This window comes from Oxyura jamaicensis, chromosome 13 (assembly GCF_011077185.1).
Source record: "Oxyura jamaicensis isolate SHBP4307 breed ruddy duck chromosome 13, BPBGC_Ojam_1.0, whole genome shotgun sequence".
Taxonomy (NCBI): domain Eukaryota; kingdom Metazoa; phylum Chordata; class Aves; order Anseriformes; family Anatidae; genus Oxyura; species Oxyura jamaicensis.
The window spans coordinates 14039041-14324346 of NC_048905.1; the positions used below are offsets into that span (position 1 = coordinate 14039041).

At 42.0% G+C, this 285306-nt stretch overlaps 3 protein-coding genes and 2 long non-coding RNA genes across 9 annotated transcripts in view; 3 read left to right on the forward strand and 2 right to left on the reverse strand.

The window, feature by feature from the left end:
* Positions 1–2689: 2689 nt before the first annotated feature.
* Positions 2690–25283, reverse strand: LOC118173849. Its single transcript, XR_004754415.1, has 3 exons — positions 25169–25283; positions 19183–19239; positions 2690–2700 (listed from the first exon to the last, which is right to left on the reverse strand). It is a non-coding gene; the product is annotated as an uncharacterized LOC118173849 (long non-coding RNA).
* Positions 25284–55305: 30022 nt separating this feature from the next.
* On the forward strand, positions 55306–232486 carry ADAMTS2 (ADAM metallopeptidase with thrombospondin type 1 motif 2). Its single transcript, XM_035338437.1, has 22 exons — positions 55306–55589; positions 56300–56661; positions 118655–118814; positions 171764–171966; positions 182632–182715; positions 193201–193357; positions 194238–194343; positions 195977–196120; positions 198007–198139; positions 199544–199657; positions 206798–206943; positions 208492–208667; positions 212679–212812; positions 213634–213757; positions 214402–214482; positions 215907–216070; positions 217249–217408; positions 218086–218218; positions 221167–221374; positions 222582–222711; positions 222843–222932; positions 227189–232486. The coding sequence occupies exons 1-22, from the start codon at positions 55499–55501 to the stop codon at positions 227650–227652; spliced, it is 3564 nt and encodes a 1187-aa protein (XP_035194328.1). The 5' UTR covers positions 55306–55498; the 3' UTR covers positions 227653–232486.
* Positions 70877–72771, forward strand: LOC118173671. Its single transcript, XR_004754340.1, has 2 exons — positions 70877–71703; positions 72426–72771. It is a non-coding gene; the product is annotated as an uncharacterized LOC118173671 (long non-coding RNA).
* A 5915-nt stretch (positions 232487–238401) lies between the features above and the next one.
* LOC118173826 lies at positions 238402–243513 on the forward strand. 2 transcript variants are annotated; one of them, XM_035338727.1, is made up of 2 exons: positions 238402–238943; positions 240605–243513. In XM_035338727.1, the coding sequence occupies exon 2, from the start codon at positions 240607–240609 to the stop codon at positions 241606–241608; it is 1002 nt and encodes a 333-aa protein (XP_035194618.1). In that variant the 5' UTR covers positions 238402–238943; positions 240605–240606; the 3' UTR covers positions 241609–243513. The 2 variants fall into 2 exon arrangements, with proteins under 2 accessions (XP_035194618.1, XP_035194619.1); XM_035338728.1 differs by lacking the exon at positions 238402–238943 and adding an exon at positions 239881–239989.
* An 8786-nt stretch (positions 243514–252299) lies between these two features.
* CNOT6 (CCR4-NOT transcription complex subunit 6) overlaps positions 252300–285306 on the reverse strand; it is a 33403-nt gene continuing 396 nt past the window's right edge. Inside the window, exons 2-13 of one of the 4 annotated variants that reach the window (XM_035338434.1) lie at positions 283512–283892; positions 270632–270745; positions 268424–268610; positions 264332–264417; positions 263227–263331; positions 263066–263134; positions 261518–261675; positions 260864–261018; positions 259792–259946; positions 258596–258826; positions 257068–257270; positions 252300–256398 (exon numbers count right to left, since the gene is read on the reverse strand). In XM_035338434.1, the coding sequence (XP_035194325.1) occupies positions 256186–256398; positions 257068–257270; positions 258596–258826; positions 259792–259946; positions 260864–261018; positions 261518–261675; positions 263066–263134; positions 263227–263331; positions 264332–264417; positions 268424–268610; positions 270632–270743 (1674 nt within the window). In that variant the 5' untranslated portion in view covers positions 270744–270745; positions 283512–283892 and the 3' untranslated portion in view covers positions 252300–256185. Of the gene's footprint in view, positions 256399–257067; positions 257271–258595; positions 258827–259791; positions 259947–260863; positions 261019–261517; positions 261676–263065; positions 263135–263226; positions 263332–264331; positions 264418–268423; positions 268611–270631; positions 270746–272893; positions 272961–283511; positions 283893–285306 lie in introns of those variants that run through there. The other 3 variants (XM_035338435.1, XM_035338436.1, XM_035338433.1) reach the window with 3 other exon arrangements.

The following is a 285306-nucleotide window of genomic DNA, read 5'->3' on the forward strand; positions in this document are numbered from 1 at the left end:
GACACTTGTAGTGCCCCATGATGCCAACTGTGCTAACATGGCCATTTTGGGAAAAAGGCTGTTAAGTTAAGTAGTTGCTTGGGTAGCTCTTAAAGGAAGTTCAACTTCTGACCATTGAATATACCTCTAGGAATCTGGATGTACATGTATAATGTAATCCTAGCTGCTAGTGAATTCAGGGTCATTTGCAAGTTCTAGAGTTTGAACTGGGTAGTATTTTACAACAGATTTTGGTCTGTTAAAAGTTGTTGGATAATGTTCCAAGGACTTTAAAGTACTTTACAAGAGTCAAGAAGTTTGGAGGAATTGTATAATTTGGTTTAGTCTACAGACCAAACCAGAAATCAGGGTGCTGAAATCTGTTTGAATGGTATAATGCCTTACATGACCTGTGTGGTTTGGGGTTACATTTTTTTTTTCATTTTACTAACTTGCCTTTTGTTTCTATTACACCCTGTAGATAATTTTGGATCACGTATAATTGTGAAGGTTATATAAAAGCGGTGTGAATTATCTGGACTGACGGGCGGGGAGGTCAAAGGAATTATGAATGTGATCACAAGCTGAATCCTAGTAAGATGTGAATGCAGTATCAGTGTGCTGGCATTTTTGCTACTTAGTGCAGTTTTCAGCTGACACACCTGAGGATATTTCTATGGACTTAATTAGCTGAAGAGATGAGCTCGTGAGTTCCATTATTGTAACAGAAGTATGTTGCAAATTACAGAAGAAAATGTTCTGAGATACAATAATAATCCAACGAAATACATTATATAGTCTGTACATGAGTCTAGAAAAATACTTCTATGCTGCACGAAACCAATGTTAATTACTTTAGTCATATGTTTTAAAAGAAAATATTGCAAGTTCATTATAAAATTAAATCTGTTATCTGTAAAGTTTGAAAAAAAAACAGACATCAGTTCACACATCAAATTAAGACAGAATTTCCTCCCAAATAAAATACCATTGGCATGATTTGCTATACCATGGCTACAAAAATTATGAGACAGTAAGTTTATCTGTGGTGAGTGGTTCCCAGATTTTTTCTGCCATGTACCGTTTTGGCATCCAGCCGCACTACCAGTTTTGTTTCCTTCCCCTGGCCAATTGCAGCCATGGGTGTGGTTCTCTTGCCAAACTGACCAGATATTCCCTGGTCCACCAAAAAGTCTCAGCCTTTTTCTTTAAGGAGATGAGGAAGGATCAAGATCAAGAGCAGCACAAGATTCCTCCTGCAGCTACTGCTCTTTCCTCTTTCTCCTCCAGTTAGAGCATGGTCATCTTCTCTTGGCCCAGCAGGGACAGGTGTTGCATCTTCCCTTTCCTTTCCCTTTCCTCAGAGCTTTTATCCTTGCAGACCTGCAGCCAACAGCTGGTTTGCCACACACTTTTGCCACACCTCAAACCCTTTTATTCAGTAGTTTGCTGTCTCTTGCCTCCGACCAAACACTTTTTCCAGCCCCCTTGGTCACTGGATTGCTGTGCCATTGCAGTGCATTGAACTGGCAGAAAACTAATACAGCAGAAGTGAGTAGTTTTCGTACCGATTTAATATATTGAAACAGCTCGGATTTTCCAAATGGTGTGTCAGAAAAATTACTCACTATATGTATGTCCCGTTCAACCCTCAGTTTTCTGCCTGACCTGAGTTCTCCACGGAGACTCCACATGGCAGATTAGTAGAACAGATGACAAACTTACTACTGGAGTGTTTTATCTTAAACATCCTTCTTCCCATCTTTTGTCGGTCACAGGGGCTCCTGGCATCATAGCAGCAGTAAATGCACAGGGAAAAAAGGACCAGAATTAGAAAGAGCAATCATTGTTTTAACAAATCTTGAAAGCTTCTAGTAACCAGTGGACCAGGGGCTTTGTGATTGGGAATTGCATCTCAAGTAGCCATCTTTAGGTGAAGAGAATAAAAGGAAACTGTGACCTAAGTATTAACCAAAAGCTTGCATGCCCCAACCCAAAACTTCCCCAAAAGCCTTTAAAAGACTATTCTCTCTATATATTTTTTTCTATTTAGATCTTAATTTTTTACTACTTCTGACCCATAATTTTAATGTTGAGTGCTGATAATACTGTCATATGGCCATATGCAGCTTCCTGGAATCCTGACAGACGCAGCAAAGAAGCACTGCAAGTTTTTTAGCTAGGAAAAAAAAAAGGGGGGGGTCTAATAAAGCCAGATACATTTAGTGTGCTACAGGTGGCCCTTCCTAGAAGTGCATACCATGGCAAACTTCTGTTGATACCTCACGTCATGTACTACACGTCTCTTTAAATTATCTCACATGATCCAGAGGGTTCCTTTTTATACAGAAGGCCTCCCTCTTAGAGGTGAACTTTAAAAGCACACAAGGATGAAAGTTGCGGAATTTATCAAATGGGGAAAGAGCCCTAATTTATAATAACTAGGGTGGCAATAAAAAAGCTTAATAATGCCTTCGATTAAATGAAATGGAGATCACTCATCCTTTTAGGTGAAATCTGTTTGAAATTTTGAGCTGCCTGAAAGGAAAACAGACCTCTAATTGAATTTGTGCGGGTGAGGAGGCAAAGACACCTCCAGTAGATGTTTTGTTAATAGAGTGTGGTAATTGGCATCCAGCTGTTACGGTACAGTGTCTTGCCATCTTCCCTTTTCCTCTTTGTTCTGTTAATTCCAGAAGGTTTTACACATTTCCCTGTCTGCTGCTTGGAAATATGGTATTAGTAACTGTAGAGAAATTTTCTAGTCCTGCATGCGAATAATTTCCCTTTTTGAGAAACCAAAACCAAACCCCAAATCCTCATCAGAAGGTGGCCCTAGTGAGCAAAGCGGAGAAGAAAAATGAAAGGCCCTAAAATAGTAATAAAGGCTGAAGTTGAAGTCTCATTGTTTTTCCAATAAACGTAAAGTAAACATATTTATTTTTAATAATAAGAGTAATAAGCATTTTTGTTATTCTATGCCAATTATGGTTTCAGGCTGTGATCTTGTCTGATTTCATAAGCTCCAAACTCTGGTACTGCCAGGATATGTTGTATTGATCTCCCTTGAGTCAATGTTTTGTAATGGCTTAGGGCATAAGGCCACCTGAGGCGCTAAGATTCACATAATACTGAGGCCCTATTTGGTCTTTAACCATTTCAGGGTTCATATATTCAGTCTGTAAAAAATGGAGGAGAAAAATCTCTTGTTTCACAGCGTTGTATTGGTATGTTACCACTGCTGTCTTGGAACTCTTTAAAGACGAAGTTTCAGGTAGCTCTCCAGATAATGCAAATGTGATGGTTCTTGTCCCTCAGGTGTCCACTCTCAGGATGAACAAACCTCAGTTTGACTCTTAACATTTTCTTTGTTTCTGAAAAATCAACCAGCAGTTTGAGATAAAGGAGAAAATCTGGATTGCTGCTGGAAAAGATGAGTAAATGGGATATCAAAGCAGTCACGGGTCAGTGCAGTTTAGTTTTAAATTGAAAAGTCATTAAAGAGTAGGGTGTTGTCAGAAAAATACTTGTTTTCGCTTTTTGGAGAAAATATTATGTTTATATGTAATCCAAATACTCCTTGATCAAAAAGCTTCACAGTACGATAATAATCCAATAATAAGCCTGCATTTTACTTACGAGGAGAAGTCTGATGACTAAGGTGCTGGAGAGGGACTTAGAAGGTCCTTGTTGTAGTCCCGTATCTGTGATATCTGATTTTTAGCCTAACACCTACATTGTTTATGATTCTCAGTTTTCTTTCTGCAAAATATTCATTATCTTCTTTCATTTCATCTACTTAGACTGTAGGCTGTTTGGCATGGGGACTTCTTATGTTATTACTAAATGAATACATCATGCCTGGCACAATCAGAGCTAATGTGGGTTGGATAAGTAGATAGATATTTAAAGCTACTGTTTAAAAAAATAAATTGTAAAGTGTTGCTGTTAAATTGGAGTGCTGCCAGTTAAGGTTATCTGTGTCTGGTCATAGAGAAAATGTTTTGCAATGAAAGCTATAAATTTTCTTCAGCAGAAACAAATTAACTTACCGCAGGCTTCTAACTGCAGCTCATGACATGCCTTTGAATGTAAAGTATCCCAGTTGTTATTTGTAGAGGCCAAGCTACAAAATCCATACGAGCTTCTGAAATTATGGAGGTGCAATCAATCCCAAAATAAGGAAGTGGAAGAAAAAGGACAGCAAAACTTTGTCCTGAACAGTCTGGATCTGACAGGGGATTTTGAACATATTCCAACTTTGCGATAGGGCAATTTTAGAGCGCTAGGACTGTACAATAACAGAGGAAAGTTTTAACCTTTTCTCCTTGTATGGTTGACTTAGTCATTATATTTTCCCACCATTGTGCCCATGTTTTATAAAATCAAAGTAAAGAAAAATCAGGTTGATTCCCAATATAGACATTGTCACAATGTTAACGTTGAACCATTGTATTTTCAGGCTAGTCCCTGGTTAGTACAGATGGAAAAATAATGGAACTATGGTATCTGTGTGGCAAGTTAACTATTTTTAATAATGATTTCTTCAACATCTCTTTTAATTTGGCCGTGGCACTCTGTAGAGCTTCCTACTTAGCCAATCTCTATTTAAATTCAATTTTAGATCAGAATTAGAGCCGTGAGGTGTTTGATTTCTGATTTTACTTGTTAAGTGAAATTTTATTTCCATGCACTGCGTGTAGAGTCCGAAGGAAAATACTTGCTTTATGGCTGAAGTGTCTCTGAAATCTGCTAAGACGCACTAGATGATAGGTAGCTTTACACATTTGCAGAGTAAGCTGTTATTTCTGAGACTGCTATGCAATGGCGTTGTTGGAAAAGTAATACAGTGGTGTGATGTGGATTCTTTTTATTTGGCACATTTGTCATAACTATCATTTTTCAGTAGCAGCCTAACGTAAGAATTTAAAAACAGCGGTCTTATTTTCAACCTCCTGACAACCTCTTAGACAGCTGTGTTTCAGAGCTATTTCTGACTTAGACGCTGAATTATAAAAGACAAAAGAAGGAACCTAACACAATTTTTTTTGATGATGTTAATAAAAATATTAGGAAATAGGAACTTGAAATTCCCAAAACATACAGTCTTAAAATGGGACACATTTGTTTTGTACTGCTCACAGAAACCCTGTGTTGTAAGATAGCAAGTAAAAGGTTTTTACAGGTTTTTACTTTTTTCTTTACCCTGATGCATTCAATTTTAATCCTAATTTTGAAATGTCACCAGGCTTGAGATTATTTTAAAAAGAATTGAATCTGCAGCCAGATCCACATTTTCAATGAGATGTAGGAAATCCAACCTACAGAACCTTATTTTAATATAGTTCTGAGCCTACAGTTCATTACTGTCACTAACACACGTAGATACAGCTTCACTTAAATGTCAGAAAATATTATTCAGGTGCAGAAGACACCAAAGATCACAGCTAAATGATATATTGAATCTTAATTAGAAAGGGGACCGTATAAAACTCCGAAGCTTCTATGTACTAAGAAAACAACCCTGTCATTCTCTGTTTGGCTCTAAATGTTTGTTGCTGACTTTGATCTCCAGCGATAATCTCCAAAGAGCTGTGATCCTGGCTTGCTTAAAAATTGGTTTTACTTTCAAACTTTGTCTGTTAAGTCTTTATTACCAAATAACTCTGGAGGGAGTATGACCTCCAAAAGGCACTTTATTTTCCTTTATGAGAGTTTGAGATGAGGCAGCAACATTACATAAGCCAAAGCTTGTTTCTTCTCTGCAACTCAGTGTGAAGTACATACTGAATATACACTGAAACTGTGTTCTGCTTTCTTTAACAATTGGCAGGTTTTGTGTGGGTCCCATTATGTTTAGAAAATACCACAGCATCATTTTAAAAAATATATATAATAAACAAATAGTTGTGAAACAGACAAATGCATTATCCTTTGTTTGAGGTAAGACCATGGCCCATATCCTAGTTACCAGGCTCATCTGTCTGCTGGATAAAAAAAGCTTTTTCTCCTAGCTTTTCTTCTTTGATACTTGTCCTTGGCAGGATTATTTCTAATTAAATTGTTCCTTTTCCTAATCATAGAAGGGACATACAGAGCGAACGACTAGACTTTGTAGCTTGTGCATCTGAACTGAGGCTAATAAAATGCAATCTCTCTTGCTGAAGCTATACCTAAATTTAAATTTTTAAGAAGTCCACTGTCACGGCCAATTACGTGATTTCCCTTTGATATATGAAGACGTTATGGGAGCTATCTGTGAATGACTCTGCATCAAACTACAAATTGTTTGGGTTTTTATTATGGTAAAGTTTATGAATTTACAGTGTGACCTTGAAAATACTCAAGGCACTCAGAACTCTGAGATAAGTTTAGCTCGTATGTGAGACAGAGATGCTAAATGTTATCCCGTACTTGTGTTGTAATTTAATTGGCACCATATCACCTGTGTTACTAAAAAAAATTGGATATACCAGAACCTGTTTCTTTCATGGAGACACTTCAGTTATTATGAAAATAACAGGTGACATCTTATATCAGAGAAGTTGTATAATATGCTCGTGTTCATATTTAAACACAAACAAAACAACTCTGAGCTCATTTTGTCATTTCTGCCTGGAATAAGTAAAAAGCAGTGCTGGTCTTTACAAGGCAGGTATCTACCAAAACCAATGAACTGGTATACAGGTTCGCATGAAGTGCTGCAGAAAAAATGCCCCACGGAACCTTTCTAAATCTTTGCACAAAGGCCCTGTTGGCATACATTCTGTTTTGAAGTGTTCAGTTGTGTAAGGACAACTGCCTTTAACATTTGTTGGATGCTGAAAATGATTCTTTTAGAGGAAAAGATCAACTTATCCTTATAAAGTTTTTAAAATTAATTTATTTAACATTTTGGTGGGCTGTAGCATACAAAAGTTCATCATAATGCAGGAATAAGTGTAGGAGAATTTAGTGCTGAATTGGCATTTTTATGCAGAATGGAGATGATAAAAACTTGCAATTTTCAGTCTGTAAGAAGTTCTGAATTGTAATGTTTTGTTTCCATTTCAAGACAGGAAGCTATGCACCTTTAAAAGCAAGTTCTTAATGGGGTGTTTTTTAAATTGACACATTGCTGACAAAAGTTGTCTCTGATAAGGCAACAATAGGACTGCTTTGCTATGTAAGACTTCATCTGGGAGCATTCTGGGCACGTTCAGATCTGTAACTGCACATTTTCTGCTCTTTGAGAAGCGAAGTAATACCGTTGTGACAAAATGTACAGGACATTATGAGTACTGTTAGCTTCACTTCTGAGGTTTAGCAATGTGGTTGCAAATAGCCTTTTTACCTTAGATTATTTATCACCCCCATTTTGGAGTGCAAACACTATTCAGTGACCAAATTCCTCTATTTTCATTGCCATTTTTTTTCAACATTTGCAGTAAAAACATGTGGGAGTGTAAATCTTGGATCATGACCCGACTCTGGTAGGTCTGCTCTGGAACAGAAAGAAAATAGATATTGTCCCAGAACTCATAATCTTTCTTGTGAAATTGTGCTGTGCTGTGGCATCAGTTTGATAGAGCAGGGTCAGTCGTACTGTTCCTGTTACAGCTTAGCTGGATTTATAGGTTATCAGCTTTTGTCTGGGCTCAGTTTTTTGTCTGTAAATCCTGCTGAAAACAGCTACCCCCTAGTTTATCTGATATACTGTCGTGTGTAGCTGTTCTGTAACTTGGATGTTTCTTATGGTCTGAATAAAGGTGGTGCAGTAAGTACTGAGGATTTACATTTCGGTCAGGTCAGAGCAAACAGACTGAATAATCCAAAAGCCTCTAGAGAAATCTAACATAACTATTAATGACTTACAGAAGGCTTCATTAATTGTTTTCCAGTTAACTAATTCCAGGAGATTCTGAAAGAAGTTAAGAAATCAGGCTTTGTGTGTTTGGAGACCTCAGCCATCTGTACTGGCAGGGGAAGGGACAAGCAGGGAAGAAAACAAGAGAAGTGAATTAGTTCTTGATAAGAAAATCAAGTTGTATGATAAATACTTGTGGTTTTGCATCTCCGCGTCAGTATTGTAGCTCAGTAGTTTGACTTGGTAGTGCGTGGCCTCCTAGTTTTCTGTAGAATATTCTAAGAACAAACAAAAACAAGCTCATTTTAGTTATGCTGAAACTTAATCTGTTGGAGTCTACTCCTCCACAGTGAAATATTTCTGTATGTGGAAAAGAGCTGAAAACCATTATAACAAATGATTAGTGGGAAGGGAGCGTCATTAAGAGGGGTACACATATGAGATAACAATGAAGAAGAGAAAGGCACAAGTACCTGGAAGAGAAAGTTGGGAACATGTTTGACATGGAGCTGGTAGTCCAAATCTGAGAAGAGTCCAGAGAGCACATGTAGTAACTCTCTAACCTTGCTGTGTTGAAATGTCTTAAGTTAAAAAATAAAATAAAATACAGCCACTGATAGATACAGCACCACCAGATGACTAAGAGGGTGAAGAGCAGATAAGTAACAGGAGGAAGTCTGGTGTATCCTCCACCTCTCTGGAGTTTGAATACATCAGCCAAATAAACAGTCTTCTGAATTTTAGTCTGAAAGTCCCTTAATGTCCTATACGTGATAAGCTGTGTCATCAACCAGCTGCAAAGTGTCCTCCAGCAGAAATTGTAGCTAACACCTTATGGAATTTGATGCTGTTGTCCTTACTGCTGACTACTCCCTCTTACTATTATTTTATTTATTTTTATTTTTACCTGGCTTACTTTTCTGCCACCAGCTGAACAGAATGAGCTCACAGAGGAGTTAGAAACACACCAGAGACAGTGCCAGTACAATATGTAACATTCTTTGATTCACTGACTTCCTAGAACGAGTGGTTGCCTCAGCTATAGAGTGGCCCATTTATGTGTCTCTCTTAACTCTGTTGTCTTTGCACATCTTTTTCACGCTGACAACAAAACAGTACTGTGCTTTAAAATTAATCACATTGGCCTGCAAGGCTGTAGTCTTGTAAATCCCAAGCAGAGAGTTAGCCAGCACAGTTGTTACAATTGTACACGTAAACCCATACTTTCCTAGTGAAAACACTTCTTTCCTAATCTAGGTGTTGTCTGCTCTAGGATGTTTTGACAGGTGTTAGTACGTACCAACAAACTGTTTTCTGTGGAGCACTCGGTACTGGTAAAAGTACTCAGTCCTAATTTACAAATGCTTGCCACTTAGCCATTTTTGTGAGTTTTATCTATGGGCTCTTTCACAGTCGGTGATCTCGTGGGAAAAGCCTGTGGGTTCTAAACAGTGCATGGCTTTCCTTTGCTGCATTACTCCTGTCAGGCAATCAAACCAAGTAATTTCCAAATCTCTTTGACTGATGTGCCAGAAATTGCAGCACATTCAGAAGGCCAGCATATAACTTTGAGACAGAAGAAAATTGAATGTTCCCTCTTCTGGTTCTCATTGATTAATATTAAGGGAATGGAAACATCATTTGTTCAACTTGTATGCAGGAAATGTGATCTGGCACATCCAAGTGGCTCTCAGGTGGTCGGTGCTTATAAATAATTACACAAGAGTTGCATTAACTTCATTTTCCTTTGTTTAAGGAATGGTTTAAAATGTAAATAGTTGGTCAGCTGGCTTGCAAGGAAGAGGTAATGTAGAGCATTTAAAAATACATTACACTTAGACACAGAAACATGGCTTTTCATTATAGGCTTTGTTATTTTTTATTGTTTTATTAATCTTCTAATTTCTCTGTCTTATTCTGTCTATACTTGTATAAGAGGTCACTTACTCGTAGTCTGTGACTGCCAATTCTTCTGGTCAAGAGTAGATTATTGAACATTTTCTACCATTTTTAGTGTTAGAAGGCTTTTTTGTGAGTTTGCTGTTGGTGAAGCCATTCAAAAATTATTTGTGTGGGGTTGGCTAAAGCCCGTAAGTCACATGCTATTTTAGCTTTTTATCTTATTGAATTTAGGAGGCAAAAGTGACATAGTAATGAAAAGTCAGAAGGGGGAGAAATAGATCAATATATTGCTAAATTCTTATTGAAATTCTCATGCTTAGAGTGTTCTGGGCAGTTTTATTTCTGCTTAACATTTGCTGAGTAAAAGTCATTGCCCTAGAGATGCAAGATTTATTGACACACAGAGATGAAAATGATTAGCTAAAAGGTTTCTGCATGAAGAGAATCAAAATCAGCTGTAACACTACAGGGTGGCTCATATGCAGGAGGCTGAGCGATTTCAATAAAGTTATTAATGCTCAAAGCTGAAAGCTGAGCATGTTGGTGCTATACCAACTATTTATTCTTTGATTCCTTCACAGGGACCCTAAGCTTCTGAAAAAAAATATTTCATTTATGAATATGTAAGTTTATATATTCTATACACACACACCACTTCTTAAAGTTTATAAAAGCATTGTTGTCTTTTCATAGATTTATTTTCTAATGAAGTACATGTTTGTTTATTTGCAGATTCCAGCTTTTCAAAAATTGACTTTTTGGAATGATCCTACAGGCCTGAGACAGGTAAGGCTCTATGGCAATATATTCTCATTCGTTAGGAATCATGCTCAGTCATTTCTCATTTGATTTCATATGCCACAAGCTAGGTGTATTGGTACCCTGTTTTTAGCTTTATAAACACGTGAAGGATGTTGACATGATTTGGCTCACAGTGCATGTGAGCCCTCCAGAAGTAGTAGGCAGAGCTGCTGCTTTTTGGCCTATTGGAGAGTGGGTTGTGTCTTCAGGTGTGACTTTCCCTTGACTTTGCACAGGCAGAGGATAGCAAAGCCTGGCAAGCTTAACTGTCAGACCAGGTTGAAGTACAGTGTGATTTGGTGCTCCCCAAAGTCAAATACAGGGAACAATTCGTTAACTAGGTGGCGTTCAAAAGAATTTACTAATCTTACTACTTATGCTTACAATTTGTGTCGCAACACTTCTAGTAATAAACTGTAGTAGGCCACATCTTTGCTTCCTTCATCCTGTTACTGAATGGACAGACAACCTTGCAGGTAGCCCTGAAGGAAATTCATGGCACTCTAGAACAACACACCGTGTCTGCACCCTAGCTTTCCAACACAAATGTTCTGTGTGTCCTTTTTCTCATCATAGAGACTCTGATAAACACAGGATGTGCCCAGAAGGTGCTTGAAACCATGCTGGTGTTCAGTAGAATCCTGATGGTCCTCAGAATCAGAACTGGGGATCAGGAAGATGTCTTGTTGTTCAGTTTGTCTTGAACAGAGGATAGGGCTTTATACATCTTACTGTTTCTCCTTCCCAAATCTGGAATGCTCCAATCAAAACGTACCCAATCAAAAAGATTAAATACAGCCCACAGTTCAGAGAAAGTGATAGATTACTGAACACCAGACAAAGCTGGTAGTATTGAATAATTATGTATATTGTTGCAGGAAATGTTGTATGATATTTAATTCTGAGTTCCATGCAGGTTTTAAAGCTCTGAGCAGGTTTTATTTTCAAATAGAAATGATTAAATATAATTTTTCAATACTTTTACATGATTAATGTAACAGGCTGATCTTTCTTTGAGTACATCATAAATACCATCCACATTGGTATGCTATATATGGAGAGTTTTATTGCTGTAGCACTTTATGAAATTATTCTTTGGGAAATTATAGATAGTCAATGAATAATTCAAGGGAAAGAATAAAACAAAATCTAATAAACTCTGCGTATGATTGAACTTTGACATTATTACAGTAATGTCTATATACAAACCTCACTGCTAGTCTGGAAAAAGGATTCAAGCAGAGCTTGATTTTTATAAGAAGAGATGTTTTCACTCTTAGCTTGTCTGAGAAGAAAAGTGACAATTGTTTTCTAATTGGTAACCTGAACACCAATCATACTTTCTTCAGTTTCCAAAGAAGTAAAGAGCAAAAGATATAAAAGATAAACTGTTGAGGAAATACTGGATTTTTTGCCACAGGTTCTAATCAGTATAACAATTTCTGGGAGTCTGAAAATGCTCCTGTAAATCAGAAAATGAAAACCCTTGAAGAAAAGCATGTCTTACAGGACTATAAAAAAAATTGTGCTAGGCACAAAAAAAAAAGAGCATCAGTCATGGCAGCAAGTGGAGAATGGTCCAGCTGGAATGAGAAATAGGGGTGGTCTCACTGCTAAAAGCAACTTCTCTTTGTTGCCACTTTGGAGGAAGTGAAGGGCTGAAGCAGGGGTGGCTAAGACAGGTGGGTAATGGGAATAATGGTTTGGATTTGACTGAGCTGGAAAGACCTGTGTCAAGTAGTGAGAGACTGAGGAGGTACCATAATTGTGTTGTCTTTAGTGTACAGCTGTGTCATGCATGTCCATGCTAAATTACTGGGCTATGAAGATGTGCTTTAGGCTGGTACGTTCGAGTCCCTGGCACTAACAACTTGAATAGCTCCTTCCAGGGAGGCTGGGAAACTAGAAATGGTACAGAAACACAGCCATAAGCCTAGGAATGGCTTTTGTTCACTTTTGCCATCTTAACAGCCATAAAGGGAACATACTGCCTGCAGTATGTTCATGCTATGCAAGCACTGACACAAAGCTAGGTAAAAGCCTCATCATTTCACTGATCCTTGAGCCTGGGAAAGGGACAGTGTCAAAATGAAGCCCCTCCTTTGTATTCTCACTTCTCTGGAAAAATCATGAGTGCTTTCTTGGAATTGCCTCCTGGTTCATTACAAAACTTGAGGTTGTTTAATTTTAGTTTATTTTCATGACTAATCACAGTTTCACCAATCTGGAAATATGTAGGTGCCTGGAAATTTGTAAGTGTAGGGGAATTGACTTCCAAGAAATTCTGTGCTTTCTCTTGTTCAGTTTGAGTATTTTGAATTAATGTTTATTTCACAAAGCTGAAGGAATTGTTACGATTATTATACAAGGACCTGATCTATATGGAAATGAAACGCAGTGAAATAGGAAAATGGAACTAATTTGCTATTGGAAGCCAAGAATAAGTTACTTTGGCTAAAGCTTCTACGTAAATATTATTTCATATATCAGACCTACTTCCCTCCTGTCTTAATGAATTCTTGGGTTGTAAATTTGTGTAAAGCAAGATGATTAGAAACACCATTATTTTAAGCATGGTCACCTTGTATGTTACCAGAATACTTCCAGTTACGAGAAGTCTAACATGAGTCTGCCTTATTTTTAAGAATCTAGGGAAACAATCGCTGTCCTTGTGGTCAATGAGTGATGGCTGGATGTTTTGAGACTCCTCTCTGCAACAAAAAAAAATTGGATTATTGTCTAGTCTAGACCTTCCTTTGTCTGCAGAGAAGTACGTCGTCCTTCTTAAAGAATCTTTAACAGTTTTTCCACTGTGTTGGGATAAGTGGCAAGAAACTGAACAGAGAGTATTCAGGAGGCAACACCGCATTTGGATTTGTGTCAGTTTAAAAGAGGAAAGTTTCCTGGGATCATATCAAATTCAGTGGCATTGATAGCAGGTTTGAGTAAAGGTATTAAATGTATTTTTAATATAAAAATGAGGTGGATCAAGGTCTGGACTATGTGAGAATACCATGCATAATTAATTTGTTTCCATCCTGTTTTTTCCAGTTCATAGGAGGGAAACTTAGGCAGAGAAATGACAGGAGTTAGTTTGTGGTGTACCTACTTATCAGGAAACAATGAATGTAAGTTTTTTTCGTCTGCGTGTTTAGTGTGTCATTTCTCAGTGTAAAATTACTTGTATAGTGAAAGATGCAAATACTTACTAGGCATCTCTCTTAAAATGTTTAAATGTGCTCTTCAAATGACGTTGGCTGTTCCCTCTTAACACTAGTGAGCTACGATCAGTTAGATAAAAGTTACTGTCACCAGCTGAAGATACGGGTTTTAAAGTGCAACTATTTTTTATTTCACTTTATTTTGCTGGCAAGCGTTTAACTTTGATAAACTGCTGATAAACTTGGTGTTACGGAGACTCGTTTCTTTGGTTGTAATATAAGGAACCTGCGGCTTTTTTGTTAAAAGAAAATCTGTTTTTATGTGACTTCCTTTGATACTTGCAGTGTGTACAACACACAGTGGGATCAGTTATCAAAAAGGTGACTCTCTAATGCAAGCTAAAGGCTGAAATGATGAATTCCACATCTGTTAAATAGACTTAATTTCTGGTGACATTATAAACTGAAAAGGGCAACAAGCTCCTTTTTCATCACATGCAGTACTCTCCAAAACAGATTGAAATTTAGAATGTGTTCAGAATTGAAGGTAAAACATCCTCTAGTCACTGCTGAGTGATCAGAAGCATGCAAGTTACCTTGTAAGGGTAACACTTCCTGACTCTTCAGGACACATTTCTGCTCAGAAAGATCTTTGTAAGATCTTGCTGGTTTGGGTTTTACAATGGTAAAGGTGGGCTCGTGGAGCACATGCTTGGTATTAGTAACTTTGTGTGGTAACATGAACGATATGTTATCTGCCAAAAGTCTCGTGTTGGTATGCTAATCCACTGCCTATCTGAGGATTATGAGCATGAAAAACAACTGTTAATTACAAGTTGTTATTAAAAGACATAGTCAGAATCTGACTCCCCTATCTCATGACCTGCTTTGGAATTACTGGTGGGGTAAAATTTAAGGGAAACATCGGCAAGTCATATGTGACCTCATTAACTTTTTATGCATCTGTGTCTAGGGTATAAGAAAGATTTGCAGAATCAAGTTTGAAATGCATTCTTTTTTTAAGGGTGTTGCACAATGAAATATCTGCAAGTTTGATACATTCTGTAATCATTGCTTTGAAACGGCACTTATTAGTTTCTGTTCATGGAAGTCTGACACATCTGTTTCACAGATACTTTTTTTAATCCATTTCCTTCCCAAACCCTTTTCTATCCAAGGAAGTGATGCTGGATTTAGGGTTTCTTTATTTCTACTTTTCTGATGAATCTGTTACAGAGCACATGTAATCTTTTTCTGTTCTTTTTATTGTGTATGAAAAAGAGATATTCCACCGTTGCAGCTAAAATGAATTTGGAAAATAGTTTTTCTAGCTGATTATTATTATATGAATTTCTAAACTGCAACCCACGTGTTATTGGTTAAAATACTTTGCCATGGATAGAGTTCTAAGTCTTCGGTTTAGTGATGTATTCAAAGAGATCATGGTTGCTCAAAAGCTTCCTAGCAAAAAATATAGTTATGGTATAGTCTTAGGCCCTTTGTTTATCTTGTGGTTTATATAATCTGCACCAACTCTGTTTGAAATTTTCAGAGAAGTTTTTCCTTATCCAAAAAGAAACTGTTTTTCCTAAGAGCCAGATGTAGAGGCTGAACTGCTGAAAATTAACAAGGTAGCATCTATGGAAAAAACCTCACATCTTCTTCAGTGCATTCATCTCAACTGCTACTGTTTTTCTGAATTTGGGGGCCACAGGTCAGGAAAACATGGTCATAAAGTCACCACACAATTATCTTTCCAGAATTACGTAACTGAGAATCATAACAAGAATCTGCAGAATAAATATTCTTTTTAATACACCTCCACCAAATAAATGTGCATTGCAAAGTCATGGCCAAGAAAAGGATAGAAAAAAAGAGCCCTACTGCTAGTAAAGACTAATATTTTCCAACATTGTTATATTTTACTTTCTCCCACTTCCTCTCAAAATTTTACTTCTGAATTACAGCAGAACACTACGTCCTCATAATTCTTTTTGTAAATAAAATCACTGATTAGCATTCAGTGAAGTGCAGTTTACCCTTGACGTATGTAGCGAAGGGCTCAGTCATGGGCCTGGTATTGCTCTTAAATAAAGACGACTTCACGCAGCCTTGAAGACTGCAGCAATCACATTCCAACATTTTGAAAACAAAGATTCAGCAAAATTGTAATATAACTTAGAGGAATGTGTTGAGATCTTTGTGCCTTTTGAGAGTGGAAATACAGTAAAGACAAAAATGGGGAAATTCGAGGGGTCAGATCCTGTCCATGCTGCTACTTTGATTCTGCATTTTCCATAGAAATTTTTTTCTGTTGTTTGGTTTTACTCTAAAGAATATTAGTTCTGCCTTTCACCTTATGCTTGTGCCTTACAAATGTTAATTAAAACCCTTTTCCAAGAATGGAAGAGAAATTATGAGTATGCATTTTTAATGAAATGCTTATTTTTATGACATATTCATACTTTTTCATTCTATTCTACTTTTTTTCCATACCATTTTGGGACAGCAGGTTCTTAAAGGGCGTTTGTTTTGTATTTTCAGTGAAAGTTTAATGTTATTTGATATAAATAGCTTCTGACAACCTAAGGATTTAAGTTTAAGGATTTGGTTCTGTGGAATCAAAGCAAAGGTAAAGCATGTGTTGTCTGAGAAACTTTCTCCTTTGAGAACATCAGACTTCCTCCAACTCAGGCGAAACTGCAGAGGCCTAGGTTCTTATTCAGTCCTCACGTTGGCCAGTTCTCATCCAACTTAGTGCCAGAACTAAAGTCTTCAGCTGGGAGACCGCTCTCAAATTCTCATAAAATGCACTGCTTTCTTTTCTCATCGTATCACATCGGGGCAGTGCAAACATCAATGCCATTTAATGAGCTGTGATGCTAGCTCATTGGTTCCAGGCAATAACTTTTTACTTAGCTCTACTATACAAAGATTAATATTAGCATGATCACTTCATCTGATTATTATTTTTTAAGCTGTCCCAATTTTATGGATGCCGTATGAATAAATTGTATTTGTTCTTCTTCTTTCCCTTGCAAGCACAGTTCCCTAATATTAAATCTTCCAACATCCTGCGTCCTTTCTATCAGGGTGTGCTGTTGCTGGGCAACACCAGATTTGCTCTTTAAAATTATCCAGGTTTCTTTAGCCAGCTTTGTGAGTTGGTGCAACAGGGAAGCAGTAATGTCTTAATGCTTTAAAAATAAACATCTTTTTTATTCAAATTATTTATTAATATTCCATGTATTTGGGCCACTGTACCTGGGTATGTGGCTGTAAAATAGTAGCTTCACATAATTAGTTTAATTCTGCTGTGTGGTTGTTTGTAATTACGTAACTGTCCTTGTATAACATGCATTAACTCCTTGTACATAGGTGCGACAGGAGAGAAAAATTATAACATGCATGTATGTAGGAAAATTTTATTAGAAAGGTTTTTAATTGCTTTTTCTTCCTGAAATATCTACGTTGCTGCTTTGTGAATGCTGTTTGAGTGCAGATTCTTTGTATTGGAGCTTCAAGACGATTCACCCTTCTCCTTAACCTTGCTCACTCTCAACTTCCAGATACCATAAAAATTGACAAAATCTTTCTTCAGACCTTAAGATTGAGTACCATAGGAATTATTTTCCTGTAGGTTAAGTGCTATTAACGGTTTCAGCATGGGTTGCAATTTTAAGCCTAGGCCGTAGGACTTTGTAAATCCCAAATGTTTTATTCTGCAGTGTCAATTTTTAATGACAATAGAAAAAACTTTCACTTGCAATATTTCCTTTATTGAACAGATCCTGTGAATAATGCGGTCGTATTCTAGCCAGGTAATAAAACGTGTGTATAAGATTAGCACATAAATTCAATGGGACTCCACTGACCCTTTGATTCAATAAGCTATATTTGAACTTTGACACTCTAAACTCACAATGTGGAATTATCTTTAATATTCCTGGACTTCAGTATTTCTATAGAATGTAACGTATGCAAAAAAGGAAACTTCTTAACCAGATCTAAGTTTTTATAGGATTTAGCACAGCAGACTTGTTGCTGCACCACCGTGGCAGGGAGAGCGTTAAAGGAAGTGTTTACATTACTTGTAACTGGAGCAGGGTCAAAGGCATTTTAATGGTAATATTTGCTAATTTTAGTAGAACAAATGATTGTGTCACTTTGAAAATGACTTTTAGTCAATACGAGATTATGGGTTATCCTTTGCTATTGAATCCTTTGCTCTGTTTCTGTTGAAAGCAGGATTCTATTGATTTTGAAGGAGCAAACAAGGGATCTTCCTGGCTATTAGAAGGATATTTCTGTTGCTCACCATTGTTTGCAGTAGCCAGGTTTGTTGATGATGGCTTACAGCTGATTGACCACTGGCAGTTTCTCATTTATCTGTTTGGGAAAGAGGTGCGTGTGCTGCAACCAAAGCCAGTGGTTTCTGCGCTGTGCCTTTTTTAGGCCATCAAAATAACAAAGCATGTGTTATAAAGTCATTGGAATTGAATAACCTCGTCAGTTTATTTTCTAATGGATCAGCTTTTTGTCACTTGCTCGGGCCATGTAGTTAGTAATGGCTCCATTTTGTTGGAAAAAAGCTAGGAATGCTCACACATAAGAAAACAGGAAGTTACTACAAGTGTCTTTCTCAACTAGCCATCTGTTGAGACTGTGCCAAACCTGTCAAACCTCACCTCCTTGCTACTCAGTGGAGCAATATCTTCAGCACCAGCACTTCATCCTCAGCTGCATATATCCACTCTTATCCAGTGGCTGTGCTTGTAGAGCTATGCAGTGGTTTGGGTCAGGGAGCTAATTTGACTCAAAATGAATATTCCTTTTTTTATTTTATTTTCTTTTTGCTGGGTTATTTTACAGTTGTACCAGTTCCCTTTCAGACTCACTGTGCAACCCTGGGAGAGCTGCAGGCAGCGTTAGAGAGGCAATGAAAAGGAGTAGTTTCATAGAGAGGGGAATTTCGAAGTACCCCGTTTCACTGGCAGACTGGATTTATGCTGGATTAAAGCAGCTGTGTAACCATGGCCACAGATCTCGTAGGATAGCTAAAGGGTTTTACAGTTGCTCTCTGTGCTTTTCTGCAAAGCTTGTAAATACTTGCTTTGCAAAGGAAGAGCACCGCAAGAACCTGGTGTGTGAACTTCTGGAGGTTTATGGGACTTTTCCATTGTTCGTATGATAAAAGGGGAAGTTCTGGGGAAATATCTTTGCATAAGTGGAAGAATCTTGCCTATTCTCCATCACAGGTTCCTTCTTAGAGACTTTCTTCTTGTGTGCTCAAGTCAAACTGAAGATCAGAGATGAGTTTTAAATTAAAGGAGAAAATATTCAACCCCCAGATCATGGAAAGAAGGAACTGGAATACACGGTGCTTGAATGCACCTGCAGAACACAGAACACTAGGAGAAATGCCTTGGCAGTCGTTGCAGAGGAGACAAGGAAGAAGAGCACAGCAAATAATGATGAGAAAATGTTGATTACCACATTTTTAAAGCTGTGAGAGCCCCTTGAAAATGTTGACCCAAGCAATGATTACACCTATGAGAAACAAAAGGTAATTACTTAGGAGTTAATAAATCCAGGCAGGAAGACAAAAAGTGTATCAGGGGAAGGTGCTAAAATGATGTGCAAAGGATGAAAGGATATTTAAAATCCAGATGTTCCTTTATGAATTTATGGAAAATGAGCCTGCTTTTGAATAGCACTTTGAAAGCTCCCCAAGGAGAAAAAAATGCATTTTTAAATTCTGTATTTCTAATATAGCTGGGAGAAGTCTTTTATTAATCAGGTCTCAGAAGGATCCCCTCTCAACACATCTTTGCACTTCTCTTTAAGAATCTCATTTCCAGTGATGCTTGCAAAAAAACTTGGCTGCAATTAGGTTGCTGGTCTACTTACACTACAATTTATGATATTAACAGGTAGTATCCTCATCTGCTTGCTTGCTTCACTCTGGTCTGCTTGTGGTTACTTGTATTTACCTGTCTCCTGATCTGTTTGCACGGATAGTAACCACTCTGAACAGAGATAATTTCTTGATTCTGTGTTGCTACACACATCATGTGCCTGGGTCCTAGCCCTTGGCTGATGATCCTGCTTAGTGTCACAACAAGGATAATGCCATTCAAATACCAGTAAACTTTGCCATGCTTCAAAGCCTTCTGATCTCTAACCTGTGCCCATTATTGTGAATTTCTGCTGCCATTTCTGGGCTAAGCTTGTCTCCTCTGGACTCCTGACCCTCACTGACTGAACTTACTAAACTGAGTGACAGTAATTTCAGTAAGCTGAACAGCCAGTTGGAGATGAGAAATGGACTAAAAAGCGCCATAAAGACTAAAAAAGCAAAAATCAAATGAAAAACCTCCATGTATATTACTGAAAAAAAGACAGATGATTTTCAAGTCAATCTTGTTATAAGATATTAAACATAAACAAGTGTTACTTTCTTTGCTAAATCATGGCAGGGTGAAAGAAAAAAAAAAGGAGCCTAAGTCCATGTAGTGGACCTAAGAAGTGAGACTGGCCATATTCTTTAAGATGAAAGACAAACTTTAGTATGTCCTCTAGGTTCTAGAAAAAGTATTTACAAGCCAACTTGCATTAATTCTTACTAAAGCACTGAATGCACTTGCATATGGCCAAAATCTCAGTGGACACCTTCTGAAAGCTGTCACTTTTCTTGCTGTCAGTTGTTTACATTTTCACATTATCACCCTACAAAGTCTTGAAGAAAGACCATGGCCAGTAAATTAGCAATCTGGGAAGAGTTAACTGGGAACGGAGCAAATCTTTTTTGATAAATGAGGCTGTTGTTCTTTACTCAGTTGTTAAAGGGATTTGAAGCTTGGGGCATACAGCCTCCAGTAGGTCAGAAGAGTAGGTCATTAGGTTCGTGCGGTGTACTTCAACTGTTATGAAATAAAATTGCATCCACTCAGCTAAGTGAACTTATGCTTAACTTAAATCATACTGCAAAGCATTCAACAGAACATTTTGTTCTACTACATGAAACTGAAGCAAGCGAAAGTCTTAGTGATGAAAGATTTTTTTTTAATTATATGCTTGATATTTCAGAATCTTTAATTTCAGTTTTTGAAAGTCACAAGTAGCTATGAATGCTGCACATCATTATCTAAAACAAACACTTCATGATATCCCTGAGCACATCCTGGAAATAATGATCAGTTGCTGCCTGCAGAAGATAACAAACAACAAATATTATACTGTAGAAAGAATGAAATTTTGCACTGGAGCACTTACCCTATGCCTCTTTTAATTTACACGTTATTCAGATGGCATCTAAAAGAATATTTGTTTACACACCAAAAGTTAAACTCATTAAAAGGCGCCACCACACAGACAACTCAAGATGTATATTTATTTTCCAAAATCTCATTAAGCTCAGGTACTTTTTCTACGTTTCTTTTCATAATAATGAAGCACACACAGAGATTCTTTCTCCTAACACTGAAGAAGGAATATTTAAAATCAAGGCAAACAGTTCTTATAGATAAGGAAATCTGTTAGGACAAAGGTGTTCTGCCTCCTCTTCTGTGTTTGCTTTAGCAGGCTGCTTAGGACTTCCTTCAGTGCCTTGCCTGCTCCCATTCTCTGGATGTAAGTACAACTTGAACATGATGTAAAAGTATACATTAATAGGACTTGGAGGGGAGCATGGGAAACCATAACAAAAGCTTCAAAGGATAAAGTTGTATTCATTCCATCTTCATGTGGAATGTTTTGGGGGTTTCATTCAAAATGGCAGCAGATCACAGACGGGCAGGTTGAAATTTGTCAGTTGCGTTACTTCTCCCAGCATCACCTTCTCATCACCCTGCTGGGGCTGTGTTGTTTAGAGTTATGCCAGTCATGCTCCCCTCATAAAGTGAGAGGGAATTTAACCTGTGTCAAAAGTTTAAATTTGTTTGGTTACTGCATGTTCTGTGGTCCTGGTAGAGTAAGTAGATGGTAGATAGAGTTCCTAGCACATGAGGCGCATGATTTTAAAAACACGCAGAGGATGGAAGTTGCATGGAAGAGAGTTTTCCTGGACCTGACTTTTTACCCACTGGCTCAGTGGCAAAATTCCCTTAGTACAATCGGGCCTCAGATTTCCAAGTCGCTTATTCTTCTTAAATACGTTTTAAAAACATTATACAGATCTATTAGCGATTGATAAAAATATATGATCTTTTCGTATTTGACTTATCTAAATGCCTTAGCCTGTCCTCAAAAGGTTCTCATTTTTCAAAGTTGCTTCAAACTGGAATGACATTTTGAATTCCTCCTAGTATGAGTAATCAGGCTGGAGCCCGGCAAGTATTTGTCTGTTACATTGCAAAATAAATAAATAAATAAAGGGTGCAACTTCCAAGTTTTTTTTTTTTTTTTTTTAATTTCCTCCTCCTGAAAGATTCTGTAATTTAATACAAAGAACAACATCAGTGAAGAAAAAAGTTGTATCTATCCCCTCTCTTCACTCTTAGGGACTTGGTAATGTGATGGTAATATTTATTCTTTGGCTTCTTGAATTCTCTGCAGAATCACCTTTGTGTTCTTTTATGATAGTCTTTTGAACAGATGGTCAGAATGGAGATGTTTAATGGAAATGTGTGATTAATACCCAGGTCCACCCAAAATGTCCCAGAAAAAATGCATTGTCTGTAACTGTGATTAAAATCTCTCTAAGTTCTCTAGCAAGATTGCCAACCTCTTTCTAGCTCAGTCTCCATTACAGGGGAAGAGCAGTGCATTAAGTAATGGGAATTACACTTATTTATTTTAATTATTGTAATAACATGTAAGAGCATTATTTAATAAGTACACAGGGATGAATTCAGCAGTAAGGCTTGAAGACTAATGAAAATGTTAACTTTATTATCTTCTTAGAATGGCCATTTTCATATTCCAAGAATATGAAACCAGGACCATTATGGCAGTTTGTGGTTCTTTTTTCCCAAGGAAAGTACCTCTCACTGACATCACTTTCTGAAAGACATGGAAAAAGCCATGTTATTATGTGACATGAATGTCCTTTATTGTGACCACACCAGCATGCGTGCGGATGTGATGCAAGTACACTTTAGATAGAGAATAGGACGAGGCATCAGGATATTAACAGATGAGAGCGCTGATATATGGCCAGGAAAAGGCTCTTTCTCCTCTGGATTTTACTCCCTACTAGAAGGAGTGGCTATGGTTTTACAAAGAACATCAGCCTGTAATAAGGACCTAGTGCACAGGGCTCATGACCTTTGCTTTAAGAGATGTTATTGAATTTCTTTCGGGTGATGAAGTAGTCACTGCTGAGCAACAATCCTGAGCATGATGATAAAATACTGCAAACGCCTAGCAGGAGAGGTGCGTCTCTAAAGGTGGTATTTTTTACAGCTGAAGTACGTTATGCTAAAATACTCCCAGCTGGCCTAATTAAAAGTGGGAAGCACGGTGAATGCCAGCTTTGCCATCTTCATGTTCTCCTGCTCTTAACCTGTATGATGTGCATTTCTGTATCAATAAAGTCCATTAAGGACCACATAACTTCAAGATAAATGACAGAAATGGTAATCATTGGATTATAAACCCATGGCAGTATTTCACAGTAGTTGTAATGAATTTCAGAAACCTCCTTTCAGTAACATTGAGTTTAATCCAAAGAGTCTCTTAAACCATTAAATGGTTGTTTATACTAACAAATACCGAGTCTCCTCCATGTTGCGTTACTTGTGAGCAATTGCACACAAACCACAGTAACTAGAGAATCCTTCTATATCAAGGCTTTGGAGTGAACTAAAGGAGGAGCTGCTGGTCACACATCTTCATCTATGTGCTTTTCCCGATCTGATTGCTCTCTATTGTTAAGAGAAGTCAGTATAGAGACGTGAAAGTTAATGTCTCTGGTGTGTTTCCAGCTTCTTATGACCTCATGGAAATGTCATGGAGATTGAGTTCTGTGACATCGCAGGAGCAGCAAAGGGACACAGATTTACCAGCCAGATGTAAAAGGAAGCAGAGACTGCTGTTTGCAGTGCTTCATCGTTTGACCTTGAGTCTAGAAAAAGGATGCTCATTCAACGTTTCTCAGTAAATGGTATGTCCTGAAGTGAGGTGCAGTGAAACTGAGCAAACCAGCAACATTTCTTTAGAGAAGCGGAAAGGACCAGAGGAGAGTACAGGGAACTGTATGGCAGTGCTGTTGTCCCAGAGAAATCAAACTCTGCTCTTTCCCCCAGGAGGAAAGAGATGCAGGAAATTTCATACTGAGGCCTTTCCAGAAGGGAAGTGTCCTTGTCCCCCCTGTATCAGTGCAGGTGACTATTGCTCTTCTGTTTGGTTTAAAGTTCTTTCACATTTCCAGTTTCCCGGTGGCTTTTACTGGATGGAGACACAAAAATTAAAAGCACAGTTGTCATTTTTGCTGCGTCCCCTGCATTCATTTAAGGAATTGCTATCAGATTCAGATCACTTGCTGGAAGCACGGTGAGGTCTGTGTTTCAGAGCTGCAGCACACTCAGCAGCTCACCGGTCAGCTTTTTAATTTCTGCCTCTTACTTCTCAAGCAATGTTGTTTTAAATAATGGCATCTGTCTTTACTGTTTATTAGCCTTTAAAATGCCTGCCCATTTGTGTACAACGTCTTGGTAAAACGAAGTGTAGCTAATGGTTATGTCATAAGCAGGACAGTGACCTCTAATGGCAAGTAAGCAACTCACATGATGAATTGCCAAGACTTTTCTCATTAGAATTGCAATCAAACAGGCATTTTCGGTGAATTTCTTCAGGACCCACAATAGGCACAGGCAGAGCAAGACAGTTAGGGGCAGCTAAAATAGTCCTGGCCCACGGCCAGAGCACTGCCATGCTGGCTTCTGCTGCTGCCTAAGGAGAGGCCGGTGTGTATAAGATGGTCACTTCGGCTGTGAGGGCAGTAAACCCCTCTGAAAAATCTGTCACCCCCTGCTGCATCATCTCACCCCTCGGAAGGGTGTCAGGAGCAGCCAAGTTTTGCTTCCTTGCCAGATCTCCGGCCAGCATTTCCTTCTTCTTTCCCTTTCCTGGGAAGGATGCAGCCCAGTCTTTCTCCCTTCAGGCAGCAATATTTTTTGCTGGAATTGCTGAGAAATCCTGTGCCAGTTTTGCCTTTACTGAAGAGAGTTTAAGCAGGTGCTCTACAGGAGCAGGCACTGGTCTCTAGAGGATGGCTGGGAAATGAGAGGCAGACGCTGATCTTTTGATGCCAGAGGCAGAGCCAGGTTGGGAAATAGAGCTCAGATCTTCTCCTTTCTCTTTTTTTTTCTCTAAACATGGCAAAACCTTACCCTTCTATAGGCAAATATCTCTGCTTACACAAATTCAACTGTAAATCTAATGTACAGAAATGGTAGCTCAGTGACAATTTTGAGCTTTCTATGTAATATTTCCATGTAGTCTTCATACTACTAGGTAATAACACAAAGTTACCAACTACTGTTTGAACGGAGGTGATGCTGTTACCGCAGATGACATACAGAAGCACTAGGTGTGGATCTTTCAGCACCCATTGCAGCCTGGTACAGAGTATTCAGCAGTGCCAGTGCTAACGTTGTGTCTGTTTTAGACCTGCTGGGGCATAACCGTCAGGTCAAGATGAGAAACATAACTAGTTAAGGTGGAGTCAGATCAAAGTAAATGAGTACATTACTTCCTCACCACAATCCTTAATTTTCTGGGCAACAGAGTCTGCATTTTTCACTTTTAATCCGTGAGGAGAACTGGAAACAGTTTGGCCAGAACAGCCTGAACAGGGATGCTCTGTTCTTCAGCTTCTTTGCAGAAACCTGCAATGTCTTTCAGAAATTTCTTCTTTTATTTTTTTTGCTACAATTCACATCTTGGTTATTCTTGCAGCTGGTACAGGTTTTATTTTGCTTCTTGGTGTATTACATAGATACGGACTGCAGATCTTGAAGGCTTGTGGGAATTAAGGAATTACTTTTTTTTTTCACACCTAAATCCAGTATTACTGTAACTTTGTCTGTGTGTGCTTTTCATAGTATTAGCATCTGTTTTACTTGTATTTAATACTGGGAAAGCAATTGCATCAGGAATGTCAGTGTTGACACCTAATTTCATTGGTGACCTTTTCAAAGTCAATTCTAAGATCTCGAGTTTGTCCCTGAATCATTGATTGTGTGCTGAAGTCCGGTTTTTTTATTACTCCAAATTACTTTGCAATACTTGATGTTGAAGATTTCTAGTATTCTGTGTCCAAATCTTATGAAAAAAATCTGTGATTTGAGATTTAATTTAAAAACGGATCGCAGAGAACAGACTGTTTCCTGCACACATCAATCTGTAGATAGGCCATTGGGAACAAGCCATAATATTACAATAATATTTAATGCTGATATTTTAAACGTAAATAAGCAATTTCGATGTCTTAGAAACTGGTAATCAGTAGACTGGAGAATCCTCATGGAAATAGTTGTATATCTATCATGGTTTTTCCTGTAGTAGCAGTGTTACAGGGTGTTAAACTATGTAAAATAATCTGTGGCATTTCAGGTTAGAATGATTCTGTTTAGTTTTATTTAAAAGAGATGTAGAAGTATGGTGGGAAATGTAGAAGTATGGTCTGAGGGATGGGACTGAAATGTGTTTAAGTTCGTATTTCAGCAGTCTAAATGTTTCAGTTCTGAGGAGTCTGGATGCATGCATAGCCAAACTCCCCTACTTGTCCTGGCCATGGAGTTTCAGCATTTTCTCATTCTGATTTTAGATCAGAATTGTTTAATTTCTTTCCAAGCGTTCTATGTCTCACCCTTTTTTCTCCTAACTTTTGTCTCATACTAAGAATACAAAGATGCTGCTACTCTAAAAGGATTTCTTATCTGTTTGATCTGTTAAATGTGGTTTTTGTCTCCGTTCTCCTCATTGTTTGTGTTCATATGTTTTCATGGTGCCTCTACCGCCACCGGCTTTATAACTGTTTGCATAGTTGTACCTTCAGGGCGTTCATGGATGTCAAACTTCCTGGTGTCGTAATGCTCTGCAAAAGGATGGTGATTTAAGCCTCCTGCATTTAGAGTATTTCTTACAGATTAAGGGATGGATAAAACCCCATTTTAAAACTGTTCCAGTAGAGTTCAAAGCCAGTGCTGAATTACCAGTGATAGAGATCACAAAAAATGTATTTTATTATTCTTTCCTGGTAACTGTGCTATCTCTTCTTGTCAAAATTGCAGTCAGACTACATCCCACTTCAGGCTAACATTGTAAACTGAGAGCTGAGTTAAGCAAGTGTTACACCGGCCTCGCCTGTCTGTAGCATAAGCATATTGAACTGCAGTGATTATCTCTGAGGTTTCTAATCGACGATAACTGGAGCATTTTGGGATAGAAATGAAGTTAATGGATGTAACAATTAAGTTTCACAAATGCAATTTTCCTAACAATTAAGTTTCACAAATATATTTTTCTTGAAAGCTACTGGAAGACTTAATTTAAATTTTAACAAATAAACACTTTGTGACAAATCCTCAATGTTAAAAAATCCAATCACTCTTTACAAAAACTGAAAAAAAAGCAAAATGTTGTCAGCTGAGTTTCAACTTTAATGTGAGCAATTACATTGAGTGCTCTTGTGCACGCAGTAAATGAAGATAGAAATATTTGCAATTGCTCAGCTGTTACCATGCAGTTCCTTATAAACTTCTGCGCTTTTTTGCCTGCAGGTTTCCATCTTTCCTTAAAGTATATGTGTGCATTAGATACATGTAAAATGCAATACGAATAGGTATATTTGAAAGTAATACATATATTTATATCATGCTGCTTTTGTCAGTTCATATTCAGTATTTCCTGCTTTCTGGTCTAAATACAGACTACAGTAAAGACTTAAAAACTGCTTGTTGGAATGGGCTATTTATGCCTTGCAACTAAAATTCTACATGGTACTTTGTGATGGATTAATTCTGAGTTTAATTTTTTAAAAACTCTAGTTTTGGTTCATCGTTTTTTTTTTTTTAAATTTTTATTTTTTAATGTGGCATGAACAGCTATATATTCCGGATTTGTGTTTTCACATCTATGCAAATGAGAAATTATTATATTCTGTTGAACCCTAACAACTAATAATACAATAATAATACCTTTCATGTTTGCTATGAAGCAGCAATCAATGAACAATCTGAAGCTAACAACTGCATAATATATTTGCAATTTCGTAATGATTTGAGGATCTGTAAAGTACCCATGAGCTTCTTTCCAATCAGTCTTCTGATCTGTGCGTTCAGCAAGGGGAGAATGAAATGATAAGACACTGCTACGTATTAACCTGTAAAAATTAATGTACAAAATATCAGGAATACTGCAAGTGATGTGAGCAGTGAGGTGCAATTATACACTAACTGTGCTGGATTATTAGAACTTCCTGTGTGACTGTATTGATCCAGCTGAGAAGTGGGCGATGGGAAGAGCAGACAGGAAAGCATTAGCACAGAGCTAGACAGGGCTGCATCCTGCATCAGGACATATCTGAAAGGCTACACGGAAATAGTTGGCTGCTTGTGTCCCGTCCCTGGGGTGCTGCCGCTGGAAGCTCAGAACCTCAAAATCAAAATCCAACGCAAAAAACAAAGAAACAAACAAAAACAAAAACAAACCACAGAAGTTGGCAGATGGAATTAGTGAGACCCTGAAAGGGCTATGAATTTTTGTAGGGCTGGATAATTCTAAAGCTGCGATACTGTCTTCTCAGAAAGGTCTTCTCTATGGAAGACGTCTTCTGGATATGCTTGTAGGGTGGTTTGGCCAATTAACTTCCTAATTCCACTGAAATTCCCCTTTACTCTGCTTGCTGGACAGATCTGTTCCTTGTGGGATCCTGCATTTATTTCGATGTGACTGCAAATGGCTTTACTTCTTACAGTGCTCATTGAGCCACCTGTGATCCAGCTGCTTTTTCCATATTCTGTGCCAGGATTTTGAGACCAGCATTTCCAGAAGAAGCCTTTGAATTAAACTTTTATTTAGTCTTTTTGGAAATGAAAGCCCTGCTGGACGTTTGTTGCAGAAGGTGTTACCTGATTATTTAAATTTTGCTATGAAGAAAATTAGCAGAGGAAGCAATTTGTTCATTGCATTTGCTCTGTTAATACTAGAAGACCTTCTACACGTACCCTTGATTTTGTGACAGGTGACGATCTCCTATAAACATTTAATAACGGGGAACTTGAATTTTCACAGAAGGTATTTCTAAATGAAAGCTTTAAAAAGCCCAAGAAATGTGACTTTAAAAGTATATTTGTAGCCACGGGATTATACCACACCCAGAGACACAAAGCAGTGACACGGGATTATTCAGGCAATATGAATTCAGCTTCAAACTTCTTGAAAGTCTCCTATATTGCAAGCGTAGATGTGCTCCATTTAAAAGACAGAGAAACTTAATCTGTGATAAAACCTTTGTGTGGTTTTTACCTTGCACCACAGGCTCTGACGACTGCATATGCTTCTTCTGTGAAAGGAAACCACATTCAGATTTAGGACACTAGCCACTTGGAGGCTTAAACTGTCAGGATGCAATGAAATTCTGCAATTACCCTTAAAATCTGCCTCTGTAGAACTGAAGGTTAATCTGTTTTATAGCTCAATCAACCATGAACAAACAATGCGGTGCGCTGAACAAAAGAGTAGGAGATTTCAGCATAGCGGTGAGTAGGATTCTCCGTGGATCTGTCCCGGCAGTTTTAATCCTGTAATTCCAGTGTGCCACAATCAGGTCATAGTAAATGATGTCCAAGAAGTTTTTAATCTGTCCCAAATTTATGTCAAATAAGGTGGACAGAAGTGTCTTGTTGGAGAAACCCCTATCATTTAGAAACACTTTTTACTTAACCGCAAAGAGTGCATGGAACAAGAAGGAAATGCGATGTAACTGGTTTTCCAGAGTCACAGGTGGGTTGGGAGAACTGGTAAACCTGTCAAAAGCACTGCCATCCAGCTTTGTTTTTTCTTAGATCATGCTTCAGAATTTCAATCAGAACTGAAAAAGGAATTTGATTTGCTATCTTACGGAACAGTTACACATGCTGCTCTGTCCCCTCGTCAGTCATCACTCAGGAATTAAGCACTGATTGTGAAAGGAGCCAATATTGTTTTGTAGTAGCACAGTAACATAAGGACACAAGTTCTGGAATGATGACTGAGGACATTTGGAAAGGTCTTTCTCACTGTTCCCTTTCCATGATTGAAGAGTTTGTTTGATATAACTGTGCAGAGAGTAACGAGACTAACAGAACAGTTTATTCATTAATGGCATCTAGATGCTATCTGGAATGAACTACGTATGAAACACAGAAGATAAAAGTAAAGTAGGGACATTAATGTGACTCTGCTTGAAATAAGGTGCTGATAGAGATGTCCCAGTCTTTCTGTGCATTTCTGGAATCAAGCTGTGTAGTTCAGAGAAGGCAATCTGAAGTGAAGTGTTGGAACTAGGGTACAAATATAATGGCATCTTGGGCGTGGTGAAACGTTTCCACCAGATGCTTCCAGGTTCCCTTGACTGGCTAAACTGGTGGAATTATGCCCACAGTTGGCAAATTAGGCCTTTTAATAAAAAGCAGAGATGTACAGAAAAGCACCATAGGAGCTGCAGTTTAAAATATGCGATCAAGAATTGCATTTTTATATGCCTTACCATTAACATTTTAGTGAACTCGGAGGTGCGTATTTCAGCGTTAATACAGTTCAGCGTGTAATACCTACTGTGGCTCTGAAGTCAATCGAGTACGAATTTGTAGGTCTTATGCTGAAGGGTAAGATGTGATGTGATGTGACTGCTTTTCTGCCTTTCTTTTTGAAACAACCAGATTTATTGGAACTGGGCGAGCTATTATACTCAGTCTGTTCACAGAAGCTCTCTTCCTACTTTTCGTACCTAGATGCCATTAACATTAATGGGAGTTATGCACGAGAGAGGAAATTAAATGTCTTAATTTTCTTGCATCTGGCAGACAGCTGTACTTTAAAAGCAGGCCGTACAGGAGACGGAGTAAAAAGGATAAAGAATAGCACTTCCTTTTATATGCTGATTCCTATTGTAATAAATACAGGCCAAGGAATAAGTATTATAATATCCAACTACAGCTGAGAATTTTACAGCGAAACCCCTGGGCAGCATGTTTGACAGAAATTAGCTGTATTATATCCCCGAAGCACTCTTTATTTTTGGTTCCTGTATGCAAATTACCGTTCAAAACTCACTGTGGATGAATTCAAATAGTACATGGCAGCTTGGGAACACCACAACCATACAGTCAGGCAGAGTTAGCCTGAGAAAAGATGTTCTTACTCTAGTCTATGCATATTTATGGCTAATCCATGGTGCTATTTTTTTTTTCTTTTCCTAAGAGTGAGACGACAGCATCGTTTTTCTAAACCACCTCTAACCAAGAGTATAAAATTAGTTTGGTGTTATTAAGCATTGCCTGATGCTTAATGTGACAGTATCGGATTGATGGCACTAGAGATGGAGGCTGCTGATTCAGAGAGAAGAACGGGTTAAATAGTAAGGTGGTGATATTGTAAACTGAGTGATCTGCTCATAGCTGGTTCAGAAACTTCTGTATGCATATCCATGCACACATATTTTATGACCAAAGATACAAATCACAGTCCAACAAATTATCGGGGTGATCTAGAACCCACTGAAGTTAGTGGTTAGTGTGGATCCAGCACTGTACTCAGGATACATTTCCAAGTGCAGGTTGAGGTGATCGAAGATGCATTGCTACCGATCTGTTTTATTTTCCAGCCAGCCCAGGCAGAAGGTGGGACAGCCGTTTTTGGTGACAATGCAGTTTTAGATGGCTTAAATTGATTCTGAAACCACATCCTTACACAGCAGTGGCAGTGTAATAGGGATATGGAGAGGGATTTATCGCACATTTATATGAATGAGCTAATTCTTTTATTCAATAAAGATACCAAATTTCAGTCTGTCCATAGTGTCTGGCTTTGCATGCGCTGCAGTTTGCCATTCACTGTAGTGCAATACCATGACATTGCTAACAGCTGGGGCAGCACAGGTGCACAATAAAACCTGACTTTCTTCTGAAAGACCCCGATATCTGATCAGGAACAAATAAGTTTTAACCTCAAATAATCCTTTCCTTCCAACCCCTCGCTCAGGTTTATGTATGCAGCTTCCGTCACGGAATTCCAAATTTGTTCTTTATTTTTCCAGGTGTGGGTACAATTTTCTTTCATTTTTATTTGGTTTATTTGAGCTCATTTGGTTACGTGCATTATCAGTACGCACAAATCCTCCTTGTTGTTCACTTCCCGGATAGTTTGGAGGAATTGCCACTTTCCAAGTCATCAGTCAGACTTTTATTTCAGACAGCATTCAGTGTGTGCTATCCAGTTGACTGTGATCTTTTCTGCAAATTATGCTAGAAGAAGATTAATCTAAAAGGGAAAGTGGGCACTGACAATTCCTTGGAGTGAGTATGTGGTTATTTTTGCTTTGGACTCAAATAGGCAGGTCCCTAGCCACAGTGGCAGATATATCATCTGTGTTACATAATAAAATTGTCACTTCTAATTCTACTGGGGAAGATTCATAGAATTTAGGGCTTTATGATTTGGGACTCGGTCCGTACATAGTGTTCTCTTAGCACAGAGGGAGGGATAAAAGGTGTTGTTTTATGACTTGGCTGGTTGTCCTGCCTGTGATAGTTTTCTCCATTGCGTGTGTTTTTCTCTGGTAGAATTATGGCTGATAAAAATGAAACAGAAGTAGCAAATTGCCAAAAGGCAACTTGACCCTCAAGACCAGAACTGACCATGAATGAACCGAAAACCCTTTCTATAAGCGTAAAGACGGAGCTCTTCTCTCACATAAAGTCAGAGTAACTCCAGTAAAGCTGTAGTGATTCAGATGAAAGAAAGTGGTGCTTTGTTTGATGGGACGCTGTAAATGATATGTCAGGTTTAAGACTTTATCAGAGGTGAGCAATCTCAACTCAATTTGTACAGAAGTGCAGCCCAGAAACGTCTTGTTCCATTTGAAAGATAGCATTTGTAGGGCATTTAAGCTGGCAGGGCAAAATCCAATTACTATTAAATAAATGTGTACCATAACAATTTTGCTGGAGCTAGTTCGAGCATCTTTGAAGCAGTTCTCAGTTAATTTTTCTCTCTTTTTATTGTTTGCACCATACATTTTATTGTCCCATCTTATTCTGAGCACAGTCTGAGAATCCCAGGCAGCTGGCAGAGATTCCTGCTGTAAGCATATTTTTTTTCATTGAGTTTCCAGAGGGTGTAGCACCTGACTGCAGCAAGGGAGGTCTTCCTAAAAACCAAGGCACTGTAGAGATCAAGAGTGTAATTGCTTGGCAGCTGAGGACCTGACTGTTGCTACAGGAGTTTTGAATGCCTTGACATAAGGTGGGGTAAAACCTAGGTCATGTTTACAGGGTGTTATTGTTCCTCTATAATGATGCCAGTACGTCTCTGCTTTCCTGTGGGAATGCTCTGTTCCAGAATAATCCTTTAAATCCTTTATTGTAAAATAGAATGTCTGTGGAAGGGAGATACATGACAATACTTGGGGTCTGATACTTGTTCTTCTGTAGTTATCCTGGTCAATATAACTATGCAGAAAAGATTTTAAACTGTGGAAAATCCAGAAGAGTTTCTTTGTTTTAAATTGTCTTATACATCTGAATATTAGAAGTATTTTTTCCTCATGTTGGAGTAAATGATGTAGCATGCAATGCTCTTAAAAAAAATACCTGCCTGCAATCTCTCACATCCTAAATGTTTTTTGGGGAAACCTTATTATACAAACCAAAGCCATGCTGTTACAGCTGCCGTCTTCTCTGTCTTAAATCTCTCAGAGATTCTTTTCAGCCTTGATGTATCTTCTGGGCATCCAGAGCCAGGTGATGAACTTTGACTATTCTACTCATTCTTCTTGCTTTTATTCTTATCTCATACTATCACCTAATTCCCTGTGCCAGCTATTTGTACTACATCTCTATTAAAGAAAGAAAATCTAACAGAACAAGGGGCATAGTTCTTGCAAATACACTCAACTTTTCACGCTGTTCATTTGTCTGCATGCTCTCTGCTGGTACCTGCTTCTCTGTTCACACCTCACTTGACACGAAAACCTTTTGAGGCAAGACTGGTTTTTATTCTGTGCTTGCATGGCGCAGGGGTAATCTTTCCTTGCGCTCCAACTACTGCTACCACCGTATACATTTTCACAATAGTAGTAAAGAAAGGTTCTAATACTCGCGGGAATAAAGGAAGAGGAAAGAAATGTGGTTAAAAGGAACGACGGTAGTGATACAGGATTCATGCAGACTGAAAATAGAAAGCTGGAAGAATATGCTGGGCTTAATAAAGCTCCATGGTTATAGAACTTCATATAAATTTCAGAGGAGTGTGAATTTATGTCCATATGATTATCAGATCATTCTACTTTATTATTCACTTTTAATTTAAAAAAAAAAAAAAAAGTTCCTGAAGAGCATGTTTATCCCTGCAGAGATCTTTCAGTAAAATAAAAGGAAAGGTAACAGCTAAATCAGTATTCTGTGTGTATCGGGTCTACTCCGGTCAGAAAAAGTAAAGGAGAAAAGGGATAGAGTAAAACTCTGTCTGATCTCATCTGACACTCAGACCTGATTAAAGTTTTACATAAGATGATAAAAGTCACAGTTACTGTACAAAAATATGATAAAGTTGAAGACTTTTTATGGGCATAATAAAGAAACTTTTTAATTTATATTACAGTCAAATATCTGGTCTTGCTAAAAGCATTTCCCTGGCTGAGATTCGTTAATACCAACGTAAAATCTGAAGGAAAGCGAGTCTTTGAGATACTTGGGATAGCTTTGACTTGCTCCGGCCAGGAATAAACTTGTGGTGTTCATTTTTCACTGGCCTTCACAAAACGCATTTGGGAGAGCATTAAAATCAGACAAATCCATCTGATACCAGCTCTCCTTCTTATGCCCCTCGAAGCTGGTAGGTGTAAACTCAGGGTCTGCTTAGTGCCTTGCAGAGCCTTTTGCTTTGCCTCAAGGCGAAAAAAAAACCACAAAAGTAATGGACTGAAATGAAACATTTTCAAAGCATTTCAAAGCGACTTATGCCCTCCGTAGAAGGGGAACTGCCCCAGAAATAATAAAGTCCTTCTGCTGGTCCCATCACACTTCGGAGGCTGGAGGTAAATGGGACTGGCCACAGCCAGCAGGACTCCCCGAAACTTCGTTAGGCTCTCAGAAACAGAGAATTAGATCAGGTTTGAGAAGAAAAAATGAGGACAAGGCTAATTCTGTAGGAATTCTGTCACTGCTTGCTGAGCAAATAATAGGAGCCCTTCAGTTAACTTCCGTTAAATTTTGGATCCAGCCTTAGGAAAACGGTGTTTCAGCTGGGTACCACAAAACACTTAACTAGATCTGCCTCTGGTAGGGTGTTTACACTGATTAAAATACTGGCAGAAATATAGACTCTGAATTACAACTGGCTTAAATAGAAAATGTTCTGCCTCTCCTCTCCTTCCTTCTGGAACCATTTTACATCCTGAAGTGCAAAGCTAAGCTCTGTAACAGTTTTGAAACATCTTAGTAATGGGTTATATTCCTATCAAATTATAGAGAGGGAACATTCCTTCAGGTCCTGCCAAAGAGGTTCTCGGTTGTACCAGAGAAACTTGAAAGCCCAGCCATTGAGAGAAATGAGTGAATCCACATGAAGCCTTCTGTTGGACAAAAATAATGGAAAAGGTCTGCTCTATTTCTGTATAGTACTGTGCCTGTGAGTTTAAGAAATTATCATCTGTGCTGCAGAGCAATACAAGAAACAGGTGGATGGTAGGAAGAAAGGCAGCTACACCGTATTCTTTACTATTCCTTTATGCTTATATTTGCACATGGGAACTCAGGCTTTGGGTGTGCTGTAGTCCTTTTTCCTGGATTTTTGTCTTCTGAGACTGGTGTCACAGTTTGGGGTAAGCTGGCTGCTGTAACTCATTGCTGTGGTCAAATGATCTGGGGCAGTATTTATGCCAATGGGTGACATGTGTAAGAGGTGTGCACTGCACTACTCAGTTATTGTTGGAAATGAAGGGTGTGACACTCAAACTGATTCAGAATTGTTTCTGAATGTGCATCTCAGAACAAAAATGAATATACTTCTAGGCATGGTGTTAAGTAATATTGCAGGTACAATGGATTATATGATAGGGAATTGTTAAAGCAAGGAGAATAGCCCCAATAGATTTGGGATTAAAATAAAAACGAAAGTGAGAAGTGCACTGCCAAAATGTTAAACTTGGAAAAGAAGAAATATGGCCTGGAAATGTGCTGTGTTTTATACTGCAGAGCTTTATTAGAAGGAAATATTTCATTAATGAAGTCCAGGGCAGAGAAATAGCAAAACATGCCAAAGATAACTATAATAGGCAATAATACCCAAAGAATTAAGGCAAAACCCTGCTCCATAGAAACCAATGAACTTTTGCCATCGATTAAGCAGCATCAGCATCTTCCAGCAGAAGTCAGGGGGAAATATCCAGAAGAGACGTCCAGATCAGATGCGCTGATGAGATTTATATTTGCTCTGAGAGGAGACAGAGCCTCCTTAAAAACATAAAAAATTGTCAAACATGGCCTAATGAATATAAATTAAGGAAGGAACTGCTGTCCATCTGCAGATGCTAAGTCCCCATTCTGCCAACTTTATTCTGAACTAAAATCAATAGGACTATTCAAAGGGCAAGGTACTGCTCAACATAATGCAGTAGCTTGCTAAACTACATTAGAAACCATTTCTGAGGTCTTTTTTTTTAATGCGTGCATAACGTATGATGAATAATTTTGTGAATAAAGTGCCATTTTGACACAAATTTACTAGAAATCATTCTGGATTTCAAGCTTCATTCATTATCTGGAGTTTCTGGATCCTCTTGGTGTATTACAAATATGCCTATAGCTAAGCGAGGGTGGATACTCTTATTCAAACCTTCCACTTTTATACACTAGGAACAACTGCCGAACAAACTGATACCCCAAATTTGTGAAATGTTATGAGGTCATACATACCTGGAGTGATACCCAGCATATGTACTGCAAGCTTTCAGTATGTTGGAAGTGCTAATACATGTAAAATAGATTCCGTCAGATTCAGCCAAGACATGAGCGCAGAATGATGCAAAAAGAAGTTTGTGCCAATTAAAGTAAGTCACTTCACTGTAGGCAACGTGCCATTTTCTTCCAGGTGAAAGCCCAGCTGAATGACATATCCACAAGTCATCTGTTTGTTAGAAAGTACAGCAAGAGGAAATCTGGCTTGTGTCATACTTCATTGGCAAAAGGACCGCAGAAAGTGAATCAAAGTGGCATAGGCAAGCATTAATGGAAACCTTCTGAGTTTTCCTTTGCTTTGGCCTCTGAAACTGTGCAGCCCTGAGCCACGTCATGGGAAGCCTATCAGGAATCTCATGGTGCATGACATGGACGTAGTGCTGCAGTATAACCTGTCTGTGCCATCTAGCCAGAACATTTGAGGACGCTGATCCAATAGAAGCTGCAGTGACGGGTTCGGTGCTGTGTCCCCTTCCATGTTCTGCTCAGGACACGCACAGGGCTGGCAGACAAAAGATATGCAGGGTCAGAGAATGGGAGAGGAGCTGCAGTAGTGTTGCTTGAAGAGTCGCCCAACTGTGGGAGAATCTTGGTGTAATGCACAGGCTCCAAGTTAGATTAGTTGGCAGATCTTTGAAACTAAATTTTAAATTTAAATAGGCAGGTATTTGAATTGCAAATATTTGTACTCTATTTTGGGAATAGAAACAATAGTATGTAACTTGACCTGCCTGCTTTACTGATAGCTGTTGTCCTTTCAGATGGAGACACCAAATACTGGTGAAGACATTTAAGTCATTTGCCTACAATAGGACATCTGAGTCGCTATATAATCAGGAAATTATACTGAGAAGAGAGTTAAGCACTGAGAATGCTCTGAATTGCTCCCTCCAGGCTCCATTGACTATACTGGGGCCCCTTACTCCTGAAGTTGCCTAAAATAAAGAGTCATTGCAACCATGGGAGTTATCTGGGGCTCTGAAGGGAAAAGAGAGAAAGTCCTAAAGTGATACGGGTTTTACTCAGGATGTTTTGGAGGAGCTGTCTTACCTATCCCACTCACTTTTCAGAAAGAAGTGCAAATCCTTAAAAATTGTGAGAACAAAAAGAATTTTTAAAATGTCACTTTGTGAAGTCAGGTTAAAATCAATTAAAATAAGGGTCATGCTTATTAAATAATTGTTCTTTTTGCTTAATACAGATTAGAGAACAATTTATCTCAAGCTAAACATAGCTACTATAGCATATTATTGAATGCAAATGATATGAAAGAAAAACAACACAAACCCTTTAGAATGCCACAAAATATTTAGTCTTATATACAAATATACACATTTATTACAGATGCATTATTTTAGTATTTGAGCTCCATTCACCATCTTTATGTATAAGTACAGCAGAGCACGTACGGTAATTAGGATAGGTAATTCAATTAAGGGTTCAGACAGATAATTTATTTATAAAAGCTGTTATTCAAACTGTAAAAAAGGAAAGGCACGAACAATTAGAACCATTTTAGATATTCCTTAAATGCCACATTTTTGAATGAGCACCCTGCTATTAAGGGAAAGGTAAAATTTCCTCTATTTTGTCATTAAAAGGGACATTTTGCACAAAGTCCTCAGTTCTTTAACAGCCTGATTCCAAGCTCATTGTTGTCAATGGATCAACGTCTGACTTATTTACTCAGGCCATAATTGCAGCCAGCGTAGAGGATAAGGGTGGAGTCCCGACTGCTTATTGCGGGGCTGTGAAAGGGCAGGGTGCAGCCTTGTCCATTGTAATTACACGGTTCCAAAAAAAGCTCCTAACAGGCATTACTCACAGAAAATTCCTATGCTTAAACTTGCTTTTTATAAATCTAAGGTTTTATTACGGAGGAAGTGGCAGCCAAAATTACAATTGATTAAAGCCTGATTCAGTAATTTATATTCCTGTTTGGATTAGTAAGATACAGAAGAGTGACACACAAAAAACCTGCTCAAATTCCGAATAAAACGGGCAGATGAAAAATTCTGGAAAGACGTTTGTTCAAGGCATTATCATGAATTCACTGAAAAGCCTCTTTAGAGAAAGCTAACGTGCATGTTTAAAATTGCCTGATTCTCCTCAAAGGTAAGCGAAATCACTGTGCTGCCCAGTGGGCTGCTGCTTGATGCAGCTGGTTAGATAAAGTCCCCAGGCAGCCACATGTACAGAAACTCAGTGCTCCCTGGAGGTAGCTATCAGTATTATAATTTAATCACCCTGGGATCTGCCGTGCGAAATAATAAGACATGAGAAGAATAGTTAATTCTGTGTAAAATGCCATGGAAAAACTGAACATCAGGCTCCAGATAAGGACTGAAAATTCACAAAGTGAATTTACGTCTGTACTCAGTGTGAACGTGGTCTCCCAAACTTTTAAGCCCTGTGCTGCCATTTCAGAGTTGAAGAGCACTAGAATTCAGAATATCAATACCAACTTGCAGCCAGCTCCGTTTTTTTCAAGTCCAAGTCCTAAAATGTTTTAATGTCTTACAGATCAGTCACTTAAAAAAAACCTGTTTGAATCATGGCTGCAAGGAACTGCCTAGTAGTTCAGTGCTCCCCAGAGAGGACGCAGAGGGAGGATGCAGAGGCTCACCTATAACGTGCTATGCCAAAACCGGCAGCGTTTCCTAGGTAATGAAGAGCTTTCAGATCCCTCACACCCAGGTAAAAATCGTATTAGGGCCACAGCAGCAACTTCAGGCAAAACAATGGCAACAGCCACTCTGTTCCTCTGAAACAACACGGATGCCCTTCATCTCCACTGTGCTTCCTAGCAAATTATTTTAAGCACCAGTTCAGCTACATGTGTTCTTGGTACTTTCTCTTTGCCACGGGTAAATTTCCAGAAGTCTGAGACCCAGGGCTGCTTGGAGCTTCCCAAGGGCACCGTGGCATTGCCTGCCCTGCAGCTGCCCTGCTTTTTAATGGTGCAATCATACACTAAACTGACAGGTGTTGCAAACTAAGTGAGCAAGGAGAAATAATAAAAAGGGATCTAAAGAGCTCAGAAATACGTGCAGGAAGCAAAATGAGATTCAAGCTGGAGAAGTGCAAGCTAATATAACTGGAGAAAATAATAAATTCAGTTCTGGCCAGCTCAATAGCAGAAATGTGAAATGTGAAAGGAATTTGGAAACAACCAACAAAAGGGATTAAGAGGCAAGACAGTAGCTTCTGCACAAACAGGTACAGCACCAAGTGGGCACTCCTGAAGCCCCTACCCAGCTCCTCTTAGGTGCTCCTGGTATTCTAGGATCTATTCCCATTCTCAACCCAGTAAATAACGTTAGGGTTCGGATGACAAGTTCATGAGGATAGTTAACCCAAAGGAAAAGAAGTTTGAAATATAGGAACTGACCAAACTCAAGTACAGCAAGCCATGGGAAACACAGTATTTGCAGTGGAACAGGTCTGTATTGGCATCAAGGCAGTCTTGAAAGCTAAACAGAGCATTTTTATCTTTAATTTTTATTCCATAGGTGTTTAGGCTTCTTGTGTGCGTATTTCTGAGATGTGACTTTGTTTCTAATGGCTGGAGGAGATGAAGGTTTGCAAGTGCTAGGATGAGAGTGTGAGGAAAATGTGGGGTTTGAAACAAAGTAGAAGGTGCTCTTGCATGTGTGATTAAAATCACGTATGTTTGACTGTGATCGTAAGGTATTGCTTGTATGGGAATTGGTGTAAAGAAATATCCTTGCTTTCAGGTTAAAAGTTCCATGAATTAATTCCAATCTTTCATTTTACAGCTAGACTGTATTCATAAACTATTTAATAAAAACGAGCACAATGAACATTTTGATAATTTTTATACCAATGAATTCCCCATATTTTAAACATTCATACGTACAGTAGAAAATTTCATCTGACTTGGTCATTGTCTAGTTCAAGTCAAACACTTGGTGAATTGAAAAATAACATTTCTAGGACACCTGAGCCTTGCAAGGTATTTCATTTTGCAAGAAATGTAATTTGTAGCTAGTACTTGTGATGTACGTTTCAGTGTCAATTGCATTAATGTTTGTTTTTGCCCCTTGAATTGAATACATCAGCAATGTCCTGTGTGTTGTGAACTACTTGAATCTGTTCAGGATGCCACTGTCCATACATGTTTTAAATCCAGGCAGCTCAATATAAATTATGGATTTCTGGAGGATGATTTTAGGTGACTAGGAAGCTGAACATCTGTTCTGTAGGTGAGCAGCATGGCAGCTAATCTCATCATGTCAGAAAGCAGTGTGTTTATTCCCAAACTTTTTGTTTGATGCTTGGCTGTGTCTCAGTGTGGATGATGCAAAACACATCTTCTGAGAAGCAAGTGCACCCAAGTATTTGAAACACGGGCAGATCTGTTTTAAAATCTTCTACCACGAGTCGATCATGCCAGCTGCTAGGAAGTGCTCACCAGTAACCATATGTTGCAATGAAGATAAGCAATTACTCTGTGTCATACGTGCTTTAAAGTGAACATGATAAGGTTGTGTTTTTAACGTAAAACTCTTCAGGAAAGTACTCTACCGCTTCCTCTGTACACCAAGGATTAGAGGGCGTTACTGCAAATAAATCCCAGCAGCACTACTTTGCAGGAATACTTCTTTGCTTGTGAGAGATCGCTGAGCCAAACAACAAAAAGACATCGCATCCACTTGGGTTCTAATTCCACAGCTCTGCAGGAATGACTTACCCCAGCAAGAACTGGATAGAGCCGTGTTTGTATTATTATGATTTCCTCTTCACAATTGTTGTTTTAATTGTGACCAAGACCTCAGCCATTTGTTAACAATTTGTTATTTTTTTTTTTGTCTGAGGTGTGGCAGTGAATGTGAGTTGTTTTGGAAGAAAACAGTTGGAACAAATTACTTTGATTGCTCTATAGAATTAACCAAGATGCCAATAAAAACAAGAGTCCAGATTCGGGCTGTGTTCCTGCAGCAGTGGGAGGTAGGACCAGACTGTCTTTGTGGAAGTTTTCTCCATGCTATTCTGTGAGGTTGGTGAGAGCTGTGTGTCTCATGCTGTTGCTCTGCCAGCCTCCAGTAAAATGAAGTACAGGCTGCAACTGTCTTTGTTGGTTCCTGCTGTTTGTGAGCCTTCGATATCCTTTACCTTTACATGAGCTTTAGGATCCCTCTCTTGCCTTTCTGATGATAGTGCACTTCTGGTGGATGAAAGGAAGCATTGTAGTGCAGAAGGAAGAAACTGTACACATGTGAAATGCACCTAAAAGAAAATCAATCTCAAGGGTGTGAGCATGTTCTAATCCAGTCCTTCCCTGGCTCTCCCTTTTTCTCATGCAGAAATGTAAAGCACCTTCACAGTAACATTCTGAAGGTCTTGAGCAGATACCTGCAGGTGAGAAAACATGGGGAAAGTAATATTCTATTTGCTTTTAATGAATAACATAGAATTTGGAATTGTAGTGCTGGGTGTTCTGTATTACAGAGGCTTTCTAGCAACCGTCACAGAAGCATTACTTTGACAATAGTTCCCAACAAGACATAGAGGCCCTTCGAACAAATGTTTCTGTAAATATTGCAGCGTGGCCAGTGCAGAGATTTTAACAATCACTTTTTGGTCGAATGCCATTCATTGCTCACAGTTGCGTGGTGAGAGTGGCTATTCTTATCCCCCAGCTGTGCGCCCATTCCCCTTGAGCCGAAGAAGAACTTCCTCTAGTTGATATGCAAAAGCAAGCATCCTGCTGAGTTGTCCCAAATCCATCCTGTGCAAGGTCATGGGTCTTGAAGGACATCAGTGCCGTACGTAAAGCTATCTGCAAAAGGCTGGCTGACCATGTGATAAGCTTCAGCTGCTAAATTACTTACAGAAGATGTAGAGGTGTCCACGCAAGCTGGATTATTTTCTTCAGTGGCTGCACTTCTTTTATTTGTGCATGCGCCAAGAGAGTTGTACCAAATTACCTTAAATGGAATAGTAAATACTGATGCGGCCCTGTGGTCCACATGAAGAAGATTGTGAAACCTCATGTCTGCTTACTGTCAGAAGCGTGAGTATTCCCTCCTGCAACAACTCTCCTCTGCAGTTGGTGTAGGGTAAGTTTGGGGCTTGTTTAATAACCAGCTCACAGAGCTGTTGAATTTGGTGTTTTGCATTCGTAGCAGTTATTCTTAATTTTCAGACAATTACCTTAGGTATTCAAATGGATTCGGGAGTAAACAATTGATTTTCATACAGTTGAATCCTGTGAATGAGTATTTTTACCAAAAGGGATTGTTTGGGAGTTGTAACCAGTCATCATGCCTGGGTTTGCTGTATTTTGATGAAAAGGAATTGGACTGCAAAGCAGTTTGCCATTGTCTTGGAGAAGGCTGAGAAGGTCTGGGTGCTGGACTCTCCAGAAGATTTGGCTGAGGCTCTGAACTAGGAGCTGAGCCCCGCTGGAAGCCTAGCTTCATAGGTAGGTGATATGAACCGCTTGAAATCAGAGCCAAAATAGTCTTCAGAATGCGGAGATGTTCTAATCACAATGCAATGAACCCTGGGCATGATAAAAAGAAATACACTTCTGAGCTCTTATTTACAGTCCTGTGCTACTGCAGCTGATTATATTTTATTTTGAGGCTTCAGATAAGCAATTGCAGAACAACTTAAAATAAAAAGCTGAGGGATATCTCAAAATTTCATTGCAGATAGCTACTAAAGAAATTGCTGTTCCACCCTCCTGAAATGTGATCATTACAATAACACATATTGCAAAAGGAAAGCATCTGTATCAACACCTCCTAACATAAACTGACGGAAATACTGACTTTCCCTATTATTATTATAAAGGTTGTTAGTACCTCTAATAAAATGTTTCTTGAGCTCTGCAGCTAGATGGGTTTCCTGTGGAATTGTCTAAACCCTTCCAATGCTAACTGTTTTCAATATTAAGAAAAGTATTTGCAGAGCTGCTGTACCAGAATAAGGCCACCTTTCCCAGGAAATACAGCTCCAGTTACAGTTTTATTGAAGAAAGGCCAAAAAGGCCAGAGCAGAGTACTTATAGACACATTTCCTTGTCATATATGGAATGCTAAGTTATTGCCGACGTGCAGCACTTGTGTTTAAGAATTGAAGGCAAAGCTTACTACAGCAGGACCAAGAGGATGCCAGCAAAAGTGCATACAGGGAGACTCCTACACACTTCTGCCTCTCCAAACCTTTCTGCCCCACATATACAGAGCGCTGTATTTGGTCTTGGGTTCCTGTCTCTTTTCCAAAGCCCACAGGCTGCCTCGCCCTTCATCTTCCTGAATTCTTTACCATTTTCTGGCAGCCATCTGCTGTGTCTCAGTCGGAAATGTCTGCTCCTCTGTCTTAATTTTAAAAAATACACAACATTTTCTTCCAGTCCTTTTGGAGAGGAGTGCACACCGTAGCCTGTTGCTCACTGTGCACTTTACCTTTGTCTCAGTAGCTGTAGCTGTGTACAGAGGAGAAACAGGCAGATGCAGGATCAGCTTGCGGAGTAAAAAGGGGATGAGCCTCCAAACAATCCTGTATTCAAAACCAAAGCGAATGCTGAACTTTCAGCTCAATTTTGATTTCCCTTGGTAGCGTATTTTAAAATAAATATGCAGAGGTTTTTTCATTACTATTACCCAGCCTCCTGTTAGTGCTGTTGCCGTGATGTTCCAGGCGGCCACGCGGGGTGTGCGAGAGGTCTCATCAGGCGCAGATTGGCTACAATAACGATCTCTCAGCTCCCCCCGTTTAAACAATTCAAAATGTCACGTCAGGAATGAAAAAATATTAATCGCTGCCGAGCTATAATAAGTTCCCAGGAAGAAGATTGAAATTGTGGATTCAGGAGCCTGTTGAGTGAGATGGGGATGGTGCTGAGGAGCAGGTAACCTTTGCTCAAATTCTCAAGTCAGCTTAATGTGACGGGAGCTCTTGTAGTTCCTGAGTGCACGTCCATGCAGCTCAACTGCTGCATTGTTTTAAAGAGAAACCCATGTAAAATACAGTAGCATTAGGACATAAACTGGGAAGATTTGGATATTTTGGGATAACTTAAGCATAAGACTGAAAGCAAAATAGTTTCTGTTCGCTATGATGTAAGTGACAGTTTGTCTAAGCAGCATTTAATGATTGTAACAGCAGGGACCAACCTTGTGTCATAATTAGCCCTAGTAGAGTGAAGACATGCACATGGTTGACCTTGGAACAAGAATCAATATTTTTTTTGCTTTTCTCAGTGCATAAGTATTTAGCATATGGAGCGTACACTTCCCCTTCTTCGTTTCTTGCATCGTTTAAAATACTGTTTGATCAACATGGAACGTGAAGTAATATCTAAGGGTATTGAATGCAGATGTTAAACGTTGGATGTTCTTTCGTTGTTCTGATGGACCAAATTACCAGACCTTGTAATGGTGAACAAATGTTTGTCCAACTGTAATGCAGTTTTATTGTGGTGATGATAGGATATGTTCTGAGGTAATGGTTACATGGTCCATTGAGACTTAGCTTCTACTCTTGATTTTTCAGCTGACCTGCTGTGTGATAGTAAGCAAGTTGTATCTACTCCCAGCCTTGGTTTTTCTTCCTGTTTTTCATGTCTCATGTATGTAAAGGGTAAGGTCTTTACAAAAGAGCAAGTCATTTACTGTAACAGGATTTAGCACAGTATGATCTGGTCTTGTTTAAATCTGCTTGGCATTACAGTGATTTTAATAATTACATATAATCATGGCTCTTAATTCACAGCATTTAGAAATGGCACTTTTTCTTTAGGGAATCTGTACATTAATCCCCTCTTATACTGATTTTCTTGTAATGATATTAAAGTTGTAAGAGGTTGTACTGCAAAATACAGATCTAGTTATTTAATGGCATCAGAATTGGAGAGCAGTTTGATTTAGCCTCAGTAAAGGTCACAGAAATGGGAATATCAGTTTGTGTAGTAACTGGTCACAAGTAGCTGAGGTCGCGCATCAGTCCTCCCTTCAGTTTAAGGGCAGATTTTTAAAGAATTTGCCAGATATTGGCCATTGTAGTTTCCGTTAGATTTGGGCTTTGTCTTGAAGACTATTTCCATTTCCTCTCCTGCTTGCAATGTCCAACTACAAATAGGTGAACTTCAGCTTCATGAGAAGCTTTGTGTTTGTACTGTATCCTACTGACTCCTGTGCTAACATTGCACTGAACAGATGAAGCTAGGTAGAACACCATCAGTAAGCAAGACAGCGGTAATATTGGAGGGGGGGAATTTCTAAACAGACTTGGAAAAGAATAAAGCAACTCTTTGTCGTAGTCGTCTTGGACAAGATAGCATTTTAGAAGTGAAATTCTGTGAAATAGAGTTTGGGCTTTACCATGATCAGAAATGGCTATAGTACTGAAAGCTAACAAGGGCCTACATACCTTTTGACACTGGATATGTATATGAGAAGTCCCATGATTGCCATCATACTGAATTATTAATTTACCTGCTGCCAGTTGGCACAACAAATGTGACGTATCTCTAGAAGTGTATGTTCCAAGTGTATGTTCTAAGAGAGAGAGTTCAGAAGAGTATTTGGCTCTTGTTAAAACATTTAACCAGACTCACCTCCAGATCCATAAGGAGTTGATGTCTGTTCCATAGTTTGTGCACCTGTATTTGTGTATCTCTATCAGCATTTCTGTGTACACAACTGCAGGGAAGGCCAGTTTTACAAAAGAAAGGTACAGAAATTAAAAACTGATTAGTTTTTTTTTTTTTTTTTTTTTTTAAAAAAAAAGTCCCCAATATCATGTACATCAGTACATGCATTGTCTACAGAACATGTACTTCTTGCAAAACCTGCCAGGCATAGAATAAAATCCCTTTTATGAGGACAGCTGGAGAGTTATGCAACTTCAGGAGGATTATGCAGATGTGTTTATGCTGTGAAGTTGCCTGATGGATTATGAGACTGTGTAGGTTTGATTTAAATAGAAAAACAACTTAATTCTTTTTGGTAGTGAAGGGAATGTTTCCAAAGAGGGCCAGAAACTTGGCCCGGAACAGATAGAGTCTTACTGATGCATTGTTTTGGTGTTGTCAGTCTGACCAGCCGTGAGAGCCTGACCATGGTTTAGTAAGCTGTAAAATATTAATTAGGCATGTTCTATCAGGAATTCAATCAGGTTTAATTAAGAGGCAGGTGTCGTTTTACCTACTGTTTCATTGGAAGACTCTGAACATCTCTGTGCTCAGGCATTGCCCTAACTGAACTGCGTGCAACTTTTTTTTTTGTAAACAGAATGCTAGAAGCAAATATGCCAAGTGAAAGGCGTGGCTATTTCTGGTGGCTGGTGGCTCTGTCCACTCAACCAAAACATGCCTTTGAGCTGGAGGAAGCTGCAGGGAGTCCTGCAGGTCCACTGTGATGTTTTCAGAAGGGCTTTGGGGAAGTGAACAGGCTTCGTGCTCATGAACACAGACAGGTCAGAAATTAAAGAGTTGTTCCTGCTCTTCAGAAATACGTATTTGACATAGACAAGGTACATGAGCCACTTCTGAAATTGAATACTTCATGTATAGTACTGCCAAAAGAAGATGGAACTCAAAGGTTATTATCATAGGCGGAAGTTTGTCCGGAAATGCAAGGCATAAGCACTTTGATCATTAATACAGGATCTCTTACATAGGATCACATCATTGCTGTGAGCGTGAAAACAAATCAATAAAATCCTGTGCTGCAGCTGGTTAACTCTGTTGAAACTCAAGCAGTCCCAGAGCCCCCAAATTACACATGATGTTTGGAAATAAGGGTAGGGTATCACATTTAGTAGACATACTATGTGTTTTTCACCTGCTTTGGTGTTTAGGGATCCTTTGCTCTCAGACTATGAAATGCGCTTTGAATAATTGTCAGAAACTACAGGTTAGAGGCTGGGACACTATTAGCACAGCAGGCTGAAATAATTCAAAAATGCATTGCCAGTAGGTGATTCTGATTGTATTAACATCCATTTCACATGAGGGTCACAGCTCTGAGTTCAGTGAATTTGCTCTTGATTTATATGTCTATAAAGGACAGGAACAATCATAAGATACTCCCTGTGATACCCTGAGATCAATACCAAGAACCAAAGAACAAGGAAGGCTGCTAACAAGCTTTCAGGTCATGGACTGAGCACTGCAGTCTACTTGTCAGCGATTGGTTGAAAGTGGAGCAAAAACCAGCTATAAATTTGCTAAACATTAGGTATCTCTTTGAAAGTGATTTTATTACATTTGTGAAATGAAGAAGGTCATTAGAAACATCCAGATTTTCTCTTTATTCCCCCGGGGCACTGTAATGCTTAATGCATGATTTGCATTTGCTGCAACAAGCCAGCTTTCTACAGCATTGAATTTTCAGGTGAAAATTATTTCTTATGCTTTTTGAATGTGTTTCCTTAAATTTCTGTTTCTGTAAACTTGCTTTATTATTTCGACTAAGCCGGGTTTTCTTAAGGTACAACATTTTTTTGTATAACCCAGGTTTTGTTAGCTTAGAAGGCAAACATACCAAGTGCCAGCCCAAGTTAGAGCTATTCATGCTACGGACTAGACCCGAACATGTCATTTGGAGAATGAGTTGAGGAACAGCCAGAAACATTTGGTTGTTTTACTGCATGCATTTCAATAATAGCCCTGGGCTTACTAGAGATTTTCCATGCTGTTTTCCTTTGATGCTAGTTTGACACAATTTATAGCGTGCTCTAAGTGTGCCAGCTCACACTCAAGTAAGTTCTGTTCTGTTCTGGGGTTATAAAGAAGGCAGGGACAGGATTTACATTCTGTGCTGCAAAGGCGAATAGGAATTATTCTAGTCCTAGTCCTTGTCTTGAGTTTTTCTTCATGACAAATGATGCAAGAGGCTTGCATTCAAATATTTCCTAGGAATCCCTGCCCTCATTCTTTCATCTGAATGAGTGAAGAATTAGGCGTAGCATCCATGTGCACTGTCACATAATTTGGCAGGTTTGGACAGCAGAGCTAAAGGAAAAACACCATTCACAAGTTCAACAAAAATCTCCTTTTGTAAGGTGGACAAGGCGCTTTCCCAAAAGTTTTGCATCTCCCGCTTGACTGAGAAGTGGTTTCCTTTATCACTTAAGTGCTGTGACCTTCCCCGAGTTGGCAGATCTCGCTGAGTCAAATTCCATGAACCTTTTGAGCTTGTTTGACTTGAGGCTGCAGATATTCCGTATTGGACAGGATCCCAGTAATCTGCTGTGCTTTTCCTTCTGTGTTACTTATGTACTTAAACGGCAGCTACAAAAATGATATCATTTCTGTGACTGATGAAAAACCTCTTCAAATATAGGATACTGAACAGTAGTAAATTTTCCTTAACCTGATTTGTAAGGACTTCTCTGATCAAGTGCGGTGCCGGCATATGAACCCTGTATCTCTGTCACCGCTTAGAGCTTAAACTCTTCTCTGAAGATGCAATTATTTATGGTTTTCTCCCCTGCAGCTTTATGGCTCCCAGAAAGCATGATTAAAAGAAGGGAAAAAAAAAAAAAGGCTAAGTTGCAAATGCACGAGATCTCTCGAGGTGGTAGTGTAGGCGGTGAGAATGGAGATGGGAAATAGCTTGAGACTTCTGTTGTTAAAGGAAATAATTATTCAGAGGAACTGTTTGTAAATGTAAAGGACAGATACTATTTGAGTAGTATGCCCACAAGTAACAGATAAGGATTGCAGGGGTGAGTTTTTGAAAGATTATACCACCTGTCAGGATTTTGGGATGGAAATCCTTATTTTTCTTCTTGCTTTACTGAACTGCTGCATTGAACTTTGTACTTAGGCAGGTCACTTTCTTCACTGTCTTACTAACTCAATATACCTCAGTCTCCACTGGGCCTTCTAGGCATTACTTCAATACAAATACACAAATAATGATCCCGAGGCTGGAAAATCTCCCATTTTAAATGGGCATTAGTTTTTTTGTGAAGATATAAATTACTGAGATGTCCAATTACCAGAGCTGCAGCTGTGAAACAGGTGACTGGAAAGTAGAATTTGTTTTATTTGAAGAGAGATTTGAATCTGAAAATCTTGATAGTGCTTAATTTAAGAAAAGGAAATCTCATGTTTCTTAACTCCTTGATTTTGGGAAAATCCTGCTTTTTGTCTTTACTCAATTAGATTTATACATAAGTATTTTAAGAAGCATTTGATTGTAGTTATAAAGAATTACTTTCATTTTGTTTCTTAATATATACTCTTAGTATGTATCCTTACTCACTAAAATGATGCCTAGGCTGAACAGCCAATTAATGCTGTCTTCAGTGGGTCAACCAGTGAAAATGAATGGTGTGGTTTTTCTGGAGGGTAAAGGATAACTGCATGGCTGAAATGCTTCGGAGAAGATTTTATTCTAGCAGAATAATTTGTATGGTTGGTTGAAACTGCTCCATCAAAATTGTTTCTCAACAATAAATTAATATGTTGACTAGAAACATTTTTTTCCTCCCCAGAAATGTTTCTCCTGGAAGATGTTGGTTCTTCTCTTTTATAAAAGTCATGGTACACAAATGTTTCATCCAAACTTGCTAAATGCTTTTTTAGGGAAAATTATATATAGCTAGATTTTCACTGGGGGAAAAAAAAGAGAATCCAAACCCTCAACTGAGGCCCAGCTGCCATCAGCTTCCTTTGCAGCTGAAGCCGATGGTGAAAGCAATGCCCCAGAGGGTGCCTGAGATCCTAGGGCCATCTAACTCCTGGTATGTCTCCCTGACCTAGCATGAATCTGAGCCGGGTGACTTGCACAAATCTGCGGCATAATACGATGTTAAATAAGTTTTTCCCCAAGATTGTAGCCAATGCTCTGATATTAAGCTGCCTGTCTTCCCCAGGTCCGGCTTTCGGTGAGGACTGAGGCACGTTGATGGGCAGGGTAGGAAGGCGTTATTGTCAGTGCCTATTGCACTTGGTGTTTCTGAGATGCTAGACCTCGGAGAGTTATTTTGGCACCAGATTGACATGAACAGTATGAGGAAGGATAGAACAGTTTTGAAAAAGTGCTTGCTTCGTTCAATAACTCTATTTTCTCCCCTCAAAATAGATCTCATAAACTGGGAAGGAACTGGTTAGTAACAAATGAGAATTCTTCAAGAGGGAAATCAAATGTCCCAGTACTAATTAGTTGAAATTAAGATCATTCAAATATTTATATAGGGAAGGCAAGTATTCCGGGAACATGCTGGGATAAATCACATGGCTGGAATATTAATAGCAAGGCAGTAAATCTGCGCAGGAAGAATCAAGGTGAAAACGTAGGGGAGGGATCGTACTATTTATCAAAAGACAATTGTCCTGGCAGTTAAATACAGATAGCTGGTGAAAGAAGTGTTAACAATGAAATTTTATGCTACGATGACAGAGAAAAAGTAAAAGGGAATTAAGACGGAACATTTCTATGGGCCACAAAGTGGTGAACCTAACGCAGAAGAAAGTGCAGGAAACTTGTCCCCTGGTCCTGTCCTTTCTTCCCCGTATCTGAGAACAACTTGTGTGCGTGCAGCTCAGCTGCTGGCCCGCGCTCAGGGAGGCAGGAGCTTTGGGCCACGTGCAGAAGAGATCTGAACGTGCATTACCAGTGAGCGTAGACCCAAGAAAACATCCGCAGCTGGTCCCTGCAGCTCTTCCCCTTACTGCAGGGGAATCTCTTGGTCTGTGCAATTTGCAGGCAGCCCGACCTTTTGCTGTACCAGGCTGCAGGAGTCCTGCATCAGTACCGACGGGTGGTGCGAGGCTGGGCAGAGTGCCTGCTGTTCTGCGCAGACTTGGAAGATGGAGATCTTAGCTGTCTGAAGTGAGAGGTTAGTCCCTTAGCCCAACAATGACAGGCTTCAAAAGTACTGTCTAACTGCTGAAGTTGTTGCCAAAGAAGTTACTTAAGACCCCGAAGTTCTGGGGCATGTCCTGTGCTGCTCCTGCCTTGGCAGAATCACCTCTGAGTGGCAAAAGGGTTCAAACAACATAGAGCCTGGAAATGTCAAGCGTGCGGGAAATGAACTGGCGTGCTATTTTAAATTTTCTTCTTTTTTATTAAGCTTTATGGTGTTACAGAGCCACAAAGTATGCATTCCAGTTAAGGGTGAAAGCAAAGACAGCAATCTGCATAAGAAACATAAAGCAGGCAATGTCGAGTCCTTTGCAGACGTTTGCTCACATTCCCGGTGAGGAGGTCAGAAATCAGAGCTCTGCTTTTGGAGAGCTCTGCCTGAGAGCTTGGATCATTTTGGATGACAAAAGCTGTTGGCAGGCTCCAGGTTACCTGCTCAGGTTGATAACGTGCCCTGTGGAGAAGACAGAGCGCTGCAGTCCATCTCCCCCCAGAGCCCAACTAACGCGAGCATTTTCCCTTGAAAACAGCAAGAGATCTCAGGAATCTCAGAGACAAGGTTTTTAGTTGCGATGTATAGTGAGTTACATGTTTTTTAAACACTTTCAGAGCAGTAGCTGGTGATGTATGCCTGGGATCTTTTCGTTTTACCAAGCAAAATTAAATGTTGAGAGAACATCTCCACAGGCAAGGTCTGACCGCAGTTTATACGCGTGTACCCAGGCTAGAACAGGAACAAATTGCACAAACTTGGTGCGAACAAGATCCGTAAACCCAGGTGAATATTCGGGCAGGCAGTCTGTGCTGAACTCCGGACTGCTTCACTTACAGAGCTGTTTGTGGCTCGTCTAGCTTGTTTAAAGCTGCTGTGGGCATGTCAGCGTGAGCTGCTGGAAGCTCTCTCCTTCAGACTAGGTATTCATTCAGGACACAGCGCATCATTTTTTCCTTTTTGCGTGCCTGTTTCCAGCAAAGGCAAACGTCTGTGTCATCGTAGTCACGTTTGGCAGCAGCACAGGCACACCCTCACATCAAACTATCAGAGCAGAGCCTCCCTATCTGGTCCTCCTCCCTTCATTCCAGTAAAATAACCATGATAGGACTCCGTTCACCCCAATTAATTGAGAGGTTTGTAAGCGTGAGTAATGCCGCAGTACATTTCATGTTGAGTTTTTCTGGTTCATCCTAAAAAAATGTGAAGCATCCTTCTGGAGACAGCCATGGCAGGGCCCTTCCCTGGAAACCCAGGCAGCAACCTCGGTTGTCTGCATCAAGAATACCAAGTGAGGAGTTTAGGAAATGGAGAGCTGGTTCTGAGGAGTGTATTTCCTTGAACTTCTCTGCTATGGTGCTGTGGTGGTGTAAGAGCTTTTCTTCTTGAATTTCACCTATTCAGGCTCTGCAGTGCCTGGCAGGCTTTGGACCACCTCTTCTGGATCAAACTTGGATCCGTAGCTTCTCTGGAAGGATAACGGGCCCATTGCTGTGCCATGTGGCACATCCTCAGTTGGTCTAAGTTGGCGCTGTGAATCTCTCGCATAAAATCCTGGCTCTATTGAAGTCTACAGCAAAGCTCCCACCAACGTCATTTGGTGGGGACCAGGATTTATTCCAGTGAGTTCAGTGGATGCACAGACTTTACCAACTGCAGATCTGGCTCTATTGTTTGACACTTGTTCTGGTTTATTTATTTATTTATTTTTCTTTCTTTTTTTTTTCCAATAGAAAATTAAAAATTATAAAGAAGGTTATGAAAGAGCTCCACCAGCCCATGGAGCCCATGGAGTTTTTGGTTCTGGGCCACATGGGGTAAGATAGTAAGACACACACGTAGTAAGACATGCACATAGAACTTGGTTTCCGTGTAGGAATAAACTTATCCGTGGAGGCAGTTACTGATTCTTTTTTGTTTATATCATTACTCTGCAGTACAGCTGTTATCCATATTAAAGCATACTTTCTAACCTTTATTTTTTTCAAGAACTAAAATCCATCTTAATTAGTAGAACTGTTGGCCAGGTTGTGTTTTGTATTTCTATAATATACACTGTCTCCCTATTTTTTTTTTCTGGATGCATCATATACAAATAAGAACTTTGATTTCAAAAATAAGGCCGGCCCCTCTCCCTGTCAAGTTTATGAGCAGAAGTTATTTCAATTTGAGCAGGATGGGACGGATGGAACATAAAAAAGCCACATCATCAGCTTAAAATACAAGTCCAATAAAAATGAAGTTGGAACTTTACCAGCTGTGTACTGATGAAAGTATATGAGATTTTAAGTAAGAGAAGCTGCTCAATATGGACTCACAAACAAAACAAAAAAGGAGCCAACAGAAAAACAAACCAAAAGGAAGAACTGGGAGAAGCCCAGCGCTGACGGCCAACCCAAGCAGAGGTCATTTAAAAAGATAAAGGGATGTTTGAATGTAATGCACAAATTGATCTACTCCATTATTCAGAATGATCTTTCCCTTTTTATCCTTAACCTAAAAACTGGGAAAATCAAACGAGAACATCAAACCATGCCAGCAGAAAGTCACGTACTGCTATAGTTGCTCAGACCTGGGGTCCATAAAACGCAGGCACCGGCATGAAGCAGCACTGTTACTTTTCTTATGTACCCTTCAGCTATGGCCATAATACGGGGACAAAGGGTCTTAACTGGAACTGTAGTCATACAGGAGCAAGAATAGTGAAGGATACCCAGGAAAATTCCTTGGCAAAGCACCAGCCTCCTGCAGAAGGGCACCTCGTGCCCGTTTTGAGGGGGCACAGTGCCTGCAGCTGCCCCATGGTAGGCGAGGCCAGGGGCTGGCAAGGCCAGCAGGGCACGGGAAGGGCTTCTGGGATTCTGCAAGGTTATGGAGTAAAATGATGAAAACAGCAAATGATCTCGATAACGTTTGCAGCTGAGTAAATATATACATTATCTGAAAGGAATAAGCGATACGGCATTTATCCTGGCCATATGGAAACAAATATAACTTTTTTTTTTCCCATAAAGGCCACTCTTTATTATTTAATTATTTTTAAAATCTCCTTCTGTATTGTATTTATAGCATCCCTGAATGCTTCCAGGGTCTCTCTCTCCATCTTGCAGATACTTGATAGAGGATGGCTTTGCAGCATGGATTTTTAGGCTTGCCACCAGCCAGCCCAAGTCCTTTCCCCGTGCTTTGGCTACTCAGAGCAGCTCCTTCAGCCAGCGGCCACCCCCGATCCGGCCCTGCCGGGGTCGCTGGCACTTTTTTTTTTTTTTTTTTTTTTCCCTCCGGGCTTTCGACGGCCCCCGGGGCTGCGGCGAGAAGTGCCCCAACTTCTCCTCAGCCGGCCGGGGCGTGGGGACGCCACCTCAGCCCTACCCGCCGACCTCGGGGGCTGCTTCGGGGCCGGCCCGGCTCGGAACAGGGCAAAACGGAGCAAAAACGGGGCAGAAGGGAGCGGGACGAGGCGGGCGGGGGCGGCGCGGGGCCGGGCGCGGGGCTGGGCGCGGGCAGTCCCCGCTCCCCTCGGGCCGAGCGCCGTGTGGCAGCGGCTGTGTCAATCAGGCCGCCTTCCCTCCCGCACGCCCCGCGCTCCCGGTATTATACCCCCGCCGCCTCCTGGTGTCTCTGCTTCGCTGCGAGCCGCGAGCGCGGCCGCCACCGCCGCTGCGGCTGGGCTGAACGGGAAGGCGGCGGCGGCGGGGCGCGGGGCAGCGCTGAGGGGAGACGAGGCAGCGGGGGGCCGCCGCCGGCCCGGCCCGGCTGAGGGCAGCCCCGGTGCCGCTCCCCGCCTCGGGCCGGCAGCGATGGAGCCTCCCGCGGGGCTCGCCTGCGTCCTGCTCTGCTGCTGCGCTCTCTCCCTGCCCGCCGCTGCCCTGCGGCCGCCCGGGCACGCAGGTAGGTGTGTGTGTGAGGAACCCTCCCGCAACTTCGGCCGCCGCGACTTTTGACGGGGCTCCGGTCCCCGCGTGCGAACGGGGAAGGGGAAAAAGGGAAAGGAAAGGGGACGGGGCGGCCGCGCTGCCGGCGGGGAAGGGACGGGGAGCCCCGCCGCCGTGTCCCTGTCCCTCACACAAGAGGGGAGCCCGGCTCGGTGCCGGAGTTGTCCGGGCGAGATGCGGCACCCGGCTGCTCGTCCTCCTCCTCCTCATCCTCCTCCTGCCCCGTCCCAAAGTCCCGGGGCTGCTGCCGCCGCTTGCCGCCCGTCCCCTTCACCAGCTCGGGGCTCCCGGTGCCCACTCGGACCCCCCGAATAGCCCCGGCCCGGCTCGGAGCCCTCCCCTCATCTCTGCCCGCCCGCGGAGCCCCGCTGGCCCCGAGGGGACACCGGCGGGACACGGGGGGCCAGGACCCCAATGCGTGGCTGACACTGCGGGTCCCTGAGGGGTGACAGGCTCGGGGGGCTTGCCGGCGGCTGTGGGCACTAAAAGGCAAGTTTGAATGAACTCGGAGCGCTTCACGCTGCCAAGCGAAGTGCTGCCCGTGCGGAGCGCAGTGTCCGTCTGCCTTATGTAAGTGGCTGCTGGGCTAATGAATTATGGAGTAAAAAATCCCGCGGCGTCAGGATGCGTTTAGTTCTAGTGTCTCTCTTGTTTCTCCCCATAAAGATCCGATCTCGAGGAATATAGAGGAGTACAGCCTCGTCATCCCCACCAGCACCGATTCCCAGGGCAGGTTCCTATCCCACCTGGTGTCCGGACCGCCCAAAGCACGCTTCAGGAGAGCTGCGGAGGACTTGCAAAGCGAAGCAGCAAATGAGCAAATATTTTACAACGTCACCGTTTTTGGCAGAGAGTTTCACTTCAGGTTGCGGCTGAACTCGAGGCTTGTTGCCCCTGGAGCAACAGTTGAATGGCAGGAGGACTCTGACGAGACTCACATCGAACCTCTCTATGGGAATTGCCTCTATGTTGGGGATATCACTGATCTGCCAAACGCTTCGGTTGCTATCAGCAATTGCGACGGGTTGGTAAGTTACTTTTGTTATTACATCTAAGATAATTACATTAATTTCCTACAGTATTTAAATATAAAATGTGTGGACTGCCATAAACTCGCACCTCATATGGTAACTGTGAATGCAAATTAACTAATGTTCCCTAGTGTGGGAATAGCTGCGCTGCACCAGGCTCTTCTTTACAGACAGTGGCACTAGAAGTTTGAGCACATGCTCTGCAGTAGCTGCTCTGTGACAGAGCAGCTGAAGCCAGGATTTGTGTTGATTTGTGGTAAAGTTACTTGAGATATCTGACACTTTGGAAACAGGATGAAATGTCATGTTCTGGAAATCCTCTCCCGCTTTTCACTTCCAGTCAGCAAAGAGAAATTTTAGAAGACTTAATCCTTAATAATGGGCTGGGCTGCCCTGCAAACAAATTCCATAGGTAAGATATGTTTTTGCCCTGGAAGAATTAAATTTATTCAGTCTTTCTTCATAGATCTTTCCTTCAGTGAGTTTTATTGCCTAATCAAGTGATTGATGGAAAGTCTCAAAAGAGTTTGAGTTTACAAGTGAAACAGCTCCCTGTGATTCATTTTGCAAGGCTGGGAGTTGTAAAACTTGCTGCAGTTTTCTGTTCTGGAGTGCACGTTCAGCAGTCCAATGGTAACTGTGCTTGACATCCTAAACCTTTGTACTATCATTTGAATGATGATTACTACATAGCAATGTGTTCAGTGAGAAAAAACTATATTTTTGATAATGAACAGCTCATCTAGCCAATGTTTTCTTGCCGTACCCTTTAGAGTTTATCATTTTGAGATTACTGAATGTTAATGCACTCCATTCTCTGCATAAAAAGCCAGTATGAATCAGTTGTATTTTTATTTATTTAATCATAGGAAGTTGTTCACTTGCTGTGCCAAGAAGATAACATGTATGGGAATAGTATGTTGGCTGTCTGAGAATGGAAGGGAATCAAATACTTTTGCCTTTACTCTGTCCTTTCTTGTGGTTTCTCCTAGCCATGTACATTCCTGTTTTGTGAAGCAGGTTTTAATGTTGTAACTGTTTGATGTGGACAGCTGTCTAAGGGCAAGAGGAACACCAGTGTTGTGCAAGAAGAGCAATTTAGAAAGCGGAATACCAGCCTGCAGGCCTACCTTTGGTGGGGAAGCAGAAGTACTTTGGTCTTCCTGTACCTAGCATGGATCATTTTGTGGAAGGCAAAATATACTTGCTTTGGGCATTGCAGAACCAGCTCGGAGCCAAAGCTCTTCTTCCTTGTGCTGAAAGGTGGAGGAGAATCCCGGGACAGCTGCAGCCTACCTTGCACTGGCTCTTCCCTTCAGCGTGAGAGTTAACTCTGAGGACAGCAGGGAGGCTCGTTCCTTCATCTGCACGCTGTTACCCAGAGCATGGACTCCATGTGTGTGGAGAAGGGTTACAGTAAAATATGACAAGAGTCAAGGCCAAAGTATGGGTAAAAGGTCCAAAGAAAGTCCAAAAAGGTCCAAAAGGTCAAAAGTATGGGTAAAGGTCCAAGGCTTCATGTTGCATGGGTAAATGACAAAGTGTCTATAAAGTGCTGGTCTTGGCACAGTTGTAAGTAACTTCTCAAATGCGAAGGAAAGGAGCCAGGCCTGAACTCAATGGCACTCATAAATGGCTGAAATCCAGAAAGCTACCACCAGAATTTTAGTTTTCAGCTTGCATCCATAACCTGTGTGCCTGATTCTTTCCGGTATTCTTGTTTTCATTGTCCATTGGAAGAATCAGGAGAAGATATGGCCTAGGGGGGAGCATGGTACTGACAGCTGCCATGTTCTCATCTGGAAGTCCTGCTGGTTTTCACGTGGCGTTACAACTGCATGTGGAAATAGTTTACTATTTTCCTCTAGTGAGTATCTGCATTGCAAATGTTGCAAGGCAGAGACCAGGTTTGTTGTTGCCCAAGTCCTTGAAACCATACTGCAGGAAGCATTACCTCAATAACTTTAAGCATCTGGCCTTTATGATTTCCCTGAGATTGTGCACTAAATCTGTTGTGAAACAGCAAATTGAACTCTGATCCCCTGAGTACTATGTTCTATCTCTACCCATTCCATCCATGTTTCTGTCTTTCTTCTGGGGGAGGAATTTAAAACAGATATCAATAGAATTACACAAACTCCAAGAAATGATTCTAGCAGTTCTCCAAAGTCACCGCTCCATGGACAGAAATAATGAGAACTAACATGGTAAAATTGAGCGCGCTTAAGTGTCTCTCAGTTTATCTTTTTATTTCTTGTGTTTGCAAGGAGCATTGGAGAGTCTCTGGAGCAATATATCTCTAACAAGGCATTCTTAAAGACCACTGGTCCATATGTTTCTCTCGGGTTTATTGGTACTTCAGATGGGAATGAAGACATGGACAAGGCTATTCCCGACTGGTTTTGTATGTCTGTTTTTTGCTTCATATCTAGTTTACCTCAGTGGAGAGATTGGGAAGTCTCATGAGTTTCCCTTCAACTGCTTAACGATGTACATGCCAACGTTCTTAACATATCCTGAGTATTTCCATCTCCTTTTGTAGGCTGCTGTGGAGATAGGGATGGTGGAACTTTGTGACAACTGAGTTATCAAGTGACGGGTTACAGTTGTTTGTTGAAACTTGTTTATTTAATGACTGGTATTTTCTGGAAGTGCCTGCCTGTAAAGGTGGTTTGACATCTGCCCATGCTTCTGATGGGTTTCCAGCTTTTGCGTCCAGACATTAAGGTGGAAATAATGTTTGAATTAAAGTTTCATACTTTGATCTTTACATTGCAAACTTTTGCTGACTGAATCCAGTTCAAGTCAGTGAATGCATCTACCACCTTGCCAACTTCTGATGTTATTTCCTCAGAACATCCCCTTTGGTTTGCACTTAACTGCCAAATGTGTCTTATTTTCCAATTATTGTCTGAGAAGAGTCTGTCTGGTGTTGCTGGTATTGCCAGAATGAGAGGCTGTTGGAATGGATTTATATGAAAATAGTAGATCTGTGAACAGATTTTTGAACTGTACTATAAATGGTGAAGGTTTTTAATCCACGGTCATTCTAAAAAATTAAAAGGTACAGTGAAGGCATATGCAGCCTTATCTGCTGCCCGGACTGAGGAGATGCACAGTTGGATCGGGGCCTCTCAGTTTTCTCTAACAGAAATCAATGACAAAAGTACTAATACTGACTTAAAAATCAAATCAGAGACAGATGAAGAGGACTTCTGAAGTATGCAATCTAGATGTGTTTCCAGAGCTCATATGGGTCTTCACAAATCATTGGAAGGTTAAAGCTAATCAATAGTTTTTTTTTAACAGCTCTTTGAAATACGGATGTGAGTTTTGTCATATAAAGAAAAGTTTTATGAAAGCTTTCACTCTTAAGTTAAAAACACTCCAAACAATTTGGTATCACTTTGATGGACATGATGGAATTCAAACTAATTTTCCACTAAGTGGGCAAAACCAACATGGCCAGCTGTTGCCTGTAGGCTGATGTGGAAGATTTTGTACTTTGTACTTCATGGACCTTGGCCAGATCCTTACTTGGGGATGCAACTGGAGGCCGATGGAGATGGCTGTTCTTCTCGAGGGTTAGTTGTGAAGGAGAAGGGCTTGGAGGCTGTAAAAATGCCATAAGATAATACAGAGTTAGGATTATGGCAGCCCTTCCAGAATTATTGCCTGGAAAAGGGCAAGTTTGTCAACATTTGTGAAATAGAGCTATACGCATCACGTTTCATGCATTCTGTTTTGGGGTACCAAGCCTTAGTCACCTTCATGTTATGACTGACATAAGTATTAGGGGATGAAATAGGCAGGGTTTGCCCTACAACATTTCAGTCTCTGCTGGATGCTGTAATAACTCTCACAAACCGTTCGAGAGAAGCCTGTTGGCTGGCTGCTTGCCCAGATGCTATTTCTTCTAGAAATGCTTGGGAAGCCAGCGTCCTTCTCAGACTCTTGCCTAATACTAATTGTAGCTGTAGTACTGAGCTGACCTGGGTGGGTTCAGGGTGATACATTCACACCAGTCATGAATCTTCAGGAATTGGCTGGTGCTTTTGCTCTTGTTAAGTGCTTAAGTGCAAGTGTTAAGTGGCAATTGTCCCAAGACTTTATGTATTAGCTGTATTACTAGTATTTTCTTTCCTGTTTTAAAATAATGGAATATTTTTATTTTCTGCAGCCTTTATTTTACAGGGTGGTATTCATATGATCTAATTTCAGGCACGTATGTAAATTGTAAATGTAGGAGCCCAGGTTCCCGATTCAGCCCGTGGTGTTTCCTGAGAGCCATTCAGACTCCCTACGTGAAACGCCTGCCTCGCTCCTTCCTGGGATAATTCCCCCTGTCCTTCCTGCCGTGTTCGCTGCGCTCCTGAAGATGTTTAAACACCTTGTGAAATCTGTCCTTGTTCAGTATAATCCTGCTTAACTTTGAGCATGTGCTTGAGGTCTTTGAAGTCAGTGAGCTTTAAGGTTATGTTCTTAAACACCTTCCAGGTAGAGATGCCTTCCTGAAACTGGCCGCAGAGCTGAAGTTGAATCCAGCTTAGTTTAGTGAGATCCTGTGATTTACCTGGGTATGAGGGTGAAGGTTCTGCTCACAATGAGTACACCAGGAGAAGACAAACATGCTTATATAACTGTTATTTTTCCATTCAGACATCCATCTCCTGCTTTCATATGGATTTACAATTCAGTTTTGTTTCTCTTTTATCTGGTTTTTGAATTTCATTGGTTTGTGATGGAGAAATAAAGCAGAACTCAAGGTAGCACAATTCTGTCTTCAAAGTCTGCTCAAGTCCAGTGCTTGATGGTTAAAACAGATGCCTGCTACAAATAATTCCAGTAATTTTTTTTTTGTATTGTGAGTTCCTAGCCTTTATATTATGACCATGATGCATCCATTTTTAGTGGATTAAAATTTGGCATATAGAATCTCTTCACTTCTGAATGTTTTTGCTTTTAATTAAAACAAAATAAAACCGAAGTTGCCGTTTACTTTTTGTGCAATGGCAAAAAACACCGTGGGCTTTTTGCTTTGTAGACAAGTGGAACTATAGCACAGTGGCAGGAGAAATGCAAGTAATTCCTGTGACATGCTGCACAACGAAACTTAAAAGCAATTAATTCTCTTTGCGAAACAGTAGCCCTTGGTCTGCAGATGATTAGAGTGGGATCTCTGCACACGTGGTCTTTCAAATTCAGTTGGGTACTTGACTTGTTTAAGCCAAGCACGTGTGTAAATTTCAGCAGAATCAGTCTGAGTGCACATCACCATTCACCCACGTTTTATAAAAGGCCCACACCACCTGACAGAAAGTGATGGAGCTGTTTTGATGCCCGTCACTCAAGCACATCCATGTATTTTCACAGGACAGAGACTTCACTTCCTAATCCATTCTCTGGGTTTCTACCGTTCATGTCCTTGGCCAACGCTAGCCTAGTTAGACAGCCTCTTCTGCTTTGTAATTGCAGAGACTTTTCCTTTTGAGTTATAGCCTGAAATACAGAGAATGTAAACACTATGATTCAGCCTCTAACTGGAGTAAATTATCCTCATTTTGCTCTCCTTAAAAGAGAATCTCTCATCAGTAAGTACTTTTTTTTTCTTTGCCTCTTCTGTGCATGGATTATCTCACCTACATTTTAGCTGAGAGCAAAGGAACTTCTGACATCATACAGGTGGGCACCATCTGGACAGAAAATCCTCAGGCAATCAAAGCTGGTATCTTTGTGGTATGTTGTAGGCCTATGGATAGAAGACAGGTATTTCCTCTTGGCTTATTTGACCTTGTCTTGTGTTGTCCTCGTTGTGGTGGTATCTCAGCTGTGCTGTTCTTATTGACGACACAAGAACTAGGTTTCCAACCAGAATATTAAACCACGTACGTCCAAGAAAATGTGCCTAATGGCTCCTTCTGCTTTCCATCTTGAAAGACCCAAATACAGTAACTAATTTTGATAAGGTCATAATTACTTTCTGGGGTAAGCAGTTTCCAGAAGTCTGTCCCTCTTCAGCTTCCAAAGAGGTGTCCTTTGAAGGATGCTGTTAGCTTATTTAGCTACTAGCTGAGTGCTTCCACGGTGTGGAAAGGTGTTCCAGCAAATCCAGTAGTACAAATTCCTGCAAATGGTGAGACGTTCCCACATTTTGAGTTAATTATACGTATACCTTTTGCTATAGAAAGCTGGAAAATAGTTGTTTGGATCGGCCAGAATTCCTGCTGTTGTGGGGAGCAGGACCTCTTCTCCACAGATCACGCTAGTATTTTATTTGACCCCATTTCTGAACCCTTTTTATTACCTGTGACGGTTGCTTTGTAAGCGGGTCATGCCATTCCTTAATTGCACCTTCAGCTAGGACACTTCTTGTACTGGGCCTGATCAAAACAGAGAATCAGGGAGCAGGTCTTCAGCCTCTTGGAGGGGGCTGCATGAAATTGCCTTCTGGTTTTATTTCCTGCTCTGATGTGCACACCCTCTTTTTCAGATCACCTTCTCCTTTTATTGCTTCCATTCTTCCAAAGTTTCAGCAAGTTCTTTAACACATTACATCTGCTTTCCTTAGCCCCTTTATCTGTGTGTGTTTTAAATTCATCTTTGTTTGCAGAGTCTTGACACAGCAGGTTCCCGGTTTTAATAGTCTGCGAAATGAAAGGCCTACATCTCACCCGCTATTTTCAGCACCATTCCATTAAACTGTAACATTGAAAAGAAGAGTATCCTCTTCAAGTGCTGAAGAGCATGTTGCTTCCTCATATCTAAATCACAGTCTCCACTATAGATCTTCTGAGTTATTCCCAGGTCTCGAAATGTCTGGTACTTGCCTCAGACCTGGAGTTTCTGTATCACAAATGTGAATCTCAGCATTGATTTTTTTTTTATTTAAAAAAATCTTTAAGAAACTTTTCTGTTTAAGTGTTTCAAGTAAGAGTTTTCCTCAGGGAAAAGACAGAATCATAAATTGTGTCTCTTGAAGACTCAAAGCCCAGCAGGCCAGTGAAAATCAGCCCCATACGTTGTTTTGAAGGTGCCATTTCCCAGTGCAGACGGGTCTCTCAACACATCATTGATGCCGAGAGGGTGATGCTGCTCCCCTGGCTGTGCCATGATGTGCTGCTGGTCCTGCACCAGGCTGCTTCTTACTCCACGGTAAGGCTGGAGGGGGTTGGCAAAACCAGAGAATTGGAGCCTCCCAGTTCAGCTGTCTGACCTGGTTCTATGTGGAAAGAGAGAGACATTTGTACAAGCAAAGGGATGAAAGCAGGAACATCCTCAGCTGAGTGCGAGAAGAGAAGTCGGATGGCTCCTTAGGTAAGAGGTGGACCCAAGCTGCATTGTTAAACCACTGCCTTATTCTCAGGATTTGAAAACAAGTCTGTTCAAGGGAGCGTGACTTGTGTCTTTGAGCATCAGAAGTTGGAACTGCAGTTTTGGACTAACTTATTGTTCTGCTTTGTGGCTTTCCCCTTTGTAGCTGTGCTTGGTTTTTCTCTACTTCACAATAAAATTCCACCTCCGTTGGAGCTTTATCAGCGCTCCCTTCACATCTATATCTTTTCTTACTCCCTTTATATTGGTTTATGTCAAATTTAATGTTTTTCCCTCTTTATTACTGCATTTCTGACCTTTATCTTCAAAATAAATAAATGCAACTAATTCTTCACTTGCGTATCATTCCATGGAGAATTCAAAGGTTGAAATTGCCCAGTGTCAGCAATACTTTCCGAATCCTATACCTGCAAAGTACAACATTATCGTTTTCCTTTTCATATAGTGAGCTATCAATAAAGCCACATTAAAGGGAATGACAGGAGGAGGGAAGTTAACTTTTCCTGTAGTTTCACCTCTGTGCTTGGATTTCATTGCACGGACAGACCAGTTTTTTCCAGCATTTAACCTCTAGCCTGTTGAACCTCAGGGGACAGATTGCAATCCATTTTGTGCTGAAATTAAGCATGAAATTACAAATCCTGTAATGAGGAAGAGGCAAAGAATATCACTGGTATCATTGTGGATAAGGCACCTTCATACTGCACGCCCAGCCTTCGGGTTCTGTGCTGCTCTTGCACAGTTGGAGGAGTTTCTTCTTCGATCTGTAGGGGTGAACAGGTGCCTTCTGTCATCGTGTGCTGAGTACTGTGCTCAGTATAGAACGGAGAAAGTCAAAATAATTTGTCAAGTCTAACAGGAAAGAAAAGGCCGATTTTCTTGGGCGTCAAAATATTTCAAGAGCTAAAAATAGTAATAACCCATCTAAATTTTAACAGGAACATAGCAAAATTACAGAATTTAGAAGAAGGGAGAGCACAGGCTTCAGTCTAAAGACTTGCTAACGTTGCTAATATTTCTCCCTTGTGCAAAAACCAGAACTAAAAGCCAGTACGTGTGGCTCCTGAGCCTGCTGCAAGGGCTGGTGTCCGTGGCCCTTTCATCAGCAGGGAGGGAGACCTGCTCACAGGACAGAGCCTGTCACTCCCAAGTAGAAAAAGAATCGGCAGAAAATGCAGAGATTAACTAAGGATAGGTGGCAGCACAGGCTGTGGTTGCTGTTTTAATAGTGGTTTTATTTGTTCTAAATCATGACCTCTGGGTAAATCACGTTCATCCAATTCGTATGCAGAAGAATACACTTCTTGATTCCTCAGAGTGTTAACATTGCTGGACTTTTTTCTTTCCCCAAGCAGAGGAGCTGTGGAAGGAATGTGAAAGATGTTGTTTGGAAAGCATTCTGCAAACCAGAATGTATTTAAAAAACAGTCTTTGAGAAATAAATCACTACCTGATGATGAAGACAGCTAAGCTGGGCCAAGAGTCTTTCATGTGCCAACACTCTCTCACGTGACAGAAGTTATATTGGAAGCTGGCAGTCTGTGGAGCTTGCGAGGCTGAAAATGTCTGAAAATTTTCATATACTTAAAGTAAGTAATAGGTAGATAAAAATATGGATTTGAGACTTTTCAAAATCTCTGTAGGGCACTGTGGTCCTAACTAAAGTCACAGTCTTTTACCCGTGGCATACTCAAAAAAAAACCCAAAGTCGGGAAGCCCAAATTTTACACCACCTCAGTTCAATACAAATAAACTGTGTGGGGATGAAGAAATTGTAGGGATGAATTTGGATTGATTTCAGATCTATAACAAAGCTTGAAATCAGAGTTTCCTAATAGTTTTAGGCTCCGTTGTGAAAATGGTGGATCCAGCATTCATTCCTAAGCCAAAGTATTGAATCACCAAGTAAGTGCTGGAGGTGTCTGTCAATATTAAATGTTTGCAAAGTTATGGCGCATTAAGGCTGACGTAAGCAGTAAGTGTAAAAATACGATTAATCAAAGGATGAATTACTGCTCTGAAAGAGAAATATGAAACTCAGGCTGGGTAAGTAATGGACAAGCAAAGAAGGAAAAGAGAATTCATTGGCGCTCCTCAGTCGGATAGTGAATTTACTGTGAAAATAAAGTTTTTAGGCATTTCACTGCAGTCAAATTAAGCCCAACAATAATCATATGCATCTGATACAGTAAAAATGCTGGGCCTATGAAAATACAGTATAATCTTGCATTTCTCTAAGCAGAGAATCACAAAGTAAAAATAGATCCTTGTCAATTCCTGTGTCATGGTCCGGCATCACTTTGCATAAATGCCTGGAAAGTCCCAGGGCAAGTAGCTGATCTTTGGGTTTGCTCCAAAGCTGCTGAAGTTGGTTTAGTTTCACTGGCTTCATTTGGCTTTGTAGGGGCAGGTTGATTAGCAAAGAATTTGGGACAAAAAGGAGGCCATCAAGTATTCCAGCTTATTACCTTGGATGTCACCTTGTTCTCTGTCCCCTGGTGCGGTGATGGTGAGGGAGTTGAGTGCGAGAGGCTCAAATGCAGCTCTTCCATTGCCCTTTATATCCCGTATGCTGGATGGAACAGGACAGAACTGCGTGCTCCTAAAACTGAAATAGCTCTGCTAAAGCTTCTTCCCCTTTTGCCTCACACCACATCCCCACCACAGAAGAGGCGATGCATTAAGCGAGGGGGAGGGAGCAGGAGAAACCCTCCTCGTGTCCATGCCAGGAGAATGAGGCAATTCCAGCTGCCTTGAATCTGCAGGCTCATTCCGACAGCTCTTCTATGAAGATGGGGCCAGAAAGGAACAAGATTTTCCTCCTGTCTGAGTCTGCCCACCCAGCTCCCCCAACCAAAAAATGCCCAAATTGTATAAGAAAAACGCTAACTGCACATTTCTTCGACAGGCTTTTCTGATAATTCAGCTGGATCCCAAATACGTGTCCAACCAAACCGGAGTTTACTTTCCCTGATGCAAGCTGCTTTCAACTCCCCAGTGCCCTCCGTGAGATTCTGGTGGTCAGGAGTCCAACAATCTGTCACTAGGTGGGAAAATCACAAGTTAGGGCTGCTCAATTATAACAAGCCAAACCTCTGCTAATCTGCAGCATCGTGTCTCCATGGGCTTCTGGGAGCTCTGTCAGTTTGCATTAGCTGAGGACCTGGCCTTATGTAATTAGATGTTTTCACACTCTTCTGGTGACATGCCCTCCTCCGACAGTCTGAATTACAGCCTGTCGTGGTTTGTAAAGAGATACACTCATGCTTGGGAGGCAGCAGGACGCACGAAACCCATGAATGCACGTGTGCTATTAACATGAGATTTGGTGCAGGAACTTATTTGGGATTTGTTTGCAGACCTGGAAATAGCAAAATGCACTGAAAGAAGAGAGCAGTGATCCGGGCGTGTTGGAGGACTCACAGAGGACTTGCTCACCAAGGGGCAGGGGGTTAAAGGCTCAGCCGCAGGCGCTGTGGGTGCACACGCACAAGTTTGGGCTCACTGAAGGCCCCATGGCCTCCTGTCTCTGAATTACCATTCTGACCTAATTTGGGTGACATTTTCTTGTTATCGTGCAAGCCTGTAGAAATCATGACACCACTGGCAAAAGTGTTGAATAAATTTGGTTATAATGTTAATAAGGTGAAATTTGGCCATGATGGATACGCTGATGTCTTTGAAGGGGTTAGCTGCTTCTGGCAATTCTGTCTTCCTTTGGAATGACAGAGAGGTGTTTGCCTTAACTTAGGGATTTAAGAAATGTCGTGCCTAGGTAGCATTTTTCAAGTGCACTTCCAGAACGGATTCTGTGTCATCTTTAACCCAAGGATACAATTTTGGAATAATGAATCACTGCTTGCAAGTACTATGGTATGTTCTAGCTGTCCCACTGTGGGAAACTGGTGTTTTTTTCTCTTTTTGTTTTATATTTGTTTATGTTAAGATCACTTGTCAGTGACGTTAGAGACCTATCAGGTCACATTTAATCCTCTTTATATCTCTTCCGCGCCACTGAGTCCATTGCTTTGACTTAATACAATGTCGACATTTGCAAGGAGTCTACCAAATCCCAAAGTTTAAATTTGTTGTTGTTGTTAGGACATCACATCCTTAATTAAAAAAGGCAGAGCCCCAGACAAAACCTCATATCCTGAGGGTGCTTCATGACCTCTAGGCTATCAGTGACAAATTGTGAGATGCTTCAAAGTATCCTTGGAAAGAATGGGGAACATCGACTGACCCCCTGTCTCCTTTGAGGCACTTCTCATCTTTCGTTGTTAGGAGTTGTTAGCACTCAACAAGAGCAACTGATTGTGGATTAGAAGGTGCTGGAAGATTTGGAAATTGCCTCAAGATGCTGTAGTGGCCTTGTACTTTTGACTACTTGTAATTAGCACAAGGTGACCTTACAGCTTTGACATGGTGCTGCAGTGCTGTGAGGGAGCAGCACACGGGGAGGGAAACACACGTTGAGCATCTTGTCGTAAAGCTGCCTGTTTGGCTCAGTGCTACCTTGCCAGCCTTTTGTCCAGCCTTTTCAAAAAAAATAGAAAATAAATGAAGACTTCTAAACCTTAGGGTCTTTTGGCCAGCCACCTAGTGAATATATCCATGGGTGTTCTGTCATACTGATCAGAAAAAAGTCCTTTCTCTCTGGCGTTGCCCACAGGAGTGCAGCCTGCCCCAGGTTTGATACGGGGAGTCCTGCTGCGGCTCAGTACCTGGTTTCCATAAATTTCTTCAGCATCTGTGCACATTGGCTTTGTTCGTGTTTCCCCACCTTGCAAAGTGGGGGAGAGCAGAGAGACAGAAGCGGGCAGGCAGCTGCCTTTGGGCCCAACCCTTCAAGCATTACCTGGAGCTCAGATCGCGCCATGAGCCTGGCCCGGTCCCTGACAAAGAGATTTCCTTTTTTTTGTGCCCGTTCCTGCTGCATTTGGCCAGAGATTCAAGGGACAGCTACAGAGAGCAATATGGTTCATTCTGGGAATCGACTTCCTCTGTCAAGGGTACTGCAAGGGTACTCCAATGTACTATTTACGATTTGTGGTGCTTCTTGAATCGTGAAAGCCCTGGGTGGTGCCGGAGGGCAGCGCATTGTGCTGACTAGGCCCCGAGTCTTGGGCTTCCTGATCCATGGGGAGGCAGCTCCCTCCTGTGCTGGTGTCCCCGAAGCTGTTCTGGGTGACAGCTGAGCCTGTGGGTCCTCATCCCCTGCCTTCACGGAGCCAGGGACTTCCTCAGCATCGTTCCTTCGTGGAGGAATGCAGAGCAACTGGCCATCTTTGTAAGCGCTGCCAAGAGGTGGTTAGCGTGCTCCACCACAGCCAGAGGGTTTGAATTCCAGAGCTACACAGATTGCCTGAAAGGCTCGCTCCCCACAGGCTGCTACCGAGCTGGTGCGTTGGCGCTGCTCTTCCTTTCAGGAGCTGGAAATATTTCCTTTGGTGCCGAGAAATGCTCGGTGGTTCCTGCAGAGAAGCGTGGTGTTGGGAGCAGCGAGAAGACGGTGACCTTGTGCATGCTCCAGTGGGAGGGAGCGCTGGGTCAGAACAAAGGCCAAAGGACAGAACAGCTGGAGACATCTGATCGGTGTTAGCAGGGAAGATGCTGAGCCCTGGCACTGGAGAGCTGAGGTGATGAGAATAGCTCATGAGTAGCCGCTGCAGCAGGCGTGGGCAGAGAACACTGCTTTCTGGGCTATTCACAACAAAATCCTCGGTCAGTGAATATTTGCCTTCACCAAGTACATCCAGAAGGGAGAACGAAGCAAGAAGTGACGTTCCCTTTTATCCTCAGTGCTAGTCTGCAGGAATCATTGATGTTTGAGAGCAAACTGAACTTGGAGCATCTCACAGCCAAGTCCCCGTGATGGCTCGGGGTGGCTCGGGGCTGCCCAGAAGCATGGGGCAGAGGGGAGCAGAGAGCTGGAGCTCATCAACGACGTGTCCAACGGAGCTGCTGTGTCTGATTCCACCACAGGAAGGGGTCACGGCTCCAGCCTGCAGGGGACTGAAGCGCCTCTCATCCCAGTCTTGGATTTTCTTCCTTCCCTGTTAACGTTCAGCCAAAGTTGGTTTCAGGAAAGTTGTCTCCCAGTCTGCTGAGCTGCCAGCCTGGGCTGGTACGGAATAAAAACCCTGCTCAAACCAGCAACACAGATCAGGCTCTTTTCTTTGGGCTTTGGGGAATTTAAAAAAGCATTCTGTGACTCTGCAGCTGAGTCAGCACTGGTTGGATATGAATGTGATTTCTGTGGTCAAACTTGGCAAAAAGCTCTAATGTTTAATGTGCCAGTCAGCTAAAACATGCTGCTCTGTCAGAGATGACGCAGTGGCATTGTGCGGCTGGGTTGGGATTGCCAGAATGGGTACTCCAAAAGTATCAGAAGAAGCTTTAATATCCCTGTTTACATAACATCATGTTGCTTGTTTCACGCTTCATTAATTTCTGCAGCAAGCAGGCTACGTTCTGAGAGCAGGAAACCTCCACTCCACCCTGAATTATAAAAATAGCCGGTGATCTCTCTTGCTGATTTGATTAAAGTGGCTACGGAAAATGAGCTGTGTTGTATGCAGTGCTGCCTGCTCCACTAAACAGAGCCTTCTTCAGGTGGGCATCGTCTGTCTTAATCCCACTCGGTCAGGTTGGGATGTTGTCTGGCTAAATAGCCTTGATGGGGGAATCAGGTTGGTGAAGTTGTCTTCAGGCGAGCCCTGCGCCCAGCTGCGTTGGCACAACTACCAGCTGTGTTGAACTTGGGTGCTGAAGGAATTACAAGTGGCTGGGGGCAAGACCTTTTAAATACACTCCTATTGCCAAACCTCCCTTCCTGCAGGGTGAAACCCTCCTGGGTTTGTCCCAAGTAGGAGCCCAAGGAACGGCTACAGGAAGATAAAACCTTAGAGGCAGGTTTGCTGCCCTCATCATGGGAAGGTTTTTCAGAGAAGCAGTGACTACGTTTAGGTTTGTTTTGACACTTTAATCAGACTGGGGAAAAAAGGCCTGTTGAGCTGTTTCTATGAGTTGTTCAGTAATGAAATTTTCTTCGAAGGAAGTAAAAACACTTGGAAGGAAGGTTTAAGGATTGTACTTTAAAGCATACGCTTAGTAAGTATATCTATACTTATTCTTAAGGGTGTTTTATTTGCTTCTGGTACTAATTCAGGTATTAGTCCAAAGGCCATTTACATAAATGAAAAGAGTTTTATTGACTTTGATGGGATTTGGATCATGCTGCACTAATTAAACAGTAAAGTATCCATTAGCAGCGAAGAGAACAGAAGAGAGAAGAGCCAAATACTGTTGTGATGAACCCTGTGAAGCTGAATGAACTGCAGCCAAAGTCTCCATAACTTCACAGATGAGCTTTTCTGTATTTCACTGCCTCAGTCTTTTTGAAACAGATACAATGGTAGATTTTTAAGGGAACCAAGTGTATGAAGATCCTTACCTTTGTCCTGCATGTTAATGAGTTTCAGGAGACACGTTTATTTAACAAAGGTAATAATGAGAAAAAAAGTGGGGCGTAAGGTGTGAGAAAAGAAAAAGGTATGCTTTAAACACTATGGAAGACATATTAGTGATGCACACTTGCTGTGCTTCGATGATTTTGTCAGGTTTTTAAGGAATGCACAGAGTTTCTAGATCCTAAAGAAAAGCAAAAGTTTTTTTTTTTTTCAGAGCCAGTGCTGAACATAGAAGGTAAGGGGGAAAAGTTTATGTACTGCATACCTGGCAGGTCTGTGCAAAAAAAGTGGTCTAGATTAAAAAGAAAAAAAAAAGGCTGTACTGGAACTAGCCACAGCATCAATCTTGTACAGACAGATTGAAAATACAGTAATAAACACCGAATTTATGTGTGCTGCTGGACAGATGCAAAAAGGATCTGGCATTAAAAAATAGGGTTTCTTGCTCCTTTTGCTGCGATCCATTTTGCTTGGGTGGCAGCAGTAGCTCTTGGATTCTGTAGCATGCAGCACTGCTGAGACGCTGGGGTCACCCCTCCAGCAGAAAGCACGTACAGGGTGTCGTTATGACAGTAGGGTGGTCAGGAAAAAAATAAGCCAGTTGGACGTGGTGTAATGCAATTGTAACCATGTAAGCTGAAGTTTGGAGGAGACTGGGAGCCCATCGGTGTTTTAATGTCAGTTAGCTACACCTGACTCCATAGGCATCTGTGAAAATACAGCCCTAAATTAGGATTTCTCTAAAACCATGGTGCTGGCATTGCTGGCCTGCTGGGGTGTTTACAGTGAGCAGCAGAGCGCTCGCGCTGCTTCACAAGGTTGTTTGCTTGTCGTCACTAGTGTGACCTGACCATCCTTACCCCTCTCGTAGTCAGCAAAAAGAGATCTCCCCTTGTGCTGCTCGGTGGTGGCTATGATCAGTATTGATGAAGAAATACGGTCTGCAATTTGTTTCAGATTTTATTAAAGTTATCAAGCAAAAACATTGATCGCGACACCGTGATACAGAGCACAGCTCTGTGTGTTTGGAAGTGCAGCTTGGCCTCGTTTGCAAAACTCAGGAAGGTCTCATCACAGCTGCGGACTGGAAATATTTCAGTTGAACTGAAGGTTTGTAGATCTATCGCTCTTGTGATAGCCAAAAATCCCAACCAAGTAAATGCCCTAGTAATGTAAAGCTTCCTAGAACACTCAAAATAGAAAAGAATTGGGCTCAGGCTGAACAATTCAAACTGTCTTCTGTGCTTCCAAAAATAAAGTGCTTGAAGTTGAGCCCCACCTCCCTCTCTTTAAAAAAAAAAAAAATCTTGTCTTTCAAATCCAGCGGTTACTTAATAGAAAGTTTCCAGAAAAATCATTCCAGCTATACATTTTATGGGAGAAAGACTAATTGGAAGGAATTTGTTTCTTTTGAGGAAATGCGGGTGTGGGAATTGTGTCTTAAAATCAGGCCAGCGGTGAGTTAGAGGAGGGGCTGGGCAGAGTGAGTGTAACAGTGGAGACCTTCTTGACTCTTTACGGATACAAATTTGCATGTTTCTGGCCAATTTTATTCCTGTATTAGTTCTGTTGGCCCATGTAGGTACCTGGATCAGTAAGGTTGCAGGAGAGTTGCAGGAGTAACTTTTCAAAGAACACAACTGTCCATTAAAGTAATTTTTTAATTACAGAAGGGCAATCATATGGAGACACTGGCATACGGCAATACCGAGGTGGATTTGCTGCTGATGGACTGCAAAATAAAGTCTTTCCTCAGAGCAAAAAGTCATTTTCTATGGGGAGGGAAGCCATCTGAAATAAAATGCAAATGCTTTCATTACTTTTGGCTTCATTGTTTCTAAATTAAAGTGTTTGTCTGAGAACAAATGACAAACTAATTTTTTCCCCACCCAAAACCTAATTTGGCAACTGTTGGTCCAAGTTTTTCTTTTCCCTGTCTTAATGTAAAATGTTGCCTTATGTTCCCAGGCAATACAGCGTGTGTTTCCATGGCAACCTCTTCTTGTGTCTTGAACTTGTCAGCATCAAAATATGACATTTTAAACTCTGAAGCATCTACACGTATCGCTCCCTCTTTCGCCACGAGCGAGACTTGCCGAAACCTGGGCTCTTGAAGCTAGCTGAAGCTAGGGCGAGGTGATGGAGTCAGCTCTCCTTCATGCAGCCTGCTTGCTTACAAAGGAGGTAGGAAGTCCTGCTTCCCTCAACTCAAAATAAATCAAGCAACAGGGCACAGATCCCTGCTCCCAGCTCCAAGGCTGGTTCACCCAATGCCCAACTCAGTCTGTTTTTTTCTTGGGGCTGTATTTCTGTGGATTCTCTGTGATTTTCTCCTTGACTCTTCTTACGTGCACCAGCTTCTCAGTCCATACCATTGCCGGCAGCCTTGTTGTTGGCCAGGGATGCTCAGAGCCCTGTTCTGGACAGTGGTGGCCACCAGATCTCCCTGCACTGCTGCCTTGCTTCTTACCCTGAAACCCATGACTGATGAACCCCTTTCAGGTTAAGTACAGTCTAATCCAACAGACAATGCTTTTGCCAAGCATTTATGAAATAAAAGAACGAGGAAGGGGAATGGAAAGGACCTAGTCAGCGAGGAGGGAATTCAAGGGGCGGTTTTACATTAAGGTGGAATTAATTTGCTTGGCCAGAATTAATTGTAAAACTTTCTCTTGTAGGTAGGAGGGAGCACTGATATAATTCCACAAGATGTGCTTTTACTGTCTTTCTTTTTCTGTAACGTGGTTTGGCTGCTGAATTGAACTTCTGAAACATATATTTGCAGTTTTAGGCAAGCTGCCAAAAATGTGACTAATAAAAAAATGCCTATTGATCTCTTTTAGAAATCCATCTTAACATTGCTCTTTGGAAGATACTAATCAATTCTCACTTATTGTAGCGTTTATACAGACACCTTCCTGAAGAATAGCTCTATTTGTTCCAAACAGAAGAGGCATTAATTCTGCTCTCTGATTTTGGCTCTCTGTGTGAATTTGGATTTTCCTTTCACACGATCTGACTTACCCAGCAGTACTTGTCATGGCCTTAAACCCTTATCTAATGGTGTAAGTCGTCGTTAACATAACACCAGGTTAACTGCTAATTTTGTCTTGCTTCGTGACTTTATGGCTTGGAGCAGGAAAAGCCTTACAGGATTGACCCTGTGCACTGAGAACATGGAGGTATGGATTCTTTTCTCTGTATTTATTGAAAACAGATACTGCAGTGACATTTAGCTGCTAGGAATTGTACTCAAGCACTCGACCCACGTATTGCTCCTTGCTGGCCTGCTGACCCACGTGCATGCACAGCTCCAGCAGTGTTTGGTGAATCCTGTGTCGGCTGTAGCCCCCTGGCCCTCATTAGGGGTGGGAGCATTTCTGGAATGGAACAAACCCTTCTGCATAAGACCTGGGAAGAGAAGCAACAGAGTTATGAGCCTTGGTGATTTGTCTTCTAGGGCTGTACTTTGACTCTCCTCCAAAAGCAAAACAGGTGCTGTTTGTGCTGTGGGGGTAACAATGCAACAAAAACCAGGTATAAATCTCTCCAGGCAAGTATCTGGCCGTATATTACATGCCCAGCCCAATGTTTACATTCCTGGGTTAATATCTTTATCAGGAGAGATGAGAAGTAGATGCTTGAATTTCTCCTGGACTTTCTCAACAGCAAACGGGTACAGTATGTTCTTGGGCCAGTGCTGGGATCCAGCTGGGATGTAGCCAGGGTGAAAATAATTTCATAGTTTTATTTTGCTAATCAGGAAATGAGATAGTTCATATAAAAAGCCTCCTTTAGGAAAAATAAAAGCCTTCTAGTCACTTTGCAGACATTAATTTTCAGATAATTAATTTGTGTTCTGCTTCTGAACCAGCCAAACATTTAATACAAGTAATGCAAAGCTTTGTGCTTCCTGTGTTCCTTAAATCCAGTTTCAGACAAGAGAAAGGGCTTTTCTTCCTTTCAGAATACAGTTGTCTCTCCTGAAATTCTAGGTGTGTTAATATGCACATTGCTCTATTTTGTTAGGTTTCTGCATCTTTTGCCCACTGTGGTGTAATCCAATAACACCACCTCCAAATCCTCTTTGCAGGACTGGGAAAGGTCTGTTCTGTTGCTGCTGGGGGAATTATGGCGATTCAGTATTCCCCTTTCTTTGCCCCGATTTGTAGCAAGAGTTGCCTGTTCTATGGCATTATCCTTAGGTGAACTCTTCTAAAGCATTTGCCCCTTCTTTGATCCATTTCAGTTCATTTCTGCCTCTTCTGCGTATTGAGTCTCAAGCTGAACAGAGCATTTCCCGCTACGTTGACTGCTTGGGAGTACAGGCGATCAGACTGCTTCCTCCGAAGGGCTTGCATGTCCCGTTGGTCTGCTCTCCGACCATGGGAATCAGCTGGTTGGGGAAGAGGTGGATGAAACCCGTCTTTGTTTCCCATCTGTAGAAGCTCAGTTAACGTGGCGATGCAGTGCTGCCTCAGGAGAGGTTTGCCCAGCAGAGTTCAACAATTAGTTGCCGTAGCATTATTTTACTTGCATAGGATGGCATTTCCATCAATTTTAAACTTGCTCAATTGGGCTGGTACAATTGAAAAATAACAGATGAAAGTAAATGTAAATGCTATTAGAATAATTGCACATTAAGAGGGACTGAGGAGGTCTTAACAGAGCCTAAAAGCTACAATTCAGCAATGTTGGGTATTCCCAAATTGCTGTATTTCCTACTTTTAATCCTCTGCATAGTTCCCTTACCCAGTGTGCATTGCTTTTCTCTTTGGAAAAGAAGTCAAAGATTAAAAAAAATCTTCTTAGTTTTTGGATTAAGATTTATGGAAACTACTGGAAGAGAGGTTTCCTGGAGTAGTCTTGTGTATACGATTGTTTCCCTATGCTTGTAACGTTATATTGTATATTCAAGCTATTCCAAGTACCACCTTTTGCAAAAGACAGTTGATCCTTTTTATGGAACTCACAGAAACTGAAGATAAGTATTGATTAAATGAAATTTGGACCGAATCGTTTAGATTATTGTACATTTAAAATCCCTCAACTACTTTAAAAATGGAATAAGTTGGCAAATGGTGCTAATGCATCTCTAGAGCATATGGGAGAAATGGGTAAAAAAAAAAAGTAAATCTTCCTTACTTTCAGTACTTACAGGGAGCTTAATATCATTAGGAAAGGAAAATGTAAAACATGTGATAGCAGATGCCAGACTAACCACAACACTCGAACTCTCACGAGAAGCCCCCTTTTCAAGCTCTACGTAGCCTTGGCCAAGACATTCTTTCTGGACTGTCAGTTCCTCATTCCTGGTCTTAAGCCAAAGGTAAATTCTCATGTATGTGGAAACTTTCAGCAAAACCCATTCAATCATTTCTTGAATTCTCTCTCTCATCGGTGCTCCTGCCACTACCAGGGCTGTGCGTACGACACAGTAGCTGGCAGAGGCCTGCAGGTTGTTAGCTTGTTCTCCAGCAGTCACGGTGATCAGCTGAAGTTAGTTTAGTTTAAATTGTGAGCGATGAATATTTTTGCACATGTTCACAAAAACATTGCTGTGGTCCTTTGCCCTTTGTTTCTGACATCACCAAGAGCATTTACGACCCTGACGTTTGATCTCTTGTGCGACACAAACCACAAAGCCTCCTATAGTCATGCCTGTATCCAGCCTAATAAAGTGCCTGAGAAGCAAAACAACCTTGTCGGAAAAGCAAGGTTCTGAAACTTCCAGTGATACTAAAGGCTGCAGTGGGTTTTCTGAACTACCCTGTGTCTGTTTGCCCTCTTTGCAGTCCAGTCCAAAGTACAAATATTAGTAGAGTTATGCGGGGAACTAAAAAAGGTACAAGGCACCTGGTGGAAAGTAAAACTTCCACACGTGTAACCTGCCTGACCTGCAGTGAGGTTAAAGCATTCAGCTCTCTGGAGGGGAGGTTTGCACATCCTACTGACTGCCTCTTTTGATGTGTAAATCCTTTGAATATGTACCACTGGACAGCTGGCCTGTGTTTCTGCGCTGCGAGCTGTTGGTTCTCATCGGGCCCACCTTGGAGCCTCGGGGACGTGGAGGTGTGCTGCATGGCGCTGGCCTTTCCTGAATAGTCTTCCAACCCCTTTCAGAAGGCTTTGGAGTTGTTTTAATGCTAGTCTGTTTATTTATTTATATCTCTCCTGTGCAATAGCAATGATGAGCATCAATATTGTAGCAAACAAGGAGATGTGGAGTAAGAACTTTGAAGTGGCCCGAACTCTAGCATCAGGCAACATGAACTGATCAGGCAACTGAAGAGCAGCTAAATTACATTTCTAGTGCTGTTTAAAGGTAAATTTCAGTTTCATTAAGACTGACTGGCTTGAAACACCTTCACTTATGTTACTCTTCCTTGAGGTTAGAGAGACTGGAGATTTCTGAGCTGTTTCCAGTTGTCTTTTGGGGAGAGGGCGGAAGGACCTTGCTGTTGTTTTTCTATTATATGGGTGTTTCCTTGCTTGCTTCTCTGAGATCTTCCCTAGAGGTTCAAAATGATCCTGTATTAGCAAAAGAAATTGCTCCTGCTATGGTGCCTTTTGGTCTTTTCCTTCCTTTGGTCTTTTCTTGGCCAGCTGCTGGCTTTATGTACCTGGGCAAGGTAATCAGGCAAGAGTGATGGGTGCAGAATGGATCAGTTTGGGATCCCTAATAGACTTAATTGTGCATGAAGCTGAATGTAATTGGTCAATTACTTGCTGTGGCTTATTTAATTTAACTAATTTTTCCCCACTCTTAATGTTTTATAAGGTATTCACACACTGTGTTTTGCCTAATTGACTTAAGTTACCACTTCCTATTTCCAAAAGGAAAAATGCCAAACCATGGGATTTCAAATTAGGACTGTAGTCACATTGACGTTTTTGCCTCTATTGATTACAACATGTAGTAGTGGAAAAACTGATGATAAAACTACATGATAAAATGCTATTGGTATTTTATGGAAGATCAAAAGCTAAATGGAGTTGGCGGGGGACAAATCTGGCCCCTAAAGCAGTTCTGTCTCATGGCAAGTCTCTGCTGTAATCTAGGTTTCCATTCAATGAATTGAGAATTGCAGATAAAGAATGATCTCTTCTTTAATGTAATAATTTGGGCATTCGTGTTTTAGAGTCACAGAGCCAGACTTCTCACGTTCTGAAGAAACAAAGGCTTTATTTCGGTTCGGTTGGATATTTTAGAGGTTTTCATTTAAAAAAAGGAAAAAAAAAGGAGAGCCTTTTAATCTAAAGAAATAAATGCTGTGTTTCTGCTTGTTGAATGCAGAGAGACAAATTTACTGTTACTTTTTCTTTGTTTGTTTAGTTTGGGGGATTTTTTTTCCTTTGAAGCGCTTGTCTGCTAAAGGCTGTAATTGGCTCTGGAGAAGGCCTTTTACTTGTGTTTCCCAGTCATGGATGTCTGCACTTATCTCATTCTTGGCATCCTCCCATTTCAAAGTAAGACGTGGCAGTAAAGTATTCTGAGGCTGTGCCAAAGAGCAGATTGTTGCAGGAAAAAAAAAGTGTTTCTTATATGTTATGCTGAACTCGTAAGCTTCTCAGGAATTGGACTAACTCATTTTCCCTATACCATTGCAGGAGAAGGTAGCTACCACCCAAACAACAAGTTGCTTAGCAGTACCTCCGAGTGCAGCAGATACATTTGGGTGAAGAATACCTCAGATTTGTGCCTCTTTACCTGTCCCGTTTCCACAAGGGAGCTCTCCCAACAGCGCCAGGCCAGCCACAGGTCTGGCTGCGGCCTGCTGCTGAGACTCGGAGACTGCTGCTGCTGTGAGGAAAGCAGTCACCCTGCAAGGAGCCCTGGGCCAGCGAGGTGGCTCCTTTTTTTCTTTGATTTTCTTTTGGTGAAGGTATATTTATGAGGTGGAAGTGAAAACAAATGAAGGTAAAAGAGGTGGAAAAGCTGCCGATTTTAAACATGTGGTAAGTGTAGGTCGGTCGTCCTTAGCAGCAGGATTTTGCAGGAAAAGAATCCTCTGCTAGTGTCCTGTGGGATGGATTAGGGTGTTGATTAATGAAGTTAGGAGTAACTATTCTACTAATGTGCCTGGAGTTGAGAATATGGAGTGCAGTCACAAGGAGAGGGCAGAGGGAGGAACTTCTCAAGTTAAACGTCCTGTGTGTTGATTCATAAACCCACACGCATTAATCTGTGGGAATTGACTTTGGAAACGGAAAGGACTGAAGCATATTTTGTTATAGTGTTAAAGCTGGGTTGGAACAGGAGAAAGTGGTGGAAAGTCTGTAGCTGGCAAAGGGAGATTGCTTTTGTTCGGTGTCACGTGGACTGACAGCAGAGCTGGGTGTAATGTTGCAAGAGGGAAAAGTGGGACCATCTCCTCAGAATTAAACTGAGAGATGAAGGGAGAACAGTATTTTTAATCATATTTCATCTGAGGCGTATGTTCATTGTCTCAAGAGAGATTTTGAGATTTTGTCCATATTTGAACTGGAACAAGAAAACAGTTTTTCTGAAGCTTTGGATCTGACTTGCATCCAGAGCAGATTTGGATGGGCGCCCCACCTGAATTGTTAAGGAGTTGGAAGCACTGTTCTAGTCTTGGCCTCTTTCTGGTTAAAATACATTCTTCTGCAGTGGAGCAAAAGTGTTTTAAAAAAAAACTCCTGGAACAGATAGGAGGAGGTTATTATCTCCAGAGATGAGATTAAGAGATGACTTTGAACGTCCTTTAAGCTGATCTACCTCGGTAGGCAGATTAGTAAGGCTTGATTGTGGGGCAGGTTTATTGAAGCTCACGGTAGCGTGGGGTAGCGAGAACACCCAACAGCAGTGCAGGGACACATTTGAGGATGAACACAGCCTTTGAACACAGCCTGGTTGATGTGACAAATCCAACGGTGCACCCACTAGACAAAATGGTTCTCCCTCTGATTATGTGCTTCCTGTTCTGTTAATTAGGATGTTGCTGCTCTTCCATATTTCATTTCTAGAAGTAATTTCTTAATGAGTCAGCTGAAGTTTTTGCAGACATGGGAAGAAATTTGGTGAACTGGCTAACGGTTTCCTCTGATATCTGTTTTGATATCAGTTATGATTCAGCTTCCGATTAAGTGGGTCAGGGTGTGCTAGCGAGTCTGTAGTTCATGGCTAAATACTACATAGAGAGATGGCATAAGGCTAAATTCAAGTTTACCCAAAGTAATTAGGACATAAAATTATTTAGTTTGCCTTTCAGGAAGTAGACTGACTTGTTGCTGAAATGATGCCAGCCGTAATTCGGTTCTCTCTGTAGTTCCAGGCAGAAGAAAGCCTTTTACAGCAGATTGTACTCTTTAATAAGGTTGCATTATGCAACAGTGTGTAAACCATGATGAGGAAAGAGTGGAGCAGAACTCCTTGAAATAATATAGACTTCAAATGCAAAAGAGAGACAAGCCTGCAATTAAATGCCCAAAAGTTACAAATATCTCATGGACAACAGGCTCAGATGTTAAAGAACAGTGTCTAAGAAGTTGCTTTCATGGAAGAAAAGCAGACAAGTCCTATAATACTGAGTTTACGTACACTGAGTTATTCATGTCCATGTTTTGTAGCATAACTTGTAAGTATTTAGTATTTCTGATGGCACCACAGGTAACATTCGTTCTTGTCGTATTGACTTTCCTGGACAAGTGGAAATAATCTCTTTTAAGCTTTATGAGACAGTATTAGTTTGACCAGGCTGTGTAGGATGTGCTTGGAATGTAGCAATTTGTAGACTAAGGAAAGATCATTTTTTCAAATTAAGTTATGAAATTTGGCAGCATTTCTTAATGCAAAATGTATGCTGAATTGGATCTAGAACAAAAAATTTACTTTTAATTTGAAAAAAAAAATACTTTGCATTTATCAGAGGGGCTTCATGCATCTGGTCATCATCAGAAGTGATCAGAAAATTGTATCTAAAAAGCAAAAGTTAAGTTCAGAGACTGCATTGTCATCTTTTTTTTTTTTTTTCTTTTTCTTTTGTGCTGACTGGAATTTTGCAGGACCGATTGTATGCATTATTATTGCTCTTAATAATAGTATTTATCTTTGGCTCTAGTTCTTGCAGAGTGATATAACCCTTAATTCCCTCATCCAGGATGAAAAACGGAATTCAAATCTATGTATCTGAAAGGTTGCTCAGCGCAGAGTTCCTGCCCTTCTCTCTGACTTCACTGTGGCTCTTCAGGCCTTGCTCTCTGATGTCAAGTGAGGATGCCCACTGCTGCCTCCAGGCTCTGGACCAGGTCCAAAACCCAGGCAGTGAATGACTTAGGTTCCGAGATAGAATTTTCTTATATATGTAGAGGTTTCATCTGTATGATACCTCTATTTTGTACATCTTGGAAGCTGCCTTTTAAAACCATGGCCATTCATGCCCAATTATATTTTGCGTTAAAAGCTAAGGAGCTATTATGCCTGTAGTAAATTACTGGATGCTGTTCTACCAGATGTGCATACGCCCATTTCTCCTCTTTTGGAGTCTGTCTTCCTGCACATCTGACGAAAAACTCTGGACCACAGCTGTCACTTGGCACTCTGAAATACAACCATCTTTCATTACAGATGGTATTTCTGACCTCAGGACCCAAATTCTGAGCGCACCCCCTTGTCAGCGCTGGGTTTTATGCTGTGCTCTAGGTTGTAATTTGCTAAACCGCTCCTGTGCCTTCTAAAAGCCATTTTCCTTTTGTAATTACAAAAAAAAAGCCTTCAAAAGAGTGAGGTGCAAGGAGAGTATAGTATACCACAGATTCCTAAGGCTTTTTTTTTCTGAAAAACTTTGATTTCTCAGGCTTAAGTGACAACAATTAAAAGTAAGATGAGGTGTATGAAAAAATTGCATAATTCACGAGAACCATGTGTTTACACTAGACTTTATGCTTAGTAAGAGAAACAGTTCCTACGGATAATGCAACTTGCTGCTCTGTCCATGTTACATACATGTCACCACAGCGTTTAATTTTCTTGTTTTTTAAATGATGGTGGGATGGACTTGCGGAGATGTTCTGGAGGTCCTCCTTAGATACACTCGTGCACGGTGTGCTGCTAACTCTTTTGCTTGCTATATGCTTTGCTAAGCGAGATAGGATGGCATTACTTTACTCAGGGATGAAGTATAGAACGTATTATTAATCTCTTCTTTTAATTGTCTTTTAATTCAAAGGGCTTCTTCAAATGTGACATCAGATCTGTAGTCCTCTTGGGCTGATCCCGGTAGCTACATTAAATCTAATGGCTAATCCTGCTCCACGATGTCAATGAAATGAAAGCAAGTTGTTTATTCAAACAGCACTTAAAAATGACCTGATTTTAAAAGCTCAAATAGGGATTTGAAGAGCCTACTTGCACAATTGAGTGTTTCAGGTTTATTTTAATTAGGGTCGGACAGTGTTTGCTCTGTTTTCCCCACAAGATGTGAGAGGATTTCGTACCGTTGCTGCTTTTACGGAGAGGGGAAGTTCGGGAGCGCTCAGGACCCCGGCACAGGGGCAGAACCGAGGTGAGCAGAGATGTGGGCAGGGGAATCCACTGTGCAGGGTATGGGGCTGTGCTTTTCTCTCAGGATGAGCCCTTCTGGTCTTAAAAGGCTCCTGTTCCTTTCTTACGACAAAGCTTTGCTCAGATGGAAAGTTGTATTTTTTCTGTTAATCTAAATCTTCTAAGTCTTCCCCTGTGCAGTATCTTTGCCATTGAATTTTTATGGCTCCCTAAGTAAAAGGGGAAATTAAAAAGCATCTATTTGTTTACTCTCGTCTTGTCATCTGGAATAAATGTCCCAATTTATCCCCAGCCCTGCTTACACTAAGAAAGTTCACTTAGCTGAGGGTAAACCAACCTGTGCCATCGTTCATTAAGCCATGTAGCTGGACAAAGCTTTCTGCTCTGCCTTTTTTCCCCTCTTCCTTTGATACTTAAATGCTCTTTACTTTGGTCATGATGGGTGTTTTTACTCCGTCCCCTGAGGCCCCTCATGAAAATGAGATGTTGCATCCCAGAATATCCTGTTAAGCAAAACTGCCTGAAGAAAATCCAGATCCGCGTTTTATGACAATAGCTGACTGTGCAGCGGTGGGGAACATGGGTCCCTAAGGACTCGCACGCTCCTTTACCTTCTCCTTTGATCGTGCTGAAACAGATGAAAACTTCCTTTTATTTTTAATTACCCTTCTGCTCTGCTGTAGTTTGAAAGAAGATTTCAGAAAGGCTTTAAATAAACGATATTAAAAAGACCACAATGAGGCACTGCCAAATCCACGTCCCTCCCGTTGCCTGGGGCCTCCCGGACGGAGCATCTGTGCTATTAGCGTGAGGAGCGGAGAAGTCTCGGCTCGGGGACTCGCACAGGAGGCACCAGCAGCACAGCATCGCTGCAGGTCACTGCTGGAATTTCTTCTTCTCTCTCCTCTTGGTGGATTTTGCCTTTTGGCTCCCGGAAGCAAGATTTACCTCTTTCGTGGTGGTGGTGGTGCCTCCTGCTGTCAAAGCCATGAGAAGATGAGAGAGAGAACATTTTGCCCCTTAAATGTATCTGCATACCCTGCGGATGTGTTTGGAAAAAAAGGGAGGCCCAGGAGCATCGGAGGAGCCTGGGAACTGAAAAACCGTTTTGTTAAGAGGCTGATTTATGGCTAGGGCAGACAGTTGTGGTTGTAGGCTTAGGCAATGGGTTTGCTGTCCCAGCCAGTGCATTTGTGCCTACAGCTGTTTTGATATATTCTGATGCTTCCATCATGACTCCAAATGCACCATCTCTTTCTTCACTGCTCTGCCAGAACACAACTGGAGAGAAAGTCTGCCTGAAACTTAGAAGAGACTGATGAAAGAGGGAGGGATTCTTCTCTCTCCAGTTATCCATTTGTTTCTTGGCTTTGTGTGTGGTTTCTCCCCCCACGCTGCACTGAGATTTGCAGGCAGTTTCTCCTCCTTGTTCTTCCTCCTTTGATCCTTCTCCAAAATCAAACAAAATGTGGGGTGGGGGGGGAAGCCACGCTTTTTCTTTCTAATCCGGTTGTAATAATAACTTTATCTGTCCGTAAGAATCCCAAACTGAGACATCACCACCTCCAGCGTTACCTGCTAAGGCTTTCTTCTCAAGATATTTTTCCTGGCTCTTAGGGCCAAACGCTGCATCCCAGCAGGCTGACATCCCGTCCGTGCAGACGACTTGCACTGCACAGAATGTACTCTCATCTGGTGACATCCTCCGGCGTGACGCAGGGAGCTCGGCTGCGCTGTGCACAAAGGAAGTTCGCTTGTAAACTGCACAAACTTCTCAAACTGGATTAGCCAAAACTGAACTTGGCCCTGGATCATATAGGAAAGCCACTAAAGGACAGTGCTTACCACTATTTCTAGATTTAAATTCTCTGCATAGCTCAGCTTACCGAGGTGGAACCTAACGGAAAACTACTGTTGTTAGGAGAGGCTTGTGAATGGCTTGGAAGTGGTGCCTGTAGTAACGATAGGCTGCAGATGTATCAGATGTATCTCTGCTTTTTTTTTTTTTAACCAAACCTTAGATGAAGTTACAGTTTTTGTACACCTACAGGTTTCCACTGCAGTAGAATACGTATTTTATTGGTCTGCTTTGAAGAAGGTGACTCTATATGAAGTTAAAATAACAAGACCATTAGTCAGATCAGTATATTCTTATTAAAGTTTCCAGAAATTATTTCCTTTCACTTTGTGCCCCACAGTGAACCGACGCAAAATGCTCTATAAAAAGAGCCTTGGTTAAATAATGCTTTTCATTTAAGAACCTCACAGAACATTACATGGATTCATTACTCTTAGGAACAAGGAATGGAAGGAGGCTCCCAGGCTTCTGCTTGCCTTCTGCTGCTGGTGCAGGTGGTTATGTTCCATCTCCCTTTTCCTTGCAGTACCCAGGCGAGGCTGCCCCTTTTTCCATATCCATTTTAAAAACGAGCAGGCTGTGGTACTTGCCTGGATGTGTCAGTGGCAGGGCTAGCACAAAGCCAGAGCTCTGTGTTGCAGTCTCACTGCTTGGAAGGAAGCATTGTTTACTCACCAAGCGTAGAAATATCTGTAGTAGTTCTCAAGCAATTTTAATCTGGAAACATTCTTCAGGATTTTAGGGCAAAGACATTAGAAAGTACATCTCCCTGCCATGCACTAACAAAAGTAGGCAGTAACTGCTGTGGTCAGTGAAATTGTAACATGAACGTAAAGAGCCTGCGGGCCCACTTTATGATCTCGTGTCTGTTTAGAAAGGCTGGCGTGCTGGAGGATTGGGTTCTGTCTCATGGACACGAAGCCACAAGTCATTATGAGCTTCCTGCTCGTTCAGTAACTGCAGTAACTGAAACCTGCTACTTCCAGCACTGCGTTGATTTTGCAGACATTTTGCATTGCAAGAGTCTAAAAGAAAGAACATTAAATAAAAGGGGTTCCATTCTCCTTGCAGGTAAATCAGCATCAAGAAAACAGGAAAGAATAAATATCCAAAGGCAAAGGAGGTGTTGACAAACATCATGGAAAGCTGCAGAGAATGGAAATGAACATGCAGTAGTAATTACTGGCTGGTGTCCTTTCAAGCCAAGAGATTTACTTCCTAATTAGGAGGCTGATTCTGGGGCTGGGGATAATTAGCAAATTTTAGTGCAAAAGAAGGGGGAGACGAGAGTAATCTTTTGTAGCTGATTTGCTCATTTACTAGAGGTTTTTTGGAAAACAGCTCTAAGTTATAGTAAATTTTTGCAGAGCATTTAGTAAGTCACTTTTCTGATCAACTTTCTTTTGCAGCTAGTTTACCAGTGTGCACGTGCTCTTTTAACAGCAAGGTTGTCAAAACTGTTGGTAGTGCTTCTGAAGGGTTGTCGCCCCGATTTGTGACTTTAAGTGTGTTGCTAACCTCTTAGCACAACACTTGAGTAGCATGGAACAGGCCAGAGGAATTTCCTCAGTCTCCAAATGTATGAATGTTGATATTGGACCGGATTTTAGGAAGCGTGAAGCACTCTGAAATCCCATGGATGTTAATGGAAAAAATATGGAACAATTTTTCTTCTCTCCCTGAAGATGGTTCTGGGTTTTGTGGAGCTGATGGGAAGTGGGGCTGGGAGGCAGTATGTTAGCTCTCCAATATTCTCGTGTTAGCAGTAAGATGCCCTTTCAGGTGGCACTGACACATGGTCCTCTGGTTCTGCTAGGACCAAAGGTAAAGATGTGATGAAAACCATTGATCTTGAAATCCACTTGAATATGTTGGAACTGGTAGTGAGGAATGAGAGCATTTTGTGTGGTCAACAGATACAAGGCGTAACAAGCATTCAAAACTCTGAACGGTGTTTGCCCTTCTCTTTGTACAAGTCTGTGCAGCTGAGTTCACAGAGTGGTTTGAAACCATTGTGGTTGTGTTCATCAGTGCTAGAGATGAGGCGAGAAAGACAAGTTTACTGGCTTTTAAAACAGAAAAAGGTGTCTTCTCTAAGGCTGATCTAACCCCGTTCAGAGCAGTGGGGATGTCACTGGTGTAACTGTTAGGATCTGGCTTTAGTCAGCAAGTTAATGGCAGGCTGTGACTTTGACTCAAGCCTGCAGTTTTAGGAAGTCCCGTGGGGCCTATGGTCAGTGCTCTTGGCTTGTGTAGCCAGCACAGCTTTAAAGACAGCTCTTAGGTTGGTTAACAATAGGCTTGTTTGGTTTGACCAGCGAGGATGATACTGTCGGCTGTGCCGCCGTGGAGAGACGGCTCCTTGGTGGTGCGGGAGCTGCAGAGCCAGTCCGTGTGTATCCCGCTTGCAGTGTGCCTCCGCGCTTCGTCTGCTGCAAGAAAGAGTGCAGTGTGCCATGGAAACGTCTTTTGAACTCTTTTCCATGATCTGATTTCACATGCCAGCTATTTTATATGTCCCTTTGGGACAGTAAGTCCTCTGAAAATCTTTGTTGTAAGTTGCGAATTTCAGAGTTTGGATGGCTTACTGGTGTTTTAGTCTTAGAACGCTACAAAGAGCTGTCTGATAGGTTTCAGAAGCGTGTTCAGATCTGCTCAGCGCTTGGCCCACTGTCCGTCTTAATCAGGCATTGCCTGTATTTTGTGTGCCCCAGTTTTGAAAAGTAACGTTCTTAAAATTAAAAGTGCGACATCGTCATGTGGTTCTCTCACTGCTGTCTAACAGTGGCCCAGGCTTGTGTTTCTCAGTGTATCTAAATGGTTTATAAAATAGTATATAGGCTTTCCATTTTCTTTCAAATCTTCTTGAGAAACTCTGAAGGGCTAACAAAACAGCATAAAAAATGGTCAGAGGCTGGCTATATAACACACACAACTGTTCCAGCATAAGGCAGTTGAGTAAAAGCAATGCATAAAATGTAGGCTGTTATAATTTATTTCAGATATAAAGAGGGAATTAAGGGCAGCCTTCCTGGGAAGCATTCACATTGAGAGGCTAAAAAGAAAATGTGGTTGTATCAGTATAAAGGTGTTTAAATATAAAAGTGTCCGTGAAGTACATGGATCAGAATTATCATGTAAGGTTATAATATATATGGTATTGTTTATGTGTAATATGGTGAGTAGCACTGTAAATACTAGGGCAGATGCAATGAATTATCCCAATGACCCAAATCATTTTTTGTTATAATGCTTTATCTTATTTATTCAGATAGTTTGTCATAAATGTTCCGCGTGTTTCACCGAGATTTATTCTTAAATCCTCACGCTGCCTATTTGCCCCTTAAGGTTGAAAGCTTGAATTTAAGGTAAGCTGCCATAACAAAATGTGTGCTCCACTTCTAGACAAATGTGCTGCTCGTAACACTTACCCAGCTTTATAGGGAAGTGAGAGAAATGATACTTCGCCATTTGTGTTCCATAAAACTTATATACTTCATGCTATAAACAGGATGTTTGATACTGTTCTCTTCTTACTGCTTGCGGTGTGCTGTGCTTTTGCCGGTACATCTGATAGTTGTTTGTCATAACATTGTCACCAAGCAAGAAGGAAAAAAAAAAAAAGATCAAAATTGCAACAAAAAAGGATGTTGTGAAATAAACCCATCATGGTGTGCTATTGTTATTTACCTCTAATTAAATATTCTTTTAAAGCATGTGATTTGCATAGGATAGCAGGAGCTAATTTCAAGTGCATTAAGATATTCCAGTACTTTAAGCAATGCATAAAGGAAAAACATACTCCTAAACAGTCCTTATTGGGTTGCAAAACAAATGGAAAGATTAAGATTTCTCTGCTTTTCTGGCACAGTGTGAAAGTCACTAATCCTTTTGAAAAACTGGAGAAATCTGCCATATCATTGCATTAAGAACAAAATTTATCATTGTGTTCTTGGTATCATTTATATCACTGCTGTTACGATATTTTGCGGTGAACTTGGACAGAACCTGTTGTAGGAGAGTTTCTGCATGTCAAAGTAGAAATAGTCATGTGGCCTTGTGATATTTTCTGTAACCTTTGATCCAGACAGCTCTTGAGCTGAACGCCAAGGCTTTCTGCTCGGTTTGGCTTTGTTTAAATCCTTCTGGAAGCTATGTTGCAGTAAAGCCAATTTAAAGCTTTCTGAGTCAGTAACACCCCCCCAACTAAAGGATCATGTGAAAAAAAAAAAAAAAAGAACCATTTTTGTTATTCACATTCACTTCTTGTTTCCTGACTCTGAATATATATATATTTTTTTCTATTTTCAAGTTTTTGTTTACTTACTGTGAGGGCTAAAAGTTTGCTTTTTATCTGTTGTTTTTTTTTTTTTTAAAGCCCACTATATGAAAATGATCATACATGTTAAATGACAGGGACTGAAACTTGATCTTGTGAGGCTTCGATAAAACCAGGCGAATTAAGACGACAATAGGTTTCAAATACTTCAATAAAGAATTAGGGATCGATTTCAGGTCTGAGTCTATTAGGTGCCACCTGTATCATACCCGGGGAACAGGAGGAGCAAGCACTCTGCTATTTGGTTCCTCAAAGTACTGCTGCAATTTGAATAACGATTTGAATAACGATTATAGAAGAGGTCCTTCCTACAGGGTATGTTCCTGTGAGCTACAGGGTATGTTCCTGCCACAGTCTGCCAGCCACGTCTTGGGCTTGCTGCTAGACCCTGTGGGCACAGCCCATGCAGCATGAGTTCCTCCCTGGCGTAGGAATCCACCAGCAGTCCCCCACTGCTTGGTTCTATCACAGAAATGAGACCTAGAAAGCCTTTTTTTTTCATACTAATAAGTGTTGCCATTATAAACAACCTTGAGAGTACATAGAAGGGAGCTGCAGGGTAACTAAGACTTAGGTTTTGTGTCTAGAAGAATTGTGTTGTTTTGTGAAGGTATTGAACAAGGCTTTTTTCTCTGTGCAGTCCATCATCTACTGTGATTTTGAACTGTTCTGAAGAGGTTCGTAATGATACTGCAACCAGTAAACCTATGAGCAGGAAGCTTATTTCTCTGTCATCTGACCACCTGTCCTGGAAATCTTAGATGCATACATCAGAAAGGTACTGACAATAAGAGGAAAACAAAAATTAATAACCAGCTCAGCCTTCACCAAACACTTCAATAAGTATTCTGTGCTTTCCACAGTCCTTTGCTCGCTGGAATTGATTTTCTGCTGGTGCGTGCTTGCTGTGTAGCGTTGGAATGAATTCCTGTAGTTTTACAAATTGGCTGGATTAGAAGGTCCAGCTTTATGTGTCAGGAGTTGTTGTCAGCATCTCCAGATAAATGGGGTTCTGCCTGTCTTGTTTTTTTGGCTGGTTCACAAGGCATATGTGTGTGTTGTTGGCTTTTTGGTGTTTAAACTCTTCATGAAAATGAAGAAACTGTCGGGGATCACAAGCCCTATCTGACTACTCTGGGCAGATGTCTGGGCGGCTTAGGCTGCAGCTCATGTAACTAGGAGCATTTAGGTGATGATGTGCTGACATTTAAACCAAAGCACTGCTAAGAGTGTCGGAGCTTACGTCTAGGGAAGGCGGATGAGAGAACCCCTCTTCCTCCTGGTAGGTTCAGCAAGCTGCACCAGGTCTTCAGAAAAACGTGAGGAGTATTTGCTCGTCCTCTCCTGTCCAGCAACTCTATGAACATGACATTCCCCTTCAGAAGGGCCGAGCAGACTTTTAAACAGCAGAACTGGTGACAAGACTTCCCTTTCCAAACACTGTTTTCCCCCCTTTTTTGTGGCTTTTCCTGCTGGCCTGGCCTGCAGGCCAGATGCCGTTTTTCTGCACATTGTGAGGAGCTGGCTGGGTGTAGCCTCCTGTGTTTCCACCATCGTCGTCTTGATTCTAGGCTGTCTGGTCGGTGGGGGGCACTGACATGCATTCACACAAACACGAATTAAAATGAGGAGAAAGATACCTTTGGCTTTAGTGGCACATGTGGAAGGTGAAGGCCTGGAGTGCGAACAGGAGCTGGACAGCTGTCTTCTGCCAAGCCGCAGTGTATCTAGAGAAGGGAGGCAAATAAAATAAACAACGTGGGAGTGATGTAATGTGATCTAAAAAGCCATCTCCTGGCTGGAGTATTTCCTCAGGCAGCTACCTTGAAACATCTGAGGGAATTTCACAGTAGTGTTTGTTAATGTGTTCAGATGTGGCTGCAAACCGCTGAGGCCTGAACGCAGCGCGGAGGGAAGCATGGCAGTGTTCGTGGAAGTAAGCAACAGGCCAAGAGTTTGCCAAGCCATAAGCCAAAAACAAATGAAACGGAGCTGGTAAATGTGTGGCTGGTTCTGCCTAGAACAAACGTAGAACAGTTTTATAGCAATGAATGTTTGAAGCTTTTTGTGTTTAAGCTTGTGTAGACTCCATGAGCTAGCTTTAAGCTGAGTTTCGTACTGGTGACAGTCTTGCTGAGGAGGCAAGAGCTTGATGGAGAGGCCGCAACCCCCCACAACACAGAGCAAATGTGCTGAGCTTCATGGCGAAATGAATATCCAAGGAACCTCTTTTAAACGTACTCTTATCCTGCATCAGCTGTAGGCACAACTTTGGGAAGCAGAAGGATGTTCATGCACTAAATCCAGTTGCTCAGAAAATGAGGTTTGGTTAAAAGTCCTTAGATTTGTTGTTTAATTTCTCATCATGTTTGGGTTTGTATCTGCCGCCTTCTCTGAGCTTCTAAGATTGCACTGCAGTTCAAACATTTCTTTGCAACCACAACAGCTAGAGCTGCTTCGTTCTAAATGCAGGGGGAGAATCCTAGGGAGCCATGCTCTTGCCAGAGTAGGCTTTAAAAGAAACCCCTGCTGGTATCATAACAACAGTGATAAAGTCGTGAAATGAGTTCTTTCCTCTCAGTATGAATCGCTCGAACTTCATAGTGCTGGAAAAAAGGCTTCGCTGGGATAGAAGAGGCTGTGGTCGTGTAGGATAAACCACTAATTTTGCAGTCTGTCGCTTTTCATCAGCTGTAGTGTTATGTCACCTTGAATTGTAACTTGCAAATCTTGTATTCAAATCTGAGCTTAACCTTGAATTGAGACTGAACGAGTAGAGGGAATCTGCGGTCAGTTGGGAGGAGGTGTGACTCGTGATTCCAAATAATCGAAATCAAGGCAACGAAACGCGGCCCTGCTACAGGAGTTAGCATTTAGTGAGTTGTAGTGATGGGTAGCATTTCCCCAAAACTTTTTCTCATCTGAGCTTCTGGAAGATAGGACCATTGGTAGAGCAGTATGGGAACTACCTGGAATTGTGTTCTTGGGCTGCCGGAGTGGGATGGGGACTGCCACGAGCCTGTCTCCTAGGACAGTTCATGGAAGAACCATTGATTGAGGATTGTAAATTCCCAGTCATCACCTCTGCTCTGGGGAATCCCTGACTCGCACTTCACTAGAAGTAGGAATTATATTCTGGAAAACACCGCTACTTGTTTGTTTTACTCTTACAGTTTCTCAAGAAGCAGCTACAGGACATCTTTCAACAGATGTTGAGTGGCTTTTTTCCCCCAAGTCTCGCTTTACTGAAAGTATTTGTTATGTTATTGCTTGTGAAGCTCCAAGGGTGCCCAGTTGCACTCAGCAGGCTAATGTACACTGCTGTTCTGTCTCTCTAGTGTCCTTCCTGAGGAACATCCCTGCAAGCTCTACATCTGTCTGCCCCAGTGAGCACAGACTTCATTTTACTCATCACGTAGTGTGGAAAACAGAGTGTATTTCTCCACAGTCCCATCAACACCCCCCATTACTGCTGTTAGGACTGGATCAGTTAGTGCAGTTCTCAGTAGCTTTCCTCTTTTATATTGTCCAAATACCCTGTCACCCTCCATGTATCAACCTTACTCAGTTTCTTATTATTCTGCTTCTCCCATATTCTGTTAGTTGGCACCGAAACTTTTCTGACACTGGAGAAAATGCTTTATTTTTCTAACTCACCATTTGCTTTAGCAGAATGGGTTTTGTGTTCGTTGTGATATTTTTAAGATATTTTCTTGGCATATTGACTGATTCGCAAGAAGTGGAGAAGACACAAAAAAGCCCAAGATGGGAAATTAAATTTGGTTTAATTTCTTGGCAATATGCAGAATCATTTCCCAGGTCCCTCTAGTTAACAGTGCAAAATCTGAGCTTATTCCCAAGCTATCAACATTCTTGGGTCTTTCTGTGGCTGAAAATCAGGTTCTCACGATCCGTGTCATTGGGACAGGGCAAGAGTGACCATGTGGGCTGCTCCGTTCCACGCTTTTACTGCTGCTCTGGGTAATGGATGTTCATAGACCCTTTGCTAATGGGATGTTTTGCTTACTCATAAAATTTCATCAATGCCAATTTCTGGAGAAATTTCTTGGTCTACGTGCAGTGTTGTACCCGGAGACTTGAATTTGGCAGGCCTGATAATAAGTCTGAGTATTGAGGATTGTTATGTCTTCCTCACCAATATGTCTAAATAATGGTTCATAATTAACTCTGGCAATCTCTCTTGTCCAAGCAAAATTCATCATTTTGTAATTCTCTGGGGCTTTTGCCAGCTTTCCTGCAAGGAGTGTTTGGACTGTGTGCGAAGAGGTTGCAAGGCCAGCGAAAGCAGCCAGCAGAGGATTCCTCCAATTAGTGTTCAGCGAGTGTGATGCCCGTCCTTGCTGGGAGCATGCCTTTTCCACTCTGGTAGCGGGGCAATCATCAAAGAGTTCCTGTTTATAGTAAATAGTGCTTGGCCTCAGTGGCAGATGAAGCTATGAGGCTTTTCTAATATATTTTTTTTTTTTGGTGGCATGCATGAGGCTTAACATTTCAGTGGAGGTGGACACAAATATTTTCCTTGAGTACAGACCCTGGACTTAATTCCCAAGGTGGTAAGAGTTTGCATCCCATCTTTTTGATCTTGCAGTTGGAATGTGCATGGACTATTTGCTGCTGGTAGAGGAATCCTCCTGCTTTTATTCAGCCCTTACATTGGGAATGGAGCAGATAAGACCATTCACCGTTCTGCAGGAGAAAAAAGTGCTCTATGGCAGGGACATTGTCCTGGGACTGATAAGATACCGCATGTTTCTTAGGATGCTCCGTGAGAACTGCGTGTTTCCATCTGGTCTGCATTTTCCCAGGCTTGCTCCTGCAAAATGGAGTTGCCAAGGCAGACCAGTCCCACGTGTCTTAGAAGGGTGCATTGGAGAAAAGATTGCAATGTCTTTGAGTTTCTATCCCCCTTCCCAGAGATCACCATTACACAAAAATGCTGGACCCAAGTTCTGATCTGGGATGGAAAATCCTGTGTTCCTTGGTCATTTGCAATGGATTTGTGAGTCATATGGAATTTACACGTCACTTACTGAACCCAAACCTTGGAAAAGACCAATCTATTAGTTTCTGTAAACAGGAAACCGTGTTCAGCCATTCAGATGTTCTCAAGCCACACACTCTACCCTCTGATAATGTTAGTTCTCCCTAGAGAAAAGTCCTGTCAGCATGTCGTTCCTGCTTTATATTTCATACCTGCACACAGACAAAGTCTGTGTGCCTAATTCTCCTGCCTAGGTTTGCATTGTTTTATCTTTGAATCTGAAAACTATGCACATCTGTAAAAACAGAGGGTAATATATGGTAGTGGTATGCTGCTGTATTCATTTGAATTAATGTCCCTTAAAGTGCAAAGGCTGCAGATTCCATGTATTGCAAGATGGTAGAGCTCTGTGCATTTAAAGAAAACAGATCCTGCTTTTAGAAAGGCCACTTTATGACTGTGTTCAGCTTCATTTAATTTTGGTGGTGCAAAGAGAGGAAAAATGGTTGTGAAAACCGTAAGTTATCAGTCTGAATTCACAGACTGTGCAATCTTGTTTTTGTTGCCTCTCTACCAACAGGAATTCTACGTGCTCACATTCTTGATCCTTCTCCTCTTCCTTGAAGAAACACAGCTGTGGAGCTCGAGCCGTCATTGCGCCGCGTTTCTGCAGATCGCAGGGGAAGCTGGGTTGCACTGTATGTAAATGAGCTGTAGTTACTGCGTGTTGGGAATAAGTGCTTGATCATATCAGCTAACATCTGGTTTCCCATCAGGCCTTTATTCTGTCCTGAAATGGCCAAAGCCAAAAGCCCACTTGCAGGTACATGAAAGCTCATGGCAGGCATAAAGTAGTTCCATTCAGAAGCCCCGAACAGATTTTCTTTTCCCCTGGAATATGTTGATTTATTTACATGTTAAAGAAATCTTAAGGCTACTACAGCGGTGCTCAAGGGTTGTTTATTTGAAGAACCAAAAAACTGATAAAAATTCACTGAAATTATGAAGTTGCTGGGACTTAGCTACAGATATTAAATCTTTGTTGGAGTGGTCTTGTCTGGCAGTGAAATGAGCAGAGTTGCTCTGTGTTCATCTTCGGGTTAGGATTAAGTTACGGCAAGTAAATGCCCACTCCAGATAAGCATATTCCCCAGATCTTAATGAGCTTTAATTTATGTGCATTAACTTTGTGGCATTAGCTAATGCATTTACCTCTGCTTTCTCTGCTCGCACTTCTAGCACTGGATTGTGGAGCCTCCTGATCTGCTGGGTAGCCTGCTACGCTGCCACTTCATTCCAAACCACTCCAGGCACCTGAAACATCTCACAAAATTTCCCCTCTTAAAACATTTGAGATCTCCTTTCACTTCTGGTGCCCACAGCCCTGGTTTTGAGCCAGCTGCAGCAATGCCTGGATGCTGCAGCGGGGTGGTCCAGAAGCACCAGTGGCAGTGGGCTTGCCGCTGGCTCCCGGAGGCAGCTGTAGAACTGAAAGCATTGCATCTGAGGTCGGCAGTCCTTGGTCTAGAGGTTTCCAGCTGTACTGGTGGTTCTGGTAGAGAAGTCCGCTGTTAAATGCCACCTCACATACCATCTCTGAGAGAGAACCGTGACAATGGAGAGCGTCGACTTGAAGCTGCGAGGTACAGGGCAGATATGTACCATGAGCCGGAATGCATGATATACATATGCGATCCTGTATGTGGTTTCAATTTATATGCTAATTTTCTTCTTTTTATATTTTTTTTCTCCTCTCCTTTGCTTTCCATCTTTTCTATCTTTTATAGTTCCTGGCGGAGCCAGCAGCAATACCACTTTTTTTCTTTTGGCAGTCTGCTGGTGCTTTGGATTTCGATTTCCTCTACCTACTAGATATATTTATATATGTAGATATTAGAATAACACAAAATGCATTTTGTCTGTTTCTGTTCATCTTGAAAACACGGTGCAGCTGTTGAACTGCAGATGAGTTTTCGCTTGCTGCAGGCCATTCTTACCAAATGTGTTGGATCGCTGCAGCCAGGCAGCAATAAGTGTCTCGGAGAACAGTGCGATGGGCTAGGTCCTCTTCAAATTACAGAGATGTATGTGGTAAAGAAGAAACTTGGAACAACGTTTGTGGCTTCACTCATAATTTTTCATCACTTTACGTTTCTTGTGGTATAAATTTCCCCTTCCATTGGTGGGAGCTGGGTGTCAAAGAATTTGTGATGTGAGTTGGAATCCTTTTGTCCTCTGGGGCCTCTGATCCTTTCTGTGGGATCTTCTTGCTCCCTGCTGTAGGTTCTGCTCTCCTCTCCTGCCTTTCCTATCTCCTCTTCCCTTTCCTCCCCATGTTGTGTCGAGCCATGGGTATTCCCATCCCATTCTCCTACTTGCCAACAGCAAATAGAGGAATTATCTTAAGCAATTTTCAGCTGCAGGTCCATCGAGATGCCATGGAAAATGTTTTCTGAGGTGTCAGGCCAGCACCGAGCGCCTGGAGAGGGCACGTACCAGGTCAGCAACTTACAGGGCCCATTTCCTCTTGCCTCTGCAGTCCCTCCTGGATCACGAGGTCCATAAATCAGCACAGCTCTGAGGACGTGCTGTATTCGTGATATACCATGCTGCCCTGAGAGGTTGCTGTCCAGGATTTTGAGTCATGGGATTACTCCCCAGCACGTTAGTCATGTTTCTTGGCTGCAGGACGGCGATCGGGGTTGTGTAGGGTCAGAGGTGGTGATGGAGCAGAGGGACCACAGCTGTATATCCGTTAGGGTTAGCTGGAAGTTCTTGGTCAGTTTTCTCTCTGAAAAGAATACTTTTTCTTACAGAAACCCTAATTTTGCTTAGAAATATCTATGTAAAAGTTTTTTTTTTTTTTTAAAGAAGAGAAACAGTAACTTTTTTGAGATTCATGGAGAAGTCAGATATGCAAGGTGTGTTTGTTTAATTGACAACAAAGATAACTTACGCTGACACATCTCTCAGGGCATGGATGGGGAACTGCTTTCTGACCTATGGGGGCCACTCCTCATCCCCTGGTGCTGTTGCCGTGTCCCATACGTGGTGAGGCACCAAGCATTGCTTCATTCCTCCTCATCCCTCTGTGAACACACACTTCTCTCCCTCCTTCCTGGTTGTCCCGAGGGACAGAAGTGGCTCTGAGGTACCTCACGAGCCAGCTCCCTACCTGTGCCCCTCTGGTCTATTCTCAGGTGATGTGGAGAGGCTCCATGAGGGTGCTGCCTCACGTTTCTTTTCCTGCTGTTGTATGATTCCCCGGGTTCATTTGAAGTGCCAGCAAGCCTCGACAACCTTGCTAAGACTCTGGGAAGGAATCAAAATGCCGGAGGTTTGCACGCCTCCCATCATAACATGGGTCTCCTCCCATCCATCCCACCGGGCCGTGCCCGGGGCAGCACTTGCTCAGCTTCCCAGCAGTGCGCGCCGCCGCACCGCTCTGTCCTCCGGTGACATACTGTATTTTGTTCTCAGGGCTGGGATGGCAGTGATGCTCTGTAACGGGCTGATTTGCAATTCCCTGACATATGCTAGTTACAATGATACATTAGGTTTCGGGAAAACAGCCCTCCTAATATACATGGGAGAGAACACACCAGATGACTGTTATGAGAGAGATCTGAGATATCTTATTTAACTTAATATCAAACCAAATGGAGAAACTTTGCAGGAACGACTGCCAGATTATCCTCTGAGGACTACAGCCTGGCTATTTGGCTGCCAATAAAACTACATATTTTCGTATTTACTAATGGGGGAGAAATGAACTCTTCATGGTGAGTAATTCAGATAGCAACAGCACCAGGCCCTCTTCATTCAACACTGTACAGCTTTCCCCAGGCAAAGGTCAGCGAATATGTTTGGTTTGCTTGCCTCTGTTGTAGGATTTACATTCATGAATCACTGGAGGGGCTGCGATCGCTTCCTGGCAGTGTGGCCCAAGTAAGTTGCTGTTTCAGGAACCTGTACACCTCCTCCCTGTGCTAGTCGGAGGAAAGACCATGGCGGTGTTGTAGGGCATGGGGAGGATCAGGACGTGGGGAGTTTACTCACTCATAGCCTCTCACTTGCTTTTCTTTCACATGGCAAGGGAAAAGGGTTATTATGATCAAAGCTTCATCCAATGATTTATGTCACTTAGCCACTGCTAGAGGAGAGGTGATGTCTTTTAAGGCTACCTGTGCTTGTCTTGAAGCAGGTCAGTAGGTCACACTCAGATATCCTTAGTTTCTTTTGAGGGGTAGCACTTGTAATCCAGGTGTTGGTACATCTTTTGAACTGCAGGTAACGTACCATGTTCTGTAAAACTGATCCATGTACACATTCTTTCAGGATTCGGTTACATTAAGTTTATTTTAATGAGTATGGTCTTGAACTTCTTGAACTTTTCACAGTAGGGTTTAGTGAACAGACTGGAAATGCTGAAAAAAGACATTAGAATAGGGTGAATAATTCATAAAGAGTAATTTATTTTATGAATGTCACCTTCTTCTGTTTGTGATTTGCTTGGGAATAAAGCATAATTTGTCCGAATTCGGTTGTTGATTAGAATTATAGACCAAATAACTTCTGTCAGCAATCCTTACTTTGCAGCTCAGCCCGAAGCAATTCGTCGTGAACAGTTGACATACAGAAGCTCAGCTGTTACAATGGACACAGAAATTCCAGGACTTATTTTTCTATTTTGTGATTAGATTATCAAAACTTGTCAATTTTTTTTCATTTGTTGAAAGGATTCCCTGAGATCTGAGAGTATTCTAATTCATCAGCGTGCAAGAGGATTGCAATATTTGCCAGAATTTCCTGTTCTGGCCAGCTGTTCTGCCAAATTTTATTTCATTAGAGGGCAGATGAAGCAATTGCATTAACAAATATAAACAGTGGATTTTTTTTTCCCTGTATTGTACCTACCCTGAAACTTAACTTCTGGCTTTCATCATGACCAAGATACGAAGGCCATTTCCATCATGGGGATATGACCAGGTTTTTATTTACTTCTTTTAGGCCTAAAGTTTTCGGAATGAACAAAGAGGAGCTCTGACTTCTTTTTGTCCATTTCTCCTTTCCTAATAATGAGTTTGAAAAAGTCCATGTCAGGCCTGTAGATTATCAAATGTTGTCTCAGTAGATTTCTGTTTTGATTTTGTCTTTTTTTTTAAGACAATGTGGATTCACCGAGTAGCAAGAATTAGCTGCCTGCAAATACGTTTCATAATTTTCACAAAACTCCTCAGCTAATGAGAACGGTGAATCTTTGCACTTTCTCAAAACTCGAAGCTCATGTCAGACTTCCAAGGACGCTAATGTGTAGAAATTGCTTCCATCTTTCTTTTACCCATTACAATGGGCTTTATTAGCACACCAGATTGCAATATAGAAAATTAAAGGCATTAGACTTGCATACTCCCGCTTGTTTGACAATGTGCATGTTGCTTACGTGAGGCTCACTGGCTGTAATAGCTCCAGATGCCAACTTTTTATTTCATTGTGCTGAGACTGGTGACTCTGGTTAGCTGGGAAGCGATGCTGACCTCTGAAACATCCTATGCTATGTTGCCACTCTTTCCAGTCTGTCGCAGTGATCAAATGTCCATTCTAAATTTAAAATCCAGGAGGAACTTGAAGACCTCTCTGTAATGTGCCCCAACTACATTTTAAGCTGTTGGATGAGCTGTGAAAGGGCAGCTGGAGGAAGGCAGAAAGGGGCAGCACGCGCTCCCAAGCTCACTGCTCCCCTGCCAGGTAGACTTCTCGAAATAGCATTGCCCACAGGGATCTTCTGTTGCATTTGAAATGATAACCGGCAATCTGCTGGAACCTGTGATGCCTTTTCATCATTTTGTGCATGGCTGTGCCCTCAGCCTGCCATGTGCCTCCCATATGGAGCGAGCCCCGGGGCTCGGTGCCCTGGCTGCGCGCACGCGGACCGCGGCAGTCGCGAGGCAGGTGCCTGGGCTCTGCCGGCACCGAGCGGTGCGGGCTCTGCTCTATGCACATGTGTAACTAGGTGACTTACGTGTGCTCAAATGCCCCAGCTGCTGCCTTTTGGCAGGTAATCAGAAAGAAGTAGCATCTGATGTTTACCCCACTCATGTTTTTTGTATCTAGTCCTTGTGCACGGGGTTGTAGTTCGATTCTAAGTTCTTCGTGGGCTGCGTGTTTATGTAATACCTAACTCTTTAGTCCTGAACTACTTCAGCAAAACTAAGTGATAGTGCTGTATGTTCAATATTTATTCTCCCTTCTGCACTGCAACAGTCAGAGCAATATAATGGGATCTATTTAGCATTTGCTCATTTGCTTTGCAGAACCCTCTTCCTGCTTTTTCTCCGCTTATGTAGGTGTAGTATTGCTCTAAGTGTAGATTGCAGTTTGTAGGTTTTGACAGAGTAAACACATACTCAAATCTGTTCAGAAGATCCTTGGTTAATAATAGATGAGATGAACATAACCTCTTTTAATTTGACATTATACATACTTACACGGGGTGTGTTGGGTAGGCACACTGTGATGTCTGACATGCATGGAAAGACAAAAATACCAATGTCCATATATTCTTTCAGTGCACAGTTCCTTACATTTGGATCAAAGGAAAGGAAGAACAAAATCCAATAAACCTGTATGTATTATTACGAACATTAGCTCACTCAAAAGGCCCTGTGTCTTATCTGTGTCACTCAACTAAAAAGATGCGGAACAGATCAGTGGAGAGCAAACAGGAAAAAAAATCAGCCAATTAACTCGCTGATCTTCTTCAATGTAGTAGTAAAATGAGATTTGACACACATAGGTGTGTACTGCAGGAAGGGTGTGCTTTTTGAACACAATGTGGTGTACAAGGTCGTTGTTACAGACCTGTGTCTTGATATAAAGAATAGCCAACATTCTGGTTTAGGCATTTCCAGCAGGAATTAAGAATATGGTTAATCTCTTCCTGGTAAGAAGAGCTGCAGGCTAGCATGACCAGTGAGTGATACAGGAGTTAATGAAGGAGAAGGTGGCAGATAGGTGAGTCTGTATCTAAGCTTCTCTATCCACACGTATTCCATACGTATCAACTGCTTTTAAAAAATACTGTACTGACATAAAGTTATGTGATCCCCCAGTCTAAGTGTATGTATTTGCACTGAGAAGATGGTTTGTGCTACTGATATTCTAATTTACTGTTCGTTTTGTTTCTTTGTTTTTCTCTCCCCCCATTATATTCAAAGGGGCCTCCTGATATCAGACCCCGGCTATCATTTTTAGAAGTATCTGGCTGTTCTTTGCATGCATGCTTCACTGAGGAAAGATTGGTTCCAGGTTTGAAAAGCAAGTCTACTTGCTTTGTATGCATACAAATATTTAATTATATTTCAGGTCTTTTTTAATGAGGAGTAGCTAAGAGTCCCTCATGTCAATTTTAGCCATCTATTAAATTTGTACAAGTACTGAACAAAAATTTACAAATGCCTAAGTTTACCTTGGCAGAGTACAAAAAGGGATTTAAAAGTAAATGTCTTTCAGCAATTTTTCCCCTATGAATCACTTGTGAATTAGGAAAACCCTCTGTTTGCATACATCTTTCACTTGTGCTGAGTGCCGGGATTGCCGGAGAGTCACATACAAGAGGCAGAGAACAGCAGAGTCCCAAAGACCAATTGCTGCTACTTGAACTTTGTAGTTCTTGAGCTTTTGCTTTTATAACCCCCTAATTGTTTGGGCACAAAGGAGCTGAGTCAGCACTGAGAGCTCCTGGCCATACCGGGTGACTTTGCTTTCTGAAATGAAACGTTAGGAGAGTTCTTGAGGTGTGATATAGTTCCCTCCACAAGACAGCAGCAATGAAAAGGATGGTGCAGGAGCTGAAGAAATGTTTGTTCCTTAATCGATTCCTTTTCAAGGAAATTAAAAGAGAATGAAATTTGAATAGCTGCTGAGAGTTCTGTTATCTACTTCTGTAACCTTTATTTTCCAAGGTTTAGCCAGTATTTATACATCTCTCTGCAGAGCTGTATTTTGGCACCAAAATATTGGTTGTGGTTTGCATAATCATATGATTCACTTCAGTAATTGCTTGCAAGAAAGCTGAAGTTATGCCTATTTTTCAAATACAATTAATTGTAAAATGTTGTGCTGTTTTTTAAAAATATCTTTAAAGTGTGGAAAAAGGCAAGGTTTTGTTCACTCTTGAGAGATGTGGGAAGGGGCTTGGAGAGAGTGAAACTGAAAAATAAGTTCTCAGTTTTTAAGAGGTGGAACTAGAATTGCTTTTTCTTGTCTTCTAGGAAGGCTATAAAATTTCATATAAAAAACTGTAGGAAAACCCTTTAAAAATATTTGAATGAAAAATTTTGTTTTTCACTATCCTGCCCTCTGTTTTCTCCTCCTCTTTGCCCAAGGTAGGAGATTACTACAGCTCAGAAAGAAACAGTCCGGGGTAGCTAGGTCTCACTTCTGAAGCACCAGTTTTACAACCACAACACACTTGTAAAGGTAGAGGTTAGTGACTAGGTGAACAAGTTGGTTCATGCTAAAAGCGTTTAGTGCCTGTGAACATACTGACGGATTTATAACCAAGGATATGTCAGTATATTTAAAAGTTTGTCTGTTGTTGGCCATTACACATCCCAGACATGTAGTGTGTTGAGGATCACAAGCCCAGTGTCAACCCAGTGGGAATCTGAGCTCTGGAGCACACCGGATTTTCAGGGAGCAGACTGGTTTCATCTGCCACCAGATAAAACTTCCAGAGAACACTGGCTATGTTTGTCTGCCACCGTAGGAGAAGCAGTTGGCAGGCCAGGGGTTAATTCTTGCTGTTCTGTGCAAGAAGCTGGGTCTGATCACAGTTTGTTGTCATGAAGCTAAGTGGCCTCTGGCTTTCCAAGATGGAACAGGTTTCTTCCACATATTATAATTCTGACTGATTGAAGGCTGCTTAAGTGGTTGAAATATGGCAAAAAATTACAGCACTTGTCCTCAGGCTCTTGCAGGAGAGCCAGCGTTTTGTGCTCCTCATTCTCCCTACCTCCCCTTGTGCTCTGATGCTTTCCCAAGGTTTATTATTCCCGTAGATCTGCAGGGAAGCTGGGCATTTGCAGATGGGGAGATGCTTCTTTGTGGCTACCTGAGCACCCACGTTTGGTTTCAGCTTTGGGAGCGAGGCGAGTGCCCGATCCCACACTGCTGTGGGCTGCCCCGGCTGCTGCATCGCCGCTGTCCGGCTTGTGGGGACAGGATTGATCCTCTGCTAGGCACAGAGGCGAGGGGAAGAGCAAAGCAGTTGCGTTTGTCCATTTGGTAAAGAAAATGTAAGCGTTGTGCCATCTGTTCTGCAACGACGTGAAACCCAACGTGAGCTCTTTGGAAAAGGCAGAAAATATGTTCAGAATCTGGGGAAAAGATGGATGTGAAAATAAGATGCTGAAAATTGTTAGGAGCCTGGATAACTCCAGAACAGACCAAAAATAACAAAACAAAAAGTAAAAAAACAGAAGAAAGAAAACTGCCTTAAAAGGGGAGGTCCGATGCAACACCCATTAGACTTCCTCCCATTTCTCCCCCATCTCCTTTCACGTGTTTGTTCACTTTTTCACCTTAATCCTACTCAGGAGAGCAAACTGCTATTTAATGGTTCAGAAGTTCTGTGATACGGCAGGAGCCTGTGGTGCTGCACCAGGTTGTGTTGCTGAGGCGTCCCTGTCCCTCCTGTCCGGAGAGAAAAGCCGGGGGGCTCGGGGTGAGGCCTCGGGCCTGGCCTCTTCGGCTGGCTGCCAGGAGGCCCTGCTGAGATCCATGGCACAGCTGTGTCGTTTTTCAGAAGCCAGGAAGGAGAATTGCAGACTCTGTGAAAAATGATAAAACCTGGAAAACTTTTTAAAGCGACTTTTATAGCTTGGTGAAATTCCTGCTTCCCCGGAGTTCAGAGGAGTCCCACAAAACTTTTAATTGCGTTAAGCTCCTCAGCGCAGCGCAGCGACCGGCCTGGGCTGGTGGCAGCGCCGGCAGCGAGCAGAGGAGGCTCTGAGGCAGTGCTGGGAGAGAGGATTCTTCCGAGGGACACTCATCACAGCAGAGCAGCGAAGGGGCAGAGCACAGAACAGCGTATCCCTCGTATCCCTCGAGGCTCCTGCTTTGTAAGCTGAGAACCGCGGCGAGGTCGGTAGCGATTCCAGTGCTGAGAGCTGCTGGGAGCGCGAGGTTTTGCTGGTGGGAGAGGAAGGGTGTCTTGTGGTTCACGCTCTGATCTTGGCTTTTAGGAGATCTGGGGAGAGCTTCTCATCTCTGCCACAGGGTTCCTGGGCAAGTCATCCAGTTTTCCTGCCTCCCGTTTCCTTACTGAGGGAATGGGGATTGCTTTCCTCCTGCATGGTGCCGTGAGGCTCCGTAGGGTTCGTGGTTTCCATAGAGATGAGGAACCTAAATAGAATTTCAGACCTGTTGAAGGAGAGCTATGAAACCTGATGGTGCTACCAAAAGAACAGCTTGGCTTTGGCTGTGTTGCGTGGGGCAGCTACAACAGGTTGTAAAACTGTCACAGGAGGTGTAAGTACTGTGAAAGCAGGGTCAGTTGGAACATGGGCTTGTAAAAACAAAAACCGTACCAATATAAACTCAACCTGTAAATATGAAATAATATCGCTAGTTTTAAAAAAAATAAACTACGGGAGATTTTCTCTTTAGGATCATCTGGGCATTTTAATTTGATATAATCTTTTGGTCTGGCAGGAGTCCAAGACCAAGAAGACCAGACCTGCTTCTGTTCTTTCTAGGGCACCCTGGAGTTTCTGAGGCTTCTCACTGTTTGTATTAAAGACCTTTAATTTGCTATAAGATGTCAGCTGGGGGATGAAAAATGTGGACTTACTCTGTGTTTTATTTTAGGCAGAGGGAGGCAGGGGAAATCATGTTTTAATTTAATTGATACGCTCTTAGTCTTTGTGAAGAAATGAAGAGACAACTTTCGGGTATTCCATAATGCACCATTAATTTTCCTCTCTCATTCATATTAGGAAAATATATTGCACATCTTCAGTCTCTCTGCTGAAATAAGAGTGATTTTTGAGATTGTGATCATTCCCATTTAACTTCTATAGGAACATTTTGGTTTGGTTGCATTTGCGGGCATCCTGAATCCAGTGTTTTCAATGCAGCCATGCCACTGACTTGTATAACAGAATAACAATGCCATCTGTCTTGTCTTTTTTTATCCCATCTTCAAACATCCTTTTAAAAAAAAAAAGAAAAGTGCTGGTTTACTTTGACTGTAGAGGGAGAGGAAATGTTCATTGAACTTGTAGCAGTAGTCATCCATCTCTCACGTGAGTTGGCAGGAGCTAATTTAGGACTTTGTAAGATGTGTGGGTTAGTTAAATGCTCCTGCCAAAGCATTTTATTTTATTTATTTATTTATTTTGTCAGTGTTAGCTTCCATTTGACAGTTTCCTATGCATTCATTCCCTGATCTTCCTGAATTGGGTCTCTTGGGCTCCTGATGGTGCTCTCTCTAACCTAGATCATGTAATTAGTGGCTAATTAAGTGGAAAGTCACAGTGTTGTGGACCTCCTTTGTAGTTTTTCAGAAATGTTGGAAGTTGTCATCCATGAACCTCAGTGGCTCTCTGACCACACGCCACATCTTGACTTGCCTCCGGTGCGTTCATCCATCTGCCTGTGCTGCCGTTGGGCTGGCTGGAGCCTCTGTGCCCTGCACTCAGGCTGTGTCGCTGTCCTGGGTGGATGCGTGTCACCAGTGGGATCCTCAGCAGCGTTCTGGGTGTCCTCAGGAGACACAGGGCAGCGATGTTGTGCCCCTGCTGGGTACTTGTTGTTCCTTTAGGCAGGACTTAGAGGGATGATACCGGTTTGAGTGGTGGAACTGATACAGATCTGGTAATTTCATTTGTAAACTGACTTTTTTTGCATTTGTAAGAGGAGATAACTGGTTTTCTTACCACTGCATTTCCTTTGTTCTACATTCCTGGCTCATGATCCTTGTAACTTCATTTGGACAGTCGACTTTGAGAAGTTTGTTAGCGTTGTTGGCTCAAGAGCTGCAAATGTTTTTCTCTCTCTGCCTAGTAGCCTAAATTAATAATGTCTGTTTAATTATAATCTCATGAGATTTACAGGCAACTTTAAATAACAAAGCCACATTGTTTTATAGATGATGTGCAAAATATGGAAACCACCTCTTCAAGAACTCCCCTAGTATCTATCTTGTGTTGTAACAGTATTGTCCAAATAAACACAGGCCATGTGTAAACTCACCAGAATGTGGTGGCCCTAAGCCAGCTCTAGTGGTGTGAATACACTAGTCTACTGACACATAGTAAATAATCCGGTTTCTAGTAGTACTGAAAGCTTTACTGACTGATTTATGCTTCTTTCTTTACATTTGGTTTCCATACTCTGTTATTTTCAGGGAGTGCATCCTCTCCAGGCTCCATTTGACTTGGTGTATGTTGTGTTCAGCTCCTGACTATCTTTGCTGGTTGCTGCAAAGAGGCTGGAGCTTCATTTCTGTTTTTTGAGGAAATCAGCCACTCTTAGCTTTTTTTCCAAAGAATATAGGTGGTTTTTATTTTCTAAAACAGACTAATATTTACAGCCTACCTTCTGTGTCAACACCCACTGATTTCTCACGTTTCTCCAGTTTTCTAGCTTTGCTTGTATCCTGTAGAGTTCTGTCTGTACAGGTGAATATTTTAAGTTCTGTTGTGGAGCATGAAGTTTGATGAAAAGTTTATGGTTACTGGAGCCACAGTTTAAGGAATAGGCAGAGGGAACATTCTTCAATTCAGATAGTAATGACGTGTTATATTAGTTGCTGGAGCCTTGGAGGGAGTGGTGGAGAAAATTATCATGAAAAGCTCAGCAAATAATGTGAAAAACTGGAGGTGATCAAGATCAGATCATAGGAATGGCTGTACTGCATCGGACCAGATGTCAGAGGCCTTACCTTGTCTCCAGAACTGGTCAGTAGTGTGCGATTATCTCTAGTGTCTTGGCATCAGTATCCTTCTGGGCTTTAGTTATTGGCAGATGTGCCCTGGTTCCACAGCTTCCACGGCTAAAATGCGTGTTGTACTGGGCAGGGCCCCCAGCGCCCGTCAGGCTTACTGGTTTTTGGACCCAAGATCTCTTGTGCAGCCCTTCTTAAAAGCCGGCTTTGTGTTTTTATTTGCGCTCAGTCCCCTGGCTCTGAAGCAGTTTTGAGGCAGTAGCTAGACTGTTTCATCTCCAAGTGTTGTCAGTATGAAGTCCTGTAACCTCTTTATTGTAGATTTTATTCTATAACCTCTTCATTTGATCTTTCAGCTTGAGACAGATCTCTCAGTGCAACTTTAGACGGGGAGAGTTCCTACGTAGGGGCCTCCTCCAGGTTCTTGAGGTGAGCATGTTTTGAAGAAGCTCACTTAATTTTGCTGTTACAGTACAGTCTCTGAGTGCTCCTTTACACCTTGATAATCTGTTGGACTTAGATTCCCCGATGAGTTTTCAGCTCCTGATCTATTTCAGCTTAGTTTTTGTGCTTTTTTTGCTTAGTTTTTATGCTTTTTGCAAGTATTTCCTCAAACTCTTTTTTTGGCTTGCCTTTATTGTGTTTTTACATTTAATCTGCCAGTCTAAGCCTTTCAATTTTCCTAATTTGGACTCTGCTTCATTTTTTTTATTACTATTATTTCTATTATTTTATTTTATTATTTTGGAAAGATGCCTGTATTCTTCGAATAGCGCTCCCTTGCCTTGCTGTTTAGCGGTGCTGACTTTCATTTGCTCTTTCTGAACTCTTTTGATGGCTGGTGTACATTTGCTCTGGGCCTTCACTGTCTTTAAATAGTTCAGTGCTACCTGCAATGAGGTTTTCTTTTAGGTGCCCAGTCAATTCTTTAACAAGCCTCTTTATTCTTACATAGTTATCCTTCTTGGAAGCAAGCACTGCAGTAGAAATATTACGGGTTTTGCTGCTCTTGCCACAACATTGAACATAAGCACGTTGTGCCCAGTGCTAGCGAGTATTTTTCAACCCAGCAGTAACAGTTCAACCACTCTGCTCACACAGTCGAAGGCTGCATCCCCTTTGCAGCCTGGGTCTTAGAGCTTCATGAAGCAGTCATTAGTGATGCCCAGTACCATGGGAGTACTGGACATCTCCCATTGCTGCGTGCTTCGTGCCCTCCTAGCCCTTCTGTTCTCCCTCTGTGTAGCTCAGTTGATGTTGCTGTCCTGATCAAGCAGCTGATAGTGTCACCCGATACAGTTGTTTTCCTATCTATACCTAGGATCCTTCTGGATTAAATCACTGTATTCTTTTTTTGATATGGTTAATGTGAGTTAATTCTAGACTCTCTTCCTCACTGGCAGAGTGATGTTCCGTGTGCTTCCTGTCCTGCTGTTAGTGTCCCCAGACTGTCTTCTTTTCATCGAGTGTCTGATGCGTTCTTATTTCAACACACATCAACATTTACCCTTCTGCACCTTCCTCTCCTTTTACTTAAAATACTCTTCACAGCATTTTCAGTATGCAATACAGTGATGGTATGGGAGAAGCTGTTCTCTCCTGTACAGACTTTATCCATTCCAAGATTTCTCCCCAGTGCTTGGTGAATCCAGACTCTGTTTCCATACCCCCTAAATCCAAACCTTATTTTCTCAGCTGTGCACTGCCTGCCTGACTTGTCTTTTCAAGGGGGTGGACATGGTGAGTACAGTGCCACAACAAAACTTCTGGTTTCAGCTTGCAAATTGACATGCAGAACATCTATCCTAATGCCTCCAATGACCATGAGCACCAGTTCCTCCCAGTGCTTCCTCAGAGACCCTCTGCATGCTGTGGGATCTGCCACCTTTGCTCTAGGGCAGATCACCATATGGATCCATTGCAGTAAGGAAGGGTAATTGTTTATGTGAGAGCGCAAATAAACCCTGCCCCTCCACGGGACTTCTACCTGCACTTATTTCACTTGCAGCAGCAAGGAGGCAGCTTCAGGCTGTCTCTGGGTGGTCTGTCTGGCATCCGTTTTTGTGGCTGGCCCATGAAGTCAGGGATGGAGAGCCTCCAGCTTTTTCCTCTACAACCAAGCTCCCACTGGCCTGAAACTGCCCTCTGTCTTGCTGGCTTGGGACGAAACTCCCTTTGCTCGAGCAAGGGGCTCTTTGAAGAGGCCCAGCTCATGTTCGTGATTTTGATTCACTGAGGACATAGACCACCAGCTGCTGCTGAGTTGTCTGAGCCCAGCTTGATCTGAGCTGATGTCCTTTATTTCTTCTGCTAAAATGTATTTATTATCATTCAGCACCTAAACCTTGTTCCTTAATCTCTAGGTACTAATGCAATGTCGAGAATAAAAAATACTAATTTAAAGATTCTTAAGGGTAGGCTTTTGAAGTATTTTCTTCCGTAAGCTACGTGAGGTTGTCTGTAACATTTCAGCCTCAAATTTCTGTTGGGGCTGCTTTTTTTGTTTCTTTCCTAATATGTCCAAGTTTTTCTCTATCAGCAATTCTTATTCTCTCTATGCTTTCAAATGCCAGAGAGTTATCATATGCCTCCTTTCCTCTGTCATATAGACAAATAGTGCACATTAGTTTTTTGATTTAATCCTTCTTAATAAGCCTGTTCCTCCAGGGATTAATTATTTTAGTTTCTGTACTGATTCTTGCACTTTGTTGACATCTTGTACTGGAAGCCTAGAACTGAGCACAGGATAAAATTGAAAGTTCATCTCTCATTAGGTTTCAAGCTCTCACTTGGATAACTGCTTTTCAGGTTTGTCCCTCCCATACAAGGGGAAGAGCAGGAAGGTTAAAATAAGCCTGGCTGTGGGATGTGGAAAGGAAAACAAGTGCCAGATATAGTAAGCTTCTGGAGTTTTTGTTTCCCCTCGGCCTTACAGGCATTAAATTTAAGTGAAACTTGTGTTTAGCAGAGCATGGCTCTGATTTCTAAGCCGTGGGTAACTGCACAGACCACCCCTGGACCTATCTATGGCCTGGTTTGGGTTCGGAGCAGGGTGGAACGGGGCCAGGGGGCTGCGCAGCCTCTGTCCTGGGTGAGGTTTTACACCTGGGGGTCCGGCTTCCACTGGAGGTGCTGGTGCCAGAATCTGGGGACCAGGAAAAACAGATTCTGTCACGATGCCCGTCTTCATAGGGCTGCCTTTTAGGGTGAGGATCCTGAACCCCCTCGCTGTGTGGCTGCACGGGGCTGCTGAGGGACACGGGGAGAGCTCGGCAGAGGAGCAGGCCGCGGTGGCCCAGGCCCCGGCCGGCTGGCGCTGTGCTGGAATTTACTCTCTGCAGCACCGGTACTCCTTTGGAATATGAAATGTTGCTGCAGTGCCATCTTCTTGAGGGAAGATTCGGGATTTCTATTATTTATAAACAATATCGTAACTTTGAATTACTTCAAGTGCCAAATTTCTTCAGTTCCTACTCAGATTAATTTAATATATTTAAAAAAAAGAAAAAAAGTTTAATTTAGTAATCCCTTTTCCTCCAGTGTTTGGTCTGCATCCTTTTATCTTGTTTACCATAGCAAAGACCCAGACTCGCTTTCGTACCCATTGATGGATCTGATCCAGCCCTGCTGCATTCGAGATGAAGGCTGCTTTGGGGAGGCTGCAGTGAGGCTCTGGTGAAAGTCTTTGGCCTGTCTTACACAGAAGGTCAGACTCAACTGCTTTAATATTTATGAATTCATTTATGAATCCTGGCCTTGAGATTTATGAATGTGACACCCGTTGACTTCAGTGGGTGGTGATTTGTGCCTTAAGCAAACAGATTTTTGAAAAGAAACTTGTGTAGCAACCACGCCAGTTTGTGAGAATTTGAGTTGAAGAGCTCTCCAGTCAGACTGGTTTTGTTTTCTTGCGGAATGTCAATTCATTTTTATTGCTGAGGGTAGAACTCAGCTATGCATTTTGTCAAAGTGACCTCAGAAATGCTTTATTTCAAATGGTTCCTTGTGTTAAAATGGGAGAGTTAATCCTTTTGGATCTCGCTGTTAGCAAATTCATGGACTTGATATTCATGCTTTTCCTCCCTGAAAGATTAAAATTGAGAAACTCTGTTGCAGAGAACTGCAATTACTATTCCCTGCTTGCAACAACAGCAATCAAGTTTACAATCCCCTGAGTCGGCACAATCTGCTGCATTTATCATTTTCGTTCTTAACGGCCATTTAATAACTCACCTCTTTCCCGTTTGGAGTTACACAGACCTGCGGACCTCAGACTTAGAGACTTCACAAAATGTTCTCGCTTGAGCATTCTTTTAGCTAAAAAAGCCATGCTGGGCTCTGTTTAAAAAGCTGCCATTCGTAAGAGGTCTGGCAGCTTAACCTGGAGATAAGGCTCCCGCTGGTGGTCCCAGAGGCACCTGAAAGGTGGGAGCAGAGCTGCCAAAGAAACGATGCTGCACAGCATCAGGGACGTCTGCTGTGAATCTGCCTCCTCCAAGTCTCAGCTACATTTCTGCAGGCTGCGTTCTGTGTTTGGTACAGATAACTCTGCAGAAAGCAGTGGTTTTGTGGGTGTTAATGTAACCTTTGGAAAAATGCAGCTTCCCTCTCTCGAACTCCCAGGATTTCGGGGTGAGCAGCTGCCAGCGCAGGGGGAGCAGGAGGCGGGGGACAGAGGCAGGAGGCTCACCGAAGGCAGCCGTGCTTGGGGCACCTGCTGCTGCCCAGAGGTGGGCACTGAGTGGCCCAGGTGAGATCTTGGTGCTGCTCTCTTTGAGGCAGGGAGTAGGGAAGCAATGGTTTCAGTGCTGGCCAGCGGTTAAAGCGAGGCACTGTGGCTGGAACCCTTGTGTCTGTCCTGAAATGTGCTGGTGTTGCTTTAGTCGTGTCTGTTTTCTTCACAGTTCAGTGAGAATGAGAGGCACAGTCTGTCTCACTGTTTTGTCTCTTTGAAAACCACAAAAACCGCTCTTAAAAACACAAAATGACTTATTCCATATAAATGCACGGGTTGGGCCCAGCTTCTCATCTGCTGTAAACTAACGCGGCTCTGTTAACTCGGGTTATATCGGCTGCAGATCTGTCCCGCTGCTGTTGTTAATCACACCTGCAGCTGTGTCCTGCCTCAGCTGGGCTCTGTGGACAAAACTTCATTTTCGGTAGCGGTGGAAGCATATAGACACATGAATGGATGGGTTTTCTTTCTCCCTTGTGCTGCAAGGACCGTAAGAAAGCAGACTGTCATGAAAGCACTCGTAGTATGAATAGCTCTTGTGTGCTGCTTTTCATTAGGAGATCCCAAAGTGCATAAAAAACATGACCTTAACCCTGCTCTGCAGAGGATACATAGGGTCACTAAGAAACATCCAGCTTTCCTATGGTTACCCAGCAGGCTCTGCCTGTCTGTCAATCTATGTAATTCCTAATTGTGTACATAATTATTCCCCTACCTTCTTGTTCATTTGAGAAGGTGTGGAAAATAAAGCAACTTAATTGCAAAGTGGAAAAAAAAAGCTGAAAAATACTAATTTTAGACCGACAGTAATAAAAAATACATGTTAAAAAAAAAAGAATCTTTTTCCCTTTCCCCACCCAGCCTGGGCCTGAATAAATAGGACAGCGACAGGATATAAGCACACTAAGTGGCAACATCTTCCAAACGTTTGATGCAATTCCTTCAGTGCCTCCATTCAGTTTAGAGAAAGGCGGATTTGCTGTGCAGTGCTTGAAGAGTTCAAGACGTACTCGTAGCATCAAATGCAAATCTGACATAAGGAGCTCTGTTTTCATTGTTATCGATATGAATGAAGATAAATGGAAATAAAATGCCAAGCATGTCTGTTCCTGAATGAACGTACTTTATGATTGAAAATAAATACATTGCAAGACTGAAAGCGTTGAGAAATCCCACGTGGGCTGGAAGGAGCTGGGAAGGTCTGTGTTACGTCCTTGGTTATACCCCAGGCTTCCTGGGTGATCTCGCTCCAGTCATCTGGGCTCTTTATGCATCAGGTCTGTGGTAATGTAATTGAACTTAATAATATTTCCATACCTGACTTCAGTGCTGGGAGGACGTGTCTGTTGCTGTTTGGAAAAAGCATGTTCTTGTGGTTCTAAGGCCTAGAGAAGGATATAAATAAAAATAGCACATGCAGTTTGCTTTCTCATTCTCTGCTGAAGGTGTCATCTTAGTGCCTATTTAGTCAAACATGTAGCAGTCAAGTATATGTAGCGTGCAAGCACATTAATATAGAAGTAGAGTAAGACCTTGTCTGATCATGCTGTCCTGCAGATGTAAGTATTTTTCTCTTTTGAGTCATCTACAGAATATTTTTTGGCAACTGTACAGTGAAGTACGAATCTCCTGTCTCTGCTTCTCTGTGAATTGATTGCTGGGAGGGTCCCGTACTGCAAATTCCCCTCTGGAGGCTTTGCTGACATCAGAGTGCAGGCTCCTAACCCAAGCTCTCAGCTTAAATATCAGGTACTCTGAACTCGGTATAAGGAGAATAAGTTCAGGACTGTATTTAGGGTATGGTCATGCACAGGTACATTGTGTGGCCAGTTACCTTTTTCAGAAACAAATACTCCAAAAAATACCCAGAACTTTCTCTATTTCCAGAAATACTGTTTCCAAGAGTCTGTGCAACACTCTATGTTACGGATTTAACCAAGCAGACACTTCGAATTTTTTAAATTTATTTATCATTAATTTCAGATTTGCTCACATTTAATTTTAGCTTTCTGTCTGTATCGTGTGCTTGGAGATTGGGAAGTAAATCTGCCTTTATATGGCAATGAGAAACTTTGTAAAGCAGTACTAATGAGGAAGAAAATGAACATTAATTAAACTTGCAGTTACAGGATGGGCTGAAGGCTCTGGAGCTGTGCAGCAGCAGCTAGATGGGTTGCTTCGTTACAGCCTAGAATAGGGAGCAGCGATGGGAACAGGAACGAGGAGACAATTAAGTCGCTCACCGAGTGCAGAACCAGTGAGACATTTAATTAGCCACAGGACCTAATGCTCGAAAACTTGGAGTTTTCTGCAGAGCCTAAATATGCCAGGCAGTTTTCCTGTCAAGTTAGACTAAAAGAACTCCTTTAGAAACACGAAAGGGGCTGAGGAGGCTGGAGAAGAGACTTCCTTCACCGCTGAGCTCTGCAGTGCTGGGTGAGCTGGTGAGGAGGTCCCGGTGGTCGCACCGTGGCAGTGGGGTCTGGCATCAGCAGCAGGTCCCAGGGGGAGGTGGTGACCTGATGGCAGCGTTCTGTAAAGCCGAGTGGTTCAGAGGGGTCTGTGTGGTCATTGCACTTACACGTATCTGTAGGTCCAGTGGTCCTTGTGAGCCTGGCAGGTCTTCAGGCTGCCTCAAGAGCTCTTCCCCCACAGGAGATCTGTGGAGCCCTAAACCCTCGCCCTCTGTATTGGGACGGACTCATTTGTGCCTTATCAATAAAACTCTTGTCGTAATTAGACAGGACAGGCGCTCTCTGCATTCCTTATGAATTTTTTCCTGTGGCTTTCACTTCTAAATAACTGCCTTGCTAACCTTAGCCGAGGTTTTGATTCTCTGAACTGCAGTTTCCTTTTGATTAAGTGTCTTCTGCTCTAGTCTTTAATGCATATTAATGAGTGCTAAGCAGTGCTTGACTTGAGTAATTTGCAGCTGGGATCTGAAAACTCTTGGAAGGAAGGCCTGGGGATGTCCTGCTTTGGGAAATAATGGGATATTCTAGGTTTTTTGCTACAGTTTGGTGCATTCCAAAGGCAAATCCATTTGCAATTAATTTGTATCTTTATAAGTCACAGGATGCAGTCACAGCTGCCATAATTATTTAGTGATATTCCCGTACTCACTTTAGTTTCAATTTGAAAGTCCCAGAAGAGGAGGGGAGGAGGTAACAGCTCACTCAGCATCTTTTCCAGACAGGTACTTCGTTCAGGGCTGGAGGAAGCTGATAATCGAGAGCCCGAATCCTGCTTTCGCCTCGCCTGGAGTAAATGTCCAGAGAGAATCCCAGAACTTTCTCAGGACTTTCTGGTGTAACCTGTGCCAAAAGAAAGGCACCAGTTTGATACGACATTTCTAAAAGTCAACCAGAGGTATTCTCCAGCGAGCTGCAGCAACTTCAGCGCTCTCCATTTTCATCACAAACTTGGCACGATGAGCTGGCAGAAAGGTGATGGCATCTGTGGACGGCAGCGGGATGGGTTGGGGAACGGGCACGGGCAAACTCGTGGTGCCGGAGCCATGCCCCTCTGCTGCCCACCTGGCTGCCCGAAGCCCTGGTGTTGGGTTCATGCCTAAAAGCAACCTCCATTTCCTGGTGGCTTTTTTGGGGGTGTTCTGAGAAATATCAGGAAAAAAAAAAAAGCATTAGGCAATCACCTCAAGCTTTTCAAATTCAAAGCACTTGGCAAAAACCAAACCAAACCAAATTAGCCCTTGTAATTATCCTGTAAGACCGTTGTTGTGAGGGTTCAGAGGTAGAGAAATGGAAGTAAAGAAGTTAAATGTCCTGCTCGAAGCAGCAAGGAAGTGTGTGGCGGAGACATTCAGGAGCCCCACGTATTTCTTAATGAATCATTTATAACCGTGGGTATATTATTAGGCAGTTGGCTTGAACTGTGGATTGCTGTAGGAACTCTAAGTGAATTTTCTTCTCAAAATCTTAAACAAAGCCATATTTTCTTTATTTCAATTCAGGACATGAAAATATGCTCGCTAAATGAAAGACTGTGTGGAATATATAGAAATATATAATTCTTCTACAATTCAAACACACGCTAACTCTTTCCTAATACTTCTGACCAAAAGTAATGGACGTGTTTCTCAGGACTAAAGGAAAAGAGAAATTCATCATATAAGGGATGAAGTCCAAGACAAAAATGAGGAGTGTTGAGGGGGAAGTATTCAGCCATGTTTAAAGGTTAAACTTCTTCCTATCTTCACTACAACAGGATTAAGGAGGCTGCTGTCATGGGGATGTACAGAGTGGTGTTGGGTCTACCCAAGAAGCAGAGTATGAAATAAGAGCACCTGATGGATGGGCAGTATTCAGAGCCACGGGAATCCTCCTGCATGCAAAGGGCCAGCACCAGGCACAGCCATCTGCAAGGAGTGTCAGTGTTTGGCCACTGGTTTTATGTCCTGGGCACCCGCCTTCAAATTCTCCTTTGTTGAGGCCTGTAGCCTGTCCCAGGGTGCTGCCTTCATCTCCTCAGGGGGCAGTCTTCAGCCTCAACAGATTTTAATCATAATTTTTCCAAAAGACCACCATGCGCTGGAAAGCGAGATTGCAGTTATAAAAACTGATGGTCTGCGATCAGTAACAGAACTGATCAAACTGAAGTTGCCTCTCTGTTAATTTTCTTGGAAGGTTTAAGTTTCAGTATGCAGTGGCAGCAGCGTTCCCCCAGTATGGTCTGTATTTTTAACAACACATGAACAATTAGGAGCCGGCATTAGCTGCTAAGTTAATAGTAGGTTTAATAAGTCCAGGAATACATACGTATGCAATGATACAGCTTACTTGCCAAAAGCTAAATCCCATTTTTTTTCATTGGCAGTCAGGCTCCCTGTGTGTTTCTCCTGGGTGTCTGTATGGCATGTGCATCGTATTGCGTGCAGCTGAGTATGCAAATGCTCCTTTCTTCTCCATCTTTGGTTATGCATTTCTCATAAATGACTTTAAAATTGCTGGAGGTAATATCCAATATCCAGAAGAAATGTGAGTGTGTGTATACAATTAATATATATATTAAAAGGAGAGTAATTCTGGAATAAAACATCAATTCTGAATTTTTCATGTACTTCCTTTACAGTAAAATGTCAGTCGCTGTCTCTCTAGGTTCAGCACTTGCTTGCTTGGTTGTCTTAGCTTCCTTGAGCTGCTGAGCCTGTCTCACCTTTTTTGTGTCTGATGTAGAATCTAAATTAGATAAGAAGAAACAGGACAGGATTTCAAATTCAGTTTCCTCTCTATACAGGCAGGATGGCATCAGTTTAAATTGCTTCGATATAATTTTGCTTCTTTAATCCTTCCTCTTCAATCTGTTTTTGTATACATTATATATATGAAATCTGGGACTGGAAATCTTGCCTAATGTAAGTTAAGACATGACAAATGAACCTGACATTTTTCCAAGGAGGGAACCAGAGAACATACTGTATTTATAGCAGTAGAAATGTAGTTTGCTGCTTGTAGAAGAAAAATATGGTTTGTATGAGAACTTTAATGCTGGGGTATGATAAGAGTGTTTAGATGATACTTGTTTCAAGTGAGGCTGCTGGGTTTGAGGCAGACAAACTGGAAGGTTGAAGTTGGGCTTCTCCCAGCAGAGGATGTGGGCTCCAGGAAGAAATGTGTCACTGGCGAGAGCTTCTCGTGGGCACAGCCCCCAAGTCCAGTGGCTTGGGTGTCAGACAGAGTGGAAAAGAGTGTGATGAAGAAGGATCTGAAGGTTGGATTTCAGGCGTCTCTCCTTAGTACTCTAAACAGTTTCTTCCACTATTAAGATTCCAGTCTTAATAGTAAGACTTTCTGTTTACACGATAAGCGTTCGTCAGTGTAAGTTCTCACACAGATGTGTAAACACACACAGGAAAATTGATTGAAGCCAACCATCTCTGCCAGCTGCCTGCTGGCTGTGGTCACCTTCTGCACCGGGGCAAGACAGCCAGCAGCAGACAACTGCAGGGCATCCAGGTTGTTTCACCTGCGTGAAAATGGTGAAAAGACTTTTAAAAAATGTTCAGTCTTTATGCTGGTTTCCCTGCTGTGTTAAGCAGCAGTGAAAACTGTGAGAATCGTTCGGATGATGGCCCTTTGAGGTGCTCTGTAGAAGTGCAAATTCCTCAGTTTTTCATACCTGGGTGTCTGTTCCAGTCTGGATAACTTTTTCTCTCTTGGCAGTGCACAGCTGACACCTATTTTAAAACCAGTTGTGGCTAATTCTTGAAAGAAGTTTTTTTTTTTTGTCAGTGCAACGCGTTGTGTCAAGGGGAAGATAATCACAAAGCTTAGTTGCCTGCACATAAGCCGTAGTTCTTTTGTGCTTTGCCTCTGAACAGAAAGGCTGACTCTGTGCTTTTTGGCTGTAGAACTGCCCATAAGGACCAGCCCTGAACTGATCCTTTATTTAGCAGAGATAGTAAGCACTGGAGCGTTCTGTGGCTGACAGATAGCCAAGGTCATATTAACTTTCGTTGTAGCTGGTTTCTAATTGAGATGGTATTTCCTAGACAGGTTCTTAGACCTGTGCTTTGCTCAGTTGGTTCGAGGAGAAATCCCTTTGGTTCAGGGTTTTACCTTTTGTCCTTTCTTGTCAAGTTGGGGAAATGATGCTTCATTTTGCTCTAATAAAGAATTCACCTGATTTCCTCTCTGCATCTTAATTGCTCTCTAGAGAGCACTAATGTGTGCTTAAGCATATTGTAACTGTTTACTCACAGTGTCTGCTGTATGTGCAGTAACACAAAATGTTCGATCTCTGCCTTGTTGCTCCAGGCTGGCCTGATTCGCACAGACAAGGATGAGTTCTTCATTGAACCTCTGGAGAAGGGGGCCCACGAGGAGGAGGAGGGAGGAGGCAGAACACACGTGGTCTATCGCAGAGCAGCTGCCAAGAAGCAACTTGCTATTGAGAACGCAGATACCCTGTATAAAGGTAAGGCAGAGGTGTTAGTACCAGCTGATGGATAAAGTGCAGCTAAAGTCAAGTAGCTGATGTGATCTGCTGTCTCTGGTTTTTCTGTCCTTGAACATGGAAGTGTGTTCTGCTGCCGCTGTGGATGAAAAGGTAGGGAAGGAGTTGAACACTTCACCTGAGATAAACAAGCGTTGAAGCAGTCAGAACCATCTGCAGGATGATGGAACTGTGTATGCTCTGAGGAATTCCTTGGCTCTAGGGACAGCGTGAAGTCATGTGTGCCAGCAGAGTCCCCGTGTCACAGCAGAGGAAGAGGATGGTGGATGGGGCAGGAGTGCGTGGGTGCTCCTGTGTGCTGGGGACAGGTGGCAGTGCTGGCTTTGCGAAGGCCGTGTTGAAAGGCTGCAGCAAGGACAGTAAGGCTGATATGGTTCACATTGTCACTATTTTCACTGGGCTGAATTTAATCCTAACGGGGAGATAATGATATCTTCAGACATGAACATAAACTTTCTTGATTTATTTGTGCTTCTAAGTGTGGAATTTAACATAACATGTACGAGGACAGTGATGGAGTGACAGGAGCTAAACATAATCACCCTTGTTTTGTAGTATTTTCTATTTCTACTCAGATGTGGTTCCTTTTTTGCTGAATAAATAAGGGATGCAAACTTGGTAAGTGGATGTTTTGACAGCTAACTTTAACACTGAGATTAATTGGGTCATTTGACTGAAAGCAAAAAAAAACCAACTTGGCTCCAACTTTGTGTATGAAACTGCAGTTATTTGCCACTCATACCCTAGCATTATCTTACTGCAGTATGTTTTCAAGTATTCTGCGGTGTGTTAGATTTTCCTTTGTAGAAATACGCCCGTGATCCCCCTGTCTCTAATATGCCACCTTACAGCCACCTTACATTTTCAAAAGATAAATGGGGTAACCTGCTCTAAAAATTCTACCATCACTTCTACGTGCAGTAATCCCCTGAAACCACTTGGAGGAACAGACAGCCACAGAGATTAGGCAGTGAAATTAGCACCAAGTTAACACAATAAAATTCTCGACGTCCAAGTTGGAAGGGGGATGAAAAAGGAAGCAAGCAATGGCATTCATTTGGCTTTTTTCCACTTTGGCCACCAAAATGACTCGTGAATATTGTGACTGATGCAGTGCTGTGTCGGGCTCTTCTGGTAGCCTTTGTGCTCGTTCTGGACCAGAGCTGGGGGGAGGCAGTGGTCTGAGCACCGCCATCCCAGAATCACATGGTGGAAGTTGCTCTCTTAGTATATGTTTATAAAATTATTGCAATGTTGGAAAATATCATCCAGTCACCGTGTTTCCTTTTAAACAAAAGACTTGATTTTATTCACACCTTATGGCAGTATTTTTGTTTTTGGATGATAAATATTCCTCAGGAGTAGGAGTCTGGTACACAGCAAAGCATAAATTGTAGATCAGCTCCAGTTATTGGCATGCGGTACCTGCTGGAGGAAGGCTCTGACAGCAGGATCTGAAAACCTCTGTGAAGTGCAGCGCCGTGCTGTGTAGCTGCTCGTGGACGGCCAGGTGTGACCGACGGCGAAGCAGCGTACGCCGCGGTGCGGTATGCGATGCCAGCAGCCTTCTGCCCCCCGTCTCCTCGGGGCCTGCAAGCTGTGCACTTGCATAAGGACTCAGGTTTGCAGGCTCTGGTGCAAAGGCATAAAATAGTAATAGCTATCAGCCGGCACTGTGGAATTACAAAGCAAAAATGAGGCTGAACTGTAGGCCAGGCTGAGACGTAGCACTGACCTTGTCTGGAACAGCAGGTGTCTGTGCCAGGTAGGAATTGTTGTAATTGTTCATATTTTAAATCTTAAAACAAGGAAAAAAATGCAAAGAGAGTAATCTTCCCTTCCATCTGTCCTCTCTTGATTTGAAAAATCGATTAAAGATTAGTTATTATTTTGTAAAAACAAAACAAAAGCACAAAATATCCCCCCCCCAGTGGAATTTTCTTTGCCTTTAAGAAACAAGTGAGCAACCACTCCGAAACTGGGCTGTTCTTCTATACTTTTTATTAAACCTGGCTTCTCACTTCTGATTTGCTCGGGGCAATAGTCTTGGAAAGGACATGTTTAAAAAAAAAAAGGTAATTTTATTTTCTACGTCGTCTTTTTCCAGAATGCATCTAGTTTTGGTTAAGAAGCATCAAAATACATAGTGATGGGCTTTTGATAAGCATGATGTGCTGCATGTTTCCATAACACTCCAAATTAATCAATGGGCTTTTTTAGGATATACTTAAGGCGCTTTCAGCACGCGGTATCTATTTAATAAAAAAGAAAGAGAGAGAGAGAGAGAGAGAGAGAACATTTAACCAAGAGCACTCCCCCTCTTCCACCATCCCTGGAGACATTGGCATTGTTGCCAAGTCCCATAAATTTACATATGATGAATTGTAACGTTTGGACTATTTTTAAAGTCCAGCCTCCAGAAATCATACAAATATGTGATGACTTTTTTTTTTTCACTAGGTGAGCTTCTGGATCTTTTAACTGTTGATAAAAACCTTGTGGTTTCTGACTGTAACTATTTTAAAGCAATGAATAATACAGACTGTATGGTGTTCCATAATTTTGAAGATAACATCCTCCGAAATCCCATGATAAATTAATTTAATCCAATGGTTTGGGAGGGGGATCATGAGTCATGATTTGTGAATGTTTGGGTTTGGAAAGATAGATAGGAATTCCTTGTAAATATTCCTATCTCTGTATTCTTCCCCCAGAAAAGGGACAAACTGTTCTCGCCCCAGCGAGACAAGAGGTGAAGGAACCAAAAACCCCGTGGACTGGGAGCTGGGTGGGTCGGTCGTCGTGCCGAGGACGTGGGGTTTATCCCTGCCATCGTGGTCATAGCAGTGGTCAGGCCAGGCCTCGTGTGTGGCAGGGGCTTTGCAATTCACACCCCCAGTGCACAGGCCCGCGAGGTGCACCTGACAGCAGGGTTGTTCTACATTTTCCATGCACTGTTATCTGTCTGTTATAGGGAGGGAAACTGGGATTTTGTTCTCTCTTCAAACAAACAAAGAAACAACAACAAAGCTCAGAAGAACAAAACTCAGCACCTCCTAACTCCTGCAGAGATCAGGGTGTGCATCTTTTATGGCAGCTCGGCCAGCGTGCTGGCTTATAGGAAGTGGAATGTGCTGAGAGAGTAGGGCTGTGAAACAAGCAGCAGTCTGATTCTGGACAACGTCAGGTTTGCTTTTGCATTTATGTAAAATGCTATTAGGATATTGGGAAAGGTAAATATTTGTTTTGGCAGCCTGAGTCATTGCATTTTGACTGGTGTAGGATTATCTGGTTTTGGTGAGAATCACAGAGTAAAGGGAGCAGCGTTTCTACCTCTTTTGCTCCTTAAACACTATTTGTTAATGTGCTGGAGAACTGAAGGCACCATATTTTAGGCAAGTAATGTGGAGAGGAGTAGTACTATAAAAGTCAACATGAGCTCATTACAATTCACTCAGTTGGGCTAATTGTTTTGGAAAGAAATATTTTCATATGTTCACTGATGTATGGCAGGTATGGTGGGAATAAACCCTATTTTTTCTGACAACTATGTTTTTACTACTTGCACGCACATAATAATTTATATTCCTCTAGATAAAAATAAGCAGTAAGTTGAAAATATTTTAGTATTTCCAGCTGAATTCCTTCTTACATAGATGAGAAATGTTTCTTGACAGCAGTAAAACGTCCTACACAATAGAATTAAATAGGCAAGCTTGAGGAGTGTGTTTTTTTCTTCAAACTGCTATTTTTATTTTTTATTTTTCTCAAATGCTCTTTGGACATTAAGTGAAGATAAGGTAAGTATTTAATTAATGGTTATGATGAGGTCTAGAATAACAACTTGATTGTTTTTGTCTCTAAAGGCAGTCTGAGTCAGGCTTGTAAACTCCATCCCATATCCCTAGCTAAATTACTGTGTCTGTTTTGTTGATCAGCTGGGAGGAAAAGATTATACTAAAACTTCCTTAAGGTTTGCATTCTCTCTCCAAATCATTGTCTAAATACACTCCTCTGAGTTTTATTGTATTGCTTGACTGATGAGAAGCAGAACTCAGCTGTAGTTGACAGTTTTATTTACTGTGCAGCTGAAAGATGACCTTAGCAAAGAACAGTTTATTACTGAAGAAGACAGCAAGGTAACTCTCCAAATGCACTTGAACCAGGCAGATTGGTCTGTCTTAGGCCTCTGACTGAATCCCTTGGAAGGGGCAAGCCCAACCTGCCACAAGTCCCGCCAGGAACACGCTGGGGCTGACAGGCTGGGTGGGCTCACGTCCTCTTCTGGAGAGCGGCAGCCCCTTCCCGCAGCAGTACTTGGGTTTGTGGCAGGTCAGGTCTTCACAGGGGTGGTGGCCAGGTGCTGAACGATGTGGTTGTTTTGTGTGACCCTGGGATGCACTTCTTGGGGCATTTTAGTTTAATGTCTACTATTGTTTCCTTCTTTAAGTCCAGGTGGCTGACGTCCCCCTGGCCATAAACATGCTCCAGTCAGGTAAAAGGAAGGCAATAAGTTACTGCTTCTACCCTTTGGAAGCAACCAGCTCCTTTCTGAACAGATAGCTGAACCTCGTCAGAGCAAAGCTTCTCCTCAGCCCAGCTAGTGCCACCTCCTGCCTCTCCGTGGCCTAAAAGAGGTAAAGCCTTTCTCTTCCTCATGCTATGGGACCTTACGGAGTCCTGAGCAGTCAGGGTCCAGCTCAGCAGGAGAGAAACCCATGTCCATTTAAGTAACCAAACACTGAAAGTTGTTGTGAAAGTAATAAAGTAAAAATTTCATGAAGTTGTAACAACTCAGCTGCCAGAGCTTTACAGGTTTTAAAGATGATGTTTCAGAGGAAGACTCCTCCATCATAGTCCATCAAGCTGTCAGTGCCATTGATTTACTAATGTATTTAAATTACTTTTTAGAAACCAATGTGAATCCATTGCACATTTTTTTCTGGATTGCCTGAAACGACATTCAGATTGGCTGCAGGCTGGCTGGGTGCCATTCTAATTTACAGAAACTTTTCTGGTTACCTCTGCAGAGGAACAGTCCCTTCAGAAAACCAAAGTTTCTCCAAATCCAATCAATATTTCGTCTCAGTTTGTATTCCTGCTGATTAATTACTGTTCCCTTATTTTGCAGTCAGTAAGGCACTGAGGACAGTATTTTTTGTCTCCTTCCTACATCATCTGTGCATGATAAATACATCTGTCTTTCTCCTGTCTTGGGTTTTCTCTGAATTTCACATTGCAGATTCACGGGGCTTTTCTGGGAAGGGAAAGATGGGAAATTCAGTTGTGATTCAACTCTTGAATAAGAAGCAAGGTTATGCACTTGTGAAAAGCAAGTCTCCAGGGAGTTATTAGGCCATTGGATGTCACCCTTCCTAACCAGAGATGGAGCTGATGAAGCAGTTCTTTGCCAGCATGGGCAAATAAGACTTTTGTAGTAATTTTTACATGAAACTTTTGAGCAAAACTAAAGATTTCTATTTTCATAAGAGTGCAATAAATCGTCTGGGATGATTAGTTGAATGCTAATGAACAATACGCTTACATACGTTCGGTGTGAAATATAAGGAATGTGGCATACAGGAACATAATGGCATTGTGTTAAGACCCTTGATTCTGCATTTTTCCCCCTGTTCCCGTTAGGCTGTTTGAGATCCACATGGTCAAACTGACTTCAGTAGTGTTAATATGTGTACCTTAGGCTCAATGATTTGTGTTTTTTTTTTTCTGAATGGACATGGGTTCCTGTTTCAGTTATGAGGCATGATGAGACGAGTTACCGAGGGCTTTCCACTTCTGTTCAGTTATGCGTGAGTTAAAGGCGATCAACTTAATTATTTGTGCTTATTTAAATAGCAGCAGTTTGCTTGGATTGTTAGCTAATTAAAAAATACTATTCACTTCATTCTTAACTGAGGGGTTCATTTCAGCTTCTCTACTAAATTGAAACAATGTGATAGGGCTCTCTACGTGATCGTTGTAAACAGCTTACAGCTGGAGTTGAATATTACCAAATGTACTCAATGTTGCTAAATATAACAAAATGATAATAAGGCCGATCCTGGTCCGTGAAACAACAGTTCTCATACAAATAGTCCTACAAAATATTTGTGAGAAGCTCTGTTGAAAGCATGGGGAAAGTGCTTGTTTTGTTTTTCACATTTTGCTATTAATTAATTCAGCACTAGGGGTGTGTGAAGCTGAGCCTGGCTAATCACTTGTTTATATTTATACAAGTCAAAACTTGTTTGTTTATAGTTACACTTTATAACAGATTTCATTAATGTTTGTTTTTATTCTTCGTTATAACATCCATTGATCTCACAAGACTTAATGACTTGAGCCTCACAACCTCATGGGAGGAAAGAGAGAAGAAAATATTTGCCTTTTGGACAAGAGTAATGTAAACCTTGTTTTTACTGAAAGCCGATATTGTTTTTTGCTGGTAATAGTCCACTGGAAGACCAGAGTTCATAGGAGCAGCAGTTCATAAGTCAAAGCTTGCCTGCAGAGCCCGTGCAAGTGCTTGCATGTGTGAGTGTGTGCAGCCGCCCACAGGCATGCGTGGAGTTGTTGCTTATGAAAATGTATGTGCACACCCACATGCTTTTGGCAAGTCCTCATTTATTGGTGAGTTCTTCCATGAAGTGGCATCCTTTGGGGGATTGTTTATTTACAAGCTGTGTTCATGTTGTCCAACCTGCTGAGAAAGACGGAGGATGGCAATAATCCAGCAGGTTCTGGTGTGTCTGCCAGGCACAAAGGGGGAGAAACTTGTTCACAGGAAGACCTTAATGTTCTGTCCCGACAACTGAAAATGCTCTGCAACCCATATCTCTGTTTGGGAGATGGATTCTGAAACTGAGAACTTGAAAATATGGATGGCATGTACTGTTTGGTGTTTTGTGTGATGGGTTTCAAACTCTGTTTAATAACAATACGCAAAATAGCATCTGGTATGCGTCACTGAAGTAAGCTTTAGTCGAAAATGCTGATAAACATTTGCTGTAGACTGAAAGCAGCATAAATCTTGTCTGCTGTCCATGATAATGATGATAAAGTGGTTTGATCAGGCAAAAAGCTTCAGGCATCATCAAATGAAAGCGATGGGCAAGCCCAGAGTTGTGGGGAAGATGGATAGCCTTCAAACATTGACGTTTCTGTCATTTCTTGCAACAGAAGAGCCCCATGCGAGGCCCTGTGAAGTGGTCCGAGGATGAAAAAGGTATTCCACCTGGTCCTGAATATTCACAGCACTGTGAAATCTGCTCCTCGGTGGCCAGCCACTGAAGGAATGCAGTGTGCTGCTGGTATCTCAGTGCTAAAGGAGGGCACTGGATGTGTCACTGCGTTTATAACTGTGCAAGATTCAGCAGGAGGAGGAGGAACCATTTGGGTTTTCCTCTGCAGTATCCTAACTCATGGTGGCTACTGTACACCAGCATGTCCCTATAAGCAAATGCTTTGTTGTTGCTAAGCTCGGTTCCAGTTAAAAGATTACAGTGCCTCAAAGCTGGTGCTGCACAGGCAGTCCTCATCTGGCACTCTCAAAGCCAAAGCCCTGGCAGCTAACATAAAGTCCTACCGGAGCCTGGGGAGTGCTCTGAGGGCTGGTGCGCGTTCGGTGCCTGGTCTACGGAGCCGCATTCATAGCTAGAGCCTGAGCTGGGTAATAACTTTCTGTAGCCGGTGTTACTCTTGCTTATTTATTTGTGTTCTCTGTGTTTTAAATTCCATAAGCAATGCCTGGGGCTGCCTGGACTTTTTAGGTAAAAATAACTTTCACTTGACAAGTAAGCAGCAGCAGCGCTAACTTTCATTTCGGCTACTGCAAGTCTCCTTTCCCCAGTGCTCTCCTGAAGTTACAAGAGGCAAGAGATCTCAGCCCAGGAAAAAGCCAGTGAGACTTCTGATTTCAGAAGCTTTGAGTCTGCACTTCGGCACAGTAGTGAATTTATTTCCTCTCGAAAACGTGTGCTTTTCTATAAAGCAGAAATGCTGTTTTGAAACAGTGGAAAAAGTTTAAGGCAGTAGCAGAAACTGTATTACTGCTAACTGAGCTCAGACTGATCCCTCTAAATGATAATGTTACACATGATTTATAGTTTTTCCAAGTATTTGCTCCCAAATGGAGAGTGTGGCACAAAGTCCCATGCACTAATTTGATGGTAATAATTTGAATTTAGTTGTCTTGGCTCATTTGACTGCAAACCTTCAGAGTCACGTTACCTATCACTTGCATTTTAAGAAGATTTAAAATGTTCCCTCTGCAGGACTGACTCAAACCATGATGTACTCTGAGCTGAACAATGATTATTTTGTTAATGTGGACTCGAACCATTCCTGTTAAAGGCCCCCAGGTGAGCAGCACCCAGTGCCTGTGTCAGTGACCTGCTGCGCTGCTCCTGCGTGGCTGAACGCTGCACTGCTGCCTGCACAGAGCTGCATCCCCGTGCTCTATTGCTGAGCCTCTGCTGTTGCAAAAAGAACAGGGACATGGTTTTGTAAGTAGGTTAAACAAGTCCAACTGTGCTAATGACAGACTAGTCCTCTTCTGTCCCAGCCACCCCCCAGTCCCTCTGCTGGCTGCTGCTATCTGAGCCCCACACCTGGCCGAGGGAGGTGCTGGGATGCGCGGGGACATTCTCGTGGGCTGCTGGAGGTGCTGCAGGAGTCCTGCAGCTCTGTCTGTCCCTCTGTTTCCTCTGCATTTGAGCCTTTGGCCGCATTGCTAAAAGGGATGCAGTGATCTGCAAGAGGCTACTGGGGCGTCCAACAGCCCCAGGGCAAGTGACTGAAACATTTCATTGCCTTCGTCAGTGCCCGTGGAGCCCCTGCCCTCCCTTGGCCATGTGTCTCCAAAGAGAGCCTGATGTAGGGTGGCACCTGGCCTCTTGTCCCGGCACCTGGCCTCTTGTCCCAGCCCCTGGCACAGGGTAAGGTCTCTGCTCTCCGATCTGCAGTGCTTGTTAACGGGTTAAATATTTTGTGCTTTATTTTGCAGCAGGTCCTTTGATTAAAAGCCTGGTTTGCATCTTTGCTTTTCCTTTTATCTGTGAGTTTTTGTGCAGTCACTTACTTGTTCCAGCTCTCTGTGTGTGCACAGACCATCTGGCACGGCTCGCCCGCCCGGCGATGCGCAGTGCTTTCAAGGGGAAAAATTATTAATCACAATCTGGATGGCGAGGGGGTTAGGGATTGGTTTGATTTCGGCTCCGGAGCTGACAGTTCCACAGGTAGTTCTTCCAAAAAGGTTTCTCAGCAGCCCCTTTGTGCTGCGGGGTGGACGTGCGAGGGGATGAGGCCAGAAACCCGGACACGGAGCTGGTGGCAGGGAGGAGGCAGGAGTAGAGCTCCTTGGAGCCTCATCCTCCGCAGTCCCTCCCTGCTGGCCTGCCCGGCGGCTGTGGTGCTGCAAAGAGCCTTGCCGTGCTACGGAGCGCTTTCTTTAGCGCTTCTGGGCTTCAGACGGTTGTCCTTGGAACAGAACTCACTTCCCTGGGCTTTGCTCCATTTTGCAGGGTTTGGCCTCTGTAGATTGTCAAGTAAAAAAAATATTCCTGGTCATTGTAATATTTTAACATTCCTTCAACAGTCGTAGCTTTAAAAAAAGTGGTGGGATTAATTAAAGAATATTTTATAAAGGATTCATTTATCTGAAGGAAGAATCACGTGAGACGTGCTCAGTCCTAAAAGTAACCTGAAAATGAAAGGCTAAAATAAATAGTGGTTTCTATTTACTGCCACTTTAAAACTGAGGATTCTGTCAGCTATCTGCGCACTTTGTGTCCACCTCTCTTTTCCCGTCAAGAGATTTTTTTTCCTGTTGTACATGTGGAGACATACTAGCTGTTGAAGGTGCTTGCCTACTGAATGGTGAGACACAGAAATGTTTTATGCCTGAAGCAGCTGCCTCAGAAATGCACATCCCGGTGCCCAAATCACCTTGCGTTCTTAGCAGGAAAGTCAGGAGAGAAAGCTTATATTGCTGGTGTAGGGATTTTTTATTTTCATTTTTTAATTTATAAAGAAATACACCCATTATTGTGTTTCCTCTTTCTGATCTTTCTCTCTTTTTTTCTCTCTCCTTTTTTTTTTGTCCCCTGAAGTATCTCTCCTGCTTTGCCATCAGCTGGCAGCATGCTGTAAAGTGACGTGGAGTTCTGAACTCCGTCCTTGGATGTGGGCAGCGGTGACATTTTGAAAACATCATTCTGTCAGGGGTCAGCAAGTCCAGGTCGCTTCACGTGCAAGCATCTGGTGGGGCTGGTAGCAGCAGGAACTGAACAGTGACATGAGAAGTTGCCCTTGCCTGGCTATTAATATGTATGAAATTAGCAGGCACTGAGAATTGTATCTCGTGAGCTGTGTTCTGTGGTGCTGAGCGGGCAGCAATCCAGTTCGGTTGAACTTTACTATGCCATCGTTTCGGAATTCATTCATCCTGCTGGGTTTCTTTCTACGGCTTTCCTTTTAGGAGAGACGCCGTTGTTTATAGTAATGACCACATCGCAGTCATTTGTCTTTCTGGCTGCGGAGTGGGGCAGAGGTTTGTTCCCCATCCAAGGGGATCTTTGGGTCTCAGCACTCTCACAGCCCTTTATTCACAGGTGCGAGCCTCCTGCTTGTCTCTGCTACCTGCCCTCTCGTTGAAGCTGGCTATGCCAAGCCCCCAGATATCCACAGCTATATTGAATGTATTCGTTAGGTGGCTTTTAAAACAGATTTTTTTTTTAATACATCAAAAAATGAATTGCTTGAAAATTAGGGAATTGGTTCTTTCAAGGATGCGAGCTTAAAAGGCCTTCTTGTTGCTAAAGGCCATAGATTAAATCAGGGCTCACAGGCTCACATAGATTAAATCCTGGCTCACAGGCTAGCTGGCCATTCTGCCTGCCACTCCACCGTAGCCTTGACCAATCCCTGTTAAGAAAGTGCTGACTAAAGAGCAGGCTGAAATTCATTCATTTTACCTTTATATTCTACTTGCAAGCTGAAGGATTTTTTTGCTTTGTTTTTCTTTAAGCAGAGTCTCTGGAGACTTGTTAGGCTGTGAGATAGTTCGGAAAAGGCAGCCCAAAGGCTCTAGCTGGGGGCATGAAATGTCCCAGGCAGCCCCACAACACTGCGGAATTTCCAGTATAAAATATAACAAAGGGCGAAAACGTTACTTTCAATCACCCTAAGATGACTTGACTATAATTTCTAAATTTCCAGGTATTTTTCTTGGATATAACAATTACATGTGTGCAGAGAAGCCGATCGTATCGACATTTCCATGGCAACCCATGGTAGCATTTCAGATATTGACCTGGAGGTCATAAATTACTGAAGCAGAATATTTTTGGAAGACTGCTGAAATCCATCAGTCTTCTGCAAAATGCAGGGACAAGAGTGTAGCGACAAAATGCAGATGAGAAAACACAGCCTTTGGAATAAAGTTAAGTGGAAATTTTGTTCAAGACTCACCAGACTCAAGCCTAGAGGAGTTGGTTTCTGCCCTTTTTGGTTTGTTTTTGGTTGTGGAGCTGTGGCTGGATGTGTGATACAGGTAGGATGACTGTCAAAATGTTGTAGCAACTCCTATTCCACTTTTCTTAGTGGTGCTGATGGGCTTCAAGAGAGCCTCACCTGGCTGCCTTCCTGTGAGCTGTGTTATACGGGCTGCTGGTGATGGTGGTGGGATGTGGGTGGGAAGGGTGCTCTCCCTGAATTAGTGAAGCCTTTGTTCTATACGAAGGTGTTCACAGCAACTGATTGACACTGTTCCATCTGGGACCCTCTTATCAGACCGCCTGAAGCGAATTAAATGTTCTGCTGTGCTGCTGAAACCCCTCTGGGAAGGACGGGCAAAGGGCAGAGTGCTCCTTGCAAGAGAACCGGTGCGTCTAAGCTCTGAAGATTTGCAGCAGATAAGATTGATTGCACTGGTAGGATTTACAGTCCTTCCAGGTCTCAGGTCAGACAACTGGAAAGTCTGGTTGTCTCTGAAGCGATGATAGGGGCATTTCCAAGATTCTTTGGGAGGAAGGATCCGCTGGCTAAAAGGCCACATTTCTTCTGTCAGATTATTTCTTTTTGATTTTTTGAAGATTTTAAAGGAGAACTCAGACACTTTGAAGGGTGAGATGGAACTGTACTCCCACCAAATAAATTACAGTGTCTCTTTCAAACTCCCCAAAGGCAACGCATGTTATTTGATAGCTAATTCTCACAGACATTACATGAAAGCATCTTCTGGGAACTGCCTATGTAATAATAAATAGTTGGTTGGTAAATGTATAGCTTTCAGCCAAACCATGATCCCATTGACACGGATTTTAATGGAGAAGTTCCCAGTGAGTTTAGTGGGGGCAGACCCGGCGCAGTGCTGTGGGAAGCCGGGTGACTGAATTTGCTGGGATTGCAAAACATTCGTGCCTGCTTTCTGTTCTGCTTCCATCTCGTACCGTATGGGTTCCGTGACTTTCTTTGCGATTCATTTGAACAAAGCCAAACTAATATGTGACGTGAACGTGCAGCAAGAGTTGAGCATTGAGAAGCTGACCAACTGAACGTATTCCTAGCGAGACCACCGCGCACAGGTCTTCTCTCTCTGACACCCCTCTTATGTCTGCTGAGAGACACCAACGTCTTCCATTGGTCACAAAAATTATCGGAGCCCCTTGGAAAATGCTCATATTTTCTGTGGAGTTTTACCGCTGTATTCCATACAAAAATCTTCTGCTTTCACATATTTTACAGGGATTACTGTTGCAACAGATGTGCTTTCATCACATAGCACACAGGTTTGTGACAGCAGCGTACACGTTTGTGGAATTTGCTCAGGCATTTCAGGCAGTCTTTTTCTGCCTTCTGGCAGCTTGGCCACCGTGAGCTGATTTTTTTTTCCCCTTTTATGCTTTGTCTATACCCTTCCCCATCTCAAGGAACACATCGTTAGTTTTAAGAAGTTCAACCAATTTGTCATTAATGATCGTGATAAGGAGCTTTCAGATCATAAGCGGCAAAGTTAGAGGTCTTGGGCTTTCTGCACAAGCTGCTGCTTTTTCCTTTTAATGAGCCCAACCTTTCTTCCCATCGCCTGGTCAGGTGTGCCTTCCTCCAGTATTTGTTACAGAGGCATTCAGGGCTGGGATGTAATTTTGTTAAGCTCTGCCAGTAATAATCATGCCTCCATTCCTTCCTGGTGCTTTCTAATTAAATAATTTTCTAAATTTTCTTTGTACAGCCCTGTTTTGAGATACGCACTTCACTGTCCTTGATCTCATTATTCCATTCTTACTTTGTTTTTAATCAAATTTGCAGGACGTACACAGTGTCTTCCTTTCCCACAGTACTTTCCAAAACTCACTTTGTGTTCAAGTAGTCGTTCTTTCTTCTCATCCCTCTTCCCCAGTTCTCTGAAAACTGCTCGTCTTATTTCAGTAATTGAATTAATGTTGGGCTGTTCTTTTCTATGTTTCTTAAGTTCACCAAAACTACTTCAGCTTCCAGAGTATAACTTCAAGAAGTCCAAAATTTCTACCTCTGTTGTTACTGGTTTGTTCTTCCAATACTTTTTTTTAATTATTATTTTTTGGCTATAGTTCCTCAATATTTTGACCACGTATACCAAGAGGTCATGTTGCATAAAGCCTCTGCTGTTCTCATTTCATTTTCTTCCAATTTATAATCATCTTACAAAGAAATCTCTGTAAGAATTTTAATATTTTATTAGCACTTAGGAAAAATTCTCATCCATGGGCCAATTTGGCTTGAAATACATAAACAAAAGCCAGTCTTTGCTCCCCAAATCCTAAAATATCCACTAAACCCAAGCAAAGCAAGTGTCAGTCCTGTTCTAGCTGAATAGAAGCACACTTCAGTGTGTGCTAACACCAAAAGCATCTTGCAGTATTGATCTTTTTCCCGTTCTTCCAAAAATCATTGTCTCATGCAAATACCTTTCTCACTTCCTTTATAATAAATGAAAAATGTTCAGGTTTTTCAAAACAAGCTTCAAGCTTTAGGCATCCAGGAGACAGTACTGCCTTCAGTCTCTGTGGAAAGGATCTCAAGAAAGTCATTTTATTGGTTTCATGGATCTGAGGGAAGAATCAATAAGGCACCTACACACTTTGACGCTCCTGGTCTGACCTCTGCATACCCATTAGCTGCTCTCCTCTCTGTTTCTTCCCCTCGCAGTTGCCTTAATGACAAAGTCAAGGTAAGCCCTTGGGCTTCATTTCATTTCACTTTTTACTCTTAAAAACCGCTAAATGATTAACAGGATGTTTCAGCCAAGAGCTCGGGGTGAATTCGCTCCCCTTGGAGTGCCGGGCTCAGGCTGGAAGAGGGGCTGCTGAGCAAATCCACGCTGGGATCTGCTCGGCTTTGCAGAGGTGGATAAGGACACACGGCTGCTGCAGGTGCTTTCATTGCTCGGCGAAGTCTTTGCCAAGGGATGCTGCTCCTGCTTGGCTCAGAGGTACGTGGTGTCCTGTCCTCGAGGGCTGCTGGGCTCCCTTGGCTTGTGGGCAGAGCACAAGTCACCGCGCTCCTGGGGAAGAGCAGCTCCGGGCGCGCTGGTCGCCTGCCAGGGAGGTTGGTAGGCAAGGTGGGACGGCGCACAGCAGAGGGAGGAAGCGAGGAAGGAGTGCCATTTAGTGTCTGCTTGTAGATAGAACTGTATGCCTGCAATATGTTTTGCCTTCTGCTGGCAGTCCTGGTGTGAAAAGCAGCATAGCTTAATTAAGCAGTGTCAAAAAACTCGAATCTTCCAATCTGTCTTCCAATCTGAAGTGTTGTTCTTTGCTGATTTAGCTGTATCTTGCAAGAGGTCCATGTCTTTATGGTTAAATGATCGAGTTTGGTGAAGAATTTCAGCGTCACCTGATTTCTCATGCATTTTAATGGGGCTTGGACAAATCTGTTGGGCTGTGGGTGTCATCATTCCATCCAGGACTTTCCAAGCAAGGATTCGTGCGTGCTTTGACCGGAGTGAATCTGCAGTGCCCAAGCTACGTGGGGCTCCATGTGTGTGCTGCACCGATCGTCTGCCCGTGCACTGGAAACCCAGCGTGCACCACGTGTGTGTCCTGCTTACTGTGTGCATGCAGGGAAGTCTTCAACATGTTCTGCATGTGTGAGGCAGCACTGAAGGATGTCTCAGATTTACCGGCTCCGTGCATGGCATCTGCAGGCTCACTTGTTCCAGTTCATTGCAGCTTCAGTGGCTTTGTTACGCCCGTTGAGCTGATTGCCTCACGACCAGTGCTCTTCCATGATGGAGTGGTCCAAAACACCGGGAGGCTTGTCGGGCATCTGGACATCTAGAAAAGACAAGCAGTCATTGTTCTTGTGTTCCACATGGATGAAACATCTGGGAAGATGAAGAGTAGAAGTAGGAGGAAACCTGGGTGAATTGTCAGAACCTGAGTCTCAAGGATGTGCTGTTCTCAAGAGCTTTCTTGGGATTGTGGTTGATAAGAATCAAGTTTCAGTGGTTTTTGGATTGAGTTGTTGAACAAGATGAAACTTTCTTTTCTAAACTAAAAATGGAGAACACAATAGGAACTTGTTATTGGGTAAAGAATTTTCCTTAGTAGAACCATCTTCCCCTGAAATATGAAAGATCCTTTCCAAATGCAAAAGTTATGCAAACATGACTGAATATAGAAATGTAACTGGAAAACAGGGCTGTTGTTTCTTTTTTCTTTTCTTTTCTTTTTTTTTTTTTTTGGCTAGTTTCACCAGAGACCACCCACAAAGGTGCATCTTCTTCGCTGTTTCTTTTTGTTTTACTCCCCTCTGGCAGACTACAATACATTTTGGCCAAAATTAGAGCCTATTCTAATTTTATAACTATCCTTATCAAAGCAGGAGTGAAATGTCTGAGTTTTCCAAATAAAATAATATATAATTAAGAGAAATAAAATGAAAAATGGATGTTGAAAATTTGGTGCAAATGACTAATGACAAAGGCTCCAAGTTCTTGATCAGACTCGGGTATACTGGCCTTTCCCCTCTGTGAGCACTCAGTCAGACCACTTGGTTGAAGGCATTTTCCTAGCTATTAGTCAATTTTGGCTGTACTTTTTTTTAGCTTTGATCGTTTGATAGTGGTTTGCTGAATTAAAGCTTAAGTCCAATTTTGACTTGGTATTTCCAATCTGTTTCATGGCTGTTGGTAGTCTCAAATTTTACTCGTCTCGAGAAGCTGTTTCTTTCCATTCTGCAAATTCACTCCTTCTGACCAAATGGGCAGGAAATGTATTTAATAATTCCTGTGTAACCAAGAGAAACCCAGGGTTCCCTGCGGAGGTACACATTGCAAGGGCTACAGCTGATTCCTCTCTCCTTGCATCTGTCTCTGCCTCGCACCGCTCCGTGTGCCATCTGATGTATGATTTCGCAGTGTAAGCAAAACCTTACATATGTGGTTAGAATATGAGATGTTTATTGTCTCGTATGATTTAGAAGCCAAATACTCAGATCTCTGAGGTCGCTTGTACAGCAGGATTAGTGTCATTTGCCCACTATGGAAATAATCTCTCATGTCCTTCAGTGCACCCCACGTACCACCAGCCCCTGTCGTACATTGTTTGGACTTCCATAAAACTTCCAGAAAAAGAAATTCAGCGGTTTGCACTTGAAGCCTACATTGGAGCCTAAATGATCTCACTGCTTAAAAATGTTTTCTTGGGTCTAGGTTTAATAATTTTTCACAATCTATCCTTTGTAGCTAGCCCTCCTCCACTTTCTTCTTTAAAAAAATTCCTTCCCTTCCATGTGCCAGTGTTTTCTAGACACATACGCTGTTATCAGATTGTCTTAGCCATCCTTCAATCAAGATGTACTTTTTTGTTCCTGTAGATGATTATTTTTTCCTTCGTCTTCATCTTTATGTAAATACAAAAATTGTACTAATGTAACCTCCTGCAGTTAAAATGATGCAACCTCACTCGTGTGGTTGTGTAACTCGGTTCTATGGGAAGACAAAGCCCGTTTAGGGGAAGGAGCCTTTATCCTGGTAGCCACGCTGCTGCCTGCGCTGAGCATGGCCATCCAGAAGGTAAGTGACCTAGGACAACGCACCAGAAGCGTGCCTTGAAGTGAACAAACGAGAAGATTTCCACACCCTTAAAAAAGACAAACAAAACAAATGGGTAGGCAGCTTAGCAACATAGTGATCAGCTGAGTAAACGTGTGTCCTTGAGCAGAGTTCATGTTCTGCTGTGGTTTGGTGGTGTTTGGAAGGAGGAATGACTCTTATTCATACATTCATATTCCCAAATAAGTCTCAGTGATTAAAACATCCTGGCTGAGCAAGGCTTTTTTATTTTGTTTTTATTATTTTTTAATATAGATTCAGTATTGGAGAACAAAGCAATATTCAAATGTGGATTACACAGGTAATCCTGCAGTGCTGTCCTGACTTTGGGTACAGTTATTTTATATAAGTATCCACTTCTGGATACTCTTCCAGAAGCATTGTGCCTGTAAGCTGTTGGAGTGACGTCACGTCCTGATTCTGAATTAGAAAAGGTTTCAAATGCATAATCACAACATAATCACAAGTAAAACTTTAATAATTAAGGTGTGGAATCCTTCGTTCTGTGTCATGCAGAGGATTTTAAGGAGTTCCCGGGTTGGTAACTTCTTTCAACTACACTGGTAATGGTCCAAAACTCTGTAAAGCCGTTGACTTCGCTGGGGTTGTGCTAAACATCGACCGGCACCGTTGAGTGTTGACTCTTGTCCCACCTCCATTTTAACATGTGCTAGATACGTTCCAAAAATGGGGAGAATGTTGTTCTCTGCAAAGAGGAAAATAGATCATTGAATGTCTGTGCTGTGGTATATACTAACCAAAACATAGGAACTGGTGCCAGCAAATTCCTAGCTAATATATCCAACCTATTTCTTTAAATGGATTGCTCAGCAGTTCGCTGCAGCCCTTGCCAGTTAAATCATGAATGTCAGCGGGAACTGGTGGGAATTTAACTCGATAAAAATGGAACTCCACTGCTCAAGGTAATGAAAAACCCAGAAGTGAGTGGCACTTGCTAACGTGCTCATGTGTTATCCCTCATCCAGCACTGCAGCGTTGCAGCAGTTTGGCAAAGGGGGTAAGACTTGATGTATGGGAAGTTAAAGCACAAGCATTATTCACTCAAGGGCTTTGGAAATCACTGTTTTGCGTAATAAAATCATGTGAAAGTCCAAAATTGATGATCAGAAGTGCTGCTGTGCTGAACGCAAGTTTCTGCCCAATAGATCTTAGTTTGGGACAAACAAACCTGAGGGAAATTATGGCCTTCCTGGGAATATTCCCAGGGACTCCCATTTGCTAGAGGGGTGTTTGTTATACGTTGCTTTTAGCATGGGAAGAGTGTCTTTCATGAATTTTTCTAACCTTTTGCCTAATTTGCTGCTCTTTGCTTGTACTGAGGTGGCACCCGCTCACAACAAGAAAGAAGGGGGCTCTCAAGGACTGCGGAATTGCCCAACAAAATTGGGGAAGCAAACAGGAGGCACTCAGGGAGGTGGTGCTCACTCCTGGGGCTAAGGGAGCGAGGGCAGGCAGTAACAAAGGAGTGGAAGATGTTGGGTACCTCACATTGCCAAAATTCATAAATCTTTTTTGTCTCGGTCTCCTATTATTTTATCCCATTGCTTGTCATTAGCAACATCAAAAGTGTTCTTGAGGTTGGCATGGTGTAACTTTGCCCAAGATATTAAGGTCAGCATCAGCAATAATTTTGTTGTCCTCGACCTCTCCCAGAACATATTATTGGGGTCTCCAAAGAGAGAGGAAATACCAGTATGCTTCTAAGGATGGATCTAAAAAATGGTCCAGAGTTACAAATCCTTTCTTGTTCCCGAAAATGGCCCAGTAAAAGTTTAAGGAGATTTTTAATGAACCGTCCATCCATTTGTTTGCTGTCTAGGACCTTAGTTTGATTCACCTGAGGGTACTTTGCAGTATGAGTATTTCTTCTTACTATCAGTAAGAAAAACAGAAATATGAGTGTGCAATGATGCTGTTACACAGTGCTACACCTGTGTTGTGTCCCTGTTAAACATTTGCACCAAGACGTTTTTGCTGGAGGGCAGCACAGGCTGGCCAGGGCGGTCTCGGGGGTGCAGCAGCATAATCCTGGCAAAATCTACCTAAATCCCCCAAATCAGAATTTTATGCTCCCTGCTTGAGGCTGAGTGTGAAATTTTAATTTGCACTTGTCAGTCTGAAGTAAGGGGAAAAGGAAGAGGAAAAAAAAAAAGGCGGCATATGATAAATTTCACACGTTGCACCGAACAACACAACGCAGTGCTTTCCTGCTGGCTTCTCAATGAACCGCCGTGTGGGCAGTTGGCAGCTGGTGGTTCTCCTTCGGAGATGGCTGAACCGCGAGCAGAGTGGGTAGTATCACCTACGGCTGAGTTTACATGGCGTTTCCTCTGATTAAACTCTGCCTTTATTTTGCTAAAAATTTGCCAAACTCGACTGCTTCAGGCTGAGGATTTTGTGTTGGGTGATTGCTGGGGCCAAGTTACAGTGGAAACTTCAGTGAGGCGGGTTCAACAGGAAGACCAAGTGGTACTCAGCTCTTCCTTGATGGATACAGCTCAGTGGTACTCAGCTCTTCCTTGATGGATACAGTAAAGAAGCTCTCCAGGGGAGCCTCTGCCCAGCGTTTCGTTTTCTTTTTGCCATCTGGGGTATTCCTTCACTCCTTTGTTCCTGATCCCTGCAGATCGAAGCGATTAAGATTTCTGAAAATGAAAGGCCAATTAAAGAGCACGCACTTCGCGGTACCTGCAAGGAAACGTCGTCGTGGTGCCTGTGATGGGAGGGAGCTCAGTCCTCCAGCATATCACCGTCTTTTCCTTCCCCAGACACTTCTCAACGCAGTTCTGATCTTTTACAAGGTGCACTAATGGAAGTTCCACACAAAATTATTCACCACATCCTTCTGTTGCTTCTCTACAAGTGCTCGTTGTTTGTCCGGTCAGGGATTCAGCGCAGAAAAGCAGTAAGTGAGCATCTCATTAAAATCCGTGAGATAACACACTGGGGAGCGGGGTTATGGGCTCACGGACGTTAATTGCAGGGGTTCCCAGTAAGCAGCCCTCGTAGCTGGGACAGCCGTTGACACTTGGCTGCTTTAGAAATGCAGCGGTTCTTATTGTTCTCTATCAGCTGAAGGACAACCTGTGCTTATTCCTGCTAGCTACCAGATATGATACGATCCGAAGTGTTTTCTAACGGATAATCGGGCAGTGATTGGCTCCTGAAATACTTCCAGTGGGAGTTAATCCAAAGCTCGCTGAAATCATTGGTATTCCTTAGCATCAGACTGCTGGAGAAGGCCTAAAAAATCTATAGCTGTGCTACAGATAAGTGGTATTTAAAAAAAGCCAGTCTAAGGCTCTTCGATTTTTTATATTTCAAGAAATGTAGTTATTTAAAGGGTAATATCAAGAGACTGTGCAGAAAAATACTCAGTCATTGAGGTTTTCCTTTACTCCGATAGGTTTCTAGAAATGTTGATGACAGTCACTGCTGCAGTGCTGGCGTGGCGCAGATATTTATCTTCTGAGATTCCGGGTTACGCTCATTTAGATAACGTTGCCGTGAGTCTCACAGCGACTAGAACCGCCGTAAGACAGAACTAGCTCTTCGCAGGCTGCATTTTGGGTGCTGTCATGAGAATGTACTGAAAAAATAAATCATTGGGCAGAGCGGGGCATGTTAGCGTTGTTTAGCTAGTGACTGCACGCTACTAACCGGTCGTTTTGGTCACCTGGGTTTTGCAGCAGCGGCTGTAAAATCTTGCCGGTGTTGAGATTAGGGAACCAGTACTGAGCAGAAATCCAGGTCCTGGTTGAAAAGAAGTGCTAATTGAGTCTTACTGAATGTTCTGGATTTTGAAAATGTTTTCAAACGTCTTGGCTTGTAGAAAAGGGCAACTTTTCCTTTCACAATGCATCACGCTGCAACCAAACACACGAGTTAAGGCATTGCTTCAGAGTGGCCTCGTATTAAACAAATTGTTCATTTTTGTTCTTTCTAGGCAAATTCCGCAGTATTTAATTGGATGACACATCCGTGGACATTGCTGGAAGGTTTACTAACCTTCTGCTAACATCTATCATGCTAACATCAATCCAGGGAAAGCAAACATGGGCTGGACAGAGATCATCTGTTTGTGTTTAGTTCCTCTTACCTCCTGGTTTGCTGCTTATAAAAACTGGGTGACCTTCAGCTCTTCTAGCTAAAATGGGCTTAATCCTTGTTCACGGAGAAAATAATGCCATTAAATGAAGCCCTGAGGCTGGGAGAGGGCCTTCGAGGAACGTCCCTGGGGCAGGGGCAGCTGGTGGGGCTGTAGCACGGGCAGCAGGATGCGCTTGGCAGGGAGCGGTGCCCGGCAGTGTCCTGAGCAGAGGGCAGCGGTGTGGTCCCGGGAGAAATGCAACCACGGGAGCATTGCTATGTAGAGACTCTTTGAATTGTGTTTTACAGGAAAAAAGTCCTTCTATTCCTACCAATAGAAGAGTTTATTGGACGTTAGTACCAGGTTTTGATATCGCTATGGTATGAAAGCTGCCAGCTCTGACACCCGGCCACCCACGCCGTGCCTCTCGTGCAGTCAGCAGACGCAGGGAATTTCCCCTGGAAAAGGTCGCAGAGCATTTAGGTTGCTGTCTTTTTCTGAATCACTGTCTGGCGATGCCTTTTTCTCTTCGCTCACTATTTATAGGGTCTAAGGTGAGCAGATTCCTAAACAGCTCGCTGCATCGGATGCTAAAGTTGGAGAGGGTGACTCATTGCTGTGGATAGTGACCTAGTTTGAGCTGTCTGCAGGGGAAGGTGTGTGAGATGTAGGCCATGTTGTAAGAATAACTGCAGCTGGGTGCATCAGCCAGCTTCTACTATATCCACGTAGTGTTTTTCTAGGACAAACCTTTCATAGTACAGATCCCAGGATGGAAACTAGTTTATAAAAGCTAAGGTTTCACAAATTGTATATGACAAACTTTACATTCCTAGCGGAGGGACTGCGTTGATCCCTAAACAGGAGGCCTGCATCAAATACAGGAGTACGGAGATATTTAAAGTGTTTCCCCTTGGGGTGGAAGCATGAAATTTCTGCAGGGTTTCAAACCGAAAGCCAGGTTACTGGAGCTGGAGAGCAAAGATTGTTGCTGGAGCATTACTGAAAAGGCAGAACAGTTGAGCAGAAATTACTCGTCTCCAGAAAGGAATAAAGGCAAACTGCCCCATCTCATTTTCCAAGTTAAAAAACCGCAGCTCTTTCTTATTCCACATAGTTAATATTGCCAAATTACTAAAGCTTACATAGCCAAGAAGGTAGCTTCCTAAGTGCCTGCCATATTTACCTGTAAAGAGCTATTAAAATGCTAACTGCTGAGTCTTTTGTGTATCTAGTTACACGGTGTGCAGTGTGCGGGAGATGAATGAAAGTGAAGAGGCTCCTTACCCTGGCACCAGGTTGCTTTTAAAGGCCTGCTCAAAGCGCAGCTCACCTGCAATGCTGTCCAATTAATTCTACAGGTCTGTTCTCCTGCGTGCCTCCTGGTGAAACAGCCAGTCGACAAACGGCAGGAGCCAGCTAAGCCCTTACCTTCAATTTCATTTCGCAAAAAAAAATCGTTTCACTGGCTTTATTCTTCTCTCCACTTAACTTCTTAGGAAACTGCAGTGGATTTCTGAGGCCATCAGACCACCAGTTTGGAAAATGGAGTGCATGATTACTGCTTCCCCCAAATCCTTCCCTGTGTGCATGAACTCGATAATAGTGTAAATCCATTTAGGGCTCCAGATAAGCAGGTAGTGTTCTGCTTACTTGTTTTGCTCTGCAGTAAAGTAGTTTGAGCTGGTTGTGATACATGTGGCAAGAGGATGTCTGCAAGTAGGGGAGGGCAGCAGAGTCACTCTTCCTGTGGATATGTGAAAACAAAATTTAACACTAAACAATTTGGGGTTCATTGCTAGAAATGCCATTTTTAATAAAGGTCCCATCTGTATTCCATCCTGTCAATTTGCCCATCTGTTTTCATGGTCTTTTTCCTAAAGTTAATCTAGTTTTTTCAAATGGAGCGTATTTTCTTCAAGTAAAGCAACATGGGTCTGAGAAGTGAAAAGACAATTAAAAAGTCCCTTAATTGTCTACAGTTTAATTAGTGAAAATAGTGTACGTTGTATGCAGAGAAAAGAGATCAGTTGGTTTTCATGAATATTAGTGGGCTGCAAGATTTGACAGCTTGAATGTAGGTTACAGACTTTCAGTTCATTAGTGATACCAAGAAAGCAATTACAGCTTCTGGGAGACAGGTAAAGTCTCCAGTGGCAGATTTTTAGGTTGTTGGCATTTGTTGCTCTGGATGGGTGAAAGACACTTTCCTGGATGCATACGTGGAAAAAAGTGAGCCTTCTCAGAGGGAGGTAAATGAGCAAATTGACTACCAGGAGAAGAAATAAATGACTACTTCGGCTCCCTTTGTTATGGCCATTTCTGGCTGCTAACTTTTTGGTGTGGTAGTTGCCATTCAAGGACAAAATCTAAATACTTCGAACCTCTCCCCACCTTCCTTACATCAGAGTGTAGCAAGTAAGAGTTTTTTCCTGTCCTGCATTAGAATCTCTTTGAAATGTGTTTGATGGGAATGGAAACTTCCTTGTGCCTCCCTAGAAGAGGTTCCCTAGTTCAGGCATCGATGAGCTGCAGGGTTCTTTGGCTGCATGCACCACTCTTCGTCTTGGCATCCTGCATCTCCTGTACATAAAACATGAGCCCAGCTGCAAGCACAGCTTCAAGCACGAGAGCCAGCATTCCTCCTGTGCTCCTATGGGAGAGCCGAGAGCACAGTGCCCCCGAAGCCTCGCTCAGACTGCAGGCACTGGGCTAGGAAACCATGATTTTCACTGATGCGATCGGGATTTCGTTAAGGTATCTCAAAGCTTTATCAGTGTATATTCTGATTCTATTTCATCTGCTGCCACAAATGCCAAGCTGCATCACTTAACAAACATTTTTGCCCATCTTTCTACCTTCAACCCTTGAAATAATGCTGAATGCCTCTTTAGATCTGAATTTAAGCAAAGCAACTTGACAGTGCACCTTGCTGTCTTGCAAAGATGAGATGTCCTGGGATATTCCTGTGGTTGAGTCCCTTTAAGCTGATCTTAGCATACAGCCTTCCCTGCAGGCACAGCTTCAAATCTGAGCGTCTCTTACACCAGACAGTTGACTTTGGCAATCAGTGGAAGCTAAATTGTCTTTCATGGCCAGTTTGGCTGGCTTGAAGAGTTGAGAACAAGCATCCTGATTATTTTTCCACTGAACGCAAACAGGTGGCCCGAATTTTGGAAGGTGGCTCCTAAGTTACAACTTTTCATACATCCGTAAAAGTTTTATTTTCGAAATCTGCTGAGCTATGCTTGCTGTAGAAGTCAGGGTCCTGAAGGCATTTCAGTCAGGCACCAAAAAGCAGTTGTTGTGTGAAGATCCTGGCCACTGAGGCTTTCTTAGGATGTTGATAGGTACAACTATTTTACCAGGCATGGCGTAAGACACCAGGAAGGCTATAAATATAATCGGTTTAAGATAGCATCACAATGCTGAAGCTGACTGTCCTTCACCACAAGAAAATGAGTTTTCATTTCTGTTACTGATCACACTTGAATCTGTCTTGGATCACTGGAAGGTCATTAGGTTTTCCATTTAGATGTTTACTAAACGAGTTTTAAAATACTGTAACTTTATGCTATTCATAACTCTCTGATTTAAAAAGAGGCATAAATCAAGCCTGAATGGGCCCTAAATAAATACTAAAAATACTCTGGGATGTGTCTGACCTTTTCACAGTGGATGAAAATCTGCCTGGTGCAAACTATTTATTTCTACCAGCGATGCTGGGTTTCTAGCAAAAGATATCCTGGTGGCAGCAGGGAGTCCTGGCAGGATGCATCAGTAAGCCTGGTAAACTGGTACCTGGCAGGACGTTGCAGAATAAATGGGGGCACCTTTTAATGATGAATTTTTTGATCCTTGAAGAAAATTACGAGATTTTCACTTGCTCAGGTGCACGTATTAAATCCAGACTGTGCTACAGAAGAGGCTGAGCCCTTCCCCTTGCACTGAAGTCGGGTGATCCTGAACCAGCCAGGAGAGAAACCACCCAGTATTTGCAGGAGAGCTGGCACCTGACAGCTTTAGGCCTTTCAGTGGTGTATGTATTCTACATTTGGAGAAAACCTTACTTTTTTGGCACATATTTAAAGGCCTGACCTTTTTCCCAGTGGAATCAATGAAGTTTTCTGCTGGCTTTAGGAGGAAGCGGATTGATTTTTAAAACGTAACTCAGTTTTATTAACTGGGTGTTCCATTTTAAAAATAAGAGTGATTTTTTTTTCCTGTTTAACAAACAATAACGTTAAATGATGATGAAATGATTATGATAAAAACGTATGTGAAAATGAGATGAACTGCATTTGCCATTTTCCATTATGCCTTGCAGTTCAGAAATTTTATTTGCTCATGAATAATGACATCCAAGTCTCTGACCATTTAAACCTTTAAATATAAAAGCAGCACGGCGAGTTCTGTGGAACTCCGTATGTGCCTACAGATAAAGAAGTTAGTGAGTACTGTGAAGCTATAGACCATAATGTGGCAAGAAATCCACTTTAGGATTATTTTTTTCCTCTGTGCAGCAAGTTCTGTGCTCCACAGAGCCTCGTTTTAGCCTTTCTTTCGGTGCAGTTAGTTCCCATCACAAATGTACAGTGCATCTTTGTGCATTGGAGAAGACATCGGGTGGGTACTCAGGATATCGGTCCCATTGTAACCAGCAGAGCACTCTAAAACTTACAGAAAAAAAATAATAAAAATGTGCTTATTTAATGGAATTGATGTTACTAGAATATCTTCTTCTGCAGTTCAGATTCATATGAGCAAGGTGAAATTTGTGAAAGGAAGAAGTAAGAATAAAGCTGGGTTCAGTCTGCTGGAAATGTGGCTGATCAGTGGCTCCGTGTGCTGAAGCTGGGTAAATATCTTGTGTCTTCAAATTGACTTCAGAGTAAACAAAATGTTTGTTCCTTCTGGAAAACTTGATTGGCGTAAGGTATGGTTCACCTTACTTCAACTCATGCTCAAAATAATCTTGTGGGCCTGTTGTTGTTCTTGGAAGCTAATAGGGAAGAACATATGCTAAGCATTGGTAATGTCAGTTAAGCCCTTAATTAGTGATGAATGAGCCTTAGTTTTTTTTTCCTGTGGTTCAGTTCGGATACTGCTCAAAAGCTCAGCTATTCTCTAGGTTTTAGCCAAGTTTTCTGAAGCATCTCAAGTTTTGAAAAGCAGGGCTTGTAACATTAGTAAAGATAAACTTTTGTGGGATTTCTAGGTTGGGGTCAGGCTGTAAATTCCTCAGTGATACCCTGGTAGAGTTTTGACATGATGGGATGGGGACGAGGCCGATAGAAACAGGGGTTCCAAGGATGGAAGCATGCTTGGATCCAAGGTTATATTCTGTCAGCTCCATATTTACCTTTGAATTCAATCTGCAGTAATTAGCAGAGGTCAAATTAAAAGGCAATCTCATTGTTTTCTTAGTAAAGGAGCAGCTATCAGAGCTGTGCACAGCTTCGCAGTCGTGGCGGGTATTTGGTGTCTGATGAGGGACTGGATTTTGGGTGCCTTGCCTGGAGAGGAGGAACAGGATGCCAAAAAGCAGGATTTGGCCATTTGTCCCTCTACTGTGCCACCTCATTAAATGTGTTGCCATAAATTGCATTGCTTATGGACCACTGGCCTGCCTCCATGTCTGCAGGAGGAGTGAAAGTGCATGTTTACAGAGAGGCAGCTCTGTCTGAGGAATTAAAAACTTCAATTAAAGCCTTGATTTACTTGGAAAAAAAAAAAAAAAGCATACCCCAAAGTCTACCGGCTTTGTTTCAGAGCTTTTCTGTGCTGTGTTTTTAGCAGAGCACCTCTTAAAGTAGGACAAAACCCTCAGGTTTGGATGGACATCAGCACAGCCCCCGGCACATGACTAGGCCCCTGTCCATGTTACCTTGGCTGGCCTTTGTTGCAATATTTTTTTCGTGTCCTCTTATAGGCACAGAATTAAAGGTTATTTCCATTCCTGCCTCTTATCGCTTTGATCTTTTGCCAGCTCTTAACATCTCCAGCAGATTTGCTCTGGATCTGTTATTCCCATACCTACCCTCTGCCTGCGACATTCTCTGACATTTCCATTTCTGCACCACCCCTGAGTTGCTCTCTCTCTCCACTTACTCTTTAAGGTTTATTACTATTATTTATATATTTTTCTCCTCGTTGGAGCACCTGTGTGAAATTATTAATATCCACATGCAATTTCTACCAAGTTCCTAAGTCACATGTCACGAATCCCAAGGCCGTTGGATGGCTCCAAATGTTTTCGCATTTTCTTGCTGCTTAGCCAGATGAAAAAGCCCGGCAACCTGTCTTTAATTCCTTCTGCAATGCATCTTCCAGGTGGCTTTCCTCTGTGGTTTAATTGTTTATTAGTTCTGGGATCTTTTCTGAAATTAGAGGTACTCAGACTAAGGGCTGGCAAAGGCTGAGGCTCAGTACTGATGGCATGACTTCTTTCTGTCTTTATCCTGGAAAAAAGAAAGATGTTTGGGTGGGAGGAAAGGGGCGGGGGGGGGGGGGAAACCGAGTTACTGTGTGTCTGTTTCTCTGCTAAATTTATTTTTTCATGGATTAAACAGAAGAACGGAGTGCATCTAAACCTGGTATAGCATAAAGCAATATCTTTGTTTAATGATCTAAAGCCATGGCTAGGAGTTAGGAGTCTCACAGCATTCGTTATGCTGCTGTTTCGTCCCCGTGTGTTCTCAGGCCAGTCATTAATGGCATTTATCTCTCTCCTTCCCCTGCATCGCAGTCCTCACGGTGAGCGGGGGCCTGATAAATCACGTTTGAAGAACACGGGACCCAAAGTGGTACAATATGCAGCTCTCACCCTGTTACAGAAATACAGCGCAGCTTTGTATCCAAGCCGTTGAATGAGGGCTGTGGAGCCAGTGGAATTAGAAGTTGGTGAAGTGAGTTTTACATTCTTTTCTGTGAGAAAAACAGACACGAAACTTTCAATGATGTTGAGTTTTCCTATGCCTGCTTTCCGAGCATAGCTGAAGTGAATGGCAGCTGGAGGAGCTGCAGTTATTAAAGGTGGAGAATTGCTCGTGGGCTCGTTCAGGGAACTGGCAGTGGTGGTGATGGGGATGCTGTGGTGCTGAGCTGGAAAGCCTGTTCTCAGTTCGGTCACCTCCCCTCCCTGTGCCTCGCTTTCCCTCTCTGGACGTGGTGTAATGACTCAAGTCGCTTTTGGAGGTATTTTGAGATCTGTTGTTTGAAAGCACAAAGGTTGGCTGCTGCTTTTGCTTTCACTGCTGCTGCAGATGTTCTTGTTAAATCCACCTGGAAGCTGAGGCAGAATGGCACTGACTCCTTAGAAAAAAGTTTTAAAAAAAGGTATCGCTTCTGCAGCACATCTCTGCTGCAGGGGGCTGCTGTCAGACAGCCTGTCCTTGGGGCAATGCCCCAGGTGCTCGGATTTAATCTTGGTGGTGGTGTTTGGGGACTCCTCCAGCTGAGCCTTGTCTCTCACCCGGCGTGACGACATCGCAGGGACAGCTGAGCTGCAGCTCCGTTGATTTAGGAGTGAGATTTAAGGCTTGCTGTCTAGACGTTCTCTGCGGTGGATTTTCAGCTTCAGACTTAACATGTTCCCTTTTCCCAAAGTCATTCAAATCCACTGACCTTCGGGGCCTGTCGAAAAAAAATCTATCATACCTAGGAGCTGTGGTGATATTTCTTTTGTGTATCTGTAATAAATGGCTGTAGCCTTCTCTTGTATCTTGTTTATTCCTTAACTTAATTCAATCTCTTAAATTTATACTGTCTCCCCTTGTAAAGCCAATGTTAAGGATCTCGTTGAATATTATGACAGATACAAAGATCGGTTGCTTTGGAGTGCTCAAAGAAATACATGGGCGTCCTGGTCCCAGAGGAATGGGATTCATAGCGACTGAAAGTAGCCCCTGCTGTGTGCCCTGGCAAAATAAAAGGTCTACGTATGGGCCCATACATTCACATGTGTGGTTTCAGATGCAGGTACTGGCTTGGGAAGCTGGACAGGCTGTGATTTGCTGTGGGCCGTTGGGTAAATGCAGGTTTTGTTGGCGTGGTTGTTGAACAGTCTGAGGTCTCACACGGCTCCGCTTGCTGACGAGTCCGTCTAGCTGCATGGCTTTGGCAGAACGGACCTGTGGCTTTCTGCAACGTGCTTTAATGGAAACGTCTCAGAGAGGAGATCAACAAACTTCAGCGCAGACAGTTTTGCTTTATGGCAGTGACTGTGAGTACACCTCTCCCAGGGCTCAGCACTCCGTGCAGAGTACGATCGCTGTTACTGCACTTAACCGTGTGCCATTCCTACACCAAACAAAATGCTTACGCTATTGCTGAGCCAACTTTTAGTTAATGTTTGGGGTTGGCATAGCATAGGATGTAATCCTGTTTATTAATAGTGTCTCATTAACCATGCAGACAGCATCCTTCTGTGTTTCAGGTTAGATAAGTTTAACCTTGGTCTTCCCCAGCACTAATCCAACTGTCTCCAGTTACTCCCAACTCTGGTATAAATGAATCAGAGTAATTTTTAAATGGTGTTATATTGCCAAAAATAACTATCTATACTGAAATTACAATTGGCAGTAATTTAAAAAGATAACATATATTTTAGGGGAGACACAATTATTCCTAAATCAAAATTAACAAAAATGAGATAAATGCAATACTGAGATGACACTCAAAGAAATCCAAGCAAATGTAGACACCGAAATGTAAAGGAAGCATGCAACGTTTTGCTGGAATAGCACGTGGAAAAGGCAGCAGAGGTTTCACGGGAGATGCTGTAGTGTCCTGTCCTAGTGAGGGAGTTAGCATCTTGTAGGGGCACACTCACGGGGACTGTGGCTGGGGTGAAACACAGTGCCAGGGGTGGTGGAGGGCCAGGTTTTTGACTAACGTAGAATTTTAAGTTAAAAAATGTACTTGCTTCTACATTCTCGGGGCAGGATGCTATTTTTAGAGTTTAAGTTCTGTAACTTTGGGCATGACATACCCTGCATGGCTGGAGCTTTGCTCTGAGTGCAAGATGTGGCTCAGCCTAAGCTGTGGAGTCACAGCTCTGCCTTCTGTAACGTCCCCCAGCCTGTGCAGGTATGCGCTGCGTGCACAGAGCAAACCCAGACACCAGTAATTCGTTTGCCCTTTGCCAAGCCTGGGAAGGTTTGTTACCATTTCTTTTAATACGGGAATAAAGCATCTGTATTGCCTGGCTTTCAGAATTTTGCTGAAAATTCCTTTTATCAGTTAAAGAAGAGAGGAGCTTCACTTGTTTAATTTACTGACTCGCATTCCAGGATTCTGAATATTCCTCCAGCTTCCAGCAATTAAATAGCAGTGCTGGTGTCTGGACGGACCTGCGGGGCTCGGCTGTGCTTTTATGGGCACAAAGTTCTTTCCTACAATGTGCTCTGATAAATAACCATTATGTTGCTCACTCTTTTCCCATTAGCAGAAGTTCCACAAGAGCATCGCTCTGCAGTGAGCTGGAATCAGGCTTTCAAATAATCTGCTCACAGAGAGATTTGAAATGATATTTAAAAAATAGCGGGACATTGATCATGAGCTCTCCGCTTCTTCTGAGCAAGTTAGAAGTAAAGATCAGTTAGAGTTTTCGAGCTGACTTGTCTTTTGAGTTTGAGACCAATAAAATAGCGTGTCAGCCCAGCTATCGGTATCTCCAACAAAATAAGATGTTGGTGGTCTTGGAAAGCCACAACGCAGGATAAATACCTCACAGTCGTCTCAGCGACAGGATTATCTCTGGCACGGATGATGTCTGCTTAGTAATGCTTATGTTCTTAGTTCTGTTTTGGTATTTAGCAAAGATTAGGCTGGAACTGTGGCTAAATTAATGGGAAAGTCTCCCGTTAGGAGTTGAAAATGTGCTTGTGAAGTTTGGGGCTGAGGTTTTGTTCAAGGCACTAGCACTAAAGCAGGTGCAAGACAGCACCTTGACAAGAGGAAGGAAAAGAAACGTAAAATGCTTTATGGGACCCAGAAAAGCTGAGCATCCCATGAACATCTCTGTGATGTTGTCTCAGTACGATTTTCTAGTCCTGTAAATGACTCCAATACATGGTGCTTGTACACAATCAGGTATCGTGCCTCTTTTTTTCTCTCTTGTGCAAGTTTATCCCGCATGTCAAACATCACTCCCGAATCTCAGCCTGCTTAATGTTTGTGATACTGGATGATGGCTTGGATCTCTGCGTGAAGAATACTCGGCTGCATCTGCCTGCAAATAATCAGGTTATGTCTTTATTAGCGAGTAAAAGAAAAGGATGGGTAATAGAATTGTGAATATTTTCCTCTGACATACAGTTTCATGATGTGACTGCGAATCACATTTTATGATGTTTGAAAAAACTTTGCTGTGTTTTTGTGTGTTTCGTGCTCCACTGAGCACATACCCACTGCTCAGAATTATTGACAAGGTTACTTCAACTCGCCCACATATTTTGATTCCTTTTTCACTGGTCTCCATGGTAAATAACAGAAGTGAGGGCCTTGGACGAAGGGAAGCTGGAAGAACAATGCAAGAACATCTGTGCTCCTTGCACAAGTTATTTGAAAATCTCTTCTGTCTAGGTATCAAAAATCTGTGACAGCTGTGGAGTTCCTACAATTCCTTCAGTGCAACTACAAGATGAAAATCCCAAATAGCCTGGAATTGTATTTAGAGCAATCGCATCCAAGAGAATTTCTGAAGGCAGCTGCTGTGGAAACATTTAAATATTTTTTATAATATTTTGTGGGACAGAACTTGAAGGAAGTTAGGCAAAGTTAGATTGGGACTTTGAGCAGCTAAATCTCTCATTTGCCATGGGTTGCCATCCCCAAACCTACCTGTCCTTGTAAAGATGCTACTTCATTACCCTGAATATCCATTAATGAAGAGAGCAGGGTGAGGAGGGCGACTCCGGAGCCTGTGCAAAGGCTGGTTGGGGCAGCGATGCTTGCGGGGTGCCTGTGGTGACCTCAGGCCTGTGTGCCCTGAGCTTGTCCCGAGCATCACGGAGCAGGAACAACAGAGCCTCCTTCCCCGCTGCCTGCCCAAAGCCGCGTATCCCATGGGGATTCAGCGCCGCGCTCCACTCCCGACCTCCCCAGAGCAAGGCGGGTGCTCGGTGGCCTGCCTCATTTACAGCTGCCCCAAAGCTGGGTGAGGGCAAGGCTGGGACACAGCCACAGGACCGTGGGAGGCCTGGGAAAGCTGTTTTCTCTTTCTTGGGTGCCCTGCCTTGCTCTCAAGGCAGGAGGTTCCTCTGAGCCGCGCTCGGCAGTACGGAGGCTCTAGGTGTGATCGTCGCCTCGCGGCAGCAGCCTGTTCCTCTGAAAGGCCAGCTGATTAATGGGAAATTTGCTGTTATTTGATATACGGCGTTTTCTAACAAAGTCAAAAGATGTGATGAAAGGTTTATATGTAAGTAATTAGAATCCTGCAGTATTCAGTGCAGGCAGAAATTAATATATGAGGTGAAAATGTCAAAATAAAAGGTCAAAAAAGTGAATTACAAAGAAAGTTGAACATAGCTAAGAAGGCAGTGTTTGTTGGCAGAAGCTCCCTGCAGTATAAAAAAGGTTAGGAAAGGGGCTTATAAAGACTGTATATCTCACACACAATTAAAATTCTGTATCAGCTGAAGAGTCATGTTGCATAGTCAAACTAGGACAATTAATATAATGAAAAATTCATGTTTATAGCTTCTGGCTTTTGCCCACGGATGCTTCATAAGGCAAAAGTGACCTTCCCCTTAGAGGTGATTCCAAGAGCTTGACACGACAGAGGTGGGGCAAGGGAAATCTGCTCAAAGAAAACAGAATTATTGAAATAATAGCCACCAACTATAAACATAACCAAGAAATGTTTGATAATAATGTTCCGCATAAGAAACCAAGCTACCCCTTTATATAGGGAAGCCGGGCACGAAACGTTAAATAATGATTTAGTAGGGCTGAGAATGGTGGAATCACCGTTTCTATTTCAGCAGTAAGCAATAATAATAAATTCTATAGGAGGATGCTGCAAATAAAGTGTCGGAGGAAATGCACAGTGATCGATTTTTCAGAATTAAACTGTACAGACGTATTGAATCAATGAGCTCTTTGTGCTTAGAGCTTCACCTACTCTGACTGTTGAAATTGGAAATTTATGCTGTCAAAAAAAATTGTAATGGCTATAAATTGCCACGCTGGTGTCTTTTAAAGTTAATCCATTTGCCTCCAGTATGAAACTGATTGTTTTCTGTTTGTTCTTTTTTTAAAGTCGCTTCATAGACGGGGTGAGCAGCCTGAATCGCTGATTTTCCTTTCAGCAAGGACTTACCGTTAAGGCTGTTGTCCTACTGTATGGAGATTTCAAGGATTATTCATTCATTTACTTGATGTATTGTCACAAATTACTTATGCAAAGTAATGCAATTTAATGGTGGAATTACTGATTGTTTTTGATTTTGTAAATGTGCTTTATGAAGGCAGATTAAATGAATCTTAAAATCTCAAGTTAAGTACTAAAAGGATTTCTGTTTTGGTAAGTTTCTGTAGGAAGTGTGCTCTAGACCTTGCATAACCTTGCATCGATTGATGGCATCTGATGGAGCACTGACTTTTTGGGATGCTGCTCTAAAAAAGTAACTGCGTGTGATACTCAGCTTTGAAGTCTGAAAGTGACTCTTTTCCTCAGGTGCACAGAAACCTCTTGCACGTAGTATTCATTTTTGTCTGATTTTATTGATAGCAGTACCCGAGTCGTCATTAATTTTTAATGCAGATGCAGTGTGTGCAATGTAAGAAAATCATGTCTTCTAGCTAGACGAGCTCAATAGGTCTGCTGGCTACAGTGCGTCTGTATCCTGCTTGTGCAATGGAAGTGCTGCCCACAAACCACGGACGTCAATACCAAGTCTTGTTGGTGGTTTCACACCAGTTGCACATACAAGGTCCAAATCCAAAATGGATGTACCCGTGCATTTTCTGTGGTGTAATTTATCTCACATAGAGTTTCCTGTTCTCCGGACCACCGCAAATGACTGTGACTACCCTTTTAGTAGATGCATTGCTCCATAAAAAAAGTATCCCCTGATTTTTTCATCTATTTTAAGGAGGCAAACTTTGGCCATGTAGAAGGCCCTTCCTCCCATTTTCCAATCGTTTGTCTCTCCTCTCATCTCTTAGCACCCTATCCCTCTGCCCCACGCTGGTGCCCTCCGCCAACCAACCACCAGCTGCAGGCATACGAGCAGGTAGTAGCATGTAAGTAATTTCTTGAACTACTAAGACATTATTCACTAAAAGGGTATTTTTTTCTTTTTCAGCTACTCCATGAATGGCATAGCTGTGGTGTGAGCTGCTGGGTTTTTATTTGCCTGACATTCCCTGGGTTAGGTCACAGGGAAGGAATTTTTTAAATGCGTGGCTGAGTTGTAGGTGTACATCTCCTGTGAAAAGTGACTTTGCAGAGGTGACACTGCGGCCTTCCATTTGCATTGCTGTGGGATTGCTGACAGATTTAATTGTGCTGTTACAAATACAGCATTTCCTTGAGTGCTGAGCTGTATGAAGTTGTGCTTGGATCAACTTTGGCTCATAACTTGGATCACAAAATCAATCTCATTTTCTCTTGCTCGCTTACATTCACTACGAGGGTGGTGAGGCACTGAACAGGCTGCCCAGGGAAGCTGTGGGTGCCCCATTGATGGAGGTGCTCAAGGCCAGGCTGGATGGAGCTTGGAGCAACCTGGGCTGGTGGGAGGTGTCCCTGCCCATGGCAGGGGGCTGGAACTGAATGTTTTTAAGGTCCCTTACAACCCCAACTGTTCTGATAAACAATGGTCTTATACTCAGAGTTTAGGTAACAATCTTACTGCATCAGTCCAAATACAATCCAGATAATTTTTCCAGAACTGTCTTGATTCTGGGGTAAAACCTCGGTGTTAATTACGAACAGAAATGGGTCAGCTACAAAATATGATGAGAAACAAAGGCAGGACTTCAAATATCTTCTTAAATCAGGCATGGGATAAATGTAAATCCTAAATCTCCTTAAATTGTTTTTTGACAGGATTAAACCCATGCCTTCCATTACCTTGCTCACCTTGCCTGGATGTTCTGTGCTACGCGGCAGGCTCCTGCTGCTGTTGTGTGCCAGCCCCGGCGATGTGCCTCTGTGCGAGCTCTGCTTGCCCCAGCGGCGTGGCGGAGCTCCGTGCTGCTGGTGGTGGTGGGCCCATCAGTCGGTGTAGCATTGATTTATGAGAAAGGGACCAGTGTGGGAAGGGAGTGGGCTCACTGAGGGTTGTTTTTTTCCGCTTTTTATGGAGCCTGGAACTTCTGAATATACAACTGCGACATCAAATTTAATTACCAAATGACGATGCCTTTGGTATGAGACCCTTCATTAATAAAGCTGGAAGTGATTCCACGTACACTCTACTACTAAATAATAAGCAGAATCAGTATTTCTGGGCCTTCTCTTTTAGCAACTTAGGTAATCCTTCCTATGATAAGACCTGTTCTGAACACATCTTCTTTGGATTTTATTCAGGTGGTGGTAGGGGAGCGCTCAGCATCTCAGGGGCTCGGAGTGGGGAGGGGCGGGGTGGCCAGTCTGATAACCAATTTCTAGTTATTTATTTTCTGTGTGCTATCTTTATGCAGATACAAGACTATTCTTGTCTTTTCCATTTTGCTTATCATTATTGCTGTTTAATGATAAATGATCCAAGGGAATACACAAAATGAGGAAATCTTGGAAACCTCTCCTCAGGGCGTTGTGGAGCGCGTATATGGGAATGCACAGTTTAATTAAGACTACCTGGCAGACATTCAGGCAAGGGAGGTCATGCTTAAGTAATTTGCTGGAGTTGTTCGAGGATATAACTGCCACAAGAGATAAGGGGAAGGCGGTGAATGTGGTATATTTAAATTCTGAAGGAGGTTTCTGCAACCAGAATGAGCATCCATGCTGCGGTCTGGCACGAGAAGCGCGAGGCAGTGACAGGGACAGCATGCAGGACTGGGTCTGCTGGGAGACAGTGTATGAATAGGTCTCGGTAATGTTACGTGGTATTTCAAAGTCCCACCTCTATTGCGTTGTGCACTGGGGAAGGCGCTGTGTTGGAAATAATGCACCATGAAGTGGGACAGCTGAGGAAGTGGAGAGCATCTGCAGGTTTGAGTGGAGAAGGAGGCACCTGGTGGAAGGCACGTTGGAGAGAAGGGGGCTTCTAACCCCTGCCTGCTCCCCATCTGACATCTGGAGCCTGCCTCCCATGAGCAGCTGTGTGTTTCTGTCAGATCCTCATGTCCTTGGCCCTGCTCAGCTGCCACCAGTGCCCTTTGCGGAAGGGAGGTGAGCAATCCCACCCCGCCTGGGCTGTATGCAGAGCCTCTGCCTGTAGCTGGATGGGGAAGGAAGGGTAGGATGTACTGGGGATTATCCGTCCCGTGGCTGGGCAGCATCCTGGCTTGTATCCATGCTATGTGCTGGTGGCCCTGCTCTGACCTGCCCTGTATGGGTGTTCAGGACCATGCCAGGATTCCCATGCTGAGAGCCAGCAGTCACTCCAGGTCAGAGCCGGAGCACTTAACACACGCGTATGCAATGCAGACAGCCAGGAAAATCTCCTCCCACTGCAAAACAAGGGATGAACCAAACAGACAGTTTGGTCACACCATGGTATATATTTATCCAGGTGCTCATGCTCCATAAGTATAGAGAAGGTTTAATCACACATAGCAGGGAATTGTATAAGAACTATGCAGCAGGATTAACTGTGATTTAATGGGAACAGTTTATTTTATTGCTTTTAAACAAATTGACAGGTTAGCACTGGCTCCTTAGACATGGCAGCACCCCATGCTAAGCCTGAGTGACAGAAGATTTGAGTGGTTTCAGTATTAAAACATCAAGAGAGGCATTTTGCAGCCCTGGTCCCAGTTGATATGATGCTAAGAGGCCCCAAACTTCCCAAATCTCAGAAGAACTCAAAGTTAAGCACAGTGTTCCTCAACTTCAAGATTAAACTTTCAAATCCCAACCTGCCAGACAGTCATAGTGGGTTTCTTCTGAATCTGAGTTACTTTACACACATAGTTTTATTAGATGAGACTTTCCTTAGCCATGTCAAGCACGAAAGACTGAGTATAAATAATGTGTTTAAAAGTTGCATGGAACTACTGCCTCTAAAACAATGTGTTGCTCTGAAATTGCCAATTAGAGCTCCTATTCGTTTTGTTGTGGAAGACGTGCTCTGACAGCTTACCTTTTTTCATATTAGGAAATAGAAAATCCTGGTTGTTTCTCACATTTCTAATTGACATTCTAAAGAGGCACAGTGAGTGCAGAGATGTGCATGAGCTAGTGAGTTTTATTGGGTTTTAGTTATGGCTAATAAAACCCATTTTCTGCACAGTTATTTAATTTGCATCTGTAATTGCTGCAGTTGTACATAAATTAGACATGCAATCGGAAGCTTAATTCGGCTTGTCTGCTCCTTATGCTACATCCATAATTATACATCTTTGATAACTTCGTGTTAGGAAGCAGACATTTACAGAAGTTTGAGAAAACAGTTGGCTCCAGGAAAAAATGGCTTGTTGCTATCAGCTGCTTCCATGAAGGCTATTGCTAAAGCTCAAGCAGGAGTGGGAGCAGGGAAGTGGAGGATGCGAGCTGGGAGCTTGGAGCCCAGGATCAGCTCCCCGCTTTTTCAGGGAGCAGGGAGTCTGGGGAGACTCAGTAAACCACAAGCTGTGGTTACTGAACATGCACGTTATTCCAAATTAATGTGCTGCAGGGAGGAAGGGGTAGGAAAAGGCCATGCTGGTGCCCTTTCCACAAAACAGCTACGATCTAGAAATCAGGTCTTGAAACCTGGGGTATGAAATCCCTGCGCTTGGCCCTGTCAGGTTTAACACCGCTCCTTCCTTTACAATTAACTGCCAATTTACAGGCTGCTTAGATTTCCTAGAGGACATTGACATCCCTAGCAGACATGGGATGGTTCCTAGATAGGCCTAGAGAGGTTCAGCCACCTCTCCGTGACGTTACCTGGAGCCCATGGAAGACGGGCTGCTTGTGCAGCACAGCATGGAACCACCAGCGGCCTGCAGCCCAGGCTCCCTGAGAGGGGCTTTATTCTTTGGCACTTGGTTCTTTCTCTCCACTTTGCCTCACAAATACATTTTTGTCAAAGCCTCACACTTCTGTGCTGACAGCACCCTTTTTTTTTTGCCTCTTCCCTTGCAGATATTTGCTGGCATTTCCCTTTCTGGTGTAGCACTTGGAAGTGGAACTCCTCTCCCCAGGCCCAAACAACCCTTCTCCCCCCTCACACACAATTTGGCTCGAGCTGTTTCCCTGCCCAGATGGATACCTAAAGAACCTGCTGGGGTTCTGCCATGACTTGTGTCTGGGGAAGGGTGGTGGTTTTCTGGAGATTATTCCGAGTCACAAGGGGAAGGTGGAAACGTGGCTCCGCTGAAGTGAAGCAGCTGGTGTCAGTGGGGCTGCACGTTGAGCACCAGCTGCTGGGCATGTGTTTGGTTTTGTTGAGATAGCTCCAGGTAATATCTGGCTTGAGCTAGAGCCAGGCCTGGAAGACTGGAAAACTCAGGCTGAGGAGCTGCGTATGCAGCTGGATGAGAAAGTACATTTTTACCCTCTCTCTGCCTTGACTAATGCAACCAGAGGGTTTCTGCGGCAGGCCTCAGTCTCCCTGGGTGAATTCAGGACATTTCTGCAAGGCCACATGCTGTACTCTATAGGATTTTTTTTTTAATCTTTTCACATGGAAGTTCAATCGGTTGCCTTACTTTCTCTGTTGTGAGACTTCAAATGGACCTGAAATTTGTGGTGTTAAGAAATAATTCTGGCAGGTTTGTGCTTCAGACATTTTGTTCCTTACTGACTTTCCTCGTACTTTAGATGGTCCAAATACTAGTGTTCTCTTTTGTCTCCCAGAACATTGCTTGGATTTCCAGATAAGTTTTAAAAACATAATGTTAATGTAATTGTCTGAAATTATTCAGCCCCATGAACATAAAACCCTAATTCTTATCTAAGGTCTTCATTGTGGGGAAAAAAAGGCAATATTTATTTGAATATCAAGCGCTGTCTGCAACCCTCTGTCTGAAATTCAGATCTTCCCTGTAGAGCAGATGCTACCCACATCTCCCTCTTTATCTTTTCATTCTCTTAATACTGTAAGGATGACCCAGCTGAGTCTGCTCTGGTGGCTGCTGCCATGGCTCTGCCTCCCCGCCGCCTGCCTGGTCCCAGTGCTGAGCCCCTCAGCTACGGCTCGGTGAGAAGAGGTGACTGAAATTCCTGCCATGTGTAATGGCTGCTGCACTAATTTCACACTGCTGCTTGACACTCCTGCTTTATGGTTCCAGCCTTAAAAGGTTTTTCTCTGTGCCAACTGCTTGGCTTCCCTTCTTTTCACTTTGTGATTTTTCTTCCATTGTGTCCCCCCCACTGCCCCTCATCCCCAGTGCAGCTGGGTGCTTGGAATTGGTATTTCCTTGTTTTTAGCAAGGCTAAATTATTTGGATAATGCTCTCCCATTCAAATGGCCTCTTTGGGTCAAGAAGTAATAGCTTAGACAGTCTGTGCAAAAGGGAAGCTCTGGGGCTGGAGATCTCCCTCATGTTGCCTGGTTGCATCAAACGCCCACGGGTAAAAATCAGCCCTCCGTTGCACTTTGCCCTTTGGCTCTTTCTATGAATCAACCTCCTTAATGCACATTGTACTTCAGAAAACCAAAATACTGCCTAACTCTGCAACATTAGCAAGTTTGCAAGCTAGAGCTGGCTTCTACCATTTGAAGATAAGCACCCCCAGGGTCTTGCACACTTGCATGGCTTCTGCTGTAGCCTGAGCTGGTTGGGCACTTCTGTTTTGTGGAGTCTACATTCACTGGAATGAAACAGGAGCCCCTGCTCCATTCTCTTTATTTCTTGATTGATTGCCCCTCTAAAAATTTAATTTGAAAATCATTTCAAAACAATCCAAACTTAATTTGGGGGAGCCAGTTATTCAGCAAGAGTTGCCCAGCTGCACTGCAGTATTTCAGAGTAAGACATCTTGGACTGAAACCAGAATGCAAGAAAGCTTTCTGAAAGCTTCTGAAATTTTAGAGATTAGCCAGAAATAGATTGGAAAGAGTGAAAAAGTAATAAATTCAAATTCTCTGAAGTTAAGAGAAGTACAGGAAAGGTCAGATGTAAAACTTTGCACTGAAGGCAGCCTGGAGCTCAGATGAAAATAAGCTGGAGAACCAGGCAATGAGAGCACCCAGATACCAGCACCCTTTCTTTTGAAGCTCCATGGGACAGTAGCAGCTGTTGATATGATTTTTCTAATAAAGTTGAAGCCTGTGAGAAAATGATGGGTATTGATTAGTGTCAGCTTCAATAAATGCATTTCCGGCTCCCACACTGCAGAAGATCAAGCAGAGTCCTGCAAGTCCAAAATAATTGTTTGGGATTGTGGGGGCTTTGAGGGCACCAAACCAAGCAGAGCCTTTATTGACTGTGGTTCTTTAATGTCTTTTTTGTGTTGCATAATTCAATAGAACTATTGTTGGCCAAATAAATGCAGTTTTGTCTGACTTTCAAAAATACTGTTTTACAGCCCTGTTCATAGTCTCAGATCTGTGTGAACAAATTCTATAGGTGGACTGAAGGAAACCGTATTTGTGGTACTAATTTTGCTGAAGAGATACGTAGGAAACTATGCTTCTAGAGTACAGTAATCTGTTGAAGAGACCCTGACACACAGAACGTGCCTTTTTCAACTACCAAAAGATGTTAGTTGTCCCTCCAGCCTTGCTTCCCCCATGCTGCCAGATGTCTCTTTATTTCTTTAAAGTAAATTCAGTTATTGCTTAACTTTGTTTAGCTGCATAAACTTCTCTTCTTTTTTGAGGTAATGGGAAAATGTAAAGAATTTATCTCTTGGACAACTGAAGTAATGTTTTTTTTTGCTCTGCCAGAATTGAGGATACATTCTGTTCTGACTTCAAATAAGGGGACAACATTACTATTTCTGTTAGCACAGCATGCATTAATAATTAATATTTTCAGTGTTTGTATGATAAGTATTTTTATCTACAGATCTAGTTTTTTTGGAAGAATAAAGGATATGGTTATACTTATGCACAGCCTTCTACCCTTCGGTTCCTAAAATTACACATAAGCTATGGTGTTAGAGCTGATGATTTGTGGGAAGCTTTTGCATTTGTTCCCTTCATTTTATTGTTTGTGGTTTAATTGATAACAGACTATTTTGCATCAAGTAAACTAAGAGCAGCTTGGTCGGCAAATCTTTTAACTAGGTAGAAACAGATGATGGAGAACATCTAACCACAACTGAGTATTTGGATAAAACCCTTAACTCATTGTAGAAGCACAGGATCTTGAGTTTTTACCAGTTTTAGATAGAAAGTGTTAATTACTGGGAACTTTTACTACTTAAATCAGCAGAACTCTCTGTTAATTTGATTACTCTAGTTTTGTAAGGCAAATGGAGGGACTTTTCCAGTGTTGGCTTTGACATTTCCAGTTTACTACGCAGAAGTAACAAGTTAGAGGCTAAGTGGTCTTTGTAGGCTGTCACAGTTCAGCAGGGAGAAACTATCTGAAGGTTTGGAGCGACAGTCTGTTTTTATCCTTAACAGCTTCTGCTGTTTCCCTAACAGCCATTGACTTATTTAGACTTCTCAGCATCAGTTTGGGTTTGTATCTCTTAAAGAGAATTTAAATGAATTTAAATTTAAAGAGAATTTAATGAATTTGTTTAAATTGAATATCTCAGTTTGCTGTTGTTTCTGATAGTTTTCCAATATGTTTAACTCCTATTAAAACCAGTTCTAACAGAAAAGTTAGCTAATTGTCCACCAACCCTCTAACCTCCATTATACCTTGTGAAAATACAGAGTTCTTTCATTTTGGCTCCTGTTAGATACACATGTCTGCATGTATGTAAAAGGCTTCCCAGCCCTTCTTACTGGACATTCTGCATTCACTTCCCAAGGTCTTATTCCATTTTCTGTGGTAAGAGTAGAGTTGCCATTAATATTAAAGCAATTTTATAACACTCTGCAAAGTGAATACAAATGCAATTTCTGAGCACTGTAGGCCTTATTTACACTGGCAAAGATGATACTGTCTTTAATATATGAGATAAATTCCTTGCTACATATTTCTTGAAAGGCTTTTATTTTGAGGTTCAATGGGTCTGATTTGTCCCTGTTGGAGAAGTGCTCTAAAGCCTGCCAAGGAGTATTACATCCTCCCAGCTACATCTTATTTAATAGGCAAATATCCTCAGTTTGATTAGGCTGCAAGCCAAACTGAAGGACAAATCATACAGCACTGAACACAACTTGCTTATCAATAAAACTTAAATATCCCAGGGAAGACATGGAGGTCCTGAAATGTTGATCATCCCTTTGGAAGAAGAGAATAGGTGGTGGAAAGAGGCAAATGGAAACTCTTCGTAGACCTGGCACTTGCAATTGAGTTGGGTGATTTTTTTATTGGTGATAAAAGATGTTGAAGTTTCACTGACCTTCGTACAGATAAAGAATGAAAAACTCTGAAATTGGATTTCATGGCTGTGGGTTTGAAACAAACCATTTTCCTTCTTTCCTTTCTTATATTTCCTGTCTTATATTTTTTAAATGAGACTTTGAATTGAGACTTGAGGTGCTTGGTTTCATATCAAATGAGTAAAACGTGATTTCAGATCAGCTGAAATGATTTGTTTCTTCGGTTTTAAAGATTTTCAGTATTTGAGGCCATATGACCCCAAATGAATTAAAAATAACTTGGAACTGCCAGGAACAACTGAATGTTGACCTGGCTCTAATCCCTCCAAAAGGCCATAGATATTAATGCTAAGTTTATCCCAAAAAGAAACATTCAAGCCCTGCCCACACACATGGGGCAGCTGGACGGCCTTGCAGAGCCAGGCTCCCATCTCCACCTGCTTTCCTGGAGGCAGTGGGGAACTGCAGCACGAAGGCTGCCCTTGACTTCTTCTCACCTTCCTCTTTTTCAGTGGTATTTGGTATTCCAGCTTCTGCCTCTAGATTTGCTTTTACCTTATGCATCCATCCAGCTGCTTTCCTTCCTCCCTTTTCCCCTTCTCTACTTCCTTCCCTCCATCTCTCTCCATTCTTGATCCATCCTTCAAAAAAGTGCTGCATTTTGAAAGCCTCTATTCTCAGCTGTTGTCCTTGGGACCTATCTCACACCCACACACCTCAATAGGAAAAGGCAGTGTTTAGCAGTTTGCCTTTTGTAGGACCTGACAGAGCCAGAGCTCTGTCTATGAACGACAAAAGAAGCCCTTGCCCTTGATTTTGAAATGCCTTGGGAATAAACCTCTTGTGCTTCCACTGCAGCAGAGACTGGCTCTGTCTCTCAGGGTTTTCTGCTGTCATTTTTAAGTTTAAGAAATGCTTGCTTCCTCCAAGTTAGCTGGGTCTTTCTTACAGTCTTTAATCAATTGCAGCTGGTTTTGTTATTACAGAAAGTCCAGGCAGATTTAGCAACATGGGTATTTTCAAAACATAGGTAAAATTATAACTCCTTCTTGCTCTGATTCAAGTCCTGCCAGTGTAAGTAGCCAAGGCACCATACATTGCTTTGCCATTGCTCGCACTGCCTGGATGATGTTTTCTTCTCGTTAAATTAGCTTTTTTTTTTTTTTTTTTCTGAGTGACTGATGGTTTCTGGTATAACATTCTGAGATGTTCAAGAACTTGGTTGAATTTATAGGTAGTTCAAACCATGCACATTTTTCTCCCTAGGAATTGGAAGACTTTCTTCCTATGCTTTTCTTCACAACGTGAACACAGCAGACTGTTTACTTTGTCTAATTAAAAGATCATTATGATTATACAGAAGACCAAGAGCTGTTTGCATTGTCGTATGTGTGATTCATTAGTTACACTGATGAGATTTGTGCTGTTTGTTGCTTGACGTTGGATCCTTTACAAGTTTGTGAGACTTCACATTTCCCTCAAGAGCTCCCCTGCTCAAAAGGTGGTAGAGTTCTACTCTGAAACATTGACGAAAGGTTTGTTGGTCAGTGGCTATGGCTAAAAAGCACTGGAAAGATGTATATTTACTTCAGATACTATTTTTGAGTAATATTTCCAATGAGGTATGCTTATTGTATGTATTTCTTTGTATCTTCTCTTACTTTCCCCCCTCCTCCTCTAGCCTTGCTTAGGAACTCAACTTTTTTTTAACCTGTTTTTAATGTTTGTTTGTTAAACTGTAATTAAACTTAATTTCCCCTTCGTGCAGGCTTATGGAAAGACAACTGCTGTTGCCTGTAACCTGTTGTTATTCAAGTCCTGTACCGCGGTTTGGCATTTCATTCTGTTAAAAATGCAAGTGAGATTGTTAGACGTGTCACCTACAAAGCCGGGGGGGTCGGCTGGGCAGCTGATTTAATGTGCTAATTTGCTGTAATTTAATCATGCTTGGAATATGGATCATGTGTTGAGTATCTTGGTGGTGGCCTTGGGCTCGAGTGGCCCATAAACACTTCATTAAAGCCTGGCAGGGGGAAGGAAGTTGTGGGTGAGATGCCGATCCCTTGTTCTGAGCAAAGTGAAAGGGCTTGGGGCTTGGGCTCTGGGGTGTCAGAGGGCAATAAGTGGCATCAGGTGGCGTCAAGTGGCATCAGGTGGTGTCAGGGGGCCTGGACGGCCTCATGGCCTAGGCCTCTCGCCTTCTCCAGCCCTGCCTCACCACAGGCTGTGGAGCTGCCGTGACACATCTTGTGCCATGTGTAAACCCCTCTTGGAGGCTCAGTGCTGTGTGTCCGAGCTCTGCGCCTTAATTTATTGTGCATTAGCTGCAGATGAGCTTGAGGAAATGGAGCTCCCTTTAGCGTGGGATGCATTGAGAGCAAAGCCCCCCTGGCTCGTCTGCACGCCTGCGCTTGGATGCTCGTGAGCCGTGTTCCTGGGCCAGGTGAGGGCTGTGTAAGCGGGTGGGATGTGGTAAAGTGGGCAACACGTGCGAGTCACGGGCTCTGCAACGCAGGCCAGTTTACAATGACTTGCCAAAATATTTGCAAGATAAGCATTTTCCAGATGCAATCAATTAAGTCAGTGAAACTTAGAGGTTGGCCCATAAATTAATTTTCTACAGGGTAGCTTTTTTGCCCTTTTTGAGCTTAGTTTTAAGCACCAAGTTATAAACATCTTGCTTATTCATTGTTTGGTGCTGAATCGTGCAACCTGTATTTGCTTTAGTAAGGATGACAGCTGAAAATGTTCTGAAGGATGAGTTCTGCTGTTGGAAAAACTTTTATGTTCAGTTCTCAGAACGCTCCATTTCAACAAGGTCACACTGAAATGTTTGCCTGGTTGGTTTGCCATTCTTTTCAATGCACCTTTTTGACTATTATGTTGCAAAATGAAAGTTGAAATTGTAACACAAGAAGTTTCACCATTTTGCAGAAAAATAAGAATAAAAAATGTTAGCCCAGGATATTATATTGCCTTGCTATCACTTAATCTTTTAGCAGTGCAATTACCTCTCATCTTTGTGTTGCTCATTGTGTGACTGTGGCCCTGATGAGATCAATTTAGATTTCAACTTTTCTTTTTAGTATTGTAATACCTTTCCTCTCTGTTGTGCCGTGCCAGAAAAGTCTCCTTGGCAACAACCCGCTGGGGTTATTCTTCGTGTCTCTCTCCTGGCTGTTTGCCACAGCATCCACCTGGCCATTGTCACTGCACTAATTGGTTTATCCTTTGGAAACGACATTTTTTCTCCAGTTTTCAGAGTTCTCCCAGATTTTGCCACTTCGGTAGGTTTCAACTTTGTTATCCTTTGCGACTCTGGTTCAGGCAGACTCTTGCCTCCAGACTTGAAGCCACCGTACCATTGTGTAGGTTACAAGAAAGAAGGAGACTGGCGAGCAGCCCGCCTGCCCTCAGTGTGCTGGTGTGCTGCTAATGGGCATTCGTTTTGCAAATACAGGACAATTTTCCTAACCTAGGAAGATTACAGGAATGCTCTGTAAGGCCCAAACATGCAGTATTTGAAGTGCTTTGATCTTGTAGTGGTTTCACGTGCTGGGACCTGGTCATTCCAGGAGGATTTCTGCCATGCCTGCTGGCCTTCCTTCAGCTGGAGGTTTTGGAGCCCAGCCTCCCCAACACCTGTGGCAGACTGCCCACCGATGGGTGGAAGGTGGAGCAGGCTCTGTGTTAACATGCGATCCAACTAGGCACGGCATTACTGTAAATTAAGAGGCAAGGAGCTCATAATGAGATCATACGGTTAGCAAGGCATGCAGCCCAAAAGTTTCTGTCTGAATTACTCTTCTTTGCAGATAAGGGCAGGACTGGGATTCATAACCTCTGTGAGGATGCCTGTTGCATGCCTGGTGTTTAGACTACTGGTGTGGTCTTGCTTTTGGTTTATGTAAAAAAGTGGACGAGAAGGAATTTGAACACACACCCAAAGAGAGTTATGCTGTGATAATTGCTCTTGGGTAAAGCTTTACCAGGTAGCAGCCACTGTGTTAACCTGAGATTCAAGAAATCCCATGAATCCTCTGAAAATTGAGTTCCAAGTTAAAATGGTGTTGAGGCAGTGTCCTCCTGGGGATGCGCTTCTAAGCAGGGCCAGCTTTGTATCACATGCCGAGCGTACTGTGTGTGATTCGCTTCTCTTGTTTAGACCATTTTCAATTAGCTTTCACCTCACAGGAGCTCTCTTCCATTTTAATTCACCTTGTTGGATTTACCCAGTTTTCGTATAAATGATATATAGCAGAAAGGTCCAAATGCAGACTGTAGTATGAAAAAGGGATTTATAAATTATGAAAGTCCTATGTAGCTGAGCAGGTTAGCAAGGGGGAGAAGAAAGGCAAATAGAGGACATTTGGAAAACAAAGCAAAGAGGAAGGTGAGCAGGGCTGCATAAACAGCAGAAATAAGTAAAAAGAAAATAAGTCAGAGAAACTATTGATTAGCAAATGAACAAAACACATCACGAATGCATACAAGGGGAAGGAATAACAAAAAACCAAACAGATGAACTTAAAAACAGGAGAAAAAATTTCTGGGGAATAAAGAGTAAGACTGTTACAGAATATAGAGTTGACTAATCTCTGTTGCCTCGGACCTCCAAGGTTTAGGCTTCAATTTACCATGGAAGACAAACGGGAATTTTGGTAGAATACACGAATGGGCTACTTGGGGGCTAACTGGGGAGTCAGTCAACACAGAGGACAGACACAACAGAAGCCTACAGCGTGCGGGTGGCAGGGAGCGTTGCAGAAAGATGACTTGTGATTTAAAGTGCTATTCCCCAAAGAGTGGTTCTTTGTCAAGCTGTCGAGGGTGTTTGGTACTTTTCCAGAGGTGCAGATGTACTCGAGCAGTGGGGAGCTGAGAGCTAAGCAAGTCCATCCCGCCTGCTTGTGCTTTCCTGCCACGGAGCCTGGTTCTGTGCATTTGCAGCACCGAGTGATGGATGGCCTCACACCTCCGCTGTGACTGCAAGACCCGGGCTCGGGGTCGCGTAGTCACCGCCTGCATCGCAGCTGAGCGGTGTGGAGCCCGGGGTGGCCGTAACAGCACCGCACACGCAGATCTGATGCCACCGCGATGCGATGGGCTCCAGCTGGGCTTCCCCGTTGTTCAGTGTGAGTCACCGGGGTTAATGAGAAAAAAACAAAAAAAAAAGCCGGCATTCTGCAGCAACTGACATGAAAAAATGGGAAGCCGGGAGTCCCTGCAGAAGTGTGTCCTGGGAATGGAGATCAGCAGCACATCAGCAAGTTAGAAATGCTCAGCCTTGTGAGACTGCAGAAGAGGAGCTCAGCATTCGGCTCAGGTGTTTGCCTGCTCCCACCGTGACAGATGAAGTGTCCGCAAAAGCAAACAAGCTGCATATGAAATGGTGGTTGGCCAGTCTGAATGCTGCACACTTGTGTTTGAGATGAAATTCCAGTGGGCTGCTCTGCTGACAAGCCACAGATGATATCTGTGAACAAGTCACGCAGTTTAGTCTCCCAGCTGCCTGTCCTGGTCTCTGTGCTGGGCTTTTCATAAAGTCGCCTTCCCCCTACCAGAAGGAGAAGGTAAAAAAATCGGAGGAAATGCTTTATTAGGACAATATCGCTACTGTGAGACTGGGGAATCCTACAGCTGATACTATTTTTAAAGTGCAATAGCTTCATAAGGGACTTGTAAGAACTGTAGGTGCAGCTGTATTTCCCTGAGCCTTTTTGAACATGGTCATGAAAAAAACAAAACAAGATCGCAAGCCAGCAACTGTACTTTTGGTGGATGTCCTAAAGGGAGTGACAGAAAACACAGGGAGAGGCGGTTTTCATGGCAGGCAGCGTGTTCGTGCTTCAGTAACTCCCAGCATCTGTTAGAGTTTTGACTGCTGCGATGGGTAAGGCAGAATCTCCGAAGATGTCATATAATTAGGTTTCTGTAAAGCACGTCATATCAAAGATTAATGAGCGAGGCAAAATTTCCTGGAAAATAAGGTGGTGTCAGAAATCCTGAACAGTCACAGATGGAAAATTCTTGTATGGGACAAGCAGGGTAGCCTGGGGGTGTCCAGTGTTAAGGCTGCGGTGCTGTGGCTGGTAGATGCAGGACCTGAAGTCCTGCAAAGGCAAAAATCATGTTTGTTTGTGTGAATTTTCCTCGTCTTAGAGATGGGGATCAGACCACGAAACTGAGTGATGCTGGGTGCTCAGACCTCTAGATGCAGGGAACCTGGGCTCTAGGGTAGAGCCCAGATACCAAGAAGTAAAATATCAGGTTAAAAACCAGAACAGTTTAGATAAAAGATGGGGATATTGCACATTGCTGAGGGAAAGGGAGCGCTGCAGAGGGATCTTGTATGATGTGTAAAGCTGTGTGCAGTTTGCACCTGCACAATATAAAGATCTTTCCTCTTTAGGTTCCCATGTGCTCTCCACATATTAACAAATCACTGAGACTGGCACAGCTGGGGACGTTGCCTGGTTCTTGAGTCAGCAATCGAGTAGCACTTCACTGCCTAGGATAAGTTTGCAAATACAAATACTAGGATAAGTTAGGATCCCTTGCCTGCGTTAACTGCAAGCAGAAGTGGAGGACACCCAAAAATCTCAGGCTGTAGAATCAACCTGGGTCGTGCGCATGCTTTTCCCTCGGCAGGCTCTGCCTCCCAGCTCTCAGCTGCCTGCTGCATCTTCCAGCATCGCAGGGAAGTCTGTGTCAGAGGCAGGAACACAGCCCAGGTTGCCTGGCTCCCATTTTCATGCTGAAGCCAGACGCCCAGGTTTTCCTTCTATCAACAACTTGGCCACTTTTTATACTGAGCTGGAAGTGTCTGCAGTGTTAGGAGAAAGTCACTGAACGATCAGTGATTTTTTAGCTGGCTTTAAAAAGGACTTTTTCTGAGGGATCTGGGGGTGAACTGTTAGAGCGGTGCTGTCCTGTGATTTATTCTGGATGATTAGCACAAGAGGAAAATACAACCCTGTCTCTCAGTGTTTAATTTTCAGAAATGTGGTTTTTTTTTCCTAGTGGGAACACAGAGGAGGTTTCAACAGAGGCTATTGTTAGCCCCTGCAAATGCCAAATGTCTGCTCTTGGGAGATGGAGAGCAAAGTTGGCACCAATAATTAGTGGCTGAGGCACTGATTTGGCAAAAGTTGCTGAGAATGAACATATGATGGAGAGGTCTTGGGGTGATTTAGTAAAATGCAGTGCGGTTTGAGATGACTTGTAGCATTATTGTGCAAAGTGCAGGGGTGGTCAGAAGCAAGGTAATGTGGAAAATATGAAGGAGGAGTTTGGTGTCTTATTTATTTCTTTGAGTTTTTATCTTTTCTGGCATATTATTAAGAGTACAACAATACAACACCAAAATTAACAATATAAATAATAATGAAGTTGAGATGCCAAAACCTGACAAATTTCACATTTACTATAAATGCAACTTTGTTTTTCTTCCACTGCAGGAAAATAGGGGTATTAATTAGATAGGACGCAGCTGTCAGTTGAGTAAACTTCTTGTGGCTGTAATGTAGCATGGGCCAATAAATCCAACCCTTCGCCACTGACAGCGAGATGAATCCCAGGGAACCTCCTGATCACCCTTCCCAGGAACCAGCGGGACTGTCAGGGTTCCAGTGGGACAGCGGTGAAAGGAGCAGAGGGAGGGCAGGCAGTTTCACTGCAGGATGGTAAGTGCAGGATGCTAGGATCGCGTTTTGCCTCCGGCTGATTTACTCACAGCAGGAATAAAGAAACCACGCAAGGAGTTAGCTTGACTTTGACACATCAGGGAAAGAAAGGAAAGCACAAAAGCTCTAGACACCTTGACAGCCACCCATCCACCAAAACAAAGGCACGGCGGCTGAGGCTGGCCTACCCCCAGCCATCAGAGCTGCCCATCTGCAGCCTGCACCAGCCCGGTCTGCAGCCGCACCGCAGGGCTCAGGCTCTCCCCCGCCTGCTGGTTTGTAATATCATGTCTGATAGCTTTGGCCTTGCTGCTTATTGCTGTATTTTTTTTGTGAGCAGCAGAGAGACGATATGACCTGCAGCCCCTGCCAGCCCGGTCTTACTTTTCTAGAGGGCTTATAAGAGTTATTGTCAAATTTTACAGTAACTGTGATTTGCCTTATGGATCGTGAATGTATGATTGCCCCAAGATTCCATAGCGAATCCCCTTAGCCCACTGTGATAGCTAAGTAATTACTTCTGGGTGCTAGCGAGAATTAAAACTGAGGCTTTCCCAGTGGAGCAAACCATGAGATAGGGCTGGTGCTGGCTGCTGGCTGGCTTAGAGCCCTGCCAAAGGGCTCTCTCCATCGCTGCCAGGCCAGATGTGTTCCCCCTCCACGGCAAAGCTGGGCTCTGTGAGAAGAGCAAATTTTCATGCTGAATCATGGATTCTGACCAGCCTAATCTTAAAATCTTGCAGCCCCAGGAGCAGAAGCTGCTGGGAGCTTTGGGGCTGGCAGAACATGGTGGTTGTGCTTGCTAGCTGCGTCAGGCACTGACCTCCCAGGAGAAAGACATTGTGGAGATGTAGGGGCACCGCACGGGGCCTTCTCTTTCTTTTCGGCGAGCGAGAAAGGAGCGGTCAGTGCAGCAGAATTGCCCGAGGCTGTGGGTCTTGTGCCAGGCCTGTCCTTTCTACACAGGCACAAGTGTCCTTCAGGGGCTGTTCTTTGCCTAGGCATCTCTTGCAGGGGGCAGAGCGATGAACATTTCTACAACTCAGGCGTTGTACACAGCACTCACAAGCTGAAACCCAGGAGGAGGCACAGCAAAGGATATGGGCAGTGTGGCTGTGGTGGGAGGCCTCCTGTGCCTCCCCTCCTGGTGCCTGGAAGCCACACGGTGCCCTAAGTTGGCACCACGGCATCACTCAGGGCCTGCTGAGGTGGCAACCTGAGGCCACGGCCTTAATCCAAATGCCCAGATATTCTTGTAATGAGCCCCGTGGCCCGGTGACTCATTCCTCTCTTCCCAAGCAGCCAGTTTTGATGTGAAAACTTCAATAAACGAAGATGGAGAATCCACTTTCTTTTGTAACATTTCCAAGATTTGTTTCTTATTTCTTCTTTGAAGGTGATGGCTTTAGCTTCCTCCCTTTGCTTCCTATTATGCTGCTCTTGAAGTGAGTGCTGGAAGCCTTTAATCAATCCACAGCGCTTTCGCTGCCTTTCTGAGCAAGTCTTTCTTCTGACATCCTCTGAAATGAAGAGATTCTTGTTGGGGCTCCCAGGGCTCTTGTAATGCAAATGAAAATAATGATATTAACACTAATCATTGTTATTCTATAGGGTGAGATGTCAAGATTCCGTATTTTCATGTCCGTTTTTAGTGCATAGGTGCCACATCAGGTGTACCCCATCCTGTTAAAAACAAACTTTTCATATCACAAGCACTATTAAAACCATTAGCAATAATGTTGGCTGCTGTTGTGCCTGATGGATTGGTCTTTGACATGCAGTAATGCAAAGTGACACGACAAACTGGGAATGAAGAATGAAAAGCTGTTAAACAATTCCTGAATGTAGCTAAAAATGAATTCATCTTGTATCTAAAGCGTGTTCTTGATTTGTAACAATAAAGAGGATTTATGTCAGTGCTGTTGAATTACATCTGTGTATCTAGGAAAGAAGGTAACGTGATGAGGGGTGGGGGGTTTGTTACTACCTGCCTGAATATTAAAAGGTTGTGTTGGCAACTTGCCTTGAAATCTGATTGTGGGCAGTAAAATCAGGTTTAAAGTGTGTTATCTGCCTTTAATTGTGGTTCTGAAATCATGGATATCCTTGGTAGCATGGGACCCCTGAATGGTGTATTTCTGTTGCAAGTACTTTGAAGCAATGATTATTTTACCGCAAACAGCTCCATCAGTTTCATCAAGACATTGGTATCTGTCCTTTCGGCTTTATATTTGTTTCACAATATTACTTTGCAGAAAGTTTAGCTTTTACTTTGCAAAGTAATCTTTGAGGTCAGATTTCTTTCTCTTGTTTAGGTCATTTTTAATTGTCATTAAGTGAAACTAGTGCTGTTGTGTAACATACAGAACATAACAAAGGCTGCTGCTTCAAATTCATACCAGCTTAGCCGAGACCTGAGCCTGAACCGTGGCTGGTTGCTAACTTGTTTGTCTGTCTGATTTCAGCGGCTAACCTCACTAATTTGGATCGTCTCGACAGCGCATTGAGCCTCATTGAAGATCGGGTGCATAGATCAAGGCAGCGCTATCGAAGGCATGCCACGGATGATGATTACAACATTGAAGTCCTTCTGGGGGTTGACGACTCGGTTGTTCAGTTCCATGGGAAAGAACACGTTCAGAAGTACCTGCTGACCCTGATGAACATTGTGAGTACAGCCCTGTTAACTGCACTGCGGAAAGACGGGGAGAGGAGGGGGGATGTAGGTTGGTTGAGCCATTTGATTAAGACATCATAGATTTTTCTCATGGCAGGAGATAAAATAATTCTAGGAGCAAAATCCAGGTCACTTCTAGAAAAGCCAAAATGGGAGAAGGAAAAGAAGAAAAAGGGGCCAAGGAAGAAGCTGACAGTGGGACTATTAAAATGTTCAAAGTCCTGCTTATGTGTTCTGATGGATGGTGGCATAGGGTCAGGGCCTCAGGTCCCTGGAAGTCCTTGTGTTTCAGATGTGTATTCCCTTATCCTAAGCTCCCTGCTGAAAAACATGGTTTGGAGAACTGTCTTCAAATAAGGTTGTATTAGAAGCTTCGATTGGCTTATACGTTTTTAAAACTGCTCAGTTAAATTCTTTGATTCCTCAAGAATCACTTTAGGTCCCAGGCCACCTACCTACTCCTTGTTCACGCTGCAGTAAAATGTTATGCAGTCTGGCACTGAACTTTCTTAAATTGATGTAGTGTTTAGTCTATGGTGGACACCGTTGGATTTCCTTCGTTAAATATTTAATCTTCAGAACCACTGTCAGTGCAACAGACTATATAATGTGGTAGTGATAAAAGGAGATGATAGAGAATATTTGAAGGAACAATCTTCTCTTTCTAAATATCAGAGTAGTAGGCACAGCCATAAGCAGCCCTCTAGTACCCCAGTCAGTAAACAAGGCCTCTGTTTTGTGGGATAAGAATCAATTTTGAAAAATCATCTCTATTGTAGATCAAAATAAAAATGTGCTTATTCCTTTGACCAAAAAATGGGAGTGAGTGCTAGCCCCCTTCATAGGCAACTCATTCTGGGATGACTTTATTCCTTCTCATGCTCACCTGGAACAGAACTCTTCAATAAAATACACTTCTGTAAAAAGTTTAGGTTCAACAAATTTGTGTTCTTTGTGAAATGTTGTTGAATAAAAATTGTAGGTCTGCTCTGTTTTTGACAGATGGACTGTGATTGCTGAAATACACGTTTATGTCAAGAGGATGGGGTGTCTGTAGGTAACTTCTTGGCATTGCAAACCACAGAGGCAGATATATGGACAAAAATCTGGGCTGTTAGGTACATTTGCCTGGGATGTATTTTTTTTTCTAAGATACATAGTTTAATTGTGAGGCTTATTTTTTTATTTCTTTATTGCATTCTTTTAACAATGTGTGGAATGTCAGTGTTTTTCATTTTAAATGAGAGGTGGAATACAGTTTAAGAAAATCCCTTGTGTGATACAAATTCAATTGACTGCCTTTTTATAACGGTGTTGTAAATAGTTAAAAATCTGCACTAACATTAGAGTTATAGGGTACTTGATATATACTCTGATGGCTGTAAATACATACATTCTAAACAGAAATGACATAGTGAATTTCATTTATTTGTGTGGTTTGTTTCCTCTGAGGCTTAAAGCAGTCTACAGTGAAACAGATGGTTTTATATATCTCTAAATTAACAAGCCAAACAGGCCAAACCAGGAATGTGGCAAACAGGCTGAAATAGATTAACCAGGACTCTTTACTTATCGTGTCACTTAAAACTATTTTTAAGAATTAAAATATATGGTAATGGTAAAGAAGCCATAAAAGTTCCAGCTCTGGAACATACTTGCTCCTAACTTTAGCAAACCATCCAACACACAAATTGTAAGAAATAACAGCTCTGAAGCATGCTGTCTCTGCAAGTGGTTTAGAAAGTGCAGCCTGTGTAACCGTATCCGCAGGGCTGTAACAGCTCTTGGCACAGGCAGCAGTTGTTCTGTTGGGAGATGTGAGGTAGAAACGTGTCCTTTGGGGACTGAGGATGAGGATGTGTTTCTTCCCTGTGTGTCCACGATGCGAGCAGCCTCTAGAGGAGGCGCTGGGAAGTCTATGGCAGTCAGCAGAGTTGTCCTGATCTTTCCTTCGTCAAAACTCAGCCAGTTTCTAGACTCTGTACTTTAGCAGAGTGATGGGGTGGTGGTGACCAGTCCTCTGTTTCCAGCTCTCCAAGCTTTGCTCCAGTATGGAGAGGCAAGAGGGCTTAGTGACTGCAGGTACTAGCTGTTAGGGAGCACATGTATAAGGTAGGTTTCTGATCAGGTACATAGGTCCAAGGAGAGCTGAAAGAGAAGAGACGGTTGCAAAAAATTCCACGTGTCTTTTAAATTCTGGTGAAAGATCCTACCATAATCATCGGATTGTGTTTTCCCTGCTGGTTTTGTGGGTGTAATCAATTCGCTTTGTACAGTAACAAGGCATTAAGCATAAAATCAATTAGTTTCGTACGGTAACAAGGTATTAAGCATAAAATCAAAGTGCACCTAGCAAGTAAATAAACTAAACAGTGGAAGTATTTACTGGAGATAAGAGGGTAATTGAAAGGGTTGAATTTCTGTGGTTCCCAAAATGAAATAAATTCCAGGTGAACGCTCCCTCGTGACCAAAGTCCCGGAGGCGTGATCGCTTTCCCAGAAGCAGCTCCCAGCAGGGCTGCCCTCCCCACTTTGCTTGATTTCACCGTGCGTGATGGCGTGAGCAGTTGTCCTTAATTAACTTTTCCCAGGGATCTTGGGTGGAACCCCACCATCGACCCAATCAAAACAATATATTTTTTTCAAGCCCAGCGCAACGACTTATTCAGTAAATCTGTTTTGTGCTGCTTAAAGTGATGTGTTACAGTCCACACCTAAAAGCCATAAATTGAGAAAAAACAGGGGCTGGGTGTCCTGGCTATCTTGAATAGCTGTGCTAATATTTATCCCAACGTTTGGAAGTGAAGTCAGTCCCTAACGAATGGTGAGAGACGCCAGAGGATTTTTAACACTGGGCTGCAGCCACGTATCGCCTGTCTGTCCGCCAGCCGTGTCACCGCAGCGAGCTAGGCCTCCTGCCACCTCGGTTTTATCCTCCAGTCATTTCCTCATACAAAAACTTTGCTCGCTCTTGACATCCCCTCTTCTCTGCTCAGCACCATCGGGGCAGTCAGTCCAGCTCTGGGAAAAAAACGCCTTTGTTTTGCACTTTAGAGACCCTCGGCTGCCTCTTGCTTGCACCATTTTCTTTTGTGCATCATGCTGGGTTTCTTCCTGGGAAGGATACTAGCTTGCACAGTCCTCTGTGTTTCCAAGTGCGAGCCCACACATTGCACAAATTAACTTTGTATTTATAGCATGCAGGAGCATTGCAACAGAGGAGAGATACTTGGGAGGTAGCTTGCAGCCCTGTCGTTTACTCAAGAACATGGAAGGTAATTTAATTTCTGCCATAAAGCGGCTAAAGAAGTCAGGGATTTTATCTGCTCCTACAAGTGTATGGGAAATATTAAAAAGCACTTGGCTGGAAGCGGCACCGGAGAATTATCTTGTTCATCAGAAACAAAAGGATTTCACTGCAGGAGGCTTTGGGAGGAGGAGCAGGGTGCTGAATGGGCACGGCTGAGCTGAAGCGGGTATTGATGGTAGCCAGCCCGGGGCTGAAATCCTCAGATTGTTTCTTAACCCTCTTAGAAATAGTTTGCAGCATTAAGCAGGCCTTCTGCGGCCTGCTGCGGAAGAGCAGCAGAGCTGGGGCTGGCCACTACATAACCTGACTGGGCTGTGGCATGGGGTAGGGTGAATATTTCCATGGGGTAGGGTGAATATTTCCATGGGGTAGGGTGAATATTTCCATGGGGTCGGGTGATTCTTTCATCCTCCTTGCCCCTCTGCTCAGGGTCTCATCCAGGGTTGCTATCTTTGTAACAGACTTCTAAGAGGCCGAGTTAGCATAGGTTTGCTTCCAGTATTTCTGCCATTCAAAATAGCAAAGTCTCATGAAATAAGCTCAGTTGCAAATGGTTTTGAATATGTTTGCTCCATCTGTCTTGACTTCAGGTCTTCAGCTTCCGTGCCCTTTTTCATTTCGTGTTTTCTAATTTGTTTGTTTTCCCAGTAAGACCCCTGCCCTTAGCCTTTAATTGCTTATTTTGTCATTCTTCTTCTATTCCCATAGCAATATTTGTGAGCCCATTTTCTAACGCTGGCAATTGTTACCCTTTTATACATATTTTGGGAGAATTTGTCTAAAAACTGTGTACCTTCTTCAATTTTTAGACTATTTTTTGGGGGAAAATAAAAGAATCCTTAAATTTGTGCTTTCCATTCCTTTACTTACTAAAAGATATGGTGGTGCCACATTTAGTGGACCACCTGTGTTACGTCCATGTAATGGGTATAGTCAGAATGTTTGCAATGTTAAAATTCAGCTTCTCAAACCAGACAGGGACCTACCTGTCATTATTTCAGTGGGAGATAGACCCTAAATAGGATTTATGCCTCAACTGGGGCTAGATTTATTTGAATATTTAGACATTTACCTGCCTTTGAAATCAGTGAGAGCCAGTTCTAAAAATTAGCCCATGGGATTATGTCTCTCCCAGACTTCAAGTGAAACTTCAGCTCCAGAACAAATAGATTTAACAAATTTTCATTTGAATAACTGAAATCGATGGGAGTTATGCAGCTGGGAGCTTTGGAAAGTCCCAGGAGTCTTTCACCTGCATCTTCCAGCACTACACATATCTTTGAAATTGTGGCCCTGAGGCACTCTAGAATATGTTATCCATCCTCTTTAATAGGATGTACATGATAGTACTATTATATATGAGATTTTTGCTTTCGTGTCCATGGCTGATGAGGGATGAAGATTTCCAGGTACAGAACAGCAAGTCCCTAATGAGAGGAAAGGGCAGAAATGCCACTGGTTTCTAACTGGCAGTTGGATGAAAACCTGAAAGCATGTCTAATTCAAGCTGTTAAAAAGAAAGTGATGATTGAATACTTTGAAATAATGGTGCACCCTGTATTCAGAATCATGCTTTTTAAACTAAAAAGCGTTTTTTAGGCAGGAAGGGCATCTCAGTAATATAGATTGGACTGGATTTTAAAAAATAATTTATAAGCACCAATACTCATTATTTCAAATCAGTTTATTTCTATGTATAGGTTTCAAATCTGGACTAACTCCAAGAAATTGCTCAAATAACAAATGCAAGTCCAGATCTATTCATCTGAGGGACTTCAGTTGTCAAAAGCTGAATTACAGCTTGTTTGAAAATTTAACATGTATGAGAGCTAACTCTGCTTTTAGGCTGTTCATTATGAACCAGTAGCTGTGACTTGTGAGGAGGAAAGTTTCTGATGAGACCTCAGAAGATTATTTTTGTTCGTTATCTTGATTGCCTCGCTACAGTAGAAGTTGCACGTGTGACTGGGCATTAGCGAGGTCCTGTAGGAAATTTTCTCTCCGAACCCATACAGGTTTTATCTATTTCCACCTCGAGTTTATTCCCAGTGCCAATTAGGTGAGCATTTCTCATGATGAACAGGAATGTGCCTTGCTCTCCTGGTGTACCTAGCACACACCATCACACAGGTTTCAGTACCACCCTTTTGGCAGAGGGTAATTACTGTTAAAAGATGGATTTCCCTTTACTCCAAATACTAACATGAACTTTAGCCATAAAGGTTGCAGTCAGGAACTTCTGCGATGTGACAGTGTGGTTTGTATGATGGAGTATGGATAATTAGGATCAGCTTTTGAATTTTGGACGCTTTCCTTAACCAAACCACTTAAAGAGTTCACCACATTTTTTGCATTGACACCGTGTCTTGTGTTAAAATGAGTTAATCTGCTTAATTATTTTATGATACTTCAGTAGTTTTTATTAAAGTGACCTTGGGAAGGTAATTCAAACAGATACTAAGTTTTTGGGTGCAAATGTAATTTACAGTGTTTGGAGAAACTTCCCAGAGCAGTGGTTTATGGGCAAAAAACGAGGAGTTCCAAGAGCCCGAGGGAGGAACTGAGAAAAATAAATTAGTCGTGAAGTCGGAAAACAAAGTCTATGACCTTTCTAAAACCCGTGTAACAGTCAAAGATGAGATAGAGACCTGTAACACGATGCTACCAAGTGTCTTGCCAACACATCTGCTCAGGGGAATGTTTTTCATTTTGATCAGAAGCAGCTAGCTTGGACTTGGTAACATCTACTGACTGTCACCCCTGTGAAGGTAAATCAGCCCTCGGACAAGGATTCACATACAGAATGCCAGATTCTTATCTCTGTTTCATAATGCACATTGCCAAGCACTGCTAAAACTGCCCGTTGCCTGTGGTTTTGAGCAGAACAGTAGTTTTCCAAATCTGAGATCACAGTTTGACCTTTAAGTTTCATGTGTGTTGTGTGCTTTCATTATTCTTTTTTCCTTGTGATGCTCAACTAAGATTTGCAGAAGAAAAAAAAAAAAAAAAAAAAAGAGTTCCTCTCTGAGGAAATGAGGAAATGCCTTGTGGGGACTAAAAAGGGAGACTGGGAGCCCTGGATTTGCCTGATGACTTTCTATGTGACCGTAGTTTATCCACCGGAGCAATTGATGTAATATTATTCCTGTGGGATTAAGGCGAAGCTTTGGGAATGTTAGAAATGTGAGTTTGGGATCTTCAAAAGCGTAAAGGAGGTGATGAAAATAGAAGAGGATAGCGGTGTTTGAAGTGGGAACGCAGAAAAATAAAGTGAGAGGGGAACGCTTTTGGGAGGGGTCAGATTACAAAATTTTGTGCTCAGTATCCACCATGACATTTCTGGTTCCCGGTCCGTAATTCAAAACAGCCATTCCTTACAGAAATAGACAATCCCTGGATGCCCACCAGGCACCGAGGCTTTGCAGCAGATAATTAAGATCCGATGAATGAACTGCAGCTCGGGCTGGGCTTGAACAATGGCCTGCCAGGAGCGCTGCCATCCCACGGGGCAGGCACTGATGCTCTCCGGCTCCTCTGCTATCGCTACTGCACTTGGTCCCCGTGCCGCCTGAGGGCGAGTAGCCACAGGTGATGTCCTCAGCAGTGGTTGTGCAAGGATGTTTGGGTGGCCAGAGGGCCGTCTAACCGGGCTGGATGGATCAGCAATTTGCGGTGGCTGAAAAGCCAGGTGCTTAAAAGTGCAGCTTGTGTCGTGCTCTCCCCAAATGGTCAGATACGGCCTCTGATGGTCTCTGTAGCTGAGTCAGACCCATTTGAGGCTGAGGGTCTGTAACTATCAGTACATATCCTCAGTTACAGCTGCTGGCGACCCTGCTGGCATACTGCTAGAGCTGGAGGCTCTTTATTGCTATTTGCATTACAATAATTTTCAAAATTCACTGTCAGGATCAGGCCCCGTTTCGCTGAACAATAAAAGCGTTGCAGTGCTTCTTTAACAAAGCATCATGCATCTCACGAATTCTTATCTTCACTTTAGTTGTTTGGGGTTATTTTGATGTATTCTGCTTGCTTACTCTGTTGGCTTCAAACTTGCTTAGGGCAGAAGAATGATAAAATAAACAGAGAGGGACACAAGAAGAAAAAATAAATCAAGTCCCTGTTTTCTTAAGTAGCACCAATCTGTGCCAGCCTGGTTTCTAAACAGAAATAGAAATTCATGATTTGCTTTGACTGAAATATCCCACAAAAATAAACCACGATACTTAGTTGCCCCAAAATAGTTTGTGAACTACAATAGTTCTACGAAAAGTCTCTATGGTATTTCATCGTGCTTTGAATTCCTTGAGATTTACCCAGCCTTCTTCATCACCCTGTATAAATGCTGAATCACTGTGGAGATCTAACAAGATTTAATGCGAAATCTTCACAGCCTTCGGTTCAGGAGCTGGCATTTTGAGATAGTCTCTGTGCACTCACTTTTTCCTATGCAGCAAAACAACTTCAGCCTGTGGTCCTTGCCAATGTAAGAGCAGGAGATCGATTCTGATTCTTCTTTTGTTGATAGAAATCAGGATGTGCTGCAGAAGTGCATGGTATGGAGTGCTGCAGAAGTACTGTGTAATCAGTTTCACACCTGAGTGTGTTTATTATACAGACATCTGAACACACAGGCCTGTAGTTTGCATATCCTTTCTTGGAAACAAACACTTCAGCATCTAAAGCAGCAGTTGTGTTGGATAAGAGCCTGGACATTTCAGATTCCACGGGGTGGTCGGTCATTTTGGGCCCCATGTAGCAGGCTTTGTTAGCTAAACTCTGCTTTCCTGTTAAATTGACAGGTGGAAGTGCAGGGAGCCTGAGCTAGGGTTGGTGGACGCCCTTCCAGCGCGTGCGCTTTTCATGAATGTTTCCGAGCACAACATTGGGTCACTCGGATCTCATTCCTTTAATAACTTCCTGAAACAAATAGGTGCAATTTAGGTCATGCTGAAAAAAAAAAAAAGCAAAGCATCTGTTTCAGCATATTATCTATGTGCAGTGAGACGCTGCTGGGAAAGCCACAGTTCAGCTTAGAGAAAGGAGCAGAGGGTTCAATTCAGCCACTGTGTGAAGAGAGCTTGGATTCATCCTTTCTAATGAAACCAAGACCCAGAGTTTTGAATTGACCCACTGTCTCGCAGAAAACCCAGGATCCCAAGAGAACCAAGCAGCTTTTTACAGTGCTTGTGCTTTTCTGCTCATTCACAGTTTGTTTGTTAGATGCCATTTGCATGAACAGTCAAACAGTGTTTCGATTCTGTTCTGTCAACGTTTTCATGCCAAGTTTCCTTCTGGCACGCAACAGCGATACGGTTGTTCTGTTACTCAACTATTGTTAAAAGAGGCTTAGGTTAAATTCGGGAAGTTAATGAGAGGATGGTGTGCAGCAACTTGGATTCTGCATTATGAACTAATTAAATACTTATTTACATGCTGCGCTTACTGTCTTCTATAGAGGAGTTTTTGTGCAGGACTCATTTCACGTATAGATAATTTACAGCATATTTAAGCCTCGTAGCACTGATGCGTGTGCTCTGTTCCCAGTATACAAAGAGCGAGGTAAATTAATATCCCTCCCTCCCTGGACAACAGGCAAGGGTCTTTTTCTCTTACCTCTTCAATCTGTATTCAGTAACGGTCCTCAAAAAATCTTTTAGATACAGAAACATAAAGTTAGTCCTGTAAAATCTTATTTACACATGCAAATACACGACCTAATTTCCAGAGCTATTGTTTACAAAGCAGATCAGCTGCTGCGCACTGCAATGAAAACAGCAGCCCTGGAGCCACTGATAACCCTGGGCTCTTCTTCCACCCATCTTCCAGCCAAGGATCTGCTCATCCACCCGTAAGGAGCCCGGGTGCTCAGACATCCCGCAGCCATTCCCCGGGTGCCCGGGCAGATGTCCTGCAGGGCCTGAGTCTGCTCCAGGAGCCGCCAGCCAGCCGTGCTGCCTCGTGACCAGCGGTGCGGGATGCTCAGGACTTGAAAACCCGGACTCCTACCAAGCATAAGATGAGGCTATTGTATCCAAAAGTACCAGTAAAAGGAATTAAAAATCACTTTAAAATGTCAGTGAGGATTGCCGAGTGAAACCTACACTGATGTGCTTAGTTCTAATTGTTTTTGCAGAGATAAAAGATGGGCCGTTAGAGCTCAGGCTGATTGAAGAACCAGGGCGTTATTTATTACTGTTTCTAATGAAAAGTATTCTGAATGTTGCTTATTAGCTTGTAGTAAGGAATCTGTTTTGTAGGAATAAATGAAATTTGTGTCCAGCCAGTAAAGTGGTCCAGTTTGGTGCAATCATTACCAAGGGAAAGATGTTTGTGGAAAGACACTTGCCCTGCAGGGAATTTCATCTGCCTCTTTGAATTTGTGAAGCTAAACTCCTGCCATTTGGCTGAGCACCTTGGTGCAAATGAGCAGTCTGGTCTCATGCATCCATTCATCACGGAATATCTAAATCAGCCTCTTTAGCAGTTAATATTTGCCGAGCTTGCTTGTAGCGGTATTTCCTAAGTCATCTTTATACATCCACATTTCATTCTGCACTGTAAATATTTACCGTTCTCTTTTCAGTGTTTGTAGGCTGATTTGCTTGTGTGCACGTTCAGTTATGTAGCTCTAGCATAAAACAGAAGACAGTTTTTTTATTTGCTGGCATTTTTTAGCGTTTGTTCTGCTTGCAAAGTTTAACACTGATTAGTTGTGACATCCAACAAAGCCAGCCCATGTGGCCGACCATGCTTTTGGGGGGAGGTAGATCCCCTTGTCAGAATGGAATTTGATGAGTCCCAGATGGAAAAGTTATGGGGGGCAGCTGAGCCGATCCAGCAAATCGCTCTCGGGAGAGAGGCAGCCCCAGGGCCTGGCCCTCTGCTAATTCACCCCTTTCCCATGCTTGGTGTCACCCAGCAGAGAGCTCTTCTAGATTTCTGTGCCCTGGGCTCAGGTGCACGCAGGTAGGACAAGGCAGGGAGAAGGAAGGAGCTGGGACTCTTCCTTCGGCACCAGTAGCCGGTAGATCACGGGGACAGAGTTAGACCAGGCTATGTAGATGTGGAAATCTGCTTAGGTTGGCACTTAAATAGCTGTTAGCGTGAAGTCTCTGATAATGTTGTGCTGATTTTAAATGATTTCCTGAATTATGACCTGTTCAGAAGCTGCAATGGAGTCTAGAAAAAAAATATCGCTCTCACATCAGTGGAATTTTGCCCTTTTTGTATGTGATCACAAGTGATCTTTGTCTCAATGACAGCACATAAAAGGTGCTGCTTTATCATTGCTTTCAGAGCTACTTGCTGCCAGCACCATGGTTGAAGCTCTGACCTCTCTCTTTCAGGTTAACGAAATTTACCACGACGAATCCCTGGGTGCTCACATTAACGTTGTCCTGGTGAGGATAATCCTACTGAGCTACGGCAAGGTAAGTAAGGGTTACGTTAGATGGAGGAGATCAAGATCTCTGAACTTCATTCTTTTATGAGTGGTATAGTTACTGCTGACATGTATCAGATTTGTATTTTAGCTCATACATTGCTTTTGCAGTCTATGAATATAAAGAACATTTATGTTTATACCTATTTGTCTATCATTTGAACTTCACACTGAGAAAATGATTATGATTTCTTCTGGGTTTTCCCTGGGTCATTTAAAGTTGCCACTTGGCTCTGCAAGTCTGTCTTTTCGGACTTGTTTGGAATCCCTGAAACATAGGGAGCATTCTGGTTCCTAAGAAAAATGCAAAGTTTTGTGGTAGAACAGTACATAACTAACAGCCAACACATGCAAGATGAGTTCTGCAGGATGCTGAGGGCTACTGCCTCATTCCAAGAACTCATTTCAACTTGTGCTTAGCATTAGTGGGACTACACATGCTTAAAGTTAAGTGCAAGCTCAATGGGATCGGGGCCAGAAGGCAAGAACTTTGCAGATCAAATCTCTAATAAAGAGCTCCAAGTGTTCTCTTGTGTCTTCTAAGGGAGGAGATACTCCATGGGCAAAATTTGCATAAAGAATAAAGAAATGCTACATGGTTTTCCAAAATATTAAACTGCTCTGTTCGTGTGATCTATTTTTGCTAAATCAACATCAAATTCCACAGAAACTGGACCATGGAGTTTCAAGTATGTTGATAAATGTTTTATTTAAGGACAGGCAGTTCTAGTGCTCTTTAGTAGAGCAGCATGTCCAGCTGTTCAAAGGACAGCATTATAATCTAATGTCCCTTTCTGTGACTGGGGTTGCTGGTATTTGTTACATGCTCGTGCAATAAACTTGAGGTCTGGAAGACTCCTTGTATGTTCATGCAAGTTGCTGAAATGCTGTTTGGAAAAAGCCAACTCAGTGTCAGTGGTGAGGCTCCTCTGACAGTCACCAGTTTGTCGTGCTCAACGCCAGCGAAATTTTTTTCTCCCTGGTGTGAATGCAGGAGCTCCAAGTTCCAGCCTGGACTGGGCACCTGCTGTTGGGATAAGTTGTTCTGTCTGAGCTTCCTCATCTGAGAACTAAACATAACAATCCAGCTCTGTTCTTCCTGCAGAGCTACAATGATGTAGCTAAGTCTTTTGGCTAACCTCAATCAGCTGCATTTCCAAACCTAAAAGGTAAAAGAGGTCACATTTTCTGTTTTGTGATCAAAAGTTGATGGTCTGTCTAGTTACATTAAATTATGAAATAAATTAAATAGTCCTGTGATTGCTGTAATGACAGCAATTTGAGGGATTGCAGATTGACTAATAATTCTCAAAAATATCTCATGTTGCAATAGTGGAAGGACTACATGGGCTAGTCACTCCTTTCCTGTCCTTATTTCATGAATATTTCATAATTGCTGTGCGTGTCCATCTTTAGCTCAACAGATCTGCACTGGTAGTAGTGTGAACTCAGACACCTTCTGCCACTTTTTCTGATGGAAGACAAGAGGTACAATAGGCCTCATTTCACCTTGAGAAACTTTATTGTCTTGTGCAGAGTAAAGCATTGTCAACTGGTAATTCGAAAGTTGTCAATCTCACATTAATCTCCTTCAGAAAGGAGAGCAGGGTGGAGCACAGACAACTTCTTGGAGGGTCTTTGGCCACATTGCTAAATAGCAGTTACAGGTTGCTCTGTCTAATCTGCTTGTGAATGGTTTACTTATGGATTCTAGATCCATAATCCACAGCAGACGATGTTTTAGTTCCAGAGTTACCCTGCTGGCTTCAGCAGGACACAGTATCAAGTATTCTAGTGTCACAAGCTAGCACTGAATAACCACGAAGAGAATTTCTCTTGCATTTCCGTATCTGATTCGTATTTACTCTAAAGGCAATTTATGGCTTTCTGAAAAAAGTAAAATGAATGTAATAGATATCATTTCAGAGCTCCTTTGCCTGATGGGCCTGCATGTCCAAGCTGTATAAGAATAAAGGTTTTTTATGTTCATATTTCAAAGTTCCTCATTAGAGGACTAGTAACCAAGAGCAGAATACAAAGACGTTCCTCTTTGGAGGGCTGAGATTATTTAGCAGAGGGAAAAGATGTATAGGTCTTATCTCCTGAATCTTTTCTGAAGAATGAGAATAAAGCCTTCAATATTTTATTGTCCTGCTAAAACACACCAGCACTATCATTTTTCAGGTTCGTATATTCTATGTACATCGTAAAAGGAACGGTGAATGTACAAGTTAAGGCAATGCATGCATAAAGCAGCCTCTTCGGCTTCACAATATGGAAATATTATCCCAGTCCTGTTAGAGTTAGCATTTATTCTCAAAGCTTGTCGCTGATATCTTCAGATTCACTTGCTTTATTGTAGGCAATTTATATCTATTATCAAGGGTGCCATTTAAATAATCATAATAATTACATTATGGTTCTGTAACTGATGAAGTATGTACCCTCACCATCAGGTTTCTGACAGCACTCTGAGCTATTGCCAATTCTCAACCCCTAAGCAGCCTTTTACTATATTGTGTGTGCTTTTTTTTTTTTTTTTTAAGAGGATTATATTATTTTATACAATGTCATCTTTTGGTAAGAATAATATGGACAATACTTGAGTTGCATAGCAACCAGCTTTTCAGTGATTCTTGCTTGAAGGTACTCCATTCCTTGAAATATACTTTTTAATATCTTCAACCAAACAGCCGTACATTCAAAAAATTCACTAATTTCATTAATCGTATTAATTGCCTTGATAAATTGAAAAAAATGGATGTTCCCTGGTGGTGATGTTGACGTTACTCCATGGGCAGGTTACCAAAGTAATGCTTGGTGCAAGTTACCACCTCTGGGCTTAGGCTGAGGCTGTGGCAGGTGGAGACCATTAGCACAGAGCAGCGTGCAAAAGCTTTGGGGCAGGCTTCACATCCTTTCCCATCCTTTGCAGGATGCAAAGCCTGCCCCATATCTGAAGCATATTTGGGAGTTACTGTGCATTTTTCTGTGTTTTCTTTACATTGGCTTCCAAAGTCAGAGGCTTTTTGATGTCAAGCAATGCTGCAAATAAGTAAAATGTGGTGCATTTTTCTTCATATGGGAAGAGCTTGCTTGTTTCTGCCTTCTTGACTTCAGTAGTTCCAAATTTTGGAAAATGCAGAATCATTTGAGAAGACTATTATTCAATGATTAAGCAAATTATTCCATTTAGATGTATTTTTGGTTTAAGAGCTCTGTAATCCAGCAAACTCTAGAACACTCAGGGAAATAGCCAAAGCAACCACTATCACCAAGTGCAGAGGAGGTGGCAAGAGATGAGCTGAAAATGGATTTAAAAACCCTGACTGGATATCATAAAATTTGTTTGGAAACATTTAAACCCTAAGCACTGCATAAAATCCTCTCATCACCTCTCTGAGGTGGATGAATAAAGATTATTATTCCCATTTTACAGCTAAAAAAACAAAGACGCTAAGTGTTATTTTCCAAGGCCACACGGAAGGCCACTGGCAGGCTGGGGATAAGACCTCATAAATTCCTGGCTCCAGCCCCACACTCTGTCCATTGACAATGGTGACTCTGTGTGCAGATGAACTGCCTTTACACAGCAGCAGAGAAAAGCACATGTTAGCTGTGATGGGTGTAATTAGGACAGTTATTAGTGAAAAAAAAAAAGTCATGAAGACTTTCACAGGAACTGCATGGATTTCACTAAATGAGCCACCTGAGGATTTATGAGAGCTATTTCTAGGGAAATGTGAACGTGGCCTTGCCGGACACCTCTGAGTGCTCCTCTGGAGCAATATGCTCCAGGCACTCATGTTCAGGCACGGGGTGGGATAGGCTGTGGGATGCCACGTCTGCTCCATGCTCAGCTGGGATTGAAACCAGTTAGATACAGACCAGTGCTGGCCCCAGAATAAATGGGTTGTCCCCTGGCCGTGTATCAACTTGGTCAAACTGAAAGAGGAACTGGACCACCAGGGCAGAGAAACTTTCAAAAAGGTCAGGGGAGAGAAGAAAAGAAAAGAAAAAAAAAAAAAAAAAAAAGGTTTTAAAATGGCGATTTGGGAAATAGGTAATAGGAGATGGTTGTCTGCAGTCTCACGGGGCAGGACTGTTCAGCTGAGACGGGTTTGAGTTATTCACACAGCTCCTGCTGCCTTCATTTGAGACAAGGGTTTACCTTCGATCTTTTCACAAAGTGGTGTTCTCCATCTCTGCCATCTGACCTTTTCATGTCTAAACTTGATGCAAGTGGGTAAGATGTTCTTGGCTCAGCCAGTCTGGAAAGCAGCAGGTCGGTCTGAGCCAGGTTTTTCTCTCTGTTTCCCAGAAGGTGGCACAGGTGACACAGCTGAGATGGAAGGACAAACCAGGTCTCTCCCTTAAATCAGGTGTCTGACCTCCCCATTTTTCAGTTGACCAAGGCTGAAGGGAAAGGCTCAGTGCTCCCCTCATCTCTGCTTCTCTGGGAAGAGGTGAGGGCTCAGTCTGAGAGCACTTGTGCCTGGCAAGGCAAGGGGGTTGCTAGCTGGTGTCACAAAATAGCTGAGCCTAAAAGCAACCTCAGTGCTTAGTTAGTCCAACCTCAGTGCTTAGTTAGTCCAACCCCACTGCTCAAAGCAGGGTCACCCAGATTAGGTGGCTCATGACGTTATCCAGTTGGGTTTTGAATATCTCCAAAAACAGACTCCACAACCTCTGCCAATGTTTGTCCACTCTTACAGTAAATGATTTTTTTTTTTTCTTGCATTTATATGGAATTTGTTGTATTTCAATTTGTGCCTGTTTCCTCTTGTCTTTTTTTCTGGATACAACCAAGATGAGCCTGGCTCAGTCTTCTTTATTCCCCTCCCATCAGATGTTTATACACATTGATGAGATTGCCCTGAGCCTTGTCTTTTCTATCCTGTCCTTGTGTTAGAAGCTCGCTAATGGGAAATGTTGAGTATCGTAGTTTTCCATGGACATCAGTAGGTGCAGAAGATCCTTAGAAAGAGCTTGCAAAACGGATGCCCATTTCCTGGTTGAAAATGGTAACTCATTTGTGTGTGTTTTCTTGATTATGAGCACTAACTGATTTTGCACAGGCTTAGCTGGAAGGCCAGAACTTACATGTTATTTACCATTTTGGCTGCTGTTCATATTTTTGCGCTGTAATTGTACGGCTAGATTAATATGGGGATAAAGATGAGAGAAGATATTGCCCTTCTTATTTTTATCTGTTTGAACTGATGAATTGCCTTACTTAGATACTATACTCACCACTTAAAATTTCCCAGTGTGTTTCATTGGGACCTTGAAGAATGTAGAGCTGGCTGATAGCATAAACAGTACTTTGTATTCCTGATCTGCTAACATTTATACAGAATTGGAGACTGAAAAATGTTTACAAACTGCTGCCATAAGAAAGCTTTACAGATCCTTTGAATGCAAAATGACAGTTTGCTGAATGAGCTATATTCGTTAGTATGGTTACCATGGACACTAGATAATTCTTTTTCTTTATTTTTTGCTTGTCTTGTTCAGTGTTAGAGAAGAATATAGAAGATCTAATCCAATATACAATGAACAACAGAAGTGCCGTGTTTCACAGAGATGTTACATGTTCAAGTAGGGAAAGTCATATGTTAAATTGTCTCCCAAGAATGCTCCAACTTCTGCTACCATAGTTTGGAGTTTAGCAAGTTCAGCATATTTCTGCTCCTTCTGGAGCTACTGAAGAGCAGCAGAGCCTTCTCTGTTGGCACTCTTGGAGCACCACCTAATGGATGAGTTAGGGAAGGTGCTCTTCCAGCAAGCTCCTGACCTACCTAAAGTCTTTCTGTTCATATTATTGAGTACCTGCTCATCACCACCATTGCAAAGTTGTACCCAGTTAGGCCAAGTGGCAAATAAATAAAACACTTGGTTAATGAAAGCTGCCACTGTATGCGTGATACCAGCATATCTTTTACTTGTACCAGCAAATTGAACATTATTGAAAAGTTTGGGTAGAATATAGACTCAATCTGCAGTTTTCTCCAATGAAAATCTTATATTTGAAATTCTTAAAGAAAAATTATTTCATGTATTTCTTAGTTTCCAAACTATTTCCAAAAGTATTTGAAGGACCTTCCAGTACAGATTCATAAATGATGTGGTTTTTAGTCTGTAACAGAGAACTGAACATCATGCTGATAACTCCCTGAAAAGCAAGACAGGTATCAAAGAAGGCTCAAAGGCATCTGAATCTGTGCAGCAATGACCTCAGAATCATTTCTTATTGCCCTGCTTTGCCTCTTCATACTTATGGTGGTTGCAACTCAGTCCTCTTCTATTTTTGTTTATTTTTTTCTGCTGCTCCCCTCTAATAAGGAAGGGGAGTAGAAGAGATATGAAGGCAGAATCAGAAAAGAAGGAAAATGGATGACATGAGTAGATGTTGGGATTCTGAGAGCAAGGATCTCAGCTGGATCTCTAGGGCACACTGTCCTCGGAGGCCTCTGGGGTGTCTCCCCGTGTGGGGGCCGTTCTCCCAGCCGAGGCCTTTGCACTTCTCGGCAAACATTTCCATCTGTTTCCATCAGCAGCTCTCTGAAATGCCCGCAGATTTTTTGCTTTTCTTGCTGTGAGAAGGAAAATTTCTCTTTCCACTGGCAGTTTTCCTGCCGATCAGCTGAGTAATGCTCTCCACAGGCCTGCTGTCCTGTTTGGAAAGCGGGCCTTCCCAGCCAGCTGCAGGACTTGCGTGTTCCTGGCAGCGGGGGCCCATTGCTGGCCAATACTACCACCTACACCTCTTCTCCACAGCCAGCCTGCTAGCCCCCAGCCTTTCACTGTTCACAGTGTGACAGAGAGGGATTTTTGCTTTACTTTAACTCCTCATTACTGCACACAGTTCATCTCTTTTCCTCTTTATCCCTGCACTGTGTCCATTTCATAAGGGACTGAGGTTTTCTGAGTCTGATGAAAGCACCCCATGGACTTCCAAGAGAAAATGTTATCAAGCATTACCTGATATCTCTGTAAGAGTAAATTCTTGGATAACATCTTTCCAAAACGTATTATATCTGCCCTGTCTAGTAACAAGCTGTGCCTGGTCCCGTGATTTCCTAAGAACCTTTCTTGTAGGACAGCAGCATTTATCTTTAAAGGCAGAGCAGCTGAAGAAGTGAATAAAAATTCAGTATGAAGACACATCTGGCTCAGGAAATCTCTGATCCAAAGACCACTGGAGCATTGGAGGTTATGTGAGGAAAATACCACAGCATACATAGGTCCCATAAGTAATGACCTTAGGCATCATGGTGCCTGCTGTCAGGAGAAGACACTGGCTTACATGGATTTTTGGCTGAGCTGGTGCAGTTACGTAGCACAGTGGGGATGAATCAGATCCCAGATTGGTGGTTCCCTAGCCATGCAATATTCACTGCTCTGGGATCACACCAATTCCAAATGAAACATGACTCAGGACAGGGCTGGGAGATTCAACGGCAAATGGTGACACTCTGCCTAGCCACTGCCATCAGTTTCTAGTATTGGATAAAGGGATAATGAACCCTTGTTTTAGTTGAGACTTCTGGAGCATGGGAAGATCCCAGCAATGTGCCAAGGTCACTATTAATACTGCTGGAGTAATTCAGATTTGGAAGTCCTTGACAAATTGCAGAGCATGGGAAATGAGGTGAAAATTTGCTAGGAACCGAGCAGGTTTCTCTTTTCAGGCTGCCACATTACAGTGAAGAAAGACGGATGGTATTAATGCTCAGTGGGCTCATATACTTTTTGTACAGCAGGTAGGAAGTGAGGAAGTCTTCCTCACTGTTGTAGGGCCTCAGCTTGCTTTTCATATTGGTAGCACATGGGCACCTAAATTAATTCATTTCCTAATGGATGCCTCATTTCCTAGCTTACAGTGAACAAGGCCCAATTTTATATGTGCAACATTTCTGATTTAAAAAGTGTGTCATTGCCAAAGAAGTTGGGCATCAACTGAAACATGTTTTAAAGAATTGCATATTCTGTTTCCCCTCTTATGCCAGAGAGTCTCTTTTTTTTCCACTTTCCCCAGTGTGTTGGTTGGAAAAGAAAATCTCAGTGCTCCACATTAGCCAGTTGGTTCTCCTTTTGTTCACTTGAAGACAAACTCTAAAATTGCAATTATGATAAATAGGCATTGAGATGCTCTTGGCCTGAACCAGTGGTTTTGCTCTCCAGAGTGGACTTAAGGATACAAAGAAAACAGTTGTCGACTCATTCCAAATGCCAATACCGTGCCCAGCCTGTGGGAGCTGCTGCGTGTGCTGCAGCAGACTGGTCTCTGGCAGGCTCAGCCTTCATCAGAAGAGTGTTGGAAGCTGCTGTGTTAGTTCATGCTAGTCTTCTGCGTTTGTACGGGGGTCTGTCAGCAAAGGTTGCTGCTTAGAGGCTAGGGAGGAGATGACTCATGACCAAGGAAAACTTTGAACTGGTGGTTATTTGGAAATTATTGCCTTTTTCATATTCCATGCTTGTTTGCTATCATGCAGCGATTTCTTTGTAAATATTGAGATAACCTTAAACAAAGCACATGTTGATAATTTGTATTTTTTGTTTGCATTCTGATCAGTCTTATAAAATGGAATTACTTTCATTTAGTAGAAGGTGTAGAAGGAGGTCATTATGAGACAAAGATTTACCAATCACAAAGTAAATGATTTTTGTGTTACGCACATGACTTAAAAATTTTCAAATGTTCTTTGCTTCTTGAATCTCATGCTAAGATTTCTCACCAGGCTTCTTGGTGGGACTGATTTCTCTTCGAAAGCTTTGGAGAAAAGAGATTGAGGTGGAGATGATGTAGATAGCTACTTTTTTTTTTTTTTTTTTTTTTTTAGCCAATGATGGATGTTAGTAAAGACCTACACAGTGGTCACACATTGTTTAGCTGAATAGAATTTCTGCTTGAAGAGCCAGGATTTTACTTTGTGTTAGTCACTCAAAGTTTGTTCCTGTCTGTTCTTATAAATATATGAAGATGCAAAAAAGGCACCACAACTGTCCCACTGTTTTAGCATGGTTATTAGTTCTATTTCTAAGGGAATTATGGCTGGAAGCAGCATGATCCAGCATGGGATTATATTACCACTTTTTCATTCCAAAGTGGTATCAGAATCCAAACTGTGCCTCTATTTCGTTTATTAATTTGTTTTTCTGAACATTTGCAGAATTGTAATATCCCATTTTTGCCAAAATCAGACCTCAGCTTGGCAGGCTTTTCTTTTATCAGTTCCAGTTGTTCTTCCACAACCCTTTGAGGATTTTCTTTTTCATGTAGTCAATACTCCGTGTACTCCATCATGCACTCAATTAGAGGAGATGTCAAATACATCTGTATTTAAACACGAACTATATTACTTCTCTCTTATTTTTGGCCCAGGCTAGGTTTTCCTCTAAATTAAGTATCTGGGAATTATAAATGCTTACAGTACAGTATAGCATCTAAATTGTAGTGGTTTGTGTTATGATCACAGTGTTGTCATGGTGATACAATTTTTGTAAATGAAAAGCCAGGGTTCACATATGTAGTTCTTAAAAATCCTGGAAGACTTGGGGTGGGTCAATTAGTCATACATTTTATAGCATCCTGCACACAATAAGCTTTTTTAAGTCTTAACAATGCACAATATTAAGTAGAGTTAGCTGGGAATTCTTAAGAAAGTACTATTGAACAAAAAGAAGCAAATATACTAGTTGAATTTTAAAATACCTCTCTATTTCATTCAAGAGAATTGCCCTTTGCACCCACCTAATGCATGTTAGCTCATTCAAGTCGGCTTAGTCATGCCAGCACACTGATACAACACACAGCTCGTACATAGAAGAAAGGTGTACCAGATGGGGAAGATGAGCTACGTCCTGAATGATCTTAAAATATAGAATGAGTTAAAGAAAACTCATGTTAAAAAGCAGTCTTTGGGCAAGTCCATTTCTCAAAGTAAATGATTCGAGTACTGTTGAAAAAACAGCCCTGACAGCCCAGTTGCATGGCAAAAGTGGCCAATAGCCAGGGCTGGGTGTTTTGATAGGCATTGCCCTCCCCGGGCTGGGGTAGTCTCTGCTGGCCAAGTGCTGGTGCACTTCCCGCAGGGTATGTGCTTGCTTGGAAACATATACCCAGACTGGAGGTAAGGGCGCAAGCTGGTGCCAAGATGGCATAGAAATAATAATGCACAGTGCAAAATACAATACTTATTTTGTCATTAAAATACCTTTTTTTCCCTTTTCTTATGTCTTAAAGCTTATGGATATGTCACAGAAATCATATTTAATCTACCCGTGAACTTTAGCTATTTTCATACTCTCTTGATCCAGTAAAATTTGTTTGTGAAGCATAATTGTTTCTTTATTAAGAACAGAGATTTAATGGAAATGGAATATTTGGTCAAGTGCTGGAACAAGTTGGAAAAAAATCACCCAAGCTTAATAAATAACTGTTGCTGTCTTTTCTCCTGGGCTTGTCCAGTCCATGAGCCTGATAGAGATTGGGAACCCTTCTCAAAGCCTGGAGAATGTGTGTCGCTGGGCCTACTTGCAGCAGAAACCAGACACCGGGCATGCAGAATATCACGACCATGCTATCTTTCTCACAAGGCAGGATTTTGGTCCATCTGGCATGCAAGGTAAGATCTGCATCAGGTTTTGTGTTGTAAATGGCAAGACTTCTGAACAGCATTTGTTTTTATCACTTTGCAAAGCTAATGGTGCAAAGTTTGATTGTGTACCTTTTGCTTAGTTTTGGTCAATGCTTTCCCCAACTGCTCTACATATGCTCATTTTCAGTTGTAACTGTTTCACTTATTCTGTCCTTTCTAACTGATGAGATTATTTATTGGATCATTTCTTTACTCTCAGTGAAGCCAACCAAATGGGATCCCTATGTCAATATCTGAAAATGCCCAAAGATTAAAGAATAGATTTTGTGTTTAAAAAGTTGTTGCAGCCACAGACTGCCAAGAAATACTGTTACCAAGAGGCCTGGAACAGCAGGGCCCGGTATTGCCCACTTTATCCTTTCTTTCTGCCTCTTCTGGGATCAGGTTTGTTCACTGGAGGGGATAAATCTCAGTGCTTTCCCATTCCTTTTGGGTTGGCCAGGTCTGCTGTCAGCACAAGGCTGGGGCTTTGCCCATGCATTCCCCAAGGGCTGGAACTGCACCGAGCTCCTGAGCTGTAACACAGCAGTATGTGGTATCCTTATCCTCTGCTGCCTTGTGTACTTGGAGAAGGCAATTGCAGAATGGTCCTAGATGTGATAACAATCTTCTCAGTGAGCCAGGAATATAGTTTTAATTTGTTCAGCAGGCTGGGTTCATCTGTTTCATAGATGGGGGATGACAATATTAGTTGTCTGTGAGCAGAGGTCTCTTGTTACCTTTGAAAAGACCACCTCAACTATATTTGTGTCACAAGGGGGAAGACAGAGATTTTTCCTACAGCTTCTCACTACATGTTGCCTTTCAATACTTGTTCATTTTCTGGAACATGCGATATATCTCACAGGCTATGCTCCAGTCACTGGAATGTGTCATCCTGTTCGAAGTTGCACTCTCAACCATGAAGATGGTTTTTCATCTGCGTTTGTGGTGGCTCATGAAACTGGACATGTGTGAGTAGAACTTTGAAAATCCTATGTCATACCTTATAATGCTTTTGGCATTGACAGCTATCTATGACATTAGGAAGGCACAGTTTATATTAAGAATTAATATTCAGGGTTAGCATTGGCTTCAGATTTCAGGTCTCTCAAGACTTATGATCTTTAGTAAGTTTTATATTTTGGTATTTTCAAATGGAAAAAAGAACTAATACCCAAATACCTCCCAGAGCTGCTGTGAAACCAGACTGAATGATGTATTATGGTCTCCTGGTGGAAATGTAAAGTATCTGTTATGATGAAATATGATTTTTTTGAGTTAGTGGAATACATGATTCTCAGAAACAATCCATATTAAATAAGCACGAGATGTGTTGCTGTTGGTAAATGATACACTACTGTATAGAAACGAGTTGCTAAGCACTGAGGTTGCAACTATTCTGTATGTTTCATATTTTAAAAATGCAATAATATTTTTTTATTGATGTGATTGGAACCAATGACCAGGCAGCAGTTGTCAGAGCTTTGGTTTCTCCCAGAGCATTTTTAGTTTCTCTGTCTGCAGAGGACACCCACTGATTTCTGATTTTCTATTTGGTAGAACACCACTTCCCAGAAGGCTTTTTCTGAACAGTTTCAATCTATTATATTTTCCCTCAGAAAGCCTGCAGGTCCTTTTCTGTCTGTTGTATCAGAAATTATTGCGGGCTTTAAATGAAAAAATTGCCAAAGTTTATTGAATCTCACTATAAATGTATCTTAATTAGACAGGGACATAGAATTGATACCCAGATGGTATTTGATGCCAGAATTTTTGAATTAGGATTATAAAGAGTACACAGTGAGCTTTAGAAGAGAGACCTCTGAAGATTGTTTGTAATCTCTGAAATCACATTCAGCCCCAATCTGTTAACTCAGTTCCAGTTTTGGACAGATAGTGCCCATAATAGTCAAACAGTGAACATGGAAAAAAACAATGTAAGATCCTAGCAAAGGGAAGAAGAAAATACATTCATTAGAAAGCTGTTTGTTTGTTTGTTTGTTTGTTTTTTAATATCTGTAACTTGGGGTAATTTTCTTGAAGGCACCCAGCACTTTCCAGGCTATTTCACATATAAACAATGTGGAATTGCTAGTGGGCAGTAGCAGCAGCTAGTCTAAACTAGCTTGCAGTGTGGCTTTTTTCCCCACTTGGCTACAATTGCAGATTACTTCAAATTAAGCAAATAAGCTTGTTTGTTTGTTAAGTTGGAGAAACTTCTGAATAGCTCCAGGTAGGGAGTATAAATGAATTTATTTTAATGCCCCTGAAGGGTATACTAGCTTCTTAATCCACAAATTGATTCACTTACCCCTAGTTGTTCACAAATGTTGATGTGCACACAAGTCCAAAAAAGGGAATTTTTAGTCTATTTTGAAAATGGTTGAAGGGGGTCAGTGCTTCTGTGTGGGCTACAGGCTAGCTCTTTCACTTCAGTGTCACCATCTCTTATATCTAATGACTTTGCTCTTGTGGGCAAGGTATTGTGGGCAATGTAAGAACCTGGCTGCATCAACTACCTATGACCTTTGGGATGTGAAACCATTTGGTCACTGAGAGTTTGTCTGCAATGTAACTGTACTTGTTCTCTCCTGTGCGGGACAGTTTAGGCATGGAGCATGATGGCCAAGGAAACAGATGCGGGGATGAAGTCCGCCTGGGGAGCATCATGGCCCCCCTTGTGCAAGCTGCATTTCATCGCTTCCACTGGTCTCGCTGCAGCCAGCAAGAGCTGAATCGATACCTCCAGTGAGTAGCTGTAAAACAGTCTCTCTCCTGATTAAGAAGCATCTAAAAACAATTCTACATTTAGCATTTAGGTTTTACCCTTTTATTAGTTACTCAAATGGGGTTGAATAAAACAAAGAAATTCGCCCCTACCCTACTGGGAAACAGATGCCTTCCCATGAATTGCAAAAAATAATAATGCAAGTTCTCAATTAGTTTCATTTTCTGAATGTTGATAGTATGTATGCTGTCCTCTCAGAGGGAGACACTGACACTAATATCCTAACTTTCCTTCACCCTTCACGTAACCCCTAGCTGGTTCGTATCTTAGAGATACCAAGTATGGCTCCAGGAGCCATGGGTTGCTTACGGTATCTGTCAATGATAAGATGGTGCTAATTAAAGATGAAATTCTGCCCTTTTTAATTGCTTAGAGGTTTCCTTGGCTTTAATAGATACCTAAAAAAAGAAAATGATTCTAGAATTAATTTTTCAGGGGGCTCTTTTCCTTTAAATATCCTAAAAGAAAAAGCTATTTTATTTTCCAGTCCTTTTAACAGCTTCGTACACTTCCCTTGCCTTCTCTTTGGAACCGACCCTTCAGTCCCTAGAATTGCACCCAAGTTCTCTGATAAACTCTGATGTTTTTGATCCTGTTTTTGCTTCTTATCAAAAAGATCTTCCCCTTTTTGTTGTGTGCAAGATACATGGAAAACCTAGGGGAAAACTATTAGGACACTCAGCAAAAACTGAAAACAAGTAGGAGAAAATGCAGCAAAATGCACAAAGTCAGTCTTTTTGTCAATATTTCTATTATCTTAGATAATTTAGGTATGGTAATAAAGCAGAGAAGTGTGAGAGATGTGTGATTGTTTCAATTAGCAAGATCCTTTAGAGCATTATCCATTAAATAAAAATCATCTGGCCTAGACGGCTGCTTTATATTCTTTTAAGTACAGTTATTTTTAAGTGTCTTATAACAAAGCAGAATGATGGCTTGCTTTGAAGTAAATCTAACCTCAAAATTCTGCTTCCAGCTATTGGTATCTTCAAGGCAGCCTGAATGATTGCCAGAATAGACTTGGGTATGGTGTCCTCATGTCTGTTAAGTAAATTGGAGACATTTCAGAGATACTGCCTGCCATGTTGGTCTTGTGAATTAACCAGTGATTATACCATCTTAACCATTCAATGATATTCTCATCAGTCCTCTGTTCTCCATGCACCTTAGTCAGATACGATTCTAATGCATCCCAAGCTATCCTCACCATTTAGGAAAATCTCCCACATTCATCCATTTTCCAAATCTCTCATTTCATTCCATGGGAAGGAAACCTTGTACAGATTACGGATGATGGGTTATTTCTTCTGACCGCTATCAGGAGAAACAGAGGGAGAAATCCTGAGCATTTAATAGAGGCTGAAAAGTGCACATGCTTATAAGTGAGTTGCTGCTTCTCGGCAAGGGACAGGAGTATTGCAAGCTTAGGAGTATTCTTGGGTGGTTACCCTGGCTTCTGCTTCTAAAACTTCACTTGAAAAGCAGTTGCAGGTAGTAAGGAATTCCACAAATGGAAAATTAATTAAGCATTCTTTTCTTCTTGGTCTCATGTGGATTGTTCCTTTGATTCCTTTCTCACAGGGAACCTGGAAACTGATAGAAATTTATCTGCAAGCTAAATGGAAATTAAAATGGAAAGGCTTAAGAAAAAATATATAGAATCTGTTAAAGATGGATACAACATGATAAAGTTTATGTGAGCATAATTGCAATATTAACCGCTCTTCACAACCAATGTCTGAGAAATCGTAGGCTCTGTTTTGTTTGGAACAAGGAGCCACTGAAACCACAAATTCTGTGCAAGTCTCACAGCCCCATCTGTTACTGTAATTTTTGCTTGTTGCAGTTCCTACGATTGTCTGCGCGATGATCCCTTCGAACATGACTGGCCTTCCCTTCCACAGCTGCCAGGAATTCACTACTCCATGAATGAGCAGTGCCGTTTTGATTTTGGTTTGGGCTACATGATGTGCACAGCTGTGAGTACTTAAGTTCAGCTTCTGCTATTTCTCATCCAGGAGTGTTTTAAGTGTCTCTGAAATGCTCTTATTAGGGTCAGTGTAGTGAAGCCCACAAAGAAAGATGCTGTGCCCACTTAGCTGTAAGCAAGAAATAGCAACTTGATGTTGACAAATATTTTAAGAATCTCTGTTGTTTGTTTGTTTTTTAAAACTGAATTTACAGAAATGAGTATGCTGTAGTTTCATAAATAGCTTTAGACTTCAAGCAAACAAGCTTGCTGTATTATTGAGCCTCCTATTGCTGGCAGCTACTTATTTTTTTACAAAACTCCCACCCAGATGAGAAGGAGATGGATTTGGTGTCACATCTTGTAGTGCTTATGTGGGGCAGCATGCTTTTATGTTCCAGTTTTGTGGAAAGCATGATGTATTTTGATGCCTAGCATGTGGAAGTGTGACAGCCAGTAGAACAACTTGCAAGGGCTTCTGATGACATGGTTGGCTCTGTTGTACTGGGAACACAAGGGAGTAAGTCTAAATGTAAAGCAAAACAAGAACTGGTGCAATTCGCAGTGGCTTGGCCTCAGGAAGGACAGCCCTCTGTACTGGGGCTGCCTCCCACCTCCATCTCCTCAAGCGGGACAACAATACGAAATGCAAAGAGGTGTTTTCAGCTGGTGTGGCAGCTGCTAACACATATTTCTGCTTTGATTCCCATCAGCAGGACTACGTGTGCTGCATAGTGTCTCCAGATAATGGATAAAAACCTTTTAAGCATCAGCTGTAGAATTGTATCTTGACATAATTCCCAGTGCTTCTGCCTTGGAAGAATGTCCCTGCTAAAGAGGGTCTTAGAGCTGTTCTCTGGAGTCTGGGAGCCTGAGAGGCCAGATAAACAGCTTATTGCATTGTGTGACGGGTGGTTCTCATTCTCTCCAATACAAGCACTTGAGTTGTAGGTAAAATGATGAATTACTCACTGCATCAGGGTCCTGAGGTCAGATTTCCACCCTCCTAAGAGGAGCAGCTTGCTTCCCTCTCTTATGAGTACTCAAGTGTTCTTTGTTTTGTTTGTCAGGTGAAGTGGTACCATTTGGAGAAAGTGTAGGAAAAGGCAGTGGGCCTTGTCATCCAGGGGCACTGGTTTCCCCCTTGCCCGGTCTGCCTTTGGTCACTCGCATAAAGCTATTTTTGCCCAGCATAATTCCCTCAAATTCAGGCAAGATGTCACTTCAGAGTCTCTGATGATTTTGCAAGAAAGTTCAGACATATTCAATCCACAAAGTTCCTCAAGAATCAGTGAGAACAGCTGGGACTTCAGAGCTGGAAAAGGAAAAACCCCACTGTGCTGCAGCTTCTATTGGAGTTTCAAGTCAGAGCTCTGTCAAAGCATCATCTGCTCTGATTTTTCTTCTGTTTCAGTTCCGTACGTTTGATCCCTGCAAGCAGCTGTGGTGTAGCCACCCCGAGAACCCCTACTTCTGCAAAACAAAGAAAGGGCCTCCGCTGGACGGGACCATGTGTGCACCAGGAAAGGTGGGAGCGGGTGCTGTGTGCCGGCACGCTTGTGCATGTTCAAGTCTGTGTCTTTGTGTGCAGCCTGGGATGTTCTTCATAATATCAAGGGCAGAAATGGCAGGATTTCTCTTCCTGATTCATATCTAGAAATGCGTGAAACAGATGACTGGAGAATGTAATGGGGAAGGCCTAAAGGGAAAACCTCATGGCTTTTCTTTGTTCCCCTCATAAAGCTTCAGGGAGGGTCTAGCTGTGAGCTGCATTCTAACTCGCAAGTTCCCAAGTCCCATTTAGGCCAAAGATACAATGCAGTCAGTTTAACAACAGAAAAACCGATCTCAGGATTTGAAAGCAGCTGAGGTGTAAAGCAAGCTCCTGGATGCAAATAAGGAGGCAGGGCTGGTGTGTCCTGCATGGCAGCTGCCTGACCATCGAACCCAGTCCTCAGGCAAGTCATGGCACTGTCTGCACATCTCTGGATTGCCCTTGGCTTCTTGCCAAGCCACTATGGAGTTAAAACTGGGGACATTTTCACTTGCCCATGACAAGCATGTGGTTGGGGACGGGAAGGAAGGTTGTGTTTGTATCAGTGTAGTGACGCCAACTGGCCTGCATGGTGCTGAGGGGGCTGAGAGCAGTAAGGTTGTGAAGATCACAGCCAAACTAAGGCTGCATGCAGTGCCTGCCCCAAGGGAAAGGATGGATGTGGGAGTTGAGTGCCAGCTGGAGAGAGCTGACATGACAGCAGAGAGGGACTAGGAGGAAATGCAGATTTGCGGAGGTGGATTTGCTAGCTTGATGAGAGACAAGGGAGAGATGAAGAACTGTGAAGGGAAGGAGCAAAGTGGCAAGGGCTCAGACAGCTCAGACCCCTCAGCCATCACACTGGACCTGCTCCACGTCTTAGTTACCCTCTAAGGAGGTCACACTGTGCTCACAGCAGGTCTGAACTCCAAGACCTTTGAAGTCTGCGGAAAAGTCTGACTTCACTGGGCTTTGGATGTGGTGTTTGAGGGGGAGAGGAAGATGTCGCTACTTGGAAGGATGTTTTGTAAAACCCAATGGATGACATCATTTCTGTGATAAATGAACCGTATTAGCAGCTGCTGTTGTGGTTTTAAATGCCTTTTTTATGAAAACATAATTTAATGCTAAATTTTTTCCGTAGCAAGCCATGCTCTGTATAAGCCACTCCCTTTTGGTTTTCTCTTCTTTAGATTATTTATGTCATAACAGCTTTGCTGTTTGTTTGAAAATATATATATTTTCAAATTACAGTACACAATCTTAGGCAGTTTCCTTGGATTCACCTCAGACATTTTTCTGTATATTGATTCTCTATTAAATATGCTCATGAAACCCCCAGAAAAATACAATTGTGTTCCAGTTTGTTACTTCACTTACTTCCCCAAGCCATTCGTTCATTTTAGCATTTGAACAGAAGTGAGAATAAAAAAAGAACTTGTAACCACACAGTTAACAATCAGTCCAGTGCTTCCATTATAAACAGTTTGTCAGGATATTATGCAACTCAGCTGTAAAAATTTTCTCTGGACTGGAACTTAGGATCCAAGGCTTCAGCTAACTGCACAGACAGCCAGGTTTCTAGTTCAGTGGCGATGCAGGAGAGTATGTGCACATTCTGAAGTTTCAGTAGATGATAGGACTATAACTGTTTTATTCCCAGAGGAGCTGTCCCAGTTTTTTTTGATAAATAAACTTATTGCAGCCTTCCAGCAGAACCTGAGAAAATGCTATAAAATGAAAACCGTTTTGTTAGATAAGGCTCAATAGACTGAGTGATTATGCAAGCGTTACAACTGACTTCGTGTTTCTGGGCTCAGCGTTTGACCGGTGTATTTATTAGGGGTTGCTGGTTTTTTAATACAAGCACATCAGATCAGTCCTTTTCCACCTTTTCATTTCCTTTTCATCCCTGCCTTTGATTTGGCCTTTCTCTCTTCGCTGTCTTCACCAATTGGGTTAATACCAGAGACTTTTAACTGAAAGAACTGTAAAATGTGTATATTGCCCGAAGTTGGGACTTAATGTGGCAATTTCCACTAAGATACATTTCCCAAGATATCTCAGCATGCGGAAGAGGAAAATAACTTCAAACTCCATCCACTTTTTTTTTTTTTTCCCTTGGAATAATGCCAGAAAAGAAAGGAACAGAAATGTAAGCAATTAAAGATGTTGATTCAAAAAGATCCATTTGTTTCCCACTTCAGAGACATGCAGTTTTCATGATTTCATACCACTAATTCCCATCACCTATTTAAAGCTCAGACCCATCAAAACAGTGCTGATGTGTCAAAGAAACATCCTGGCTTTGCAGTGGCTGAGGGGGCCAAATGCCAGAAGTGAAAGCGATGGTCGGGAGACTACAAGGGCAGATGGTGCGGAGATATTTTCCCCTAAGCCTGGTGTTCAGATAACTGATAACTGCTCTCTTCACTTCGCCAAACTTAGCAGATGCTATCAAGGAGGACCTACTCCAGCTGCCTCCTTCCTCACCGAAGATCAAGGGGCAAGAACACCTATTGCAGTCTCTAGATTTGTAGCTCATTTTCTGCAGCCACGCTGATAAGTGCCATGTCTCTGCATGCGCAGCCTGTGTCTTGGACCAAGACACTGCGATTTAGAAATGGAAGGGGTAGCGAGCTTTGTAGTGCTGTATGTGTGTGTGCATCTATGCGTGTATGCATACATACAGATGTGTATGTAAGGAATTGTATGTAAATATTTGTAAGCTCTCCTGTACGTGTTTATTTGAAATAAGTTGTTAAAAGAATGAGGCTCTGCCATTTGAAAAATCTTGTTAATGCCTCCTTGTGCAAATGGAGACAGTGAACAACCAGATACATTATGGTAATTGGCAACAAACTAGTAGTTTGCTGGGTTTAGTGACAGAAAAATAAAATACTTTCTCGGGGCTTCCCAGCTAGTGAAGAAAACTACTATTTTTATAGAATCTCAAAGGAAATAAAATATTTTATGTTGCTCCCAACCCAATTTTTAAAACTAGATTGAGTTTTCAATAGCAAGAGGAAAGACTGTATTGATTTTCTGAAGCTTCAATGAGGCAGCAACTTCCACTTACTTCTGTGTCTGAATGGTCACATCAGCTTCCACAAAATATCTCCAGTGTGTAGAGTTAAGCACGCGGATGGCTGGAGTCTTCATGTGAAGTCAAAGATGCTCCATAAATCGCCATTGTAAAACATGCAGGCAAGAGATAATTATGCAAAGCTTAACTGCACAACATTCTGCAGATTAAAATAACAAAACAAACACATATGCTTTCAGCTAATGATTTATTTACTCGTATACAATTCTGTCAGCTCCACCGTTAGGCTCAGGCTTTGGAAGTCAGGCAACCTTCAGAAATATATCATCAGTTTTTTGCTCTTCCTTTTTTTTAAGCTATTACTCTTCTGGGGAGACATTTGTATCAGCTGAAGCAGCTAACTGCTTTCCACAAGACAGAAGCAAAAAAGAAAGTCATTCATGCAAGGAGAGGGCATGCTAGAGTCCCTCTGCTTGCTATAGTGACAAACACAAAGGTTTGCACTGCCTGACGCTCCTTTATTTCTTTTCATGGAGAGACGTAAGAACCCGCTATCTTCCCGTGCCAACCGAGCTGATGTTGCTCTTGAATTTGGCACGTGTGCCAAGGATCCAAGACGAACCTAGCAGGTACTCTCTGCACTTGCCCCGTGTTGCTGAGATGAGCTGAGTAGAACTTGGAAGTATTTTTGGCCTGTCAGGAAGGGAAAAGAATGATTAAATATTGACATAAAAAGATATTATTGAGAAGAAAAATGGAGGTAGAAAAAAGGGTTTCCGAAAACACTAATGTGTACTCAAAGCAATCCAGATAATTTCCCACTGAGAAAGCTGACCTCAGCTCCTCTCGGAGACAGGAGACAGATGGGTAAGTGTATGCTGTGTTAGTCACCACAGAAACAGTAAGAATATTTGATTCTCCACTGAAGAAACTTTTACTGGCTCAGGGTACATTGCAGTGTTACAGCTTTCAGTTTATCCCTTGCAACTAATTATTCTCAAACAGATGGAGCGGAGAGGGCCAGCCTGCATGTGATGGGAAATACAAATAAATAAATAGCCCTCTCCTGAAACGATCTCAGCAGAGCAGGGATAGCTGACAGCCCCCAGCCACGGTGAGGACACAGGGCTCCCTGGCAGATAGCTGGGCTAGGAGGCAGACAGAAGGGTTGCCAGTTGCAGCCTGGTATAAAATAAGCAGAGATACCGAAGGAAAATCTGCAAGTCTTTTCTTGAAAAATTAACTTGCAGATGTGTTAAGCCCACAGGAACACACAGGCTCTTTTTTTGGCCCCCACAGCAGTTGTTTCAAAGAACTGCTGAAAACAGCAGTGGAATGTTTTACTGAAAGAGATTTAAGCTTCCTCTCCTGGAAATTGCACTTGTTTTGGACTGTCCTGCATGCCAGAAAAACAGGCAAGACTACAAGAAATCATCTTCTCTTCCACTAAGAAAACAATTTGCATTTACCCAATTTTTTTCACATTACAAAAAAAAAATAAATGCTTTAATATGCTTCAGGGTTTGAATGAAAACCCCTGTTTATGAAGGGAATGGTGGTTGAAACTGGCTCATTTCCAGCTCATTATGTAGTTAATGGAGTAGCAATAGGAAGGGGCAGCTGTAGCTTCCTTTATTACACTGGAGATTGCTTTTTTTTTTTTTTTTTTGAGTTTTACCTCCTCATGCTTTTTCTTGCATAGGTCTGCAAAGTTTAAGACTTGTGAATCATTTTATTTTATGTAGGCTCCTTTCTTATAATCCACAAGCAAAAAGGCAGAGCTGGTGATGACTCATTGTACACAAATGCGTGTCTCCTCGTAGCTCTGCCTCAGCTTCCCGACAATCGGCGTAGGACCGGCTTCAACAGTCAAACTCCGTGCTGCTCTTTTCTTTGCACAGCAAAGTCAATAACACTTTTCCACATTTGCCTTCCAGTTCAGGAACGAGTCACAGTGTCAGAAAGGTGGTTTATTAGAGGCTGGTGCAAACCCACATCCCCTGTTCCTGGCTAAAACAGGGAAAGAGATTGGAAAACACAACATCACATGCCTCTCCTTCTCCTCTCCTCTGCTGAGGAGATCCAAGTGCTGGATCCTGGAGCATCACACAGTGAGCACATGCTACGTGGCTCTTGAAACAGATTCAGTGATTCCTGGGGAACTTACACCTGAAGGGTGCAGCACCCCGATAAAAAGATGTTTAAACAAGCAGGGCTCAGGAGCCATCACATCTCATCTTCCCAGCACCATTGAAATCCGTGCTGCCAGGCTGCTGTATTGCCAGCTTCCCCTGCATCCCTCCGAGTGGTCCCATTTCCACACAGGGCCAGACGATTCAGTGTTTGCTCAAATAAACCTCTGCAGAGCCATAAGTAAACAGTCCCTGAAGGATGCTGTACTGAACTTCAAAACTCAAAAAAGCAACGGTCGTGTTAGCGTTTTGCATTTCTTTCATGCTTTGCTGAATTATCTCTTGTTCTGTCAAACAGCTAAGAAAAATCTGCCCATTACATCTCCGGAGGAGGATTGTTGTAATTGGCTTTGTGGTAACTTGCCTACTTCATAGGTTTTGACTTTGAATATTTGAAGTCATGAGAAATAACAAATAGTTGAAACCAAATTTCTACTCTGTTCTCTAGTCCTTGTCCAACCAAATCAGTAACAAAATAAATTACATGAATAAAGAGCGAGTCATTGAGCAGATTAGCAAATCAGTAAGCTGTGTCTTGTCACCATTTTACTAATGACTCTCTTTTTAAATTCAGCATTATTAATGATTATCCATCCCTTTTAAATTTGTCTTCCAGATCACTAATCGCTCCATGCTTAAGGACGCTCTCCTGTTATATATCTTCTGATTTTGTTTTTGCTGGCAGCGTGCATTTAACCATATGCTCAGCTTGCGCTGCCTGCCAAATTCCTGAATTCCAGGGCTTGTTAAGCTGTGTAAAATGTTGTTGTTGACTTGAATGTTAAGGAAAGTAAGTGACTGATTGCACTTGTTGTTGTAGCCATCTGTGCGCGTGAGCCAGAGCCCTTATCCCGACAGTAACCGTTAGCACAGACAGACTGCGACAGTCTCATGCAAAGTCGTTTGTTGTGCTGGAAATATTTTCTAGCACCCGCACTTCATCAGCAGACTTTTATGTAAGCAGAAATAATACCAGAAAGGGCCAGAAGCTGTGATCTTTGAGAAGAATTCATCCTGACTCGAGCTAAGAAAAACTTCCTTGATTAGGGACTGGAGAAATTGGTCGAAAGGCGATGGCAGGTTTCTTTAATGAGAGGAGGCAGTAGAGAGGATATTGGTATTGAAGCTAGAAAGGCTTTTAAAGAAATGTGTGAGCACCTTATGGGTGTGGGGAATTTAGCAAATTTCATGTTTTAGCCTCTTTAGAATGACTGTATTAAACATCAGGTAAGAGAAAAGAGAAAGCCTCACAGGTTGGGGGTAAATGCTCCAAAATGGGGCTGTCCAGGGCTGTTTTCTGACAAAGGCTTCCTGGTATTTTGGTCAGTTTTACTGGGATCTCATGGGAGACTGCAAGAGTTCTTTATTTAATATCATTAATGTCTAAAATGGGAGTTGGCTTTAATTTCATGCCACTTAACTGACCACATTTATTGCAGGCACGTGTATGCAGAGTTACAGGAGTTACTGGGAAAGGCTGTGCTGCAGGATGTGCTCTTGCCATCGCTGCATGCAATAGCAGCAGTAAAATTTTACCTTTAGCCTCCAAGATCTGCGACTCTTCCATCTCTGCTAAATGAATCTCTATCAGTTAATGTTGAAATCACTGCTGCAGACACGTGATGAAGGCATGTAATGCTGAGAGCAGTTTAACTAACATGCTAGGCTTTACTCCTGCTAGTATATATAGGCATACTTAGCATGTGTAAGTTTGTAAAATTTGAGGGAATTTGGGATCATGAGCACAATATGGCAATGAGTTTCATTGCTTTCTCCTGGAGAGGTGAAAAAAATCCATTATTTTTGCCTAAAATGAAGTTCGTTGTACCACAGCTTCTCCTGTGATATGCTTTAATCACCAAATCCTTCCATCCCCTGTCCAATTTTCTCTTTCAGCATTGCTTTAAAGGTCACTGCATCTGGCTGACACCAGACATCTTGAAACAGGATGGACACTGGGGGGCATGGAGTAAGTTCGGCTCTTGTTCTCGCACCTGTGGCACAGGGGTGAAGTACAGGACACGGCAATGTGACAATCCACAGTAAGTTCACCTACACCCACATGTTTTTCTAATGTGGAATAAATGAATGGTGAGGATCCTTGCTAAATTGCTAGTACAACAATACAGTAAAGCACGCTGTGTGGTACTTGTTAGATTTTCTTCTTTTGGCCCTTTAGCAAGTCATGAATCATCTTTATTTCTCAGTGTATCCATCTACTAAGCTGGTTATACCATTACAAGGATCTTGGAAGTGCTGTTATATTATTGCATAAAGCCTAAGTAAAACTTGAGAGCCCTTTATATGTCTTATTCTAACATGTCAGTATGAAATAATGGCAATGATTTGCTGGATTTTTTTTTAATTAATTAATTTTTTTTATTTTTGTTTAATCCACCTTTTTGGATATTTCAACAAGAAAGTATTACAAGATGAAATAGGCTGACATTTTCAAACTGCGTTCATTTCAAGTTGGAACAAGGCTCCAGAGATCAGAACCTTCCCCAAAGTTAATCTTAATAATATTGAATTGGTTTGCTTTGATAACATACATACGGATCATCTAGATGATGTAGAATGACTTAATTTCAGTAACACTGGAACTATGACATATTTAATATAGATACATGTGTACAACTGCTATTAAACATACAATTATTGCTATATCATAAAATATCAAGATCAAGACAGCAAGAAGTGAAACAATATTCAGGATTAAATGATTTTACAGGAGAATTTTTGAACATTTTCAGACAGGATAAAGTGATTGAAATTGACTTTAGTGTTGAAAGTAATCTTAATTATGATCAAAAATCAAACCAAAAAAACAACAGCTCAGTTTTGACAACGAAGCTGCGTTTTCTGTTGGAAATGTTCTGTTAAGGAAAAATGTACCAGATCTAATTTAAGCCTTTATTACACTGGCAACATGAAAGTGACCTTTATAATTGCAGACTCAGTTTTAGTTGTAAAACCTCTTTTTGTGTAGGAAAGGCTAGTGTACTATTTGAAGTGTTTTCTGTGTTCCCTGGAAGAGGGTGCAAATCCAGATATGACTTGAGCTCCGTGTTGCTAGATAACAGAGTACCAGCCTGGGCTGCATGGCTGTCTGGTGGATACAGCACTCATCTGGGCTCCGTTTCTGGATTTGCTGCTGGCTTAGGGATGAATGTGAATGAGTCGCTTCAGCTGCTTGTGCTTTCCTTTCCTGGGCCACAGCAAGAAAATGGGTTGTCTTGCTTATTTCAAGTGCTTGAAGGCTCTACTTGCAGAAATTGCTCTGTGAGAGCTAAAGAGCAACAGCGGGTTTTTAAATGATTGCTTCTTTTATCCCAGATGTGATGATGTATACAGACAGAAATCTTTCCAGTGGTCTCCCAGACTGTTTCAACAGAAACAAATACCAGAGCAATCATTAAACTAGATCATGTACTGATAAAAATAGGGGAAGGAAGTATCCAAAATATACCACTGGCTTTGTCAAGTTCTTGTTGACATGACAAAGAATTAAATTGTGTCTCAGAGGATTTGGTAGATGCTCCGTTCAGGCATTAATGGCGAAACTAACCATTGCTTTCCTTCCTCTGCAGTCCAGCCAACGGAGGCCGTACGTGCGTGGGGCCAAGCTACGAGTTCCAGCTCTGCAACACTCAGGATTGCCCTAAGGACTTTGAAGACTTCAGAGAGGAGCAGTGCAGGCAGTGGGATCCTTACTTTGAGTATCAGAACACGAAGCACCACTGGCTCCCCTATGAACATGTTGATGGTGAGCAGTCCCTCTTCTTGTCTTAAATGTGACTCAGTGAGGGCAGTGCCAGGCCTAGAGCTGGGTGCTAATAGGGCCATTGGCATTGCCATTGCCATTGGCATGGAAAGCCAAGTTTCATAGAATGATAGAATCATTTAGGCTGTAAAAGACCTTCATGACCATCAAGTCCAAACATTAACTTGCTCTACCAAGTCCCATCACTAAACCATGTCCTTTGGTGCCACATCTGCGCATCTCTTAAATAAATTCCAGGGATGAGGACTCCACCACTTCCCTGGGCAGCCCGTTTCAATGCTTGACCACCCTCTCCATGGAGAAATTCTTCCTAATACCCAACCTAAACCTCCCCTTTTTTCAGAAAGCCTTGGACCCTGCTCCCCAGTAACTGCTCTTAAACTGAGTTATCCTGAGATAAAAGGGAAGAGCCATGCCTGGAGGTGTGTGTGTCTTGCAAGGGTCTGTACTGGGAGGAGAGCTGCTGACCACAAGCAGCAGTCTTCTGGGAAAGGAAGTGAACAGGGAGTTGACAAAATTTGCCAGGGGTACAAAATTATTCAGGCTAATAAAAATACAAAGGCACGCTGTGAAAACTGAGGAAGGACCTTACAATATTAAGTGACTGAATGTCGCAAATAAAGTGTGGCATTGATAAATGCCAGCAGCAGGCTGGGGGATGAAAAATAGTAAGCGTGTAGATGTGCATGGATTTATACACAAGATGGACTCTGAAGAGAAAGGTCTGGGGGTTGTGGGTAGCTTTAGCAGAACCTAAGCTCAGTGCTCAGTGCCTGTTAAGAGAGGGGCAGAGAGCACTGATCTGCCTCCGTATGACTCCACGGTGGTGCATGCATTTTAAATACTCTGCTGATGTAGCTCAGGCTGTCCCTGTCTCACTGCTGCCCACTGCTAAAAAAAAACAGCAGTTGAAGTAGAAGAGGCCCAAAGAAAGCAAGCACAAGCTGTAACTTCTGAATAGGGAGAGTTTAGATAAACTAGGATTTTTCACCCTGAAAAGAAAGTGATGGTTTAGACTAAGAAGATAAAGTTACAGAATTGTGAGTGGCACGAAGAAGCTGCACACAGAACAATTACACTCTGTTTCTCATAACACAAGCCTGGGAACATCAAATAAAATTATCAGGTGGCAGATTTTAAACAAATAAGAGGAAGTGCTTTTCCACACGGCATACAATTAAAGTGGAATTCATTGCCATGGGATGTTGCAGATGCCAGGAGTTTTAAAACTGATTTAGGGAAATTTCTGAGAGGTTTTTAATCCATCAAGAACTATTAAGCACCAAGATCCAGCCATGACTTAGGAATCCCTGAGCTGCAGTGTACAACAACCTTGGAGAGTACACTAAGGAAAGTATCAATTTTGGTTTTGTCTTAAATCTTCCTGCAAATGCTGTTGGGCACTGTTGGAGGCCACGTACTGGGTTGGATGGGAGCTGGGTGAGAACCAGCGCGATTGTTCTGGTGTTCCAGCATCTTGGCAGAGATGCTCAGAACAAAAATGTTCATTTCACTGTTAACTTTTCTGCTTTAACTGACAACAAAAGTGCAGCTAATTGGTTTTGGGGCATGAAGACTGTTGCCACGCTGTTGCCGTGTTGTGTTGAAAAATGTACTCTTAAAAACCAAAAAGGCAGATGGCAATGATTCTCCGCTTGTTTGACAAGCAGTGCAGGCTGCTCGCTGCTTTTAAACCTGGTCACTTTGTGTGAATGACAGGTCTTCCAGGCCAGGCCTGGCATGGCAAGAGATGGGTGGCAGGTACCTGGGTGTCTGCGCTGTGCTCAGCCAGGAACAGGTCTGCGGCAGGGAAAGGGTCACATTGGGTGACTCCTTTCGCATTCCAGATAGAGGATGCTGCCAGAAGTTAACAGCAAATTGTTTGTAATTAATTTGTCTGGCTTTTTTTCCTAAACAGTTCTCAAGGTTCCCTCATTCCTTTCATGCCATCTTGTGCAATCTGGGATTTTCAGAGCTCAGATACAGCCTCATGGCTCAGTTTCATGAAATTGCTTTGCTGGCACAGGGAGAGGGGAGGAACGCTGTGGCCCAGAGACCTTTGCTTCTGCTTAGACCTTTACTTAGCCTTTGGAGCCGTCTGCTGCAAAGACCACCGAAACTAATCAGACATTTTCTATTAAATTCAATGGCTTCTGGGTCAGAAACCAGCTCAGTGATGTCTGAGGATTGATCACTGGCCACTGCTGGTTTTCCACATGGCTGTGGTATAAATTGCAGCCCCCCTTTGTGAGAATTACGTTTACCTCTGTGGCGTTATTAAAGGGAACAGCTTTTTTTCGTGAAGAAAGGCCAGAGGATGGTTTATGCATGAACTCTAATATATTTACAACTGCCTTTTGTAAAGGTAAGGCATACCAGTGACATACTTTGTGCAGATAACACAGCCGCGACTCAGAAGTGACATAAATCCATGTACTTGACATGCAGCTCAGCTGGACACTTCTGACACGTGTTCCTGATGGGGACAGGGAGGTACATTTCATCCCGTGCCTGGAGAAAAGCCACCGAGCTGGGGTACAGCCGTGGACAGGCAGATGCTCGCTTTTGTGCTCCTGCACCTCTACTATGCCAGACACCAGTGAGTAGAAGGAGAACAGAAAGAGAGCAATTCACTGCAATTACCAGGGTCCAATTAAATTGCAGTTGCAAATTTACCCTCCTTAGGGAGCAATGGGAAAGTTCTTTCTAAAATAAAGCCATTGGACAGGGCCAGTGGCACCCACTCCGACCTTCTGATGTTTTCATTGCAGTGTATGTATGGTATGTGGGGTGTGGGGGTTTGCACGTCTATGGCTTGTGCACAGCTTAATGTTCCTAATGTATGCAGATCCATGGGTCTGTGATTATGGTGAACTTAACACTCCTCCATTAAGATTCAGCAAAAGGAAAGGAAAGTACCTGTTTTAATAGTCTAGACACTACATTTTTTTGCAAGATGTATCTGCATTGTTCAGGAGCAGTAACAAAGGTCTCTGATGTACCAATACCCAGTGGCCATGAGGACATCAGCAGCAATAACAAGAACTGTATTAAAAGAGGGCAGAGGCCATGAAACTGTACAAGGGAAGAATGCAAAGGGCCTGTGAAGATTTATGTTAATTGAACTACTGTAATTGAAGGTTCATTATTCTTCTAAGTGGTGGGAAAAGTGTCCTAAGATTTAATCATGTTAAAGCAGCCGAATCTTTATTTATTTCATCTAATAGGAAGGCCATCTACTCTTCACTGCCAAAAAAAGCACAGTGAATCCTATGATAGGGCAGGGGAAAGCAAGAGGAATGGGTAAAATGAAATAAACTGATGGAAGACAATTTTATTCAGCCACTGACTAGTCATTTCAGATGTATTTATTGTTCTTGGTTCCTTGGAACAGTATAGGAGAAAGAGGTACACTTGTCTGGCGGCTTGTGCATGTATTAGTGGTTAAGAATTGTGTTATTCCAAATCTCTTTGACATCTCATCTTGCTTAATGATTTCAACCATCAGAAATACAAGTTAAACAAAGGAGAATCAGCTTCTTATTTAGTGTGAGCCAGCTGTCTCTGAGGACATTTTGGAATCCATATTGACTGAGTGTCAAACGACTGCTTTTTATGGCAAAACTGCTTTTGCTTTTTCAGATTTAGGTACACTGTAGGAGAAATGGATGCAGAAACCTGCATCTCTCACAGGTAAAAACCTCTGCTAGATTGCATAACCTGGCATGGAATTAAATGGAGGTCCCAGTGAAAGAAAATGATCTGTTATTTTGTAAGACTGTCTCCTAATAGTGACGCTTGGGTGCTTTATGGCTCATCACTTTCCAAATGGTCACACAGCCTTTGAAAGGAGGTGAGCATTGATGATTTATGGGGCACTATATTTTTCTGTGATGTCTGCAAGGAGTAAGAGAGAGTAAGGAAAACACTGTCGTGTTCACAAAATCAGCAAATAAACTGTTGTAGCTGAACATGTGCAATTCTGTTTTCCAGCTAAGGAGAGGTGCCACCTGTACTGTGAATCGAAGGAAACGGGCGATGTTGTGTATATGAAGAGGATGGTACACGATGGGACTCGCTGCTCCTACAAAGATGCTTACAGCATCTGTGTGAGGGGAGACTGCTTGGTAAGCTTCTGGTTCCTTGTTTCAGAGCTTAGTATTGTGAAAACAATTTAAATGGTAGCTTGAATGTTTCTCTCCGAGAATGAGTATTTAAGTAGGTATAATAACACTTTGGGCAATAAGGAGATTTCATTAGAATTATTGTCACAATATTATGTGTGATATTCACAGTTACCATCACACTGCATGTGACTCAATTCCAACAGCGCCTACCTACACAAGTACTATTTAATGTGGTATTTTAAGATGAACTATTACAATTAGCTTTCAACGAAAGCTTTTCCTGCTAAGGTTTAGTGGGGGTGGAATGTACAATGAAATATGAACATGCAGCAGCTTTCAAGGAAAGCGCTGGTAATGTGTGACTGATGTGCATTCTCTCTGTACTTGATCCAGCTATTTTTAAAAAATCAATACCAGTTCCTCTAAATTGGGATCTGATGCAGGTCATCTTTCAGCAGAATCAGAGGCTCTGACTCAGCAAAGCACTGGTGGAGGTTCTCACAGTTGCTTTGATTCCCCTGGAAATTAAGCATCTGCTTTAAGATAAGCTGAGGTTTAAGAGCTTTTCCTTAGCAGTGCTGCTCTGCTTTGGTATGAAGACCACTTTGAAGCATATTAGCAAAATCTCATCACCTAATTGACAGTTATTATAGGAACCGGAAGTACAAGTGTTAAAATCTAGTCAGATGCTGATTTTCCAGGAAAATACTACAATTTGTACTTTGCTGAAGGAGAAGACTTGCTTTTGGTATCTGAAGTAAAGGCTATTTGAACTGAAACTTGGATAAGTAAAAATGACTGATTTTCTCTTTTGTGCACAGAAAGTTGGGTGTGACAGGGTCATAGGTTCCACAAAGCAGGAAGATAAGTGTGGTGTTTGTGGAGGAGATAATTCCCACTGCAAAGTGGTGAAAGGAACGTTTTCAAGAGTACCAAAGAAACAAGGTCAGTGCTTTCAGTGTTTTGTCTTAGGGAATTCAGGGTATTTTTGTTTGATCTCTTCTAGTATTTAAAGTCGCATGGAAAATACCAGAGCAATCACAAATAATTTACAGCACCCCTAATTCCAGTAAACTCTCTGGACTTTCAGACATGCCTAGAATTAAAAAATGAGACTTTTTTCCAGTGATCATTTAAGTCTGCTGATATCAGGGCCTGCACATGCATAGAGAAGGAGGGCTTCGGCGTTCCTTGTTGAAGAGCTGCAGATTGATTTGTGCTGCTGATGTCACTTGGCTGCTCGGTCTGAGTCACGCAGTACTGCAGTAATATGTTGTCATCGCTCACTGTCAGACACAAGCTTCCATGTTCTCTGTGGCTGTGTACGGCACTCGAAGCACTTCTTATTCTCAAGCAAATTTGGTTTGCTGATGACACACAAAGCATTTTTCTTTTGACCCAGAGCCCTTTGTCCCTCTTATATTTCATCACCAGGCACAGAAATAGGGATGGGAACGATGCTGGATTAGGTTCAGCTTCTGTAATATGCCCTGGTATTAGATAATAATGTTTGTTTAAATTCCTTAGACAGGCTCTTCCTGTTTGATGCATACTAACCAGTTACTATCTCTTTAAATATTGCAATAAAGGTTACATTAAGATGTTTGAAATTCCTGTTGGTGCAAGACATTTACTTATACAGGAAACAGACGCCACTAGTCATAATCTTGGTAAGTATGTAACAAGGAGGAAAAAAATCAGTCAGAATATTTTTTTCTGCTGTTTATTTTTGTCTCTGGAGCCTCACAATGTGTTTATGCATTTGTTTACCCATTATCCTCCCACATCACATACCTCCTTCAAGCATGTTAAATTAGGAAACTAGTTTGGCAATGTGATTTCCCTGTGCTGTATTCTCTGGAGTCCTAGCAAGAACATCCCTGCATGTGTGAAAGCTGCTGGACGAGGAGCTGAATTGCTTTCTGGGTTGCAGTGCATTATCTTCATGTACGTCTCTCACAACACGCTTCCCTTCCTCAGCCATTTCCCAGCTTCATCCCAAGAGCAGTGGGTGCATTCCCCGCGTTTTGGATTCTGCCCCATTGCTAGCAGTATTGACACAAGGCTGCCCAATCAATCACATGGCTTAGGAAGTAATTGAAATCCTCTCCTAGCAGTGCCATGTAATCGATGAGACGCAGTATCTACTAGGCTGTTATTAATTGGAAGTAGATTCACAGTGAATGGCCTACTAATTGTATCATGAGGCAGTCAAACTTCTTGCCAGTAAATGCTTCCCATCCTGCCCCATGGAGCAGGAGCCATCGCTCACAGGTTCAGACGAGGCTCTTCTGTCAGTGTGGGACAAGCAGTGCATGGGGGAACAAAGAGCTGGCCAGTGCTGAAGCAGGGGGTGCCCAGTTAGCTTCTGGAGAGAGAAGGGAGTTAAAACTTGGCAGTAAATAACAAACAGTCCCTGCTGCTTCTAATGGGGAGAGCAAATTTTCCATCTCAGGAAAAAACAGAGTCCTGATACAAAGGTGGCCAAAGTTTCTCCACTTCAAGTATGGGACGCTCATTACAGTTGATCAAGGAGTCACGTGTTGTGTGTAAGAGCACGTTCCTGCAGACACCAGGAGCTTCATCTGGGCTGTATTGTTAACAGGGCTGTATCTGAGCAGAAGGAATACAATTTCCAGCCTCCCTCTCTCTTGTAGCAGGGACTGCTGTGGGTTAGCCCACTAGCCTTTCTCTCATGGAGCAGTAATACAAGATGTGAAAGAGTTGAGGAGCCACGGACCCCCAGGTGGTGGTCAAATTAGCTCAGATTTGGCCAGTGAGTTGAGAAGTCATTAGTTGGGATCAGGTAGAGACAGGCGCAGACACTGCGGTTGTGCTGGCCTCATTTCTCTGGCAAGGCAGGCTATGAAAAACCAAAAAAAAAAAGAGCGATTGATGTTTCTGGAGCTGAGCAGGAAAGCGCTGGCAGTTCAGTGAAACACCTGAAAAAGTCTTTCCAAACCTGTGAGGGAACAGAAGGAAATTGCACGCTGCTGTGCCTGGCCTTTTTTGCTTCTTCCACTGGGACACGAGCAGACAAAAACAGAGATGAGAAGTGAACCTTTACTATTCACATTTCTTATGTTGTTTCTAGCAATTAAAAATCGTGAAACGGGAAGATTCATTCTAAGTGAAGACAACTACGTGCCAGACTCTAAAGTATTTATTGACATGGGTGTGGAGTGGGAATATCGGAATGACGATGACAGAGAAACCGTGCAGACCATGGGGCCTCTGCGTAATGGAATAGTTATTCTGGTAAGTCAAATGAAAACCATCTTCTCCATGGAACACAGTGTCAGGATTACAGAGTCATAATGTGCTATAATATATTTTAGATTCCTCTTGTGAGTTACAAGAAGACATCTGTTTCGATTGTAAGACAATAGAAGATGTATTTCAATTCCTTTCTCCTAGTTCACTGCTCTGTACAGGAATTGTTACAACCCAGGACTATTTGTTGAGCAACCATTTCTCTTGATTATTTCCTGAGGATAGCCAAGAAAATGGTCATGGAATAAAGACTCTTCGGCCCACTTACCATATCTGTTACGTGATCTTTAGTTTAAAAAAAAATCAAAGTGATTCATATCAGATAGATCTAAGGACTCCTCCTGTCCATGTTTTGAAAATGTATCATGCAAAGTCCAATGAAGGATTCTTGGGCTTCCAGGCTCAGTTTGCTAGAGCATAACCAGTCCTGTACTTCGAAACCCTTGTAACTATATTCTCTTTTCATTGCAAAATAGCAAATGATAGACTACAATAAGTAGGAGTAGGTTGATTCAGAATCCCTCTGAAGGCAGCTATAATGTGTTGGTCTGCACCAGCTGAACATCAAAGGAAGAATATATGTTATGTTTTCAAAGGACCAATATTTTACACTTTATTCACATTGAGTTATGTTTTATTGCATTTGTCTTGGTGCAGTGTGGTAGCAAAAACTCTTTCTAAATAGTTTATGTTTCTATCAGGATAGAGTAACAAGCCTCACAGAATTCCCAAGATTATCATAGAAATATTTGTATTTTATCAGAAATTTAGGCATTTTTCTTCACCTCTTTCAGTTATTGGTGTATTTGAATTTGCCTTTTCTTTTAGTGGAACTATCCATTATCATTTTAGTAGAACATTTCCTTCCTTTATGATGGAATATGGAAAAAATTTAGTATTGTGAAGTCAGTCCAGTGCTGGCAAGAAACATCAGTCTAAATCAACAACAGTCTTTAATACGCAGTTTAGAAACTCTGTGTCACAAAGAGAGAGATACTTTTTCATCAGGAAAAAAAATGTGTTGAGTGCAGCTAAAAGGTTTAAATCCCTCTGGGGATGTTTTTGTATCTGAACCATGACGATTGCTATTTCATGTCATCCCACATAGCTTCTGATACCAGTCTTTAAATCTTTTTTTTCTCTACATCTGTTCTGTTTACTAGGTGATTCCTCACGGTAGTGCCAAGATATCTCTGACTTACAAATACATGATCCATGAAGATTCTCTGAATGTAGATAACAATAATGTTTTGGAAGAGGATTCGGTATCACATGAATGGGCTCTGAAGAAATGGTCGCAATGTTCGAGACCTTGTGGGGGAGGTAAAAACAAAAAAACAAAGCAGAAAACTGAAAGAAGGAACACCAAGTATGGAATTCATTGCTACAAGATGTTAGTGAGAGCAGGAGTATAGAAGGGATTCAATTATGTTACAAAAAAGATAAATAAATAACAAATGGTGTTACAAATCTGACTAAAATGGCTCTTGGAGCACATCTGGGATGACTCATTTCCGACTTACGTTTATTAAACTGAAAAATTGTACAAGTGTGCAAGATTGGGTGAGAGTCTCTGAGACACGAGGGTGCCAAACATCGTGGTGCAGCGGCGACAGGCCTTTAATTAATCTGCATTCTGTGATGTGGACGTTGCAATGTGAAGATTCCTCCTTTGGGAGTCAGATGTAGGCCCTGATCGATGCCCACCAGAGTGACGGCCAGGTTTCAGCCGCTCAGTGTGGCTGTGCAGGATTGAAACACTAGGTGGTGGTGTTCTTTGCATTATAGCCTGTAGTGAACAGCAAAGGGGATGCACAAGTCTGGGTGCTAGGTCTGCAAGAATTCAAGTGTTTATTCAGTGCAGTTGACAGTTCCTTTTGTAGCATGCTCACCTGGAGTTCAAACTGCAGCCTCTGGCTGTGCGTGTGCAGTTTTGTTTGAAACCTGACTCCTGTGTAAGAACTGCCAGTTCTGAAATTAAGAGGAGTGTCTTTCTTCAGGCTTCCAATTCACAAAATATGGTTGCCGGAGGAAGACAGACCACAAGATGGTTCATCGGAGTTACTGCGAGTTGATCCAGAAGCCGAAACCCATTCGCAGGGTGTGCAATCTGCAGGAGTGCTCCCAGCCCATGTAAGTATTTCTTGGAGCCCACCAGCACTGGTCAGTGGCACCTGTGATAGACATCACACCTAACTAGCTGTTATCAGCTGAAAGAAGGCAGTTTAAGCTTGATCTCTGTTTTCCCAACTTGATGTATGGCTGCTTCAACTTAAGAGCTCTTAAGGACATCTGTGCATCATTACGGAGACCCAGAGCGGTGAGGGTGTGATGCTGTATTCTGCTTGCAGAAATACCATTCCTGGGACTACTGGCTCCTGTGACTTCTGAAATAAGTTGGATTAGAAAAGAGGTGCTGTCTTGATCCAAACATTTTTGTTTAGGCCTTCTTGAGGTAATAAAAACTAGACATAAATTCAGTTTATACCAGTTGATTTTACACAGAGTGATTTAATCATGTAAGAACAAATTTACTGAGTGCTGCATAAGAAAACCAATGTCATGCATGCTCTCAAACCCAAATCTTCCTAGAGTTCGCAACCTATTTTTGGACATGTAAATACAGGGAAAAATATTTGGCCTGTTTGTTTTCTCTGGCTGTCCTCATGTGGCATGGTACACCTGGTGTATGTTCATCTTTGCTGTAGATCGTTGTTATGAATATTTTTGTTTACATTTTTCAGGTGCTTTTTTGACTAGCAGCAGGTTACCCTGCCACATGTAGGGCTCTTACATTCCTTATTCTTTATTTTTTATTCCTTATATTGCTACTGCAACAAGGAAGGAGTATTTTGATTTCAGATTTTACCTCTGGAAACTCGGTCTAGATTCCAGGGAGCACAGCAAATAAGTAGAACATATCACACAATATTTCCTAACTTCTTTTCAAAAGAGATTTGAAAAAGAAAAATCAAGAAACGATGCCCCATAAACTCAGCATGGGTCAGGATTTAACATTTATTTATTGGAACTGAAGTAACGACCTAATGATCATATCTCAGACTCTCTGGAAAGGGCTCTATTCTTCTTTCAGCCACAGATATAATTGGACCCAGGTACCAAAAAGTCTCAATAGGATCCTAAATTGAACTTGGATTCCTGAATGTTTCTGTTGCCTCTGTTTCTACAGAACAGCATCGGAGCATTTCACACTTACACATAGGAGAGGCAATTATTGAAGAGATTTTATGAAGCTCTGCAACACCCAGAACCACACTGATAGCTGCTGCTTCACAATTAATGGGGAAAAAAAAATCAACTTAGAACTCATGGCTCTGAGTTCCACAGTTTGAGAAATTTCAATAGGTTACAAAGAGAAAGTGGGATGATGGCCACTGTACTTTTTGCATAACTTGGGAGCTTGATGCATTTCTTTGTGCCTATGATATTTCTTAACTATTTCTAAAAACAGGATTTTATGAGTACTTTAGGACAATCACTTCATACTCTGGATATTTCTTCAGTGAAGTGTTCATCTACGCCATGTTACAAACCACTTGTGACATTTTCCAGTGTCCAAACTGATTTACACGTTTTAAACTCAGACCTGATTTCCGATAAAGTTTTGCCTTCCCCCAGACCAAACATTTATGATGTTGGGATTCACTCCTGTGGGAACCCAGCTGTGGGGACGGCTGGTGCCCAGCTCATGCATGCACCAGGACCTGGAAGCTCAGCAGCACCCTGGGGTTGGCTGCTTTTGACTTAAAAATTACAGACCATAACTTCTATGCAGTCTTGGAGGAGCCAGCTTAAAATCAAAACAAATGAAGCAAAGCAAGAGTATCGCTTATCTCAGAGATAAATGAGCAGAAGCTTTGTCTGCACTGTGGTACTTCAGCAGAGCTTTGATTGTACAAGTACTCACAGGGACCATCTGACATAATTATACTAGTGGCAATGTCATACTGTCACAGTTGGAAAGCACCTCACAGTAATACAGAAACCTGTATGCAGGAAAAAGACGGACAGGGAGAAGGAAAAGAGTTACTGCTAGAGTTCGATACCTAGCCATGCCCCCCCAAACCCAGCCTTACCTACACAATATCAATGTGGAAGAAATGTTCTACCAGGTGCCCTTAAGGCAAAATAGCTCTCGTCAAGTTGGATCTAGTGGCAGCATTAATATGATATCTTAAAATGGTGACTCAGTCCCTGGACCAAAATGTTAGTCCTTCAGAGCTGAAATTTCATATTGGGGCTATTCAAAGCACTGGCTCCTTGGGTTGTTTTTAATGCTTCCTTACTTTTCCTTTCCAAAAATATGCAGTTCCATTCTCTGTTATGAATTAAACATGATTATATTTGTGTTTGGGAAATTTTGAATGACTGAAAGAAAGGCAAGAATAATGGGAAGTTAAAGGTTATGTAAGTGTTCAGCAACACACATTCCTCTTAGTTCAAACCAGTCGAATTAGCGTATTTTCAAGCTTAGTAAGGGAGGCCATTTATATTTGGTCTGAGACCATTTAGGCTTCCTTTACATAAAAAAAAGGCAAATTTCATTTTATACGAGTTTTTTTTCAAGGTTATTAATAGCTAAATCTGCCTTAACATTCAATAAAGATGATGGATTCAATTAGTAAATGGATCTAATATAGTTTTCTGGTAAACAGCTTTGACTGCAGTATAAAAAAAAATGTAAATCAATTCTAATTATAGTGGTCAGATCTGCTAACAGGACAGCTCAGAACCATATGGCATTGTCCTACCAGTGTGGAAAGTAATCTTTGGATGCACGCATGTACCAACTTAGGAGAAAAAACAAACAAACAGAGATACTAATTGAAGGACTTGAATTTGAAGATCTGGGTCTTATTAGTGATTTTTCAGGGACGTGATCAAATAACACCCCCCAGAACTGTTTATTGGTTTCCTTATTGTCTTTTTTTTCCATATCAGAACCAATGTTAACATCCTGTTAATGCCCTGATTAAGAGTTACACTTCAACAGACAGTTTAAATACATCCAGCTTAGGAGACAGAGCATTTTACTTAACTTGCTGTCTTTACTGACGCAGATGGGTTACAGGAGAATGGGAGCCTTGCAGCAAAAGCTGTGGGAAAACAGGATACCAAGTGCGATCTGTCCGATGCATCCAACCCCTGCACGACAACACAAATCGGTCTGTTCATACCAAGTACTGCAACAATGATCGTCCAGAAGGCCGGAGGCCTTGCAACCGGGAGCTTTGTCCAGCACAGTGGAGAATAGGATCCTGGTCACAGGTCAGATTCTTTCTGGGGGCCTCAAGCAATTAATTTCTTACGAGAAAATCATGGAGAGTTTGTTCTGTGCTTTCTATTCTGGTGCTTTTTAAGGTGATAAACTAACACCTACACAGAGGGTCTATGTCTTACACTGTTACTAATGTGATGGAAAGTGAGTTGGATGGAGAGATGGTGGCAGTGAACTGCCTGGTGAAGCCATCCTGCAGTGATGATGGATGATTCAGACCCTGTGAAGCCACCTCTCTCCATATATGATGTCAAGGTCAGGAAAGCTGACTTCTGCCTGCTCTTTATTCTGCTCACAATTGTTTACCTGTTGACTTAACTGCGACAAGGGCAATTAATTCTTTTGTCATTGTTTTATTTTCTTTCAACTAAAGAAGACAACGAAGTTTTCAGTTACTGTGGTTAAGGGCAGCTAAGAAAGTTAGGCACCAAGCTCATGGAGATCAAAAGGTGCGAGCAGCTTTGATGTAAAGGCCTTCAGAAGATTTAACTGCTCAGTCTCATAAGGTTCCTTCCATAAGCCAAAGGACCCAAAGGACAGAGTTTTGTTTTGTTTTTTTTTTTTTTTACCTATATTCCTAGGGAAACATAGGACAACTATTCACAGAGCAACTTCTCTTTTACCTTTTTTTGTTTGCCACTACTACGGGCAAAACAGGATTCAGTCATTCCTGTAACAAGTGTCAGGAGCTGGGCATTTTGTGCTTTTCATTGCTGGCTCTTTGGCACACTCCTCGTGTGAGCAAGGAAAGTAATACCACTGTGCACGGACTCTTTCTTGCTGTAGTGTTTAGTAGAGTAATAAGAAACTTCATCTATTGACATGTACAGACCTTTGCAGTTATCTGATGGCAGCCTGCCATGCAAATATGCACAAGCAATTTTTGTCCTCCCTAGGGTTAATAGGTGTCACAAGGAGTGCTATCCCTGGTGCACACTCTGAACAGATGCCTCACATTTACAGTTGTTTCTCTACTGCTTAGACCATTAGCTCTTTCTCAGCATGTTTCGTAAATACTTGTATGCCAGAAAAAGCAGCGGCACCTCCTCTTGTTTAGCTCCTGAAGGTACTGCTCTGGTTCAGATACTGTACCATGTCAGCTCAAATCAAGTGCACTGGTTTAAAATTTAAAAAATAATTTCTAACCTATTGTTTTCAAAGGGTGACTCAGAGTCTAACTGGTGCATATCCTTTCAGTGCTCTGTCAGCTGTGGAAATGGCACACAGGATCGCCCAGTCCTGTGCCGGACCAGGGACAATGCTATCGGCCTTTGCAAAGAAGCTAAACCAGAGACCGTAAGGATTTGCAGACTACCTCCATGTCCAAGTAAGCCTTTGACTTTTCTAGCATATATTACTCACTGAAAATAACTGAAGTTGATTGCATTTATTTGGATGCAGTTCTGACGGGTGAACTACTTAATGCTAACATTTATCTTTCTTTTCCCTCTATTCAAGGAAATGTTTCCGATCCTTCCAAGAAAACCTACATGATACAATGGCTGTCGAGACCTGATCCAGACTATCCCATCCAGAAAATATCTTCAAGTAAAAGACCCATTTATAACTCTGCCTTTGCCCTTAAATGCATGCCACATCGAATGTGGACTTTGCCTTTTGCTCTCTTCTTCTCTCTATGCGGAAAATTCCCTTGACTTTGCCAAGTTTAAATCTTGGGCTGAATCTTTTTTTCACACCAGGCACTTGGTGCTCGGTGTCTTTCTTCTCTGGAGCTTGTGTAGCACTGGTGGTGGAGGTCTTGAAGTGTTGGATGTGTGAAGTTGGATCTCCACAGTATGTTGCAGTCCTCTGAAGGGAAGCTGGGATCAGTTTGCTTGTTGCTTGGTGATGGTGAAAAAAGGCTCTTACTGGTTCATGATGTTCAGTTTGATAGCAAAACTGAGAACTTATTGTGAATGTGATCACATCACAATAATGACACCTTGTAGTGCTAAAGTTCTCCTTTATCTGAAGACCCTAAATCTCATAACTCTAGTTTCAGTTTTCTGACAGGGTAGGCTGTTGAATGAAAGAACTTACTCATTCCATTTTCCTTTGTGGTGCTGTTGCTTTACTCACCCTTGCTGCTCATTTTTTATTCCTGACCCTAACATTTGTGTTTGTGACCTGTGGGAGGGCTCACTGACACCAGACGCTCAGTTTCTGTCGGTACTTGAAGTGCTGCTATGACGCTGTCCGCTCTCGCCAAACTCCTGTTGGTGGTTTGAAATATTTTTCCTTGTGAAAAGCTGCATCCATTTTCCCATCACACAATTTTTGCCAGTTTTGTTTACTTGCGCTTTAGAAACAAAAACAAAGGCAAAACAGGCATGGTCCATGTTGGAGGTTGTGTGGTGGTTCTGTTTACTTGGTTGAGGCAATATGACATTTCATTGACCACGAAGTCTCCAGCTGCTCAGCGAGGAGCTATTTATACTCATTACATCTTTGGTCTTTTTTCACCATGTGCATGTCTGACTTGACTGGTACGGTTTGTGCGTGTGTGCGTGTGCGTGCGTGCGTGTGCTCTATAGAAGTGTCAACTGGCAAACATAACAGTGTGAACTACTACAGAATTACCTCAATTTTTATTGCTTTTTTTTTTTTTTGCTTAGAAGAAGAATTTTAGAAAAATGCCTTAATGTTGAAATGTAAATGGCATTAATTTACCAGATCCAGCTTTAAATATAAACAGTACACTGGTACCTTGAGTTAATCTTCATATGGAGTGTTTTTACTTGAACGATAACTATTACAAGGCAGTAAATTTAATCCGAGGTTAATTTGCACAGTGCATATCCATACCTTCATAAAGACAGGGTTGTTACCTGACTTACTGAAATCTAACTGGCATTGTTGCTTCACCGTACGTGTTTGTGTTGAGGATTTGGAATTCACAACTCATAAAACTGTTTGTGACAGTCAGTAACAGTAGTAGAAACGTATCAGTTTTAAACCTGCAGTCTTGGAGCAAATTACTACCTTATTGCATTGATCATGTTCTTTACAAAAGTGGCATTTTTGAATCTTTGGATCTTCAACAGTGTAGCACTTCAAACTTGTCATTATCATGTGATCACATATTTAAATTTTGCTGTTAATATGATAATTTCTTGAAACATGTTACCAATTTACATGACAAGGTGAAAAAGCAAAGACACGTATCTGGCACTGAATACTGTTATGTAAAATAATTGATGTTTAACTGTATAAATATATTCATGACTGTTACCTTTAAATAGACAATGTTTAGTGATGTTTCAAGAGATGGGTGGCTATAGAGAATGGTGCAATAAGGTATCTGGGCATTGTGCACTATGTCTATATGCACTTTGGTTTATCAGGGATATTTTATTAGTGTTTTGTATGTATTTAACATAATATTAAAGATGTGCCAATTCAGTTTGCTTTTCAATATTTTTTATGAAACTAATGTGTACCAAAGTGACTGTGAAACTGATTTATTTTTTTCTTACTGATGTTTTGAAGATATACTTCCAGTCTGTCATGCATACTGCAAGTAAAAATAAATAAAAGTTCAGCAAATCTGGATATTTTGGTTTGGATAGAAGATTAAAATTTCATTCTGACATTCATAAGATACAAAGTTTATTTACATAACTTATCAGATGTTATTAAGCATATTATTTAATGCAGTTTTATTTTCATGCATTTTTAAGCTGACATTACAGACTTTGACAGAAAAAAGGCATTTTTCTAAAGGTGTTTTTAGTGATTCTAACAAAGCCAAGAACAGATCTGCCTTGTTGAAACTACATTTAAGTGTTACGCTTGTTGGCTTTTATTTTGCAAGCCATTTAGAGAAGCTTGCTTTAAAGTGATGCAGCACAAGGCAAAATGTTCAAAGGGGATTCTACGTGGTATGTAAAAATATGTAAAGCTGTATAGGCACATGCAGTCCTTTGTATAGCGTTACGCCTGCAGATACTAACACTTCCAGTTCTTAAAGGCTGGTCTGAAAACATGTCCAAGACCAAAATACTATTCTTAGGTTCCTAAGGAAGGAGTTGTTTTCCAGCAGCCTCAGTTTAGCATTTGAAAACTATGAAAATGAATTGATGCATTTGAAAACAAGAACAAGGATTTTGTTTTTCTGCAACCAATGCAACAATTAGGGCATAAATACAATGCAAGACAGGTGTTTCACCTTTGTCAGTCACTGGTAGAATTTTAAAGCAGTAGCAATAATTCTTAGTTTATTTTAGACTGATATGTTTGCCAATTAAACACCTATAACACCCTATTTTGTTAACTGAGGATGAGTGAAGAGGCGACACCTACACTTTCTGAGTTCACTTGGTATCTCTCAATCCGCTCTGGTTTTCTACTTTGCTGTAAGGTTGCTGACAGGGTAAGTCAGTATTCCTGGCAGGATGGTAAATGCGAGCTCCAGGAACGAGCTGTGTGATCACATGTGCTCTGAGTAAAGGCGGGTAATTGGAGTTACTCATCTTTTACTGTAAGAGTAGGTTAAGAGTAGGTGGAGATGTAGGAAGAGTAAGGAGAGAGGCAGAAGTGATTTCATCTGCCTCAGCACTGTGGTCGCAGAGAAAATATTTTGTTCCTGATTTTGCCAAGTGTTGGTCCGTTTGCCTTTCTCCTTGGCACTCTCCTCTCCTGCAAGCCCTCTGATTCCTCTTTCTTCCAGCCTGGGCTGCGTGTTGGGAATTTGACTTCCCTGCAGCTCCCGGTACTTCCCGGCTCCATCACTTCACCCTTGAGACACAGGAGGCACAGGGCTTGTCTGTGGGACGGAGGACAGGGAGCTTCTCTCAAAGGAGCCCGCTAAGCCTTCGCCATCCACCACCAGTTCATACAGTCTTCACATCCTCTGAGCAGAAATCACATGGGCTTGAGTCATCTCTGAGCAGACTCCCGTCAGTGCCTCTTAGACAATCAAATAGTATGATCTGTTCCACTTCAACACCCTAGCCTACATCATGCCACCTACGGTTCAGCAAGATCAGGATCTGGCATGATACCTGTACTGTAACGCACGTTGTCATACCAGGTGTTGACAGCTCAGAACCCATACATCATCATTCTTTCCCTTTCATTATGTTTCTGTTTTATTTTTTATTTTTACTCAGGGAAACAAAAAATGACTTTTTTATGAATCTCCCAGTCATTAATGGACTGGCTTGGCTCCATCTCACTGGAGGCTGTTGGCCTAAAAATACCAGCTCTGTTCGAGGAGGAGGAGAAAAGCCTTATGATAAATGCACGACTTCTTTTTCAAGCAAGGGACATGCTCGGGCAATGCTACCATTTTCAGAACAGGGGTACCTGGAAGAAAAATCACTCCAGTGGGAAATGGATTAATTCTGAGAGTTACGTGGTTCACATAGAAATAGGACTTGACTTTCTCAAAGCAGTCGAGAGAGATATAAATCCCCCCTGACTTCGGTCAGCCACTGCTAGATTGCATAAAAACATTAGAAGGTGCAAAGGGAAAAAAAAAATGAAGTTATTTTAATATGAACCTTGGTGACAGTCTTCAGGGTAGCACTTGCAGAATGCAAAGCCAAAAATTAGTGTTCAGGTCTATCAGCATGGACAGGGCCAGTACACAGAGTTTAGATCAGGGTTTGCTTTCCTTCCAGCGAGTCAAGCTTTAGTTTTAGCATTAAGTCTGCTTCTGCTGATAGAAGGCTTGGTTGCCAGTTTCCCATCCCACGTTAAAGTACCAAATCCTCAGCCCACTGCCAAAGCCTCAGCTGTGTTTCTTTTTCTGATTAACATGAAGATGCTCTTTATTTATCTGTTCCCTTTTTCTCTTTCAGAAGATCATTGTCAAGGAGACAAGTCAATGTTTTGTCGCATGGAAGTTCTCTCTCGGTACTGTTCAATTCCCGGTTACAATAAGCTCTGTTGCAAGTCCTGTAATATGTACAACAACGTAACCGAGGAAGGCAATGCAACCAAATCTAACATAAATAAGAATAATGTCATTGAGGAGGAGTTCCTGACAACCCTCAGCCCTCTCATGGGAGTTTCCACCACACAGCCTGCCACCAGCCCTCCTCGTGTTTCTAAACCACACGTGCCTCCTTCCAATGCAACTGAGGAGCACCCAGAAATTAATGCGGTGGACGTTCCCTATAAAATCGATGGGTTGGATAATGAAGTGTCACAGCACAACATCATTACACGGAGGAGGATACCTTATGAAAGGACGAGGAATCAAAGAATCCAGGAGCTGATTGCTGAGAAGAGGAAAAAAGAGACTCTTAGAAAAAGAAACTAAAATGGAAATACGGCACAAACAACATTTTTCTCTTATAGAGATGTTACCAACATCATAGGATTGCCCATGTCATAGAGACTAAAAATGGGGAAAAATCAAAGTGGTGCTATGGCAGAGATGCCAAATTCTAAAGCCTACTATAAATGGAAACGACAGATTGTTTATAAGTGCTAATCTGAACACTTGGACAGCTAGGTTTTCAGGGTAAGGTAGAGTATTAGTGCAATATCATTACAGCATTTCACTGAATCCAAACAAACCTTAACACGTAAGCCAGGTTAGCAGGTTTTTTTTGTTTATGGGCTTGTTTAAGTCTATTAAGCCCATGTAAAACTGCTTGGGAATAGTAATGGGAGTTAACACATGATGGAGGAAAATGGTCCCAAGACATTAAAGATCCCTTTAATACTGACAAGCAGGTGGTCAGCAATCCTGTGATGCTTCTGTGCATTGCGTAAAGCCAGGCACTAACTCAGCCCCCGGTTCAGGAAGGTACCTGAGGACGTGCCAGCCCCAGGTTAGTTGGCTTCAGGCGAGCTGCTCTCGTGAAGCTGCTCTCGTGGCTACAGCCAGTCATGTGCTCATGTAGCTTTCTTAACCGGGACTGTGTAAGAAAATATATAGAAAATTCTGTAGCCGTATATTTATGTGTAAATTAAAAACTGACAACCAGTAGTTTACATATTTCCATAAACAATTTTAAAGGATTCTCCCAAACATTCGAATACGTGCAAGACATTTAGCATTAGGGTAGGTCCGGCCAACTTGGACTGACGACAGCCTAGTCTTTCTGTTTACAAGTATCCATTCATGTAATGCAACAGCCTCAGTGATCTTTGTTGGTTGGTGCTTCTTTGTGGTCTGATTTTTTTTTCTACCCACATGTTTAAGTTAAAGATGACTGGATTCTTGTTGCCTTTTCTTTGGTGCTTTGTTAGGACAACTTTTTTTTTTTTTTTCTCCCATAGGACAAGGTTATTTTGGAGGAAATCATAATTTTCTTCCTTTCCATAGGACAGCTTTATTGGCACAGACGTGAGCAATCGTTCCCTGTGCCCCTACACCTCCATGTACACCCCTCCACACACACAGTACCGGGTCTGCTAGAAATGTGTAACCTGACAACCCTTTGAGTACTTCCTTTCCCCTCAGGGTCATCATGGTTTTCATCGGTCATTTCCAATTCCTGGTTGGAGATCAGAAGACAAATTCAGATCAGCTGTTTGGTTTGGGGATTGTTCTGTGCTTGAGGTCTCGGGCAATGGAGAGGTTGGTAAGATCCAGCCTTCAGCATCTAACATCTGAATTATTTCTGCCATCCCAACAGAGCGGCAAGTGAGTAAATCAGGCACTGAAGGCTTTATCCAGAGCCTGTGGAGAGCAGTAGAAAAGCTGCTGCTGGCTGAGGTGTGAGTTTAGCAGGGCTGTGCTTGTACAGGGACTCTGGACGTAGGTGATGAAGTTGTCCTTTCTCCCCCTGAGCCCTGGAAACTCTCCCAGGAAAGTGGCACAGGCTGGCAGCATGCTCTGGTGGCCTTCCTTCTGCAGGTGGCATCTGAGCTGTTTTTCTCCTGTCTCCTGGCTTGGACTCTTTCATTTCTTTCCTCTTTGCTGGTCAACTTTCTGCAGAGCCCAGGAGTTCCCTGAAATTCTCCTTTTACCACTCGGTAGGTCTGCTTCAGATTTTCCAGTCCGAGAGGAAGATCTCATCCTCCGGCTATCGCATTAGTTGGAGCTGTTCGGAGTTTGAAGCAGAGCCAACTAGAAGCCTGTACATAGTCGCACGGACATTGGGCATGTGCCAAATTTCCAGCAACGGGTAAGCTCTCCCATGGCCCGGCTGCTGTCAAAAAAAGCTTCAGAAATACTGCAAGGTGAAAACCACACGTGGCTTCCTGCAACCCCGCCGGCGCGGCCCTCCTGCCCTGCGCACCACGGCTGAGCAGGATGCCCAATTTCCTCTTCAGAATGTGACAAAACAACAAAACTCGTGCAGCTGCTCCTGCTGGAAAGGGCTGAGAGCTTGCAGGAAAAGCGGTCTTTGCAGCACTGAAATGGCCTGAACTGTCGCCAGAAACGTTTGAAGGACAAGAGTCTGGTTTAAGAAAAGGGCCTGATGGAGGTAGTAGCCGAGGCAGAAGAGGAAGGTTTGCAGCTGGCGTGACAGCATCAAGAGTCCCTTCTTGGACTGTGGTGGTACGTTCGGGTGAGTGAGTGGGAGCCCCTCAGATGGCGTAGGGATGGGAGTGAAGGCCGGGAAGCACAACAGGACTGATAACAGCCCAGAGCACCAGCAAACATCTCCTGGGCCAAGCAGACGTGGCTGCAGCTGTGAAGGCAGCAGCCAGCCAAGCTGCAGGGGGGAGCAGCCGCCCTCAGCCTCTCCGAGCTGGCTTGGTTTCCATGCCAGTGCTGCAGCAAGCTGCTCCAGCAGCCCCCAGGAAGATGCTGCCGACAGAGAGAGCAAGTTTCTGTAACAGTGTAGGGTCAGGTCACATCGGTGTAAAACAGCAATGTAGTAATAATGTGCACTGAAGGGGAAAAAAACCCACCGTGCTATTTATAAGTAAGGAAGGCATGTCTAAAACAACATCATTCCAGCAGCTGTGCCACAGGAGGAGCAAGCTGTAGTTGGGCTCGCAGCCTGTAGTCATAGTGAGTATTCCTTGCTTTTCATATTTTGTTTACACAGACGTGGTCAGTGTAGAACTCATCCCTTCCCCTTCAAGTTGTTACCCTGTTTTTAGATCTGTGAACAATAAGGAAAAAGCATTATAGGCTGTCATAGCCTAGAAGGATTTCCAAGCATATGATAAACTTAGGAAAAAGCCCGCCAAACCCAAGGACAGAGAGGGACTGGGGCTTGGAGACATGCAGGTGGTGAGGCACAAGTTTGCTCCCTGGTTGGTGCCTGTTTTACTCCCTGGGACTTCGTGGAGACCCGTATCTCTGGCCTGCAGAAGCCTGAGGTAACACATCTAATGGCTTCTGGTCTTCCTTAGCATCAGGAACAGGCTTAGTCAACCAGGCCAATGTGAAGAAATGCCACGTCAGGAGGTGCCCACAGCTCAAACACTGTCTTACAAACGCCTCTTCTCTCCAAAGAGCTTTTAAGTTGCATCCCAATAGCAACTGGGGCAGGATTTTTGTTGGTGTGGCTTCAAGTGACCTTTCTGCACACACAGCATGAGCAAAGGCCCGTTCCGGTGCAGTGACCCAATCTTCAAAAGGGATTCAGCAGTTCTGTGCTGAGCATTTCCAGCTGTGTCCCCCAGTGAGCAGGGCTGGGCAAGGTCAGCACCACCACGCGAGGGCTGATGCTCAGGGGTTCGCTCCCACACGGCACAGGCACGCTGGCTGGACTTGCAAAGCTGGTTTGAAGTTCAGAAACTTGACTTCGCTTTGCTTTTTTCTCCAGCATGAGTCAGTTCTCAATCAAACAGACCAAAAGCATTTTTCCAGATAAGGTGGAAACTTCTGCTGCGTTTTGGATCTGGTGTGGTGCTGCGCTCCATCTGGTGCTCATCAGGGACCTGATGCAATGCCTGGTGACACCTGCATTTGGGAAGGGCTTTCTCCTTTTTCAGTCTCACCTTTTTAGGGGTTTAATTTGATTTATTTCTTGCTATTTTTAATTCCACTGAATAGTTTTCTTGCTGCTTTTTGGGGAACACTGAAATGACATTTGAAGGAGCAGCTTCAGTCTAGATTGCCCAGACACAGACTGGCCCATCTCATTCTGGAGCAGAGGCACTAGCTGCCTTCTCTTTACAGTCTAGCTGTATGAGGAAAAAAAGTCTCCGTACCAGGAAAGGTGCCTTCTTTTCAAGCTCACCTGCATATCTCAGAAGATGTGTTTTCAGCAAGTGCCTTTGATGGTGGTTTCCTAGGAACATACACCACACTTGTACTAGAAAACAGAGAGCAGAGCTCTGTCCATAAAGAAAAAAGCAGCACAGGGCAATAGGTTGGGTAAGCAGATGCTTGTTCCTTGTTACCCGGTGGAAATGTTGGTCACTTATTGGTTGGTTGAACTTTGACAGCTCTATCCTTTTTTCTACAGGGCTGTAATTGGGCAAAAGCGTCATCAGCATGTGTCTTCTTTACCATTTTGCTGTTGCCCAGGTACTGCATTTTGAGACATAATGAGCGGAATAGTATTTTAATTTAACGTAATTCCCCGAAACTAAAGAGAGCAGATTTAGAAGTAAGCTGGTTTATATTCCTGCAGAGGCTGTCTCAGAGCTCTGAGAGCTAAAGCAAATGTACTCTCATTAAGCAATGTGTTTTGTGATACCTGTTCATCTAACCATACAGGCTCTCTAATTTTTCTGATCGTCTAGTTTAAAATACAAGTGTCAGCCCCTCACCAAAAAAAGAAAAAAGAAGAAAAATCTCAAACCAATTTATGTTCCGTTGGTTCCAATTGACTGCCATTTTTCCACCAACATGCCTTTAAAAATTCCTGTAATCTATTATGAATGCATCACTTTTTATATTCATATAGCCATTCAGTATTTAGAACCTCACAACATCTCCATAGAATGCTTTCAGATATTTTGAGAATTTTATAAATGGTGCTTTACCAGTACTCAAAGGGTTTTTTGTTTTATTTTAGTACGTAATGCATTTAATGTCTTATTTACTCACCTACAATGCACAGTATTAGCTATGTTCATCTGAATATCTATATGCGACTTCCATTCACTTACATATGCCTTAACAGAAATTGCAATAAATAGCCATTTCTTGTATATTAAAAATGTATATACAAATTAGAATCTTTAATTTTATAATTTATTAAATTCAAATGTCTGTGTCCTTTTGCAAAGCGTTTGACTTTTCCCTGTGCTTTTTTTTTTCACTGAAGTAACACTGTGCAAAGATGCTGGGGAAGGAGAAACTGGCATTTTTAAACTCAAAACCAATTCATTTTTTAAAACTTAATGGATTGGGATTGGGATATACTTGCTGCCAAAGTTCTATTTCCTTGTTACAATGTCCATTATCCAGGACCAAATATTATGAATTTACTGGACTGAAACCTCAGCTGATCGCTGCATGGGAATTAACCAAACTTACTTAAGCCTGCTTGAGACTCTAATGTTTTACATCCTGCTGAAATCCATTCTGGTCCATGTATCATCATCTTAAATGCATCGGCATCCAGTGGGGACTGATGACCAAATTTTGCTTTGCAAGTCCTATTGATAAAATAATTGCTCCTTTCCACGAAATTCTTTTGCATACATTTTCCTGCCATACCCTGCGAGCTCATAGCCAGCTTCCCTTTAAAGCATAATTGAATTTCTTCCACCTAATTGAATTTTGTTGCTTGAGGATTTGAAAGTTCCCCGCTTGCCTTGATTATTCAGTTAGCACCATGCAGCGCATTGAAGTCCAACATGTTCTTTAATCAGGTAACAGGCCACCTCAGCATTTTCAATTCAGAAAAAAAGGCATTAATTTATTGAAATGCCATGGTAAAACAGACCAGACAAAACACGGGTTTCATTTCATGTGACAATTTGCATAGTATCAAATTTACAGCTGTGACAAGGGCTATATTGGCTCTTGGCATCCCTCAAAGCCTTTATGCAGCTGGGGGTTATTGAGTCACCAACTCAACAGCCAGAGGAAAAGCAACCTCTGGTCCCACGGGAAAAGCAATCTCCTGTCCCAGAGGGCAGGGAGCAGGGCTTGCTGTGCCTGTAGCCGGCTGGCAGAGGAGAGGGGCTGCTCTGGTACGAGAAGCTGCCTCACATCCATATCCCAGACACAAAAAGCACCCAGTGGGTTTCAAACACATCCAACACCCCTCCCTCCCCCAGTGTTTGTGTCTGAAATGCCTAAAGAAGGCAGCTACAGGAAGGCAGGTCTTCCTCTCCTGGCCTGTGTTCATTTTTGGGCCCCTTTGTGTCAGTCCCTCAGGCGCAGCCCCACCAGCATTTTCCAGCAGCAGCCTGGGGGCTGCTCTGACCCCCTTTCTCCAGCCCAGGGGCATGGGGGTGATGCCAAAGCCCTCCTTATCTTGCAGTATTGTTTTATTTTGCTCCCCTTTCTGTCACATTTGCTGCTGCAGCCAGGCACAGTACCCAGGGCCCGGCTGGGGCCTCTAGGCCTGAACCCATCCTGGGCTATCAAAATGTTTTCAGAAGCAGCTTAAGGAACAGCAATGGGAGTGTTTGCCCCAGGAGAAGGCATTATGCTCGTGTCCCTAAAATCGAGGAGGCCAGTTCTGGTCTTGTCGCAGATAACAGCCTAGCACTGCAAGGAATTCAGAAGCACAAGGGGTTAAACAGCACCGAATAAATCACGAGCTGGGATTTAGTCACCCAGCTCAGAGCAGGATGTGCATTAAAGCAGAAAGCTCGCTGGCAGTGGAAGGAGAAGAAACATTACCCTAAGAGAGAGACGCTGAGGGGAGAATTCTCTGTCTTGTTTGCACAGGCGATGTCCGTACAGAATCCTACTCCCACAGCATGCACAAATACTAAATGCTGGTGCGTTGCTTGTTCCTGAACACAAAGCCATGTCTGGCTCCACAAATCCACACAAAAGCAAACCCACCACGTGTGATAAATTACATTATGGTGTGTGCATACACTCGTCTTCCTCACATGCAAGGGGCTCGCTGGCTCGTGCCCAGCAGGCAGAGATGCTACAGGGCTGCCTGGAGGGCAGTGGGGGGAGCAAAGACAGGAGGAGTGGGCTAGGGATGGAGTTGCCCGGCAGAGAACCCCCAAATCTGCTTGCAGACCCACTAACACCAGGCTGTGGGCAGAGCAAGGAGTCTGTGAAGATAAACCGGAGCCTGCCTGAGTAAATATTTGTGTTTTGGAAGGACGCGCCACTTGGTGGTGCAAAAGTGAGCAGGGACTTGGGGAATCCCACAGCTGGCTCCGCTGAGAGCTCTCAGAGAAAACAAAACAACAACAACAAGAGAAAACACAAGAAAGTAGATATTCAGGTTGTTCTCAATTATACCAGGTAGAAGAGAGCTCTTTCTAAGTGCCGTGGCAACCTGACTGCTGTCACACAGTGCCCAGGGTCAGCTCAGGCTTTGCTCTGCTCTTAGGGGTCAAAGAACGCTGCAGAGCCCTTCTGGGGGCTGAATGTCCTCACTCCCACCACCACCCTGCCACGATCTCTCTTCACGAGCAGCTTTTCAAACCGAGCAGGGGACCGAAGTGACAGAGGCACTGAACCACATGAATGCACATGCGCTCTTAAAAACTCATTTCAGCAAGCAGCAAACCAGTGAGGTCTTCAGAGCAGAGGGAACCAAACCCTGCTTGCTTGGAGCTGAGGGCTCACCCCCTCTTGCACAGCACATACGTACGCTGACCTTCGTCCATTTGGGTTCTTTTTCAGAAAGAGGCGAGGTGGGTCAGTAGCTTGGCGAGTTGGGACCCTTTTCCCCCACCAGCAATGCCATATGGGGTTTAGAAAGGAGCTAGGCAAGTAAAGTTCCATTCTTTAAAAGCCTGGCCAGCAGGACCCAGCTCATTTGCTGCAAGAGGTGACACGATTTGCATGGCTCACTGCTTTGCTTGGTCCAGCTCTCACAGTGCTGCTGGGGAGTCAGGTCAGCCTCTAACCTGGGGCTGGCTTCTTTCAGCCGTGTAAAGACAGACAGGACAGGGTGAGTGGTGAAACGGAAAAATCCCACCCCAGTCTGTAACAACAGCGGTGAAAAACACAGGCGAGGAATCTCTGCTCCTGCGCAGAGCCCCCCGGGCAGGTACCACGACCTGCGGGCAGCCTCGGCCCCGCCGTCATCCCTGGCTGCCCTGCTGGGTTCAGCTGGAGGCTGGGTGTGCGTTTCTAAAATCTGAAATGAGGTATGGAAAAATATCCTCCTACAAAGACACAATGTGACCTTCTGCAGAACTGTAATACCATAAATAAAAATTATTTGTATTTTATCAACTAAATACCCTGGGCTGGATTTCCAGAGGAAGTGGCCAGCGAGCAGCCCCCATGGTTTGCACATTCAGAGATGCCAAAATAACAAAGTCAGTTGCTGCATCCAGGTGTCCTCACCAGCACCGAGCTCCAGCACCACGGGCAGCTGGTGCCTGATGAGAGCCAGGCTGGCAAACCAATAAAACTGGCACCTCCTCAAAACATGCCGCAAAGGTTCCCTGGGGTCATTTTCCGAGCTGAACTGAAATCTCAGGGAAACACCTACATTGGTCCGAGCTTTTTCTAAGCCTCCCAAAAGGACCAAGCCCATGTTTCCAGGTGGGTGGAAGGCGCAGCCCCTGCAAACAAGCCTTGTGCTAAAAGGCAAGGGGCTGAGATACTGAATCTGTGCAGCAACCAGTTCCTTGCTTGCAGAAGAGAAATAAATGATTTCCAGAAAACCTGTGTGCATTAATTACAGTGTTTGCAAAAGCAGCTGCCCCTGGTTCCTGTGTGAGCTGCCGTCAAGGCAACAACTGTGGGAGCGACATTTCTAACCTGGCTCCGTTGAGTTAATAGGAAAACAGCCCATTAACATTTCATGGGAATGTCTTTGCTGCATAGCATAGCTTGCTGCAATGCATGGGAGGTCAATGGGCTGTGGGATATAATTAGAGAACAGAAATCATCTGGAATCTGGCACAAATCAGGTCAAACTCCTTTCCTTTCTTGAAATTTCAATGACAAAGATGCAAGAAAGCAGCAGCTCTCTGCGCCACGGCTTTCAAGTGCTCAGGATTGCTCCTTTCCTGATAAACTGACAAGGTTTCAGCGAACAGCAGGGGCCGAGGGATGCCCAGCAGCATCACTGAGCACCACCAGCCTCCCGGCCACACACGGACATCGGTTTGCCATGCCATGCTGGAGGGGCTTCTACTCTTTTACCTTTCCTGTACAGATTCATAGCCTTGGAAAACATAGGGTGATTTTTTTCCCACCCAAATGAATATTCCTTGCCATTGTCCAAAGCTAAAGTTATTTCTGAAAAAGCCTTGGTAAAGCTGGAGCCCCGCAGGTGGAGGCTGGGTTAGCCAGGCAGCGCCGTGGTGGCTGCAGAGCCGCGCTTTGGCATTGCAAACGCTCTTCCTGAGCACACCCAAGATGGGAACTGATATTTTCTATCCATTCAGGGCTCCCAAAGATGAACTGTTTTGTTTATCCAAACACCAACAAGCTTCAAAATCGCCTGAAGGAGACTTGCCTGTTCCACTTGTGCAGCTCATATAGCAGAACTGCTTTAAGCCAGATTTTCCCCAGACTGGAAGTGTTTGAAAAGAGCTCACAAGCAGAGCGCCAAACGAGAAGTAACACCAGGATATTTCGATCTCAGACACTCAACCAACCCTCGCAGAACTCACAACTCCTGTTTTCCCTGGCAGCTTGGGCACCGCTGCAGTTGCTGTTTTCTCTTGCCATTAATCCCATTTGGTTACGGCTTTTGTGCACTCAGGAATGCTGATTCACTGCGCTCACTCAGGGGAGGCTGCAGGAGATGGAGATGGTTTAACCAGAGCCGCCCCAGAAATGCTGGGAAGAAACCTACGGCAGTTTGGGGAGGAGAAAAACAAGTGTTCAAAGTTGCATCCTTTTTTTTTAAAAAAAATAAATAACAATTTGAGCAACCACTTGAAGAAAGAGAAAACAGAACAACTGTGGCTGAGCTAACAAAAGTAAGGCATTGCTGTAAATTATACGTGGATGGCAGTAGCTACTCTTTCATCTGTATCTGGTGTTTCTGATATCACCAAGAAAATACAAAAGATGATGGAGAACAAATCATTTATATGGGGGTTATCTGAGTTATTCCAACAGCAGGGATTTGTATAAATGTGATTTTCCCACAGTAACATCAGACAGCTGAAGAAACTCTTTTCAATAGATGAAAGGGATTTTTGTTGCAAAACTGTATTTTTAGCCTGGCTTCATAAGGAAAGATGCCTTACCTAACCCCATTGTTTGAGGATCCTGATCTCTTCCAAGGCTCTCGGGCAGCTCCTCGGAGAAATCTAAGGAAAAGAACTCTAAGCTGTGAGTTGTTGCTAAAGCATAACTCCTGCTGATCATTGCTGTTAGCATATTTAGTGCATGATGAGGGTCTTTTCATCTAACTTGAGCTGTGTGGCATCAGGAATCCCAACAAAGCTTCAGCTTGCACACCTTTTATAGTTAAAAACTGGGCAGCGGATAGCTCCAGAGAGCAGGTAATCTCCAGTTTGAGCCACACCTGAACGGATGCGTGATTCCTTTGAGCTGCTTATTTCCCTCCACCAGAGCGAAAGAGCCTGGATGGTAAGTGTAGACTTGGGCCACCAAATCAGCTGCCAAAGCCGATCCCGCCTGAGTGACAGTAACACCGAGAATATTTGCACTAAAACTAACGCAGGGATTTTCAGTCCAGGATGTCTGCTTTTCTCTCCACCCTTCCCAGCAGCTCAGGACGGGTGCTGTGGGGAGGTTAGGAAGCACAGGGTGGCAGCGTGGCTGTTCCCTGGTCCCTGACAGCAGGAACCGAGGGCAGCATTTGGAAATGACAGCAGAAGGAAGACTCTGCTGCAAAACTGCAGTTCACCTCCCCACCCACTGTGCAGGAGAGGCTACAGGCAGGATGCTGGGGTTATATAGAACCGCAATCAATTCACAGCATGCTAATAAGCCTGAAAACAAAGGAAACCCCTTGCTGCCCGGAGACCGCCGGCCCTGGAGGTCAGACTTTGCCTGCCCTCCTTGCAAAGCCATTTTCTGCAATGCGTTTGTGTGGTCTCCCTCGGCACGGGGCTGGTGGCTGCCGCAGGGCGAGGGGGCTGGGGAAGGCACGGGGATGGAGGGGAGCAGCAGCAACACTGGTAAAAGCCACCCCCAGACCCGAGCTGAGAGGCACGAAGCCACCCGGGAGAGAAATCAGACAAGCTAAGGGCCGCGCCCTGAACGCAGCGGTGAAATGCATCCGAACCACGGCACCGCTGCTCGCACACCCAGCTCGGTGCACGGAGCCTCCCCTGGCCGACCACCCAGGCTGGCACCGCAGCACAGCCCTGCAGCAGCAGGACTCTGAGCCGGGCTGGGCTCATCCTGCCCAGCCGGGGCTGGTTTGCAGCTCCGCTGCGTTTATCACACTGGGGCTCCAGCGGGGAAGGGCTCCGGCAGTCTATATTTAGCACCAACAACAAAACAGGCAGCCGAGTCAGCTGACTGGGCGCAGCGAGCACGGTTTAGTTGTAGACAGCACGTATCCTGCACGGAAAACAGGGCGAGAAAGAGCAGGGCACGGAGCTGGGGCTGGGAGAGCTGGAAGGTGCCGAACACCTGCAGAGGCTGCGGCTCAGGTAAGGGCGAGGCGCTGGCGCATGGAGCTTTGTCCTCGGCATGGCTGGAGGGGAAGCTGGGTGGTCACAGGCACTGAAACGCTGGGGAGCAGCAGGGAGGGGAGGGCTGGGGGGTGGCAGGGCTGCTGGGGCCAGCAGGATGGTGGGTGGCTGCAGGTGACAAGGTGACCTCCTTGTGGTGTGGCCGTGGTGGCAGCAGTGGGGATGCGGCCGGGCTGGAACACGTCCATCCCATCGGAAGAGCGGTGCCGTAAGGACATAACAGTTTCCTTTGGGAGGAAGGAGGCGTTGGCAGGGCTCAGTTAATGATCTGAGTGGTGGTGAGCCCCCGACAAGCCCCTGACTGTCCCTAGAGCCCCCCGCTGCCCTGGGCTGCAGGCCTGGTGCTGCGGTAGCTCAGTGCCGGGCTGAGAGGGAAGGGAGAAACCTTTCCCTTGGAGCTTACAGAGATAAGAAAGGAGCAGCTAACAAATAAAGAAAGGGAAATAAAAAGGCCATGAGGTTTAAAACGAGCCCCTAAATTCAGCAAAGCCCACCTTGGCTGACATTACAGTAGCACCTGAAGTGTGAGCCAGCAGCAGGAGGGGCAGGGGTGGGCACGGGATGCTGCGTGAGCTGTTCGCTTGCGTGCCCTACGGGAGCCGCAGCCTCGCGGAGGCTCAGCAAAGCCAGGCTTATTTCCAGCAATGACAAGCAAGGCACTGAAATAGCTAGCAGAGCACTTTTGTGCTTAATCACACAGCAAAGCTTGATTGTGTTGACAGGTTGTTCATACACAAATTCCACTGGGGATGGGGGAATAGGAAGAAAAAAAAAAAAAAAAGGATCCAGGCAATGTTGTCATTTCTGCCAGAATGTGAGATAAACAAAGCACATGAAAGAGTATTTTGATATAAAAAAATAATCCCTACAGTAAGCAAATACTGCAACGTGAAATATTTGTTAAAAAGGGTGTACCTGACCAGTGGGAACAGTCTGATGGAAATCCAGCCTAAAAAGAGAGAACTATTTTCATATAAAGACCTTGAATCTATTTAAGCATTCAGGTAAGGCTCTACCAATCCATACCTAAATTTATAAACCCCTGGTAGAGACGAAAGCGAGCGTTTGTACATCATCACCTCCACCTCACTCTAGTCTTACAGCAGAGATCAGCTTTAATGTCACGTCCTTTACGAGATGCTCCTCATGGCGGGAGGTCAGCTCCTCGCCTTTTGGGATCAGCTCTTGCCAGGCCAGACCGAATGTGGAATCTGAGCCCTGGTACAGTGAGAAGGCAGTGGAGGATGAGGGAGAGGAATTTGTCCCTTGCTGGTACAGCCTGGGTGGTGCACAAGCACTGCGCAGCTTTAGCTGATAACTGCACTCACGAGTTCAGAAGGGAACACAGTTACTGACCTCCATGAGTTTCTTTAACAAACCTTTTATCTTCCACTGCACTTAACCATTTGGCTTCTTTTGTGTATATGGGCTCCCCTGGAAGCCATAGGTATAAAAATCCTGCCACCAGATTTTTAGAATGAAGTGCCTGTAAACACCGCTCTTGGCCAGAAGAAAATATTGGGTGGATCCAGTAGCACAGATTTCACAGAAACAGCCCCAGGATTTCTTTACCATGGCTGGCTGTCCTGTGCTGATCGTGTCTCATCTATTCCTTGCAGCCATGGCACCCCGGATAAGGCTTAGTGTTGCAAAACCTCTCCCAACCATATGTGAAACCTACGAGGAAGCAATGGAAGACTTAACCAGCAACCCGAAACACACTGAAAGCACTTCAACCAACCCAGATTCATACTCCAGTGATGATTACATTCAATCTATCTGCCACCTAGCCAGACCCACCTTCCCGGGCCTTCCTGTAAGCAGCCATAAAGTTGAGAACAGAAAGATTCTGCAGAGCCTTGAAGCTACATCATGGTCCCCATCCCTGCCAGAAACGTCAACGTGTAAATTGACCAATTTAATCTCAAATGTGATGCCACTGGGAAAAGTCACACCTGCTCCTGATGATGCAGAAACTGACTTCTGGTCCAGAGAGGACCCCCTGGCACAGATCTACACAGGCACAGGAAAGCTCTGTTCTTCCAAAGGTTCTTGGAGTAAAAGCTCCAGCACGGGCTTCTCACAGTGCAACTCTCCCGGCTTCATGGACACCCCACATGGTGACCTTCAGCCCGCAGCCGTGAAAGGAAAAGCTGAAGGGAACCCAAATTTCCCACGGGTGTTCAGTTTTCCAAGGCTTCCCTCTCCAAGGCCAGTGCAGAAAGAAATGCTCTGCTCAGAGCTGAGGTATCTCAGAAGGGATGAGGGAGCAGTTTTAAGCAGTAATCACAGTCAGAAAGAAGGTGGTACCATGTTCATTAACGGTGAAAAGCTATTGCCATGCTCAGCCGGAGGGAAGCTGCTAGGAAACCGAGTTTTGCGGTGCTCTGTAAGGAAGCAGAGTAGTTCGTTCAATACAGCAGGTGCCAATGAAAAAGAAGGGAGAGAAATTTCTTCCAGTGACAAAAATACAGTGGGTGATGTCCCCAGTAAACAGAGATACTCTGAGTGCTTCCAGGCAGCTAAAAAAGCCGTGATCCATAACTGGATTTCAGAGCACAGATGCATCTGGAAAGAAGCAAAGATAAAGGCTTGTTTGCTTCCAGCCATTGCTGAAGTGTGAAAAAGTATCTGTTCCAAATAACGTTGTTTGCAAGAAATAACCACCCCGTGCTCTAGAAGCTCTCCCTGGAGTCCTTACGTGGAATATATGGCTTGAATGTGCATGCAAGTCAGGCAGCCTTTTGTGATCCATCATACCCCTCATCGGTGGGCAAATGGACAATCCAGTCTTGTCTGCTGAGGAAACAGCAATTAATTCTCATTTTGAAAAGGCAACAGTTCACAAAGCGTTGTCCCATACCTATTGCCTAGAACTGCCCTGAGCAAGGAGAAAAGCTGAAGACAACACAAAAACCCATCTGTTTTAGAGAAGTAATCTGCGGGGACATTAAACTAGCGGTGTTTTACAGCAAATGCCAAGCAGCCAGATGTTTCTCACTCTTGGGTACAGTTATTCCAAAAGGAACATGGGGGACAATGCTTGGGCAGTACTAAATATGCCCTCCTCACTGACATAAACATTTACCAAGAGACCCATCATAGATCACTGCGTCGACACCAGAACACCACTGGATAGGTCATCTGTTAGTGCATTCACATAAATAAATACTTTTAAAAGTTATAGGATGTTATAGGAAGTCTTTGATAAGGATCTGATAGAGAGCAACATGGAAAATCCTGAAACAGCTCAGGGTGGGGATTTTCCTCTTCCTTAGTCTTGCAAAAATATACTACCTTCACTCTGTGATCTGCCCTCTGTGGGGATGAGCTACAAGCCCTGGGTGAGCATTATCTGGACAGCGCTTGTCTGGTGCTGCTGCTGCCCTGAACCTGGAGGGAATCGAGGTCCCAGCACTCTGTCACTGTGGCCTCAGCGCTGTTGTGTCTGCACAGAGCTGGGGCATGTACAGAGCTGAGTGCCGAGAGCCATCTGCACGCATGAATCGTTTCTGTGTTTCCTTACATGTGTGTGCTTCTGTAGTTTCCCCTGCCTGGCCATGCTAACCATGCTGACTTTTCCTTCCCTGGTGCTGTGAGAGTGAAACATGGAAAACCAGCATACGTGCACAGGACAATCTGTTCGCTGATGATACCACTGCTACATGGGATGCCAGGAGAAAGAGCAGCACTGCCGTGTTGCTGTGGGGTCCCTGCATGGTGAGCACATGGCCGAGTCATCCCCTCACTACCACACTGAGACTTCGTATACAAAAAACGTCACTTGTCACCGCACTGTCCTGCAGCCAGAGCACCCACACATTCGGGGCAGCACCCTGTGTAGCTGGGTGAGAGACGTAGATGAGAAAACTGCAAAGCAATGCTAGGGTAATTATTACTGCTACTACCACGAATAAATCTTTTGGCACAGAGGAGAGCACAGGGACCAGGCTGTTTGTTCAACTGCAGCTAGGATGGGAAATATCACCACAAAGCTGCAATTATAAAAGTGCTCGCAAGCAATTTCTAAAACACCCTGCAGTAGATTAAATCAGAAGGCAACTTCTGCTCAGTACCAATGTGAGTGTAAATATGCTCGAAGATCAAAAGGTGAGCATATTGGAACTTCTCATTCTCACATCTCTTACCTCAAATATTTTTATTCCTGTTGAAACTCATTAACACTACGGAGCTGAACTGCTTCTCATCTTAGTTTTTGAACTAACCACACAGCAAGAACAAAAGCAAAGGCGGCTCCAGCATTAATGCAGGCTGACGGAGAGCTTGAGCTGAACGAGGCGTAGCACTGGCTCCAGCTTTACTCGCCCACTCGGCCTCCTCCTCCTCTCCCCTTCCCTCTCAGGCCCACGTTCGGGCGGAGGTGACGTTTGTCCTCATTGCCCTGCAAACATTTCAGTTTTTCTCCACGTGAATGTTTCTGACACTAATGCCTAGCAAGTCTTGTGCCAACTGCATGTATCACTACATTTTACTGAGAAAAACAAATAAAACCGTTACGTCGAGCAGCTGTCTCCATTCTTGCAGACCCACTGTGTGATCATTCTCGGCACAGGGCCTCTCTGTGAGGTGCGGCCTTGTGGCTCCATGCATGGCTTGCAGCATGGCCAGCCCCTGGGCCCTTTCCATGCACAGGCAATGCCTTACAAAGCCTTTCTGCCTGGTCAGAGTCAGCCCCAGGTGTTTTCTTTGCATAAAAAAGCCACTCTGTGCCTCAGCAGGGCTCCCCCAGGACAAGGCCGTGGCTACGACATTGGCCCTCACGGCACAGCTGCAGCAGGGCACTGCACGCAGCCCCTTCTGGAGCTGGTGGCCAGCTCCATGATGCCTCCTCAGCTGCCACGTATTCCTGCAAATGCCCCAAATCCTCAAACCCATCACCTTTCCCAAAAGAGCCCCCCAGAAACCTAAAACCCACCTGCATTTCTGGAGCATGGACCGGAGCGCTGATGTGGTGCATCCCAGTGGCAGCCCAGTCACGAGCACACAACCTGGCTGCTCCTACCATATATAAGTTAACATACAGAGCACAGGGGCGCAGCTGCAGCCCAGGACACCCAGGAGAAGCACCCAGCCCCTCACAGTGGGGGTCTCTCAGTTCAAGCTCCCAGTACGAGCATGGCCACATCTCCAGGCTTGCTCAGCTGTGGGCTGCCCCAGGCATGGTGAGCTGCAAAGCTTGCGGGGATGAAGCTTTAGAGCGCATTGGCTTTTTCTGGATCATCCTTTTGCTCTAGTGAAAATTGTTTCTCCTCAAGAGGCTGGGTTTTGCATTTGTTGTGTTGGCAAAGAAATCAGAAAGAAAAATTGCCCCAAATCCAGGCTCTTTAAACCACATTGAGAGAAGAGCCAAAGCAGCAGCTTTCAGTCTCAGCCTTCACAACCATTTCACAGGCAAGCGACAGGCCAACATGCAATGTGTTTAGAAGCAGAGAAGGATCTGGAACGGGCCCACCCCAAAGGGTGAACACAATGGCAAGAAGGGAGATGGCGATTTGAACACAACATACAGGTCTATGCAGGAGGCACGTGGGTGAGGTCAGCAAAAGTAGTTTCTGAAAAGTTCTTTAAATGTCAGTACTGAAATTAGGGTAAAAGCAGTTATCTTTAAGAAAAAATCCCTAACTTAAAGCTCCAAGAGAAAACATGGGGCCTACTTCGAAGGACTCAGACCCAAGCCTGAGGCAGGATATGAGGCCTGCCTAGGTTGGAGGCTGTGTGGCTAGTACATCAGTACTTTCCCTCACCCTAAAGTGCCTGCAATTTGTCCTAATTGACGGCATATTTAATTAACTTTGAGCCTCCCCAAATGGAGAGTAATAATAAATGGCGTACAATTAAGTTAAACTGCATTTAGTGACTGAGCAGGGATCCCTTAGCTTTGAATGAAAGCCTCGCATGTTCCATCAGCAACATTATTAATGGCCAAGAGTTTTGCATTTGCAGCAGCAACCAAAGGCAGAAAAGAGATCCAAAATGATTGCCAAATGCATGCACAGAGCGGGGGAGCAGGGCTGGCAGCTGGAGGCAGCGCGGGGTGCAGTGCTGTGCCAGTCACTGCAGAGGCAGCAGTGCTATCAGTGACACGCCTTGAAATATCTCAGCAGAGTCCTGCTTCCACATCAGATAATTCTGCAGTACCAGCTCGGAAAGCACAAGCTTGCAGTCTTGCATTTGAACATCATTCAGGCACAGCTTTTTGCCTCGACCACCAGAGCCCACATGTATTTATGTGGCTGGCACTACTTATGTGGGCCACAGTTGACAGCAGTGATGAACCCTGAAACACCACATCTCAGTCTCAGGCCTTTTCCCATGATCCTGGATTCTCAAGTATAACTTGTCTGGCATAAGATAAAGCTGAGGCAAAATACACGTTGTGTAAATACACATATGATGTCCCTGGCAATCATAGCCTTCCTGGAATTAGTGCTCCTGGAGGCAGCACTTCCGAGGACTGTTGCAAAAAGCTGGGCATTTTTGGAATATCATCTAGTTGCTACATAACATTTGACCAAATCTCATCTAAAATCAAAGGGAGCCTGTAAGTGCTTTGGAATGGGCTCATAATGGGAACAATTTTCTGCTGTATGTAAAGCACGACTTTCTATTAGCAGCTGATGAGGGAAATGGAATTGTTAGTTTGTTTACTTCTGTGCATTAGCATTTTGTCAACCATTTCTTGTCTCTGTTTTTAAACAAATCAAATAACAAGCTCATCAGCTTGCTGTGGGCTTACCAAGAGCTATGTTACCCCCATCACTCTACCTGCCTGCACCTCCCACCACACGCACTGGCTTTGCACCCAATATGAGCAAGCCTCTGCTGGGAGAAGCTCGGTGGTCATGCAAGGTGAAAGCAGTACCAGCCAGCTGGGAGACTGCCACGTCGTGTGTGGTGGTGGAATATGACACATACCAGTCATCTGAGTTCAGATGAATGCTTTATTTCCCTTGGTCATGAGAACAGGGGAGGTATAAACCAGAGGTACTGGGCTACAACTTCTGCTCACAGAAGAGCAACTACACAAGAAAACAGCAGCTTTGCTCAAGATGCTCTTTGTATTCCCCATCAGCTCATGCTTGTGTTGAAGAATTATACTTACAAATTCATATAAAAACTATTTCTAAACAACAACAACAAAAATCAAATGTGGAAGAACAGACTGCAAAAGCTTCTTCAGCATTTGCAGCCAAGGTGCAAGGCTCTCCTCAAGCACAGAGGTTTCCCCTCCTTTCCCCATGCAGTTGTAAATGCAGCAGAGAGATTTCCACCACCAAAGCTCACCTCCTCTCCTTAGCTGCATGCGCATGGCCGTAACTATTCAATAGTTGCAAGCACTCAGACTGTGCAGGGATTTTCACCCAGGAGAGGAACCAGGCAGGATCCAACCCGAAGGTGAGCAGCAAGACGCTGGGTTAGGACTGCCACCTGCAGCAACTCTGCTGTGGTTTGGGCGAGCTTCATTCTCAGGCCTGGGCTCCAGCTCTAGGGAGATGTTTGCTGTTCTCGGAACAGTCTCGTGCCAGCCCATAAAGTACTGCATGCAAAATGTTTTCCTTGAGGCCATGAGGACACTGAGTACATTCTCATTATGTAACCAATGATTACAATGTAACTGGAGAAATGAGCCAGTGATGCAGAATTTAGTTTCCTTTCCTGGATAAAGCTTATTTTCTTGCTCCAGGTGAAACTTCCATTTTACCATTGACCCTTCATGCCCTGCTTGAAAACCTTCCTGTTCTCCTTTGATATAAACCACACCACTCTACACGGACACCATCAGTCTCCAGGGGAGCAAACACTATTGCCAACCACATTTCAAAATGTCACTTTTGAGTGCTGAGATAACAACGTGGTGTTTCATAAATACCATCTAATTTTCCTCTGTGCTTCCCATCAGCAGAACACAGTTGCTGTTCGTACACCAACCTGGGTTGCGACAAGAGGGGGCTGAAAGATTTAGGGAATGTAGAGGTTCTGCCTCTGGCCAGGACAAAAATCATGTAAGTCACTCTTGGCTTCCGCTTCAAATGAACAGTGACCAAAATCACAACCCTTTTGTAAGCATAATTAACTAAGTTGATAATTTAATGGGCACAGCTTTTGTTCCCACTGCCTGCTCACGGGCTCACCAAAAGCTCTTGTGCTGTATTAGGAGCCTTCTCCCCCCAGAGTCCAATGTTAAAGTAAGCCTGCAGCAGAAAAATGTGCTGGAGACTAAAATAGCTATGTGTGATTTTTCATTATTTTCTTTTAAAACCTCTGAACTGTTGAAAAAGAACACACATTACAAGTGAAAATCTTTATTATAATTTTTTTTTCTTTTTCATTTTAAATAACTGGTTAAATATCCATAGTCTTTGCACATCTTTCTGATGAATACCATAAAAGTGCTCCTGTCCCAGTTTGCCAGCAGGCATGGTGCAGTGTGTGACAGCAGCTGTGGCACAGCATGGCCAAAGTTAATCAATTTATTAAATTTTACTGTCTTCACAAAACAGGTTCTGAGTGAAACACTTCTCTAAGCCTAATGCTGGCAACAGAAAAGTTACCTGATAATCTTGGTCTAGTAATAGAAAATTTGGGTTTTGTGCCAAAAGACAAAAATTGTCTTCCTACAGCCCACTGTCAATGGGCTGTGTGGGGTAGAAAGTAAAACAACAAGTTTAAGTGTGTTCACATTTAGGGATGCCTATTGCCTTAGAGCTTTTGGCATCTGAAAATAAGGATGAAAACACCTTCTGCCACAGTCAAGGAAGCAAAGCCTCCCCACCAAGGTCTGTTGCATGAAAGTGCTGTGAGTGCGTTCCAGCATTTCATTTCAAAGTGAAGTTCTAATTTTGCAAAATTTCATTGTGTTTTTCTTTTTCCACCTTCCCAGTATTGCAGGAAGAGCAGCCCTGAACATGACCTGCCACACCTTTGTCAGCCTCCGAGACACGGTGGGGCTACACAGACTCAGCTACCAGAGAATGCTCTAATTAGGGTTTATTAGAATTCTTTTCTTTCTCATTAATGGTATTAAGGGCTGCAGTTACACAGAAGGTTGTCACGTGTAGATTTTTTTTTCCTAGAGAAGTGTTTCTTGCTCTGTCATAATAAAACAGCTGGCCTGCAAGATCTCACTGCTCCTGCTTCAAAAACCCTCACGCCCTGATTCCCAGCAGCTCCAGGTGACTTATTTCATCTCCCTCGCATTTCAACAAAAATGCAGGCCTATCTATCTTTACAGATCAAGGCATTGCAGACATATTTAAGGAGCCACTGTGTCAGTAAGTGTACAGACTGTTCAGCTTTTCCAGCACTGAAATATTTTAAAAACCGTTATGAAAACAAAGCGCTCCTCCCGTGGGGGACAGGGGAGAACAAACGCCACGTGACGGAGCGAGGACTCTGCTTAACACACTGTGGAGCAGTCCTCAGGGTAGGACACAGCCACTTTTCTGTGCTCTGCTAACACCATTTGGTCTACACGAATGCAGAGCAGTTGCACCCTCTTTAAGCTCTCTCCAGATGCTTTGCTTCATGGGATGGGAGTTTCTGATGCTCACCTGCTATGAGAGAGCAGAAAGTGACAGAGCTGGGGAGTGCGGGCAGAATCTGCTCTGCAGCCCTGACACGTGCGACCTTCAGCAACTTACTGCCTTTTTGAGTGATTTTTGTGCTCTGTAGAATGAGAATAACTCTTGTGGGAAAAGGGAGGATTTGTAAGATGAGACAGACCTATAAGAAATAGCATTGAGATAGAACCAGATTACAGGCACTCTCTGTAATTGCTCAGCCAGCAAAGAATTGCACTGGAGAAAGGAGAGCACGTGCTGCAGCGCTGGGTGGGTTCCTTCTCTTTATTCGTTTGCATGTAATACGTGAGCAATATAAAGACAAATGTAAGACACAGTTGGCTGTCTCCTGAAGATTATGTAACTGGATGAGACCACAGTTTGACATTGTCAAATGTGAAAGCTTAATTAAATTGTACAGACATACCAAAGACTCAGGACTGGATCCAGCTAGAAATGTAAACACCCAAAGCAACAATTCCTGGACTCTGAATTCCTGTATTTGGTGCCACAATCCCAACACACACCCTCCCCCTGCCTGTCGGGTTAGGGAAGGTTAGGGAAGGGAAGAGAGCATGGCCTACACACACACACACTGCAAACGGAATGAAAATACATAAATTAATGAGCTGAGAATCTGAAGAACAAACCTCAGCTTGAAAGCTAAGCATGTCTGGCTTGCTCTTCTTTCACTGGGCAGAGCACCGAGACTTTTTGCTGAATGTAGCTGCTTTTATCTACTGGAAAACTCAGGACCATGCTGAGACAAGGTTAAGACATATTAAAATGATGGTGGCTGTCTCCACTAAACATGATCCTTCATAAAAAACTCAATTCATTGCCAGAGTATCTCCATTTGCTTCCTTTGCATAGTAACCTGTAATTCAGATTTCTGACATTCTGGCAGAAGATATTCCCTGGCTGGCATCCTGTGCTCCCAGTGACCTGGGTGAGAGCAGACGTCTGGCTAACAAGAACTTGGTTCATAGCACCCAAACACAAAACCACGCCGACGGGCGATGCTCTCTTGTACCAGCTGGAGTCTGGCTCACGTCACCAGAGCCCAGAAAATCACAGAGAAAAAATAAACAAGGTCTAGCCTCATCCAGTGTCTGAGGTTGTTTGAAGCAACAGCTCCATCATGGGATACCACATTGACAGGATGTGAAGCAGGATGAAGCTTCCCTTCACCACGCTACCCTATGCCCAGGTCAGTTCTTAGAATATATATATATATTTCTTGTAATTTATTTCCCCCATTTCACTGGCTTAAAGTCAGCGATTTAAGGTCAGAAATTCCAGCACAGACCCACCTCACGTCTCATGCCCACGCTGCACTGGTAGCATAATTTTGCTTGCAGCATGGTCAGGGTTGGGCTGGGACCCCTCCTTCAGCAGGGCTGTCTTCTCTGCTTGGGGAGCCTGACAGGACTGAGGTAACTTCTAATGCAGTTCCTCACTCACACCGCGGTGTCTGTGAGAGGTGGGAGGGGAAGAGATCATGAAGAGCAATTCTTGTGTATCTCCAGGCTTTTCCCCAGCTAATCTGCATCTTATGTTTCGCTGCCAGGGTGGATTGGTTCAGGTCTTTAGATACAACAGGTCTTAGCCTTCTTGGCCAAAAAGCAGAGTAATAATTGGTCTGCTATTTTTTTTTTTTTAAAAAAGGAAGAAGAAAAATAAAATCAATAAGTGCAGCCTCCAAAGAGCTATCAATACCATTAGCCACTGTGGAGAAAGTGCCATTAATCCACTACTGTGCCCCAAGGGGAGCAGTCTGTACCTTGAATGTTCTGTCTGAAACTAGAAAAACAAACAACAAAAAAGTGTGCGATGAACAATTAGCTGGAGCTGACATCTTTGTGGTCATTAAAACCCAACAGTTGTTTTTATTTCGTGCAATGTATGTTTATTATTGTAAAACTGCTCCATGTTGTGAATTAATGATGTCCACTGACACACCGGGAAGATTTAACCAGAATGTATCCTCCTGTCTTTTAAAAACTTAAAATATGTAAGAATAGTGGGCTTATTTTGGAAAAAGAAAATATTCAAATGCAGCGCAGGTCCCCATAGCTTAATTAACTTTACTGCTTTCCATGCAAACAGCATAAGCGAACATTTAGAGAGTGAACAATTAGTGCCTCTGGGTTAGGAGGGTAAGATGAAAAGCAAGGAAGTAATCAGAACACTCGCACTTTAACGACGTAAGGCTTTTTTTCCCCTGAAGGTCACCCTATGTACCTTGCATATTCTCATCCTTCCCCCTTACCTTTTCCTCAGATTTATTGCCTTCCCTCTCCCAGCTCAGTTCCAAATGTTTTAAATATTTTTCTCTACCCGTGTCAGTAGAAACGCCATCCAGTCACCTGTACCATTTGGGGAAGTTCCCACCCTAAAATAACCTTGTTTTCTGCCTGAAAAGCCAGTAGATAAAGGAAGAATAACCAGGAGTCTGGCCAGGGTGATTTTGCACTCAGTTATATTAAACTAGCTGCAAAGTAGGTCTTTTTCATTCCCATCGTGGCAGCTGAATTTATAAAGCCAATATTAAACTAACATGGACATTACCAAATCAACTGCTACCACTGGGAAAGGTTAGATCCAAGGCCTGCATTTCTGCAAATATTCTAAGACTAATTGCACAAGCTCCACTTTCTGGATGCCAAAGCACAGCGCCGGCACCTCCCCGTGCACACGAAGCCTGTGATGCATGCACCATCTAGTGGCAAGACAGCAAATGTGTTGGCGAGAATTAAAGTATCACACTTCACACGGAACCAGAGAAATCATCGCTGGAGTCTGTAATGGGCTCCTAACTCTGTTAGGGACTTAGAGCTGCTTCAAGATGGTAAATTTTAAAAATACAAAGAGGTGAGCACTCTGAGGCATGGGGCATTCAGGGAAACAATGAACAAGGTCGTTTATTTCCAAACAACTGGGTGCCAACATAAAGAACGTGAGTTCTGAAGTGACACAGGAGTGCCAGTGAGAGGTCTTCAGGGCTTCAGTGCTTTACACAGTAAGCCTGCTCAGATACTTTATGTTTTCTGCTGTTAGCAATGGGGAAGTCATATAAAACAAAAATCTGCACTTCTATGCATACACACTACATAAAGACAGCAATATTAAAATGAATTACAGACAAGAGCTAGCTTGAACTTCATTCCTGAAGGGAAAAAAAAAAAAAAAAAAAAAAAAAATAAGGAAAAAAAATTTCCTTTTGTCCCCCTTCTATAGTAAATTAATAGAAAGAGAAACCTTTGAATCTCCTTCTGCGGCCAGATCCCGAGGGGCAGATCTACTTGGGGCTTTCTAGGGACTTGTGGTGGGGGCACACAGCAGAGTCCTGGACACAGATCAAAGGCCAGGGCTCCTGCACTGCACAGTGCATGTTATTGACTGACTTGTGAAGGTCAGAAGAGGGCCAGCTATGAAGACACAAAGGTGCAGTTTACATGAGGGAGAAAGCTTCACCTTTTAGTTTTAGACAGGTGTTTTCCACAAATTCTGGAGGCATTACTAACCAGTTCTTGATTTTGCAATCCAAAGCCAGTTGATTCAGACTTTTTTTTGATCTGGGGACCTATAAAGTACAGTAAAGGCTTTTTGGAATTATCCAATCTCTTAGTTGCTTCCATTTTACCCTTGGTATACTTCATTCACTTTGGCCGTATGTGCAACTTGAGAAAAAGCTTTACAAATTAAGTTAAAATATGAATTAGACTTCAAGAAGGTTTGAAACAGATATTGGATTTATTGGTCAGCTATGAGTAGGAAAATACATTGGTAAAGAAAAAGAAGACCCTGTATATAAATATAATACTAACTAGTTAAAATTTGACCAAGAAGAAAGTTCCACTGAAGAGAACAGTAAAAGCCCTTGTTTACCATCAGACCATATTCAGTTTCCCATTTATCTTATTGAAGAGCTGCCTATAGACAAATGCAACATTCTTTGAGCTTAGTGCAGATAATGTGCTGGTTTTTGTTACATGAATGGTAAACAAGAGTTAGTCCAGTGCATTACACATTATACAGAAGTACTGTGAATAAAGACTAAGATATTCTATTTTAGACACTACTTGAACATACCAAGACACTTAAGTGTTACAAATTTATGCAACCAAAAGGAAAGAATAGCAGTTAACATACTAAAAAATACTGTGTCCGGCTGGATGAAAAAGGCTTGCTACTTATGCGGTTAACTGATTATTATTTTTAAAGTTTTACAGTGTAATTAGTTTTCTTTTCCAATGATGTTGTAATTATTTTGTCTTTAGTAAAGGTTTTACTCTGTGGCTGAAAAAGCAAACCATAAGCTATCTTCTAAGTCTGCTCAAAAACAAACAAAATCATCCCCCCTCCCACCAAAACTTGAGAGATTTGCTAAGGTTGCACCAAAAATGCATACACACAATGTTCTAACCAAAGTCAGTTGTCAGTGTTAGCCAAATTTTACCTTTTTGTTTTTGAAGCTGCTAGAAGGACAAAATAATTACAAAATTCACCAACTTATATGCTCTTCCCATTCCATCCCCCCAACTTGTGTTATTTTATAGCAGCAACTCGTGGTGCTAGTCTTGTACTCTAATCAATTCATTTAGTTAAGAGTATGCTTCAATTTACATTTGGATATCCAGAATTTCTTGCAAATGTAGCTAAAACTTGACAAGATATGGCTGACCATACTTTAAGTGGGAAAAAAAAAAAAGCTTGGTCAAACCAAATAAGTCCTTTTTAACCCTTGGATGTTTTGTGACTTTTGCTCTATGTGCTTTTACAACAAGAACACTGAAGGTACATTATGGCAACACCCAAAACAACCTCAAATAAAAACATCGCGAATAACCATTCTATGTTAAAGACTATGAAGCAAACATTTTGATTTTGTGAAGACATGGTTTATTGCCTTATTCTATGTTATAGCTGGAAATTGAGACTTTTGAGTTAGATTTGACACAGGAATATATTTTCTTTCTTTGAAAGATTGTTTGACAAAGTGTATCTCAGCTCTGTTTTGGTGTCATCTGGTCTTTCCCTGTATTCACAAGATTACTCATTCCCTCACCCCCCAAGTCACCACTGCAGTCCAGTTAAAACCCAGTGAAGTCAAAGGAGTGTCTTCAATGTATTCATCGGGTTTTCAGTTGGGACCCAATGGACTAGTATAAAAGCTGGAGGAAATGGTTATTTACATGGACCCTTAGACTGTAAGGTGACTGAACAGGAATAGTTGTGTCTCCAAAAGCACAATGGGCCATATTTTAATGGGATGTCCTAAAGTCAAATATTTTTAAAACTAAGAGATATAGGAGAACACATATTGGATAAAGCTCAAACCTTTTGAATCTAACAAGTGCACTCAAGCTCCAGCATCTATTAAAGTAAATTATCCCCCTCTAAGAAATACAAAATGAGTAAGTGCTTCCCTTCCCCTTCCGTAAAGCTTTCTGGACTCATTACACAATCCAGATAATCAGAAAAGAAAAATAGTTTGCTCCGTTTGACAAGCAAAATTGGCTCATCATCACTGGAAATTGTCATGATGTACGTTACCAAGACATCATTAAGGAAACATGAGTAAAACACCTTTTATTCACACTTTACAAAAAAACCCAAAAAAACAAACAGAAAAAAAGTAACACTACGCATTAAGTCTACTACAGCAATACTACCAGCATTTCAATGTACTGATTATAAACTGGACATGTTTGGTGTTTCCACAACTAAAACCAAAACAAAATAACCCCAAGAGGTCAGGTCCCAGACAAGGATTCAAGATCAAAATTTCTCCTATTGAAATTTTAAAATGTACACTTTACGTATCCAAACTGTTAGTAATGTTTACTTTCAGCTTAAAATAGAATTGTTTGAGCACACTTGTGTGCTTACCAATTTTTAATAAAAATTTGAATCATTATTACCAATCCACTCAAATATATAAAAATTCACAACATTTAGAAAGTTTTAATGCTCAGTGTCCTTTTGCTTCCCTGCCCGCAGCTGAAACAAAAGCTGTTTAAGACCAAGCTCTCTATCTCCACTTTTTTTTTTTACATTGATTATTTAAGTTGTATTAGTTTAAGGAGATAACTTCTCTCTTTTAGGATAAAAATACACAAGTTAAATTTGTAAGCTTTTATATACTTGGCTTCATGACACAAATGGCACTGAGGGTATACTACAACTTCAGTCTTGACACTTTAAAATAAGACTTGGTCACTTTAAAAAAAATGATCTGAAGAATTGTCTTTGGGACCTGTTTCGAAAACCCATTTATTTTTACACTGCTTCATCAATAGAAAATGTAAGGTTGTAAGTATTTTTTTCTTCAAGGAATTACACTTTCTGAAACTGAGGAACACACTTAAACTAAGGAGAATTCACATGATAATTCTTAGTGGGAAAAAGAGCACTGTGCAATGACACTGAAAGAAGCAGTGCATGGGTATTAGAAGCTAGAAACTGTGTACCCATAACCTGAACATGTTCAAAGAGTGTGATATCCAATGCTTCACAAAGGGAAAAAAAGATGCCACAGCTTATACAAAAGTATTTTCATAAAATTTTCACAAGTGTTAACATTATTTAAAAAAATAAAAGAGGATGCACAGGCTCTCTCTGCATGCACAGGCAGTGCTAGTTGAGAACAAATTTAAGCAGGCACAGTGGAGATAGAACAAGTATTTAAAACAGAAACAAAGAAGCTGTACACAGTTATCCCTAAATTTTGCTTCAAAAGTTAGAGATGAGAAAAATATCTGAGTGTATACACATCAGCAATAACTTTGAATGCATACAGGTTTACTTATAGTCACTGCTTAGCTTATCTGTTCTGCGAGAACACTATGCTTTTCTTTTTTAAATCAGAAATCAACAGAAAGTATTTAGTTATCTCTGTAAGATATTAAGATTTTATAGATTTGGATTTTAAAAGCAACGTTCTCAATTGAACATAAAAAGTAGTACAAAAGGGCTAACAAAACCCTAACAGTGCAAATCGTTAGCAGAGAAAACCTGTGACAACCTCTTTTACAAGCTGGCCTTTATAACACATGAAAACAGATAAAAATTTAGCCTTAGTTTACAATACAATCATTTTCCAAATCTGATTTTTTTTTAAAGTACAAAATCTCATAAATCAGGTTTTCTGTTGTTCATATACAATCAATAAAGGCTAAATTCAAATTCTATATTTTACAAACAAGTCTGAAAAAGGAGGGAGTGAAGTACGGAAGAATGTTCTGTGGATGTTCCTACTGGCCTCAAAAAAGTAGTGCTACAGATAACTGTGCAAAGAGAATATACTGTATAACAATTCCCTATTTCAAGGCATGAAAATGTCACGTTGGATAAAAGAAACAGGAAGGTTAATTGTAACGTATTAAAGAAAGGTGCAAATGCACCAATCACTGTTGAACAGTATACAAAGTATATTGGGCTCAGAATTGTGTCTGTTGATAGCACCTGGCTTTTACTATGTCTTTAGCAAATAATTAGATTTAAGATTAAGATTATTAAGAAAAAAAATCCCTGTTGGCCATACCTCACTCCTCTATATTCAGATTTTACAATTGTACAAGTTAGATTGAGGTTGCCCTCTAAAATGTACTTAACTACCTCCTGCCAGGGAGATGGATGCCATTTACAGGAGGCAGGAAAGGCAGCAAAAGCTCCAGTTGTGCAAAAAGTGAGAAGTGGTCAGAAGGGATGAGCGGATGTGGACAACCACTTATATTGTTCTCTATTAACCAATGATGATCCAAAGGTCCAAGAATGCCAAGTATGTTTAGCTGAGGTTTAGAGTAGAAGATGTAGTCAATAATACCCTAAAACGAGAATAGAAATAACATTAGTGTGTAACCTTTAACCAAGTTATTATTATTATTTTTTAAACAAATGTGAGCTTAGAATTGGGAATAACCAAAATGCTACCACTCCTTCTCTGCAGTATACCATCAGTTTAGGAGACTTCTATTTCCTGTCCCGTGGGTTGCCCAGTACAGACTAGGGAACCAAAGAACAAGTCCACTTTGTACACTCATACTCTGCTTCTGCAGGTTGTAATTTCCAACCTCCTACAAAGCTTCAAATCATACTTCTGATTTTGAAGAAGGAGGCAGCCCTCTGTTTCCTCATGCCAAGGGTACGCTGACAGCTTTCCAGTAGTGGCATGGATTGCTTCCTTGGAATTGGCAGCTTAACTGCCTGTGTTCTACTACTTCATTTAGCTTGGAGTATTAAAATACAACATCATAGAAATACAAAAAGAAAACAACCCCATTCTCTTGCAAATCTACTACAAGATCCTAACACAAAAAAAGGATGACTTGGCTACTGGAGCACTCAACATTTCAATGTCCAAGAAACTACATTTTAAATATAAGTTCAGTGAACTTGCTGTTAGCTATCTGAACATTAACTAAACAATTAACATGAATTGCTCTAATAAAACTTAAGATAGGAAACATTTTCAAAAACAGCAGCAAAGTTTTTACCTTGAAGTCAAAAGTGTAATTTGTATAAGGCATTAGACCATTCTCATAGGCACTCTTCAACTTGAAACCATGTGTAATTCTTCCATTTGTTGTTCCATTTTTTCCATTACAGCTGAAGTTAGTAAGACTTTCATTGTATCTCAGTTCCTTAAAATCTTTGTGGTTTGTTTCCACTCCACCAGTACTCAAATACTCAACAACACCTATTAGGAGAGACAAATACACAGGAAGGTATTAACAAGCATTCAGCATGGAAGTGTGTGTGGATTACTCTGAGTTGTATATGCAATTTTCTGCTTTGTATAAGGAAACCCTTAACACGTACACAATATAGTCAGCAGTTCTTATAAAATACTGTGAGACAAGGTATATGCATGTCGAGAGCAAATGTCACCTAGAACAAAGAAACATTCATTGATTAGAAGAACTTGAACATTAGTAAGAACAAACTGACTTGAGAAATGAAGATGAAAGATGTGGAAGTAAGAGTCCAGGTAGGTGCTAGGTAGGCAACTTCTTGTCTCCATGTACAAGTCTTGGCTTTCAAGATTCCAAGACTAGAATGCTGCCTAAGAGCCAAACTACATAACACCACTTCAGCTAAAGTTAAATTGAAAAGAGGGCACAAAGCAAATTAGACAGATTTGTGTCTTGAAAAACTATACTTGTGCCTCCTTTCCAGAACAGGTGTGTTAAAAAGTTTTGGAAGGTCAAATAAATGACTAATTGTTCTGAAGACACAATCAGACACATGAAATGGCCATTGCAATAAGCACCAGCAATACTTGCTTTCTTGGGATCATATTTAAAAAGAACAAACTAAACAAAAAAAAACCACATATTTCCAGCACTGCTGAGCAGTAACCACTCATATCAACCCTAGCAGATGATAAAAGTTGCCAAGCAGAGGCCAGAAGGAAGGCAGACCAAGGATGAAGATTACTATATTTATTAATTAGCATTAAGAAAGAAGTATGGCTCTTGAGTTCACTACCTGTCAAGAAGGGGTTCACTGAATCTGTTCTTTTCGTGCACTTTATGAAGTTGCCATAAAAATCATGAAAAAGTATCACAATAGTAAAGAGCTCTGAATAATTCCTTTCTGGTAGGAAATATATTGAATTTTAGAAGTCCTACAATATCTGAGCTGCAGAAGATGACTATAAGGATGCAACTTTAAAGAAAAAGAATAAGTATGTTCACACTTTAAAATTAATAAGAATAAAAGACCAACAACCCACAATTATCGGTAACATACTAACATTTCCAGTTATGTTGGAAGACATTTTCTTCCTTTCCATTCCTGTTTAAGATAACAATCAAAATGATTCTAAAAGACAAGACAGAACTACACCACTGCACAGGCAATAAAAGTCACTCACAAAAGAAGCAGTTCTATCTTTTTTCCTTCCTTAGTACCTTTAGAACTTGTAATATGAAACAACGTGTTACCTGGGTGGAAGTTTCCTCTAAAAATTAAGACCTTAGAATTTAAATTGTTACAGAAGAATAATAAAAGTGCTCTTACCAGAGTCTGGCAGAGAATTCAGATCGGCACACAGTACAAGTGGAATGGTTCCATGTTCTCCCGAAACACCAGGCTTGAGAGTACGGGAAGCTTTATCAATAATGTTCTTTACCTCAGACAGGAACATCATAGTCTGAACTAGCTTCACATCAGAATAATCTGGGTCCCAGTGCATATGTGCATTAGCAACGAGAACTAGCTGCTTTTCCATCCCAAGATGTGGTTTTCCAGCTAAAATTTAAAATTGATTATTTATCTTATGTGGTCAGCAACAGAAGATATTATCTTTAACCATGTTGAATTTTATACAAGAGGGGAGGAAAAAATACCAGTTGCTTGAAGACAATTCAAACCATTTAGTTTAAGAGGGATATACAACTCCTCTTACATCTACTAAGGGTTTTAGTTGATCCTAAGCATTGGGAATAATTCTGTTTCACATTGAAGACCACTAACAGACTATCACTGTAATGCTTACATATTTAGGAATACCATGATCACCATAAATAGATACCCACACTAACAGAAAACTACTCTATTTTTTAAATATTAAAACAGGTTTTCCTCAGGTTATCTGTGAGTGTAAACAAGCTCTGCCCATATCTTACTAGGCAATGAGCTCTGCATTTTAAAGTTACTCACATTGTTAGCTACCTACTTTGTTAGAATCACTTCTTAAAAGCTTGTTAGAATGTGAACTAACATCATACTTGGAAGAACATAACATGTTGAATAGGTACTCACTGAGGTACTTATAAAGCCAATTTACATCTCATAAATTAAGGAATCGCAGGGCAGAACAAGTTGGGTTTAAGCATAACATTGAAGGAAACAAACTAAAACGATGCAGATACATGAACCAGAAAAACCCAACTACTATCAACTGATTCTCTGATACCTGTACATATCTCCAAGAAAAATTACTCAAGCTTTAGTCTTTTTATTCTGTATTTATTTATACTTTAAAAGCAAAATGGTACCAAGTGAAGGTACAAAGAAAATAAACAACTATCTCATCCTTTGAATAATATATCTTTTCCCCAGTTTCTCTTTGGAAATAAGTTTGTCTGGGCAGGCATATCGTGTATGAACATATTCATCTGTAGGATCTGGGTTCTGTTTTACTGTAAAAAAGGTCCATTTTTTTACATTTATAAAATACAATCATTTCAAAAATTAAGCTAGATAGGACTTACATGACATTTCTATCAATTCTTTTCGCAGTTCTAATAATACAGCCACTCCAATGTTATCTTTTGTCATAACTCTGTTCAACATAGCTTCTGAACCTTCTGAGTTTGCCATAGCTAGTTGATTGAACTCAACGGTATGTTTTTGAACCAAAGTAAATCTGAAAGAGGAACATTATATGCTTTCTTCAGTAAAAAGATACTAAAGGAAGTGTTATAGGTAACTCTCCTTTTAATTAAGGCTCAAACACATTTATGACGAGAAAGCCCTCAGCCTATAGCAATTTCATAAAAATCCGGAACTGAAATCAAAGGATAAAAAACCACTAGGGAAATTGTAAGATATTAAGCTGTTTTTAAATTTAAACACTTTTTTTAAAAAAGAAAATATGGAATAGGAGCTCTTGTTTTATGATTCTGCATGAGATTCTAGTTCAAACTTACAGGTTTGATAGAGTGACTGAATAATTGTTTTTTTGGCACCTACATTTACTTGTAAACACAAAGGAATGGAAGCAGGAGAAGGAAGGAAAACCTATTACTCTCATATCCAAACAATTGTACAAGTACAATGTGATACAACCAGTAACTACTGCAGATCTTAAGTGTCTTAATATGATTGCTCACTCCTAAAAATAGGTGCATTCTTCCCCCCCCTTTCTCAGAACAGTAAGGCATCAAAAAAAAAATCAGTCATCTGAGGCCTTACTTCAGCAATTTTGAGGATTATCTATCAGTTTAATTAAAAAAAGGAAAAAACATTTGCTTCCATCTAATTGTTAATACCTAATGGTAGTATATGAAGTGTAACTTAGGGAACTCCTAACCTGTTTTGTTCCAATAGAAGAAACTTCAAATTCAGCAAAAATTCAGGGTAAAATTCTCCATTGCTAGTTATGCACAGAAAGATTTCTCCTGTACAAACTACTCCTTCTAGAGATTGGAATGCTCCATAACAAACACTGAACAGCTACAGAAAGGGTGACTAATGCCAAGTTGTTTTGACTGTGGAATGACACAAGAAATTGTGTGAAAAAAGCAAGACACAATAGAAGGCATTACAGAACACATCACTTACTTTTCTGTTTTGAAAAATATTGCACAACCATCAACATGTTTTCTTTCCTGTTCTGACATTGTCCTAGCTCTGGATTTTGGACTGAAGAATCCATTATAGCCACGTTCTTTCAATTCTACCAGGAAAAAACTGTAGTACTGTTCAGTTTCAACCTCCTATAGAGTCAGAATAGAGCACAGCATGAACGTACGATAGCAAAACACACAAGAATTATTTAAGACAAAGTTCAAACCATTTTCAAATTAGATTAGAAAAAACACACATAAGAATCAAGTACATCACACAATGTAAATTTGAGAGCAATATTCCTATTTTAAGAAGAAAATAGAATGAATTTCTGTAATCCACAGAGTTATGATTATCTTATGCCTTTTATTTGAAAATGTGTCAATTATACCCCTACATACACATGTACACACAAAGACACCCCCACATATATTTCTTTGATCAGCAGCTGGTGGTTCACATTCCAACTGCGTGGGCTGAAAAGCATTCTTTTGATGTCAAGCAACAAATACTGTTCTAAACACCCCTTCTTTTTTCTTTTGTTTTCAGACAGTTTTGAAAACAGACCATTTACTGTAAATATACTTAATATAGAGAAACCAGCAGATGAGAATACAAAAGGAAAAGAAATAATAGTATATCTTTTACCTGAAGACTTATGATGTCGGCATTACAGCTCAGGATTTCCTGCATAATGGCTTTTTTTCTGTATTCCCAGTTCAGTGCCCAAGATGGACAATAGCCATACAACTGCCGGGTAGCATACTTATCACAAAGTACGTTGTAACACATGACAGAGAACAAGGCTGCAGATAAATAATGTTACTTACACACTGACACATTAACAACAAAAAAAAACATGGTTATATTCTTCACTTTTGTCTTCTGCAGATTTATAAACGCATGCTTCATTTGCTTCAACTAAGACACGGCACCTGTACTTATACTAAAAAAAGCATTTGTTAGTCCTTCTGGAAAGATATGTTACCTTCGAGTTTGGGCTTCTGGAAGCCATCTACTAACATTTACTTAGTAAACAAAACCAAAACCACCCTTTTTATGGATAATGCACTAGACAACAAACAAACGCACTCCATGCGAAGTGATGCATTACTGTGAAAAGCCTAGAACAAGGTGTTTTGAACCTTTAAATTTGCTAGCTATCCTAAGGTTTGTAAGCTCTTCAAACAGATTTTTAAATAGTCTATCTTAATATCACCATGAAATGTAACAGATCCTCAGAATTTCAGAGTTCTCCATCAGGGTTAGGAACTCTTCACACAAAGCAAAAGTATAGACAAAATAATAACTAAAAAAATCCACCTCTTATTTTCCTCAGAAAGCTTACAATTTACATGTAAATTAAGAAACATCTGCTTCTCTGTATTCATTTTGAATGGGAGGGATATAATGAGACAGTTTGGGGCAACATGACAGGTAATCCAGTAGGATGGATATTTGGTTTTGTTTGTTTTTAAAAAAGCACTAAGGAATTTGCAGTATGATAATGAGATACTTGGAAGATTATTGGTATCTCCTCTCAACTGTGGAGGACAACACAGGAGAAGAAAAAATAGTTGTTTGAAGATTTAGAAAATGAGGCAACAATCCAAGGCTGACTGGGGGTCAAAGCTCAATCCTTTGAAAACAAATAGGTGAGAGCAAGAAACGTTGCATAACACCAAGGTCTTTGAAGTAACCTCCTTAATAAAATCAATAGGGGAAAGTAATGTACACCAGTCCTGAAACAGAGGGCACTGCAATAATTGAGGAATATTTTCAGTCTGCAAATGACTAAAAAAGGTGTATTTTAGACAATTCATGCAGAAGAAATTAGTAAGCAGATAAATACATCCTGATTCTCAAGAGCAAGAAACATGCGGAGGCAGATGATACATAGGGAACTTGAAAGGAAAAAAAAATCTACCCTTTTGAGAAATTATGACCAGGGTCTTCCATTTTTTATTCTTCAACAAGTGTTCAATTAAGCCTGTTATAATTCAACTACATAACTCATTTTGGACAACAATTTCAGTTCCTGGGAGGAGTATGCTCATGTTCCAGTTGAGATAGAACTGCTTCAACTAGCTGCTAGCAGCGGTCAGATGATTAGTTTAAGTATCAAAAACCTTTCAGCAGATAGAGATCAACAGTTTTCATAAAAGGAAATGAAAAATCCTTGAAGTGTTACAGTACCTGTTGGTCTTGTACGGTCTGGTTCTTGCAACATGATCCAAGATCTTGGAGGTGGTTGTTCTGTTGAAACTATGGAAATATTTTAAAAATAGAAATACAACAAGTGATAATCACATTTAATTTATGCAGCAGAAATTAATGTTTTAAGAATGATCACTTACTTCTTTTTGCAGTACCTGCCAAATTATCAAGCAAATAGTTCAGTAGCCTTCGTGTCCCATCTGGTTCCTGATAAAGGTTCAGAATATCCTGTGTAAGTGGATTTCCTGCAAACACATTTACAGAAATACTAAAATATGCAGAATCAGTATGAATTTACATATGCACATTTAAAGCCAGCCTCTCTGAGAAAAATACTAAATTTACTATGAACTATTAACAAGCTTCAAATCTCAAGTCTTCAATCCGACAAACCACAACACATGCAGGCATTTCTGGTGAATTTAATTGCATTCTCTCCCGCAGGTTTCTTCTGAAAGTCTGCTCCAAGTGCAGGTGTCAGATCTAACAGCAGGGAGGAATTAGCATGGTACAATGTGCTGCATCACATGCAGGCACAGAGCTGATGAGGCAAAAAACACAAGAGCAACCCGTTTGCTTTGCTTGATGTGAGTGAAATGTCCACTGTCAGTTTGCCTGTCTTACTGAAACAGAGTCTAGAAACTGCTAAACTCGTAAGGCTGATCATAAAGGTTTTCATGGATAATGCACATGGCAATCATCCAGTTTTAAAGGAGGAAGACTTGAGACTTAACAGCGTTTAGAGATATTGCTGTCGCTCAGTACTTCTGATCTTGCAGGCCCTCATGTGACAATTTCCAATGAAATCAGCAGTTGTATAGGAACAGTAATTCATACAATTCATAGGAAAAAAGGAAAAAAATATGGCTGCTTGTGTAAACAGCACAATAACCTAGAGCAGTACAAAACATATGCCCCTTTTGGTTGGTGTTCACTATCACTAGCTCACTGCAGACTGTTTCTTAAACAAGCACTGTATCCGATTCCTGTACAAGCAAAAGAAAACTTCCTCTCTGCAGAAAGAGAAGCAAGACTCTACATTTGGAGTGTTTCACCCAAGTAGCTCTTGCTCTTATCTTAATCACTAAATAACAACATTTATAAGAGTGGAGTAAGTAGCTAAGTAGTAAGTAGCATCTGGGATTGCTATTCAGTAACATTTTATGAATCAGCAGTCTACAGCTATTACATCTCAGGAGTGATATCATTAAACAAAGCACAGATACCAAGAAAAAGTAGTAATACCTTTCAGACCCAAAGTCTGTAACTGGAACAGTTTTCCCAGCTCAAAAGGTAAAACTCGTAACAGGTTGTTATTTAAATGTAGTTCCCTGTAGACAGAGTAAGAATCATATAGGGCTGAAAACAGACCAACGTTTGTCTTCAGCCACCTATAGTACAGGAGATTTAACTAAAAGAAACAACATAGTAGCAAACCACAATACTCAAAAAAACTTGAAGACTAAACAGCAATAGTTAGGGAAATCCTGCTGTACTCACACACAGACAGAAGAATGTGTATTACATTGAAGTAAAGAGGAAAGCAGCTGTTTGGCAAGTTCATCTTAAAAAGTCAGGAATTTTGTAAACATTAACAATTATGAAAGCATTTAATAACTACAAGTGATCAAGTAGCAACAGCTCTGACAAACCAGACCATAAAACAGTTCATCTACAATTAAAAGCCAAATAAAGGAAAATTATAACCCAGAAAACAAATAAGCAAGAAATAAAGTACCATGACAGCACTACTAGAGCTATGACATTATCATGTTAGTCCACAGTTAAAATTCTTTTTGGTTAAGGTCTCTCATGAATACTGGTTTGCACTTCACATGGAGTAGGGAAGAGTGGAATGCATGGCTCAAGTAATTTAATTCTTTCCGCTAAGCTTCTTTCCTTTGACACATAAGGAAAGGTAAGTGCATACTGATCTACTGTGTACGAGTTTCCAGACACAAGGAAAGAGTTGATCTGTGTCTCCGGCCAACAAATAGTGATTGTCTGTTGTTTCCATAACTTCAGCATTAGGATGAAATACGTGCTTTTTACCTTCCAAAAAACAAAACGAATACAGGAACATGTCTGAATTCTGATATCCCAATCAACTGGGCAGAGAAAATGGACTTGTGAGCAAGCTCTCCAATTTCTTAAAAGCATTCCAAGCTAAGTGGTGAAGACTTTCCTCAAAATTTTCAATATAAAGTTGCTACTTCAAAGTGTTTTCACCTTGCTGTCTAGAGACTCAAAAATTATTCGGGGAGGGAATGACACCAAACCTGGATGCCAAGAATTATGTTTCTTGCTTTATATTTCTACAAGACAGCATTCAAAGCAGAGAAACATCTCTTCTTCTAGCCTTGTATTTTAAAAGTAAGTTCTACACAGTTCTTCCCTAACAGTGACTTCCAAAAAATTCTCTCAATTTAAACTGCATATTTAGAAACATTGGTAAAAATTAAGTTGCTTGTTTCAAGATATGCTAGTGTATGGAATAGCAGAAAATAAAGGAGGGCACTTTCTCATTGACTGGGTTATCTAGAAATGTTAAGTCACTACTTATCTGATTGCCAGACTATATGTATAATACAACTGGTCACCTGTTTTGTAGTTACTTTGTTTGTTTTGAATATAAACATCTCACAGATGAAAGCACATATTTTAGACAGAAACTCAGAAGCCCACTGTGTCATTCTACAGTTTCTAAGTATGAATAATAAACATGGAAGGTAAATAAGGAGACAATATATTACTTAAAACAAAACAAAAATATTCCCAACAGTTCTCAGCACTTCCATAGACATTTGAAAATTAAATGGCTATTTTTTTTTTAGAGACAATATTCAATAAGACATTATAAGGCTACTTATTTATTCTTTAGGAAGGCACCTTGTCCATTAAGAGCTTTTCAAAGCACTGCCAAAGTCTAAAAAAAGTTAGATCATGTATGAATTGCAAAAAAAATATAGCTATTCTAAATTCCTTTAGTGCAAAAATAGTGAGATGGAAGAATGGCATAAAAGTAAGTATCATTACATTTTCTCTCTCGGATGAAAGGATTATTTTCTCTAACAAGCTTTGCCTCCTAGAACCCCTCCTTTACACAGCAAAGATGATAACAGCAAATTCCACTAGTTTTTTCAAGCATATCAAGAGAATCTGTTTGAGATCTGAGCTTTTCAAGGTAATATGTTCAAATGTTTTTTTTCTTCCTCTTTGCCCAAAGATCAGAAATCTTAATGCTCTCTCTGACACCTCTTTCTTGAGTACCTGCAGCAAAAACAGAGATGCAATGAGTCTTGGGTGAGCTTTGCCATACAGACCAAAAACAGAGCTCCAGATGTGAGAGTTTGAAGACCTGTTATCAATTCTAATGCGTGAGAGCACAAGTTATTTCTGTGGCTCAGGGTATTAGCAATGCCCAGTGTTGAAGTACCGTTAGTTTGAACAACTTCCCAGAACTTATGGGAAGCGTCAGCAGTAAGAGCTAGCCTGAAACATAAAACTACAGCACAACTGAGACCTGCAGAGCGCTATCACACAGGATGCACTTACGGATTTTTCTTCACTTTCACCACAATGAAAAGAAATCATGGATCAGCTGCAATTACTGAGGACAGAGAGAGTGCAGTGGATTAATGCACTAGCTTTTCACGTCTAGAGATCTGGATTCAAATTCTATGTTTATATCACAAACAGAAAACTGGCTTGATCCTAGGCCTTGGCTACACGTTTCACATTCACAAGATTTAGCATTCTCTACTTGGAAGAGGTTTAGGACTTGGAAGAGCTGAAACTTCATAAAGTTAGAATAAACTGGGAAAAATGTTGTGAAGATAGCACAGTATCTTTTGACTCTGACGACTCTACAGTGCTACGCTAACTCAATGTCATGAATATTAATTTTACAGCAACATTTTAGAAAGAAAGAAAAAGATTGATGGAAATAAAATAATGCTGAGGTAGTAAAAAGATTAATTTGAAAATATTCCAGTACATTTAGGATTACTAGCTCATGTTATCTGAAGAATGGAGAAAGGAAAGAAGAAAGTTACTAATAACTTCTTTTAATTAAAGTAGTAATGCAAAACATTAAAAATAAAATACAAAAAGAACAAGCTATTTCACATCTGATAACAACTACACAACACACTACAAAAGAGAGCTACCAATTATATTCTAAGAAGTATGGTTCCTTTACTCAACCACCAAGACTAAGACTTAAAGTACTTTGGAATTTGAGCTTTTAGTACCAATTTAATTGGCTAGTTTAATCCTCTCCAACAGAGTGGACTTCTCTAAGGTAGAATAAAATGCAGTGACATGTTTATGTACAAACTTGCTTTGCTTCCAGTTTGATTAAAGCTGTCCTGGCAGTCCATTTCTCTATTTTCTTCCTTACTTCCAATAACATTTGAATTACTTGCAGACTCAGTGTTTTCTGGTTTTGAGAAAGTTGCCATAAACATCTTCAAAATTAAGAGTAGTCAGGTCAATTACTTGTAACCATCTAATAAAACTAAAGATAAGGGTCTTCTTTTGGGTCAAGGGCAAGAGAATGTTGCCTGTAAATATTTACCTTTATATGTCATTTACGTATTTACATAACAGTGTATTACAGAGCAAAACACTGCAACCTTAATAATAATGTAAATAGTCATCACTATTAATGTTTGAGTTATCATTCCATGCAAACTTTGTGCATTTTTACATTGTAAAGTTGATTGGAAAGGGTTGTATATAGTACTTCTTCCCCCCCTCTTCGATTTGCATAGGAATGCAGTTACATGAGAGTAAACATGGAAAGGAGATGATGTTAGAAAAATTTGCAGTAGGTATAAAACCATAAGAACAAGAACTATTATTATTAGAAATAATTACTAAAGATGAATAAATAGGAAAAATAGTAGTTAGCATGACTGTGAATGTATAATCGGACCTTCTTCCTACTTTCCTATGAGATAAAAGCAATTGTTTGGGCATCAGCATTTCTTTGAGAAGAACTCCACATAAAGATTTGTAAAAGAGTTCGGAAAGAGATGCATAAGAGAGGAAACCTGACTTGGAAAGATATAAAATGGGTGACTGTTATCAAACTGAGCATTTCCGGAGCTCGTAACGAACTGTTACACATTGGAACAGAATATCACAGAAAATCCAGCACTGCTATGAACTGCAAGAGACTATACCAAGTATTCAAGGGGACAGGTAAAGAGTCAGGAAGGGGATATTTATTTATCCTTTCTGTTGACTACAACATCAATATTATGCCAAAACCCAAGCTGTCTCTATAAGATAACAGAAGTTAAAATTGTTCAGCTGCTAAAACTTACATACCTGAGTGACACCATGTTTCCGAGCTCTGCTGGTAAACTGCGGATTTTGTTAGAGGACAGGTCCAGATACACCAGATTGTGAAGCTTGGCAATGTCTGAAGGAATACGGGATAAGGAATTGTCACTGAGATGCAAAGCTGTCAAATGGGTCAGTGTCCACAACGATGAACTTAAGCTTCTCACTTTCCCTATGGAAGGAAGGTGGAGAAAAAATAGAAAAAGTACATTAATCATTGATTCCAAAGAAATTCAGCACTGTATATGAGAGTGTAAAGTGTTGCCAGGGACGCTTAGATTGTTTTTATCCCAATCCATACTTAATTTTTGAGCATCTGTCTTTCTCAAGTCCCATAGAAAACAGACATTTACTAACTGACCATGCATTCAGTAATTAATAGATGTTTAAGAAACATTTTTTCCTCTTACAGGTCACATCTAGGATGAAAGATACTTCAGTTTGCCCCTTATTTCTGTGTAACATCTTTCAAACCAAAAATCTTTATTCTGTGGCATTAATCCAGCCAAGAACAGATAGAAGTACTATATTTGGTGTGACTAAAATGCTTGGTTCAGAACATGGATTTCCATCTGGTATTCAACTAAAAGCTGCATAAATTATTGCCAGAGATTTTTAAAAAAGGTATAATTTTTGTATAAACTGAAGGGTGGAAACACGGATTTGTGTTATAGAATCAAGATTCTTACACTGCTGCATGTGAGCAATGTGAGATATAATCAGAAGAAGGTCTCAAAACATTTTCTCTCTCCAAGACGTTTTCCCCCCCCCTCAGGAAGAGCTCTTCTCATTTACGAGTCATCTAACAGTGCCAATGGCACTGAAAAAAGAGTACCAACATCAATTTCTCCAAGGTGAAAAAAGTTACTTTTGAAAGCCTTTAAAAACACCACCATGACTCACCGATGTTAAGGACAGACTGGTTAATATTATACCAAAATATACACATAGTTTCTTTTTATTATGAAGAATTTTGCAAGGAAAAGACAGTGTGAACGTTAATGAAACATTGTCATTTATTTTGAATTCTTTAAGAAATGTATGCATTTGCCTTGCATTCTCCTCTAGTGCTCATTAAGAATTTGTTTTGAAAGGTACAAATCACTACCTGAAGTACAAATTTGAAAACACAAATCAGTATTTTTCTGCATTTTTAAAAACCTGAATCAACACCTCCTCTTTTCTCCCCCACCCCAAGATGCAAACAGGTGATTGTGATGGAAGAAACCTTTGGAGCTGAAAGATTTCCACTCTATAGCACTGATCCATCCTCTTCACCACCTACAATTCTCTCATCTGGAATCAGTCTACAGCGACATTACAAGCCATGAAAGGAAAGAGCTATTACTTAAAGCACTCCCTATGCATAGGTAGCAGATGTCCACGTGGCTATTCAAGCCTCAGTTAATGTTTCTTGAAGTAGCATTTAACTAGGCTTATGCATCTGCAACCTTCAAGTAAGAAATGCTATTCACATGTAAAGGCGTGTGGCACTTGAATCAAGACACAGATTCAGTGATCTGGACGGAAAGAAAGACTCTTCAGTTAGAACTACTTATCTTCTACAAATTTCTCTATTAAATAGTCAATCATTTAGAAATGCCATGTTAATTTTTGCAGTCTCTTAAAGAAATTCCATATTTAATCAAAATTTCAGCCTAAATTTACATCATTAGAAATAATCTCCAAATTCTTCTCAAAATGTTTGTGTTTGAATTTTCTTGTAAAACACTTTTATAAGAAAATGTGTATTTACTCTACAAGTCAAGAGACCGGTTTCCACACCTATTGGAATTAATTTGTACGAATTTTGAGCATTATTTTCAAGAAAAGATGCAAAACTATATTGGCAATTCAAACATTATCTCAAAGCCTGCACAGTTCTTAAAGTATCTTCAGAACACAATTGCCCAACTACAGTTAATTTGTTGGATGTGATAACCTACAATACTGCTGTGCAATGTGTAAAGACCTTTAATGAGCCAAAAAAGTCAAGCCTCAGTTTTTTATTCCTTCTTCCAGTGGAAGCTGGTTACCAATTTACCACAGGTGAATGTACCACACAGAGCACAAAACTTCTGTCCTATCATTCTTTCACGTTCCACAGATTTTTTGTTCAAGCCTGTACTACAACACAAGCTATTCATAAATAGCAATGAGATTGTAACTCAGAATCATTCCCCAGTTTCTTACCACTTATTTCCAACTCCGCCCAGTGTGATTTCTTTCCGTTGGCTGCTTCCTCTGAGGACATAATTGTGTACATCCTCCGTGGATCAGGTGGATCGTACTTTTCCTTGGGCATTCCTGTCAAGATAAAAAGACAAAAAAAAATACAATGTTTTACACTGTGAATTATTTAAGAGGTAGTTTCCATTTCACAGTTAAATATAATATCAGATGTTCACTCCAATACATCTCAAAACTTAAATAAAGACAACTTGTGACCATTTATAAACTTTACTGAATGGGAAAGCCTGCTATAAAAATAGATGAGCTCAGATGCCTGATGCTCCCAGAATGACAGATGACAATCCCCCCTCTACCCTCTGGCAATAATTTAACAAAATCTGTAAACCAATATAAAGATGCTGTCCTTGACACCTTTCATGAGTATCATGTATTTCACTGTATCCTTCTAAAAACAACTCAACATATTGCAGTCTCCTTTGCCATGAAATTCCTCCTCATATACACTGTGAAGAAAACAGTTGTCTCTAGCCTTGCTTATCTACCAGTTCCAAGCTTACTGCAATTCTCAACTCATCGCACAATTCAGAGCATCCAAGAAAAGAACCTTTCAAAAGGATCCTCAGTTCTTCAAGTCTGCAAAGCAACAGCCTTTTAAATCTGAAAATATTGCATCTAAGGTAGAGGTTCCTACCAGTTTCTTCAGTTGGGCGTTTAACAGTTACACTTATCTCCAGCACAAGAAGGATGTGGACTTGTTAGAGTGGTTCTAGAGGAAGCCACAAGGATGATCGGAGGCTGGAGCACTCCTCCTATGAAGAAAGGCTGAGAGAGCTGGGGATGTTCAGCCTGGAGAAGGGAAGGCTCGACGGAAACCTTGTTGCAGCCTTTTGCATTTCAGTACTTAAAAGGGCTTATAAAAAAAGATAGTGACTTTTTACATGGACAGGTGGTGATAGGACAAAGGAGAATGGTATTAACCTAAAAGAGGGGAGATTTAGATTAGATACTATGAAGAAATTATTTACAATGAGAGTGGCAAGGCACTGAACAGCTGTGGATGCCCCATCTCTGGAAGCACCCTATGCCAGGCTGGATGGAGGTTTGGGCAATGTGGGCTGGTGGGAGGTGTCCCTGTCCTGGGCACTGGCTTTAAGGTCCCTTCTAATTCAAGCCTTTCTATGATATGATGATTTTTCTCATTCTCTTCTAAATCACTCCTGATAACTTTACCAGAAACATTTCTGAATTTCTTCTCATTTTATCATATCCAATTGCAGACCATGAAAGAGAAGAATCACAGAATCACAGAATTTCTAGGTTGGAAGAGACCTCAAGATCATCGCACCTCAAGATCATCACATGATCATCACACCTCAAGAAGCAAAAATTCCTCTACAAAAAGCCTCCCTCGGGCATTCCTATACATCAACATACTTGTACGGTAGTACAGAGACTACCGTACGGTAGTACAGAGACTACAGAGAGGAGGAAAGAAAATAAGGCATTCCGGTCTTGATACTAAAATCCTGTTCTATAACCCTCTCTTTTGTATCTTAGGATTGAGAATCACATTTGGGTTTTAGTCAATTAAAAAGGGAAAACTGCTTAAACTTATTTTGATTTAAGTAACTACTGTATTAGCTTACACATTAGTTATATATTTTAAGTTTACAGAAGGCTTCCAATATAAATAGCTTCTATCACAGATTAGAAAAGTGCTTTTGCATAGCTCTATGTAGATGTAAGAGCTTTTATGGCAAAGAGTTCACCAGCTTAAAGTGATGCATCCAAACACATAGAAAAGCGCAAGCAGCGAACTATCAAGTTATTTATACACAATAAAGAAATTAAACAATACTAGCTCAAACGGTATTTACAAGCAAGTTACAAGCAGTATTATGCAACTGTTAAAAAAAAAAAAAAAAAAAAAGGTATAGCAATATTATAATACTATCCCAAAAACAGTAAACAGAGAAAAAACTCCATTGGTTGAAATCCTGAGAACACCTACCTACCAAATCTTTCAAGGCTTTTTATCATTTTTTTTTTCCTGTCACTGGACAAACTGACTACATCAGAAAGTGTTGTGCTTATCCAGAGCATAAATCAATAATAACCTTTATAAGATTAGGCTATCCACCAGACTTGTTTCTCATGTATTGCAATTATGGGAAATTGTTCTACACATTAAAAAAAAATATCAAAAATAACATAGCTAATTGTATATCTTAATTAAAAGTTTTTAGACCCCCAGATGCTTACTTTAATACAACAGCTCTTCTACTAATTCACACTCCTTCTTCCCCCTTCCCTTTCCCACTCCCACTGCTCATCAAAATCAGATTTACCAAGCCCAAGGAAATTCCTTTTTAAGAAGTGAATGGTGGGAAAAATGATGAGATTATAGATAGCAGCTGGGGTGCGTTCCTTAAATCTTTTTAAAAAATACCTGAGTATCCAGAATGCTAAAATCATGAAGTGTAATGATTTCTTCTTCCAACTAAGCCAATTAAAGGGGGTAAAATTTGATTGAAAGCCACAAGGAAGGTAAAATCATAATTTCTCCCTGTAATAACTATCTAATCAGTGCAATAGCATGTGGCAAAGTAATATATACAGCTTCTCTTCTGAAATTCCTATAAATTAGTAAGTTTTTCACAAACACTATTACCCCATAAGAGCACTGTTTTTTCAGGTAACATTTATCTTCCTTGGTCATTTGATATTTTCTCTTCCTGAGGTTCCCCAACTTAATAAATGTGTTCTAATTTTTCAAAACTAAAGCAGGTAATCCTAGAGAGAAATCTCATTCAGCACAGCAATACGGATACTCCCTAGAGCACGGTCAATCACACGCACTAATTAACAGACTTGCTGGTACCAGCAGTACATGGCTCCTTCCCACTAAAAGAGGATGACATACTTTTCCAAGGGGTTTTGTTAATGCGCACTAAAACAGCTGAAGAGTTGTAAGGATTGAAGGTTTTAACGCAGGATCACTGTGCCATGTTCCCCATCCACCCCTGTCACTGCTCTACCCCTCGTTAGCACTCCTGCTCTTGACAGGTTTCCCTTTCTCACTGCTGCAATTCAAAGTGGGCAATTCTGTGTCGCTGAGGATTGCCAAGAGCAGAAAAAGCAGCAAATGCACACGAGGCCTCCTTGCTAAAGGAGTGCTCCTGGCTGTGAGGTAGGGCAGCTACGCGGGCAGGCATCCAGCCACTGATCAGCGACAGGCACCGCTGATCCCAGCCATGCCAGAATGCCAGGGGAATCATCCCGCCACCTTTTAGTGCATTTTATTCATCGCAGAGTTCGAGATCTCTCAGGCCCTGACACCAAGGCTAAATGTGGGTCACATTTCACAGGTCATCATAAAATATGAACGTGATACCTTGAACTAAATATCAAAACTTCACAGCATGAAGTAGTTGAAGGAAATTACTTTCTTTTACAAATCACTTTATTCTTTCTCCAGCTCCCCTATTCAATATTTAGAACCTGCTGAGGTACTTTGGTTCACTGTTGAGGTAAATGTTAGATTAATTGATACACTTTCGTCAGACTAAAGCAATTTTAAGAAGCACAAAATGGTACTGAACAACCTTAAAGCTTTTGGTAACTGCAGCTTTAATAACATAAGTAACATAATAATTCACATCTCAGTTTCAAAACAGCTTTCACCATCTGCAATTTTCACTTGCACCAAGAAGGGTGCAAGGGGAAGCACCACTGGATATTCCTGTGGTTATATGCAGTAAGGCAGTTGGTAAGGGAGAAAAGGTTTAGAAACAAAATTATGACACAGATGCCCAGAACACATTCCAGACTACAAAAATTGAGTGAAGAGGACACTGGAGTATGTTTAAGTGCAAATAAAATTGTTTACTATCTTGTACTAGGTTATTGCAATCGCATTTACGAGTTGTAAACACAGAAGGGCTTTAAGAGGAGGACAGCTGCCCATGCCTACCCTACGTCATTCAATCCTAACGTGGAATTAACACTCCTCACCCAAAGAAGCTGAGCTGAAACAGGTTGGTGGTGTCAACAGCATAAAAGATCTGGCACAGGAAATTAGATCTGGACTCTTCGATGCAGACACAATTTTAAGCCTTTATTGCAGGGATGGTACGGATAGACAGGAGAATGGGGAAATGGTGAACCGAGGCAGACCAAGCTGTTTGTGGAGAGGTGGTGAGGATCAGAAAGGAAGAGGAAAAACACTAAAAACTGTGAAGTCAAGGGAGGGCAAACTGTCAGAAGAAGACCTGACAGAAGTGGCTAATATGACAAAACAAGGATGGAGCACTGGATTTGGCTTCGCTCAGGAACAGATCACTAGACACAAAGCTAAATTTCCCCAGGATTGAGTTGCACCTGCACCAATTGCTGCCTGTCTCTCCAGATTAAAGTAATGAGTGCAGTCAGGTGATTAACAGCCAAGCTAGGTGCTGGTTTAGAAAACTGTCCTGGAAAAAAGGTGTGATTACCAGCAACTATGTGAGTGGGTGTGCTGCTCTATTAAGCAGGTGCTGCTCTGCTGAAGAAGAGCATTTATAATCAAAGCACCGGTGCCATTTAGAGTGCAGTCTCAGGAAAGGTTAGTGGCCTAGAAAAGGAGGATTTGGAGGAGGTGCCTGAAGGCCAAGTCATTTTAGCTCCTTTGCTATCTAAAGAAGAATGCAAAAAGACTCAGAGTGCTGCCTGAGAAGGTTTACGGAATGGTAAGTCTGCTTCGTTATAGCAATGTGAAAGGTAAAAGCTAGAATATGAGGTAGTTAATGATCCAAACAACTCTGTAAAGTACCAATAAATAATGTCTCTAAAATAGAGATGATAGTCTGGGAGAACTGCCTTGAGTGGCAGAGCAGAAAACAGTTTGTTTTATTCCCATTCTTCTGCCACTTTTATGAGGTTGGAAGACTGTGGAGAGATAGATTTAATCAAAATAAATAGGTAAGCAGTATTCTGAGAGCAAGCAGAAAGCTTTTTTTTTCCCTTAAAACAACAAAAACCTACAGCATTTCTTCATATCCTGAAATGATTTCTCTAAGACCACAACTGAATTAACTCTATTTCAAAACTAAATGCATTAGACCACTCCTGTAGGCCAAGTTTACTATTGAGCCTCCATAATATTGACATTACTATAAATAGAGGTATTATGTTACCTACAGAAAACTTCCTGTAAATACTAGCTTCTTCCATAACAAGTTTTAAACTAGGCAAAGAAAACTCTAAAACTCTTCTGAAAATCATGAAACATTGAAAACAGCATAGGTTAATGCTCAGATATGAGTTTAACTTCATCTGATCCAATCAATTATTCTGAAAGAACGATTTTGATATTTATAAAGTGAATATGAAGTTGATATTTATGTATTTTTTGCCCCACACCCCCCAACTCTAATACTGGATGTTCATATCTGACCACTCGTTTGAAGCCTTGTACCTCTGACCTTTAAGCTTTTTCATGCAATCCAAAGCTACATTTGAGAATGGATTTCAAGGGCTTTCCTCACAAATATATCTGATTCTAAAACTGAATAGTACTTCTTGATTTCAAGGTTAATTTGTGATCTTCTTTGCTCCTCCAGCCATTTGCCTTGTGGTTTCATACCACACTAAGCAGAACTAAGCTGGTCCTGCTGTAGTTCCTTCCTCCCCAGGACTTTGCATTTCCACTTTACTCTTGCAGCAGCAAAAGAAGGCTAAAACTTCAATTTGCCAAAATCAAAGGTGGGAGGAAAAAGAAGGAATGTATTTAAGGGTGCCCAGCTTCCTGTAGTATAGTAGTAACCTAAGTGTGGATTCACAACAGAGCTGTGTATTTGACTGAAACAAAACAACAACATAATTGGTTTTGGCCACACCTACCTGAAAGCTGTTCTTGCAAAGCAGGAAGCAGAATCTTGCTTCCAACTACCATCATCCATTCATTAGTTAAATAGTAACACTGAACAAAGTCTAAACTCCTAAGTGAAGTCAAAGTACAATGATTCTTAGATAACAGAACTGTAGTAGTTGTAGCAATGTATAGGCTAATAAAAATATTAACCTGCATTGAAGAGTTAATCTACAGTTGAGCTTTAATAAGAACAAAATTCACTGTTTAAACTCTGAATGATGACCCTTTTTAAAGGGAATGCAGAACAGAAATGCATCTAAAAGATACCTGCTACACCTTAGAAAAAAGACTTTAAGCTAATTTTGTAGTGTTGTACTTGTGGTTATGATAAATTTTAAGTTTGTAAAATAACCTGTTCTTTCAAGCATGCTTATTTTGCACATTCCCACTCAAAGTAACACTACCTGTTCTTTAAACAAGTGTTTTCTCAAGATGAATTAGGCTTATTACTTTCATGTTCCCTTCACTGTTGACATTTTATTTAGCAAGTTATGAATTTCTATGGGAATTTAATTACATTTCAGCTTGAAGTAGAGGCAACAACCCTATGTAAATGGGCACTGCCCCTGGCTGGGATGACAAGGTGCAACATCTGTCTTCTCACTGAAAAACAACAGAAACTTGAACAGGTTTATGGTAAAGGTCAGGCCCTATGGAATTTCACACCTTTGAAGGGATAAGTTGAGTCAATGACTGGATTTACACAAACTAGTTGATGATCTTAATCCTGAAAAATAAAGGAAAAAAGGAGTCATAGGCAAGACACCATAATGGAGAAAGGAAGCAAACAAGTACCCAATATACCCTGGCTGAACCTCAAGTGTCACATGAAGTAAACTCAGTGTAGTTCAGCTAATATTACTTGGGACACAGACATAGCCACCTGTCTGCCTGCACAACCCCGTAAAACTTAAGAGAACTGCATGTTGTCTTCTGTGTACTTGATACTGTTCCAACAAAGTCTTTGAAATTTTGTGCCAGTCTTATTATCTGTTTTATTCAACATGTATTAAACTTATTTTTAAAAAGTTTGATTTACTTAAAAATCTTAACATATGCTATGACTCTGGTCTTCCCAACCAGTAGCAATAATGCTGAAGACTTGCATCCTACTGTGAAATATTGCTTCTGGTAATATTTTGCTACAATACCTAACTGTGCAGATAAACTAAAGTTCAGAAATGCTGAGGTAAGCCAACACCTAAAAAAGAAAAAAAACTCCAGAGAATTAAAGCTTTCTCAAAGGAGAGGTAATCCATACTAAAGCAGATCAGAACTAACACTACAAATGTTTTTATGCTGAATAAACAGAACTTTAAGGACTGGCCTATCTATTGAAATGCAACCTTACATTTAACACTATACTAGAGAATGTGATTGCTCTATTGAAACGTATGAAGAGAAGTGTTAGAAGAAAACACTGATCCCTACCACCACCAGGTATGCTAGTCTTAGGTAAGTATCATCTGTTGAGTAAATACCTATTTATTTGTTGAATAGTGTAAACACTCTTGGCATTAATAGAAAAAAGCCATTCAATTTTTTCATTGAAAATAGAAAACTGGGGGGGGGAGATAAAACTAGCTCAAGGGTAAGACCAGAGTTTTTCAGAACATATGCTGTGACTTCAGAATTTATTTCTCCCTAGCTTGCACAGGCAGAACTGGACTACCACAGGGGAGCAGCACAAGTATGATTCCTTAATACACCCCCATGAGATTTGGGGAACATGTCAAGATTCCTTTAACCCAAGGAATAGCTTAATGTTGGAATAAACTAAACTTAAATGAAGTCTGAGTACCCAACACAAAGTCAATTGCTTCATTCCAAGTGCTCTTTCACTCAGTATGATCGCATACATGTCAGGGGCTGTTAGCATGTCAAGATTTAATGGCTTCATCAGGGAACTAATGCTGCTTCATCGTATTTTAAGGACTTCTAAAAGTAGAGTTCTACCTGACTGTCAATACAGAACCACAAGTTACCCTTCCTCTTTTGCAGATGTAGATAATGCAGTGGTATGTGAGCATGCATTTCAACCATGTAATAAAGTAAGATACTGAATAAGTGAATATATGTGAGCTCACGTGAGTATATCTGAAATATAGCTAATCAGATCAAGTTTAGTTCTGCATAAATAGGCGGTACTACAAGAAAACTTGTAAGCTGACAAATGTTTTAATATTCTTTCATACAATCTATAAGGAGTTAAAAGTTTTGCAAAGCCCTTAATCTAACTGAAGCTTACTAAAATGAGATATAACCTTCCTGAAAACTTTAAAGAGGAGGATGGGAGGAAAAAAAAGGGCAAAGCCTCCCAGTTCATATCAACTAAGCCATGAAGTCAAAGGATATGTTTGCTGTTTTCAAATTAGGAAGGCCTGATCAGACTATGTAGGGCTATAGAGCACTGAACTGGATCAGTCTTTAAGTTTCAAGTCTAAAAATCAGTCAATTCACGTTTTTAAAATGAGCATGTTATTAAATTTTAACCTTCAGGTATTTAAAATGTAATAAAGGCTTCTTTGTCCTTCTTAACTACGTGTTTATGGAAACACAAGCTGCCCAGTTACAAGGTGCTTGCCAGGCATGGGGAGGTTGCCATTTTCCAGTCCTCTCCACCCCAGCCCTGCCACCCATCCGCTCTACTTCCATTGTGATTTCCCACCAGCTGAGCAACCTGCAGCCCAGTATCTTCCTGGAGTATGTGTAACCCTCTGAACCTTGGAAGGAGTGAAAAACTTATTTTCTAGCTTTGCTAGTGCAAAGCAGCGATTTTCATTTCCATGTTCAGTTGCTATAAAGATCAGTTTGGGTTCAAAAGAGAACTCTAGCATGGTCAGAGTACAAAAGGCATGTTTCAGCACAAAGGTCCTTGACTGCTCCATCTTTTAGACAGATCTTCACGATAACACTTTATCTGAATCATGATAATTCAAATTCCCTTACCCTGCGCAACATCTAAGGACTAGAAATACTATTTCCAAATGTTCTCTGTGTAACACAGAGTCCAGATGATTAGAATAGTTCTTAATTATCAGCAATTATACATAATTACGCCTATAGTAAAAGGCTGCTGTATACAAAACAAGCATTAGTGCAAAACCAAATTGCAAAGCAAAGACTGACCTTTAACTGGTATCCCTAGAAACACTTTGGCTAGCTAATGAATACTACACCACATTCAGAGTTTGTATTTTCCATTTTAGCGTATTCTGAAATGCCAATACGTTAAAAGACCAGTCAGGTTCACTAATTGCTTTAAGAATTTACTTTCATTACATTATTCTATACTGTACAAATAAGATGGAACCTAGAAGATCAACTCCAAATGGAAAAATTCCATCTGAAAACATTTAACTTCAAGTTTTAAAAATGTAACAGATTCTAAGACCAAGGCTCAAAAGCTTTGCCTACAAACACCTCCAGAAAGATGGTGAGAATGGTCTTGTAGCCAAAAACATTAATAAACACCAATTCTTATTCCATATCTTGTGTCCAGACAATCACATTTGACAACTTAGTTATGATTTTTCATCATGGAAAATTATTTTTTTGAAGTATTGCATAATTTCTTATTTTTGTCCAGCTGACACCATTCTCTATGCTGGCCTATATACCATAAGGATCCTTACCGCACTTCCTTTTTTTCCATCTGCAGAATGATTTCCATGTTTCTGTTGCTTAGCGGTTGAAAATATGAGGTCACCATGCATAACATTACTCTGTATCTTTGCCTTGCAATAGAATTTAATGGTAAGAGACAACCTAATTATTTTTTTGGACGTTAGCTCGTTTTCAGTGTTCCTGCTATAGATGTGAATGACTATGAATAAGTATTTCAATATCTAGTTCCAAAGTACTTTGCCTTCCTAAAAATACTTAATAAATACTTAAACACACTTGTAAATATTAGTTGCTAAATTAACTAAAGTTCAGAACGCTGCAGATTCATTTATGCACGCTCTACCCATCCGGCAGAAGCAACCAGACGTCTCAGAGATCCTTTACTTCAAATGAGACCAACAAGCCTGAAATGTTGTTTCACAACCACTCTCCTGCACAGCAAAGACCGCTCCAGATTCCTCTGCCGACCCCATGTCCTGCTTCATCACCCCGCTCAGTTGTGTTGGAGCAGCTGTTGGTGAGCCAATGCTGTAAGCCAGCAATGATACCCAGCTAGGAAAACGGGTTTTGGTGGTGGCGGTTTCAAAAATTAATGCTTTAGTCACATCACTAGTTGGTTTTCAGCACTATTCCCAAGATAATTGTACTATCTTTAGTTGTACCGACACAGCTTATGTGAGGTAATGAACAACCCATGTAGTAGTTTTCCCAGCTCTGCCACTGGAAAGAAAAGCCTTTCCATGCTGCTGTTCTTATTTCCTATGTGAATCGTGATCATAGCTGAAGACACCATGGGGTTACCAAATCTATTGCTCCCTATGCAGGAAACACCTGTGCCAGCACAGACAGCTATTGTAAAATCAGTTCTCAGACCTCCAGGATCAGATCTTTCATGACGTTCCTCAGCAAAGAATACTTTCTAGTTTTAATTGGTTTCCAAAAGATCACTTGTTCCTAAAAACTCTTGTCCCTGAAAGTACTTGTCTATTTACAGACAGACTGCGATTAAGGCAGCACTGAAATTCCTCTCTTGGAGTCCACAGGACCTTTGCTTTGTCAGGCAACCCTCTTCCGTTGGGTGGACAACTGTTAAAACTTTAAAACAAGAATGAACAAGAATTCATGGTGAAAGCTTGACGTAAAACATCTCAATGCTTTTTATTATTCAGCCATTTATGATGCAGGCTCATTGTTCTGACAGGAGATACAGATCAGACTGCATACATGCAAATCTTGCTTTGCTTTATTTTAGTTTTGCGTCTTCCTGTCTTTGCAGGTGTTGTTTCAATGAGTTCCAAAAAGCATGTAAAAAGATCTGTCTGTGAAGCACAGCCAGTTTTTTTTTTTTTTTTTTTTCTGATCTCTGACCCACAAAGTGATATAAACAGAAACTTTTGTGGGGCTCCATTTAAGCCAGATCAACTTGCAGAATCCATGCTTCGCTCATTAATACATGAGCAAAATCTGAAATATGAAGTATACTAAGTTATGGAACCCTTCACGGTCTCCTAACCATGGCAAGGGGCTATGATCTATCACTTGCATTGTTTTAGCGTGTTCTAGAAAACCCCAGCCTTCAAACTGGCACTGAGCTTCCCCCTTTCCTCAACAAGGCAGCAAAGAGCTCAAGGAGGCTTTGGACTTACTGCTATGAGAAAATGGTACAAAGCCTTTAGGACAGCCTTAAGTAAGAAGCTGCTCAATTTGCATATCAGGAACATCTAAGACACAAGAAAATCATCAAAGTATCAGGGCTCTGATCACAGTATCTACATGGCAGCCTCCATAAAATACCTAACGTGTTTACCAGTTTAAAATAAAAAAGAAACCACAAAAAAAACCTCTTCCTTCAGAGCTCCATTACAGTACAAACCGGGATACTAACAGCAAGTATTTTACTTCTCAAGTAAACAACTATGTATACATTTTCTGCTCCTAGCCCCTCCTTGATCCCTTTGCTAAAAAAAGCCCTCTGAGGCATTAAAAAAAGGATTCATGTTGCAGTCCTACAAAAGAGAAAATGGAGTTGTTGCCAACTTTTTTTTTTTTTTTAAATAAATAAGCACCATCTTGGAAGCATAATTAGTAGCTCAAAAGGATATGTTAAGCATTTAAACTGCTTTTTCTATGGGGCCTGCCTAAGCATTTGTACTCTTTAAGACTTCACCTGCAGAAATCACTCAATTAGAAATTGTGAGTGCAAGTCCCTAAGCTTATGCCAAGCTTCCTCATTGAGTGGACTTCTACAACCTCATCTCCATGCGGGAACGATTTATGTGACTTAATACAATGCTAATAATCTGGCATGGTATTGTACAATAAACACACCTCCAAGTGTGAAGCACCAACGCTGAAGGGGAATACAAAGCAGATGAAACCCTGCGGTGACTCAGTCTGAGCACTTTATGCATAAAGCCTTCAAAATTACACCATGAAGAAGTCTAAATTTAAACTGGATGGAAAATAGTGTAAGCTCTTAGTACATTAAAAAAAAAAATAACCTTGATACATTGTATGCAATAGGGCAAAGGCCAACCTCTGTATCATGCAACTAGGACTAAAATCTAGAGGTGGGGTCTGTTGAGATTTATCTCATGGGGTTTTAAGGTAAGTAGTACCTTTTAAGTTAATCATATGTTATTACCTTTGAATTCTACATATTTCATCTAAGAAAAAAATAAAACCTGTATGTGACATTTCTTGTATGTTCTTTCAGTTATGAAGACTGAAATGCCTTTTCTCTCATAAAGGTACAGTCTGCATATAACCTTCACTGGACGTGGCCCCAGTTAGGCCAGGGATGTAACGTTACAGGCTGAACTCATGCACTCGTACAGCCAAAATTACGTGACAAAACAACGGGATAATTTTAGACCGCAATAGTCTGATAGCAAACAGAACCAGGAGGCCCGCAGCCTCTGCAAGCAGGGACTGCCTGTTGTAGCAGGTGCTGCACAACTGGAATGAGGGGTTCACCACCCGGCCTCCTAGGCATGGTGGCAATATAAACAATAACCACTACAGGCAAAAATACTTCACTTTTTGGTGATAGTTTAGCAAGACCATTTTTATTTACACTGTCATGTTTTTAAAAATAGTTATTTTTTGTTGGTCAGTTGGGAAAGTGTTTTCAGTTTGCTCAGTCCAGGGAGAATTCTATCCCATTTTAAAGCATGTTTTCCATTATGCATATTGAATTTGCATAGAAAATAAGTCATCCTAGTATCTAGTACTGACTGATCTTAATGATTTTTACCTTGATGGGCACCATGCTCATTCAGTTTGTGGCCCTTTGTGACATGTTTTGAAGTCTTCATATATAAAAACATCAGAAGTATTTACCTGCCCACACAGTATTACAGTTTCATCTATCTTTATATTTCAGTTCTTCCTCTAAAATTCAAGCAAAGTAAACAGCCTGAACACATCAAGACTGTATTCAGAGTTCAACTTCAAAATGCAAACAGAAAAGGGGTGCATGGCAGTATCCTTTTTATAAATGGACTGATCCAAGCGATTCAGGTGAAAAGTGAATAAAGAGTTAATCCAAACGCGAAGGGCTCCATTTCAGTAATAGCATGAATAAAACCCCCACAGAAGGCTTCATTGCTAGCAGCAAACTCCACAGAGTCCAGATGAACCAGCAGGAAGAACAGAGGGTGGATAATCCTGTAAAATTACCCCAGTGGAAATGTTGATAAATTCCCAATTACGAGACCTGCTCTAGAATGAAAGAAAAATGCAAGATACAACACAATTACCAGTCAACACTTGCACATCTTCGCATTTAAGCCAGACAAATACCACAGGTATTTCTTAATCCCTTGAATTCTGAATTAGTTACCCATTGTGGTGAAATCTAGAGTAAGAAAATAACCCCCTGAAATAAAACACAACAAAAAAATGGAGATCTGCAACTCTGCTTATAAAGTAAACACCTGCCTGTGGAGTTATATTTTCACTAGTACAGTTTTCTGTGTGTTTACAGAGACAGATATGCATAACGAAAAAAAGTAACAACACCAAAACCCAACCCCGTTTTACTGTATTTGTTCTGACTGTATTTTTGTATGACTAAATGCAAATAAAGCTTCATGGGAGTTTTTACCATTCATGGAAAAATTACTGATACGAACGCGCTCACAATATGTATGTATATCAAGATGGAGAGACGGATGTACAGATACGTACTTTTCTAGAGCTTTATCTGATCCCAGGCTTAAAGTTCTCTACGAATTGTAACCCAGAAGCGGCGCGGCGCGGGATCCAGCCCTACTGACCCACTTCTGCGCTCCAGGGTGCGCCCACCTCGGGATTTCAGCCCCTGCAGACCCGTCCCAGAGCCTCTCTAAAACCCACCCACCCCGCGGCTGGCTCACTGAACGAATAATCGCCTGCTGGGAAGTTCTGGAAGCCCGCAGCCCCCACCTCGCCGAGCGCAGAGGCCCCGCGGGAGGCCCTGTCCCAAATCCCCTCTGTTTATCCCCGCATGTGTGCGCCCCCCCCCCCCCATCCCCCGCCCCACATGTCAGCGCAAGCCCAGCCTCCCGCTCGCCTGCATTGGCCGCCGGGGCTGGCAATCAGGCCCCGAAGCCTCCCCCCGGTTTATTTCCCTTCTCCCCAAGGCGAGCAGGGCCGCTCCGGCCTCTCGGTGCCCGCCAGGCCTCGCCCCGCGGCCGCCAGCCCCCGCGGCCCGGTGCCGCTGCGCGGAGCCGCCCCAGGAAGGCCGGCTGGAAAATGGGGGCTCTGGACAATCATCAGATTGATGTCATTTCCCTCGGCCTTTGTTTAATTATTTTAAACTCGATTGCCCGGTTGAAGAGGTAAAAAAAAAATAATAATAAAAATAAAGAAAGAACTTCAGGCTTCCAGATGCCATTACGCTAATTTCTCCTAATTGCCTCCCCGATGCAAATAAAGCCGGGCTCTTCGGAGAGAAGCCCCCCGGCTGCCCCTCGGCGGGGTGCGCTGCGCCCAGCCCCTGCCCCGCGGCTCCTGCCTGCGCCCTCCGCGGCCGCGGAGCCCCGCTCGGGGGGCGGCGTCGTTGTCGTCCCCCTTTTCTTCCTCCTTTCCCTTCCTCCTTCCCTCCATCATCACCTCCGCCACGGCCGCCGAGCGCTGCCCCGCGGGCTGTCGT

Excerpts from the sequence above, each read along its gene's own strand:
- ADAMTS2 (XM_035338437.1), top strand. The coding sequence starts at position 55,499 with ATGGAGCCTCCCGCGGGGCTCGCCTGCGTCCTGCTCTGCTGCTGCGCT. Across the intron at positions 206,944-208,491 it reads CGGCAATGTGACAATCCACA|TCCAGCCAACGGAGGCCGTA; the intron begins GTAAGTTCACCT and ends CTTCCTCTGCAG. Across the intron at positions 212,813-213,633 it reads GTGTGAGGGGAGACTGCTTG|AAAGTTGGGTGTGACAGGGT; the intron begins GTAAGCTTCTGG and ends TTTTGTGCACAG.
- LOC118173826 (XM_035338727.1), top strand. The coding sequence starts at position 240,607 with ATGGCACCCCGGATAAGGCTTAGTGTTGCAAAACCTCTCCCAACCATA.